Source organism: Lutra lutra, chromosome 16 (assembly GCF_902655055.1).
Source record: "Lutra lutra chromosome 16, mLutLut1.2, whole genome shotgun sequence".
NCBI classification, from domain to species: Eukaryota; Metazoa; Chordata; class Mammalia; order Carnivora; family Mustelidae; genus Lutra; species Lutra lutra.
This window is the reverse complement of record NC_062293.1, coordinates 60,497,703-60,751,443: the sequence shown is the minus strand read 5'-3', so window position 1 is coordinate 60,751,443 and position 253,741 is coordinate 60,497,703. Positions and strand designations below refer to the sequence as shown.

General features: G+C 59.9%; 10 protein-coding genes and 1 long non-coding RNA gene across 28 annotated transcripts; 7 read left to right on the top strand and 4 right to left on the bottom strand.

Moving 5' to 3' along the window:
• Window positions 1–10,685: 10,685 nt before the first annotated feature.
• TEKT1 (tektin 1) lies at window positions 10,686–19,568 on the top strand. The gene is made up of 8 exons (XM_047707678.1): window positions 10,686–10,806; window positions 11,832–12,038; window positions 13,843–14,008; window positions 15,680–15,808; window positions 16,129–16,272; window positions 16,668–16,890; window positions 18,808–19,004; window positions 19,308–19,568. The coding sequence occupies exons 2-8, from the start codon at window positions 11,849–11,851 to the stop codon at window positions 19,513–19,515; spliced, it is 1,257 nt and encodes a 418-aa protein (XP_047563634.1). The 5' UTR covers window positions 10,686–10,806; window positions 11,832–11,848; the 3' UTR covers window positions 19,516–19,568.
• A 4,485-nt stretch (window positions 19,569–24,053) lies between these two features.
• FBXO39 (F-box protein 39) lies at window positions 24,054–29,286 on the bottom strand. Of its 3 annotated transcripts, none has more exons than XM_047708046.1 (4): window positions 29,020–29,286; window positions 25,517–26,622; window positions 24,632–24,808; window positions 24,054–24,314 (listed from the first exon to the last, which is right to left on the bottom strand). In XM_047708046.1, exons 2-4 carry the CDS (start codon window positions 26,540–26,542, stop codon window positions 24,186–24,188), a joined length of 1,332 nt encoding a protein of 443 aa, XP_047564002.1. In that variant the 5' UTR covers window positions 26,543–26,622; window positions 29,020–29,286; the 3' UTR covers window positions 24,054–24,185. The 3 variants fall into 3 exon arrangements, with proteins under 3 accessions (XP_047564002.1, XP_047564001.1, XP_047564003.1); XM_047708045.1 differs by having other exon boundaries at window positions 29,166–29,286; XM_047708047.1 differs by having other exon boundaries at window positions 25,517–26,584; window positions 29,166–29,286.
• A 23,832-nt stretch (window positions 29,287–53,118) lies between these two features.
• Window positions 53,119–74,657, top strand: SLC13A5 (solute carrier family 13 member 5). Its single transcript, XM_047709134.1, has 12 exons — window positions 53,119–53,253; window positions 57,687–57,815; window positions 58,076–58,212; window positions 60,175–60,362; window positions 61,183–61,351; window positions 62,402–62,524; window positions 64,616–64,831; window positions 65,611–65,711; window positions 66,592–66,710; window positions 68,806–68,967; window positions 71,807–71,944; window positions 72,695–74,657. Exons 1-12 carry the CDS (start codon window positions 53,152–53,154, stop codon window positions 72,824–72,826), a joined length of 1,716 nt encoding a protein of 571 aa, XP_047565090.1. The 5' UTR covers window positions 53,119–53,151; the 3' UTR covers window positions 72,827–74,657.
• Window positions 74,658–94,879: 20,222 nt separating this feature from the next.
• MED31 (mediator complex subunit 31) lies at window positions 94,880–100,836 on the top strand. Of its 2 annotated transcripts, none has more exons than XM_047707566.1 (4): window positions 94,880–94,998; window positions 95,586–95,663; window positions 95,941–96,037; window positions 100,434–100,836. In XM_047707566.1, the coding sequence occupies exons 1-4, from the start codon at window positions 94,971–94,973 to the stop codon at window positions 100,624–100,626; spliced, it is 396 nt and encodes a 131-aa protein (XP_047563522.1). In that variant the 5' UTR covers window positions 94,880–94,970; the 3' UTR covers window positions 100,627–100,836. The 2 variants fall into 2 exon arrangements, with proteins under 2 accessions (XP_047563522.1, XP_047563521.1); XM_047707565.1 differs by having other exon boundaries at window positions 94,899–94,997; window positions 95,564–95,663.
• Window positions 100,837–102,031: 1,195 nt separating this feature from the next.
• Window positions 102,032–103,787, bottom strand: TXNDC17 (thioredoxin domain containing 17). The gene is made up of 4 exons (XM_047707564.1): window positions 103,584–103,787; window positions 103,270–103,351; window positions 102,812–102,887; window positions 102,032–102,212 (listed from the first exon to the last, which is right to left on the bottom strand). The coding sequence occupies exons 1-4, from the start codon at window positions 103,726–103,728 to the stop codon at window positions 102,144–102,146; spliced, it is 372 nt and encodes a 123-aa protein (XP_047563520.1). The 5' UTR covers window positions 103,729–103,787; the 3' UTR covers window positions 102,032–102,143.
• A 74-nt stretch (window positions 103,788–103,861) lies between these two features.
• On the top strand, window positions 103,862–147,689 carry KIAA0753 (KIAA0753 ortholog). 6 transcript variants are annotated; one of them, XR_007123406.1, is made up of 18 exons: window positions 103,862–104,183; window positions 108,987–109,149; window positions 112,263–112,854; window positions 115,320–115,426; window positions 116,447–116,509; window positions 117,115–117,330; window positions 118,940–119,147; window positions 125,883–126,103; window positions 127,367–127,533; window positions 128,433–128,552; window positions 129,270–129,362; window positions 132,185–132,263; window positions 133,173–133,256; window positions 135,671–135,856; window positions 136,770–136,851; window positions 139,374–139,449; window positions 139,576–139,777; window positions 140,231–140,351. XR_007123406.1 is itself a non-coding variant. In XM_047707559.1 (18 exons), the coding sequence occupies exons 2-18, from the start codon at window positions 109,057–109,059 to the stop codon at window positions 146,526–146,528; spliced, it is 2,775 nt and encodes a 924-aa protein (XP_047563515.1). In that variant the 5' UTR covers window positions 103,865–104,183; window positions 108,987–109,056; the 3' UTR covers window positions 146,529–147,689. The 6 variants fall into 6 exon arrangements, 5 of the variants coding, with proteins under 5 accessions (XP_047563519.1, XP_047563515.1, XP_047563518.1 ...); XM_047707559.1 differs by lacking the exons at window positions 139,374–139,449; window positions 139,576–139,777 and adding exons at window positions 140,694–140,918; window positions 146,411–147,689 and having other exon boundaries at window positions 103,865–104,183; XM_047707562.1 differs by lacking the exons at window positions 139,374–139,449; window positions 139,576–139,777 and adding exons at window positions 140,694–140,918; window positions 146,411–147,689 and having other exon boundaries at window positions 103,866–104,183; window positions 129,273–129,362.
• Window positions 104,192–107,699, top strand: LOC125087334 (collagen alpha-1(III) chain). The gene has a single exon (XM_047707549.1). The coding sequence runs from the start codon at window positions 104,431–104,433 to the stop codon at window positions 107,581–107,583; it is 3,153 nt and encodes a 1,050-aa protein (XP_047563505.1). The 5' UTR covers window positions 104,192–104,430; the 3' UTR covers window positions 107,584–107,699.
• Window positions 147,690–148,422: 733 nt separating the features above from the next.
• Window positions 148,423–154,751, bottom strand: LOC125087340 (uncharacterized). Its single transcript, XR_007123407.1, has 3 exons — window positions 153,464–154,751; window positions 152,429–153,367; window positions 148,423–151,941 (listed from the first exon to the last, which is right to left on the bottom strand). It is a non-coding gene; the product is annotated as an uncharacterized LOC125087340 (long non-coding RNA).
• On the top strand, window positions 153,282–215,775 carry PITPNM3 (PITPNM family member 3). 8 transcript variants are annotated; one of them, XM_047707550.1, is made up of 20 exons: window positions 153,287–153,596; window positions 169,552–169,647; window positions 175,664–175,771; window positions 183,853–183,900; window positions 192,566–192,642; window positions 192,961–193,196; window positions 195,397–195,586; window positions 195,840–195,962; window positions 196,292–196,476; window positions 198,298–198,470; window positions 199,470–199,640; window positions 200,591–200,785; window positions 201,184–201,332; window positions 203,252–203,368; window positions 205,422–205,538; window positions 205,801–205,949; window positions 206,169–206,333; window positions 208,262–208,445; window positions 210,558–210,686; window positions 211,855–215,775. In XM_047707550.1, exons 1-20 carry the CDS (start codon window positions 153,407–153,409, stop codon window positions 212,155–212,157), a joined length of 3,105 nt encoding a protein of 1,034 aa, XP_047563506.1. In that variant the 5' UTR covers window positions 153,287–153,406; the 3' UTR covers window positions 212,158–215,775. The 8 variants fall into 8 exon arrangements, with proteins under 8 accessions (XP_047563513.1, XP_047563506.1, XP_047563507.1 ...); XM_047707551.1 differs by having other exon boundaries at window positions 153,288–153,596; window positions 206,184–206,333; XM_047707553.1 differs by lacking the exon at window positions 153,287–153,596 and adding an exon at window positions 154,455–154,664.
• A 182-nt stretch (window positions 215,776–215,957) lies between these two features.
• PIMREG (PICALM interacting mitotic regulator) lies at window positions 215,958–220,157 on the bottom strand. 3 transcript variants are annotated; one of them, XM_047709093.1, is made up of 5 exons: window positions 220,131–220,157; window positions 219,308–219,636; window positions 217,952–218,211; window positions 217,385–217,480; window positions 216,935–217,101 (listed from the first exon to the last, which is right to left on the bottom strand). In XM_047709093.1, the coding sequence occupies exons 2-5, from the start codon at window positions 219,599–219,601 to the stop codon at window positions 217,029–217,031; spliced, it is 723 nt and encodes a 240-aa protein (XP_047565049.1). In that variant the 5' UTR covers window positions 219,602–219,636; window positions 220,131–220,157; the 3' UTR covers window positions 216,935–217,028. The 3 variants fall into 3 exon arrangements, with proteins under 3 accessions (XP_047565051.1, XP_047565050.1, XP_047565049.1); XM_047709095.1 differs by lacking the exons at window positions 216,935–217,101; window positions 220,131–220,157 and adding an exon at window positions 215,958–216,768 and having other exon boundaries at window positions 219,308–219,970; XM_047709094.1 differs by lacking the exons at window positions 216,935–217,101; window positions 220,131–220,157 and adding an exon at window positions 215,958–216,925 and having other exon boundaries at window positions 219,308–219,968.
• Window positions 220,158–222,256: 2,099 nt separating this feature from the next.
• Window positions 222,257–231,528, top strand: AIPL1 (aryl hydrocarbon receptor interacting protein like 1). The gene is made up of 7 exons (XM_047707476.1): window positions 222,257–222,298; window positions 223,909–224,066; window positions 224,616–224,795; window positions 229,317–229,505; window positions 230,142–230,318; window positions 230,427–230,568; window positions 231,221–231,528. The coding sequence occupies exons 1-7, from the start codon at window positions 222,274–222,276 to the stop codon at window positions 231,421–231,423; spliced, it is 1,074 nt and encodes a 357-aa protein (XP_047563432.1). The 5' UTR covers window positions 222,257–222,273; the 3' UTR covers window positions 231,424–231,528.
• Window positions 231,529–253,741: the final 22,213 nt, after the last annotated feature.

Genomic DNA, 253,741 nt, shown 5'->3' with positions numbered 1-253,741 from the left:
GTGAGTGTGTGTCCCGTCAGGTCAGGAGAACCAGCCCCAAGGATCCCGCCCACGTTTCTGAAGGCCAAGGACTTCCTTTCGAACAAATCAGGCACCACTGCCTTTCTTTCTAGCGGGACATTCTTATTCAAGTCTGCTTCCCTGCGACCTCTAGAGAGTCCCAAATGCTGGGTTACTCTGGGGTCGGTGTTGGTTTACTCAGCAGGTGCTAATAAACGAAGCCAGATAACTAGCTGTAACTTAGCTTCTCTGGGCTTGACCAGAGCCTCCGCTGGGGAAGACGGTCGGATTTCAGCCCCCAGGGTGCAGGTCATTGCCTTGGAGGAAGGAGAATTCTTAGTGTCACAGGGAGACCACCGTGTCCTTCCCTTCAGTCCCAAGACGGGAAACACAGAAAATCCGACTGGTTAGAGCAGAGAAGTGCTGGGAGCCCAGCCAGAGACCCCACAACTGGTGAGGGGACAGTGGACTGGGCCCCCCTCTACCTGCCCCGATACCCACAGATCAGTCAATGATGGAAGCACTGCCCCGTGGGCTGCATAGGACACTGTCCCAGCATCGTCGGGCCCTCTACCCCTGATGCCATGCACGCTGCTGCTGTGGAGGTAGGGGCGTCCGCTGGGCCCAAGTCTGGGCCGGGAGCAGGTGCATGGCAGTCCCTCGACCAGGTCCGCTCACCTGTCAACACTGCTCCAACATCATGGCCACCACTGCATGGCACGCTGGAAAATTGGGGGGACATCATTTACCAGGCCACACTGTCACGTTAATAAAGGCTTAAAAGTGACCAGAGCAGGTCCTTCGTGTAGCTAACTACACATCGGGGGTCACTGGTCACAGTCTGCCGAGGGTTGACAGATCTGCCGTGACCTTGCCTTCCTAGCTGTTTCCCTCCTGTCCCCGCGCCCAATCCAGTGCCCTTCTGCAGTCTTCTTCCCGGCCAAGGAATTTCACTCCAGCGGAGGTCTGTGTATTTCTTTGTTACTTTATCCAGAGGCTTCCACTGACCTGAACGGAGTGACTCAGGGGAAACGGGGTATTTTCAGCCAGGGGCCGTTGCAGCTGCTGTATCAAGTGTCTTTGGGCCAGTGGATTTCATGACAGGTGTGTTTTTATTCAGGAAAACATAATGCACTCAATTTAGAGGATAGACTTCCCTTCCAAGCACATGGCCCTTTCCCTCCCCACCCACCCCACCTGCCCGTGAAGCCTGAGGTGGGGGTGACCACCGTGTTCCCTGCAGATGACCCTGAAGCCACACGCCAGCAAACCCGGCTCCTCTGGTCTTTAAGGGGTTTGTGAGCTCCCTGGGGCCCCCTTCCCATCTCCTAAGTGGGTACTGGTCCTGCCCCATGAGCCTGGAGGGCTGGGGGCTTGCTGAGGCCGTCCTGGGCTGCATGCTGGGGTCCCTGCGGGGGAATTTGTTTTGGAAATTGTTTCCTATACCCTTTTAAAGTCAATTTTACTGAGACAAAATGAACACCCTCCTAAAAACTAATTTTGGCAAGGTAATCCATGTGCACAGAGTAAACAGGGGAACCGACCCCCCAGCCTGCCCAGGAAGTGACCTCTGGGTTCCTCCTTCGCGGATTTCCCCTTGTATTTATCCATGCTTCTGGACGACATTGTTCAACTCTTGTTTCTCCATGTTCCCTTTGCATACTTCTGCGGTTTCTCACAGTAAGCGGCGGGCAGTTGGCTGTCTCACTCTGCGACCCCCTCTCGTCCAGTGCGGTCGTATCACCGTGTGAGCTAAAGCCGCGGTCAGGGTCTGCTTTCCACCGGCTCTGCAGGTAACGTTCAACTCCAGACCTTCCCCAGCTGAATTCCTCTCTCCTTCCCCCGAACTGCTGTGGCTTCAAAACACCATCACGAATCCTGTGACTCCACTTCCGTCAAGAGGGGAAACGGATCCTTGTTCTCCTTGAATACGGCGCCTCAAGTCTGGGGAACAGACCTGCTGGGACTGGGTCATGCGTGGGGCACGTCTGTGTAGCGCTTGGCCGCCGTGTGTGGGGCCTGGCCATGTGGGGCCCCTGTGCAGGGGAGACGGTGTGCAGATACAGGGGGAGAGGGACGTCTGCACCCCGGCAACTGGAATCTTCAACGGACCCACATGAAACATGCGTGGCTGAGCCCAGTGAACTGCTAGAACCTTGAGAGCTAAAGTAATGGTAACGACGACAACGATGTGATCGTTGCTGTCTGTGTGCTGAGCACACATTGACTGGTTCCTCAGTAGTTATTGGGAACATTGTCCCCCATTGACAGCAAGTTCAATCTTCCAGTTGCCCAGACCCAAACCTGGGAGCTATTTTTGACCCCTTCTTTCGGTCACACGTCGTAGCTAATATGTCAAGAAACACTTGGCCTCGGCCTTCAGAGTCCACCTGAATCTGAACACCTCGTGGGGCATCCAGGGCCAGCTCCCTGTCCCAGCCCCTATTGCATCCTGCCCTGGAGCACAGCAGGCACCCCCCACCCCCACCACTTTATTCTCAACACGCCAGGAGGAATTTTCCTTCCAGCAGGGAAGTGAGGGCACACGGCTCTCAGCGCAAGACCCTGCAGCTTCCTGGCCCCTCAGAACCACTGACATCGCCCTCTGCCCCCCTTCCGCCCAGCCCTTCCTCAGGCCCTTTGCACAAGCCATTCTCCATTGATTTGCTGGAACCAATAATTACTCTGTGTCTGTGACTTGCTTAGCATTTCCCCCAAGTGCTTCAGTGTTTCCAGACGCTATTCTCCACACTGCGGTCACGCTGTCTCCAACAGTGGTCACCCCACGTGTCCCAGCAGTGCCAGCCTGTGGGAACCTGCGAGTCCCGTTGCCCATCCTCATGCTGGGTGTCCTTCCTCACAGGCGGGCACCTGGCCGGAATGGGTCTGAACCTTCTCTCTGCTCTCAAGCCTGACCGGTCCCTGCGCCAAGACGGTTCAGAGACTGAGTGGTCATCCGCAAAAGTTGTCTCCCTGCGTGTCCTCTCTTTGCTCAGGGTCCCCGAAATTTCCGATGGTGAGTCTCGGTGTGAGTCTGTATTCCTCGTGTTGGGCGCACAGTGGGGCATTCCAGCCTGGAGACGCCTGGTCTCTGTTCTGGAAAACCGTACCATTTCGGCCAGAAGCCTCTGGAGGGACACCAGCCTTCTGGGACTGGTCCGCATTCTCACCTTTCCTCAATGACTATTTTTAAGTCTCTTTGTCTTTTGTTTTATCTTCCAAACTTTCTTGTTAAAACACTTGTTAAGTGTTTTTTTCTCACTCTCCTTCAGAAATGCATCCCAAACTGTTTTCTTGGTAAGTCCTTATGAATCTCCTTCACCTTTTGATTGCTGGCACAAACGTCTTCACTCCTCGGGTGGGATGCTCCACAGGATCTTGGCGTCCACGTTGCTTCCTGTCCCTGCACATCCCTGTCCTCTGAAACCCTCTGCACCGGCTGTGTGGGTCTCTATCTTCAAGCTGACAGTGCGCGGTCCGGGGCACCCCCTCTGCCTGAGCCCGATCCCCTGGGCAGATGCGGGAGACCGGGTTGGTGGGGGGCTTGACTGTGGGGGCGGGAATGCCTGCACAGGTGACATCAGAACTGGGAGCCTGTCCCTAGGGGCCAGACAGCCCCCTAGGCACCCTCCACTCTGGCCATGGGGGCAGGCAAGCCTGTGGGGCTGTCTACACAGCGTCAGAAGCAGGAGGAGAAAGCCCGTTACCTTGATTTTCAGGCTGTGCCTCAAGCATTCTCGCTGCTGTGGATGCTGGGCCTCCCGTGTCAGAGCCTAGAGTCTAGAGGCCGGTCCCCTCCCCTCACTGGGGCCCCCAGGCCTCTGCGTCTTCCAGGCACCCGGGGGACCCACTCATCTTTGCTGGGGGAGCGAGCAGCCCACCACGTTGTCTCAGAAGCAGGTTGCCTTTTAACACCTGAATCGTCTGCGTCACTCACAGAGAAGGGAGTGCGGCTGAGACTTTAAGCGGTGTGCAGGCAGGTGTGCCCCCTTGCAAGGTGTACACGAGACTTCCCCGAGGGGCCGGCTCCTCTCGCCCCCGATGGGCACCGTGCCCAGCTGGCGGGGTCTGCGAAGTCAGGGGGGTGAGTGGTGCCTGCCGTGTGAGTGCTTGCGGGTGTCAATCACACGTATTAGTATAATTTTGGGATGTCCTCTACCAGGGGCGCTGGGGCACAGAGGAACAGCCCTGCCCTGTGCCCCTAAGGAGCAGGCTTCTGGGGGCTTCTCCTGGGAATTGCAGCGGTCCCTGGGGCTCGGCCGGGGCTAGGAGGATGTGGGGCGTTTGCTGGTCTGGGCAGCTCGGGCTCTCTGTATAGCTGACACACGCGGGATGCCAGCTCAGCCTGGAGCTTTCTCTGTCCCTGGAATGACCCCGTCTCTCTGCAAATGGTCCCCGTGGCCCCCTCCTAAAGTTTTCTTCTGTCCCTCCTGCCTTTGTCCCGAAGAGACCCGGGTCCTGGTTCTGACTTGGCCTCTGATTGCCTGGAGGTAGCACGGACATAGGGCCAAGCCCCAGCTCCAACCCCTGCCCTGCGCAGCTTGGCCCCAGCCCAGGGGCTCTGCCTGTCCCCGCAGATGCAGAGGCGGTGGGATGGGGAGGATGGGGCAGCCCAGCTTGCAGTTCAGGGGCCGGCTGGCTGCAATCTTCCCCGGCCTCCCCTGCCCTCCCTCGCATGGGCTCGTTCATTCAGCACGACTGCGACTGCGCAGGACGAGGGGCGGGTGAGGCTCTCAAAGGGCTGAGCAGAGGAAATGCGATCCGGCTGACTCGTTTGTGGCCTCCCGGGCCTCTTAGCAACAGCAGCACAGCTGCGGGGAGAGGCCCCCCTCCTCAAGGCTCTCGGTCTAAAGACATGTCCCCAGGAGCCGTTCTGTCACACGGACGCCCCCGCAGGCCAGCGCGGTCTTGGAGCCTGGCTGCGCTCCGGCCGGTCCACCACAGATCTCTCTAGCCTGGCCTGGCCAGCTCGGGGCTTCCACATCCGCTCAGGCGTCCCCACGGCGGCCCCTTGTGGAGGGACAGGGTCCTTGCCTCAAGGCCTGGTTCCGTTTATTACTCAGAGCACAGGGCTGTCTGAACTTACCGCCGATCTGTATATTTCACTAAACGCTTCTAAAAATCACTTGTTATCTCATTTTTTAAAAGATTGATTGATTTATCTGACAGAGATCACAAGCAGGCAGAGAGGCAGGCAGAGAGAGAAAGGGGGAAGCAGGCTCCCCTCTGAGCAGAGAGCCCAATGTGGGGCTCAATCCCAGGACCCCGAGACCATGACCTGAGCCGAAGGCAGAGGCTTAACCCACTGAGCCACCGAGGTGCCCCTCATTATCTCATTTCAATGCTTGGAACTAGGAGGCTTGGTCTTCCCATCTGAGATGCTACCTGCTGCACTGCTGGGTTCAGAGGGCCGCTTTCACGGAAGTCCACGACCACCCTGATGCTGTGGGGAGGGCAGGCCTCCCCGGGACACAGGCCAACTGTCCTGCATGGGGTATTAGCTAGGACTCAGAGAGACTGCCTGAAATCACTGCTGTGTGCTGGGCTCAGCCCCCTTTCCCCAGCTGGGTGTGCTGACAAAGCCGGGGCGGGGGTGGGGGTTGGTCAGGAGAGGCCAGTGGGAGATCTGCCACTTTGGCATAAGGACTATTTTGAGCTGAAAGTCACTGGGCATGAGCAAGTCGGGAAAAGTTCTTCGCTTTCCCCTTATCTGCCTAAAAGCAGGTCGTCAGTCTTCCTTTGAGAGAGGTGCCCCTCTGCACCAGGAAAAAGGGATTGTTATCACGAGATTGGGGGTCACACCAAGGTGAATCAGCATCAACAGACCTTCCTAAAATAGTCCTTATTGTCTATTAGTTCCCCCCATATATTTTAAGTTACTTTCTCAATAATTTATAGCCTTTTCTTAAAATGGCACTAAGCCCCCAAGTCAAGCTGCTTCTTTGAGTTTTTCTTCCTTGTTGTGAAGCTCCCATGCATGTAAAAGCATTAACATCAATAAAAATGGTATGCCTGTTCTCCTGCTACTGTCTCTGCCTATTTAATTTGCAGGTCCCTGGGCACCGTACATAAGAGGATATATCTTTCCTCTCCTTCAGCCCCAGGTGTGGAGTTGATTGTGACAAGAGCAGAAGGTGGGTCAGCAGCCTTTGCCCCACCCTTCAGGGGCACATCTTGCCACTGGGTCAGCCCTTGAATGGTACTACTTTACTCGGTCCATCAGCTTTAGCCACGGCACCCCACAAATGGCCGAAGACAAGAAACCAACCATACAAAGAGCCCAGTGCACACTTGGCCCCACATCATCTTGACTTTCAAGCGGCTTGAGGTGCTCTATGAAATGTTAATCCTCCGGGGTGATATCTAAGCCACTTTATCCTCAGAGCCCCCAGGCCCAGCGGTGGCGGTGAGCCGGGAGCCACTACGTTTCTTCTCCTAGAGCACAAGGGATCTATTCAACACACCGCTGCAGGACAAAAAACTATTCTTGTACCAGATCCAAGGAGGGAACGGTCCAAGGGAGAAGACAATTTGAGGCTTATGTCCTGTTTCCTGTGCAAAAGTGAGCCCCGAGGGGAGACCCCTGGTGGGACACGGCAGGCACCCGCGAAGATGCAGTGTTTCCAACACTTCAGTTCTTCTTCTGCTGCTGGGGGTGGGAACCGACAGGTGGACAAGTGCCCCCGGGGGGCTTGCTGCACAGGGCTGCCCACATTCCAGAAATACTTGAAGGCTTCTCAAGATTCGGTAGCATGCACCATTAAAAATATCAGGAGCACGGGGCGCCGGGGTGGGTCAGTGGGCTAAGCCTCCACCTTTGGCTCAGGTCATGGTCTCAGGGTCCTGAGATTGAGTCCCGCATCGGACTCTCTGCTCAGCGGGGAGTCTGCTTCCCCTGCCTCTCTGCCTGCCTCTCTGTCTACTTGTGATCTCTCTCTCTCTGTTAGATAAATAAATAAAATCTTAAAAAAACAAAAAACAAAAACACTACCAGGAGCGCAAGGCCAGACTCTTGTGATAAAGGAGAATAAATATATTCATATTTAACAACTCCATGGTCAACATGTAACGTAACTCACGATGAATAACATCATTTTTCACCATGCAATAGGAATTTTAAACTGTCTCTTAGAGCTCCCACGATCAGGCTGGGCTGCCCAAGCTTCTGCAGAAGGCTTGGCTGGCCCCTGTGCCCACCATGGTCCTTGGTCTTCTGGAAACTGGGTCTTTAGATCTGAACAGTCGATAATCTCCTCATCCAGAACAGAGATAGGCACTGTGTCCAGATGTACTCTGTGCGCTTAGGGACCTATTCTTTATAAACTGTTAAATACATAATTTATGTGGGGAAAGAATGCCCTTCAAGAAAAGAAAGCCCTCATATTTTACTTTTCCTGGAAAATTCTGGTATTTTCATTAGGAAATGCCATGTAGTGTAAGCACGTTTTGTTTTTTCTTTTTAATTTTTTGGAACTCATTTATTTAAATAAGAAGATCGCTGAATGGTTATTTTGTTCTAGAAGTTCTTCTGAGTATGAGCCACACTTGCATCTTTAAACCAATTTTCAGTGAACGTAATACACACTGATTATGTGTTATATACTTTCCTATGACCAATGTAAGATGAAATAATGTCAAAACAATGATTTTTGGGGTGCCTGGGTGGCTCAGTCGGTGAAGCGTCTGCCTCTGGCTCAGGTCATGATCCTGGGTTCCTGGGATCGAGCCCTGTACCAGGCTCCTTGCTCGGTGAGCCTGCTTCTCCCTCTCCCTCTGCTGCTCCTTCTGCTTGCTCACTCTCTCTCTGTCAAATAAATAAAGTCTTAGAACAAAAAAATAAAGAAAAGGAAAAAAAAAAAGAAAAAAAGCTCTGCTCAGTAATCCCTTCTTAATGAAAGACACTTTTAGGTGTTGCTCTGGGCTTCTGTCATGCCCTCCTTCTCAGGTTCAAAATGAGGAATGTGGTCAGAGAGGAGAAGTGACAAGGTCAAGGGTTGTTGGCAGAAGCAGGAGAAGAAGGTCCCCGCCCCGTCTACACCCCCTGTGGCCCCAGGGCTCCTGCCACTCTCCTCAGCAGTTCATGTCAGCTTTGTGGAGGGCCTGGCAAAGTGTGCTATGATCGAAAGCTCTCGTTGTGGCTGTTTGGGTGCTGCAAAGCCTACGATATCTTCTCCATTAAAATCTTCACCCCCCTCCGGTGTGGGAAGGTTACATGCCATTTTGGACTACAGATAAACTGGAACAAGTCGGGAGGAGAGAGGGTGGGAGGGAAGCTTAGAAATGCCGTCACTCCGAAGAAGGGTGAAGGAGCCAGAGGAGCCAGCCTGTGAACTTCTTGGGGGAGAAAGGGCAGGTGTTTTTGAAAATGTCAAGGTAACTCATATGTAGGGAAACCAGATTTATTCTGTAAGGCTCAAGATGTCCACTAGTTTCCGTGTGTGGAAACTACTGGAAGTCTTCTCCAGCACAGCAGTCCTGGGAAGGACCACCTGGGGAGGTGATGAGGTCCCCGTCACTGGCTTGTTCAAGCACTGGGCAGCTTCTGGTTGCAGCAGAGGGTGTTCACATCAGGCCACATCAGGCACGTTCCTTGCAATTCCGAGCATCGGATTCTCTCCAGAGACATTTCAAAAACTCAAAAGTAAACCCATGGATTGAAAATCCCCCGTACTGTTTCCCCGAGGTCTTTCATGGCAAATGAAATAAAGGGGAATAGAACTCCAGCGCCGTGCACACGACGTGGCTGGAAAGTCTGAGGTCTGAAACGCACAGCAAAGCAGAAGGCGCCGGGTCAGAGCAGTGGCGCCCGGAGGGACAGCGGAACAGGGGCCTTCCAGGGTCCTCCTGCCCGGTGGTTCCTCTGTAACTGGAACTCACACCCATGTGAGATGACGTACGTTACTTTCTACGCTACCAGGGACACTAGCTTTCCCCCTGTGACAGTCCCTTTCTAAAATAATAATGCTTACGGGTGAAAATGAGTGCCTTTGAGTAACTTTACAGGTGGGTCCCTGACCCACGGCTGGGTCCGTAATTAAGAAGTTGGCACCAGAATGACTGATTGGGGAAACACAGCTTTATCTGACCAACGGAAATCTCGAATTCACCGAGAGCTTCCATGCCCCTAACCCTGAACATTCCCGCTGGTAAGTTCTGGTATCAGGCTCCCCAGCTGGGCAGATGCTAAGCCTGGTGCCGCCGGTGAGTCCCTGCCTGCAGCCCGGCGCCAGGTGCTCGGCCTTAATGAGGGTGGGTTGATTCCCACCCCGTGTGCCGTGCTCAGTCCTGGGCTGGCTTGCGTGTGCGACATGAGGTTTTTTCTCTGGAAAAGATTTTTAGGTACCGCAGTTACACGGGACTCCAGAGTAAAGGGCGAACGGAGAGTTCGTTCTCCTTCCTTCCTGCTCAAGCACCGGGAGCCGCAGCCGCGTCCGAGTGAGGCCTGCAGAGCGCGGTCCACCCGCGGAGACGGCCCCGGTTGCTCCATCCCAGACCGTGCCCGGTGCCCGTTACCCAGTGCCCGGCGCCCGCTACCCGGTGCTCCGGGAGGTCTCAAGCGCTTTTTCCAGAGCTCCCACCCCGTGGGGCAGGGCGAGGTTACTGTGCACCCCGACACAGACACGACGGTGACCTGCTGTCATAAGCCACAGAGCTGTTGTCACTACTTTTGCCCATTCCACCGTTTCCAACAGTTCCACGAAGCCTGCGGACCTGCAAATCCGGGGCGCCCCGGGGAGGACCTCGGGCCTGGCGAGCTCCCCAGGACACGCCCCCTCCTGCTGCCCAAGTGCGGGAGCCCCGCGCACTCGGGAGCCGCGTGACCCCAGCCCCGTTACCGCGCGCAGCGTCCCTCCGGATCAGGGACCGACACGGATGCTCCTGCCTGGGACCGGGACCGCAACGAGGCGCAGCGCGCTCCGCGGCCCCGCAGGGGGCGGGGACATGAATATACAACATCAGCTCCCCTGCATGCCATTGGACAGGCAGCTGCTTAATATTCATGACGCTCAGGGGGGGGGTCCCCGGGCACTCCGACACCTCGCGAGATCTAGGGGCGGGCCTCACGAGGCCAAGCCTCCCCTGATTGGTTGTCCTTAGACGGGAACTGGGCTCCCATTGGCTGCTGTAAAGCGGTGACGCGGCCCGTCCCTTGGGCGGGAGATTTGAATGCCCATTTCCCGGATTTCGGGCTGTGCGCACGACGGCCGCCCCGCTGTCCTTCAGTGGGAAGTTCCTTCGTTTTCTCCCGTCGGAGCCTCTCCGGTCCCACAGCCCTAGCGCATTCTCGGCGCCGCGTTCTCACTCCGGGGCCGGACAGCTGCTCCCGATCCCGGACCCCGACGGCCGACCCCCGACCCTGACCCCGGCCCCCGACCCCGGACCGCGGCCCCCGACCCGGACCCCGACCCCCGACCCCCGCCCGCCGCCGCCCGGCCTCTCGTTTCTCCTCCCGCCGCGCCGGGCCGGTGGTCCCGTGTCCAGGCTCAGCCCGCTGAGCCCCGCAGGCGCGGCGCGTCCGGGCTCGGAGCCGTGGTCGCCGTCCCCTGCCTGGTGTCTCGCGCGGGCGTGGGCGGCGGGCACCGCGGGGTCCCCAGTCTGCCGCCCTGGCCGCCAAGAGGCCGCAGGGTCGCGCCTGCGCAGAGCCGCCGACCCGGCCCCGCCCCCTTCGCCCGGGGGACGCGTCCCCGGTTGCTACGGAGACGCGCGGGTTAGTAACCAGCGGTTCTGTGGGAGCTGCTGGTGGGGTGCGGTGGGGTGCGGGCGCGGCCGGCGAGCGTGTGGTCCCCGGTTCCCGCAGGCGCTGCGGTGAGTGCAGGCCGCCCACCACCCAGCCCCCGGCCTGGGCTCCGTGCCAGCCCCCGCCGGCCTCCTCTCCACCCCGCGGGTGCTGCTCCAGGGCATTCTGAGCCCGCACTCGGGGGGCCGTGGTGGCGTGGAAGCCCCGCCGCCCTGAGGGCCGTGGGCGAGCAGCTGTCCTCGGGGGGCTGCGCGCAGAGCAGGCGGGGTGTGCAGAGCAGGTGCGATGGGATGGGGAGCAGGTGCGGTGGGGTACGGAGCAGGTGAGGTGCAGTGGGGAGCAGGTGCGGTGCGGTGGGGAGCAGGTTCCATGGTGAGGAGATGGCAGGTGCGGTGGGGTCGGCAGCAGGGGGGCACCCCCACACACACTGCAGGCCGCCTTCTGGCTTTTCTTTGTCCTGCAGAGGGTTCGTATCCCCTGCTGAGTGGGCTCCATACCCAGCTCTGAGTGTGCAGATACCACATGCGTTCGTTCATTCAGAATTGTGGCTGGGTTCCTCTGTCCACAGGATGTCCTAAAAGTGAACGCTGCCTAGGCCCAGGCTTTCTGATGAATCCTAAAAATGCGTGCCTGTGGTCACCAAAAGACACATGTGAGATTGGCATTCTCATAACAGCCCCACACAGGAACCCAAATATCCACAGGCAGTAGAAGGGACGGGTGGGCGTGGCGTAGTCACAGTGTCCTGCACAAAGACCCAAGCTGTGGACTGCGGCTCTGTGGGCAACGGGGATGAATCTTACAGACATGACATTGAGTGGAGGGGGTCAGATATAAGAGAACGCACTGGGTGATTCTGTTTACATGAAGCCCCCAAATTCCAAAACTACATCCTAGTGGTTGTGCTGTGGGAGCCAGGGGAGAGGCCAGTGAGAGAAGGGAGCCAAGGTCTGGCTACACGGATGGGTTCCTTCTGTGTGTAGAAGGTGGTGAATGCACCTTTGGGAATGTGTCACACTCGAATAAAAACTGATGTAAAAAAAGGACCAAGTGCTTTCTTTGAATCTCAACGAGTGTCTGTCTTTGTGACCAGGACTTTGGAAAGCCATTATGGCCAAACTGCTCCAACCTCCCCCCAAGTTCCTGCCCTCAGAGTGGCACATCGCTAATAAGAACCAGTACCACAGAGCAGAGGCCCAGCGGTCCCGGTCCGAACGCCTGGTGGCCGAGAGCCAGAGGCTTGTGGATGAGATTGAAAAGACCACAAGGAAGTCTCAAAGCGATGTTGACAAGAAACTAGGTAAGATGCCCCACTTGCTGCCTTTGCACCCATGCCCGGATGCCACCGGGAGGCGTGGCCACGGTGCCGTTCCCTTCAGTGGTCAGGAGGAGTGATGGAGTATCTTGAAATACTGGGGGAAAATGTGCATTCTTCCGGTTCTGTCTCTAAGCTCACTGCCCTAAGACAGAGGACGCTAACCTCACCTGCTTTGCACCCTCCCTCATTCATTCTCTTACTGATCTGATGCCTTTACTGGACATCTAAGAGACGCCTGGGCCATCCGCTCCCTCTGGACAGTCAAGTTGCAAACCTGAACCTTGCAGAAAGAGGTCCCAGTTAGCACGCGAGGCTTGTAGCCTCAAACATAACCAAGCGAGGGTCAGAGACATTGGAGGGGTGCCTCTAATATGACAGACACCCGGACAGACACACACACACACACACGGCAGAAGAAAAGATGAGCCATAAAATATTCAGGAAATTTGGAGAAGACACTGCGCGTAGGAAACAAGAGACTCTTGAAGAAGACCACTCGGGGGATGAGAAAGCATCCTTGGGGATTAAAAACGCGAGAGCACGGCTGCAAAACTCAGAAGAAGGGAAGGGGCGAGCGCAGGAGCACGTGACGGCGAGGAAGCGGGCAGTGGCAGGTGTGAAGCTGAGGGGTTTCCAGAACCTGCGACCACCACCAGCGAGCGCGGGAGGAAGGGTGGGAGGAGGAAGCACTCCAGGGCAGAGGTCCCGGAAAGAAGCAAACCCAGCGGGTTCCTTGATGGGGCTGAACATGCAGGGGTACTTGCAGCTCTGGCAGAACGTCCAAGGAAACAGTCCTGAGTCTCCGGAACGTGAAACAAAGACATGACTACCAGCCCCTCCAAAACCAGAAAATCCCACGAGAAGAGAAATTGATGGCAGCGCGCCCCACAGCCCAGGTGTAGACACCATTTATGCATTTACGGTCTTGTAAGCAAGCTGTTCTGTCGCAAGATGGCGATGCAGCCCCACGGGGAAGACGGGGCAGCGAGAGCGTGTTGTCCCAGAGCAGATTCTGGCTTTCAGTCACAGGAAACTGGTACATATCGTCTAAACTGATCATGAGTAAGGAGCAGTGTGAGCACATGCCAGAAGAAATTCCGGAAGCATCTACAACGTGATTGCTCCCAGGTTACCTGGGGGGCTCTGATGGCCATGCATCGGACTCTTGATTTTGGCTCAGGTCATGATTTCGGGTCGTGGGATTGAGCCCTGTGTTGGGCTCTGTGCTCAGTAGGGAGTCTGCTTGAGATTCTCTCTCCCTTTCCCTCTGCCCCTCCCTCCCCCAACCTCTAAAATAAGGAAAGATAAATCTTTTTTTTTTTTTAATGCATTTCTCCCAGAAAGTGGGAGTGGGTGGGACAGGTCAGAGAGCTGCAACACTTGGGCGGGTTGACTTTTCAAACAACGTATGTCTAGATCTTTGATAAAATTAAAAGTTATTAAAAACAGTGGCTGTTGAAGACTTAGAGTCAACCCTTATGGATGACGGTTCCATTAATTCAAGGGTGATGGTTGCATTACTTCATGGGCAACGGTTGCATTACTTCATGGGTGATGGTTGCATTAATTCATGGGCGATGGTTGCATTAACTGGGTGTTGGTCTTGTAAGAAGAGATCCCCTCCCACCCTCCCCTAATCAGCACTTACAAGATGAAAGGGCCCCCGCAGAAAGAACGCAGCTGGGGTGGTTTGAGGGTGGTCTTTACATTTCTGATCCCAGAGATGGCAGCACAGAGAGTGGACAGATGCGTGTGTGACGCCGTGTGCTTTCTCCGTGCGCCTCAGAACAGAGGCTCAAGGAAGTCCGGTTCTGGAAGAAGGAGCTGGATGACAAGCTCGAGCAGCTGGTGTACGTCACAGAGGACCTGCTCACGTACCAGACCAGACTGGTGAACGCCCTGGAGAGCATGAAGGAGCCCCTGCATATCAGCCAGATGTGCCTGGAGTACAGGTGGGAGTCACTGCCGTGGGGCCCGTGTTTGGAGCCCGCCGTGCTGGGCAGCTGAAGGAGTTCTTCACACCTTCACTTAAATGTAGGTTAGGACTCGGTTTGGCTGCAGAGACTTGGAACACTGTAAACAAAGGCTGAATTGAGGTAGGGCCATGCTGTCTCCCTCACAGTTAGGGGGTCCGCAGGAAGTCAGCTTGGGGCTGGCATGGTGTGGGTCTTCACTCCCCAGGTGACTCTGTGACTCCAGATGGCAGCCAGAGCTCCGGCCCTTCCCTCCATGCTCCAGCAAGTAGGAATAATTGGGTTTGCTAGTCCCCATTGGCTCATGCTGCCCGTTGATGAGCACTTAGTCACGGGGCCACACCCACAGAAACAGCCCTCGAGGACAGGTTCCCAGGGGACAAGTTTGTGCCAGTACGCAGAGCCTCACCGGAGCACTTTGGAACCCAGAGAGCCCTGTGTGTTGTCCTTTCCCTCCTTCAAGTCCTGTGAGTGGGATGTTCTCGGGGGAAGCACGCAGGTCTCCCTCCCCCCGCTCATGGTCTCAGCCCCCCCCCCCCTCGCCCAGGGCCTCTTGTGGCTGCCAACACAGGCCCCTCCATGTCTGGTGCCCCCGCACACTGGCTGCTGAGTGAACGTTCTCAGAGGCAGGTTTCTACGGGTCACGCTGGGGGCCCAGAACACTTTCCCTGCGACGTTGAGGCTGTAGTTCCTTGGTCTGGCCACCGAGGTTCAAGGTTTGTCAGGACCGAGGGGACTGAGCCCCCGACCTCTCTGGGCCACATCTCACACCCAGCAGCTGGTGGTGCCTGGGTGCGCAGTTACCTGCTGCTTCCTGAACCCGTGGCAGCTCCTCCTTTCTGGGAAGAGCAGCCCCCGCCAGCAGATGCAGGGTCCGTGAATCCCAGGGAAGGAGCAGGTGTGTGCAGAGCCCACAACCGGCTGCTCAAGTTCACGTCCAGGGCGGTTGTCGGGGTGGGGTGTGTTGGAGGGGTGTCGGTGCCGCTGCCACGAGCCAGGGAGGGACCATCTGCGCCTCCCCCATTCCTTGCCACAACCCTGTGAAGGTGGAAAGAGTATCCCCATTTCACGGGAGAGGAAGCTTCCCCAGACCTCACCCTGGGGCAGGCAGGGGGTGGGGGAGGAGCCTTCCCGCCACACACTGCCCTGCAGGGTAGAGGAGAGAGGAGTCAGGTGGTGATGGGTTAAGAGCACGTGACCCCGACTGAGTTACCTCCTCCCCTTGACTCCAGAGGGAAGCCGGGTATCGTGCCGGGGTGAGCGCCCAGCGGGGGAGGGTGGACGCTGCCTTGGTTCCGCCATAGAGCACCTTTCTGGGTTCAAATCCTTGGCAAACATCAGGACGAGCTCCTGTTTCCAGGAAAGAAACCCGGGTGTTCACAATTCTGAGGCAAACGAATGTGTGCAATGACAGGTCAGAAGGAACAGTCTCCCGGAGTCATGGCCAAGTGGAGGGAAGTGCGTCTGGCATTTTTCTGAGCAGGTGACCAGCGGCCCATGGAGCTCGGCTCCCTGAGTTCTCAATATTTTGACGTCTCGCAGCCAGGCCTCCTGCCGGGTCGAGTTCCCTGCAAACCCGTTTGCCAGGTAGCTCTAAGTGGAGCCAGCGCCCCGGCAGGCGCTCGGTGACCGGCCCTTCCTCTCTGCCAGGGAGAAGCGGGTGGGCATCGACCTGGTGCATGACGCGGTGGAGCAGGAGCTGGTGAAGGAGGCCGAGATCATCCGCGGGGTCATGGCCCTGCTGACCCGCACCCTGGAGGAGGTGTCTGAGCAGATCAGGTGAGGCCGTGTGCCCGCCCACCGCTCCTTGCGGCCTGTTCAGGAAGGAGCCTGGGACGGAACGCAACCCGCGGTGTGAGGCCCACATGACAGCGGTCCACTGGCAGTGGGGGGGCACGGTTGGAGTCACCTGGAGGGTGAACTGGAGCCCTTTCCTGCTGGGGCTCAGACCCTCCCATCGGAAGGGTAGGGAAGATGCAGGCGGGTTGGTTAAGCCGTCACCCAGCGTCCGGGGCTGTGTGTGGTGCCGGGGGGCTGGGCCGAGGGAAGCAGGTGCCGCATCCTGCACCAGACCTGGCACCCCCCGCTTCTCCCTGCAGGCTGAACCGCTCGGCCAAGTACAACCTGGAGAAGGACTTGAAGGACAAGTTTGTGGCCCTGACCATCGACGACATCTGCTTCTCCCTCAACAACAACTCCCCAAACATCCACTACTCGGAGAAGGCCGTGAGGGTCGAGCCACAGTGAGTGGGTCCCTCCCTGCGTCCCCAGCAGAGGGCAGCCCGCGGGTCATTCCTACGCAGTGCTGAGCGGCCTGGGGTCCCCCTTTGGGAGCGTCTGATGTCAAATCCCTATAAACCGTGAGAATTGGTTCGCCTGCCTGTCATGTTTTCAGATGTCCTGAGGGCAAGCTGGTAGTTCCTGGGCTCCCCTTTCCACGGCCCCCACTCAGGGGAGGAGGTGGCACGGCTGCGGGGACCAGGAGGCTGACCCAGCCCAGGGTCCCCACATGTCCTGCGCCCGGCCGAGGAGATAAACCTCGGCGCCAGCACAGACTTCTGGGACCCTGTCTCCCCCGCCCACCCTGTCCCGCAGCCCAGGAGCGCCACGAGCGACTGACCGACAGCTTCCCTTGCAGCTCCGTGAGTCTGGAAGACTGGCTGGACTTCTCCAACAGCAACGTAGAGAAGGCCGACAGGCAGAGGAACAACTCGCTGGCCCTGAAGGCCCTGGTGGACCGGATCCTGTCGCAGACAGCCAGCGACCTGCACAGGCAGTGTGACGTGGTGGACACGGCGTTCAGGAACGGGTTGCAGGAGACCAAGGCTGCCAGGGACCAGCTGGCCACCCACCTGGCCAAGGTGAGCTCGCTGGAGGGGGCGCTGCTGGCCTGGGCCGCCGGCCCTGGGGCTTGTGCTCCTGGGTGGACAGGGGGAGGCGCACTCATGGCTCCCCATTCGCAGCAGGGCGTGGGCTCCTGGGGACCCGAGGGGACTTCACCCCACCCTGTGTGACATGCGGCCGGGGGATGGAGGGTGTTGACATTCCCCGAGTCAGCTAGGTACCGCCAGCTTCCTCGAACCCCCCGCTGGCTCGGGATTCTGGCTCCTTGTGCCTCTCTGTTCCCGGGGGCATGCTGGGCAACTGGCATTCAGGAAACGAGTCACAAGGCAAGACCCTGAACTTTAGCCTTGGCAAGTTTCCATGGCGTGGACATGGCCATTGTGGTCGGCTTCAAGCTTCCTATTTAACGTGGGCTGGCCAGGTGCGGAACAGCTAGCGGTGCGAGCCATGGGAGCCAGCGGCCGGAGTCCTGAGGACATGCAGCGGGTTCGGGGGGAGATGGGGGACAGGAGGGGCGGCCAGGGGCAGCCGCACAGTGCAGTCCTGAGGACTGGACATGGCCTGGAGAGCCGTTCACCGTCTCTAGCAGCACTTTGCAAAAGGTGGAAGGACATAGGTGAAATGAAAAACCATCACTCCAGAGTGTTCAAAGTGTCCATAATGAACGACGTCATTCACGTTCTTTTTTAAAACTGGGTGTTCAGGACCCAATGTGTATGCTCTCCAGCCCGTCTGGTTTGGGGCTGGTGGAGGGTGGTGCTGCCCAGGTGGGTGGCCTTGCTCTGTGGAGATCCTGACCCAGTTCTAGAGAAAAGCCTCTCTCTGGTCAACCTGGGGCCAGAAGAGAGCAGGCCGAGAAGGCCAGCCCCCAAGGCAATGGTGGGTGACCCCGTTTCATCTTTGGAGGCACATTTGTTTCCTTATTGGGTGAAAAGGAAAAGTTCAGAAAACCAAATGCAACGTGTGGGTTTCCTTTGGATTCTAATGTGAACAAACCAACTCTTTAAAAAAAATATGGGGGGGGGGGGGCGCCTGGCTGGCTCAGTGGGTTAAGCCTCTGCCTTTTGGCTCAGGTCATGGTCTCAGGGTCCTGGGATTGAGCCCCACATCGGGCTCCCTGCTCAGCGGGGAGCCTGCTTCTTCCTGTCCCTCTGCTGCTCCCCTTGCTTGTCCTTACTGTCTCTCAAATAAATAAATAAAATCTTTAAAAAATTATGGGACAATCAGGGAAATTTGAATACTATAAGATATAATGTGATAGTAAAGAATTATTTTTTGGGTGTAATAAAGATATTGTAGTTAGGTTAAAAGAAAAAAGAGACCTTTTCTTTTAAAAACACATACTCAACAATTCAAGACTAATGCAGTATAATATCTGGGATTTGCAGATAATCGAGCTGACGGACAGGGTTGGGATGGGGAGAACCTGTTGTGTATTGATCATTGGTTGGGTTGATGAGGGGCACACGAGGGTCAGTAGCCTCTCTAGTTCTGTCTGCATCTGGAAATTTCCATGATGCAAAGTTAAAACTGCAAAAGCTTAAGGAAGAAATAAAATTTTAAGCTACTTAAATATTAATCTAAAAACCCAAGTAATTTCTGAGTGATCTTTTCTGTGCACAAAGCCACCATCAGAGAAACCCCAGAAACCACTTGGAGAGACTCTTCAGGCTTCTGGGGGTGGAACTCGGGCCAGCGGCTGCTTCCAGGGAGGGGAGAGGCAACAGTGCCCAGTCATTCCATTCCACCTGCGAGATTCTGGGGCGGAGTGGCCCCTCGGTCCCCAGCAGTCACAGCTGCAGGGGCGAGAGGTCAGGCGTATTGTGGGGTCCCTGCTGGGCTGAGTGGGAGTCCCCTCTCACCACCTGACGTGATCACCACAGACCCGAGTGTGAGCGCCACCAGCCTTCCCCCTCCTCCAATCCCTCCTCAAGGTCATGGAAGAGATTGCTTGCCAGGAGAAGAACATCACGGTCCTCGAGAAGGCCATCCTTGACCAAGAGGGGCCTGCCAAGGTGGCTCACACGCGCCTGGAGACCAGAACCCACCGGCCGAACGTGGAGCTGTGCCGCGACGTGGCGCAGTACCGGCTGCTCAGGGAGGTGGGCGAGATCGCCCACAACGTGACCAGGTAGGCGGCTGGCGTGGGGAGCCTGCAGGCGGGCGGAGACCATCTGCACCCTCGCGGGACCTGCTTCCCCGGGGCAGGCTTCTCTAACTGTAGCCACGCAGAAAGCAGGTCCCCAGCTACACTTTTCTAGAGCCCCGATCCAGACGTTTAGGTAAAAATGCACCATTCTGAAGGTTGGGGGCTCTCTTGGGTTTTCTGCCCATGGCCCCCAGTTTGCAGTCTGCCTGGAGGCGGAGAGGGAGGGGCAGGTGTCCTCGGGTCTGTCCCAGAGAGGAGTCAGCGTCCCGCCTCTCTCCCCTGCAGACTGAAGGACGCCTTGGGCCAGGCACAGGCGGAGCTGCAGGGCCTGCACCGCAGGCAGCTGGCCCTGCAGGAGGAGATCCAGGTCAAGGACAACACCATCTACATCGACGAGGTGCTGTGCACCCAGATGAGGAAGTCCATCCCCCTGCGGGATGGCGGCGACCAGGGCCAGCGGGCGGGGGGCCTGCAGCCCGACGCCGTCTGCTGATGCCCCCGTGGGGCCCACACCGATTAAACCAATCGATTAAACCAGGTCACAATCCGGAGCTCGGCTCTCATTTCAGGGAGGTGGGGCTCGGGCCTGGTGGGGGGTGCAGTGCTGGCTAGAGGGCCAGCCATCGCCCCGCGCCTCCAGAGGACAGACTTGCAGCCCGGGGAGCTGTCCGCCGCCTTCCCTTCTGACCCCGCGGGTCTGGATCCCTCTTGAGACTCGCTGTCTCCCTCCTCGTCACAGGCACGGGACATCCCTTTGCCGTCCTCCTCCGTCTTCCCTAGGAAACCAGACAGGGCGGGCGCTGTGGACGAAGACCCCACCCTCTCGGAGTCTTACGGAGCGCAGATGGGAGCCCGGCTCCGGGAGCCCGCCTGGCCCCTGCAGGCATCTCTGGGCCCCTCTCTGCCGGAGAAGTGAAGTGGACACATGGGCCAGAGGCCGTCCAACCCCCAGGAATCGGCTGAGCGGTGGGGCCTGAGGGGCAGGTGGGCCTGGCGGCAGCTGTGGAAGATTGTGGTGAACAGTGGTGGGAAGCGCTCCCTGTTCTCCGTTGGTGGGGGCACCTGTGGGCCATGCCAGCTTGCAGGGTGGGGACAGCCAGCCAGGAGGGGCATATGTGGGGTGGGGGGGTGCTTCCTTCAGCCTCAGGAGGGCATGGGGACGGCTTCTGCAGACCGCTGCCCTCCCGAGTGTAAACAGAGAGGGCGAGTCTGCTGCTGGTCTCCAGACCTGGGAATACTCCTTGGGAAGGTTCTGTTCTTCCTTCGTTCCCAAGTACCGTAAAGCCGGAGAGACAGGCCCCCCCTCATGCCCACGTTCAAGTCAGTCATTGGACTGGAGGCTCTGGAGGCCACAGGGCTGAGGTTCCCGTGGGGCTCCATGAGGCTGGACGAGCTCTGGGCAACGGTCCCCACCCCTGCCCGCGTCATTTCTGCGTGGTGTCTTGAGGCACAGACAGTGTCCACCCTAGGCCCGACTCCCAGGAGGTTTACCATCAGGGTGTTCCTTACTCCAGGGAGTTTGTGCTGTCAGCAGGGGGAGCCCCTAACCTGGGTGGGGAGGCCTCTCCGAGGCTGGGGACATCAGCCTCATGGCCCCCACCCTGGTGCTGAGTGTCCCCTCCCTGGAGCATCACCCTTCCCAGTGCTGAGCATCCCCTCCCCCTCACCATGTTGAGTGTCAACCCCTGCCACCCCCGCCCAGTGCTGAGCAAATACGCAGCCCCCTCGGGCCCACAGCACTGGGGACAGCCCTGGGTGCTCTTCTGCTCTGGTTCGGAGGGGTCCCAGGGTCCCTTCCCAGCTAGAGGGCAGATCCGAGTTTACGCTGCTTGTGGGATTGTGCAGGATTATGGGGCCTGTCCCTGGGGAGGTGGCAGAGGGGGGCGGGGGTGAGGGCTCTGCGGAAACCCTTTCCTGGGGACCCCGCTCGGGGAGCCTCAGTGCTTCAATGGGCTGGAATCAGCCCTGTCTTCTGCCTGGGGTGTGGCCTTGACAGCTCCCGGCCTCCCAGGGCTTAAGCTGCCCCATCGGTTAATAAGAGGCTCCTGTGGTCTAAGGGGACATGGCAGGGTTGGCCACATCAGCTGTGCATGGCCTCCGTGGCAGTGGTGCATGTTCTTGCTGCTGAAAGAGGACATGTCATAACTCGGTAAGATGAGCCAAAACAAAACAGGGCTTTGACATAACGGGTTGCGGCCAACAAAGCTGGAATCTCACCTCGACGAGATCGTCAGTCATTCGACAAGCAGCAAGGGGTGTGTTTGTGCCCAGGCTGTGCTTGGGCAAGCGTGTAGGGATGGGAACCAGACTAATTACCGAAGCACCGCCCAGGAGGCCAGGCAGACCCCTCCCTCGGTGACGCTCGGCGGGGGGTGAAGTTTCCTCGAGCACCCTCTCCGGGGGGCCGGGGTGTCTGGGCAGGAGGCAGGAAGGGGGAAGTGCTCACCCAGGGGGTGTTTGTGTTTATAAAAGATTGTCTCTAACAGGTTACAGTGGTGACACTTTCTGGGACAATGACCTCCGCCATTCTAACATCATGGAGTTTGCATTCATATCTTCTGTTTCATTCAGAAAGCCTGGTTCCACAGCGCTCCGTCTCACACAGCAGCGTCTCGAAGCTAAACTTGTTAAACGGAGGTTTTCACGGACTCTCCCGAGCGCCCTTGCACGCATACAACAGGGTCGGCTCCAAATCTTGCTGTGTGAGGCGGCCGGCGGTTGTTAACAGAACGGCTGTGGACTCGGGGTCGCTCCAACACGCTTGCTTCCCGCGCTTCCCGAGCCACTGACCTTGGGCAGGTCTGCCTTGCTAAGCCCCGTTTTCTTGGTGCTGAAAGAGGGGTGATGGAGGTGCTGTGAGGGTTCAGGGAGATGGTGCTGGACAGCCCGCACGCAGGGAGGGCTCTGCCTGCTGCCCCTTCCACGGGCCTGCCACGTGGGCACGGGGCGGGAGGAAGAGCCCCTGGTGCTGAACCAGGGACCGTGGCGCGGGCTCTGCTAACCTAACCTGTGTGGCCGCGGGAGACCTGCCCCCTTTGTGCAGGCTGTTTCCTCTCTAACACAGATGCCAACATCTATGCAATGTGGGGGGCAGGCTCACGCACGGGGGAACAAGTATTAAATCACCATTCCCTGCGGCAGAGTCCGTGGGCGGTCGGTCACTTCTCCACGTGCAACAGAGAAGCTGGTGCCCAGGGAGGCCGATACACGCCCCAGCAGCCGACGCAGCTGTTGACACCTAGGTTAGGGTCCGGGACCCTGCCCCAGCTTCATTTGTGTGTGAGGGACTGGAGTGACCAAGGCCTGCACGGGGCACAGAGCTCAGGTCACAACAGAGGACGTGGTTTCTGGACCCTTCAGCCAGGAGTCGAGCCTCTCCTCTGAGAGTCTTTTCAAAAACAAAAACTGTCCTCTGGGTGTGAGCTTGCCTGTGGGTAATGGTGTGGCACCTCTGGGAACCATGGTCCCACTTTTCTTACTGGGCTGGAAATTCAGAGGTGGCAGCCCCCACCTGTCCCCAGGGCTGCTTCCCCCCCCCCTCAGCAGCTGAGAGGAGGCACCTGGGAGTCAGAATGTCCTGCTCACTAGCGGGGTCAAGTTCATGCTGATGTTCTGTGTGTTTCTGGGCAGAACCGGTGCTCTCTGCAGCCCCACAGCAGGTGGACGGGCATGACAGGAGTCTGTGGCCCAGGGAGGTCACAAGTCCGCAGTCATCTTCATCTACTGCTGAGTTTACAGACCTCGTGTACATGGCATTTTCCCAGGGGACTCGCCTGCACTCAGTCCTGCTTCTGCTCCCTGGTCGGCAAAGTCTCTGTCCGTGTCCTACAGGCCTGTGGTCGGGATCCACAGGTCAAATATCTTACCAATACCAAGACATCACATGGGTTTTCACTCATTCTCTGGAGTTTTGTGACGTTGGAGTGGACCCAGGGAGCTCCACCATCCAGCGAGTCGTGACACTCAACACTACAGGCCGAGCCCACCCTTTTCACGGAGAGCAGGTGCGAAAGTCTGCTACACTCAGATTTGTACCTGGAGATGAAAGCAAACTAAAATCCAGAACTGGTGCAGAGAAGAAACCGAACCAACCAGCCAGTCCCTCCACCGACCAGTCTGCATTCCGGGTGACTCTCCCCATTACCTGAGCAGGCTCTGACCCTCTGGCTCCCAAGGCCCTTTTGGGGTCTGCGCACCACCTGGGAGCTCCCCACGGGGGACCCCCGCCCTTCACCCCTGAGGCCTGTCCTGAATGCAGGTGAGACAGGACGCGCGAGCGTGCAGGGTGCTCCGATGAGGCTGGAGACGTGTGGGAGCCAGGAGCACTGCCTAAAGACACGGGGACACACGTGCGGGCACAGAAGGCAAGAGGCCACAGAAACCCCGTTCTGCGGTGAGAAGCTTATCAAGGGCAGTCTGAAACTTCCTTCATCTAGGTCTATTGAAAATACTCTAGATGCAAACACGTGCAACATCTCCCAACACCCCGAGCAGGGCAAGTCTTCCGGGGGCTCAGGAATCTGCCATCACCTCCCATTAAAAACGGACTCCCTCCCCAGCCCTGATGATGAACGACAGCACAGAAGGCACAAAAGGAAAAGGAAAACCACCCGTAACCCCGCGGCACTTCTGCCGGCGCTCTTCCATGCTTTCAGACCAGCGGCCGCCCCGCCTGGTTTTGTGTCCTCCTTTCCGCAGCACCGCGGTGGGCACTGGCCCCCGGGACCTTAGGGCGCTCGGGAAAGGGGAGCGGAGTGCTCGGGGCAGGCGGAGCCGGGCCCCCTCCGCAGGGGTGGGGGAGGACAGGGGCGCGCTGGGAAACCGCTTCGCCAAGCCAGGAGCCCCCTCATTCAGCTCAGAGCGGGCTGCGTGGACGAGCGGGAGCGCCCGCCCCTGGGAGGACCCGCGGCTGTGTAGGGTCAGGGGGGACGGTCAGTGGCTGAGGGACGACTCCCGGAGCCTGAGAGTGGGTGCGAGAAAGCGGAGCCACAGGGCGCGCACGACAGAGGAGACACTGGGCCCGGGTCGCTGGTAAAGATAGCACTTTTAAGTCCGCCACGGCGGGTCGCAGCCTTCGCGGGGTGCGGGCCGGGGCGGGACCCGCAAAAGGGAGCCGGGCGAGCCGGGGAGGGCGGGGCGCCGGGGACGCACTCGGGGCGCTCGCTACATCATGGGGTACGCGATGACCAGGTAGTTGAGCTCCGCGTCGATGAGTTTCCGGTACTTCCTGTGGATCTCGCGCAGCGTCCGGTCCTCGTCGTTCGTCTCGTATCTGTTCGTGTAGATCCTCACCTGCGCCGGCACCGACACAGGGTGCACTCGGGGGGTCGCCCCCGGAGCCCCGCGCCCCGCGTCCCGGCCCCGCGCTCCAAGTCCCCGCCCCGAGCCCCGCGCCCCATGTCCCCGCCCCGCGCCCCGCCCCGAGGCCTGCGCCCCGCGCCCCGCACTCATCCCAGCTGCCTGCGAAGGGAGCCCCAACTCCCGTCCGCGAAGCCAACCCATCCCCCTCACCGCCCCGGGCACACAGTCGGGGGCGCGCATCCCGGACTCTGGCGGGAGCAGCGCCGGCCCAGCGCCGGCTCTCATCCCCGGCCGGGCCCGGAGCCTACCTTGAGAGTGCGCAGCGCGCACTGCCCTTCCTCCTGACTCTTCAGGACTCTCTCCACAAACTTGACGTCCAGGAAAGCCCAGATCTTCAAGTACAGCAGCTTCCGGCACGACAAGACCAGCAGGTGCAGCTCCTCGTCCAGGGACTCGTGGTGGTTGTTGAACTCAAACGTCAGTTTCTGGAAAAGCACCAGCAGGACGGAGGTGGGCGGACTGGCAGGGACCCCCGGCTGGGTCACTCCCCCACAGCCCCGTGGGCCGCTTGCTGTGGTCCAGGGTTCCCCCGGAAGAGATGTAGAGACAGGGCACGCACCTGGGGTTCAGAGACCACGGCGCCGGTCCCAGCCCCACGGCCAACTGGCCAGCCACCGTCCCTCGAGCCCCTCCATACACGGAAGGATGGCAATGGCCGAGGTGAGTAGCCCTCCTGATGCTGATGGTATTTATAGGGACTGGTAGCAATCACCCAGCCTTCTGTGCGGCCCTTGGGAGGGACAAAACGATCCTGATTTTATCCCCGGGGAAGCTGGCAGGTTAGAGAAGAGCCCACAGCTCTGGGCTCCTCAGTGACTTGGTCTCTCTGGTTTGGACTCACTGCTGACTGTGCTGCTGGGAGCTGCGAGGGGGCCTGCTATCCCCCAGGGAGGCCCCTTCTTGCTCAGAGCGGGCACGCAGGGGCTTTCCTTGGTGGGCAGCCAACCAGAGAATCCCTTGTGTCCCATGCAGACGTGAGCCGCCATCACCTGCCGTGATCTTGGCGGGGGGACGCTGGTCTCTGGGAGCATGCCGGCCCCATCGGGAGCCTCTCGCCAGTGGGGAGGGGGGACAGGGGACACCGGTGACCTGAGCGGCAGCTGGTCCTCCGTGGCCTCCCGGGCCCCACGCACCTGCAGAGTGTGGCGGAAGGTGGGCAGGAGGTGGGTGAGTGTGGGCCGCATGGACCAGTCGGGGTCGCTGAAGTAGCAGCTCCGCAGGCTGAGGCTGCGCACAGGGACCTCCGGCAGGAGGATGCGGACCAGGCGCTCGTACTTCAGGACGCGCTCGAAGAAGAAGTTCACCTTCAGGTTGGTGGCATGCCTGGCCAGCTTGGCCCAGGACATGCCCCAGATGACCTGGCCATGGGGGTCGTGGATATGGCACTTGACGTTCAGGGCCCACAGGGTGCCAGCGCTGCTCTGGCACAGCGCCTCGAGCAGCTCGTCCGACACGCAGCTGTAGTTGAGCGTGAGGGATGAGAGGCCACGGAAGGCGGCCATGGTGCTGCGGAAGCGCGCGCTGCTGTACACGGCCAGGTGGTGGCTGAAGAAGTCCTCCAGGTTGAGCTGCGACACAGCGCTCTCGCCACGTGGGTGGCTCAGGGCGCCCAGCAGCCCACAGCCCTGCTCCACGGTCAGCCGCGCACCCTTGAGGCTCAGGCAGCTCAGGTGCTTCCCCACCTTCTTCAGGAAGCAGCTCAGGCTCTTGAGGAAGGAGCTTCGGGTGCTGCTGCGCCAGACCAGGCGGTCCAGCTCCAGGTGCTGCACGGACAGCGACCTCAGACGGCTGTTGTTCTTGCCCAGGCACGACAGGAGGCCCCGCATGGTGACCTGGAACTTCTTGGTCAGGACGGCGTTGTACGGGTTCAGGAATTTGATCTCCAGGTGCTCCAGGTAGCGGCCAAACTTCTTGACGTACCAGAGCGCGGACGCGAACTCCGACGCGTGCACCCGGGAGGGCCGCCCGCTGAACGTGATGGTCCTGTACCTCCACAGGTCGGCCGAGAACATCGCCTGGTTCCACTTCCTGCAGACCAGCGCGGCCCGGGACCGGTCCCTGTCTCCCAGCCACCAGAAGACGCGCCGCAGGCACACATCGGGCAGTCTGGCCCAGCAGCCCTGGTCTTGGGGCGGGGGCAGCTGGCTGTCTTCGTCCATCGAGGAACTGGGGTGTCCGCAGCAGCCGTGTGCTAGGCAGGGCTTCCAAAAATGAGGAAAGAAAAGCAGTCACTCCTTTTCTGTGGGAGTAGAAAGGAAGAACCGTTACTCACCTAGCGGAAACGAGACCCAGCGAAGGGACGCATGCTCTGCGTGGGTAGCAGGCCCTGTGCGGGCGCAGGTGGGGACCGTCATAGAGCTGCCTGGCAGGGCACCCCTGCAAGGACTCGGTCTGCCGGGGGAGCCTCCTGGGGTCCCACCTCGGACTCAGTTACAGCACGGGAGACATGAGAAGGCTCGGGTGTGTTTGCGGTACACAAATGGGGGACACATTGGGGGTGATTAATTCTGTCTGGGGAAGGAGGGAGTGGACGGGGCTGCTCAGAGGAGGTGGCCCCCGGGCAGGGCTTTGCAGGGTGAGTAGGAGCAGCAAGGCTGACCAGCTTGGAGGAGGAATCATTGCACTCCGGCCAGAGGGAACGATCATACAGAGCCGCAGGCAGGGGACTGTTTGGGATGTGTGCACATGCAGGGAACTAAAAGTTGTTTGGGGCTTCACTTGTAAGGGGCGGGAGTGTGGGAGCTGGAGCTGCGGGACGTGCCACTGGGTCAGGGGGCCCCGAATGATGGGATAGAGGCCATGTCCAGGGCACCAGGGGCTCTCCAAGTCCTTGGAATCCTGACACATGGGCCCCCTTCCCAGGATGAGAATCACTGGCTTGCTGGTGGCTGTCTTTGCTTCCAAGAGGGTAGCAGTAGGTCGAGCATCAGCGGTGAAGAACCTCAGCTGAGGCCCCAGGGGGCCAGGCAAGGTCACAGGGTCACCTGTCCGGAAGTGATGTGGTCTTGAGATACAGAAAGGGCCCTCCAGGGCAGAGGAAGGAGGACGGCTCAGAGCAGAGTGCAGGCTCCAAGCCTGGAGCCAGGGCCGTGTGACTGCGGGAGTGGGTGGGTTTGTGAGTTCCCTGCAGGACACGATTTGGAAACTGGGTCCTGAGGTGGGGAGTCCTGGAAGGTCTCTGAGCTGCCCGAGTTGGCCACCGCATCGCATGTGGTCCCTCGGCCAGGCTGGGGAGGCCCGGGGAGCGCCAGGCCTGAGCCAAGCCCTTGGAATTTCTAAAGCCATCTGCCGAGGTCTTCACAACCTGCTTTCAGTGTTTCCCGGCCTGAAAATGCTTCTTCCCTTTACCACTCCCCTGCCCCCGTCTTCAGGTGGAAATCCTACCGCTCCGTCATGCTTTCAGTGGCGACTCCACCATGTGGCCCAGGATTATCGTAGCTCATAAAAACACAAAGCTGGAGGAACTCTGAGAATTATGTCTTTACAGATGGAAACTGAGGCCCAGAGAGGTGAAGGGGCTTGCCTGTGGTCACACAGCATGTCAGTGACAGGCCTCAGGAGCTGAGGGACACGTTAAGCATAGTTCTCAGCTTAGGACAGACATTTGTGCAAGGACTCTCTTCAGTTTTGCTCCTTTGGTGTCCTTGTCTACACTGGTGTCCTTGTCTACACTGGTGTCCCCGCCCGCATGCACTGACCCATTCTGACGTGTCTCACGTGGGTCTGTGCCTGTGCTCACCCTCCTACACTTTCCCTCCATGCCCACGAGACAGTCACCAGCCTCCAGCTGGTTCTCCCATCTCCAGATCTAGACAGACGTCCCCATGGGCTCTGGCACGGCATCCGCAGGGTCCCAGGGACACTGCCTGCCCTGCCGCCTTCCCCTTCCCCTCTTGCCTGTGTCTGTCCCTCAGTGTAACCTTCGTCCCAGCCTGCGTCACCCCTGAGATGTGGGACAGCCTCATTCTTCTGAGCAGTCCCTTCACATTTAACAAACGAAGAGGGAGGGCCGTTGCTTCATTAATGGAAGGCGCCTGTGGCTGGGGGACCCCTCAGGGCTTAGCGTGGAGCAAGGTGCTTGAGAAAAGCCAGACCAGTCCCCAAGCTCAACACGAAGCCTTTGTCCTCAACATGAAGTCACTGGTCGGAGGAATCATCAGACACGTGAAGCCACGTGAAGCGTGGTGTCGGGAGAACGTATCTGGCAGGCGGGGAAAGCTGTGGCAAGTGGTCCACAAGCCCTGGTCCTTACTGGCAACATCCTCCCTCCCCATCTAAACCTCCTGGCCAGCCAGAGGCACAGGAGCTTGGGGGGTTGGGCCCCGGTTCTGTCCATTGCTATGTACGGCCTGCGGCAAGTTAATTTCCCTTGTGCCTCGGTTTCCACATCTGCAAACCAGGGATGAAAATGGTGCCCCTCTGTGTTAGGAGGATTCCATGAGCCTGATGCTTGCGTGGAAGTCGCCCCAACAGTGCCTGGCACATAGCAGACGCTGGACCTGTGGCGATGTCAAGACATTCTGCAGGATCCCCTGATGGAAGGTGGGGACCCCCAGTTTACAGATGGGGAAACAGAGAGCTGAGGAAGGCTCCCAGCGAGCACCCTAATAAGTGCGGAAATGGGATTTCAACCCACCCCCACGCCAAGGGCTCTCCGGCTGAGTCCTGCCCGCCAGCCCCAGACCTGCCAGTCCCGGAAGGAAGCCTAAGGACGTCCCACCACCCGCAGCCGGAGGTGCCCGAAGACGCAGGCTTCTAAGGGGAGGCGGAGGGGCCCGTTACCCTCTCGCCGCGCCCCGCTCGCTGCGCCCCGTTTGGGCTGCGGGGACCGCGAGCCGCCTGCCTGCTCCGCCCGCGCCGCCTGCGCTCCGACGCCGACTCTGCGCCGGGCGCGACGTGCGCCCTCGCGGGGGATGAGCGCCGAGGGCGGCCGCCTTTGTGACGCGCCGCCCTCCGCCCTGCTCGGCCGGGCCTCCGCTCTTCCCCGGGGCGCGCTGCATGGGGGCCCAAACCTGGGGTCTTCAGAGCCGCCGACCTTGCGTGGAGAGGGCAGGACCGGCCCGGCGCGGGGTGTCCCGGAAAGCTCCCGGGGCCAGGGCAGGAGGCGAAGGAGCGGGGGTGCCCGGGGACCTGGTCCCGGGGTCCCTGGAGGTTGCGGTGCGAGGGTGCAGGGGGGTCCGGGGTCCATGAGGGTTCTGGGCTCTGGTGTGTGTGTGCGCGCCCACGCGCGCACGTGTCTGAGCGTGGTAGAGGAGGTTCGGGCATGGCAGGGCGTTGGGGGGTTGGGGTGGGAGGGTGACTGGAGGTTGGGGTACGAGTGTCCAGGATCCAGGGGTCCGTGGGGGGGCGTTGGGGATGGGGAGGGGTAGGCTCAGGCACCATGGGGAGTGGAGGGACGGGGGGGCGGGGGGGGGTACGACAGGGGGAGCTGGGGAAGGGACTGAGGTCAAGGCCCAGGGGGCTGGGGCTGGGGAACCAGGAGACAGGGACTCTGGCGGTGGGGTGCAGGGTCTGAGGAGATCTGGGAGGGCCTGGGGTCTGGCGTATGGTAGGCTGGGGGACCTGGGTGCTGGAGTACTGCGGTTCCATAGGCAGGGGTCCCTGGGGGCCAGCGGCTGGGGGATCCATGGGGGATCCCCACAGGGCCCGGGAGGCAAGGGTGTCCAGGGATGGGGGTTCAGTCCAAGAGGAGGGGCGCTGGGGGGTGTTAGGGTGGGTGTTATTGGGGGCCCGAGGGTCCAGGGTCCAAGGCACCAGAACTAGAGTGGGACAGGGGTGCAGATCCAGGAAGTCAGGAGAAGGGTTTCTGCACCAGGGGAAGCAGGGGGCATGTGTGATGGGAGCCTGGGGGCTTGGAGTCGGTGGGGGGGGAGGCAACTGGGGTCTGGGGTCAAGGGAGCCAGCCAGGAGATGGGGAAGGGATCCAGGATCCAGGAGGGCCACAAGGGCTGGGGGCAGAGAGTGGGGGGTGGGGCAGGTGGTAGGGGCTGGGTCTGGGGCCAGGGGTCTGCTCCGGTGGTGGAGCTGGAGGCCGCCTTCTTCCTGCCCTTTCCCTCTCCACACCGGGAAGAGGTTGTGCGGGAGCCTGGGGCAAAGGCCTGTGGTTGTGGCTCAGCCCTGGACCTGTGGGAAGGGGCGCTGTGCTCAGTGGCTTCCACTTCCCCAACTCAGACACGCCCCACTTGGCCAACCAGACTCACCTGAGGTCCAGGCTTGAGAACTGCCCACCTTCCCAGTGTGAGAGGGTAGGCGTGTCTGACACACCAACTCTCCCTGGCCCTCCCCTCCCTGCCAGCCCTAAGGGGTGTCCCCAAAGGTCAGGCAGAAAGGGGGGCTTGCCCTGTGGGGACGCTGCATCTGGGAGACTGGCCTTTCACCAACAGCTCCAGGGCTCTCTGGGGGCCTGCAGGGGGCACAGCCTCTCCTCTCTCCCCCTCTCTGTTTCTGCCTTTCCCTCTGCTCTCCCCCTCCCGCCCCCCACATCTGCCCCACCTGCTGCCGTCTCTAACCGGAAAAGACCAACAAGCAATCTTAAAAAAGGTGGACAGACTTCAGGGAGGGTGTTTTTATTCCCCAGGGACAAGCCTGGGTTCCCCCTTGGGCCGGGACCGTGGGGTCCGGATGCTCGGTCGCGGGGCCTGACACCTGGGAGTGTCCGGTGGGAGAGCTGGAGCCCTTTCTTCTCTTGGCTTGTCTGTCGCTTCGGGCATACCGACATCTCCGTCCAAAAGAAGGAAATAGTTAAAACCCAACCTTTTCTCCTAAAAGGAAGAAACCTAAAGAAGAAAACCCATCTCTTCTCACGGGCAGGACTGCCGCAGAGTGCGCGGGAAGCCCCTGTAACGTGCCGTCTTCTCCGTCCGCAGTGGCTGTCCGCCCCACGCCAGCGGAACGTCTCATGTGGTTTCCCTTCGGGGAAGCTCTCCCGGTTTCCTCTCCCCTCTAGAAGTGGGTGTAGAAGCGTTTGGTGTGTTTGCAGAGGAGGAGACAGGTCCTGGCCGTCTCTGCCTATCAACGTGGACCCGGTTCCCAGAGCACAAACCCTGAGCCACAGACAGCATCAATGAGGCATGGGGGGACCTTCTGGGTATCTGGGGACTTCATGGGTGGCCTGGGACGGTGTTAGAGGCCTGTCTTCACGGGGTGGGGGGGCAGATTAGAGAAGACCCATGCTGTATGTCCTGGCAAAGAGCCACATCATTTGGTTTGCAGACGTGCCCCAGAGTATTTTGGATCCCAACATTAGGGTGCCAAGAAGCATGCACGAGATGCGTGCTGTGCACGTCTGTGCTTGCAGAAGAGGGCTGCCCGAGGACACAGGACACGCCCCGTTAAATTTCACTCTCAGAGGAAGATTTTCTTAGTGTAGGCAGATCCATGCAATTATTTTTTTTAAAGATTTTATTTATTTATTTGACAGAGAGAAATCACAAGTAAGCAGAGAGGCAGGCAGAGAGAGAGGAGGAAGCAGGCTCCCTGCTGAGCAGAAAGCCCGATGTGGGGCTCGAACCCAGCACCTGGGATCATGACCTGAGCCGAAGGCAGTGGCTTAACCCACTGAGCCACCCAGGCGCCCCCCATGCAATTATTTTAACCGTTTTTGTCCGAAGGAATGCATTTCTTAGTTGCTAAATCTGGTGACCAGGTTATGTAAGGACGGAGGAAAGTAGGGAAAGACATGACAGGCTGGGGATGGCGCCACTCCCCCTACCCCAAAGATGAAGGTCACCCATCTTTGTAAATTGGTATGCATCTGTGCCCTTGGAGACACCCACGGAAGTTAGGAGGAAAGATTAGGGCTTCTCTTTTGTAAGGAATGTGCATCATATCCAGTGAAAAGACGGATGCAGAGTGAGTACAGTAAGATACTATACGGGGACTAAGAAATAGTTTCCACCCCACGTAAACTTGTTGAGGTTTGCGTGTGCGAGAGCCAAGCTCTGAGAGGACCCCGGCCAGGGCTGGCCTCGGTGCGCTGGGGCAGGGGCGACAGTCAAGAAGCGTCAGCTTCTGTTTCTTTGTATGGGATCCGATCAGCTGATCGCAACAAAATTTAGCACTTTCATATTATGAAAAACAAAACATGAGTGTTGGGGGTTTTTTACTTCTAAATGAGACTTCCGGCGTGAGCTGATGCGCACAAGCTTTGGGACCCTGTCCGCGTGGATTACGTGCTGCGTTCCGCTGCTCTCTCCTTGGGTCTCGCCGGGGAAGCTCCTTGTCCCTCCCCCTGGTTTCCTCATCTACGAAACAAGAACAAAACTCCTGCCTGTTGTTCCTAGTGAAGACGGACCATTTATAAAGGGCTCCGTGTTGTCACTGACACGTGACGGTCCAGGATCTCTCATGCCAATTCTTAGGGTTACTGGAAGATCATTTAGGATGTAAAGAGGTAGGATATTGAGGGAAATGGCTCTGCACCCTGGTCTGCTGGGGCCAAGTCACCAAGAACTCAGGATCTCGACCAAGACTCTTCTGATCTCGGGGCCTCGATGGCGTTACCTACTGTGACAGAGCGAGGCTGGGAGCCCCCCTTCATTCATTCACTTGGGAGCTTTGGAGCCCTTGCTGCCTCAGTCCCTGGGTTAGGAGCTGGGGATGCGGAGTGGCCGGAACCAGCTCTGCCCTCAAAGGGGGCCCGGTCTCTGGGAGATTGTGCAGGCGACCTGGACGGTAAGGGCTCTGAGGGAGGGCACTCGGGCACATGGAGAACGGGGAGCTAGGGAAGGACCTAGTGCCCATGTCTGCGAACATCCCGCAGGTCTTGGGTTTTTAAGCCACTGTCCAGATGTTTCACGGCTGAGGAGACAACAGAGGCAGGGTACCTGGCATTGGCTTGCGGGGACGGCGGGGGAAGGAGGACGCCACACTGAGAACACCGCCCGGACCTCATGGGCCGCCTCGCCCTCCGCAGGGGAGGCGATGCTGGACGCTCTGGGCTCGGCTTGGGCTCAGACCTCAAAGGCAGAGTCGGTATCCGTTCTGCAGTTTGCTACTTGCTTTACTGAATTTTCTGAAGGAAGAAGAAATCTGTTTCTGTTTTTATCTTTGGGCGGACGCCCTTCTCGCCTCGGAGGTTTGATCTTCCGTCGTCTGGGACGGGCGCAGGAGGGGCTCTTGGCTTTCCAGCAGGAAACAGTTCACGTGTCCTGGGCGGTGCAGCATCTACCCTGCGGTCATGACCAATGTGGCGAATTAACGAATAGCTCTGGCTTTAACGGCCAGACCACACGGAACCAGATACCCTGAAAGGTCCCTACAGACACGGAGAAATGCTGGATAAACCGTGACAAACGTTCCTGTAAGTCGACGGCTGACTCTGACAGAAACTTTATGTCTCTGAGCTCCGGGAATGAAGGCCTCACGGACACTCTGGGAGGAGACAAGATGGCGGTCTCGGAACTAAGGGCCTGGATGACAGAAAAGTCCCATCCACACAAAGTACATGTGTGTGGTGTGGGGGAGGGTGGATGTAAGCATCTCCTCCTGCATAGAGCCGGGAACCTGAAGGGGAGAGAAAGGAACCAGCTCACCAGAAAAGGATAGTGGCAAGTCAGCCTGTCTACCTTGGTCTGGGATCGGAGCATGGGGAACAGAAAGTCGATCTCCTGAGAACTCAAAGTCGCAGGCCCATGACATGCTTGGACCCGGGGTTCAAGGATCTGAGCCTCGTGGTCTGGCACCACCCAATCATAAAAATTAATGTAAAAATTGGGGAGCCTGGCGGAAGCAGTCACAAAATCCCTCTGCAGGGTGCACAACCTCAGATTGGGTCATTCTCACCACGCAGACTCGCGTGGTTCAGACCTACACCCGAGGAAGCAATCTCCCTTGAGAGGCTGACGCACAAGCACTAGCAGGAGGGTCAGTCTCCAAACACTTCAGAAAACTAGAACCACAGGAGACAGACTGTAACCTAAGCTAACTGGAAACGGTTGAAACAAGAGAAAAGAATAAGATCCTCTGAAAAAAAATGGGCAAATTTGAGAGAGAAATGGAAAGAACTTCTAGAAGTGAAAAAGACAGACCTTGAACCTCAGTGGACGGGCCAAAGGCAGCAGACTGGATTTGTCCCAGAAAGAATGAACTTGGAGGTCAATTTGAAGAAACCACCCGGAACGTAGGAGAAGAAACTAGAAAATGGTAAAGACATGAACTAGAATGGAAAAGCTCAAACTGGGGGCGCCTGGGTGGCTCAGTGGGTTAAGCCGCTGCCTTCGGCTCAGGTCATGATCCCAGGTCCTGGGTTCGAGCCCCACATCGGGCTTTCTGCTCAGCAGGGAGCCTGCTTCCTCCTCTCTCTCTGCCTGCCTCTCTGCCTACTTGTGATTTCTCTCTGTCAAATAAATAAATAAAATCTTAAAAAAAAAAAAAAAAAGAAAAGCTCAAACTGCAGCCCATGTGCTCCACAGCGGGGCTGGCAGAACATGTGAGAGGGAGGGAGGATTGGGCATTTCAGGAGATTATAGATGAGGATTTCCTAGTGCCGCTTTCAGTCGGTGACAGGAGAAGAATTAGGCACAAACAAGTCAGCCGCAAGAGACTCGGAGCAGGGGACAATAGTCGAAAAGACTGCTGCCCCGAGCAACTCCACTCTCACTTTTATTAGATAGAAGCAATAGCCAACAGAAGGACCCATGAAAGTCAAACGTTAGTCACAGGTCTTGCGGACAAGCAAGGAGGAGGACAAAGTTTATAGTTAATCAAGCACATTCAGAGGACTCATCTAAAAAACAACAGGCACTTCTGGGAAGAGAAAGGAGCGATAACGAAAAAGGGAAGCAGGCGGTATTTCGTTCCACCCTGAGCTGACCGGGCGTTCCAGGGTGCTGGCTTCCCTGAAGCAGGTGGCATTCCGCCCTGGGTGGGCCGGGCATTCCTGGCTGCCCGGCTTCTATGAAGGGGCAGCTTTTCGCCCCAAGTGAGCCGGGCATACCCAGTTGCCCAGCTTCACGGTTGTGTATCGTCCTTCTCCCCAAACACCTGATGCCAGTATATGTTTTTCTTAAGGCAATATCTAAATGTGCTTGGCAACTAGTAAAATCCTCCAGGGTTTATAGTTTAACAAATTGTTCCGAGGGGCAGTAGCATCCTAGAACTCATCAAAGACAAAGATTTTTAGATTCAGGCAGGAGAAATCCTGAGAGAGAGAGGGAGAGAGAGAGAGAGAAAAACACATCTGAGCTCATTGTTCTGAGCAGGATGAGTAAAACGGAAATCTTCTTCTAGTTACGCGCATGAAACCACAGAACAAAAGCAAAGAGGGTCTTGAAATCAATCGGAGAAAAAACGTGTACACAGGGTGAAAGTTACATGGAGAGGGGACTGGTCAGCAGCGACAGCAGAGGATGGAGAAGGGCGGCAGACTCCAACATGCCCAGAGGGAATGAGGGTTAACCCAACCACCACTCAGGATTGCAGAGAAGGAAGGCACCCGGGTGGCTCAGTCGATTGAGCATCTGACTCATGGTTTTGGCTCAGGTCGTGATCACAGGGTTGTGAGATCGAGCCCTCCCCCAGCCCACACACACCCCCATCAGGCTCCGTGCTCAGTGAGGAGTCTGTTGAGTCTCTCCCTCACCCTCTCTCTCTGCCCCCACCCCCAAATAAATAAATCTTTTTAAAAAATTTGCTTTTGGTGCTTTTTTTCTTAAGAAACTATTTTAGGATAATGTGTCCCAAAGAAGGAGCAAAACAAGAGATGACCTGAACCTGAAATCTGGGAACAGAGTGCTTGAGAGAATTGAAGTTCCCAGAATGAGAGCTATTCATCAGGTCGGGGGGCACCGTGTCCCCAAAAAGAAATGCATAGAATCCTACTGTGTTTGATTATACCAAGGGAAAAAATTTTCAGATCCAGTAGAAAATTTTAGGAATGACTTAGCGACAGGTACCTAGAAAGTGAAGCAAATGAAAAACCGAAGTGATGATTAAGTCCAGGGAAAACCAAAAGGTATAGAAGAAAGTACATGTAATAATTTGTGTGGTATAGTCCTAACACATGGTCATAATAATATAACGTCCAGGGTCATGGTCATAATGACGTCATGTTGAATATTGATTTAACCAGAATGGGAGGGTAGAGAGAGGAGGTATGTGTAGGGTAGGTGGTGTAAGAAAGAGAAATCTGTATCCCTAAATCCTCATGGATTGATCTAAAATTGAAGAGAAAATACCCGTATAAGGAGGTTCTTGAGAAACATGGAGCTAAATACCAGAAGAAACAGATAAAAAGTGAGAACGTAGAGTACTCATGTCTGGGGGGAGAGTAGCATCAAGGGAGCGGCGGGGTTTGTGTAACTGGGCCACAACACACAAGCAATTACATGACATGTTAGTCGATAAATGCCACAGAGAAGAGGACAGTAGAAAAAGGTGAGGGGCTGGGGTGTGTGGGGTGAGGAAGGGAGCTGCAGTTCCAGCTGCGTTGTGCAGGGTCGTCTCCACAAGAAGACGCGTTCCAGAGACTAGAAGGAGAGGAGCGTTAGCTCTGGGAATGTGGCGGTGGGGGTGGGCGGGTGGCCCCAGATTGCACCTGCGTCACTGAACTGACAGAACAGCAAACCCGTGTCTGTCCCCCTGTCCTCCTCCCACAGGAAGAAGCAGGATACGATCTGCCAGACAAGTAGAAAGGAGGCAACATGGCATCATTGGAACATCGGAAACATTTGGGTTTTATATACTTCGTGTTCATTCTTTAGGGCATTTCGTACGTATTTCTATGTCCCAGAATTTTGTTCGTAAAAAATCAGGCCCGTCGGTAATTAGCTTCATACTTGTATTTACCTTCACGCTTTGTAAACACCACGAAGATGCCACAGTATAGTTGGGGAATTTGAATGTGGTGGCATATCTGTCTAAACACCAGTGTGTTCCGGTGTTAGTGGGCACGCTGCGTGCATCAGTCCAGGAGAGCAGGCTTTGCTAGAACATGCGGCTTGTCCTGATGTCCGGAACGTCGGGAATCAAACAGGGGCCTCCGGGGCAAGGGTGGGTACTGATGACGTCAAGCGTGTGGCCACGCGTGGGCTCTCGGCGCTGGGATGGGAGGACAGTTACCGTCGCTGTTTCCACACCGAGTCTGGAAGCCTGTCCCCATTCCTACCACGACAGGAGCATGCACTGTGGGCATGCCTGATTTCACCGTTCAGCCAGCCGCCCTTGCCAGGTCCCCAACCCCATCCCATAAAACCCTCGATGAGAAATGCCATGTGTGGCCGCAGGGCACGGTGGCTCTCTGCTTGACCATGGTTCCTGCTGGCCTGGGACGGGAGGGGGTCTGGGCTGTCACGGGAGCCACTCCTCAGAGCCTTATCTGTCACATGGCAGAGGGAAATGGGAAAGCACAAGCTCTGGGCTGGTCTGCGGACAGGAATGAAGACAACACATGCCCTGAGGCATGGTTCTGAGAGTGAAAAGAGAGACTGTATGTGAAAGGTGACCAAGGACGGGAGACGGGAGGGGACGCCTGGAGGAGAGGATTCCAGTGGTCAGCACCCAGCACCGTCTTTGCCGGGCATCGATCTCTGAAGGGATTGCTGTGCTTGGGACAGTGATGTCATGACGGAGGCATTTCACTTCCCAGACAGAAATTACATGGTGCCGTTGTGCATACCTCTCGGTGGTGCCTTGGGAAGGATCCTGTGGTCAGAGTGGACCTGAGTCCCGGGAGACATGCTCATCGAGATTGCTGCCTCCCCAAGTGCCGTGTGTTTGGGTGGGAGTTGGTTGTTCCAACCACATGCAATTGTATCAAATGACTAGTCTCCGCATGGGGTTCGGGGCCTGGAATATCTGTGTTTGTGTTCGGGGCTGACTCCGGCCCGGCTGGGCGGCAGAGGCAGGGGGTGTCCTGTTGGGTCCTGCTTGGCTGGCGTGCAAGGGCGGGGAAGCTTGTCATTAAGCTCATGGGTGAGAGGCTCCAGGGCACCGTGGCCCCTGTGGCCTTCCCCTCCTGTCCTTCCGTCTGAGGTCCGTCTTCACGCACTCATTAAAGCACCTGCAAACAGCGATCCCAGCTCCCCTCCTTGTCCCCACTCGGACATTTTCCCAGAGTCCCAACGGGGGCATCTCAGGGTCAGTGTTCGGGGGCCTTTGACCTCAATCATAGATTAGCCACTGCAGGGACTGCTGAACGTGGGGTCACAGGGCACAAGACAAGTGACCGCATGCTTCCAATCTTTGGGTGTCACATGTCTGGGGCGTGAAAGGGGAAAAATCTGTACCCTGAGCGTCTCCTGACTATCCGAAATAGGGCGCACCTACTGGGCATGAGCCAGACAGCGGGAGAAGATAAGACAGGCACCGGCCGAGCTGGTGGGAGATGACGTCATAGAGTGGAGGGCACAGTCGAGCTGAATTACTCCCCGATCCCAGGTTACTTTACAAGTACAGTAGACAGGGGTTGGGCTGCAGCACTTTCCCCTTTATTTTATTTATGAATTGATTTGACAGTCAAATGGCCTAAAATCTCCTGGTTCAGGGACGATATGGTCCCACAAAATCAAGTCTGTGCTCCCAGAGACCTCGCAGGCTGCAGAAGCAAAGCCTAAAGGAAAAGGCTGCGCTTGAATGTGGTAAGTACCAAGACACAATCTCACGGTGGAGGTGAGCGGCCGCGGTCAGGTCGGACTGACCTGGGCAGCTGCGTGCGTGCGGGTGTGTGTGTGCGTGTGGGCTTGCTGGGGGGAGGTGGGAGGCCGCAGCCAGGAGGCGGGTGTGTGGGAGGGAAATAGGGCAAGGCCCTTGGGCAGATCCACACCCCGGGGCGGTAGGTCTGAGTCTGGGGAAGAGAGACAGCCCGGCTCACGCAGCTGTGAGGGGGTTTGCAGATGTGGTTAAGGGTGTGGGGACAGGAGATGGGGATAGGATGAGGTGGGGACATGGGTCCCCCCGAGTCCCTGGGGGAGGAGCCCTGCTCACACTTCCAACCTCCAGAGAGGAAAAGAACAAACGGTACATTGTTCTCATCGATGAATTCTCCAGTGATGTGTTACAGGACCCACGGGACCCTAATCCAGTTATAATATACATTTTTTACTTTCCTTGGACTAAGTGGGGCTGCCATTGTATCCCTTGACATGAAAGGCAGAAGCCGAGCCGCCCTGGGGGACGGTTTGCTGTCCCTGCCCTCCCGTCCTGCGTCCCCAACTTGTCACGGCACCTTCGGGCTGCGTGGGCCTCCCGTCCCCAGTTTCCCTTCCCCTGGGTTTGCAGCAAGTTCATGGTCATGCCTAGGTGTCGTTTCCCTCCTATTTACCCTGTTAGGGATCTTCCCAGCTTCTCGTATCTTTACATTGACATCTTCTGCGGACATTTCCTCGATTTCGGACGTATCTCGATTTTTAGACTTTTCCCTTTTTTGTGTGTTTAACCAGTTTCCGTTGCTCTGCTGAGATTTCCTATCTGCTCATCTGTTCCAGACGCTCCTCCTCCGTGCTGTTGTGCGTGGCGACCGCGGCTGTTTTCAAATTCCCAGCGAATAGCCGTGGGCGACCTTGCCGCTGGACTCCGCAGATGCGCTTTCTTGTGGGAGTGGGTCCCACCCACTGGCTTCTTCGCTAGCTGAGCAGCTTGGGAGGAAACCTTGGACACTGACTGTTATGAGTACAGACCCGGATTCTCTGATACTATCTGAAAAGCACCACGTGGGGGTGTGTGTGTCTAAGCAGGCACTTAACTGATCGGAGGTAAATTCGGACTTTGAATCCCAAACCGCAGCGCAGGTCTTCCTGCGTGGCTGTTTACACGGGCCTCGTGTCCGCAGTTCACGGTCATCCGGGGATCTGGACAGAATTTATTGGCAGAACGTAGGTCTCCTTCTCTCTCACACTCTCCTCTCGCCGATTCCCCCATCACTTTCCAGCCTCCTTCAGACCAGATAGACGGGGTTTTCTCCCGGCTGTAGGTGTCCTGCCTGTCCCGAACGCTGAGAACATGGAAACCGCCCCCGACAGCGTTCACTTCTCCCGGGTGATGGCTGACGTCGGGCTCCGTCTAAGTGTTCGGTGGTTTTCTGGCTGTCCCTTCAGTGCCTTCGGGGAGGTTGTAAAACAATGATCAGTGTTTGTTTTTCCCCAAATTTGTACTTAATGCGTAAAGGAACGGCCATCCCATCGGCCACTTGGCGGCATTGGAAGTGGGAACACCCCTGCCTCCGTCTTGAGGTCTCCACCGGTGTTGTCTTGTTCCTTTTTAAAATTAATCATTCCACTGAATTATTATTACCTTGTGTATATTTTTATTGATGCATCTCTGGCATGCATGTTACGCACAGCGGCAGGTGTACACGTCTGTGGGGGTGAGAGTTGACAGCGCTGGAGGGTGCACTAGGGTCACTCCAGGCCGGCCGTCCTCCCCACCCCCGGCCCCGCCCGCCCGCACAGGACACTATTCCTGGTCCGGCGGCTGCAGACCGACTGCGTGGAGTACAGACAGACGGACTGGAGGCGAGTCCCAGAGCGGCGGTCGTGTGCGCCACTGGGGAACGGGCAGAGGCTGATGGCGGGCGTTGACTTGTGCTGGGACCATCTGCCCGGTTTTGCTCTAGTTCCTTCCTGAGGGGCTCTCTGCCTTCCGTGGTGACGGAAGGGGGCTGGGAGAGCAGCAGAGGCAGCTCACAGCCCCAAGGACGGCCGCGAGGATGCCCGGGAATGGCCAGAGTGGAAATGTCGCTGGGAGAATGGACTCCATCATCTCTCATTCTGGGGACACACGCAGGAATGTTGGGCCATTGACGAGAAAAGGAAGGCAACACAGAGCAGACCGCACCGCCTCATTCCCCTCCCCGGTAGCCTCGTTGGTGGGAAGGAAGTCCCGGTGTTCGGAGGGGTCGAGAAATCAAGGGGTCAGGGGGCGTGTGGAGGGAGAACTCCGCTGTCGCTCCCACCAGCCACACTCCGGGCCTTCCGCACCCTCACCAGGGCAGCCAGAGAGCACCACACAGCCGACTTCCAGATGCGGTTGCCCACGGGCCCTGGGGTCAGCGAGCCGGGAGCACCATCGCCCTGTGTGGGTTCCCTTCCTTTATGATTCCCTCTTGATGGTTCTTTGTACCATCATGTTTAGGGCGCTGTCCCCTTTTGGTTAAATTAAGCAAAGCCAGATTATTTATTTACTCACGTCCTGTAAAAGACAGCTGGGATTTTGCTGATAGCTTCTCTATTGTCCTTGTATCTTATTATTTTGTTTTATTTTATTTTATTCTATTTTATTTTTACTAATGTTCCTAAGCAGAGACTTGACCTTACAGGTTACCTTTCTATTTTGAATAAAATTTGCTTTTTGTAGGGGCACCTTTGCCTTAGTTTGTGGGACACGTGACCTTTTAAATTTTTTTTATTTAAATTCAATCAATTAACATATAGTGTGTTATTAGGTTCAGAGGCAGAGTTCCATGACTCATCAGTTGTATATAACACCCAGCACTCTTTCCATCAGGTGCCCTCCTTAGCGCCCAGCACCCAGTTACCCCTCCCCCCCCAGCAGCCCTCAGTTTTCCCTATGATTAAGAGTCTCTTATGGTTTTTCTCCCTCTCTGGTTTCATCTTGTTTTATTTTTCCCTCCCTTCCCCTATGCTCCTCTGTCTTGTTTCTTAAATGCAACACGAGAGAAATTATATGGTAATGGTCTTTCGGATTGACTTATTTCACTTATCTTGCAAATAGCAAGATTTCATTCTTTAGGAGGATGACTGCATAGTAATCCAGTGTGTGTGTGTGTGTGTGTGTGTATCCATATCTATCTAATACCACATCTTTATCCATTCATCTGTCGATGGACATCTGGCTCTTTCCATAGTCTGGCTTTTGTGGACATTGCTGCTATGAACTTTGGGGTACACATCCCCCTTTGGATCCCTGCATTTGTATCTTTGGGGTAAATACCTAGTAAAGGATTTGCTGGGTCGTAGGGTAACTCTATTTTTAACGTCTTGAGGAACCTCCATACATTGGATTATTTGTTTTTTGGGTGGTGAGTTTGATACATTCTTTATAGATGTTTGATACTAGCCCTTTATGTGATTAGAAATTTGCAAAAATCTTCTCGCATTCTGTAGGTTGTCTTTTGGTTTTGTTGACTGTTTCCTTCAGTGCGCAAAAGGTTTCATTTTGATGAAGTCCCAGTGGTTTATTTTTTCCTTTGTTTCCCTTGCCTCCAGGACGTGTCTAGCAAGAAGTTGCTGTGGACAAGTTCACAGAGGCTGCTACCTCTGTTCTTCTCTAGGATTTTGATGAATTTCTGTCTCTTTCACTCATTTTGAGTCTCTTTTTGTGTGTGGTGTAAGGAAATGGTCCAGTTTCATTCTTCTGCCTGTGGCTGTCCCGTGTTGCCAGCACAAGTTATTGAAGAGGCTGCCTTTTTTCCACTGGACATTCTTTCCCGTGTTGTCAGGGATTAGTTGACCATAGAGTTGAAGGTCAAGGTCTGGGCTCTCCATTCTGTTCCATTGATCTATGTGTCTGTTTTTGTGCCAGTACCATGCTGTCTTGATGATCACAGCTTTGTGATATAACTTCAGTCTGGGATTGTGATGCCACCAGCTTTGGTTTTCTTTTTCAACATTACTTTGGCTATTTGGTGGTGTTTTTTTTTTTTTTTTCTGGTTCCGTACAAATTTCAGGATTATTTGTTCCAGCTCTGTGAAAAATGTTGATGGTATTTTGCTAGGGATGGCATGGAATGTCTAGACTGCTATAGGGAGCATAAACATTTTCACAATATTTGTCCTTCCAGACCATGAGCATAGAACATTTTCCATTTCTTTGTGTCTTCCCCAATTTCTTTCATACATGTTCTATAGTTTTCAGAGTACAGGTCCTTTACCTCTTCAGTTAAATTCATTCCTAGGTATCCTATGGTTTTTGGGAGACACACAACTCTTGATCTCAGGGTGATAAGTTTGAGCCCACCCTGGGCATACAGCCTACTTTAAAGAAGAATTTGGGGGCACCTGGGTGGCTCAGTGGGTTGGGGCTCTGCCTTGGGCTTAGGTCATGATCTCAGGGTCCTGGGATCGAGTTCCACATTGGGCTCTCTGCTAGGCAGGGAACCTGCTTCCTCCTCTCTCTCTCTCTCTGCCTGCCTCTCTGCCTACTTATGATCTCTCTCTGTCAAATAAATAAAATATTTTTTAAAAAAATAAAGAAGCATTTGACCTTTCTATTAGCTATAAGTTTTAAACTAATCTCCTCACTTATTTCATATAAATGTAAAAATTATGAATATTAAAAAATATCAAACAAAAAAAAATCTGTTCACTGACTACTCAGCTTTAGAAAAAAATATCGGGGCACCTGGATGGCTTATTTGGTTTAACATCTGGCTTCGGCTCAGGTCATGATCCTGGGGTCCAGGGGTCGAGTCCTGCATCAGGCTCCCTGCAGCCAGGAGTCTGCTTCTTCCTCTGGTCCCCATCGTGACTCGTGCTCTCTCTCTCTCTCTCTCTCGCAAAAATCAATAAAATCTTAAAAAACAATAAAATAAAAATTAAAAGGAAGATATTAGAACCAACAGCTGATGTATCCTCTCTCCCTACTCTTCATCTGTAACTGTATATAACTACTCTTCTGGATTTGGAGTCGTCTTATCCCCTTGCATGGCTTTTAATTATTTACTCCATATGCATGGGCCTGGAAACAATGTATAATGTTGTTTCTTTGTATGTTGCTAATCCTCACGCATGGAGTTAAAATGTATTTATTTCCACTGCTCACTTCCCCGCTCAGACTTTTTCTGAGACTCACCCACATTCAAACAGTTCACCCACTTTAGTTGCAGAAAGACAGCTAATTGTATGACTGTACCTCAAGCTGTTAATTCATTCTCCTGGGAATTAAGATTTAGGATTTCCCACCTTTTTTTTTTTTTTTTTGGTCATGGGAAACAGTATCATAATGATAGGCCTTCGAAAGGGGATTTTTGCAAAGATACTTTCTGAAACAGGGAGGGAACACTGTAACAAAAGACTATTCCAGGAACAGAAATGCCTTCTTGGAGATCATAAATGTGATAGCAGAAATAGATAAAACTACTGAATAGAAATCTTGGGAGGAGAAGTTGAGGAAAGCGGAAAGGAAGAACCGATCAAAGAAACAATGTTTTTAAAATTTTTAAACATCTTATTTATTTTTTTGAGAGAGAGAGAGAGAGAGAGCGGGAAGACAAGCAGTAGCAGAGGGAGGGGGAAGCAGGCTTCCCACAGAGCAGGAAGCCCAATGCGGGGCTTGATCCCAGGACCCCAGGATCATGACCTGAGTTGAAGGCAGACGCTTAACAACTGAGCCACCCAGGGACACCTCAAGGAAATAATTTAACAAAAATGTCCAGATTGAAAGGACATCAGTTTGCCAAGGTTCCAAGTGCTCAACACACACACACACACACACACACACACACACACACACACGTGCGCGTGCGCTACTAACCAGAAGTTATTCAACACAAGATTTCCGAGCACCGGGGACAAGAAGAGCTCCTTTGGGTTTCCAGAGAGGAAAAATACATCTGGTTTCCTAAAAATAATCAAGAGCAAGAATGGATTTATGATTTTTTGATAAAAACACTGGAAATTAAGACAGAGGAGAAAATTTTTCTACGTTTCTGAGGGAAAGCGGTTTTCAGCATGGAATTCTTCCTGTAGCCAAACCGCTAATTAAGGCCGGGTGTCATGTGCACACCCGTGGGATGCCCATTAGGAGTTCTGATAGGGCCCCCACCTAGGCCACCCGAGATACGAACCTGGAGCTCAGAGGGAGCCAGATGAACAGGGGAAGGAGCCCAGCCCTGGGGGTCCTGAATGGTCTGAGCTTCTCAGGAACTAGCAGCTGGAGGACTAGAGCTGGAGGACAAGCCTCCAGGGAGGTGAGAGGAAGGCCAGAGAGTGGGGTGTCCTGGAGGGGGTGGGGCTGGAGGACAGAGAGCTCAGAAGCGGGGTGTCCGGGAGGTGGGGGGCCATCTGTAGGACAGAGCTCGGTAACGGCTGGTGCTGCCAGGAGCACATCCAGCCCAGGGCAGAGGGCTGGCCGCTGGGACCAGCGACGGGGGACCACTGGTTACTTGGTCTCAGCGTAGTTATGGCAACAGACGCTGTTCTGGAGTGGATTTAAGAGAGGCAGGAGAGGCTGTGGGCAGCGAGTGTAGACGACTGGGTCTAGGTCTGTGTTCTCAGAAGGCAGAAGTGTAGCTGCCCCTCCAGGAAGCTGGGGAAAAGCAGGCTCTTTGCAAGGACAGGGGTCGCAGCGGTGGTACCGAGGACACTGCGGAGAGGGAAAGGTTGTTCTGGTGCCCAAATATCACATGGCCCTCGGTGCCCGTCCCCATGACGCATATGTCACCTGGGATTTGGAACAGCTTCCTTTACAGAAAGAACTCTCTAGGGCATCCTCTGCCATGACACGCAACGCACCGTTAACGTTCCCATCTTCCTGGGGAAAGGTGCCTGCCCATCTTTCCCTCTCGCCATGGGACAGGGAAGATGGAGGAGGGGACTCAGGGAAAGAATTCCAGGCTGTTGGGCAAGAAGGGGAGGGGCCAACTAGAGCAAAGGGGAAATCGGACCTCACGGGGGCGCAGCGGGATCTGGGGTTTCTGGCCCGTCCGCGGGTCAAGGCAGCGTTACTATTTCGTGACACAAAACTTTGGACCCAGCATCAATTTGGAAGCAGGGTCAGTCCACATTTCAATTCAAACGTCACTGATGTACACAGCGATAAAAACAAAGCTTCTCCAGCCTGGGCCGCTCCCTCCCCGACCAGAGCAAAGCTGGCTTCTGGGGGGATGGTGGGGGAGGGAAACTTGCAGTAAAGCCAGACATTAGCAACCCTTACCTCGTCCGGGATGTCGTTCCTGTGTTTTGTACCAGAGCCTCGCTCGGGCTTTTCTGCGGTGAGTGGGCATGCAGGCCCCTTTAAAAATGTTACAAACATTTATTTGGCAACATTTAAAATTCGTTAACAAGGGCAAAGGATAACAAACATCCCTGTATCCAAACCCAGTTAAATAATAAAACACTCCGGACCCGGCGGATGCCCGTCTCTCAGCACTGGCCACCTTCCCAGCAGGTCAGAACTAGACCCAATGTGACGTCTCCTTGTCCCAATACTCCTTCTAGTTCTACTCCGTCTGTCCGGACCCCGGAGTGAGCCGTACGACACTTAAATGGAATAAATACTGTCGCGCAGTAAGAATTCTGTAAGTTCCTGACTTCACCAGTGTAAGCTCTCTCGGCGACCCTCCTTCACATGCCTGTGTGCATTTCTGATCCCTCCTTTTTTTAATTACCGCATGAAGATTTGTCATGGAAGTACCCCACTGTAGGGGCGCCGGGGTGGCTCATTCGTTGGCGTCTGACTCTGGGTTTTAGCTCAGGCCGTGATCCCAGGGTCCTGGGGTCAAGCTCTGTATCGGGCTCTACGCTCAGTGCAGGGTCAGCTTGGGATTCTCTCCTTCCCTCTGTCCCTCCCCCCTCAAAAACAAAAACAAAAACAAAACAAAGAAAAATACCCCAATTTATTTATTCATTCTCCTGTGCTTGGATGTTGTGATTTTTCTGCTCTTGCAAACACTATTACCATAACTTAAAAAAAATTACGTGTCCTTGTACCGATGGGCAAGAGAAGCTTTTTCCTAGGGCAAAGGTCTGGAGACTTCCTTGCTCCGATAGTCCCTAAGATAGTTTCGGAAAAATTATGTCTCTCGTCCTGCATTGTTAACTTTGGCATCTAAATTTTTTAAAAAAGATTTTATTTATTTAATTGACAGAGAGAGAGATCACAAGTAGGCAGAGAGGCAGGCAGAGAGAGAGCGGGAAGCAGGCTCCCCGCAGAGCAGAGAGCCCGATGCGGTGCTCGATCCCAGGACCCCGAGATCACGACCTGAGCCGAAGGCAGAGGCTTAACCCACTGAGGCACCCAGGCACCCCGGCATCTAAAATTCTTTATTATAAGTTTAAATATTAGCTTGAATCATATAAATTTGCCATATCTGTAGGTTGGAAAATGGTGGAATATTAGCAATGTCATATGGTTCCAACTTACGGTTGCAAAGAAAGTCATGTCTAGTTATTATAAAAACCATTTAAAAATAAAAATAAAACTGCTGCTTCCCATTTACTTTTCAAGATATGGCCAGCAGGCTGTAATATCATAGTAATTTAATAATTGCTCTGATCCACTTTAAAAATACTCCAATAAACTCCTCCTTGATAAACCAAAACTTTACGTAGATATTTTTTCTTGTTTGTCTTCTATTTGCATTCCGCTCAGCTCATGAAAACTCTGCTAAGGTAGTTTTCATTTGGAGTGTTCTAGGGTTCTCCCAATTGTATTTTTCTGCAACAAAAGATACGTGTGTAAATTGAAATATTGATGTTTTTAAGTTTCCTATGACAGGAAGGCTCTCAGTGTGACAATTCGCTTCTGCTTTGGGTCATGACAACAACAATTATTACTGTTCATTTTGCCAACAGAAACATCATGGAGATTTTGGTAAATACTTATTATAGATAAGAACTGGGGTTTGATTACAACGCAGCACGATACGTTAGATGGGCTTTTATGTCTTCGGTTAGCCCAAGGACAACAGTCGCTTCTTATTTGCATGAGTCGGGATTCAGCATCGATCCTGTCTTCACTGTCGGAGACACGAGCTCGGAGCAGCTTTGCTGGTGTAAATGGACAGATGAGAACAGAACATTTCTGAAAGCAGCACCTCCAAATTCTGTGAACTTTCCCCAAATGCACCCCAAATCAGGGAATGACTGGTCACAGGAACTTGTTTTCGATGCTGCAAAGGCTGACACTTTGGTTGGGTCTCATCCAATAGTGTCGACAGCGAATAGCTGGAAATTACCCAGCTTCATCTTTGGAGTCATTTTCCTGTTCAGTTCGGAGAAGTCTGCCAAAAGGTCTCATTATAGGATTTCCAACTGGTAGTTAAATCTCACCTTCACATACAGGCAGTTCCCAAGACTTTCTACGCTGAGAAAGATTTGGGAAAATGACAATATTGCTGACTTCAATCCCTCTGATGGAATAGACCGTGATTTCCCGTTATCGCGTGCTCTCACCACGCTGGTGTCGTAATGTTAGGGTTACACATAGAACACCGTCAGCTTACGGGAAGCAGCCCCCATACCACCTGACTGGCAAAGTCAGTCTTTATTGTCAAATTAACCACACTTACATTCCATCACAAACAAGTCTGACCCCATTTTGCCTTTGAAGATCAATGCTGCCTCGCACGCCCCTCGCGAACCTCTCCCTTCTGAGTTTACGGAACTCTTGGAAATGAGCTCATGCGACTCACGGAAGCTGATCCTGTTTCCACACACCACACTTTTGAAAGGTGTCAGGGTAGACCCCTGGGTTTGATAATATCGGTCATGTGTGGTATGCCAGATTATGTGCTCACAATTATTATTATTAATTTCCTCCCCCTTGGCCACCCTCCCCTGTAGACGGAGTATATTCCCCGCCCCCTGACTTTGGACTTGGCTGAGCCTGGTTCGGGCTCCTTGGGCGTGAATGCGTGAGATGGGCTGCCCCTGCTACAGGCCCCCTAGCCCTCTCTGTCCTGCCCTCTGCCACAAGAGGAGCACGTCCCTGGGGGTGTCTCCATCCTCAGACCGGGTCTCGAATGGGAGAACATGCCATGCGGACCCACAGTCCCGAAGGAGAAGGGTGTGGAGCTGCCCATAGCCGGGAGCAGAGCCCGGACCACAGCCAGCCGGTCCGCAGCCCTCGAGTAAATATTTGTTGTTGCAAACCTAACCTGGGGGAAGTTGACCCACACTCTCTTCTAAGCGCCACACCCAACATTCTGCAAAGAGCAGGCCCTGGCTTTTTAGCAACCAAGGTATGTTTGCAAATGAAACAATGTTTCTAAGTTAATTGTGGAAACAAATAACACCCGTTCTTGTGACCAGCCGTTGGAGAAACCCTACCCGAGGAATGTTTGCCCAGATCTGTGCAAACAGAGTCACAGGGAAATATCCAAAGTCTAGAAAAACCTACTCACCAGCAGCTTCCCCAGGCATGTCCCAATGTCACCGGCAATGCCGTTTCTTTGCTGCAGTATCAGCCATAAACTGGGAACGGGGAGGGATTGGATGCACCAGTCTCAAGTATTTTTTTTTATGTACTGCAATTTTAAAAAGATTTTTTCAAAAAATTTTTAAAATCTTTTTTTAAAAAGATTTTTTAAAACTTTGAAATAGTTGGATTCACAAGGATTTGCAAAATCGTCCAGAGGCTTGCCCAGTGCCATGCGCCAGACGGCCCTGGGGCAGCCGTCTGCTAGGCGGAGAGTTTTTAGAATCGGGAAATCAATGCGGGCGGAACATCACCGGCTCCGCGGCAGGCTGTATCTGGATGTAATGATTTTTATATGCACAGTGTGTGTGTCAGCGCAGCTCCGGCTCACCTGTAGACTTGTGCGTCCATCACCACGATTAGGATAGAGAATGTTCCGTCCGCTTTCCAGAGCCACACCCTCCCCCAACCCCGGTCCCAGCAGCCACGGGTGCGTTCTGCCCCACTCTCAACACTTCTGTTCGTGGTACGTTAAGTAAAGGGGGCAATGCCGTAGGTAGCCTTTGAGACGGGTGTGGGTCTTCTCTCCCCGCACCCAACATAATCCCCTTGCGACCGTCCCACTCTGCTCTTCCTGACTGTGGCGCGGTTTCCCACTGTTGCGACCGAGGGCAGGCTGTTTGCCCCCCCACCTGCGGAAGCACAGGTGATGGTTCCTAGCTTGGAGCCGTTGTTCATGCAACTGCGGTGAACCTATACAATCAGGCTGGTGTGTGACTATGCTCTCCTTTCTCTAGGATAGATCTGCAGGACTGTGATGCTAGTTTTTGTTTTTGTTTTTTTTTTTTTTTTTTTTAAGATTTTTATTTATTTATTTGAGAGAGAGAAAGAGGACATGAGAGGGGAAGGCGGAGGGAGAAGCAGACCCCCTGCTGAGCAGGGAGCCCGATGCAGGACTCGATGCCGGGACTCCAGGATCACGACCTGAGCTTAAGGCAGACGCCCAACTAGCTGAGCCACCCAGGCGCCCCAGACGCTGGGTTTTATAGTAAATGTCCAACTTCACACGAGATGGCCAAACTCTTTCTCAGACAGAAACAGAACCCTTGTTCTGTTCTTGCTGGGGAGGTGGCATGCTGGGCTCAGCATGGCCCCAGGGTTCTGCTCTAAGTTCTGATGCGGTTGTACCTGGGTCTTGTGCAACTGAAAAACTTACTCTTTTTGCATAATTTCCGGAGTCTTGCTTCCATGAGAAATTGCATCTGTCACCTTTGTGTACCAAAGAGAATTCTCATCTCCCTTTCATCAACACCCGCGTTTCAGTGTATTAGAAATTCACCCACAGGCTGGCAAATTTTCAGGAATTTATATTGCATACAATACCAGCTACTTCGGATCAGAAAGTAACAACTGCAAATTGAAACTGAGATCAAACTGAGGAAACACACCTGAATAAAAAAAAATTATGCCAATAAATAGACTTTTACTACCTCAGTTCTAAGACTAAACTTCTATTAAATTATTCAGAAGAGGATAAAAGTTCCATTACACAATTACAGATGAGTTATCATTATGACTAAATATTCTAAAATACTTTTAATTTTATATCAGTATATATCAGTATATGTATATCAGTCACAACATGTTTTTAGTTAGGGAACTACTTATTTTTTATGATCAAGAAATATATTCTAATGTTTGAATTCATATTTTGAGGAACACTATTTTTTTAAAAAACTGAAGGAAAAAAAAACCAGAATAGATCTCATGATGGATACTCAAAGCAGACACATCGTGATTCAATGTTCAACACCTAATATAGTTAATCCATTTATTGGTAAGTCATCAATACAACGTATGATTTACACGTTGCTTTTCATTACTTCTTTTGTTACCATGCAACATAACAGGCCAAAGATATAAGCTTTTTGTAAGTGGGAGTTTGAAAAAAAAAATAGAGTATTCTTTTGGTAAATACATTTGCATTTGAAGATCAAACCTTTAGGGAATGCCTGGGTGGCTCAGTTGGTTAAACTTCAGCTCAGGTCATTGTCCCAGGGTCCTGGCATCAAATCCCCAGTTAGGCTCCCTGCTCCGCGGCGAGTCTGTTCCTCCCTCTCCTACTCACTCTCAAAAATCTTTAGACAAATTGAAACTTTATGTTCAGCTTTTGAGAATAACTAACTAAAACTCATGAATAAAAAATGAGAAATAATTTTATTCCTTTATTAGATATTAACATCAAACTGTTCTTAAGTGTTTAACTTATTTCCTTATTTTAAAAGATTTTATTTATTTGTTCCACAGAGAGAGACACAGCAAGAGAGGGAACAAAAGCAGGGGGAGAGGGGGAGAGAGAAGCAGTTTTCCCACCTAGCAGGGAGCCTGATGTGGGACTCGATCCCATGACCCAAGCTGAAGGCAGACGCTTAATGACTGAGCCACCCAGGGCCCCGTGTTTAGCATATTTAATGAAGGAAAGATCTTGCTCCTGCTGAAACTACTTGGTACAGGCTCTGAGTGCATGCCCATGGGGAGGAAGGAAACATATGCTGGCAGGAGGGGTCTGGGGGACCTCCTTGAGTGGGGGCCACAGGAAAAGTCATGCACCTGATGTAGGAGGTGTTGTTTGGGGGTCCCGACGCACATCCAGGCTGGGAAAGGCTGGGAAAGCAGGGATCTGGGGCTCCAGCACCAGGGCTGTGACAACTAAGGAGCAGCCTGGGGTTCAGTCACAAGCTGGGTGAGGTCCCCCAACACAGAGCTGCAGAATGAGACAGACAGGGCAGGCAGAGGAGAAGGGAGGGAAGAAGAAAGTGACAGAGAAGGTGTCAGCATCCCGGCCCCAGACGGGAGCTGGGACAGAACAGGAGCCCAGTACCTGTTTGCAGTCCGCGGAACGAAGGCATGAACCCACGAGGCTCTCGGGGCAGCCTGGTCAAGTCCCTTCCTCTGCGGACCCCGCTTGCCTCTGTGAACCGGCAGTAGCAGCGTGGGGCAGGCGGGCGTGACAGGCCGCTGGTGTCCGCTGGAGGGCGGAAGGCGCTCAGCGGGCTGCGGGGGACCGCGTCTGGCCCCTTCTGCGATCGCTGGAGAGCGCGCGGGATGAACCGGGAAGGAGAGGGCGCGCGGGGGACAAGGGGTCCCGTGCCCAGAGCAGCGCACCGCACCGACGCGCTGGGAAGCCTGGGGTGACCAGGGAGTGCAGTGCCTGCAGCGCCGAGGGCGCGGGGAGCAGTCTTGGTCTCTGCCAGAGATCCCTCCGGCTGCGGGAGGTGGGGCGGGAGCAGCAGGGGGAAAGGAGGGAGGGGCTGGGGGGACTTTCCGAATGGGACCTCGGCAGGTGCGTCTGCGGACGGGGGCGCTCGCCAAAGCCCGACAAAGAACGGCCGATCACCCCCTGGTCCGCATCCCCGGGCGCGCCTCTGTCCAGGGTGGCGCAGAGAAGGCTCGGAGCGCCGGGACGTGCCAGGGCCCAGGACGCTCCTGGAGAGCAGGGTCCGAGGGGCTGGAGTCCGCAGGCGCCTCCCACCGCCGCAGGGTGGCAGAGATGGGGGCAGGCGCGCCCCAGCGACCCTGCAGGATGGCCCCGCCCCGTGGCCGCGGGGAGGCCACACGGGGTGGAGGCGGAGTTGGCACTGCCCCCCCAATCCGCGCGGACTGCCGCCCCTTCTTAAGCGCGCGGAGCCTCTCACGGCCCCTCACTCGCCTCTCCCGTCGGTCTCCCTCCCGCGCTATGGCCTCCGCGCTGAGCTATGTCTCCAAGTTCAAGTCCTTCCTGATCTTGTTCCTCACCCCAATACTGCTGCTGCCACTCGTCATTCTGATGCCCGCCAAGGTCAGTTGCATCTCCGCGGACCCGGGGCGCCCACCCAGGATCCCTGAGCTGGAGCGCCTAGTGGCCCACACTCCAGAGCTCTGGGTGCCAGATGGGAGGTGGTGCCAGCGAAGCATTTCCAGGGGCGCAGAGACGGGGGGCTCACCGAACTTGGGGTTCACAGATCCCAGGGCACCCGGTGAGCACTGGAACCCAGAAGTTAGCACCGATCTTGGCCACACAGCCCATCCACAGGCTCAGTCCTGACTCCAATCTCTTCCAACTGGACCACTGTCTCCCTCCCTCTGCCCCAAATGTCACCTGTGCCCGCAGTGAGGATGGGCTCCTGTCTTTCCCTCAAGCTCCCTCCTGGCTCTCCCTTTAGCAAGCGAGGACTTAGCTGTGGGTCGCTTCCCAGGTCAGTCAAGGACTCATACAGAAAGATCATCTCCTAAGGGGGTCCCGAGGGCTGTCCCTTACACTCCCTGGCCCCCTCCGGAGCCTCAGTTTCCCCATCCATGATCTACATTTCTTCCCAGCTCCCAAGCCCTGGAAGGCACAGCGGAGTTCAAATCCTCTCTCAGCTGAAAGGCAGACCGAGTTGGCCTTCTCAGGCCGCGGCCTGCAGGGGCCAGGCAGGAGGCAGACGCATTCCCAGGCTTGCGCCTTGGGTGGCACGACCCAGGAAGGCAGGGGAAGCCGCGTCCCTCACCCGGCTGCCCAGCGCTCCCGGGAGGGAGGCAGAGGATGAATGGCCTTGGCCGCAAGGCGGGGGCGGGGCCGGGAGCCCAGGCCCCGGCTGGCCAGGCTGGGCTAGGCCAGGCTCCCGTTTGGCAGAGGCCCGAGCCCTTTGAAGCCTTTTGTGGCTGCTGGCTGCTCCTTCCTCCTTCCCTCTTTCAGCGCCTTCTCTCTGAGCCCAGACAGGAAGCCTCCGGCACCACCCCCCCACCCGGCAGGTTTGGGAAACAGAGGAGCTCTTGAGGGGACGCTCTGCGGGCAGTCCTGTGGGAGGGGGAGCTGGGCGGGGGCGGGGGTGTCAGGAAGCCCACCTGCGTGAGAACCGTGCTTCCCCCATTCACCCTCCACCCTGCGTTTTCTGGGCCTTGGTGTTCTCATCTGTGCAATGGGCAAGGGAGTGTGGCTCCCACTCTTGACGACTCTGGGTGCCAGAAGTGATAATGCCAGCTCCTAGGATGGGAAAGGGAGGCTGGGAGGGCCCTGTGGAGCCAGGGACAGCAGGTCTAGCTGTGGGCCCCCTCCCCGCTGCCGTCCCAGCATGGAGCAGCCCTGTTTCCCTGCGGAAAGGGACGGTCTCAGACAGGAGAGCTGGTCTGAGTTCTCCTGGCAGGGAGCAGTGTTGCCTGGGATCACGATGGTGGCTTGGCGGACCTTCCTGCGTGGCCGGGACCCCACTCCCGCCCTCACACATGCACCCCTCTACATACCCGTGCACATGCATGCAGGTGGGTCCTGAGCCAGGACCCTCACCTCAGGGTGTGTGTGCGGGTAAGAAACCTGCCCTGGGAGTGAGGAGCAGGCCAGGGACGGAGAGACGGAGTTGGGGGACGGGGAGTCGTTCAGTGGTGGCCATCAGGTGCTTCCCTCTGGGCGGCTGCACCCCTGTGTCTTGTGTTCTCGGCTCTGTGCCTTTTGTTGGGGTCACTACCAAAGATCTCCCGCCTACACCCCCACGGCCAGCTGCACCGTTGTGCGAGGAAACCCGGAGGTACCCGGCATGAGGCAGGGCTTCCAGGAAGCCAGCGGGCTCTTGGCAGCATGGGCGGCACTGACCAACGGACCCAGGGGGCAGCGGCTCCCGGTGTGGCCACCCCTGCTGGGGCGCCCCCCATCCCCCTCCCCTCCCACCTCTCCTCTTACCGCACCTTGCTCCCTGGCTGGCTTTGTCCCTGTTTCACTTAACCTGCCTTTTCTCTGGGTCTTTTCTTTAAAAGATCACTCTTTGCTAAGATAGACAATGCATTCACCGTATTGCTTATTTTATTAAAATATTTAAAAATCCTCATTTTCAAGGTCTGTGAAGCATAGAGTAAAAATGAAAACGCCCGCAAATGCCCTAACTCACACCCACACACAGATAGGCTCCCTCAGCCACATTTTCTCGAAGGACCGTGTCCTGGACACTTGCTTATTAATAATTACATAAATAATGAGCCACGGTTTTATTCGGTTGTGCACTGAAGGTATAGCTGTTGGGTGGTGCTAGATGCTGGATCCCCCCGTAAATCCCATGCCCGCCTCCCTCTCGGCCCTAAGCGCCCTTCCAGACACATTCCCAGCTGCCTACGTGGGGCGCCTCCAGGAACCTCGCCGTGAAAACTGGTGACACGGGCAACCATTTCTCAGTTTAGAGGGTGAAGGTCACCAAGCCCTTTCAGTACACGGTGTGTCAACGGGAGCTCTTGAGGGAGCAAGGCAGCAGGGGGCTGGGCGGAGAGTCGGGGGAGTAAAGTCTGGAGTTGCTTTGTATGGTCACAGCTGGAGAAGGTTGTCCTGGCGTGACTCATGGGGCAGGGGCCAGGGGGGCGGCACCCAGCCCTGCTCCGGCCGCTCCCTCCCCCTGCAGAACCATCAGTGATGGGATGTCAGGTGTGGACACGGGGCAGGTGCGCTGGGCGCTCCTGGGAGGCTGAAGCAGGGTTTCAGGCCGGTGCTGCGTGCCAGGACAGAGTGAAGCCGGCGCCACGGGTTCTCGCTGGTTGTTCAGTGTTGGGTGTTGTGCTGGGTGGGGGCCAGGCAGGGGCGGCCCTCAGGGTGGGAACTGCTGGGGGCACAGAGCCAGGCTGTGGGGGTGGGGAGGGGAAAGGAGCCCGAGGAGAAAAGCGGAGCCCACTGCTGGTGCTCCCTCCAGTTCAGGGGCTGCGTGCGCCAAAGCGTTTGTGATCGAGAACCCAGCCTCTGGCCCTCCCACAGGGTGTGGGAACTCAGGTGCCAGTGGGCGGGGGGGCTGGACAGGTCTGTGTGCACCCGCTCCTAGCAGAGGGTCTCCCAAGTCATCCTGAGGCATTTGGGGTTGGTCCTGAGGGCAACAGAGGCCTCAGGTCCTTCTGAACAGATCTGCAGATTGAAAGAGGGAAGCATGCGGTGCCGGACGTGGGGAGGTCAGATTGGGAGGTCCCAGGTGCGAGGTGTGGCGGGCGCAGTGGAGATGCGAGGGGAAGGTGCTGGAGAGTCGGAGGTAGGAGCTGTCGGTGTTGGCGGCTGATCTGGCCACGGGGCTGGGAGGAGGGAGAGGCCAGTCTGGGTGGGCACTGATGCTGCCATTGAACACGCTGGGGTTCTAGGGAGATGGGTGACACCATCCACGTCCCCAGAGGCAATGACTCAGGACCGAAGAATTTACACCACGAACCCAAAGTCCCACAGCTAGCAAGGGGCCAGCTGCGGGCTCACACGGGGACCGGGTCAGCCTCACGGCAAAGCCAAGGTCCCAGTATCTCCGTGGCCAAAGGGCAGGGAGAGGCAGCTTACCCAAGATTGAATGCCAACGGGAGAGCACCAGGCCTTTGTGAGCAGAGATGCTGATGGAAACACGCAGTACCATCCTCATCCTCTCCGCTCTCCCCATAACCCTGGAGACACGGGACCGGCGGTTTCTGAATGAGCTGGTTTGCAGGGACTCGGGGCAGCCTCTGGAGAAGGAAATGGGGTAGAAGCAGGAGCCGGAGCTTTGTGGAGACCCCTCAACATAGGTGAGCAGAGAAGCTGGGGGATCCCAGCCCCCAGGGACGGCAGAGAAGGCCACTAGCTCCCCTGCGGGACACCAGAGGGGAAGCAGAAGCTCCTGCCCAATCTGGAGTGTTTGCAGCTGTGAGGATGGTCAGGTGTTGTTAAAGATCGTGCAGATCTGCCTGGACTTAGACGGGCTGCGTCTCAGTAGATCCGCTGTGCACGAAACATGCCTGGCCCAGCGGGCCTCACGGCAGTGCCCAGGACCCTCACGTCAGCCTTAGTGGTGCCTAAGCCTCCACGCCGGGGGAGTCCTGACCGAGAGGGACAAAAGGAGGGCTGTGTGGATGCTGTTGGCCCAGAGGGTATGCAGCCGCCCAGCGCCACGGGGACACTGCGCCCACGCGGAGAGCCCAGGGAAAGATGCAAACTCAGCATCCTAAGCTTGACTCCTATGGGTGCATAACGGCTTCTGCTCCCGATAGGGTGGGAGAAGTGCCAGGGGGGCCATCGGAAGTGTGGGAGCTCGGGACTGATCTCTTCCCCCTCCTCTCCTGCTCTCTCTGGGGAGGCACAAGAGCTGGCTGAGCACCTCGGCAGGAAGGCAGGGGCAGGAGGCCCTTGTCTGTGGGTCCTGGAGCTCCTCGGGGTCTGAGCCACGGATGGTCCTTCTGATGTTGCCACTGCCCACGGCCATCCCCCCACCCCAGCACGCTGCGGTGGGAAGGGGGACGCCAGCCGGCGAGGTCTCAGGGCCGTCTCCTCAGTTTGTCAGGTGTGCCTATGTCATCATCCTCATGGCCGTCTACTGGTGCACCGAGGTCATCCCTCTGGCAGTCACCTCCCTCATGCCCGCCTTGCTCTTCCCGCTCTTAAAGATTCTGGACTCCAAGCAGGTGAGCAGCCCTGGGGGTCTTCCTGCATCCCCACCACGGGGCACCCTCCAAGCCCCTCTCAGAACTGCCTGGGCCGCGGGGAACCCGTCCGTCCGGCATGGACACAGATCACGTGACCTCCCCTCCCCACTCCAAGTGGCCCCTGGAGTCGGCACCAGATTTGGGGTCAGCACCTGGTCTGCGTCAGCATCTGGTTGGCGTACCCGTCTTGAGGACTGGGGGCCCAGGGCTGCCCTGACTGGCCCCGTGCTGCCCCCCAGGTGTGTGTCCAGTACATGAAGGACACAAACATGCTGTTCCTGGGTGGTCTCATCATGGCGGTGGCTGTGGAGCGCTGGAACCTGCACAAGAGGATAGCCCTGCGGACGCTCCTCTGGGTGGGGGCCAAGCCTGCACAGTGAGCACCCTTCTTGCTCTGGCCCCGGGCAGGGGCTGTGTGGCTCAGTCCCCATCACCCACAGGCCAGCCCTGGCCATGGGCTTTCCTGGGCGTGGCAGGCAGGTGGCCCCCTGGATGAGCATGTGACCGTCTTAGCTGGGTGACCAGAGGGGCGAGTGAGCAGCGGTGACTAAGGGCTCTTTGACTGCAGGGGAGACTCTGGAGGCAGGGCTGCGTGTTCCACAGGAAACAAGGCGGGCAGAGGCTGGATCAAGCCCTGCCTGAAACCCCTAGGGGTTTTGTGGGGAAAGCAGGAAAGGGGTGTCTCAGCAATTCAGCTCAGGAAACAGAAAGGTCATCCCCCCCAAAGCTGGTGTGTGTATACAATCTGCCCCCCCGCAAAGAAGCCATTGCCTCACCTTCCCCCACATCACTCATGGCTCTGCAAGACCTCCCCTGCCCACCACAGGCTGCTTCCAGCTAGCCCATGGAGTCGATTGGGGCCCAACCAGGGCCCCAAGCAGACGGAGCACTTTACCCAGATGGGGGGGTGCTGTCCCTGCCACCCTGTTCTGGAGCGGAGGAAGGGACAGGCTGAATAACCTGCTGGTGGCCACACGGGGATCAGACTGGGAGGTCTCAGCCTTGCCCCTCTCGCTGGGGACTCGGACTGCACCTTTCTTTGTGGGCAGTGTGCGCCCTCGGTGATGGCATGTCCCCAGCTGCTCCTTGGGAGGCAGCAGGGGGTGACTTCACCAAGGATTCCTCCCGGGATGGCCGTGTGCCAGGGTCTGTGCCGCCGGGCCGGGCCGGGAGCACACGCACGCTGTGGCCCTTCCAGTGGACCACGGCAGAGCCCCCGGGTGAAGGGCTTGTGACTCCCTGATCTGTTACACTCTGTGGCCTCAGACCACGAATGGTTTACAGGCGCGGACAAAGAACCATTTCGAGTTCTAGAGACTCAAGACCTCAGGGGCATCAGCGTTCTACTCCTCAGGGTCCTTGATGTCTCCTCTCCGTCAGGGTGGGCCTCGTTCTGGAGAGCCGCTCACATTTGGCTCCGAATCGAGGAGGGTCACACGTGCTGCTCTCTTCCTTCTGCCCTCGGCTCCTCTCATGACCTCAGCTCCAGCCGTCCTGGGGCGGGGTGGGGAGTTGTAGTTGAGCCCCCGGGGGCCATGAAGTGCTGTGTCACTCAGGCTTTCCTCCTGGCCTGGGTCCCAGCCTTTGATCTTATGGGTCCGTGAGGTGCAGTGCGCAGCCCTGGACCCCTTCCAGGCCGACCGGTGATCTTGGGCCCCTGTGGGCACAGAGACCATGGAGAAGAATCAGGCCCTTCCCCAGCTCATGGCTGAAGGAGGAAGCGGACGTGGAATCAGTTCCTCCCTCCGTTCGAGGGAGGGTGCAGGCGGGTGTGCTCAGCCCTAGCTGCCATGCACTGGGAGGGGGGCCACGGAGAAGGGGCTTGTGTCTGAAGGCCACGAGGAGTTCATGTCTCGTGGGTGATGGAGGTGGACCCTGGGGGAGATGAGATGTTACAAGTGAAGGGAGCATGTTTCTGAACAGTTTGTGGACCCCGTCTCCTGCCACAGGGAGGGGGCAAAGTGCGTGCCGGGAAGGGGGGGTCACCCCGGAGGGAAGTCCCGCTTCCCCAGGCCCCTTCCATGGCTCCCTGACCGCCCTGGGGACAGCTCTCCCTTGCCAGGTGGGAGCTCCTTACAGCTGTGCCTGGGTCTCCGTTCTCTCAGTGCCCAGTGGCCAGCCGGGGACATCAGTGATGTTTGTAGGGGTGAGGCGGGGCGGGGGCAAGGCCCCATGTTGTGCTCTCCTCCCCCACGACCCAGTCTTGAGCTGGTGCTGCCCCAGGCATCCCCGCAGGGGTCCCAGCCTCCCCTACCCCCCCCCCCCCCCCGTGGCTCCCTGGGGGCTGCGGGCAGAGGGGCTGGGACTGTCTGGAGTCCTCCCCGCCTCTCCTCTGCAGGCTGATGCTGGGCTTCATGGGCGCCACAGCCTTTCTGTCCATGTGGATCAGCAACACGGCCACCACAGCCATGATGGTGCCCATCGTGGAGGCCGTGCTGCAGCAGATGGAGTCCGCCGCCGCTGCCGCCGAAGCCAGCCGGGGAGCCCTGGAGCTGGCAGACAAGGGCAAGGCGGGCACGCTGCCAGGTGGGTCCCCAGCCCGCAAGGCGGGCACCCACGCGGGCGGCTGTCCTGTCCGCTGCCTTAAACAGGAGAATGCTCAGGAAATGCTGCTTCTGTAAGTTTTAGGAATGTGACTATTGCATAAAAGTCAGAGCTCGGGTCGAGCTTACAGCAAGACCCCCTGCGTGGTTTTTGCCAACGGCTGGAACCGGAGCTGTCACCGGATTGATCGTTGGGGACCCTCCAGTGAGGGTGCCCCTCACCCCTTCCATGCCTGCTCCCGTTCAGGGCGCCCTCTGCTCGCCACTCCCACAGGGGTCGAGGGGGCCCCATGTTGGCATCCCGACGAGACCCCGAGCTCAGGGAGGTCAGAGAGTGCCTCTTTACTCCCCGCCACGTTCACACCCCATCCCTGGGGCTGCGCTCAGCACGGAGACGCGGTGGGCTGGGGACCGTGCAGCCCAGCAGGCCAGGTCCAGAGTCTCCTGGAACAGCTCATCTGACTTGGGGGTGCCTCAGCCAGACACCGAGGGCGCCAGGAGGGGGACAGGACTTGCCGGGGGAGAGAGCCTGTGAGGGGGATCTGGACCCCTACCCCTGGCCCCCGGTGGAGGGACCAGCGGGAACGGGGACAGGGTGACGGGAGGGGAGGGCGTGGGTCTGCATGGCTGGATGTGTGGGGAGCCTGGCGGGCCAGAGAAGGAGGTGGGCGCACAGCGTGGGGGCTGGGGGCTGACCCGCGGGGCTCCCGGCAGACTGGCCTGTCCCAGCCTCAGGTTGGGGCAGGGTCGGGAGCTGGAGCGCGGGGCCCGCACTGCCTCATCCCACAGTGTGCCCCCCACAGGGAGCCAAGTGACCTTCGAGGGCCCCCCTGAGGGCCGGGGGTCTGACGGCGACAGGAGGAGCTTGTGCAAGGCCATGACTCTGTGCGTGTGCTACGCGGCCAGCATCGGGGGCACCGCCACGCTGACAGGCACGGGACCCAACGTGGTGCTTCTGGGACAGATGCACGAGTGAGTCGTGGGCATGCCTTCAGGGGACGTGAGGAGGGCCCGGGGCGGGGGCACCCCCATCTTTCCCTCCTGCTGCGGGCCTGCACCTGCCCAGGACCCCACAAACTGCTGGCCTTCTGCCGCAGTGGGGGGCGAGGGCAAGTCCTGCCTTGCTTCGCCGACACTCACCCCGAGAGAGAATGTGCACCCAGCACGGAGCTGACGTCCTGGGAGATGAACGTGTGGAGCTGCACGCTGGTCCTGTGAACAGTGCTGCCCTATGGTGTCAGCGAAGGGCTAGGGGTCAGGTTACATGTTGCCTCCGCGTGCCCTTGGGGGCCCCAGGTGGATCACAGGGCCTGTCTGTGCCTTCCCTGAACCACAGAGGGACACAGACCGTGGGCAGGCGGTGCTGGGATCACAGGGAGGCCAGCCCCGTCCGTGGATAGCAGCTGATGCGGGGTCCTGGGCAGGCGGCATGAGGGTTCCCACGCAGAGGGGAGCCCTGGACCAGGCAGGCGGGGCCGCTGGGCGGTGGGAAGAGCCCTGGACCAGGCAGGCGGGTCGTTGGGCGGTGGGAAGGAGCCCGGCCCGCAGACACTTGAGGTCTAACACGCAGGCGGTTTGGATCTTGAGAGCACTTGCTGTAATGATAGCCCACGGTTCTCCCTGACATCCGCCAGGGCAGCATGGGGAAGGCTGTGTCTGTTTTCATGCCTGCCGGCCAGGCCAAGGAACCTGCCCCTGGAGCTGGAGGGCAGGGCCTGCCGCGTGGGGACCCTCCACCAGCCCCAGAGAAGGGACCCCCACCCCATCCCGGCCCAGGGAGCTCTGGAAACTCCCTCTCTCCCACGCAGAGTGGGCTCTGAGGCGTCCGGGAGCCCTGAAGCTCTTGCTCCATTTCCGTGAGCACAAGGGGTGTTATTTTGGGATAGATGGGCCCTGACTCAGGCGGGGCCCCCAGTGGGGTCTGGCTCCGCAGGTGGGGCGGTCGGCCGCTCCCCAGGCCTGTCCTGAGTGTGGCTGGACCCCCGCCGTGGAGGAGGGACCAGCATCTCTCTCTTCACTCAGGCTGTTCCCCGCCAGCAAAGACCTGGTGAACTTCGCCTCTTGGTTCGGGTTTGCCTTCCCCAACATGCTGGTGATGCTGCTGCTGGCTTGGCTGTGGCTACAGTGCGTGTACATGAGGCTAAGGTGAGTGCGAGCGGCAGCCGGGCCCCCTCCCCCAACCCCTGCAGGGAGCCCCACCCTAGCCCTGGCCCCAGGCCACTCCTCCAGGCTCCTGCCACCCAGCTCCACCCGCTGTCCTTCTTATGTACATCCCTACCTTTCCGCCTTCCGACCATCGGGCTGCAGGGCCAGATCCGATGTGGGTCCCCCCGCAGGGAAACCGTGCCCCACTTTGTGACCCCAGCTCTGTTTGGGACGAGCTATTCACTCAGTCCCCGGGGCTTCCCTCTGGCCAGTGCTGGCGCCAGCCTTCCTGGGACCTGAGCTCCTCCAGCAGCTGTGGTGGTCCCTCTCTGTCCCTGCACCCAGCCTGGCTCCCGGCCCCTGGGGGGACGTGTGGGGGTGGGTCAAAGCAGCTACGGAGATGCTCATCCCCTTTGCAAACCCACACCCGGTGGCCTGTGCCCATCAGTCCCCTCACGGCCCCCGGCTCAGGACCTCATCTGGACCTAATTACCTGTGAAAATCTCACCTCCTGATGCCGTCACACTGGGGGGTCAGGGTTTCAACCTGTGACCATGGGGGACACAGTTTCATCCATAAAGGTCCCCTCTTGGGGAGACGGAGGCCTGCCGCCTTCGACTGCCCCGAGGCTCACTGAGCACCCTGCAGGGACCCAAGGCCACTGGGGTACGACCAGCCTCCGGGGGTCTCGCCATCAGGAGACCCAGCCGTGGCCTCTGGTGTGGCCCCTGCTGGCCTTCTGATGGGGGAGCCCGCCTGTGGCCACAGTCAACCGGCCACGCCAGCTCAGGGACCCTTGCTGACCCAACGCAGAGCATGGTCGGGGGGGCAGCCCCCAGGACGCCTGGAACAAGGGGAGAAGCGACGGATGCTCGTGGGCCCAGGACATGCCTGCCACATCCCGGCCCCGGTGACCCCTGCCGCCAGGCCTTGTAGAGGCAGCACCTGCCTCAGCGGTGGGGGGCGCCCTTTCTCTCGCACTCACTTGGGTCCCTCATCTGGGCAACATCAAGGTGGCTGCCTCCAGCCTCGTCCAGGAAACTACCTTCCTGAGCTCACAGATGGCCTCAGAGGCCATATCCGGCCACAGGATCACGGGCCCCTGAGGACTAATGGGACGTTACCGCAGGCCTGTACCCAGCTTTGCTAATGGGCTGGACCCCTGCCCTCCTGTGAAGTCTGCCCCAGGGTCCAAGAGGGACTGCCACGGGGCCAATTCTCTTGGCCTTCAGGCAGCCTGGGGCTGGACAATCCCGCTGGCCTGAACCCAGGGCACCAATGGCCTTGGTCTGCCCCTCCCCATGGCCAGGGCACCCTCAGCACCTGTCCACGGACCCCTCTTCCTCCCTATCCCTCGTGCCAGCACTCCCTGGAGGTCCTGCTGGGCGCCCCAGGCAGGCTGTGGGTGGCTGTGGCCTCTGGTTCCCAGGGAGCCCCCAAGAGCAGAGCCACCCGACACCTGTGCCCCTCTAACCACGAGCTCCCACCCTGCTTCTCCTTGGCCCTGGCCGCTTAGACCCGTCCTTGTTCTCTGTGTCCTCGTGAGCCCCCCCACAGCCCCCATGATGGGGCCTGGCATCTTAGCCCCGGGGCCCCGGTGGGACCAACCCTGGGTGAGGAAGACCCCTGCCAGAGCTGGCTCCAGAATTTTCCCCGTTCATCCCCCAAATGGCAGAAGCCGCTGGTTCCCAGGTGACCAGGCACCTGCCATGTCCCCCTTACCGGGGTGGCCCCAACTCTGCCTATTTCTGCCTCCTCCCACCCCTCCCACGGCCTCTTGGCATCCACTGCCCTGACATCCCATCCAGCCTGGCCGCCCACCTGTGCCCTCCGACCGCTGTGGAAGGCCCTGTCATTCGAGAGTCCCCTGGGCCATGCGCTGGGCACACATCGCAGAGCCTGCCCCCACCGGGTTCTGTGGGGCAAGGCTGGCAGGGGATGAAAGTAGGCCTGGGGCAGGGGCTCGCTCGAGGCTGCACCGTGTGCCTTCCGCCACGTCCTGCTGCCCAGCGTCTGGCCTTCCATCTGACCGGCTGGCCGGCCCTGAGCCACCCAGCCTGCCTCACGGGCTTCTCATCCCTGCATCTTTAGTTTCAAGAAGTCCTGGGGCTGCGGGCTGGAGAGCAGGAACCACGAGAAGGCCGCTTACGAGGTGCTGCGGGAGGAGTACAGGAAGCTGGGGCCCTTCTCCTTCGCCGAGGCCAACGTCCTGCTCTGCTTCGTCCTGCTGGTCGGCCTGTGGTTCTCCCGGGACCCGGGCTTCATGCCTGGTTGGGTGTCGCTGGCCTGGGAGGAGGGCGAGACGAAGTAAGTCACGGGCTCCCTCACCCCTGGTGAGTTCTGCCCCTCGATTTCTCCTCCCCAGCCCTCATGACAGGCCCGCAGATGGGTCCCTGTGGCCAGGCAGGGTGGCCCAGCTCTGATAGGGAGATTTGCTCAGCCAGGAGTTCTGGCTTTCAAACCTCTGCTCTGCCATCTGTCCTCCTTCTGAAGACGGATGGGGTCTCAGGGCCGGGGAAGCAAGAGGAGAGAGGGACAGCCAGGACGGTGGGAGCAGAGGGGCCGTTGGAGGGCTAGGAGGGGCCGAGGAGGCAGAAACAGGTGGATGTCAGGCTGGGCTTCTGCAGAGACCTGGCGGGGAGGGCGTGTGCACCTTCCCTCCAGGCCGAGCTGTCCTGTGGTCAGAAGGAAGCAAGGTTCCCGGACAGGCGGGCCGTGTGGGCGGGGCTTCCCGATGTTGCACATGTAGCCCAGGAAGGTCTGCTGGGGTTGGCAGCCAGGCCCTGGCAGGTGCCCTGGGGAGCACGGGATTCTAGGCCTTCTGATAAGGACCCGTCACCGTGCTCGCCCCAGGAGCCACATGGACCGAGAGGGCAGTGAGCTGCACGGGGTCACCCCGCCGGGGGCAGAGCCGGGCTGAGATGAGGCTGTCCTGGCTTCCAGCTGTGGTTCCGTCCGTGTGGCTCTCTTGCTGCTGGCCCTCGAGGCCCAGTCTGCGCACTCAGTGCGCCTGTGCACGCAGAGCGGGTTTGCTGGGTGGCAGCCCCGAAGTTGGCCGGGCACGTCCTGTGTGCTGTCCCCTATAGGTACGTGTCTGACGCCACCGTGGCCACTTTCGTGGCCACCTTGCTGTTTGTCGTGCCTTCGCAGAAGCCCCAGTTTAGCTTCCGAGGCCAGACCGAGGAGGGTAAGGCTCCGCCCCGCCTGACAGTCATCAGGGTGGGGCCCCGAGGGAGGGCACCGCCTGGGCGGAGAGGCCTGGCCGGAGGCTACTTGGGGGGGTGTGGGTGGGGGGTGTGGGGGTGTGGGGGGTGTGTGTGTGTTTGTCAGCCCCTCCCCAGGGACTGTCCTTTGCAAACCCTCTTCTCCTGTGCTCTTTATATGTCGGAAATCTTATCGATGTTACAACAGGAACAGAAGAATATTTCCAATTTCCCTCAAAGCCATCAGTGTATTTTGGTTTCTCCTTTCTGGTCTTTGCTAGGATGCGTGTGTATACATGGCTGTGATTCACACACACACACACACACACACACACACACACACACTCAGCTCGAATTCTGGTTTTCTGTCCTGCGGGTTTTTGTGTTTTTACGCTGGGAACATGTCTTGTTAAAGACACAGCCTCCGACTTTATTTTCTCTAATAACAGCATCGTTTCGAGGGGCTGTGCTGTTCTCCTCTTACGAAACATTGTGATTGTTTTTAATTTTTCACAATTAGAAATGAGTGTTTTCATGTATATAGCTTTTTCCTTCAGGGTGTTTCCTTGGGATAAATTTCCAGGAGCAATGTTGCCGTAAGAGTATATATGTCTTAACGGCTCTTAAGTGTGTCGCCGAATGGCTTTTCAGAAAGATTTTGCCAGTTTCTATGCCCGCAGGAGTGTGTGACATTTCTACCACATCTTCACCAGCAACGGGTATTGTGATTTTTGTGGGTTTTAGCTGATTTATGGATAGGAGAGTGTGCCATTGTGCTCATGGGCTGTGATTTCCCTTGAGTAGATCTCTTGTTTCCTAATGCAGCTCTGGGTTGTGTGTGTGTGTTTTATGGTTTCTCCTCAGAAAGGAAAGCTCCGTTTTACCCCCCTGCGCTGCTGACCTGGAAGGTGACCCAGGAGAAAGTGCCCTGGGGCATCGTATTGTTGCTGGGGGGCGGCTTTGCCCTGGCCAAAGGATGTGAGGTAAGCCTCCGCTGCAGGCTGCCTGGCCCTCTTGTGCCAGAGGATGTCGGGAACTCTGTCCCTCCACTCACACCCTGGCTCTGTGGGCACTGGCTCTACGTCTGTCTGCTCCAAAGAGCCGCAGGTGTCTTGAGGACAGGGACCCTCTTGACACCAAGGAGTGGATGGGTGGACGGATGGATGGATGGACGGACCTGCATAGAGAAAGTGCTCTGAGCAGTTGCAGCGGTGGGAGAATAAGTGGTCAGGGCATGCCAGCTAAGAGCGGCGGAGGACGCTGTGAGGTCTTCTCTGAGGTTTGGCAACAGTGACCCGTGTCTCTTCCCACCGTCTTGTTCTTCCCCTCGCTGAACTCTTTCATTGCACGGCTGACATTTAAGCATGTTTTCTCTCGGGCGCCTGCGGGGCTCAGTCGATTGAGTCTCTGCCTTAGGTTCGGGTCATGATCCCGGGGTCTTTGGATGGAGTCCTGCGTGGGGCCCCTGTTTGGTGGGGAGTCTGCTTCCACCTCTCCTTCTGTGATCTCTCTCATTCTCTCTCAAATAAATAAATAAAATATTTTTAAAAAAATAAGCACTTTTTCTCTATCTAAAAAAATTTTTCTTGGGGCACCTGGGTGGCTAAGTGGGTTAAGCCTCTGCCTTTGGCTCAGGTCATGATCCCAGGGTCCTGGGATCGAGCCCCATGTCGGGCTCTCTACTCAGTGGGGAGCCTGCTTCCCTCCCGTCTCTCTCTGCCTGCCTCTCTGCCTACTTGTGATCTCTCTCTCTCTCTCTGTCAAATAAATAAAATAAAATCTTTTAAAAAAATAAATAACATTTTCTCTATCTAGGTATAGAGCAGCACAGAAGGGGAGGGTCAGCTTTTGGGAGAAAACATCCCCAAATATAACTTTCTCACTTCCCTCCTTCCTCAATATAAAAGAAATGAGGTAGAGAGATGAGCCCCTTTGGTGCTGTATCCCACATCCATCCTGGTACCCATCCTTCCATTGGTGGATCCGTCATTCCACCCATCCTTCTATCTGTCCATCCATCTGACCCACCCTCCAACCATTTGTCTGTGTGCTTATCCATCCATTCACCCACCCAGAAGTCGAAGGTCAGAGACAGACGGGGCCCATCTTGTTTCTGCCGTTCCTTCAGCATCTAGAGGGGAGCCCAGTGACCAAGAGAGCATGAGTATCTCCTCGATGAATAAATCTGTCTGTCTGGTCACCTCTCCATCCAGTCGTCCGTCCGTCCATCGCCATTCACTCACTCACTCACCCGTTCACCGAGCATCCCTGTCATGTCTGTGTGACATCGGGCCTGGGAACGGCAGACGCGGTTGATCGTGCTCCCGCTCTGAGGCCTTTGCAGCCTGCAGAGCGGCCATATCTGAAAGAGCATGTCGGGAAGACGGACACCGGGGCGAGGACGGGGCGTAGGGTGCCTCCCTCAGGAGCCGCGGGGGACATGGCCAGTGTGGCTCGGAGAAGCGGCTGGTCTGAGAGCCAAGATAAGGGGGTGGGGGACTGTGCTCAGCGGGCAGCCACTGAAGGGTGGAGGCCAGTGACTCGGTCAGACCCGCACTGTTGGATCTCCTCCCTCGTGTGGAGTGGGGCCCAGGCAGGGAGGGGCTGAGCAAGGTCAAGTCCGTGTTCAGCACCTCCGTCTGACTCTGTCTCAGCACTGGGCTCCCCGAACCACGTGCTCCTTCCTCCAAATCCTCAGTTCCTGGCTCAGATCCCTTTCCCGAGCACCAAGAGCTACAGGGGCTGAGAGGTGCTGAGCCGCTCTGGGTGACCGGGGGCTGTGTGACGATCAGAGAAAGGGGGACAGGGCCCTCAGGGTGGCACCCAGCCCCCCGGGTTGGACAAGCAGGTGGGTGGGGAGCCCCGGGGAGTAGACCCTGGGTCAGAGAGGAGGAATTCAGGCCGGGGCATGTTGAGTGTGACTCTGGGCCAACATTCAGTTCGTGGACTGGCCGAGCTGGAAATAGCCCTAGGAGAGAGAGGCGAGGGATGGAGTCAGAAGTGCAGGAGAGGCTGAGCTCCCTGGGGAAGGACCAGGGTCGCTCCCAGCCCTCGGTGACTGCTCTCCCTGCTTCCCAGGCCTCAGGGCTGTCTGAGTGGATGGGGAAGCAGATGGAGCCCTTGCGCTCTGTGCCCCCCGCAGCCGTCACCTTGATCCTGTCCCTGCTCGTCGCCGTGTTCACTGAATGCACAAGCAACGTGGCCACCACAACCCTGTTCCTGCCCATCTTTGCCTCCATGGTAAGTGACCTGCCGGGGAGATGACCCTTAGCCGTCATGTCACGGGAAGCTGTCAACCTGTGACCATCTCCTGGGTCCCCAGAGGGACAGTGAGATGGGGGGGCCAGAGCCCAGCCACGCTTCGAGGTCCTTCTTTGTACCCCCCATGCTCACCAACGTGCAAGGCAAGAACCAGGCCCTCTAGGATCACGTGTAAATGTGGCTGATTATGTCTCAAGCTGAGGAGACAGGATCCGCAGCAAGGAGGGGTCTGGGGTATGTGGCTCGGGGCACGAAGGTGGGCAGCTGAGCAGGGCCGCTGCTGGCTGGAGCCCACCAGGAGGAAGTCCCGGGAAACAGGGTCTTGGGGATGGTGGGAGGCAGAGGACTTTCAGGGAAGATTTAGTAGCCCAGGGCGCTGGGCCCAGAGGAAGTGAGTGGTGCGGAGGGGACCCGAGGGCCAGGCTGGAGTTCTGTGCTTCGGGCAAGCGTGTGTCAGAGCTGGGGTGGAACTTCTCCTTCTGTCCCTCGCTGCCCGTGGTCCTGGCCTCAGGGTGATGCAGTAGGAGCCCGGGGCTGGGCTCGGAGGACCCAAGGGGCCCTCAAATGTGGCCCCTCAGTTCCCACCTGCGCTTGGGGCCACGGGAGTCCTCTGTGGGCAGCAGCACGAGCCTGGGAGAGGCCGTGGTTGCCGCTGTGGAGTCGGGAGCTAGACTCACAGACATCTCAGCTCAGCATCGAACCGGTAGGTGCTCACTCGGCCGCCCCACGTCCACGAGAGAGGAAGGAAAACCCAGCGGTTTTCCGGTCCCATTCTGAGTGAAGGGGAGAGTGGTGTGGTGCCCCCTCCCCAGCAGTGTGGCCTCCCCCGCACCCCGGGAAAGGCTGGGTGTGGTCCCGTCCAGCCCAGAGCTGGACCAATGGTGGTTTGCACCTGAGGGTGCACCCAGGCCCTTTGAAAACAGGCTCCTCTAGAACCAGAGTCCACGGTGGCCCCATGAGGCCCCGGAACTTCTCCTTGGCCTCCACCTGCAGGAGAGGGGCAGGTGGTGACCCCTGACCACAGCCGGGTCACAGGGGCCCATGGGAGACATACGCCATGCAGGGACAGGGCCAGGGCCAGGGCAAAAGGGGGGTCAGGAGTGAGACCGGGCCCTGCTGGTGCCTCTCAACCCCTCCCAGCGGGCATAAGCCTGGGTGTGGCCTTTCCCGAGACCTGTTTACCCACAGGACCCATAACCTGAAGCCGCTTCTGCCCTCGGACTGAGCAGTTTCATGTCTGGGGACGTAGCTCAGGGAGCTCATCAGAGGGGCTCATAGGCCTTTAAGACAGAGCAGCACATCCCAGACCCATTAGAAACACGGTGTCATAGCCGCGGGGGATGGGTGAGAGGAGACGGAGTCACATGTTGTGACACCGTCAAGCATCGGGGGAAGTCACGGTTTTGAAGGGTATTTAAAGTTGAAAACATCGTGCACACACGGATAATAAATGCCCATAACCCCAGAGGGTGCAGACCCTGACCCTCCAGCCTCCCCGCCTAGGGACGACTTCGATTATTAATTTCTCTTTCTTTAAGATTTTGTTTATTTATTTGACAGACAGAGATCACAAGCAGGCAGAGAGGCAGGCAGAGAGAGAGGGAGAAGCAGGCTCCCCACTGAGCAGAGAGCCGGATGTGGGGCTCAATCCCAGGACCCTGGGACCATGACCTGAGCTGAAGGCTTTAACCCACTGAGCCACCCGGGCATCCCCAATTATTAGTTTCTTAGGTATCTTTCTGATTGTATTACACACACCCTCACACACACACGCGCGCACACACACACGCACATTGTTTTTAGACAAACGGCATTGTTGTATCATCCCATTTTGCATCTTCACTCTGTTTTCCTCCAACCCCTCTCTGGCATCTTCCCATCTAGCAGGACAGTCACAGCCATGAGCCGATACTCATCTACAACCGCTTTATTGAACCACCGGCTTCCGAGGCGCCGGGCACATGGCTGGGTCTGTCTCCCGAGTGTTTTGCTGCTAGAATGTCCCATGTGTCTGTCCTTGTACGTGTGTACATCTGCACGATGGATTGTGAATTTTGATAGAAATCGGAACATAGCAATTACATCATTCACTCATTCAACAGATGCTTAATGAATGTCAGCTATGCACTAGGGGTTGTGAGATGTGGATGAATTTTAAGCTGCAGAGTAAAAACAGATGGATACCCAATTCCATATGCAAAACGATCCCCCGTGTGTGTAAGAACAATGTACATCCACAGGCAAGGAAATCCGGGCCTTCTAGGTCTGGGAAAGGATGGACAGACAGGCGCACACGTGGGCTGTGGGAACGGCCCAAGACTGAGCGGCCAGCGTGGTCTCCGGCACGTAGTGGGTTGCCAGGAGACAGATGCTGAATGAATGAGCAGGGTCAGAAAGGCCTCCCTGGAGGGCGCCTGGGTGGCTCAGTGGGTTAAGCCTCTGCCTTCGGCTCAGGTCATGGTCTCAGGGTCCTGGGATCGAGCCCCGCATCGGGCTCTCTGCTCATCGGGGAGCCTCCTTCCTTCTCTCTCTCTGCCTGCCTCTCTGCCTACTTGTGATCTCTGTCAAGTAAATAAATAAAATCTTTATAAAAAGAAAGAAAGAAAGAAAGGCCTCCCTGGGAGGCGGCTCCGAGTTCAGCCTTCAGAGTCCAGCATGATTATCATCCAGACCCGTGGCAAAGGGTAGAGGGGCCAGAGGGACAAAGGGCCTGGGGCTGGGAATGCACACAGGGTGTTTGGGGAACGCTTTTCAAGAAGAGGCCCTGGGAGCCTTTGCCCTGCCCATTTGTGACCCACAGTGCTGTGTTTCTCCCCAGTCCCGTTCCATTGGCCTCAACCCGCTCTATGTCATGCTGCCCTGCACGCTGAGCGCATCCTTTGCCTTCATGCTGCCTGTGGCCACCCCGCCCAACGCCATCGTGTTTGCCTACGGACACCTCAAGGTTTCGGACATGGTAATGCAGCCCTGCCATCGCTCCCATCCGCGGGGATGCTCCGTCGTGAGGGGCGGGTGCCCCCTTTACCAACGGCGCGTGCTGCCATGCGACATGCTGGTCCCATGGCCTTCGCTGGCCTTTATCGGCGTCTTCGCTCCTCTTTGGAAATGATCTCGAGTATCGTAGACTGTTCTGTCTCCCAGAGCTGAGAGCTGGGTTCTGGGAGCTCCCAAGCCCTCACCGAGCCCTTGGGAGGGGTGAGGGGGGCCGTCCCACAGGGCCAAGGAAGGGCTTTGCAAACTAGCAAGAACACATGACACCCATCGGGAGGGGCATGGGTGAGGTGCGGGAGCAGGGAGGGGGACTCAGAGACCACCACCCGGGAGCAGGTACCGCCTTGGGTGGGGACGGATGCAGACAGAGGAGGACCCCCCCCACCTTTGGCTGTGGCTGTGACAGGAGGGGGAGGCTGGAAGTGGAGGGTTAGTTACTGTAGAGCTTCTGCTGGGGGCCTCGGGCCACCTCCCTGGGGCTGTTTCCCGGTGCTCACCTGGGCAGGAGGACCCACCTGTCCCACCCATTTCCTGGAGGCTCTGAGCAGCCCCTGCCACCCCGCCTGGTTCTGTCTGGGGGTGGGGTGAGCGCGGAGCACAGCCCAAGGACAGGACCCCCTCCTCCGAGGGCTCTGGCTCCCAGTGTCCCGGTCACCTTTGTTCTGACCACCCGGCCCACCCAGTGGGTGCTGACGCTGACCTTGCTTTTCCTCAGGTGAAAACGGGACTCATGATGAACGTAATTGGAGTCCTCTGCGTGTTTCTGGCGGTGAACACCTGGGGACGGGTCATTTTTGACTTGGATCATTTCCCTGAATGGGCTAACGTGACCAACATCGAGACCTAGGGACAGACGCACAGCACGGCCCACCACCCCGCTCCGCCCTCCTGAGGACCCCCGAGCCTTCCAGCACACCTTGCAACAGAGCCCTGGGGTTCCCTCCCCAGAGTGACCCGGTGACGCCCACACCCCCACGGAGACCGCACCAAGGGTCGGTTCCTCCCCCAGGCCCAGGTTCAGAGCTGGGGATGGGCAGCTGCTGGGAGGACGTGGAGGGATTTGCCGGAGACTCGGGGGGTGTCTGTGTTTCCCGGGGGGCCCTGCCATCACTTCTGGGGCAGGTGGGCTCCTGAGGGGCCAGGACGCAGGCTGCCAGCTGGCCCCAAGCTGGGCTCTGGTGTCCACTCGCTCCGTCCAGGTCATCAAGGTGAAGATCAGATCCCAGCTTGGGAAGCGAGAGGTGGGCCTCCTGTAGCTGGCCTCGTGCTGTCTCCGGGCGGCTCTCCTGCTCCTGGAAAGGACGACCCCAGCCAGGGACACAATGTCTGGAATTCCAGAGCCTCCTGGAGTCATGGGGACACGGTGCCACCACCGAAGGACGAGGAATTTGGACTGAGAGCTTCTGGCCGCTGCCTGTAGCACGTAGCTGGCTGACCTGCTTCCCTCCCTCCCTCCCTCGGTCCCTCTCAGTGGACGTCTGGGCCCCTTCACCGTCCTTCCATGCACACCCTTTGTTGCCTGGGCCGACGGACACTCAGACCCCTTGGCTGGGGCCCTCTAGTGCACCTGTTCCTCCCTAGGGCTCAGCCTCTCCGGCCACCCCACATAGCTGGGGTCACACTCCAAGTCTGGGCAGCAATGGCTCCTTTGGGGCCACCAGTGGGTATCTGGGTCCTCTCCTACCTGCTGGCTCAGAGTAGACGCCGCTGATCCCTGCAGGGAGCAGGGGCCTGTCAGAGCATGTCCGGGCAGAGCACGGGCGTCCCTTGGCTGACTGGCCTCGGCAGCCAGGCCCGGTGACAGCGGAGCTCACGGAGAACAAGCCGTGCCGGTGGCCCCTGAGCAGACAGCACCTGTAGTGGCCCAGGCAAAGCTTGCCGAGTGGCCACGGGGACCCCCAACAGTGACATGACACACACCCACCCCCGCCTGCCAACCTCCTTTCCTTTGTGGAGGAGAAGCAGGCGCGAGAGCACATTAGGCTCCTCGTTGGCGTTGGTCAGGGCCAGGGAAGTCAGGAAGTCGGGAACTCAAGGAAACGCTCTCAAGGACCCGGGACGTCTCTGGCTCCCGGGGTGGGTGGTTCCCCACGGCCCCATGTGTCTTCCCCCAGGAGGGCCACCAGCTCTGGCTTTCCACGGGGGCAGGTGCCTGAGCAAACCCTGGCTCGCCGCCCACTCCTGTCCCTGGTGCTCCTGCTGGCTCTCTCCCTGGGTCCTTGCAGCGGCCTCGTGAAATGGGCCTGCGTGGTCCTCCGAGGACACGGAGGCTCCGAGGGGCTGAGTCTCATGTCCAGAGTCGCGCACCGAGTGAGCGGCTGCATGGCTCTAACCGGACCTTCCACCCTCCTGTCCGCTGCTCCTCAGCCGGCCGCTAAGGGCCTCGGTGCCCATGGGGCCTGCAGGGAACGGTCGGCCTGTCCACCCCAAGGCCTGCCCGCTCCAGGAACAGTGACGAACGAGCTGCCTCCTCAGAGGTGGGCTTGGGACTGCCGGGGGCGTCCAGCTGGAGAGAACGCAGTGGTGGCTGCCCGTCCCCTCCAAGGCCAGCCGGCTGGCCCTCTCCTCCTGTGCACGGCAGAGGGCGCCCCGAGGACCCGTGCTGGCTGCCGGTCCAGCACTGGGACGTTGGCTGACCCCGAGCGGGTCGCCGTGCGTGTGGTGGGAAAGGAAACGAGCGATCCGTGCGGCGAGTGGGCGCATACCTGGTGGTGGTGACTGAGGTCACCGAGGTGGCCTGTGTGGCGGGGCTGGGGAGGGGTGGGGCTTCCCCAGGCCGGCAGCGAGCTGGCTGGGGGCTTCCAGGGAGGAGACCCCCAGGCTGAGGACTGACCACAGGCTGTTGCCACACGACTTCTGACGCCGGAGCTGCTCTGACCTTCACAGCGGGTCAGGACGGTGTTGGGCTTCGATGACCGCAGCCTGAGCCACGCGGGCGTTCAACGTCGTTGGGACAGGGAGTCGGAGGGACACGGCCTCTGGGGCCACCGGGCTCCTGCGCACTCCATGCCTTCATGGCCACACGCTGGCCTTGTGCCACACACGTGTGGGCACCGCGGGCAGGAGGAAGGGGCGTGACGGGGCCCGCGGCGTCTTCCCCTTTCGTCGGGAGAGCACCTTCTCAGGAGGCCTGTGGTCGGCCCTCCGTGAGTCACCGGCCCCACTTGGGCGTTGACAAAGGGTAAACCGAGCATCAAGCATGGTCCGTGTATCACAAGACTGGTCAGGACTCGTCTCCTGGGCTCAGGGAATGGGCCTGTGTTTCCTTAAATTGGGAGATTTCCACCCATCACAAAATCCGGGTTCTGGCAGGAGAACAGTGGGGGTGCTGTTGGGTTGGTGATGAACAGGGTCTGGCACTCTGGCCCTTTCAAGGGCTGCCCTCACCCCAGGCCCGTCTCTGGGCTTCAGTTTCCAGCAGGAAGGGCCCCTGTCTGGGGCTACTGCAGCCTGGGAGGGCTTGGCCTGGAGTGTTGTACTCGGGTCCCCCCGGTCTCCGCCGTTTGCTAGAAGTCCTCTCAGACCTCTTCCCCATCGATATTTTGCCTCTTACGTTTTGTGAAGAGGATCCGCCCCAGACTCCGTGTCCTCTCTTCCTGGCACCCGGATCAGACATCTGGGCCCGAGGTTTGCTGAGCACAGTCCTGACCAGGACCGCGGTCTGACCTGGAGCGCCTTGCAAAGGTCCTCATCCGCGACCCCTGAACTGGGGTGTTTCCCTGTCCCGCGGAGCCGAGACCTTCCTTGGGGGGAGGGGGGGTCCCTCCTCCCACCGCCCCTCACACGCTGTCACCACAAACAGATGGCGAGATGTCTGCTCCGGGTCCCAAGCAGGGAAGGAGATCAGTGGCACCGTCCAGTCCTCAGAACAGACACGGCCATGCCCTTGCTCGTAGAACAGACCAAGTGTGGGACCGTCTGGTTTAAAGCCGCACTAGGCGGTCCTCTTCTTGGCTCCGACCCGTCTTCCACCGGCTCCTTCCTTCTGGTCCCACAGCCTCTTAAAAGCTGTGTCTCCCAACCCACCAGGGAAGCTCCTTTTCAAAATGAAAATAAATGGATTCCTCCAAGGTCATCATCCACACACGTTCGCCATCGGGGGCTGAAGTCCTGGCCCTCGGGGCTCGGCTCTCTCTCCCTTGACGTCCAGATTCAGGAGGCGGGCTCTCTCTTCCCTCGTCTGCGTGTCTGAACGCCCCCGTCCCCGCTCGGAGTGGCAGCTGCCCCTGGCTGGTCACCGTCCCACACCAAGCACGGCCTGCTTCCAGCTCTCCAGCGTCAAGAAGTTCCAGAATTCCGTCTCGGAATGCTGTTATCCAACCGGGAAAGCTGGGATAGTGTTTGTCTTTTTAAAAAGTTAACATCAAACCCATCCAAGAAAGCCCCCCAGGGGCTTTGAGAGGTGTCCCTCCCGCACAGACCTCGAGGCCTCCAGCTGCCCCCACCTGGGAGGGAGTTTGCCGACAGCATCTTCCGCGTCTTCCCAGAAACGTCCAGATCCACAAGCTTCTGCCTCTCCATCGCACGGGGAGCCTTCGCACGTGGCGTCTGTCCTTGTTTCCTCCCTTCCCCTTAATTTATTTGCAGATCATTCCATTTCAGGACATATTAATTGTAACTAGTTTATCTTTTCATCCGAGAGTCGATCTTGTTTTAAATCGATGTAACATGAATTTCGGGGACTTGAACGGATCTTGAGCCGAACGTTCAGTGTTTTGGGCACCTGTATGCACTTTGTAAGTGACAACCACCGCCACCTCCCCCCAGTCCCTTCTCCCTCCCCTTCCAGAACCCCACCTCTCCCCCCAGGCCACCCCTGTTCCCGGACGCCTGTCACCATGGGCTCCATTTGCTCCCTGAACTTCCTATAGATGGAACCGTAATGTACATCCTGGCTCATGTCGGACATATTTGCTGCACAAAATGCTTCCGATAATCATTCCTTTGTGATTGTTGCCGAGGGCAGCTCTGTGGTGTGAATCAGCTTCGGTGTGTCCACTGTCCTCGGGTGGACTTTCGGGGTGTTCCAGCTTGGGACTACCGTGAATAAAGCTGTTAAACTCTCTGCACGAGGCTGTTTGCAGACGTGTGTTTTCGTTTCTCGCAAGTGTATGACCGGGAGTAAGCCCCAGCCTCCTTGGAAGCTGCGTCACGACCATCGTGTTCCATTGTGAGCCCAGCTGAGAAACAAGTCCCCTACGGACTGACATCCGGGCCACTGCCAGTGTTTCCCTAACACTGTGGCAGACGGGTCCGTACTTACATCTTCGTGAACCTATGTGGGGAGAGCACTTTCCAAAAGGGCAGGCCGGATGGAAGGCTGGGTGTTTGAACCTGGCACAGATACTCCCCGGTTGCTTTCCAAAGACGCCGTGCCAGTATTTACTCCCAAAGCTGTCCCTGAACTCCGTGTACCATCAGGCTTCTCAGTCTTTGCCAATCTGACCCTTGAAGGATACCATCTCATGATTTTCACCCTATTTCTTTAAATGACATAGAGCAAGTAACATCAAAAAAATTTTCACATATTTATAACCCATTTGTGTCTCTTTTTTGGTGAACCCCCTTTTCCCCATTTATTTTTTGAGAGTTTTTAAAAAGGCCTTTTCTTATTCATTTGTAAGAACTCTTTATATATTAAGGAAACTAGCCATTTGGCATGGGAATATTTATACTGTACGTTAAGAGCTGGTGAGGCTAGTCACTCTCTATTCCTCTGCAGAATCTTCCCCCCACTCCCGTACTAGCAATTCTGACAAACTTTCCATAAGAATTTCCGAATCAGCTTCTCTAGTGCCAAAAACAACCTGGTCAGCGTTTACCTCTCTGGCCATGTCTCCTACTGTTCTCCCTCCCTCCCTCTCCAGGGCTTCCTGGCTTCTGCACTGTTGGTATTTGGGGCTGGAACTGTTCTTTGCTGTTCTGTGCCCTGTGGGATATCCAGCGGCGTCTTGGATGCCAAGAGCACCCCCGCACCCCCACCCCCTCTGTGACGATGAACCACGGCTCCATGCGGTGCCGAGTGTCCGGGAACGTGGGCTCAGCCCAGCGGGCTGTGCCAGACTCCTTGCTGCTCCCAGAGCCCCGGGGTCACCCCTGCCCCATACCCTTTCTCTCTGTTCATTCTCCAGCATGGGATATAACTCACTCCCGACACTCTTCCGTCTGTCTCTCTCGACCCGTGGAAGGGCAAGGCTCACCAGGAGAGCGGGGTATTTTTCTGACTGCTGACTCCTGTGTCCCCTGTGTCTAGACCACATCTGGGACACAGTGTAGGATGATTTGGGGTTTTTCCCCATTCAATAGTTCGTTTTGCTTTTAAATTGGTAAATGAGGCACGCAGAACCTTCAGCTCAGGTCACAATCCAAGTGTCCTGAGATTAAGTCCCGCAGACGGCAGGCTCCTTGCTCAGCCGGGAGCCTGCTTCTCCCTCTCCCTCTGCCTGCCACTCTCCCCGCTTATGCTCTCTCTCTCTCTCTCTCAAATAAATCAATAAAATCTTCCCCCAAAATGGGGTAAATGAATAGATCAGAGTAGATTTGTAGATGAGGTTAGAGGAGAAATGACTATAGATTCCTTCTACACAACAAGATGGTATTTTTCTACGTATTAAAGCGTCCTTCTGGGCCTCTGGGGGGCTCAGTGGGTTAAAGCCTCTGCCTTTGGCTCAGGCCATGATCCTGGAGTCCCGGGATCGAGTCCCACATTGGGCTCCCTGCTCAGCGGGGAGCCTGCTTCTCCCTTTGACCCTGCAGCCCACATGCTCTCTCTCTCTCAAATAAACAAATAAAATCTTTAAAAATAACATGAAGTGTCCTTCTGGGCCCTCCTGTGACGTGTGAAGTCCACTGTAAGTAAGAAATACTGAACGTGTTTCGTTATAAACATCGTCCAGCCTGGTTTTTATTTCCCTGTTAGTACACCTGGGCAGCTGCACCGTCTGTGCCCAGGGTGTGGGGCCAGGCCCCGGCGACTTCCCTGGCCCTGACCCTGGGCCTGGTCGCCCCAAGCTGCCTCTGTCCCCAGCTCTCGCTCACGTCTGGGGGTGGGGGGCGGGCTTAGGGTGCTCCAGGCCCTTCTCCACCCTCCTCCCTGATCCAGCCAAGGGACAGGGGAGCCAGGTTGCTCAGGCTGGTCTGGCACGTGGCCCCCCAGAGACCCAGGGGTTCATCTCTGAGCTCCCTGAAGGGCAGTGACAGGCCCAGGAGTGACCTTTGTTTTCTTGGCTGGCTCCCCAACTCCCCACAGGGGGGCTGGTGCCAGGGAGAGATCAGACCATCCAGTGGGGCAGGGGTGTTAGAGGAGAACCCCGCCTTCCCTTAATGTTCCCCCAAACTCTCCCAGATGGCCTGTTGCCCACCAGGTGCCACACGCCTGTCCTGTCCTGCAGGGAGGGAGCAGGGGCAGGCCGGGCACTGCAGAGCAACGGCCCCTTCTCCCAGGGTGGCCCCTGGCCTGTGAGGGCCTCCTGGAGGACCTTTCCTCTGTTCTGCGAGCTCTGCCTCTCCTGGGACCTCCTGCAGGGCACTTCCGGGTGGGGGGGACTCCGGTCAGAACCACAGGGGCCCTGGGCCCAGCCCAAGGTCACTCTGGCCATGCTCGAGGTGGCCTCCACATGGGTCTGACACTGTGACTTGGGGCTACCCCCCAGAAGCACAAAGTCTGAAAGATCCCATAGAACAAGCTGATGCTCTGGGTGGGGGGAGGGGACAGAGGCTGGACCACAGGTCCACCGAGTGCTGGATTTGTCCTGTCTGTTCTGCCCCACCACCGGCCCATCCCCTGGGCCTGGGACTTCCCTCTCCCGCCCCAGTGGCCTTGGCAGAGCCAGAGCCTGGCGAGCGGCCTCCAGGGGCTGGGGCTCCTGGCCATGGTGGGATCTGCGGTGTCCGCGGTCAGCCACTGGACGTTTATAGCTGCAGAGCTTCTCAGCTTACTGTCCCTGCGGTGGGGCCAGGCTCTCGGCCAAGTACCATGGTGGTGAGCGGGCTCTGGCCGCAGCCTGAGCCGAGCTGGGAGGGAGGCCCAGCGCCCTCCACGGGCTGGCCCAGGCCCTTCCTAGAGCCTGGCTGCGGTGGGGGAAGCTGCTGGAGGGCGGGGGGGGGGCCCCCACGGGGAGCAGGGAGCACCCTGGGGCCCGCGTGGCGCTCTGGGCCCAGGCGCTGGTGCAGGGGTGAGTGCTCATGGAAGGGCTGGGCAGCCAAGGGCCTGGGGAGCACCCCCGCGGCCTGGTGTGACCCTCACACACTCAGGGTCTCCTTCTGGCCAGAGAGGGCTCTGAGGCTGGGAGAGGCTGAGGAGGGAGAGGTGGGCTGGGTGCCCCCGGTGCAGCCAACCCAGACATGACCGGGACTCCAAAGGCACAGGCCTCAAGCCTTGTGTGGACTGCAGTTGTCTGCGGGGGGAGGGTGTCCTGCTGGCCGGACAAGGCGGAGGGGTAGAGGTAGGGCCTGACTCCAGTGCACCGAGTCACCACGCTGCTCTGCTATGGCTCAGATAAGGGGCCACTGAGTCTCAGAGGGACTCCCTGCCCTGCCCCTCCCCTCTCGGGACCCAGGGCCCTGGCTCTGTCCTGCCCGCCCCTGCCCCAACCTCAGGAGGCAAAGGCCCTGACTCTGGCACTCCCTGTCCCACCCTTCCCAACCCCCCAGGACTCAAGGCTTGCCCCTCCCCCACCCACCTGCGGGCTCTGGCTGCTCTTTGAGAGCTCTGGGATTGGAAGGGCAAGTGGGGGAGGGAGGGAGGGAGTCTGGGGCCAGGCAGGAGACTGGCCTCTGGAGCGTCTGGGAGCTCACACCCTACAATCCAGGGAAACCCCAGAGAGCAATCAGGGGGGTGGATGGGGGCAGGTAGAGCCCTGATTATGGGGTGGGGTGTGGATGGGACCTGTGGGAGGGCAGGGCCCACCTCGGGGAGGTGAGGTGGGAAGACTGGCTACCTAAAAGTGGAGCTGATTTTCATATAAATAGAACACCTTTGGGTTGTGTTTCTTTTTTAAAGCTAGGATTTATTTCCATGCTCCCATCCTTAGCAAACATCCCTGGCCGGCCAGCCCACTGCGGTTTCAGCCTGGTGACAGGGACCCCTGGCTGGCTCAGGTCATGCTGCCCCGTGACCTGGGTCTCCGAAGCAAGGGGCAATTCAGTTCCACAGTTCCTGGCCCCTCCTGGGCGCCTGAGGGACGGGGTCACAGGGAGGAACGGGCTCTGTCCCTGTCCTGCAGGGCGCACCCGAGGAAACAGCCCCCTACCCCCACCCCGGCAGCCTGGGTGGGAGGGCACATGTTCACTCAGTCTGTGAATCGACAGAGGTTTTTGGGGATGAGGAATTTTGCAGATTCTCTTTCTTCCTTCCTCCCTCTCTCCTTCCTTCCTCCTTTCCTCCTTCCTTCTTTTCTTTCTTTCCTTTGCTTTCACGAACAGTAAGCACCTGCGATTTGCCGGATATCAAACCCGTGACAAAGAGATCGTCACGCCTGCCCTGAGAATTCTGGTGGGACAGTCGCGTGCACGGTGAGAAGGGCGGACGTGAAAGTAGGACTGTGCCCAAGAGGAGTCAAAGGCGGGAGAAGGGAGCCATCTGCGCCTTGGCTGGCTTGTCCTGGGGCTTGGCTGAGACAAGGTGAGCGAGCGGTGTGCTGGTGTGCCGCAGAGCAGGCGTGCGGAGAAGCAGGAGCCGGCTTTGGGCTTGGGCCCATATGCCCACGAGCTGGCCTGGCTGTGGGATGACCAAGCGGCAGCCAGGAGGAGGACCAGTGCTTTCAGGCCAAGTCCTGTGGACGAGCGTGTGGTCAGGGGTGTGGGAGTGTGCTCGGACCCCTGGCTCCGGCCCACTCCCTCACACTGGAGCCTCCCACGATTCCCCGAGCTCCACTGCCTTATGTCTGAAGAGGAGATTTTGGTACCAGGATGTGAGCGGACAAGGTGTGCCCGTGAAGGGCCAGTCCTTCAGATGACCTTGGGGAGCTATTCTGCCACTCAGGGCAGCTGGGACTTGGGACTGAGGACAGTGTTGGGGGGCGCGCAGAGGGAGGGCCAGGGTCAGAGAAGGGCACAGCCGGTGGGAGTACCAGGGGCCGTGGCTGTAAACCTGACTCCCTTGTGCTCCTTTGAGTTTTTCTCTCCTCTTTTCTGAAGGGGCCCCTCCAGGCGATGCCAGCCTGTCTGTGACAACAGTCCTCTCTGACCCTGGGACCCCCATCGGGACCAGGGGTAGAGCAGCATTCGGGAAACTTCTGGAGGGCAGAGGCTGATGTCAGCCCTAAGGAAGGCAGCGGGCTTGCTCCAAGGGCAGTGTCCCCACCAGCTCTCCAAGGTCCCTGGCTCGGCCCGAGGCCGAGGCCAGGCAAAGCCGCTGCGTCCCAGCAGCTTGCAAGCATTGGTGGGCTTCTCCAAAGCCAGTGCTGACTCGGCCTTGGTGCCGCTGCTGGGAGAAGCCACAGCAAGACTGGCCCCGTGAAAGGCCCATTACCTGCCAGGGCTTGGCGTTCAAAATAGAATCTCGAGGGGCAGCAAAGCCTTTAATTCCATGTGTCCCAACAGCGGGTCGGTGTGGGGATAACTATGATCCAGCCGGTCCTGGGCTATAATCACGGAGTCAGAATGAAAAATTACAGGCATTGTGCGGGCTTGTTTTAAATATAACGTAATGCATACCGTCCTCTCTCTTATTTGCTAGGTTTGAAGTGGAGTCTTGGGCAGTTGGCACAGGCTTTGCCTGACGTGTAGCCCAGAAAAATGGCCCGTCTCCAGGAGTGGGGCACGGCAGGAGGCCTCCCCAGACCCCTGGTGTTCTCTGTTGCCCACGGCCCACAGCCCACAGCCGCCTGCTCGCAGGGTCCGTGCCGCCACGGGCTCAGCTCCCGGCCCCACGTCTGCCGAGCGGCATGGAGCCCAGGCAGGTGTCAGATACGAGGGCTCTGCTCCCGCATGGCTGTCGATGGTCACGAGGTGGAGGCCGTGCATCCCGGGCGACCCCGGGGCGTCCCCCCCCCCACGCCCCAGGTGTGGCCCCCTTGCCCTCAGCAAGCCTCAACCAACCCCAGAAAAGGGAGCACCGCCTTTCACATTAGCAGATGTTCTCTGACATTCTGTGTCTCGGTGTAGCTGTGTGGGGAGGCGGCCGGGCCTCTGGTTGGCCTTTTGGGAAAGCTAGAAAGAAGCAGTACTCCTTCGGGTGGGATCTAACCTGAGGGAAAGGGCCCACCGTGGACGAAAGTTTGTGCCTCAGATCCGCTGGCTGTGGTGTGCCGTTCTACTCTGGGAAACTGGACCATGAACACACCACACTCGGGGGACGGTCCGTCTTCACAGCGTGTCCACCCACACCGTTCACTGCGGTCGTTGCAAGTGTCGGTGAGGGATACCTCGTGGGGATGCTTGTCGTGTGCCGTGAGCACGGCACACACAGAATCACGTGGGCCGTTGGCGCTCGGTGATAACGTGGACGTGTGCACGACCACCGGGGAAGGCTGTGAGTGGACATATGATAGCGGTGATCGCTGGTGAATTTGTAGGATTCCGTCTCATTTGTATTGTGTTTCCCGTAGTTTCCAAATACTTTGTATCTAGTGTAATAATAACCTTAAAAGAGCCGGCGTTCAAAGTGTTACGTACAATGAGAGGTAGGACTTGCCATCTGTCTGGCTTTTAACAGGCCGTCTGTGGGGTCTGCGAGGTGACCCCAGGGACTGGGGCAACCGGGGTTCCTTGCCCCAGCGACAAGCAGCGACAGGTCCAGTGCCTGGAATCAGAGCTTTGCTCACCGTGGGGCTTCACCAAATGCATCCATTCACCAGAGCTGTCTTTCTGAAATCTTCCTGAGTTCCAAGAACCATCAGTGCCACTGGATACGGGGCAGCCACAGCTCTGCCCTGTCCTGGCCCCCCCATGGAGCATCAGTGACCCCCGACCCAGCTGGGGCCAAGTGGGCTCCCTGCCTGTGAGCTGAGCTCTCCTGCTGCTTTAGGTGAGGGGCTCACTGGAACGGGACCAGCCGTGGGCCTCTCTGCTGTCTATCTACACCCCTGGGTGTTAGGGACTCTACTTCCCGGCTCCGTTAGACCACACATCCCCCAGCCGCCTGGACACGCAGGCCCAGCTGGTGAGCCGTGGCGAGGCTGGGAAGCCCACAGCGCCTCCCCAGCAGGGTCACCGAGGGACAGCTGGGTCACTCCCAGCCACTTCTCGGGAGGTCAGTCCAGATGAGGCCACCTGCAGAGATGAGACGGGAAGGGAGTCCACAGAGGCCAGTGGCCACTGTCCAGTTCTAGCTGGCAGCTTGTCAGCGCTGGTGCAGGACATGCGCGGACCAGCCACATGCCTGCCCCCTTCGCGACTGCAGATGGACGGGACGCGGAAACCAAAAGGCTGGGAGGTGGGGAGAGCGGCAGAGGGACCCGGGCCTGCGTCACGGAAGAAGCCCCTGCCAGGAGTGGGTGACAGAGAGCAGGCCGGCCCGCTGTGATGGGGACACGCCCAGGGGAGCAGTCTGGCGAGCCGATTTGCACCTCCTAAGTCAGCACACGCTGAGGAAACGGTGACCTGTCGCCTTAAACACGCCTCTGGGGAGCCTGTCCATCAGCGCTGGCTTCTGGGAAGAAACTGAGCGGCAGGGCGAGGGGCTAACATGTCCGTCCCTTTCCTGGTGGTAATTCCCCTGCAGGGACGTGGTGGCCATCAAGGACTCAATGTGTGCACGAAAAACGATGAGTGTCGTGCGAGCCCTCTGTCCCACACACTACCGTGTGGCTGCTGTGCGTGCTTTTAAAAATAGGGACCGCGAAGGTTAGCAACCCTTGGAATATGTGCAAACAAGCAGAGAATAAAACTATCTCTATGAAAATTAATAATTACGTGAAGCAGCTGCCAGGATGTTTGGACGGCCCCACCCTTGCTGGTGAACCGTGGTCCTGAGGCCCTGCTGCCCACACAGACACTCCTGTCCTCCCGAGGGATCTGGCCGCCGCACCCGGTTGGAGGGGCCCGAGCCGCAGACCTCAGCCTGGCGGGGCTGCAGTGCTGGCCGCGCCTGCCCCCCTGGCCAGCTCATTCCGGGGGCCCCAGAGAGGCCGGTGACACCCCCTGAGTTATCCCAATGTCACACCTCAAGAAGCCAAACCAGAGCAGATTCGGGGGAGCTGGGTCTGGGGTTAAGGAAAAGGTAAACTGATTTTTTTTTTTTAAGATTTCATTTATTTATTTGACAGAGAGAGATCACAAGTAGACAGAGAGGCAGGCAGAGACAGAGAGAGAGAGGGAAGCAGGCTCCCTGCCGAGCAGAGAGCCTGATGCGGGGCTCGATCCCAGGACCCTGAGATCATGACCCGAGCCGAAGGCAGCGGCTTAACCCACTGAGCCACCCAGGTGCCCCGGTAAACTGATTTTAAAGGCTCTGACATGTCCTGCTGTTGCAAGGTCAGCCACCAGGGAGAGGCGGCTGGTCTGTACTCGGTGCTGGAATGGCTGGGGGTGAAGGCAATTCATCACAGACGGACGGGACGCGAGGGGAGAAGGATGTGGGGGTCACCCTCGAGGCCTCCCCACAGCGGGCCCTGATGGGAGCCTGGATCCTGCAGTGCCGTTCCCCGGGCCTGGCGCCGAGTGGGGGACTCGGTGGGGAGCCAGAGGGCGGAAGCAAGCATGCACCCTCCAACAGTTCTGTCTCTGTCCAGAGTCCGTGTGCCCTTCCCTAACGTGCCTGGAGTCGTGCTCTGGAGACGAGGTTCCCCTCGCGCTTGCCCCGCTCCTGCCCTGCCTCACGGCCGCCAAGAGCACAGGGTGACCGAGCCCATGTCCAGACAAATCGAACCTTGTTCATCAGGTCCATGCATGCTCACGGGACACAAAGAGGCTTTATGATAGTCCCTGCCCTTGACGTGCTTTCAGTCACAGGGGTGCGGTCAGAGACGGAGGTGGCAGGGGGCGTGGGAACTCGCGGGGGTGGGCTCAGGGGTGGCTTGGGCAGGGCTTCTGGGGCGGTGGAAATAGAGCAGGGCCTCAGGGACAGGCAGCATGTCACCTGGCAGAAGGAGGGTCAGGGTGCCAGGGGCCAGCACCAGGGGCCACGGAGGCCTCCCCAGACTCTCAGGTGGGAGCCGGGGGACGCCTCAGCTCGGCACCCACCAAGCCCCTGTGGACCGACAGGGAGCTCAGGGTCCTGACATCCATCTTGACCACTTGTTTGTCATTCGCTCACACTGCAGACGCGGTGTCACGCCCGCTCTGTGTAGCACGGCCACACGCGTCTGGGGATGGAGTGACAAACACGGCAGGGTCCTCGCTTGTCCAGTGGGGAACACTGACGATCAACAGAATCCGGCCCATGGCGCTCAGGACCACAGACAAATGCGTCATAAGGGTCAGGGGATAAGAAAGAGTGTTGGACGTGGGGGCGAGGGGGTATTTAATCAATATGCACTTTGACGCCCAAGTGACGGGGAGGGGCAGACACTGAAAACTGGAGAAGAACATCGTAGGCGGGGTCTGTGGGAAGCGCTCACCTCCGGAGGCAGGAACGAACCCCGAGGCCAGCCAGGTGGGAAAGGTGGCGGGTGCGGGGACGGGGCTAAGACGCAGGGGGCCCTCTCCTCCCCGTCGTGGTGCTGGCTCCCAGCTCTGGGCTTGAGTGCGAGGTCCCCGGACCCGATTCAGGCCCCGCACACATGAGGGAGCACAGCCTCGTCCAGCAGAGCCCCCTGGGTCAGACGAGGACAAGGACAGGCCACACCTGGGGCGCCACCCTCACAAACAATGACCGGGCAACCTCCTTGGTTCTACTGAGCCCCGTGCCCGTCTCCTCCTGTGGTTCCCTCAGGGCGCGGCAGGCCCCAGGGCAGTACTGGCCCGGAATGACCCGGGACTTCGGGAACCCAGTCTGGGCAGCACTTTGGAGATGGGCCAGAAGACGGGAAGGAGGCAGGTGGGGAAGGGGACACTCTGCACGAGGGCCATGCTCCTGGGCTGGCTGGAGATGGCCCACGGACTCACCCACGTGGGGGTGGTCACCGTGGGAAGGAGCCAGGTGATGCAGCTGGGCACTGAGGACAAGCAGGCCAAGAAGCAAGGGGTTACGGCCAAGGTTATGGCGGGAAGTTGGGATGGGAGGCAGTTGGGCCAGTTTTGTTGAAAAGAAGACCTGACTGTAGACCGTGGAGGACAGGAAGGCCGGCGCTTGGGAGGGTCCGGGGGGAGGCCATCATGCCAGGTGGCAGCTGGCGCTGTGTACGGGAGTAGAGAGCACAGATGAGGAAGGAGTTCTGGGGACCTGACAGCTGGGGCTGGGGCGGGACAGGACGCAGTCTGAGGAGACCAGAGGGGGAATGTCTGGGGGGCCGCATGGCCCCTGGTGTCCGATGCCACGGATTGGTCATGGAGTGGGGCTGTGGGTGGCCTCTGGGTCTGGCAGGGGGCAGCAGGGAGAGCTCTGGGGAGGACGGGGCAGCCAGGCTGCCTGGCAACGGGATCTCGGGACGGGGCAGTTCAGCAGCGAGCTGGGATGGGGAGATGCCCCCGGGGAGATGGGGCATCTTTGTGGACCTAGGGAGAAGTGGGAGGAAAGGGAGAGGGCCCACATCTTCTTCCTGCCCTCAGGCCTCGGGCCTTCCCGCCCGGCAGGAGTCTCTTCCCCAGGGCTGGTCCGGCCTCGTCAGTCCCTGCAGAGGCACTCAGCACCGCGCGGAGGGCGGGAAGGCAGCCTAGTCCGCTGCAGGCCGGGTTCGACCGCGAGGCCGGTCTTCCAGGGAGATCTGGCAGACATGGAGGCATGGTGCTGGGATTTCAATGGAGCTGGCTTTCTTTGCCTGCGGAGCTTATGATAAACTCCTGGGGCGCTTCCTTCTGCCATGCCCGCGTGCATCTGGTAGCCCTCCACTCTGAGCCTCTAGTTCTGCTCTCAGGCTTCCTGGGATGCAGACAGGCAGCCCTTCCAGGAGCAGAAGGAAGTGGCAAGCTGGTCCTCCCGACGGCCCCGGGGCTTTTCCCGGACACACCGCAACTTCGCTGTCCTACAGAACGCACACAACGTGTGGAACCATCGCTGCCTCTTCCTCTGGTACCGTGCACGCGGGCGGCCCAGGGCACAGGGTCTGCAGCCAGCCCAGCTTGGGATCCCCGCTCAGCTCCTTCCAGGCAGTGCCCTGGGGAGATCACTTAACCTCTCGATGCCCCAGTGTCCTGACTTGCCCCCTGGGTCCAGCCCCCGCGGTGTCATAGCCTCTTCTGGAAGGGGATGAGAAACATGAGAACACTCCCTAAACCAGTGTGGGCAGGACCCAAGAAGATGCTTCGGCTTTCCGGGATGGACAGGGTGAGGGCCCCAACCTACATGGCAGGCCCTTGGTCTGAGAGCAGCGAGCCCAGGGTGTCCTAAAGTCCCGAGACTAGAGTCCAGTCTGGGGCTGCGTCACAGCCCCCGGACAGCGCCTGGCTGCAGGAGGACCCACGCTGGGAGGTCTTGGGGTCCCTTGGGAAAGGTCAGCCCAAGGCAAGATGGCTGGGTTTTCAGTGAGCCGCTGTGAAGTCAACCTTGGCTGCTGCGCGGGGACTGTCTGACCTCTGCTGTCCACTGTCTGTCATGGCACAGACTTCCAGCCGCTGCAGGATGAGACCTCAGACACCCACCTTCCTCCAGCCGCTCCCACGGTGACTCCCAGTCCGAGTATGGCTCACACTGTGACAGCAAACCAAAGTGTCACAGAGCAGCTCCTAACCTTCGCTATGTATCAACACTCTGGAATGTTCTACCTTTTCCTGTATTTATTTCGTAAGAAAAATGCTGATTATAACCCTCAGTACCAGTATCACAGTCCCACATTTTCTTCTGGAGTTGGGAGAACATCCACTTAATGCACTACATGAGCTGCCTGTCTTCCCAAGCTTCAGCTGTGCGCGGACCACAGCCCGTTCAGATGCGGGGGACAACCCAGACCAACTAGCGATGGAATCAGATAATTTTTTTAAAAAGATTTTATTTATATGACAGAGAGAGGGGGCGAGAGACTGAGTGAGAGCACAAGCAGGGAGGGTGGGGAGAGGCAGAGGGGGAATCAGGCTCCCGGATGAGCAGAGAGCCCAATGCGGAACTCGATCCCAGGACCCTGAGATCATGACCTGAGCTGAAGGCAGAGGCTTCACCGACTAAGGCCCCCAAGTGCCCTGGAATCGGATTATTTTTTGTTCAAATCAATTCACTGAAACATTTTTAAATAAAAATATTTTGAGGAATAACAGCCCCCCAAAAGTCCAAGTTTGATGAAACTATAAAACCACAGATTCCAAACACGCCACAAACCCCAAGGATGAGGAACAGGAAGACACGCCACAACCCAGTTGCTTGAAATGAAGGAGAAAGACAGTAGGAGACATCTCTGTGCAGAGGAGAGAAGGCTGGGGTGGAGCAGCTTTCCAGCTGGAGGAAATGCAAGTCAGAGGCAGGGAAATTACACTTTTAAAATACTGAGAGAAAAAGAAAAATAAGAATTCTTGGCCCAGAAAAAAATGCATTTCAAACATGAGGACAAACTTTATGGAAGGTACAAAAATGTAAAGAATTTTTCCGCAGCAAAACAGCGCTGCGGGAAACAGCAGAGGGAGGGGTCCCGGGAGGAGGAAGGAAGTGCGAGCAGACGGGAATCTGCATCACTGCCAACCCACCCGCCCGAGGACGATGGGAGTTAATGGGAAGAATCTTCGGGAGCTGTGCCACTTCTTTAAAACACACTCAATGGCCAAGCGAGTAAGTAAGCCCACAGAGCATGGTAGGCGGTAGATTTCAACCCAACCCTGTCAATCGTTACAGAAAATACGCACTGTCGATAAGCATCTTGATTAAAAAGCAGCAATGACTATGTTAGGAAAACACAAGGTCCAGCTGCATGCAGAGTACAGCAGGTCCGCCAGGAATAATGACGTTGCAAACGGGCTGGAAGTGAGGACATGGAGAGCCGCACGGCCCCAGCGATGCGGAGAAGCCGCGCGGTGTGTTTGTACCAGGAAGATACGGTCCGGAGCAGAGAATCTTGCTGGGGGAAAGACAGTCATCTCGTAACAGGAAAGGGCCGATTCATCCAGCAGACATGGTGACGTGTGTGCACCGAATGACACCTCCGAAACCGTAACGCGAGGTCTTCAGAGTCGGCGGGGCACGAGCGTTCCGCAGAGCTCCCTCTAAACTTTACTCGGGGCTCTCTTGTTCCTCCAGTTTTGCCGCTGTCCACGGTTCCCTGTAAGTTACACGCAGGGACCCCGCGCTCACCTTTCCTTGGCTCTCATGAGAAACCCTTCTGGGAGGCAGGGGGTGGCCCCTCTCAGAACCTGTGCTCCTGGCCAAACTAGTTTTGGCTTCTGTGGGCTTCAGTTTTTCCATCCGTACCGTGAAGACCAACAGTGACGGGGTTTTTCAGAGAGGGAGAGGGAGAACCTTAAGCAGGGTCCATGCCCAGCATACAGGTGGACACAGGGCTCCATCGCATAGCCCTGAGACCGTGACCCAAGCCAAAACCAAGAGTTAGATGCTGAGGGGCACCTGGGTGGCTGTCAGTTGAGCATCTGCCTTTGGCTCAGGTTGTGGTCCCAGGGTCCTGGGATCGAGCCCCGCATCGGGCTCCCCACTCCACGAGGAGTCTGCTTCTCCCTCTGCCACTCCCCCTGCTTGTGCTGTCTCTCTGAAATAAATAAAATCTTAAAAAAATAATTAAAAAAGAAAGTCGGATGCCTAACTGATGAGCCCCCCAGGTCCCACCCCCACCAGAAATGTTTTTAAGTCCTGAACTTTCTCCAGGCTGCAGCCCGTGGAGGCCCCTAGAAGCTGGCTCACGTACCCAGCGCAGGCATTTGGACCAGCCACTATGGGAGGGTCAGGGATCCGGGGGGATCCACACGGGGGCTTGGGCTTGGTGCCTCACAGATTCCTCCTGTGGCTCGTGCAATCTGGGAAAGAGTATTGTGTGAAAGGCATTCTTGCCTCTCAAGTATTTTCAACCCAGCTGACAGCGAGACACATGCACACTGAATTTTGAAAGCTGCTCTCGGCTTCTATACAAATAAGATGGATTTTGAGGATGACAGGTGCTGACTTGTACACCTTTAGTTCCAAACCAACCTGGTTGGCAAGAACCAAAGGCAAGTCACGGCTATTACCTGGCTCGAGAAATCTAAGGGATTCGTGGCTGGGGCCATGAAAGGCTTTCCTGGCTGGGGAATCGTCCCTCTTTGCTTTCTTGTGTATAAGCTCGGCTCAGCCTTAGATGCCACATTGCAGCACAGAAGCGCGGTGCTGTGCGGGAGCTCCCAGAGCACACGTGTGTGGCACGGAGCAGGTGCCCTGAAAGTTAGGAGAGACAGAAACTTCTTTAACACGTGGGGTCATTTCAGAGCTGTGGAATCGGATATACCGAGCAGTATATGTGACCAATATCACATGACATCCTTTTCCTTCACGACTCCTGTCTCTCTCTCTCTCTCTCTTTTTTTTTTTTTTTGGACACTTTCTTGCTATATGTATGCTTCTCTGGACTTCAGCTTTGAAACACAGATAAATGAAGTTGGGAGGGACAAACCTATGTAAAATCTTTCTTATGGAACGGGTGTGACACACAGAAGGAAGCTACCAGAAACCTGTATCCTTTCAAGAGAATCAGTTGTCTGGAAAGCAAACCTTTGGCTTTTCCATGTCATCTTCCAACCAGTCTTCCAGGTGCTATGAAAAAGGGGGACAGAAGCAGGGGCCGCAGAAAGGTCTGGAAGGATATGCCCCAGGCTACTGACATTAAATGTTTCCATAGGATGGAATGGAAAGGAATGGTAACACATTATTAAATTTTCCTTTACACATTTTGCAATTATTTCATATTACATTATCACCTTTGTAATAGAAGTGTTAATAAGAAACACTGTTTAAAAAAAGAAACACTGTTAAAACAGCTACTCTGTTCATTAAAAAAACAGCAACAACATGGTGTAGGAGAGTGTTTGGATATAATGTCCATGGTCTGTCATGTTAAAAAGAATTCCTAAGTGCACACAGACTAAATTCTGAACCCTAATTATTAGTTTACAGCAGAAGTTTGATGAGTCAGAAGCCTTCCCGTAGCCTCTGGGGTTTTATAACCTCCCTCTGGCCTGAGCCTGTTTCACTGGGCAGCCCAGGGCACTGCCCAGTAATTAAATGAAATTTTGTGGGTAATGATTTAGTGCAGTGGCTGGAGCACGTGCCCCCCTCCCCCCCCACCTTGAGATCCTGCAGAATCAAGGTCACTTACACCTTGTTAGAGGGGACCACCTGCCTTTCCTCTGGTGGTGGATATCCCACAAGTTATTGGCAGCAAGGACATAAGGTCTCCTTGAAATCAACTTCTCCCTCTCTGAGTGCTCCTGTCCTAACCTTCGGCAGAACTCACTCACTACCTACCTCTAACTCTCTCCCTCAGCAAATCCTGCTACGAAGTCGGGGGCTCCCCTCCCAACCCCGCTGACCAGGCTCTAGCCTTTTAAAGCTGCTAAAATCTTTGGAATTTTCAACCTTGGTACTAATGATATTTTGGGCTGACTGATCCTTTGTTGTCTGGGGCAGGGTGGGGAGACAACCTGCGCATTGCAGGACAGTCAGCGGTATCTCTGCACCCACCAGATGCCGGGAGCATCCACCCCCCACAGCTGTGATGAAAATATCTCCGGACATGGCCAAGTGTCCCCTGTGGGGCAAAAGGGCCCCAGGTGAGAACCACTGTTAAGTTCACAAGTTCATCCACTGTCCCACGAGGACCTGGGACTAGGACCATGTGTTACTATCCATGCACCACCCCCCCCCGCCCCCCCAAAAAAACCCCAAGACATGGATGTTTAAGACCTTCCCAGGGGCAGTTGCTTGTGAAAGCCAAGATTCGTTCACCGTTTTAGTGCAAACTTTCTCCCTTGTTGGTGGCCGCCAGAAGACTTCGGACAAGGGAAATTTCGGCAGGTCGCTGTGGGGGGCGGGGGAGAGGAGAAGCGGTGTTTAGCCGGCTGGTACTCTTTAAACAACCTTTACATTCATTCACGTGGCATAAACCAAAGAGACAGACTGGCAGATGACACGCGGTCCCATGGCTTTCAATGCCCTACATGCTCATTTTTTCACTTCAAGCCTCCTTCGCCTTTTGCCAGCACCATGCATTCCGCTGCCGCTCAGTGTCTCCATGTGGGCATCTGACAGGCTCGTCCCAGCAGGATGTGGCAGCACCGTGCACCAAACCACTCAGGTCCAAACTTGCAAGCCCTCCTCTGCTCTCCCGTTCCTTTCCGTCACCTTCCAGTCTTCCGTCAGGTCAGCTCTACCTCCAGCACACGTCCCTGTCTGCTGTCTTGTCTCGCACGCCCTCTGCCCTCTTAGTGTGAGCCGCTATCCTCTCCTGCCAGCCACTTCCTGCTCCCAAATCAGGGTGTCCCTGGCCTCACCCCACTGACATTTTGCTTGGGGAAGAGGGCTGTCTTGTGCATTGTAGGATGTCCAGCGGCATCCCTGGGCTCCACCCACAGATACCATCACCACCACCCCTCAGATTGCAGCAAAAATATCTCCAGATATTGCCGAATGTCCCCTGGGGGACAAGATCCCCTCTGGTCAAGAACCACGGTCCTACATCCTGCACACACAGGCCAGGATATTTCTAAAAGTGTGAATTGCATCGCGCCAATCACCTGCGGAAAACCCTCCAACGTCTTCCCATCGGCCTTGTAAAGCCCAGGCTCCTTACTGTGGCTTCCAAGACCCTCTGTGAACGTGCCTCTACCTCTTCTCCAACGTCCTCTCTTCTGGGCCTCGATGCCCCTCCCTGGGCTCCAGCCGCACGGGTCTGGCACGGGTCTCTCTGTTCCTGGAGCATCCCAGCCTGCTCCCATCCGCGCTCCCTCTGCTGCTCCCTCTGCGGCAGGAACTCTCCCCAGACCCCGCCTGGCTCCCTGTTCACCCACACAAAAACCTCAGGTCAAAGGTCCGCCAGTGGGCAGGCCCTTCCCTGACCCTTCCATGTAAGGAGCCCCTCGTCTCCGTTCTGCCCATGACCCGCTTGTTTCCCTCCCAGCTGCTCGGGACAACGGAAAACGTCTTTCCGCGCCGTCGTGGCCCCTTCGGCGGACTGTGAGTCTGGGGGCTCGGGGCCCCGGCTGACCGGTCCACAGCCCAAGCGGCAGCGGAGTCCTCCCTCCCCTGCCGAGACCTTCCGAGGTTGCTCCGCGTCCGGGTGTCGCTGGCGCCAGGCGTCACTTTTACCCGCCGCTGACCTACGAACGCGGGGCCGGGGTGCGGTCCGCGGGCCTCGCACGAGCCCAGCGGGCGCTCGGCGGAGACACCGACCGGCCCGTCAGCGGGGTAACGGCCTCTAGGCGTTTGGGGTCGTACCCTCCACCAGCCACCGCTTCGGTGGGTCCCTGTCCCCAGGGTCGGAGCCGCCCGCAGCCTCCCTGTCCGTGAGCTCAGGTGCTGCAGCCTCCGGACCTCGGAGCCTCCTGCGCCGGCCCCCACGGAAGGCGGTTCTGGGGGTCCGTGGCGGGGCGGCCCCGAGGGCCGCGCGGTGGACGGTGCCGGCCGCATCCCGACCTCGCGCACCTGCGCCCGGGCCCAGGTCGGGGCGTCTCGGGGCGGGGGTCGGGCTCCGTGAGCGCGGCTGGGGGCCCCCAACACAGCTGGGGGCCGTGTCCCCGCTGCAGGCGCTCTCGACGCGCGGGGGAGCCCCAGGGTGAGGGTGACGCCATCCGGGTGCGCTCACCGCAGGCACCAGGATGGAAGCATCGCGGGGCTGCGGTAGCGCGGACAGGGGTCCACGCGCAGGGGTTCCGCCCCTCCCGCGCTCGGGGACACCCCCTTCGCCTCTTGCCCCTTCGGCGCCTGCGGGGCATGCGCGGGCCCGCCCCGCCCCGCATCCCACACTGCCCCGCGACAGGAAGAGGGGCGTGGTTTCCGGAACTTCCGGGCGGTCGCTGTTTGGGCGGGTGACGGCTTAGAGCTTTAGCTCGCGATGGCCGCGGCCGTCGCTATGGAGACGGGTAAGTGGCGCCCGGAGCGCTCGCAGACACCGCTGCCCCGGGCCAGACGCCTTGTCCCGCTCCCCGGGCTTCCTTTCCGCGGCTCCGTCCTCCTCACCTCACTGGCGTCGACCGACGCCGACCCCGTCCGGCCTCCTGAACCCTCGGCTCCCCGGCCACCCGGCCCCGCCCCTGCCCCGGGCCCGACTCCCCCAGCCTCCCGACCCCCCCCCCGACCTCCTGACCCCCGGGCCCGACTCCCCCAGCCTCCCAACCCTCCGGACCCCCCGACTCCCCTAGTCTCCCGACCCCCCCCGCCCCGCCCTCCTGACCCCCGGGCCGACTCCCCCAGCCTCTCGACACCCCCCCCCGGCCTCCTGACCCCCCCAGCCTCCCGACACCCCCTCTCACCTGGCCTCCTGACGCCCCTACTCGACTCCCCCAGCCTCTCCTGGGAGCAGTGGCCCCCAGGGGTGAATACCCTGCCCAGTGGAGGCACCTATGCCAGCACACCTGAGCGCTCCTCGGCTCTTGCTGCCCTTGTCTTCTCCACGCGGGGGGACAGACCGTGACCCTGACTCCGGCCGGTCTGGGCTGTCTTCCTCTAGACGATGCCGGGAACCGACTTCGCTTTCAGCTGGAGCTGGAATTCGTGCAGTGCTTAGCCAACCCCAACTACCTGAACTGTAAGTGCTTGAGCCCTTATGCCTCCGGCGGCTTCCACTGCGCTCTGCGGGGGCGTCGCGGCTCTTGCGGTGCCTGTTTCCATGTGCACGCGGTCCGGGGGTCACAGCCACGCGCACACGTGCGGGCGCATGCGTGCGTGCTGAACAGGCTGGGCTCGTGCTTTGACTTGGGTGTGCGGGCGGTGGGGAGGTTGCCGAGCGGAGGCTTTGCGGCAGGGGTCGCGCATCGGCCGTCCGGGTTGGTTTGCTCTACAGACTTTTTTTTTATGCTTTTCAGTTCTGGCCCAAAGAGGTTACTTCAAAGACAAAGCTTTTGTTAACTATCTTAAGTACTTACTTTACTGGAAAGAACCAGAATATGCCAAGTATCTAAAGTAAGTTTGCTTTTTATAGTCCTAATATGTGTACAGTTTGTTGTATTCCAGAACATGGATAGCTCACATGTGTTCTCGTTTCACATTGGAAAAACACATTCTGAATCTCCACTTGTTCCAGTCGCCTCCATCTTAATACAGGATGTCCTCATCTCCAGCTTGGATTACTGTGGGTCCACTCCCTGCTTGTCCCTGCTTCTGCTCCTTCCGTCCTCCTAGGTCCTTCTAGGTCCTCCCTCCCCCAGGCCAAACCAAGCAGAACAGTTTTCTACACGAAGCCAGCTCGATCTTTCAGAAGTGTAAATTACGACATAACCCTTTCTTGCTTAGAGCCGTTCAGTGGCTTCCCACTGCATGCAGAACAAGGTCCTGTCTTTTTCCCTGGAAGAACTCTGCGATCTGGCTCTATTCCTTGACTTTACCTTTCCCTGTGTGTGTGGGGCTGGGGGTACGGGGTAAGAGTCTTAGCATCAACAAGGTAGCTGCTTGGTTTGAAACACAAACAAAAGCCAGTTAATTACTTTGTTTTGGCTGGTTTCTGATCCTAAGGAGCCCACCATCTGTAGACCCAGCAGCATTGCCTGGGCCTGGAGATTAAAGGACATGGGGTGCTCACAAGGAAGATTTTCTGGAGGAGGTGGCCTTACCTGACTCTCAGTACAGGCACACCTCCGAGAGCACGGGTTTGCTTGCAGACCATGAAGGAAAGGGAGTCTTTTACCAAAGTCAGCCAAATGAGTTTTTTGTTTTCCCAGTGCATTTAAAGGTGATGTTAACACTACTCCACAGGCTATTAAGTGTGCCATAGTATTAAGTCAAAAAAAGGGGACGTACCTCAAAAAAATCTTGTTAAAAAACACTAACCGTAGTCTGAGCTTTTAGGGAGTCATGACCACAGATCCCCATAACGAATACAATATTGAAAAGTTTGAAATGTGAGAATTATCAAAATGTGACCCAGAGACATGAAGTGAGCAAATGTGGTTGGAAAAATGGTGCCTGTAGACTTGCTCGATGAAGGGTTGCCACAAACCTTTAGTTTGTAAACAGAAAACCCAAAAAACAAAACCAAGCCAGGATGTCTGTAGTTGCTGTCTTTTTTTAGGGCCCCCTCGGCGCCAAGCACTGTACTTGTTTAAACCTTGAACTCTCAGCTCTGCTGTGTATTAAGTAGGTGCTCAGGAAACAATAGTGAAACATCTTGTCTTTTTTCTTTTTTTAAAACAACCGTATTTGGTAGGAAAATGATTCAAACTTGTCCTTTATTCAAGCCACTTTTTTGATCAGTGTCTGCTGATTCACAAAGCCAGCAGGACCCTTGCACCCTTCCTGGTCCCTTATCATCGGTCACTTGCTCCTCTAATAGTCCAGAGAGGACTTTCTTAGGTGTTGTGTGTATGTGGACTTGGAGACTGTCTGTGGACAAGGAGCCACAGGCATGGTCAAGTTCACGTCTCCCCCACAGTGTTGCTGGGGTGGCTGCCTGCACTTTGGCCGGGACCAAGTCGTCCCCTGTTGCTCTACTCAGGGACAGCTGATTCCGCCGTTAGCCGGATGCTGGAAAGTTTGTCCTTATTTTGGGATTTAACACATCCCTGCGTAGCTTCAACCCATGTTTCCGGTTTTGTCCCTGAATGAACCCTGAGCCAGTCCGTGCCCTCTGGAGGCAACTGCCCTTCCGATACACACATTCAGGAGAGGTTGCAGGTTAACCCCGTGGGCATACAGTCTGCACAGTCTGCACAGAGTTTGTGTGGTAGTCTCTGCTGCTGGAAGATTGGGAGGTCTCTTACCCTGATCCGAACCCTGGAAAAGCCAAAAACTGCAGGTCCTTGAGCTTCCAAGTCAGTGCCTGGCTGGTCTGAGGGGCTGCAGTGCGCAGACACCTGCTCCAGCGGGACTGAGGCCCCGCGCCTGTCGGGGGCTGCTTCTGTCCGCTCTTCTCGGCTCCCTTCAGCTGCTTCTCGGGCGCCCCCCGTGGATGTTTTTGCAGTTGTGCCTTCCCCTGTTCAGTCAAGACCCTGAGAGTGGTTAGGGTGTGCTGGAGCTGATACCTTTCTTTTCTGCATGTGGGCATCACCCTTCGAGAAGTGTAACTTGAGTTCATTACAATTTTTTGCAGGGGGAAGGGACAAGGCTGCATATTGCTGACTCACTGAGAATTTTATGCCCACTCAAACCCTTCAGTATTTCGCCATGCCGCTGAGTTCTCCATTTACGTCTCATTTCTTTCCTCTTGTTGGTTGATGCTGTCATTGTAGCTGGTTCAAGTATTTACCAGTTCCTACTCTGTCATTTAGTATACACTGAGCATTTTCTCAGCCCCACAGGCGCCCCTCAAGCCCAGGGCTTTTTAACTCCTGGTGCCCGCATGGAAAGGGAAGAAAGAGCCAGGTTAGGTGTGAGCAGGGCATTTCAGGGGAAGCTGCCACGGCCCCAGGCAGCTGTGTCTTCTGAGTGTAAACAGCGCAACTTCGTCGGAGCGACGGCATTGGGACCGGCCCGGCTGTGCAGTGTGGTCCTCAGGCCAGCAGTGCTGCTGTCACTGGCGGGCTCGTTTGGCAATGCAGAGCTCGGGCCCCACGCAGACCCACTAAGTCAGATCCTGCGTTTAGGGAGTGCATCACCGGCCCTAGGAACTGTTTTCACACTTTAGGCATTTGTGTCCTGCTTCACAGTTTTGGCTCTGGGCGCTCTCTGTAGAAGTTTTTTAATCGACTTACTTGGATTTTGTCTTTTCTATTTGAAATAATGTCTCTTAGAAAACAGGAAGGTATATATTCTTCACCCAGATATTGTAAATGTTCACATCTTCCTGGGAACATTATCTAGTCTGCAGACCTCATTCTGATTATGTCCAGTGGCTAGGCTCTGATTAATGTCCAGGACATTAATATGTCCTGTGTTTGGGACAGTATGCAGTCTAGGCCACTATGCTACGTTTTGTCTTTGTGTCTTCTTAGTCTTTAATCTGAGTTTCTTGATCCTTCCCTGCCCCCGCCTTGTGACTGTGACCCAGAAGTGATGCCATAGGCTTCTTGGTGTATCCCGTTGGAGTCGTCGTCTCTCTGACCTACTACTGGTGATCTTCATTTTGCTCACTTGGTTGAGGTGATGGCTGCCAGGTTTCTCCACATCAAGTTACTAGTTTCCCCTTGTATTTAGTAAGTATCTTGTGAGGAAATACTTTGAGACTATGTAAATACTTTGTTTCATATCGTACTTTTACCCACTAATTTTAGCATCTGTTGATACTTGCCTGAAACAATTTTTACTGTGATTTTCTAGCATTCTTTCCACACTAATTAGTTGTAATTTAGGTTTAACGAAGGAGCATTCTCTTATTCCTTACTTATTCGTTTAAAAGAGTTATATTAGCATGGATTCTTATTTTTATTTTCTGGAATATAATTATGTGTTTTCTTGTTCTAATGATTCCAGATTTGGCCCCTCAGATTGGCTCCTGAGTGCTTGGGACATATCCCCATAGTTTTTTGAGCATTTGACTTTCTGGTGCTACATAATGTTCCTGGTTCACCTCGTACTTTCCCTGCATTAGTCCAGGAGTCAGCCATTTCCCCCAAGAAACCCTGGAAAATGCTGTTGAAAAATCCATGATCTGGGCACAGAATGTGCTCATTGGCACCACGGTCATTGCTTCTAGGCTCTTTTTGGCACACACAGCCATGAAGGGGAGAGTGTGTATGTGTGTATGTGTATACACTGTGTCTGCTTCTAATCCTCGTCTGTTTCTTTGTCTCTGTGCAATAAGCCAGGGGTTCATGCTGATGTTTTCAGTTGTAGCTCCGTAACACAAGGTCCATTCAAGCCTCCCCCCTTCCTTGGCACTCCTTTTCTGATGGTTGGAAAGTTGGCTTTCTTTACACTGCACTTACCAACTTGGTTGCTCAGTCTTAGAGTATATGAGAAGTAAGTCATTGTGGAAGACTAGAACACAGGATCCATGCATAGTTCTTTGTAAAACAGACTCAATTTTGAATAGAAGTTGTCCTTGTCACTATTGATGGAAAACCAGTAGTTACCAATTAAAAAGATGATTACTAAAGTTCCAAAGTGTACATATTCCTGACCTTGGACACCACTAGAATAGCAGAGTTTACCCCTAGAGTTTGACTCTGCTTGCCCGTTCCTGTGTGGTCTTGGGCAGTATTGAATCTTCCTGAACTGAAGTTTTCTCACGTTTGAAACTGTGGCTTCATGCTGACTTGGGATGACCGGCAGAAGCAGGACACGCAGAACCCCGTACTCCCAAAGTGAGCCGAGTTAGTGTTGTAGAACTGGTAGGTGGCCCTTCGTTTCTGAGTGAGTGTCTGGATTGCAGCTGGGCGTTTCTGACCTGAACCGTGTTGGTGATTAGCTTGTGGCCCTGAACCAGGTACCCTCAGTGTCTGCACATGTTGGAGCTGCTGCAGTACGAGCACTTCCGCAAGGAGCTGGTGAATGCGCAGTGCGCCAAGTTCATCGACGAGCAGCAGATCCTGCACTGGCAGCACTACTCCCGGAAGCGCATGCGCCTGCAGCAGGCGCTGGCCGAGCAGCAGCAGCAGAACAGTGCCGCGGGGAAGTGAGGCGCTGCCACGGACTCTCCAGCTCCCTTTGTGTGTGGGGGGCACCCGAACCTGCGGAGGGCCCTTGCCTCCGGCTACCTCCCTCCAGCTCCCTTTGTATTGTTCGTGGGCTGCTGCTGTCACACAGTTGTACTTTGGTTTCCTGTGGGTTTGTAAGTTATTATTAGCTCAACCAACTGAATAAAGACACACGTCAGGTGCTTTAAACCACTGGAAGGCTGCAGTGAGGGATGGGGCACGGGGAGGGCCCCCAAATGTCCCGAACTCCAAGCCTAGCTCTGTTCCTCATGTACAGTGGGGCCTGGTCAAGTCCGTCTCCTCCGACCTTCTGTCCCTCAGTGAACTGCCCTACCCCTCTCACCTACAGAACGAGTGCAAGGGAGTCCGTGATTTCCTTCGGCCAGAGACAGGACCCGCAGAAGGACTCACCTATGAAACCGCTTGCTGTGCAAAGCGGGGGGGGGGGGGCTTCAAGGACCGGACATGGCTAGGTCACTGACCTAGTGATGGCGGGGAAGATGGTGGTTAATGTCTAACTGGACTCTTGACCTTGGACCGGAATAAAGATGAGGAGCCTCACCCAGGTGCAGTCACCCAGTACCGCTGACATTTACGTGGTAGGGGCTGCGATCCATGCGACGTCCCATTCACGTCTCGCTGGCAGAACCAGCCTTGTCTGTGAAGGAGGAAACTGAGGTATAGACTGGTTATGAAACTTGCCTCCTGTTACACAGCTAGGAACTGGTGATCAGTGGCACCGACTCCTGGGCTGGGGCTCCTGCCACCACTGGGTTCTCTGGGCTCTGACCGCTCTCTACCACTGGCCTCACCCAGAGTGGGAAGCACGTTCAGACAGTGAACTGCACTGCCTGTGGGGGGCAGAGGCTGGGTTAGAGACGACCTGCTCTCCTCCATGGGTCACACTAGCATCTACATTCTAAAGCCAAAGAAGATTCTATAGGACAAACGCGCTTTGTCAGTTCATGGCATTGAAGGTAAAAGATCTGAACTCCTTTTGTGATTTGGAATTTGCTTTCTGCACTGGTAGGGGCTTTTAGATACTTTTGTCCCCTCTAATAATGCATGCCCTTGTGCTATTACTGTCACTGCTGTAGACTTAGCTTACCTGTATCTTAAAGATTCCCACATACTACAAGCAAACAGAAGAGTTCGTGGGCATTTTTTTTTAAAAGATTATGTTCATTTATTTGACAGAGACACAGCAAGAGAGGGAACAGAAGTAGGGGGAGCGGGAGAGGGAGAAGCAGGCCTCCTGCTGAGCAGGGAGCCCAATGCGGGGCTCGATCCCAGGACCCTGGGGTCTTGACCTGAGCCAAAGGTAGAAGCTTAACAACTGAGCCACCCAGGTGTCCCTAATAGCACTTTATATTTAGACAGAAACCAGTTTGTTTCACATCATCATTTCTTTATTGCTAACATGAATTCAAAGCAGGTATGCAGTTGCCTTCATACTAGAGCAAATCAGGACATCAAGACACAGTTGCCATCATCAAATCTTAATCTTCGGAGAACAACATCTCCACGAGGTTGGCCTGAAGACACTCAGATTCCACCAGTTTTTGGGGCTGTAAGAGAAGAATGGTCTAATCTTAAGCCACAGCTACAAACATGGTATTAGGAGGACAAGTGGCATTCTGCCGTGAGTGACACAAATCTTACAGCAGAGAAGCCATGCCATTCAGAAGCTATCAACTAGTTGTAACAGGTCTTTGGAAATAGTTAAGCTGTTTGCCTTAAGATGAATCACTTGGCTCTGCAGACTACAACGAGAGACAGCAAGTCCAGTGCCATTCCCTTCCCCTCAAGTTTTTAATTTAGGATCCCAGGGCCATGGCTAACCTAGAGGAGGTGCCCCTTCTTTTTGACCAGAATTCTGGGTTAAGTGGAAAGCAACTGCTGGTGTTGTAAGGAATGCTGCGTTGACCGAACTTCTGAGCTGTGCTTTGAGAGTTTTAAAACGGACTGGCTTTCAGAAACCATGACAGAGACTGACTAGATACGTGTGTTATTAACAGTTTGTTGGGTTTGGCCATAGGGATGGACAGCCAGGTGGTGTATTTTTCATGCACTCTGAACACCAATGTGCTAATTGGGATGAAATGTCAAGATCTCTTCTAACGAGGGTGAGCTGAGACCCCAACACAATGAAAGGAAAGACACTTACTGTTCCGTATTTAAGTAGTGTAGGCACTGCCGTCACTTTCAGATTTTTTCTGAAGTCGTTATTTGGATCTTTCCAACTATTTTGAAAAGAAGAGGTGATCAGGTTTCTCACAGGTTACTTAATATTCGATACATTCCTACATCTAGTCTGTTAAAACTCATGCTTTTGTTGCAAACGTTTATCGAGCCTTGAGGACTATGACATTGTGACTCTGCATAGTTTTCCTTAAGAGCGTGAAAACAACATAAAATAAAGGTAAAGACAGTTAGGTTCTGGACTAAAACCAGGCCAGACGCATTGCATCACCTGCAATGGCTAAGTACTCAGAATTTGTCTTTAATCACTCCTAACAGCGGGACTTACCGACTACACCGAGAACCGAGACCTCTGTCCCGAGGCCCTGCCCACCTGAGCTGCGCATGTCTAGTGCGCGTCTGGAACAGGGAATCGGCACTTACTAGGGTTTCTCTCCCACCTGGCAGTAGATGAACACACACCCCTCACTCATGTGCTTCAGCCCCTCTCGAACGACCGGTTCAGCTGGAAACGGAAAAGACCTAAGATAAGCCCCGACGCGCTGGGACAGCCGGCAACGAGAGCCCGTCCGCTGCAGGGGACGGCAGGCGGGTCCTGAGCCCGCTCCGGGCGAACACCGCTCCCCTGCGCAAGCGAGCGCTCGGGGCCTGCCGCGGTGCGCGGGCTCCGGCGGGGACCCTCGTCCGCCGCTTCCCTGCCCCGGCCGGGCCCGTGGCCGCCCGCGAGCCCGCCTCACCCTGCACGCAGTCGGGGCACCAGCTCTGCCCGCCCGCGTCCTTCGAGCCGGTGAAGTAGGCGAAGATGGTTTTGTCGCGGTGCCGCTCCACGGCCCGGCTGAACTCCTCGAAACCGCGCACGCTCAGCTCCTCGCGGCCCGCCATCGCTCCGCCGGCCGGGATCTCGGGGGGCGCGGCCGCGGTCTCGGGGCGGGGCGCGGCCGCGGTCTCGGGGCGGGGCCCCGTGCGGGGCGGGGCGCGGCTGCTTCCGGCCGGGCTGGCGGCGGGGCGGGGCCCGGGGCTCCGCGGCGCTACGGGGGCCTCGGGCGGCCACACCGCGTCGGCGCCGCCCGTCCGCGCTCGCTTGTCCGCGCCGTCAGCGCCGGCCCTGCGCAGGCCGCCGAGCCTCTGCCCGAGCCGCCCCGGCCCCGGCCGAGGCCCCATGAGCGCCGGCCGCCCAGCCCGCCGCCGCGCAGCCCCGGGACCCCTGGCGGCTCGGGCGCCCTAACGGCTCCCAGGCCGCCCTGCGCCGTTGCCATGGCGACCGGGCGAGCGGCCGGAAGCGCGGCCTAGCGGGTCCCCCGCCCGCCTCCCGGTAGCCGCGCCGCGCCCTAGGCCAGGTGGGCTCGGGCCGGGGCTGGGGGGTTTCTGGGAAGCTGTGCCCGCAGCCGCGGACCTGGGGCCCTGGAGAGCCGGAGCCGGGGCCGTCCCCGCCTCCGTCCCCGTCACTCGCGCTCCTGCGGCGGCCGCGGGCGCTCCCGGGGGGCCGGGCGGGGGTCCGGCCGCGGCGGCCGGAGCGCGAGTGCGTGCGTGCGTGTGCGCGGCGGCCGCGGCGGCGGGCGGGGAGGCGCGCGCTGGGCTGCAGCCATGAGCGGGGCGGCCGGCCGCTGCGTGGGGCCCAGCCGGCCGGGGCGCGGGCGCGGGTGGCCGTGGGGGAGGAGGTGCGCCGCGGGGACGCCCCGAGGCCGGGGAGCGGGGCGCCGGCCGCCCCCGGCGGCCTGGGAGACGCGCTGCGTGAGCGCCGACCGCCTGCGGGACTGGCGGCGGCCGCGGGGGAGGAGAGCCGAGGCCCGGGCCGCGGGAGCCAACGAGCCGGGGGCTGGCGGGATCCCTGGGCGTGCGGGCCCGGCCGAGGCGGCGGAGGACCCTGGGGCCGTGTGGGTGGACGGGGCCGTGGGGGAGCCCCAGGTGGTGGGGCCCGTCGGGTCAGTGTGGGTGACCGGCGCCGGGCGGGAGGAGGAGGGCGCGCTTGACTACAGCCCCCGGGGCTGTGAGCGGAAAGGCCGCCCGGGCTCTGCGGGGCACGAGAGCATCCTGGAGCTGTGGCTGAAGGTGCGCGCCATGAGGGCAGCCTCGGGCCGCGGGGAGGAAAGCAGGGTGGAGCTCCACCCTATGTCTGCAGGGGAGGGTCCCGTGGAAAGGGGTGTCCCTGGCCGGGCTTCCTGGGTGGAAACAAGCTCAGCTGGCCTCACAGGGCCCTGGGTGAAAGGACAGGCCAGGGCAGCCCCCGGGGCCCCGGGAGGATCTGCAGCTGTGGGGCTAGGGGCAGCTTGTGCGATGGCCACGGGCTCCTGTGGGCAGGGACAGGCCATGGGCCTGCTTCCCCGGGGTGTGCCTGCGGCCCTGGGGACAAGTTCCGGGATTATCCCATACCTGCTGAGGAGAGGACAGGCTTTGGGGGTGCCTGGAGCCATGGGGTGGCCTGAGGCTGTGCAGAGAGTGGTGGGCTGTGGGGCTGCTCCGGATCTGTGGGACGGGGGGCAGCCGGCGCAGGTGCCGGGGGCACTGGCTCGAGAGGCGGTCTGTGGGGACACCCCTGGCCTGTGGGGAAGGGGACAGGCTGCGAGGATGCCTGATGCTGTGGGGGCACACAGAGGCATGGAGGAGGAAGCAGCCTCTGTGGGTGCCTTGGACATGTGGCAGAGGAGGCAGACCGTGGAGGGGATGGGCTCTGGGGGTGTCCCTGGCATATGGGGTGTTGGACAGCCTGCTGGGGTGCCTTGTGCTATGGAAGAGGAAGCCAGATGTGAGGGTGACCCAGGATTCAGGGAAAGGGGACAGGGCGTGTGGGTAGAGACCGGGTCTGGAGGTGACCCGGGGCCGTGGGCAGCTGCACAGACTGTAGAGGTCAGTGGCCGTGATGAGCAGGAGGTAGGCCCTGGCAGTGCTCCAGGCCTGTGGGGTATAGGGCTGGGAATGGGGGTACCTCCGACTCTGGGGAAGGAGACAGGCTTTGGGAATGTACCGGGTCTCTGGGGGACCGAGCAGTCTGTGGGGGTGTCGCAGGCTGTGGTGGTACCACCAGGAACCCTGGGAGAACAGGAGAGCTATGGAGGTGTCCCTGGCCTGTGGGAGAGGCAGCAGGCTCTGGGGGTGCCTCTGGCCGACGCAGAGCCTGGGATCGTTGGGGAGGATACAGGGTCCAGGAACGTCGTGAGCCTGTGGGAGAGGAGGCCGGCTGTGGGGGAGCAAGAGGTGCTGGTGCCTACAGCTTCAGGGGTTCCTGGGCCCGCGGATCAGGAGGCCGGTTGTGGCGATGACCCCTGTCTGTGCCGAAGGAGACAGGCTGTGGGGTGGCCTGACCTGCAGGGGATGCCTGAGGCCGCAGTTTTGCCCAAGCACAGGTGTGCCCCTGCAGGGGTGCCCCCAGCGGTGGGTATGCCTGGGCCTGGAAGGGGGCCTGCCAGGGTGCCTGCTGCGGTGTGGGTGTCTGGCCCTGCGTGGCAGGAAGGCAGCTCCGGAGAGGTCTTGAACCTGTGGGAGAGGGTTCAGAGCACCGCAGCACCGGTGGCAGCAGGGGTCCCTGCAGCTCCTGAGGAACTGTGGTCTGTGCGGGAGGACGCTGCCTCTGTGGGTTTCCCCGGGTCGTGGGGAAGGAGACAGGATGTCGGGGTTCCTGAAGCACCTGGGCTCAGGGAGGAGACAGGCCCCGGGGGTGTCCCAAGATTTTGGGGAAGGAGACCGAGTGCCAGGGTGCCTGGGACTGCTGAGGTGCCCACAGCTGCCAGGGTGTCTGGTCCTCAGGGGATGGAGATCGGCTTGCCAGGAAGGAGGCAGACTGCAGAGGTGTCCACAGCTGGTGGAGTGCCCGTGGCCCCCAGCACACCTAGGCCTGTCCTGGAGGAGTCCACTGCCAGAAGTGTTGCAGGCCTGTGGGGGGAGAGGGAGACAGCAGGAGGACTTGTGGACGCCTGGGCTCCCACAAGGATGGGGGTGCCCAGCACTGCCAGGATGCCCATGCCCACGGGGGAAAGTCTGGGGCCTGGTGGCCCCTCAGGCTTGTTGGGAGGGAGACGGGCTGCTGAGATGCCCACGGCTGCTGGCCCTTCCGTGGCTGTGGGCGCCTGTGGGCCGATGATGGCTGATTCCTGCTCTGGGGACTTCTCAGGTATGTGGGGACAGAGACTGGTGATGGATGCGCCCACTGCTGCCAGGGCTGCAGGAGCTGCCGGTGGGGCGACTGGCTCCGATGGGGTCTTGGGCCCGTGGAGGAGGAGACCCAGCGGACCAGCCACTGAGGCTGTGCGGGTGCCTGTGTCTTTAGGGGTGCTCGCAGCTATAGGGGTTCCTGTGACGGGACGTGCGCCTGCCGCGGTATGGGTGACAGGGTGTACGGGAGAAGAAACCGCTGCGGCTGCCTCGGGCCTCCCGGCACCGAGGAGACAGTCCATGGAGGGAGCTTTGGGGGAGGAGGCAGGAGGCCGAAATGTGGAGCTGGCCCCGGGGAGCCAGGCGGTGGGGGTGTCTCGCACCCATGGCTGTGGAACCAGGTCGTGGAGCTGCCCGAGGCCTGGCGGGAGAGAGGCTGACCACGAGAGCATGTGCTTCGCATCTGGGACCAGAACTGCTGTGGGGGTGCCTGACGCGGTGGGGGCGCCCCTAGTTTCAAGGCCGGAAACAGGCATCAGCCGTTTCAGGGTTCCCCTGCAGCAGGGTGGGGGGGCTAGGTCAGAGGAGCAAATGGAGCCAGGGGGAGGGGGAGCCCTCTGGGAGAGCACCTTGTGGGGGAGGGCCGGTTGAGGGGGCCTTCCAGTAGCACGTTAGGGAGCAAGTGGGGGGGGTCCTGGGCTCTGTGGGAGGGGACTGGTGGGGGGAGGTCTGGCCTGGGATATGGACCAAGACACAGCTTGTCGGGGTGTCTCAGGATCGGAGCGAGAGGCTTCGTAGAGATGTCCTAGGGGATGTTGGGTGACAGACCGGGAGGTTTCCTGGAGTGGCAGAGAGGAAACAGGTTGCAAAGAGAGGGGTGTCCCGGGCATTTGTACAGGGGGTCAGCGTGGGGGTGGGTGTCCCTCGACTTTGTGTTTGTGTATGTGCGTGTGTGGCGTCACTCAGCATCACCTAGTGTTTCCTGGCGGAGAGTGGGAAGGGGCCGACCTTGTCAGACTTGCGGACAGGCCCACCTGCCTCTGCGGGCCACGTGACTCTGTGGCTGCAGCCCCTGGACTGTGATGGGGTCAGCCAGCAGCGGGGTCGCTCGCTCACCTGCCCCTCCCATCTCGACAGCTCTAGGAATCGGGGGTCTCGAACAGCTGCCCTGATGTTCCTGCCGATGTGTCTCTCTGGAAGCAAATCCTGTCTGCAAACCTCGGGTTTACTCAAAAGCTGAAATTAGGGGTTTTTTCTTAAGACCTGGATTTCCCTACTGATTTACCATAGGGTTCTTTGACAGAACAAATACCCCAGTACATTGAAAACTAGTCAGTTTGTGGAAAATCAGCTTAATTCAACACGTGTTGAGTTCACGTGTCTGTCACGCTCCAAGCACAGTGTTGTGGGAGATACCAGAGAAGAGCAGGACAGGTCCTTCCCCTCCGGGAGCCTTGTCTAGCCGGGAAGATGGGACTGACCCTGCGGTATAGGTAAATAACAGCGTGAGGCGAGAGGGTGACGAGCTCATGCTGAGCGCAGGGGTGCTGCAGTCTCCGGGGGTGGGGGGCCCAGCCCACGCCAGCTCCCAGATCGCCTTCCTGTCTCGGCCTGCTGTGGGCGGGGGGCTTCAGCTCACTCCGCAGACCCCCCGCAGGCCTTCTCCGAGTCCTGCACAGTCCCGGGAGCTGCCCAGGCGGCGGAGCTGGCGCTGTCTTACTAGCACTCCAGGCTCGCGCGCGCGGACCGCGTGTCGGTGAGGCCACCGTGCGGGAGGGTGCTCGCCCGCCGCGCTGCAGCTCTGGTCTTCCGGGTGACCCTTGAGATCTGACACCTGGAGTGGCTCAGCAGCGAGTCGTTAGAACACTGTGCCCGTATTCTCTCAGAGAGGAGGATTCCCAAAGGGAACGTGCTTTGGTGCCAGTCCCGGAGCCCTCGCTGCCACACGTGAGGCCGCTGTGGGCGTCTCTGGAATGTCGTTGCACGTGGCACGGGCTCGGTGCCGCGTTGGCCTCCTCGTGCTGCGGCTCTGAAGCAGCTTTCTCTCGTTGTAGGCGATGACCGGGGGAGAGCAGGGCCGGCCGGCGGCTGGGCTCTCTGCAGTGCCCCGTGCGCTCTGACCGGATGGGCCCGGGCAGGCCGGCCGCCGCCGGGGCTCACCTGGCAGCCTGCGTCCAGCTACATGGGAGCAGCGACCCCAGGACCCTCCAGGCCCAGGTAGTTCTCTTTCCTTGCAGTGTTCAGATTTCTGTCGTGAAACATTTTGAACAAAAGTGGGAAGAAAAGGACAGTGAACACTGTTTAAGCCACCTTCAAGATTCAGTGGTGGTGTTTTCTCTTGGGTGCTTGCAGACCCGCTCCTGAGGCAGCTGCAGGAGTCACGGCGCTTCCTTTCTAGGTGTTCTGGAATACTCAGTGTTTTAGGATAGGTCTAAAAGTGAGCTCTCCTGCCTAACCAATATCGCACCCCAAAGTAGACCCAAAACCATTCCCTGATACAATCTGATAGCCCATTTTCCCTCCGCTTCACCTAGTTGTCCCCAAAAAGGGTTTTCCCCCAAACTGAACGTATGAAAATCTTCCCACAACAACGCTGGATTCTGCAGTGAACGCCCAAGTTGCGGGATGATTGCATTGTGTCTCATTGCGCATCTGCCTTCCAGAGTCCGTCCGTCAGCCCATCTTGCCCCAGTACACGTGGGCGTCCGGTGCAGACACGGGCACCCGGCATGCCTTGGTGTGCACATCACACGCTAGAATTTGTTCTTGGAGCTTGTTCTGAGAATTTCAGCTTTTTCTTCTGATGCAAACTTCACATCTGAAATGAATACACCAGAACGTACGTGTGTTGTCACATTTGCTGAGTTTTGACGAATGCATAAGAGGTGTTGCATGTTCCTCTGTCAGGCAGGGTCTTTGCCGTTTCCCCAGAGAGGTCTTCCCGGCCCCTTCCTGCCCTCCCATGGCCACTAGCATTGGGATTCTTTGCACCGTAGATGGGTTCTGCCTGTTCCAGGCCTTCCTGTGAACGGAATCCTGTGAATGGATCTCGTGTGTCAGGCTGCTTTGGGCGTGATGCCTGGAGCTCTGCCAGCGCGGCTGCTCTGGACCACCGAGCGGTGTCCCTGGTAGGAGCTCCGGCTGTTTGTTCTCCGGCTGCTGGTTTGGGTTCCTGCAGATGCAGCCCCTGGGGGCTTCCTGGTACATCTCTGTTTGTAAAGGTGTTTTCACATCTCAGGCGCATACCGGGGAGTGAAGTCGCCGGGACGTGGGACGGCGTGTGTTTAGTTTAAGAAACCAGCAGACCTTCTTCCTGCGGCTGTGCCATCTCCCGTCCCTACTGACAATGACCGAGTGCCCCAGTTGCTCCGTGTCTTTGCCAGCCTGGGTTGGTTTTTTAAATTAGGGCCCTTCTGCTGGGTGTGAAGGAATGTCTCGTTGTAGTTTACCAAGAAAATTGAGGAAGAATATTGATGTAGTTTGAGACTGACAGGATACAGCAGTGGTACGCGGAATTCCTGGGTACGCTTCTTGCAGACTCCCCGAGTGTCGGCCTCCAAGTACATTTCCCTCCGTCTCCCTGTGTCTCTGTCTTTCTGTACACACATGCGCTTACACGTATATGCACTCGTGTGCTCACATGGACATAGGCATCCATGGGCACACACATGCGCTCACACGTACACGCACACGTGTGCTCATGTACACACGCACCCACGGGCACAGTGAAATCATGTACACATGCACCCATGGGCACACGTGCTCACATGTACACACGCACCACACACATGTGCACTCACGTACATATGCACCCATGGGCACACATGCGTTCACACATACGCACCTATGCACACACACACATACGCACCCCAGTGCACACATGCACTCATACATACAATGCACCCACGTGAAGATGTGCGCTAACACATACATGTGCAAGCGTGCAGTCACATACACACGCACCCATGGGACACGTACTCACACATACACACACACCCGTGCACACATGAGCTTGGGCTCTTCTCCACCCCCCAAGGCATTCTGGTTATTTTTACTTCTGCAGGTTAGACGTTGTCCAGACAAGGCTGTACCTCTCATGGGATGTCCATCAGTCCGCGCCCTTTAGACGATGACCCTTTGTTTCTTCTCTCAGAATCTCCAGGGAGGCCTTAAAGTTGTGTCCAAATACTTTCCTGAAGTCTGACCACAGCGGGTTCATTTTAAAGGACCCTTCGTCATGTGACACAAAAACACTCTTTATTACAAGGCTCGGGAGGCCGTCCACGGGGCAAAGGGCTCACAGTGGAGGCAGGGACTTGGGCTGCTGACCAGCCATGGGGCCCGCAGTCATAAACTTGCTCCTTGTCCTTGACTTGTAATCCCAGAACGGGTATCCATCCTAAAGAAATTCTTTAAAATGAGAAAAAAAGGGGGGCCTGGGGGGCTCAGTGGGTTAAGCCTCTACCTTCGGCTCAGGTCATGATCTCAGAGTCCTGGGATCCAGCCCCGCTTCCTCCAGTCTCTCTCTGTCTGCCTCTCTGCCTGCTTGTGATCTTTGTCAAGTAATTAAAACAAAACAAAACTTAAAAAAAAATGAGAAAACAGCTGAATGCGTGGAGATATTATTTTAAGTCCTATTTCTGTTAGTGGAAACCTGGAACTATCTAAGTGCTTAAGAAGGTTGAGGGCCATTTGTGGGATTTTGGAAAAAGCCGCCATGAAAAATGACAATGTTAGCCTTTGGAAACACGCCTCTGCTTCTTAAGGGAAAAAACAAACAAAACTTATACCTATTATAGTTAAAAGGACAAAGCCTGAGGTCTGCATGGGAAGGGGTGTGTGGACCTTGGGGTGCGGGATGCCCTCGGGTGCGGGGTCAAGGTCGTGGTGGAGCCAGCAGGTGCATGGCCTCGTCTGATGGCGGCTCCTGTGTGGCGGGGTGTCCGGGGGCCGTGTCTGCAGAGCTCATGCCACCTGCGTTGTCTCTGCCAGAGCCTGACCTTTTGAGACCATATGGGGTTGGTAATGGGGGGCGAGGGGCGGGGGGGCCCCATGGGCCACTGTGTGAAGCTCCGCAGGTTGCCTTCCGGAGGAGCAGCCCGTGTGCTGCTGGGAGGGGGCAGGGTGGGACCGTGGCCTGGGGACGTGGGCAGGGACCGCAGGCATGTGATGAGGTCAGGGGTGTCCAAGAGTGGCTGCCCTGGTCCCCACAGGAGAGTGTGTCTTAGCACTAAAGGTCGTGCAGGGAAGTCGGAAATGGGGCCTCAGACGCACAGCGTGTGGGATGCGCTTTGCTCATAGGCTCTTGCACTCGTCTGTTTTGTTTAAAGAACCAGCTGCAGTTCAGCAGGAGCACACCCGAGCACGCAGGCACCCTGGCCGTGCGCTACTCCTGCCCGCACGCCATCCGGATCGAGAAGCTGAAGCACTCGTACCGCGAGTCGTACGGCTGTGAGGATGCGGGCTGGCATGGCGGTGGCCACGGGAGCGGCTCGGCCTCGTTCTCTGTCATCTCGGAGGAGCGGCTCAGCTATGCCGTGCACCTGGCCAAGAGGGACGTGAAGCGCAGGCAGCTAGAGGAGCGTGTTGGGCGGTGCCGGCTCAGCGGGGAGCCCCAGCTCTCTCGTCTGCACAAGGTCCCTGAGCCCAGCGTGCAGAGGAAGGAACCTGGGAGCCGGGACATGTGTCCTTGCGGCCACCAGCCGTCCACGGTGGGAACGTCCTGCACGGGTGCCAAGGTGTATCTGTACGCACCTCGTCCGGCCCCGGCCCACCTGGCTGTGCCCCACTCGCCCCCCACCCATGACCCTGGCCTGGAGCCCCGCCCCAAGCTCGGCAGCCACCAGCAGCTGCTGGATGTACAGCGGCTCCAGAGGGAGCTGAGCGCTTGCATCCATAAGATGGAAGAGGTCACGAAGAAAGGTGAGAGCAGCCGGACTCTGCAGGTGCGGGACGGCTCAGCACGCTTGTCCGGGTTAGTCCACCCCCTCCCTGCGGCGAGCAGGGCCCAGAAGGCAGGTGGACCAAGGGTCTGACTGGAGTCTGTCCTCCTGGGAGTTGGCCTTGCCCTGGTCTCCGTCAGGCAGAGGTGCCTGACACCGCCCTGTCCTGCAGGCTGCCGCATCGGCTGGTGACGCCTTGCGGTCGGGCACCTGCTGTCAACCTCGGGTCCAATGGCTCCTGAACGCAGACCCTCCTGCCGTGTTCTGCTCTGGAGAATTATCTTTAGCTTGTCCAGAAACGAGCATCATGTGTGCATGCTTCGATAAAGCCGTTTGCATGGTGGCAGCGTTTGGATGGACCTGGGACGGGGACCGAGGGCCTGGGGGGGGCGTCTGAGCTCCAAGCACAAGGGCGGTGCGTGGTTCTCAACACCGTTCCCCACAGTTGCTCAGTGCGCTCTGCCCCATGTTTCCCCATCTCCTGGTGGTGGGTTTGGGTTAGGCTGGTGGTTTGGAGAGAGGAGCCCAGCTTCCCAGCTGCAAGGAGCAGGGGGCTGAGCAGCCCTGGGGACCACGACTAGGACCCCCCGGGTCTGTGGGGACCCTCTGCAGACACATGCAGGTGCCACGGGGAGTTTATGCTGCCTTCCCGAGATAGCTGTGGCCCAACAGCACGACCACAGAACGCAGGCAAGGGTATGGCGGCACGGGGCAGACTGGACTTGTGTCTGCGCTTCCAAGCGGCCGGCTGAGGGGACGAGGGGGTTGCTGCAGAGTTCACAAGGTCTGAAACAGCACAGCTGGCTGAGAAAGAGCTTTGTCCCCTGTCTTCCTGGTGAGTGTGTCGTGCAATGTCATGGTGGTGGCAGGAGTGTCGCGGCTCGTGTCTGATGCCGTTCCTTGGTGTGGGCCGCCGGGTCACCCCGTGGCCTCCTGTGCTGGAAGCTGTGCTGTCCGGGGACGGAGCCACGGGGACCCCCACTCTGACGTGGCCTGACCCGGGACCTTTCCAGAGAGCTCCTCAAACTCTCTGGGGCAGGACCGGCTTGGGTGATTTCTCGTTTATCTATTTTGTCTTTCAAGACTTTATTTTAGAGCGCGTGTGCACATGTGAGGGCAGAGAAGGGGCAGAGGGAGAGAGAGTGGCAAGCAGACTCCTGGCTGAGCACGGGGCTCGGTCCCGGGACTGTGAAGAGCTTGACTGTAGCCAGAATCAGGAATCGGAGGCGAAACCAGCCCATCCGCTCAGGCACCCCCCATTTGTTTATTTTTTAGTTTAAAATTTCAGTTTGTCCCAAACCCATACGTTCTGAACTGTAGCGGGAAGTGTCACCACAGTGGCAAGTAGCTATAAAAACCCGTCGTGCACACTGTACATTTCTGCGCTTAGTTGTCGTGGGCTGGGCACAGTTTGCCACGGCCCCTCTGCGGACCACCCTCCGGGGACCCCGACGTGCCCAGGGGTGCTCCCCGGGGGTGGCTCCGTGGACCAGCTGTCTGAGAACTGCCTGCAAAGCGGCAGCTCGGAGCCCCGTCAGAGCCAGCATCCGTGACATTCGTGCGCATGTGCGGCGCCCGCATCTCTCCACAGTGCGTGGCTGACGTGAGATGCAGGTCTGGGTTGTCGCTCCATGACCCGGTGTCTGTACCCACAACTCCTGATCTCAGTGTGTTGCTTTTTTCAAAAAAGATTATTTCATCATTTGGCTTTTTTTTTTTTCTTTCTTTTTTACCCCCATAATTTGGCTTCTTAATGAATAAATGTTAAATATTTGTATTTATAAAATACACTTGCACTAATAAAACACGGCTTTTCCTGACTTGTATCCTGGAATTTTGCATCAGACCCTTTTCGGGATAAATGTATTGGAAAAACCACTGCCTCGGCGACGGGAGCCTGCACAGCTGAGTCCCCCAGAAACGGCTTCTCCGAGTGCGTGTTCTGCGAACCACATGTGAGGGTCTCCCTGACAGACACGCAGGGCTTCGGACGTTTGAGCAATCTTAATGCATTAGGAAAGGATTTCTCTGTCGGATTCAGAATAAGAAAGTATTGGAGAAATCTTGCTGAACAGTAAATAGGGGAGTAAAGGGTTTCTGAAAAAAATAGAAAGCGTCACCGGTTTGGGCTCAGTAGAAAGAACTTCAGAGTGGTGGGCGGCGCTTGGCAGTGGCAGAGGCTGTCCCCTGGGGGTCTGGTTCCCGGACCAGAGCGGCGGGAGCTCAGCTGGAGGTCCTCGCGTCTTCCCACCGAGTCCACTCTGGCCCGTTCCTTTCTCCCTTCTTGGCTGGTGGAGAATTTGTGGTGGGGGCCCCATTTTTTTTTTTTTTTTTTTTTAAATAGAACTAGAGCTCTTCAACTTCATGATGTCTTGGAATAATGGACATTTTGGTGCATTTCTGTATGTAGCGTGTAATCCACTTTTGGGGAAACGCTGTTTTCAGACAGGATGCAAGTGGCTTTGGACCCCGATGAGGAGCGGCGCGCCCGCGTCAGGAGGCAGGAGCAGGCCGTGAGCTCGGCCCGGATGCTGTATGTCCTGCAGCAGCAGGTATGGGGAGCGGGGGAGTGGCCGCTGGCCTGGGGGGCCCCGTCGCAGTGGCACAAGCCCAGTGTCCCGTGTGACTTCTGCACTGTGGACACTCAGTTTCCTGAATGTGTGGCCCCGCGGTCCCTCTTCTGTCGTCTGCCGTCACGTGCATCTGTGTATGGCAGGTACGGGGTGACATCCTTCAAGGTGGTTTTTGGTTTCTTGGGGTCATAGGTTCTTGCGAACCTGTGTGAGTTCTCCGGAAAGTGGTGCTGGTACAGCACCTGTTTCTGGGCAGAGTCTGGTGGACAGTGGCTCGGGGACCCTGAAGCCCCCAGGCCCGGCTGGCTCCCGGGGTTAGAGGGACAGGGCCTCATCACTTGCACACTTGCCTCCTGTCCGTGCGGGGCCGGACGCCGAGTACTGTGGGTCACGCACGTGGCTATCTCCTCTCCTGGCGATGGCGGAGGCGTGCCGAGGGTCTCGTTTCGTGGCTCGTGAACAGACACTCACGTTGCTTACGTTGCGATGCTTCTACAAGTCTGTGCTGACTGTGGTGCCTTCCTCACGAACTCACCTTTGACTCCTTTCCTGTCACTTAAGTCACATGTTGGCTTTATTGCTTGAACTGAAAGCCAAATGTTTTCATTTGAAGGAAATTACCTGAGTTAGACTTTATTCCGTATTGTCCTGGGCTTGTCCACACGGCTGCCCCTCCAATCGTTCCAGAACACGCACCTGACCCTGTCAGGGCTCTCTGGACACAGTGCAGCCTGCGCCCCAGCGTGGCCTCCCCCCTTCCCAGCGCCGCCCCTACCTTCACTCCCTCCTGGGACGTTCCCGTGACACTGGGACCAAGGATGGGAGGGGAACACCGTGCTTTGTTCACTGTCTCGAACTGGAAGCCGGGGACTGTGTTTCGGGTCACGAGTGGAGGGCCTTGTCTCATTCCAAGTGACTTGAATTAAATAGTGGTTATATTTGAGCAAGACAGGTCTGCGGACGGGTCTGAGGCCTTCACTTTCCCCCTTTATGGAACAGGTGAAGGAGATCCAGGAAGAGTTGGATAAATTGAGCCCACGTGAGACCAGACACACGAAGAAGGTGCTGGTGCAGTTCTGCCACCATGAGTACTGCTTGTCGATAAGTTGCATTTCCAGTGTCTGGGTGGGGGGGGACTGTGCGCGTGGCTTCTCCACAGTAACGGGTGCGTGGCTCTTACAGAGACGTGTCTGGGGGGCACAAGCCACGTACATATCCTGCATTTGGGGTGGCCCTCCAGGGCGCAGACTCTGAAAATAGATTCTGTTGCTGCTGGTGTCAGAGTAGGGGGTGCTGGGGCACTTGTTCGGGGGAGCTCCTGCCTTCCACTGGGGTCATGGTCCCAGGGTCCTGGGATCGAGTCCCACATCGGGCTCCCTGCTTAGCAGGGAGTCTGCCTCTCCCTCTGCCCCTCCCCCAGCTTATGCTCGCTCTCTCTGTGTCTATCAGATAAATAATAAAAATCTTAAAAAAAAAAAAAGAAACGATAGAAAGGTAAAAGCTCTTTGTCGGAGAAAACCTCTCAACTTCGTGATCACCTTACCGTGAACCAGTGTCAGGGTATGAGGTTGTCTGTAAAAAAGCCAGGCCACAAGAGCTGGTGCGGGTGGGACCGCCGTGGAGAAGTTGTGAGGCCTCACCCGCTCCCCCCTGTCCTTCCTCACCAGTCATGGGCCATGTCGCGGCTGGCGGCTGCCCACCGAGGAGCCATCCGGGCCTTACAGGTGTTGGTGACGCAGCTTATGGACCGTGGGGAGCACCCGGTCCCTGCGCGCTGCCGGGAGCTGGGCTGCCTCATCCGCCAGCTCTCACTCTGCTCCGCCAAGCTGCACGCCGACCCCTCCATCCCTGACGTGGTTGCGGACATCTTGCGACAGATTGAGGTACAGAGTGGGCTCCGGGTTTTGCTCAGAGTGCTGTGTCTGCACAGGGAGGCCATGCATGCCATGGCCTGGATTGGCTGGGATTGAAGGGAAGACAGGACGAAGCTGCCACCTGGGGAACTCCAGCTTCGCAGAGGACGCAGGGCGTCCCTTGTTTTCATGTCATCACTTTCAGAGTTGGGTCTGTAACGTAGCTCACTCGTTTGAGAACGGGCGGCTTGGGTGTAGCACCCACGTCGGCTCTTACCCAGGTCCGCTGACTCAGCAGAACGTTCCGACCCATGACCGTGCCGCTCGAGAGAGAGCCTGTTAGCACAGAAAAGGAGAGCAGTAAAGCACTCTCGCTTAGTGCTTGCATGGGAGTGCCAGAGTGTGTCCCAGCGGGCTTCTGGGAAGAAGAGGTGCTTGAAGTCCTGAGGGAGCACAGCCTCCAGTCTGGTGTGATGGCTGGAGATGTCTGGCCGTCCCCCCGCAGGTACTAGTCAGGACAGAGCCAGCAAGAACAGGGTGCCCTCATCTGTGCCGTCCTGGCCCTGCTTCCGTGCCGGCAGCCGAGTAGGCTTTCTTACCGGCGCGCCACCACCACTTTCCTCGCACGCTGTCCCCGCGACTCTGTCTCCGGAGTTAGCTCCACCCCCATCCGTCCACGGACAGAAGGCGACCTTCGTGTTGGTGAGACATGGGAGGACAGGTGTGCCAGAGGGAGCCTTCTGGGCGTTGACTAGCCCTCGGCGGCCCCCGTGGCCCCTCTGCCTTGACCATTGCTGGCGCGGTGTGTCGGGGGCAGGTGCAGGGCGCACCAGGGCCTGGCGGACACAGCCCAGGAACGTCATCGGGCACAGACCCCCCCCACGACAGTGTGGCGGGGCACCTGGTGCTCTGGGCACTTGCCTGTCATAGACAGTGTGGGCACATCCTCATGGTCCTGGAAAGATCTCAAGGGCTTAACGAGCCTGTCCCCAGAGTCCGAGCAGGAGCACCTGAAGGTGATGTTTCTTATACGTGTCTGTCAGTAATTCGAGGAACTCAGTCCCGTTGACGGGCTGCAGCTGCCAGGGTTTGCTGTCCTCATGCCTCCTCGTCCCCAGAGTAAGTGTCGGTTTGCACGGACCCGCTGGAAGCCAGGCCCTCGCTGCCCGCTGATGAGTGAGGGCTATGTCCTGTGGGAACAGGGGCCGGGTGGGGCCGGGCGGCCAAGGCCCTGGGCATGCTGCGTGGTTTATGAAAATGTATGTTCCTTTGCCCACTGAAAGGCCGTTTGAGTGAGTGGGATTTTGATTGAGAATTAAGACATCTAAAAAGCACGCAGGCAGAGCTCTGCGGACCATGGTTAGTTTCTGACACGAGGATGCGGAGCCTTCAGACGTCCTGTTCTTGAGCTTTGTGCTGTTGGTTTCAGCGAACTAGACGTGTAAATAACGTGCACATTTCTTTTATTAATGATGTGATGTCCTCAGTAATGGCGTTTCCCAGCTAAACGACAGCCGTTGGCCACTAGACAAGGCCGTGCTAGCGACGCATGTCTCCGGGGGCCCGATTTTTGGGTTTGTGATGAGCAGTCAGGCTTCAGTGAGGTAATCTAAGACGGTAACGGACTATCTCATTGTAGGCTTTGGAATCCCTCCTGGAAAAGAAACTGTCACCGAAAAAGAAGAAAAGTTTCACGGAAATTCAGAGCAGGTTTCCTGTTGGTGGCCACGGGGCCTTAGAGAGATGGCAGGGTCCTTCGCCCAAGAGCGAGAGGAGACCCCTCGTAGCGAAGGAGATGTTTCCTGAGGAAGCAAGGTGGCCTTCGGGGGCGAAGACGCTCCCGGCTGGTATGTGTCCTGAGACGTTCACAGTGTGGTGTCGTTCCTCGAGGCCGTCTGGCTGACACAGACGCTGCGTGGGGGCGAGGTCAGGATTTAAAACCTGCTCCATAGCAGGTGCACTCGAACCCAGAGAAGCAAGTCGCAACCAGAGTATGTCCTTGGGTGGGAGGCTGGAGGGCCCCCCTGCAGAGGAAATGTCCCTCCATACAGGAGAAGTCCCCCCCCATAGAGGAAGGCTCCCCCTAGAGGGAGGGTCCCCCTGTAGAAGAAGGTCTCCCGTAGAGGAGGGTGGGAATGTCAGGTTCCCACACCGTCATGCTCGGGTCCCCTAAAGGAGATTCCTGAAGAGCTGGAAGTGAGAACCCTGCTTTTTAAATGCATGTTTGTTTAGATTTTAACGATAGGCGCATGCACACACAGACACCCGCGTGACGGATGTGTGTGTATTTAGTGCAGGTAATGACTCGTCCCCAGAGCCGGAGTGCTGGCCTTGAACCTGGGCCTACAGGGATGTTTTGGGGAATAGTGAGCAACAGAGTAGGTTTCCCACATTCTTGCCAAGTACCTTATGTCGTGAAACTGTGAGACTTTTCCAGTGTCTGGATGGAAATAGTTCCTTCCTGTTGGTCCTGTCCTATCCTGTCTCCGGGGAGAAAGGTCATCGGTGGTGCTCCCAGACGTGTGCTCCCTCCTCTGGGCGCCCTCCACCCTCCCGGGGCTGGCGTCGTGCTCGCGGGCGTGGAGACTCTCTTCCTGCGCTCTGGGCCTCCTCTGTGGGTTTACATGGGTGGTGGCGGGTCTCTCTCTCAGTCACTTGCTTTTCGCTTGGTTTGTGACCCCTCTCCTGGTACGGGGAGACCTGCACCTGGTGCATGGAGCCCGCGTTCTCACATGTTTTCCTCTGTCGGGAGGCTCTTCCTCCTTGTTCTTCACAGTCGGCTGATGGCAACGATGTGTCTTCAGAACAGAAGGTGCTTGTCAGGTTCCGGGGCAGAGGCTGTGGGGCTGGTGACGGGCCCCTGAGCTCACGGGCTGGCCTGGGGGGACGACATCATCCTGCCCTTTGTCCACTCCCGCAGGTGAAGGGCACAGTCGTTGGCCAAGGAGAATTCCTGACGTAGGGTTAGTAGGAATTCCTGGATTCCTTGTTAGGTTCGTTTCCAGTTTTCTCATTTTATGGTTTTTATTCCTGCTGTGAACGGGATTGTCTTTTCACTGCATGTTGAAATGGGTTCTAGCTCCTTGCGGCAGAGCCCTGGGATGCTTCCTGGACAACCGGGCGGCGACCACACTGCGTCTTGTTGGTTCTGAGGGATGCAGTGGGACTTTCCTGAAATCAGGATGCAGTCTTAGGTTGATGATACCTTACAAGGAATTGGTCATGTTTTAAAATTTGCTGTTGGTGCATAAAATAAGGGCATGTCTTATACGTGATGTTTTAGACTTGATGAATTACTGAGATTGTTAGTTAATTCTTCCGTGTTTTTCTGGATACACAAGATCACCGACAAATAAGTAAAGTTCTGCTTCTCTCTTTGCGATTTTTATACCGTTTCGTTCTTCTCTTTCTCCTTTACTGGACAGAATTTAGTTCAGAATAACACTGGGTGACAGCTGCAGTGGGGACACCACCGCCCTGGGTTTCGTGGGGTCTGTTTCCATGCCATGCTTGCTGTCAGGGTCGCACATGTCCGCATGCAAAGTGGGGGAAATAATCTTCTGTTTCTTCTTCCAGCTTTGTGAAGAGATTTTCTTTTCCTCTACTTTTTCCTTTTTTTAAGTTAAACCGATAGAAGTATACATTGATAGTGTTTTAAAGTAGTTCCAAGATTTTAATACTGAATTTTTTAATGGGCCATTGGTGTCGGTGTGGATGAACCCAGTGAACTTATTTTTCTGTTTCAATTGAAGTAGAACGTAGAGTTGGACGAGTGCACAAAATGTGGGTGTGCAACTGCATTTGCTGTCAGAAAACAAACATCTGTGGAGCCGCTACCTACGTCAAGGAATCAAACATTCCAAGCACTGAGAAGTTCCCTCCAGTCTCCACGCCTCGTTTCCTCCCCCAAATGCACTGTTCTTCCGATTTTTTGCTGGACTTTGGTTTCTGTTGGATCTGGAACTTCGTGAGCTTTTTAGGAATGGAGGTGCATGATCGGTATTTTCGCGGGACGGGCCTCTCTCCGCTCGCATTTTGTGGGGGTCGCGTTTGTGTGGCTGTGACCTGCTGGTGCTCACGGCTGCGTCCCACCGTAGGAGCGTAGCACGGCTCCGTGGTCCTCACCGTCGGGGCTTCCCAGGTCTGGACGATACTGAGAAGGCTCTTCTCCTGTGTGTTTCGGTGTGTGTGCACGTGTGTTTGTGTTGGGTGTGTTCCCAGGCATCATGGTCGGGGCGCCGCGGCTGGTTCCACCGTAATAGCAAAGATTCTTTTCAAAGTGGTTTTACCGGTTTTACGCTGACCAGCAGCGTGTGGGAGCCGCTGCCACCCATCCTTGCCCACACTTGTCAGTTTTTGTAAGTATAGCCCCTGCTTGGTGTGTAGACTGTCATTCTGGTTTTGTATTCAAAGATTGATTGACTTGAGAGAGCGGGAGGCGGCAGGGGGTGGACCCTGCTGAGTACGGAGCCCGACACAGCGTTTGACCCCAGGACCCTGAGATCAGACCTGAGCTGAAATGAAGAGTGTGACGCTTAACCCACTGAGCCGCCCAGGCGCCCCTCTTTCCGGCTCGAATTTACATTTTCTGTGTGAGTGACAGTGTGAGTGTTTTCTTGTGTTTATGCCCTGTTTGCACGCCTCCTGCTGGGCAGTGCCGGTTCAGGTTCCTTGCCGCCCTCCCTCCCTCTTTCACGTTCTCCTTCTCTTCCTTCCTTTCCTTTTTTTTTTTTTTTGGTTCCCAGAATTGGATTTATAGAAGTTCTTTGTAGGACTGCTCTGCGTGTGGGCCCTGCCTCAGTTTTCTGTGCTGTAAACACACACTGGGACGATACTGCAGCTTCTGCCATGGCAGCGGTGCGGGGACAGACAGAATCGGTCATTCGCTGGGGTCCGATGGTGCACTGTTTTCCTGTACGTCTTTTGGCCTTTGTTTTTATGTCACATCGAAGCTTTTTCTTACCCCAGAATTAAGACCTTTTCCTGTGTTATTTCCTTGAGAAGGTTCATTTGAAAAGATCATTCCTTCCTCAGAGCAGCAAAGAATACCACTCGTGTTGTAAATTCAGTGTCCACATGTGTGTGGGTCCGTTTCTGGGCCCTGTGTTCTCTGCCGTGGACCTCGCTGCTGGTCCCTTTGCTCATGCACAGCGTCTCCATTCTGACTCTTGACGCTCGGCCGCCTGCTCTTCCAGAATGCCTTTGCTGACCTTGACCCTCAGCATCTTCACAGAAGTTTCAGGATCAGAATATGAGTTCCACCAACAGCCACCCCCGCCACACACACAATGACAGCCCACAGTGGACGGCGGATAGCTGACAGACAGCCGACAGCAGACAGACAGCGGACAGCCGACAGCAGACAGCCGACAACGGGCAGCCGACAGCGGACAGCCAACAGCCGACAGCAGATAGCCAACAGTGGACAGCAAACAGCCTACAGACAGCGGACAGCTGACAGACAACGGACAGCAGCTAGCAGACAGCCAACCGCTGACAGCAGATAGCCGATAGCTGACAGCGAACAGCCGACAGATAGTGGACAGCGGATAGCCAACAGCAGATAGTGGACAGCGGACAGCTGACAGTGGACAGTGGACAGCCGATAGCCGATAGCTGACAGCCGATAGTGTCCTGGGATTCTGACGAGTTAATGCCTCCTGAGGTCCCGATTCACAGACAGGGCCTCGGACTCAGTTGTCCTCAGATCCTCTCACGCAGCTTTCACCGCATTTACTCTGTGGCATGCCCGTGTGTGGCATCCTGGAAGCCCTCTGACTCCTGACATGCGTGCGGACGTGCAGACGTCTGGCTGACCTGCAGACGCTCCTATTTTCTTACCACTTTGTCAGCAGGTTGTGCTCTGCTGTGTGTGGAATCGTGAACGACCCCGGCTCACTCTAGCCTTTGCTCCTTTCTTGCCTTTTCTCCCGTGCTCTTGTGGCTTCACACATGATCTGTCGACGGTTCGAGTGTCTTGTGCAGCGTGAGACTCGCGCTCTCCTTGGGCTTCTGCTTCGTCTGCTTGGAACCTGAGCCATGAGACGCTCGGCCTTTGCGGCCGTGACATTGTTCCTGTCGGAACCTCGGGCCAGCCCTTTGGGTGGTGCTCATGTGAGGTCACGTGGTGCTCACCGAGTCTCACGCCCCTGTCCCAGAGCTCTGGCCTCCGCTGCCAGGCTCGGAGCATCTCCTGTGAGTAGCTGGCTGTCACGTGGTTAACTCACTCCGGTGTCCGAGGTGCAGGACGCCCTTGAACGTTCAGCCTTGGCTCCTGAGTCTCCTCTGCCGATGTTTTCTCTGCCTGTGCTGGACTCTCCTGTGCTCATCAGCAGCTTCTCGGGTCACTCTTTCCTCTGCTGGGTTGGAGCTTGCGTGTCGCCGTGCACCTGACCTGTGTCCCAGTCTGCCGCCGATGCTGTGCACTGCCCTGGCGTGGATGTCTCAGAACTCGCCGGAGAGCGGTTCGAAGTGCACGTCACGCAGTGTGGTTCTCCCTCTCCCTCACGGCTACGCGGTAGAACGCAGCCCCAGGTCGCTGCGCCTCTCCCTCCCACGCCCGTGAGACAGGCTCCGGGAGGCAGTGTGTCTGAGGTGGGGAAGGCTCCTGGCCAGCTGCGCAGTATGCTGCGGTCCGGGTGCTGGGGGGGTGACAAGGACAGCTTCCCGGGCCTGTGCAGACGCGTCTCCTAGCTGGGTTAGAAGAGCGCAGGTGCCCGCAGCCGAGGTGGGGAAGTGAGCGCCTGCCTCGGGGGCAGCGCGCAGAGAGCTGCGGCTTGCAGCTCCTGTGGAACCAACGTGCAGAGCGGGAGTGCGGACTCACGTCGTGACCCCGGGCAGAGGACGTCGTCTCTCAGCCTTCATTTTTCCGTCTGTGAAGCGAGGACACTAGTCATCCTGCGGGACAGACCCAGGTGTAAGTGGCACATCAGATAATCCCAAAGTGCCCTAAACGTGGCAGGTGTTTTTAGTTCCTCGCCACAATCTCAAGCTACCATGGGAGGGGCAAGTTGTGATAGGCAGATGGTAGCTGAGGAAACAGGTCTTTGGTAGCCATTAAAAATGAATCATTTTTTTTTTAAAGATTTTATTTATTTATGTGACAGAGAGATCACAAGTAGGTAGAGAGGCAGGTAGAGGGAGAGGGGGAAGCAGGCTCCCCGCTGAGCAGGGAGCCTGATGCTAGGCTCGATCCTAGGACCCTGAGACCATGACCTGAGCCGAAGGCAGAGGCTTAACCCACCGAGACACCCAGGTGCCCCTAAAAATGAATTTTGTCCATTTCTAAAATAGTACAGTGATCAGGTTGTGGAGGAGTGAGCAGGCCTGCGTTGCCAGGGAAATGGGTTTCTGTGGGTTTCTGTGGAGCCGTTCCCCTGTCCCTGAATGGAAGGGACAGACCCAATCTTAGACCCTAAGTCAGAGGGTGCAGCCCTGCACATGTTTCATTTTGTCCCCATGGGCTGGCCATTGGCCCCTGTGCTGGGTGCAGCCTTGGGGTCAGGGGGCGGGGGAAGCCCTGGGGGTCCGTCCCCTCCCGGGGAAGAAGGCTATGCTTCTCAGGCACTGTCAGGCGGGCCTGGGGTTATGTGAAGCACTTATGGCGAGCCTTTTGGGACCCACTGAGAGGCCTGCTGGGACGCCAGCTGAATTTGCGCTCGAAATGACGGGCTACCGAGGGGAGGGCTCGCACCTCCACAGAAACGACTTACTCGGATCTTCTCTTCTGTCTTTAGAATAACTGTGAATGCATCTTTGTTAGTTTTCTTCCTGAGTGCCTGAGAGTTCTTGCTGCTGACACTGACAGGATGTTTTCCCTTATATTCTCTCTGGTCATCTTGATATGTGGGAATGATACGGATTTTCGTGTATTTTTTTTTTAAAGATTTTATTTATTTATTTGTCAGAGAGAGAGAGGGAGAGAGAGCAAGCACAGGCAGACAGAATGGCAGGCAGAGGCAGAGGGAGAAGCAGGCTCCCCGATGAGCAAGGAGCCCAATGTGGGACTCGATCCCAGGACGCTGGGATCATGACCCGAGCCGAAGGCAGCTGCTTAACCAACTGAGCCACCCAGGCGTCCCTCGTGTATTTTTTTCTTATTCAGAAACCCTCTTCCTCATTTAATTCTGTATAGATTCTCTTGGATTTCCTATATGGAAAACATCTCCTCTCCAATCAAAGACCGTTTTATTTCTTTTCCCGCTGCAAATTGAATGGCGTGGATGGATGGAGGTTTTAAGAAACCACAGTTTGAATATTTACATCTTAGAAAGAACACATTTGGTACCAGGCGGGGTGACTGCAGACGAAGAAGGGGCGGGTCAGGAGGCGCTGTTCTCACAGTCATGGGATAGCGCATGTCTGCCCCAGCTGGTAGGGGTGGTCAGGGCTGGGGTCCGAGGGATGGCGAAGGAGCACGCATGGGAGGGGAGCCTGGGTGTCAGCCATGGCATGCGGGTCTCTGCCTGTGGGTCCCTGTGGGAGTCACAGGGCGGGGAGGGACTTTGGCAGTAAAACGCTTCTCTGCTGGCACGCTCGGCCAGGTGTCTGCAGCTTGTCTATCCTTCTGAAATGTCCTACAGATCACTGTCCCACTGGGGCAGCGCCTGCTGCGACCTGCGGGCTGGATGTGATGGGTGCAGAGATTCTTCCGGAAGAAGCCCCGTCTGCTCCAGACCACAGCGCCAGCTTCTCGGGGGATCCACTGGCCCTGGCGAGAGCTGGAGCGGCAGCGGGGAGGCCCACGACCAGGAGTGCTGTGCTCCAGAAGGGGGAGGCCCGGGCGCCGGCGAGGCCACCTCAGGTATGGAGCGGCACCTTCTGCGGCCCGTGTCCCTGATTGTCGGCTGAGCCCACGGTCCACCAGCTGGGCCCACTGTCCGACACCGCTGACTTAGCTCAGCTCCGGGTAGTGTTTGGGTTTGTTTTTTTTTCCTTAGAGATTTTATTTATTTATTTGACAGAGACGCAGTGAGAGAGGGAACACAAGCAGGGGGAGAGAGAGAGGAGGAAGCAGACTCCCCGCTGAGACGGGAGCCCAACGCGGGGCTCGATCCCAGGACCCCGGGATCATGACCTGAGCCGAAGGCAGACGTTTTAACGACTGAGCCTCCCAGGCACTCCTAGTGTTTGACTTTCTAAGGAAAAATAAGAGTTTTTAATACTGCTCCAAGGACCGGGCATCTGTGTTGTCCTGGTTGGAGAGATGCGCGTGGGTTTGACACCGCAGCCTTCATCGGGCAGGCTGTCCTCACATTCCGCTGCTTCTGCTTCGGAAGTGCGGGATTGGAGGGGATTGAGGTCTGCTTCCTGCTAAGGATAAACATCGGTAACTCATCCCTCGGTATGAAAAGGCCTCACAGGGCCGCTGCTGTGGGTTTGGGAGGCAGCTGGCTTGAAGCTGCGTTAGACTCTAAGCTTCTGTTTGTGGTGTGACTGCAGCGGAGAAGCTGCTGGAAGACGGCCTCCTGGTCCAAACACCCTCGGTGTGCTTGGCACTGGTGGGCCTGTATGTTGTCAGGTGGCCCCCGGCATGGCGTGGAGCGCTGGTCACTGGGACTGGGGTCCTGGCTTGGCTCTGCCTCATGGGGCGTCATGGGGCAGGTGGGACTGGTCCTGGGCTATGAGCCCATTCAGCCTTCCAGAAGCACGGGAAGAGGTCTGTCCTGGCGCACAGATGAGGCATGACGTGTCTCAACCAAGATCGTCATGCAGCTTCTCTTTTTTCTTTAAGAAGAAACATAAGGATAAGTGTATTTTATGTGTATATTTATGTACACGTAAAAGGGTGGTAAATGCAGGGTGTCCAGCTTCACCCCTCCCCTGACCCCCATCACCTGCCGGGGGGTGCAGAGTACAGCGTGTATGTTCAGTATAGGAGCGCTCGGTGTGAGGCACGCTCGGTGTGAGGGACGCGGCGTGAGGGACGCTCGGCGTGAGGCACGCCCGCCCCCAGGTTTTGCGTGCTCTCCACGCCGGCTTCTGGTGCAGTGTGGGGACTCCCGAAGCCTTAGACGAGCTTCCCTGATACCCGTGTGGCTCTCGAGCACGTGCCTGTCTCCTGCAGGGACTGCATAGAGCTGGAAGAGGAGGACCGACCCGGTCCCAGAGCAGAAGCCGACTGCAGCGCACAACAGTGTCCTCCAGACTGAAAGTGAGCCAGCAGCCTGTGAGGGACAGCAGAGCCCCTTGGGTGCCGCCGAACCCCACGTCCCCGCCAGCATCTCCCAAGTGGTACGTGGTGGGGTGTGTGCTCTGCAGGGCGGGTGCCTGTCGCTTAGGTTGACGGACAGCAGCGGCCCGAGTTCCACTAAGCACAGAAGTGTCTGCGGCTGAGAAATACAGGAGAATGTTTGTCCGGAAGCCTCTTGGTGCCTTTGTCCTTCCAATGGGGGCGGGAGCCTCCCGTGGCCACCGACCCGCTGTGGGCGTGTGGTTCTGCGTGGGGGTCGCAGGTGTGTGCCGACCTGTGTCGCACAGGGGACCTCGTGGCCCAGTGCCAGGAGCTGTGCCTTCCTTGTGCGGAGTGTTCCGTGCTGGCGCGGGGCCTCAGCCCTGACGGTCTTGGGGGCCCTGCAGTCGGTCCTTGCTGGGGGATGAGTATTTAAAGAGAATCCTAATCTCAAGACGAGACTGTGAATCCTAAAACCGTGGGGCTCTTACCGCCACCGGGCGCCGTGAGGAGGAAGCGGACTTTACTGTCTGTGTCTGTGTTAGCACACGCGGGGGCGTGGCCCGTCCCATGGAGCAGGGCCGGCCGGGGCCAAGGGGGGCCAGCAGGTGGCGGGGAGCAGCCCGGTGGGCCGGGCCGAGTGTGCGGTTGTGCCTGCTGGTCAGAGCTCGGAGCTGACGCGGTGGTGACTCGGACGTTGAAGGTCTTGCTTACGTAGCAGGGCTGGGTCCGCCGTCAGGCCTCGTTTCACGACTCCTTCGCTCTGAAGCGTGTGCTTCCCCGCGCGGGCTGGAATAAAGACATGGGTTCCGCTGGGGGCTTGTGCGGACCTCCGTGGGTAGACGCTGCTGCGGCCCCGAGGTGGGCGGGGGGGGGGCGTGCCGGGTGCGGGCGGGGGGCGATGCGGGAGCTGGCGGCCGCGCGGGCCATGCTCCCCAGCGGTGCTCTCCCGCGTTCGCAGCGCTGCCTGGCTGAAGGTGAAGCCGAGCCCCAAGAGTGCCGCAAAGGAAGTGTGGCCGCGGCAGGACGAGGCTCGGGACGAGAGTCTGCGGAGGGATGCCGTCGCGCAGGAAGCCGTGAGGTATGTGCAGCTGGTTTTCCACCTCTGGGAAAGGAGGGGCCCCGGCACCCAGGGTCTGGAGCGGATCCCCTCTCCAGTGCGCACTATGCCGGTTCCGTCCTGTGCCGGCCGCAGTGCTCTGCCACCCGACGGCCCCATGGGCACGGCGACCCTTTCCCTCTGTTCCTCGCCGCGGTGGGTGCTTTGTCACCAGCTGCTCGTCTGTGCGGTGCAGCGGTGAGCTCTACGGAGACTTCCAGAAACGGTTGGAAGAGCGAATCCCAGCCCCCGTTATTTACAGTTGCAGGAGGGGCCGGTTCCGACCGACCTGCGGCGGAGGTGGAGGGTGAGGAATGGCGGGTGGAAGGGGATGGGCTGCTTCTGGTGCAGAGACACCGGCTCCAATCAGGCGTGAGATGAGAACGTTCTGGAAGGAGTGGTGATGGCGGGGCTCTGCGTTCACGTGGCCAAGACTGCTCTTGCCGTATGGACTGTTGTGTCATTGGATGCTAGTCCCGTGTCCGAAACCGAAGGACACAGAGCCCCCGTGCGACAGCCCTTGTTCTTGAGTGTGCGTGGGTGGTTTGGGTGGCTGTCCACGCTCACTGGGAGTGCGTGTGCCCAGAGCCGCCCGTGAGGAGCTCCCAAGGCTGAGGTGGGGTCCCCCGTGGAGCCCCGGCCCTGGCCCTGGCGGCGTGCGGGGTGAGGCAGGGTGGTCTGACACCACTTATTGCCCAGCAGGCTCGCTTGGCTTGATGCCGAAACTTCCAAAACAGTGAAGGAGCTGGAGGAACTGAAAGCCGGGGCCTCGGACGAGACACGGAGGCGGGGGTGAGTGCCCGTGTCCCAGGCGGAGTGCTGCGGCCGCTCCCCGCGGGCAGGGACTGTGTATACCTGGGCAGCCCCCAGCGGGGCGTGGGTGGGGACGGGACGGCTCCTGGGCCTCTGTGCTGTCCCCGAGGTCCGCTCTGCTCGCTGTGGACCCTGGCAGGACAGAGGGACCGGTGGGGCTCAAGGCTGCTGGAACGGGCAGGAAGCTGGCATGGAGGTGGGGGTTTGCATCTGAGCGGGAGTCGTGAGGGCTTGCCTGCTGCTTCGGTCTGCACACTTGTGCCCCCAGGACCGCCGTGGCCCGGCTGCGCCACGTGGACATGTACCCGTGTGACCGCATGTGTGGTCTTTGCTACCAAGTGTTCCTCCTGGGCAGAGATGCCGAGCGTCGTTGGGGGGCTAGGAAAGCTGAGAGGTCGGCCTCGCCTCTGCGTGTCCCCCGCCCCCGGGCGCTCTGCTCTTGGCGGGCGGAGTGGACGTGCGTCTGGTCCCCGGGTGGTGTGCGGGCGCTCTGCTCCAGCGTCGACTCGAGTGGAGGGAGTTAGCGCCCAGCCGGATGCTGGCAGTCGGAGGGGTCGCTAGCGCTCTGGGGCCGGCCAGGCTGCTTCCTGCCTCTGATCACAGCTCGCCCTGCGGCCGCCCTCACACTGTGTGTGCTGTCAGCCCTCACGACACGCTCGTGCCCTGGCTGGCAGGCTCTGGCTCTTCTCTTTTGTCTGTGGTCGAGGGTTCAAGCTACACCGTGGCAGAGGCGCAGTTGGGGGGCACGGCCGACTTGGTTTCAGCTCAGTCCGAGTCCCAGGGTCCGGGATCGAGGCTGCGTCGGGCTCCTTGCTCGGGGCGGAGTCTGCCTGAGGTTCTCTCCCTCCCTCTGTCCCTCCTGCCCACTTGCTCGTGCGGTCTCTCTCGGACGGACAGAACGGAACAGGTGCACAACCACAGAGCCGTGGGGTTGGAAGGGCCTCACTCGGCCAACCTGCCCACGCAGTCACACACGGCATCTGTGACGGGACGGCCCCACTGAGGCAGTCCCTTCCTCTGCCACCTAGCCTTCAGGAGCAGCCCTGGGACCCCTACCTGCTGTCCTTCAGCCAGGGAGCAGGACGGCAGCCCACTGGGCCCCATCATCCCTTTGGGTGGTCATCTGTGAGAAATGCACGCACACGGCTCAGAGTAGTAGGGACGGGAGGTCCCTGCGACAGCAGCTCTCATGGGCATGGGCCCCCACTGACCGTTCATCCTCAGTCCCTCCTGGTTCCTCCTCAGTCACTCCTCCCCCACCGGAGCGAACAACCATCCCAACTCCTCTGTTCGTCTTCCCATCACCCTCACCCATGAGTCTGCCCCCGATGGCCGTATCCCTGACGGTTTGCTGTGCAGGGCTGAGGTGCTGCCGCTGCGAGGAGCGTGGCCCGGGCAGCACAGTGTCTGGCTCCTGGCAGACCCACACGTCCGGCCCAGGCCGTTGGCGGGCTGGGTCATGGGCCAGGTCACGGGCCAGGTCACGGGCAAGTCCCGCGTACGCGTCAGGGAGGTGTCATCAGGGCGGGGTCCCGTGTTCAGTGTGGGGCTCCATTCCGTCCCCCGACCTCGCTGACATCTGCCGCTGTCTGCTAATTCTGGCCCCTGGGGTGAGCGTGTGGTGGCGCCCGTGGTTTTGCTGTGTGCCTCCTCGCGTCGGCTGAGGCTGTGTGTTGTCGTGCCGGCTGTGAGGCTCTCCATGTCCGGGCGTGAGCTGGTGCAGACGGGCGTGCAGCAGCGGGGGCTTGCCTGTGAGCAAGCTTCCTGATGGGGTCTTGACGAAGAAGCAGTTTCGGGTCCTGACGGAGAGGAGTTTGCCGGCGTTCTGTTGGACGGTCGTGCAGATCATCTGTGCTCTCCCCCAAGTGCTCTGCCGCTGTGCTGTGTTCTCCTTTTGCGGCCTGCTGTGAGCCGGCGTCCATGCATGACACCAGATGTGGCTCTGTGCGTCTCTGTCCCCGCGGAGACGTGCCGTTCTAGCGCTGTCTGCTGGGAGGGCTGCTGGGCTGAGCTTTACTCCGGGGCGAGCGGCCACCCTGCTGGTGAGGGAGCCTCAACTGTCGTTAGTCCTTCCCTTGGGGCGGGTCAGAGCGTCCGGACACTCAGCCTCTGGTGGCGTGTCCCAGGAGCGTCCAGCGTGCCTGCGGGTCCAGAGACGCTCCCGAAGGGGCGGCCAGACTTCCCTGCCAGTCGGAGAGGGGCCCCCAGGCTCCTGTCTCCCATGTTTAGGCTGCCCCCAGGCCCCTACCTGCCTGCTCCCACCAGCCCTGTGCCATGAAGTCAGCAGGGCCGCGCGCGGCCCCTCCGCTTTCCCCATGACTCATCCAGAGTTGAGCTCGGCTGCTGGACGTGGTTGGTTACCACACTGTCCTGTTTTCCAGAAGCATTTTGCTTCCTCTCGGTGGGTTTGTGTCTGACTCCGGCATAGCGGGGTTTGGAAAAGGAACAAAATCAGTTTGACTTATTCGGTCTTCTGTGCTCTCGAGTTGTTGAAAGGCGGCCATTTCTCTTTGGAAATGTACCGAGAACCTCACGTACCCGTTGAGACGTCAGAAGTGGCCTCAGCGGGTCCCAGACCGGTGGTGCACGGCTGCGGGGCGCTTGCTGGAAAGGCTGCATCCCGGCCGACTGTGGGTCTGCTCTTTAATGAGACCACTGGGACATCGCATGGCTGTCAAGATTAGAGCAGCTCCGTGGTTTTACACTCGTTTCATTTTCCTCCGCCCGGAGCGATACTTAAATATACAGACTAGGATGTTTTCTTGCCTCAGATCTTAATTTTGGATTTTATTTCCACATAGCGTGTCGGACACCCAGCTAGCAGACAAGGTGGAGAAGGCGGTCTTGGAGCGTTTGAAGCCTCTTCTGGTCACGGCCCAGGTAACACGGTCGCTTGCCCTTGGAAGTGCCAGACTGAAAGGCAGCCCTCCGTGAGGCCTCGCGGCTGCTGGGCCACATTATGCTACGTGGTCTGCCTGCGGCGCTGCCCGGCCCTGTGGTGTCCACGGGTGGGTCTGCAGTGCACGTAAGGGACCGAGACAGGAAGAGAGAGTGCCACGTCTGAGAAAGGGGAGCTTTCAGTTTAGGGAATGAGCTGAGGCTCCAGGCTCCGTTGTTGATGAGATCTGCAGTGGTGTTGGTGCCTCTGCGTCTGCGCGACTCCTGGGCACGCTTACCTCCATGGGCGGGACGGTCGGCGCAATTTCCTACAGGCCCAGGCCTGTGCGCAGACTGCCCCTCCCTCTCGAGAGGAGGTGTCATGCAGTGTCACCGGCAACCGCCATCTTCCCATGGGCGGTGAGCCGGAAGCACGGCCGGCAGGGCACGGGTTGTGGAAATAGTCTTGTCTGCGTGGATATGGGGGCCACGGGGAGTGTCGTAATCTCACGTGGAACGAACAGTGTTCTGGGGCCCTGAACAGCCGTTGCAGTCCGTACCTCCAGTGTAAGAAGCGCATAGTTGTCGCGAGAGTCCCGGGACATCTCAGGGCAGAGTGGAGGGACGGCTGTCTCCAGCCCCACCGGCCACCTCCTTGTCTCCTTGCTGAGTGAACCCGCACAGAGATGCGGAGGAGCTGCCGAAAGGCACACGGCCACTCTGGCCGTGTCCAAAGTCAGAGGAGGAAAAGGGGCAGAAAGCCAAGAGCAGCATGCGGCCTTTCTGTTCCCGAAGACGCGAGCCGGGACTTGCCGCGGAGCCTGACGGAGCCACAGCCAACGCCAGAGATCGCAACAGCTCACAGGCCAGGGATCGCGACGGCTCATGGGTCATGCTTGTCTGTTTGTACAGAGGGTCAGCTCTTCTCAGGAAGCAGATCGTCAGCCAAGGGACCGGCCGTCAGCAGATGTGGCAACCGGCCAGCCCGTGGAGGAGGTGAGTGCGCGGTGGCGTCCTGCCGACACTGCCGTTGTGTCGTGAGGACGTCCCGGGCTGCAGGGGGAAGTACATGGGTTCCCGTGAGCACTGGGGATCCTGCCCCGGGAGAGGGAGGCGACGGTTCCTCTTGGCTTGCTGACGCTTACAGCGAGATCTCAGGAGCCACAGGGTGCTGTCCGTGGCGCTGTCCTCTCCTGAGGACAGAATGTGGCTGTGGCACGTGGCCCTGAGTGCCAGCGGCCTGCTGCCCCAAAGCAGCCATCGTCTCGTCCTGCCACGCAGCCTGGCTTTGCTCGCAACGGGCCTGACGTCCTCTGTGCTGAGGGTCCCATGCTCACTGCTCGGCAGGCTCGCTCACTGAGTGCCGGACGGCGCCCGGGACTGGGCAGGGAGGGGTCGGTATGATTTGGGGAGCACGAGAGCACGTGCTGTGGCCGGGTGCCCTTGCATGTTCCCCCAGAGGACCTGTGTCGGGCCCGTGCGGGAGCATTGTTGCCCAGCGGGGGCTTGGGCTGTGGGGGTGGGGGTGGGCCTCCGCCAGGCTGGAAAGCAGCCGTGGCTCTCTGCGCCTGGACATGGGGCTGAGCCAGTGTGCAGGCCCAGGCTTAGGGGAAGTGGGACCAAGCCTAGCGGCGGTGACATGGGGTCAGGAGGAGTGCAGATTGCGAGGGCATGTCCCACGCTGCCTCCTGAGAGCCTGGTGGGTGCGGCTCCCACCTCACTGTCCCAGCCTCTTGTGACGAGTCGCAGGTTCCACCCCTTCTGAGGCCGGAAGCTGAGAGCGTGACCCGCGCGCATCCGGTGCAGCCCCCGTGTGCCCTCTGCAGCCTGGTCCCCAAGCGGTCCTTCCTCCTGGCCAAGCCTCTCAGCCGGGGTGGTGTCCCCAAGGGACTGGCAGGGCCGTCAGCAGAGCCGTCAGCTATGGGTTAGAGGGTTACCAGCCTCGCATGTGAGAATTAGACTGTGTAGATCGTGGCACTAGGTGGTCTCGAGGAGAGTTGGTGACAAGGACTGCAGCCCTGTCAGCAGCTAGTGTCCCAGGCTCGACGTGGACGTCTCTGTGGAGGTCCCCAGGCCCCCAGCCCCGGGAGGGTGTGCGTGTGAAGAATCACTGAGGTCAGCCCGGCGACGTGGGGACAGGCGTGTGCTGTGACCCTGTAGGACCGGGGGCCTTCCCTTCCATGCAAACTCTCCAAGTCCCTTCTCGAGAGGGAAGGAGACGTTCGTGTCCCACTCTCGCCGCGTTTGCTTACAACATGACATGAGCACCTCAGGGGTCCCTTTCCGAAATGCTCGAGAGTTTTCCGAGGTGAAAGCTGTATGTGCACGTGGCTAAAAATGCAGTCGTTCGGCGCAAGCGTGGTGTGGAAGTGAGACCGTCCTCCACAGGAGCGCCGGGGTGTTCCGTACCCGGCTTCTGTCCTTCTGTGTCGGTGACCTCCGGTGACCTCTGATCAGCGTGTCGGAGCGTCCTCATCTTTTCTGAGGGCAACACGGGCTTCCTGACGTGCTGTCGTCCGTAGATGAGAAATGGGACACGTGCAGACACGCGTCTGCATTAACGGACCCGTGTTCCTGGGTTCCTCTGCTCTAGATGTTTCTGTGACTTCGTTGTCTGATTATTTGGCTGATTTTTATTTAACTTAAGGTTGGGTGTTTGTTCCTCTCTCTATTGGCTGCTAACACATATTTTTTCTGATCTGCTAGAGGGTTTTTTGAGTTGCTGCGAGGGGTACTGCTGGGTCACGTCCCCACGCCCGTGCTCACGAGCCCTTCCAGCTCCGAGGCAGAACAGCCCCTGTCTCTCTGCTGAGGGTGAGAGCGAGGCTCGGGCTTGTGGGCACAGCAGGCAGCGCCAGACCATGCGCCCCACGAATGTCTCCTTCCGAAGCCTGATGCCGTTGCTTCCCAGCACACGTTCCTCGTAGAACCCCTCAGAGCAGGTCACAGACGCATCCTTGAGTCTGAAAAGCCAGAGCGTGCGGACGCTTTGCAGACTGTAGAGAGCTGTGGGGCGTAACGGGCATGGGGTCAGGAGAAGCTGGCGAAGCACTCCCGGATGAAGGGTAGAGAGCCTGGAGTGAGGGCAGAGCGTGAGGAGCCCCTGACGTCATGAATAAATGTTCTTCCAAAAGCCTGGAACCGCGCGAGAACAGACCTGTCACCTGGGCCCGACCCATGGGCTAGCGGGCTTTTCCTCTGGGTGTGGCACCAGGAGGATGCGTGCTTCGGTGGCTGGTGGGTGCTGCTCTCGGTCGTGTGCCTGGTTTGCGGCAGCATCGGAGCGGCTGGTGGCCTCTGTGCTGATGTGGCTGTGGGCTCGCTGGCATGGCAGGGGTGCGACGGAGGGAATGGCTGCCGACCACTTTTAGGTCTTTCGTTGCCTCTCCACCCCCCACCTCGCTTCACAGGCTGCAGCTTTGGACCGCACACCCCAAGGCCCTCACCAGCTGGGGGACTGTTTGGAAAACGCTGCCCACGGGCCCTGGGCCACAACCCACCGTGGGGGCTCGGAGTCGGAAACCTCAGCGCCCATGGGGGACGGCAGAGGCAGCCCGGATCTGGAGAGCCTGATGCTGCGGGTGGAGGAAATGGAGGTGAGGTCCGGGGCTGCCCCCCATGCTTCTGCAGCCCGGGCGCTCGTCCCGGCCCCACTGCGGCCAGCATCAGGCCTTGGGAGAGTCACTTGCCCTCCCTAAAAGTCAGGGGTGTTTGCAAATGAGAGCAGGTGTGAGACGTCAGCACCCTGCCGTACGCAGCTCAGGACATGGCGTCATCGGTCGGTGTTGGGAGCCCCCCTGGGACCAGAGCCAGGGCCTGGACTATCTCCTCTACCCTGGCATGGGTTCCCTGCAGATCACACGGCATCTTTCTTCTTTACTTGCCGTGACGCCACTTTGGGACCTTTCCTCCTACGAGCTTACGCCTCCGGCAGCACCCGGCCTGGAGCCTGGTGTGTCCAGAGTGGGGAACTGAGGCCCGGTGAGGGAGCGGAGGGCGTGGCCACGGTCGCCGGGGTGCGCTGGGGCGCTGGGCCTCCTGGCCCCCATGCCAGCCGGTCCCATCTCCCGTGACCGAGTCTCCGTTTGGATTTGCTGTTAAGTAGAAACAGGAAGACCGTCTTTTCTTAGTTTTTAAAAACATAAAATGTGTCATTCGCCCCTGTGCTAACACAGTTCCCCTTCCTGGGGTACCCATCCGGCCTGCAGTGTCCAGAGCGGCCGGCTCTAGCCCCATGGGGCGATGGAAACGTCAGTTCCGCCAGGGCCCAGGGCTCACGTTTGAAGTGGTCAGCGGCCCGTGGGACAGGTCGCCCGTCAAGACAGGTTCTTGTGGGCAGTGCTGGTCTCCGTTAGACGGGTCAGATGAACTCCTCGTTGAATTTTAGACTTGGCCTCGTGAACGCCCTCGCTGCCCGTTTCCGGCAGTGCGCTGCATCGCGTCAGTGAGCTGTTCTGGCGCGGAATGAAACTGCTCATTGCTCATATGTTAAACTTGTTTTTTTTATAGAAATACCGGGAGACAGTTTGCCAGAGATACAGTAAAATCGTATATGCTGATCCTCACCTATGGGGGCAGGAAGGAAAGACGGGTGAGTGTCCCCCCGCCGCGTCCCCCCCACGCTCCCCCACACCGTATGCCGCAAGGTTTCGGACGCACAGGAACGTTGCAGACCTTGGGGACATGCACATGCCTGCTCGCGCCGCCCGCCCGCACGTCCCCTGTCTGGGTGCGTGCCAGAGCGTGTCAGGTGTGGGCGTGCGTGACCCTGAATGTCTCAGCATGTGTCTGCAGCTAGAGGGTCGCGTTTCTCTGTGGCTCTTTTCCTTTTGAGATTAAACTTACATGTGATAAAAAGCACGGATGTTAATTGTGTCCTTAGCTGGGTCGTGGCAAACTGGTACATGACGGGCTTCTTGCACGTGGACACGCCTCCTGTCCATCTGTCTGCCTGCGGGTCCTGGGCTGTTGGGGACCAGCGCGTGTGAGCACGTTGGTGTGTGGCCTGTGCGGATGCCGGCAGGTCCCGGGACAGGGCCATGCTTCACTTTGGGGGAACTGCCAGGCCTGCGCGCGGGCGCCGGGTGGTCTGGGACTGCAGCCGTGGTGACGGGCGTGGCCTCGTGTCTCGTGCTTGTGTCATGCCCTCGATGAACAGTGGCCTTTAGAACGTGTCTCTGTGATCGTCAGCCGTGGCGTCTGTCTGCATGAGGCTTCCTGGTGCTTCGTACATTTTTGAACATTGTGGAGTCTTTTTGTCTGGAATCATAGGATCCTCTGTGTTCTTTTTTATTTATTTTTTTTAATTTTTTTTTTTTAAGATTTTATTTATTTGACAGAGAGAGAGACCACAAGTAGGTGGAGAGGCAGGCAGAGAGAGAGGAGGAAGCAGGCTCCCCACTGAGCAGAGAGCCCGATACGGGGCTCGATCCCAGGACCCTGGGATCTCGACCCGAGCTGAAGGCAGAGGCTTTAACCCACTGAGCCACCCAGGCGCCCCTCCTCTGTGTTCTGAGACAAGTGCTTTGTCAACTGCATCTGTTGTCCTCCTCACGCCGGCTTTAGTGAGCTACAACTCACCTTCCTCGGACTCGGCCTTTGGAGTGCGTGGCTCGGCGGTTTCCCGTGTGTTTGCGGAGCTGCCGGACCCCGGGACGCATCGTCCCCGCGCGCCGGCCCTGCTCTCGCGGCTGCGGGTCTCCTCGAACAGACGCGGGCCAGTGTTTCCCAAGCTTGTTCTCAGGTGTAGCTTGTTGTAGGGACGTTTCTGACTTCAAAAAGTCTAACATCCACTTTTTCCCCTTTTTTTGGATCTAAGAAACCTTTGCCTACCCCCAGGTTCGGAAGGGCGTGTCTTGTTTTCTTCTAGAAGCTTTTCAGGTTTAGCTTTTGTGCATATGGTTGGGTCCGTCTCGAATGAAAGTTGGCCTGTGATGTGAGGTGGAGGTGAGGGTCTGGTTTGGGTTTTCCTCCTGAGGGACAGCCCTGCAGTCCCCGGCCATCCATGGAGGAGACGCCCACTTCCCGCTCCCCTGCTGCACGTGGACACAGTTGCTGGCTCCTGTCACGGCTGTGGCCGGAAGTGCCGCTTGTCAGTGGCCGCCTCATGGCCATGGGAAGGCGTCGCACACAGGGTGTGAGCGCAGAGCGTCGGTGGGGGGGCGGCCGCTGCTCTTCTAGAATCAGGCTGTGGGGTATGGCCTGGGGGGACGCGTGCGCCGTGCCACATGCCGATGGACGTGAGCCGTCTAAGCACAGCACTCACTTGGGCCTTTCGTGTGTTCTGTGGTTCTCAAGCCCCTGCCCTCTGCTCGTGGCGTGTCGCCCCCCAGCCGACACCATGAGGTGCCACAGCCGTGCAGCCGCTCTGGGAGGCTGGGGTCCTCTGGCCCCACCCATGCGGGGCTCCTGCCGCCACCCGCGCGGGGCTCCTGCCGCCACCCGCCCCCGCCCGAGCTTGGCTCCTCCCTCCATCCCTCACCTGCAAGCTCCTGTGGCCATTGAGCCTGTCGTGCATCAGGGTCACTAGTGGAGGGATCTCCCCTCCCAGCCAGGCTGCAGAGCTGAGGCCGGAGTCGGTGCCCTGCCGTGTGTGTGCAGCGGGTCGTGGTGTGCAGCAGCCGGAGTTGGTGCCCTGCCGTGTGTGTGCAGTGGGTCGCGGTGTGCAGCAGCCGGAGTTGGTGCCCGGCGGTACACGTGCAGCGGGTCGCGGTGTGCAGCAGCCGGAGTTGGTGCCCTGCCGTGTGTGTGCAGCGGGTCGCGGTGTGCAGCAGCCGGAGTTGGTGCCCGGCGGTGCACGTGCAGTGGGTTGCGGTGTGCAGCAGCCGGAGTTGGTGCCCTGCAGTGTGTGTGCAGCGGGTCATGGTGTGCAGCAGCCGGAGTTGTTGCCTGGCGGTGCATGTGCAGCGGGTCGCGGTGTGCAGCAGCCGGAGTTGGTGCCCTGCCGTGTGTGTGCAGCGGGTCACGGTATGCAGCAGCCGGAGTTGGTGCCCGGCAGTGTACATGCAGCGGGTTGCGGTGTGCAGCAGCCGGAGTTGGTGCCCTGCCGTGTGTGTGCAGCGGGTCGCGGTGTGCAGCAGCCGGTCGTACACAGGACTCTGCTCTTGTTTCAAGGACAGTTCAGGCCAGTCGCTGCTGCTGAGTGCGTGAAAGCTCCGTGTGCCCCCAACGAGCGTGGTCGACCCCGAGAGTGAGCACTCCTTGCCTGGGAAGTCCTGGAGTCCTGTGTCTGTCGCTCTGGTTGTGTGCCCAGCTGTACCACAGAACCGGCCCGAGAGTGGTTTTTCCTTCTCTTGTCCTCTGCTCGTGGGAACAGTGGACAGCTGTCCTGTGTGGTGTTTTTGCAAACACTGAGAGACGTAGCGTCTCCAACAAGGACGCCGTAGGCGTGTCGGCGTGAATCTGGCTCACAGGGCTCCTTCCCAGAGAGCAGCACACGTTTTCTGCCTCTACGTGAAACACCCTTCAAGTTTCAGGTGACCTGGAGCTCAGAGGGCTGTCAAGCTCAAGGCTCGTTAGTAAGTCCGTGTCCTGACCACCGTCGCAGCTCTCTCCCAGCGATGCCCAGAGACAGGCTGAACCAGCTAATTAAGCGTTCCGACGGGAATGCTTCTTTCCTTCCCCAGTAATCAGACCATCTCAAGGTTAACAACGAACCCAGGTGCTTAAGCGTCCTCGAGTGCTGGCCCCGACGGGAGCCTGCCTCTCCTGCGGCTTCGCACAAGCCTCTGGTGGAACGTCCTCCAGGTTCCCGAAGCTCCTGAGTGGGCTCGTCGCGTCTTAATGCTGAGGCCTTGTTGTGACTTTAAGTTCGCCTTTTCTTTGCAAACCAGAGCATTCTTGCCCTGCCGGACCCCGGTTAGGTTTGAGAGATGGGCGTGTGGCCTCGCCACGAGCCCGGCTGTGAGGACGGCTCTGGGAAGCCCGCCGGCGTGTCTCCGCGCGGTCACTGTCTGCTTCTCCTCTTCTAGGGCAGGCACCCCCAGCAGTAAGTGAAAGGCCTCTTTCTCCTCATCCAATCAGGATCACAAAGACCCCAGCTCGCAGAGACCACGACGTGAACATCGTGTTGGAAGAACCCAGGAATGCCAAGTGAGTGGCGCTGAGACCTGCGTCAGACCCGCGTCCGGGTGCTGGCTTGCCCCTGGGGAGCTCCGGGAAGGCCCCGGGAAGTAGCGTGCTCGTGGGGTGGGCAGGCCTCTGAGGGCAGTGCCACTGTCCCAGCTCATCTCTGTGACAGACCTGCTTCGAGCGCGCACTCTGGCCTCCAGCGCAGGGGCTCCCGCCACAGGCAGGGCAAGCAGGGCGCGGTGGGGGGTGCTGGCTCTGTTCAGGTGGGAGGGAGATCTTCGCCCCTCCACACGGCGGGTGGAGGGAACCACTCAGCCTTGCTACGGTGCTCTGGACGCTTTCCTGACCGCCTTCTTCCCTCAGTTCCCTGGACGAAAGCGTGGGGACGGATGAGAGGTCTGAGAAGAGCAGGGCCCCCCTTGCGCCCCTCCCGGAAGAGTGTCTGCAGAAGGACGGCCGGACCGCACTGCACGTCCCCCCAGGCCTGCGGCACAGCATTGGCGACTACTGTAGCCGCTTCGAGCGGTACCTCCGCCTGGTCGCGCACGAGGCTGTGGGCGCCTTCAACCCGTGGTTGTTGGCCGAGAGGTCAGTACGATGTCAATGTCGTGGCTGCGCGGGGGGGCCAGGCGCCGAGCGGGAGTGCCCAGAAGGCTGGCAGAGGGACAGGCCAGCATGTGGGCTCCCTAGGCGGACTTTCTCTGCCACCTGCCTTCTCAGGCAGAGGAGCTGGCAAAGCAGGTGCCTGTCGCTGTGTCAGGAGCTCCGGGTGGCCTCCCTGTCGGGTCCGTGACCGGAGCCAGCTGGGCCGGCATCTCCCGAGAGTGGTGGCTGCCTGGGGTCCCCCTGCTACTGGTACTTGGAGAAGGAGTGTAAACCATGCGTTGAAAGGCACGTGTAACTTTACTCCTTTGAACTATGGCGCACGTGGGGATCCTGGCTGGCACCTGACGCAGCCCTGCAGACGGCTGCCGTCCCTGTCACTGAATGGGTGCCGGGCTGTAGCCAGCCCTTCCTCTGACCACTGCGGGCCGGTGCCAAGAAATCCTTCCCGCCACGCCCTGCACGCCTGCCCTGCACGCTCGCCCCACACACCCATTCACCCGCACAGACACTCCCCTCACAATGGGTCTCTGGCCTCCATGCCCCACTTGTCCCCCAAGACCCTCTTTCCTTCCCCCCGCCAAATGGGCCCGATTGCTTTCCGGATCTGCGGGGTGGCTCTTGTCTGGGGCCGTCCCTCTCTCGGCACCTGTGCGAGCGGCCCCCACCCCACCCCACCTCCCCGGGGGTCTCCTCTCTGGTTTGCCGAGCACGCGCTGCCCCATGCAGGGAGGCCAGGCTGACCCTCCGCGTCTATGCCCCTTTTCATGCCGTCTGCCCCACAGACTCGCGGCTGCTGCATTTTTATCACGCATGTCTTGGTTCCGAGCTTGCAGCTTCCTTCCCTTGCAGGGGTGCAGGGGGCCCCGCCTGCACACTTGGCCCTCCCCTCCAACCACCTCCACTTGGGACGGCCTTTGTGCTCAGTGGGTCCATTGGTGGGCCTCTCCCCCCCGACCCTGGGTTTCTCCCTTCTTCGCGCGGCCCCTTAGGGTTCCAATTCCTGCCCTTTGCCCTCCCCAGTGTCGGGCGTTTCTCCTGCACTAACGTCATGTGCGATCTCCTGCCAAGGTCTGTGATCCATTTCCTTGTCTTGCTCTGAAGTGGGACCAGGATGGTGGCTCGTGTCCATCCCCTGCATTGCCCCCAAGCCTTCCCTTTCCCGTGCCCTCCGGGCCTCTCGATTATTCTGCGTGCGCTGCGTGTTTGTTTTCTGGGGAGGAGGACAGGGAAGCCTGCTGGCCTCGTGTGTTCCCTCACACGCACGGTGGGACCCTCCCTCCTCCCAGACTTGCCTGGGTCAGTTAGGCTGATGGGCCTGCGGCACATCTGGGACGAGCCGAGGAGGAGAGACCATCCGTCGAGTGGTCTTCCCATGACCCGTGATGCCTTTCGTCTGCCGTCCCGCTCCAGGCTGGAGGAGTCGGAGGGTTGGGGGCAGTGGCCCTTCTGTGGGGCTTCCTGCTGGGTCGTGCAGGGACCGCACATGCACGTCCCGGCTCCGAGGGCTCCCGCTCCGGTCTTGTTCTCTTGCGGGCTTCCGGAGCTGAGGGTTGTGTCCACCACATCCTGGAGTAGCTGCTGGGGTGAAGGGAGTGAGCTCTGCTTTACTCGTGCTTTTCACGCCTCTGCTGCCCGCCCCAAGAACAGCGCCGTTCCCACGTAGGAAAGGAGCCGACGGCACAATCGGGCGTAAGGGTGCTGGCAGCAGCGGCCGGGGCGGTGTCGCGCTCGGCGGGAGCAGACTCACGGGGTCCCGGAGACCTGTGGCCGGAGCAGGCAGGGGGAGCCGCGAACTTACCCGTCCTTCATGAATCCCTGTCATGCTCCATGTCACCCGAAGGCTGTGTGAAGCCTTAGATGACGGCCAGTGGGGACGAGCAGGAGCATCGGGGGCTGTCGAGCCGCAGACCGGCGGCAGGAGACTCAGCCGGCAGGAGCGCCACGGAGGCCAGGGGTGAGGGGAGCCTGGCGCCGGCGGGAGGAGGCGTGGGTGTGGGTGAGTGGGAGGGGTGGGTGGACTCTGAGCAGGGCTCAAGCTGGACCAACCAGGATGTGTGTCCTCGGAAGTGAAGGACGCGGACACACGGGGACACAAGCTCGGGACACTGAAAGAGGAGCTCCTGAGGAGGAGAAGTGAGTTCTCAGAAATTACGATGGCCAGAGTTACCGGAGAGTTCAGGAGCCAAGCCAGGCCCCCCGAGGCGGGCAGCAGAGCGAGCAGATGGCAGGAGAGACAGGACTTTGCAGATCTGCCGCTGGTTCTAGGAGTCACGAGTCTAGGAGATGTCCCGGAGCTGTGGGTTCAGCAGCTGGACCATGGGTCACGCTCTGGAGGCGGGGACGTCTGAGGCCGGTGTGCGAGCTGTCTGCTCTCTGGGGAGATGGCGGCCGGCCCCGGGGCCCCTTCCTGCAGGGCCTGAGCGACCGTCCGCCCCCTGGGGCTGAGGCTTTGACAGGCTTCTTTGTGGGGACACGGAGGTTCGGGCCGTGGCACCAGCCTCTGGCAGTGGGAGCCGCGTCCATGAGAACAGGGGAGGGGGTGTGGGAGATGCCCCGGAGGCCGCCCGCCCGCGGCGAGTGGGTACGCGAGGAGCAACGGCACAGACCAGGCGGAACACGCCTCGGCCGTCACTGCAGGAAGCCACGTGGGTGTCCTGTGTGGGGGGCAGGCGACAGACGGTCCCGGGGAATCCAGCGGGCCCCTTCAAGAACCCAACAGGAGAACAGCATGTCATTTTCACCTTGACTCTGCTAGAAGATGTCCGAGTGTCCTGCAAAGTCTCTCAAGCTCAGAGCTTGGCGAAGTCATTGAACGAGACGGCAGAGTGAAGGTGCCATCTGGAAATCTGCCGTCACACGCAGCGCCTGGAAACCCGGTGGCCGGGCAGTGGTCCTCAGTGAGCTCCTGGGGGCGTGGGGCACCAAAACAGCGTGGGCATCAAGGAAAGCAAGACAGGACTTAGGAAGTGAGACCCCGGTGCGGGAAGCCATCACATAAGGGGAACAATTGAGTGGGTGTGGGGAGCACCCGCCCCGGTGGAGGGAGGACGGAGGGCCATGGAGGGTCGGTGGGAAGGTGGAGACAGGAAGGAAATGGGCTGTTAACCCAGGGCACCGGGGCACCTTTGCATCTGTCTCACAGTTTGGGGTGGGCGAGGGCCAGGAGTGTCAAGAGCATAGTGGGTGATTCTGGTCGTGGTGGCCCTGGAATCTGGACCACCTCCCGCTCAGGACAGACGGAGCCTCCACAAGCCATGAGCTGATGGTCAGCCTGGGGAGCACAGGGGCCTTTTGAGGACCTTTGGAGACGGAGCCCGGGGGTGGGAGCCCAGGATGTGCTGCGGCAGCCTGGAAACGCTCTTCGCAGGGACTGGGACCCTGTGGGCAGCGCACGGGGCTGGGAGTGCTGTCCACACTACTGGAACCTCAGACCGTGAGTTCCAGAAGGTCTACAAGCCCCAAACACGGAAAGTGAGAAGAAATCCACGCGTAGGCGCATGTCGCAGTTTTCTTGAAAAATAACAGGAAATGTGGAAATCACTCAGAGGAGGGCAGAGTGGGAAGCAGAGCGCTAGAGGCTGGGGCGTGCGGCGTCCCATTAGGGCAGAGGGGAGAGGGCCACCGCTCTGGCGCGGGTACGTCGCGGAGGTGAGGGGTTCCAATGAGCAAAGTGAGGACGCTTGTCACTGGCCGCTTCGCCATGGGAAATGGCAAATGCGCATTTCTGGGGCAGATCAGGAGCAGGGCCAGAGGAGAGGTGAGCGCGGGTGCGTGTGGCGGTGGTGTTTGTGGGCACAATGACGCCCGCCCACGTCATGGCAGGACGAGCGTGATGGCTGCTCCAGAGCCTCTGGGAGCCACCGGGGAGATGGTGAGAATGTCCGCGGTCAGGCTTAGCATTCGGGCACGTGGGAGCAGTGTGTGCAATGTCCACGGGAGCAGCGAGGAAAAAATACCACAGATCTCCACGGAGTGGAGCAGGAGAGGGGAGGGAGCCGGCAGACGAGGAGCAAGTACCCGCTTCAGTGGCAGCAAGGCTCTGACGCGTTGGGGTTGCGCTGAGTGGAGAAGACCACATGCATTGGGGGAGGACAGTCGGAGCCACAGAAGCTCCACACGTTCTGGTGGGGGTGGCCATGCGCTGTGGCTTGGCTGGGGGGACCCACGTTCGTGTTTCTCACCTGTCCCCCCAAACCCCCCAGCTTGGAATGTGCAGAAACTCGAACCTCCCGGTATTTCCCACCAGTAACATGATCTAGGGAAAGGGGCAGACAGCATTCAGTCCGAGCAGCTTGGACACGGCCTGTGCGCCCTCAGTGAAGCCCGGAGAGCCGTGGCCGCATGTGTTTCTGCTCGGTGGGCGTCTGGCGTGGACTCAGGAGGGCCGATCAGATTAGTGCGTGTGTCTGCGCGCCACACGGGGAGGCCGGATATGGGATGGACGTGGCAGGTGTCCGTGTGTCCGTCTGGCCCATCTGCTGAGAGAGCCTCCATGCCGCGGCCCCAGGAGCACAGAGCACCCAGCGCCGTTCTCCCCAAAACGTGCCCGAGCCCCTCGGGGAAATGGCCGGGTCTGGGTGCGGGGCTCGGAGTGGGCACGACAGCCGAACTGTCCCCCTGAGCCAGGAAGGAGGGGTCAGAGGACCAGGAGGCAGTTGGGGGGACCCAGGAGCAGCTGGGGGGTGGGCGCTTGTGGCTGTGTGGGGAACAGATATCAGAGGAGCAGTGTGTGCACAAATGCCTGGGATTGGTTACAGACGGGGCCAGTCAGGGCCTGCGAGGCCCCGCTGCTGGGAATGAAGGAGGGAAGGAGGGGTGAGCACGCAAGTCTGTCCGGGAGGGGGAGCCCCCCTGCAGTGATCCGACAGTGGCCGGTCCTGCACCTGTGCCCGAGTCCTATGGCGAGGCACCCCTGCCGGGGGGGACTGGCACGGCCAAGGAGCTGGCCGCGTCCCCGCAGCACCCCAGGAAGCCATGTGGGATGGCTGGATGCACTGAGGGACACAGTGTCCCTTCTGTGGCCTTGGTTCCACAGGTGTGTGACCCGAGGGGCCCCGAGGAAACATCAGACAGGCCTGGACTGGGGGATATTCCACGAATAAAGGCCTTGATCTTTTGGAGAATGTCCAACTTATGAGAGAGAGGTTGGGGTAGGCCGCAGACTTGTGGGGGACCTGGAGAGGCAGCGGGCAGCGGCTACATCGCTGGCCTGGGTTGGGTCCTGCCCCAGAGTAGACGCTGTGTGGAACCTGGCGGCCGTGAGCCCATGTCTTGTCAGTGGCAGTGTGGGGATGACTGTCCCAGAGGAGGTACCCGGGGGGCGGGGGTGGGCAGTGGTGGGGCATCCGTGTGGATACCAGGCCCCGCCCCAGCCTGGTGTGGGGTACGGGCAAGCAGGGCCGCCTGCTGGGTGAGTCCCGGCTCCCGTGGCCGTGCTCATGGCCGTGCCCTACAGTTGTGTTGTTTGTCTTCAGCTTCTCCGACGAGCTAGTGGATGAGGCTCTGGGGGCTGTGGCCGCGGAGCTGGAGGATGCGTGCAAGGACTACGCGGAAGCTGTATTCACCTCGGAGTTCCTGGAGGCTGCGACCTGAGGGCTCCATCTGCAGTGGACCTCCTCCCTGGGGTGCACGGGAGCCCCTGAGCCCGGGTGCCCTTCTGTGCCTCCTGGGTGCCTCCCACGGCGGGGGGCCCCCTTTCCATCCTCTCGTGGTCATGGTGATGGCTCTGGTGGTTGATGACGGAGGGCAAGGTGTTTCTCAGTGCCCAGAAATTGTGAATTATGACAATATAATAGTTTCTCAATGTGTAGTTTCCCTATTGAAATCCCATGTTTGTTTTGCCCCTGAGTCTGGTGACAGGAGCGTCGGGAAAGGTGCTTGCAGGTGTATTTCCCGAGGGTCCACGTTGCTGCCCAGCCGCCTGCGCCCGTGGCTCCTGTGCTCCCGTCATCCCGAGCTTGTTTCTGTTGGTCCCCGCGACGCCACGCCATGCAGACGGAGCCCACCAGCCCTCTGCGTCCTGCCAGCCGGTCCTCAGCCCGGCGGTCCTCTGCACCGTGGTCCGCAGCCTTGTCTCGCCCTGGTGGCCATGTTCCGATGTCCAGATTGTGTCAGCACGCAGGGGCCGTCGGAGGCCATCGGGAGGGTCCCGGGCTGGCATCCCTGTTCTCTGGGCCAGCATATTCCACGCCTGTGGACCCACAGAGGACCGGGCGGGAGGAGAGGACTGGGCCAGAGCAGAGGACCTGCCTGGATGCGGGAAGCCCAGCGGGTCTCCCGGGAGAGGAAGACACCCGAGAGCCACAGCAGTTTCGTTTCGTCCCCTCCAAGCTGTGTTTTACCGAGAAGTGCCTCTGGCTTTTCAGAAACAAAAGGAATGTGCGTGAAAATAAGGCCACTTCCTGGAAGAAGGTTCTCTCCGCCGGCTGGCCTGGGCTCGGCTCCGCCGCGGATGATGTGACTCCTTAGGACGCAGTGGGTGTCACAGCTGGACTTTCTCCGGTGCGAGCGTGTTTGAGGCGACCGCGGGAGCGGCTTGGCCACACCGCCGCGCACACACCTGGACCGGGGTGGTGCTGGCCTTCTGCTCGATTTCGCATGGCCTCGGGACCAAGAAGGCTCTGGGGCCAAAGGTCGTCCCTGTGCGGGGCACGCGTGTGCGCTGTCAGCAGGCGGTGGCCTCGGTGGCTCGAACTCGTCTGTGGGGCAGTTTGTACTGTGCTGATTTTTAAATAAACTCAGGATTTTCCAGTACGTGCGTGTCTGTCTGAAATGGGCCATGCCCCCTCTCGCCCACGGCAGACGCCGCCAACCGACCGCGTCTCATAGGGCGCAGGGCCGTGGAAAGGAACGGTAGTGACGCGAGGGTTGGACATACGCTCCGTGCGTCCTGCCCGTGTACCTGCCCCTGGTCTGTTTGTTCCCGCACGCCTGCCTCCCGTGTGCTGGGCGCTCCATGCGTCCTGAACTCCTGCGTGGACGGTGGCACCGCTCTCCCGGGACGGGCTTGTATGGGGGCGGAGGGCCTAGCCCATCTCCTCGGTGGCCCGACGCAGGGTGCCACGTCCGAGGCGCTGCTGCCCTGGGAATGCCGGGTGGTCGGAGAAGTGCTGCGTGTGGCGACTGATGGGACCCTCCTCCTCCCTCTGCTGGCGGCACTGGGGCCCCAGAGGGAAGGGGATGGGGGTCTTCTTCGTCTTCTGCGAGGGGCCGAGGAGGAGGAAGGGTCTCGGGGCCAGTGGGACAGGAAGGGCCTTGGGACAGGGGCAGTGAGTTTCCAGCCTTTCTGGCAGCAGGAAGGCAGTGAATGGCAGGTGGGTCCCCTTGCCGGGGCTGGCCTGCTCGTGGCGGACGTGGGATCTGGTTAGAGCTGGGCTGTGGGGCTTCCTCCAGACCTCGGGAGTGTGACCAAGCATCCTCGGTGAGGGTCCCGGGAGTCCCCGGTGGGGACCCAAGTGAGCCCTGGTCTCCTCCCACCCCCAGCCCACCCGCCCCCTGCCCCTCCAGGCACTCCAGGCCCACCCAGGGACTTGCCCTTCTCTCCCCCTCCCTACAGCCCCTCCCATACTGCCTGGCTCTTCCCTTGGCCTTGGCAGGGGCTGGGCCGCAGAGCCATGGGTGGGCCTCAGAAGCCCCTGCCCCATTGGGTGGGACCCTCAGGCCCAGAGGTCTGGGTCCCCCTTCCTGGCCCCTTGAAGAAGGCAGAAGTCGAGAAGGGCCCCCTGAGGCTGGGAAGGGGAAGAAGGCGGTCCTCAACCTGCCTCCCCGCCGCCCCACCCCACCCCGCTGAGTGTCTCTCTCTCCACCCGGGGACCGGCTGGCTGGGGGTGGGGGGCCAAGAGGTGAGGTCCCGTGGGACCTCCGTGCCTCGGTTTCCCAGTCTGTGACACCGGTTACTGGAGGATTGGGGGAAGTGAGCCATGCAAACGTCTCGTCGTGGGGCTGGTCTCCTGGCCCTGTCCCCAGGGGCTCTCCCTGCCTGTGATCCCAAGGCCAGCACGGGGTGGCTCCAACTGCTGCAGACGGACGTCCCTCGGGGCCCCTGGACGCTGTTTCCGCGAGCCGGCAGGCCTTCCCGTGCTGGCCACATCCTTGGGGCAGGAGAGGAAATACTGCCAGTCCCAATGTGTGCGGGAGGCTTCAGGGCCGCGGAACCAGGGAGAGGCCTGCTGGGGTCTTACGGGCACTGCGGCAGTGTGTTCTGTGTCCTGTGACTGACTGTCGAGTAGACGACGCGGGGACGGTCTGCAGACTGTAGCAGACATCACCTATGAGCAGAGTCTCCATCATCGCTGACGGTGGTCCTGCCCCGCTCGGCACCCCGCTCCGTCCTGGGCCTCCTGACAGGCCCCGCCCTGTCCCCGCCCCCCTATTAGGGCTGGACCCAGCAGCCACCCACGACAGCAGCCACTGTCCGCCACTGAGTGCCCACTGCGCTCTGGGTGCCTGGGGGCTCACGCCCAACACTGAAGCAGAGGCTGTGGACCCCTTCATGGGTGGGATAGGGACTGGGCAGCCAAAGGTGACCGTCTGCGGTGCATGCAGTGGTCCACGGGGCCCTGGTGTCACCGGAATGGGCACCCCGTGGCCTTGCCCCCTGCGCCGGGCTGCAACCCCACCGTGGCCCCATGGCCTCAGCTGCACCCCGAGCCCTGCCCTGGTTTCCTTCTGAAAGCTTCCTTTCCACTTGGGGCAGCTCCCCGGTCTGTAACCAGCCTGTCCTGACCTAACCCTGGGCTCTGGGCAGCCAGGTCTCAGCCAAGGGCCCCCGCAGTCACATGGACAGACCAGGGGAAAGGGGCATCGAGGCCCTGCTGCCTAAGCTGCGGGACCAGCTGGCGGCCGGGGCAGACCTGCCCGTGGACGCCTCCAAAGCCCCGTGTCTCTGGAGACTGGGCAGTTCCTCCAAACTCCCTGCTGGCCACAGCGACCCAGGGATGGCACAGGCCGTCCCTTCCTGAGGCCTGAGCACAAAGGCGAGAGAGGAGAACGGGCTGTGGTGGGGGCCTAGGGGCTGATTCTTCTTTCCTGAGCCTGGGCTGCAATTTTGGTGGTCTTCATGGAGGAGGCAGCCTTGGAACCAAACCTTGACAGATGGGTGGGGCTGCGGTGAGGGAAGGAGAGGGCAACGTGGCAAGGCCCGCCGTGGACACGTGCACAGGTCATGTGGTGCAGGTGGTGTGGTTAGTTTGGGTGACGGAGTGGGAGGATCCCACCCCCACGGTCCCCTCGGCACTGGCACGGCCCCAGACACACTATTCCCTGGCCATGTCCGCCCTCCCTGGGAAGTGTGATCTGCCCCAGACTCAGCCCTGCTCCGGCATCCAGGTCTTCCCTCCGTGTCTGTGCGGGGAGGCCCTGCTGCACGCCGGCCACCCCCGGTCCATGCTCACGAAAGCCGGCAGGTGACACGTGTGCGAGGGATGCAGGGGTGGGTCAGGATCGCGGCTCCAGCAAGGACCAGGGCCCAGAGGGGACCGTGAGGCTCACGGGACGGTGCATCCTGAGGCTGAGGCTGCGGGAGGCTGAGGGCCCTGCGGGCACGGTCTTGGAGGCCAGCTCCGTCCACGGCGGCCTCCTGGCCCTGTCAGCTCCCGGTGACGACTGTGTACCTGCTCCATGCGACGGGAGATATGCGGAGCCTCCTGGGGGTCAGAAGAAAAACACGTACACACACGCACACACGTGTACACACGCCACATGCACACGCTGTGCACACACACGCACGCACACATATGCACGGGGCTCCAGTTTCAGCGGCTCACAATCCGTGGACCCAGGCAGGCAGGAAGCCTGGTGAGGGAAGGCCCCTCCCCATAGTGCTCCCAGCCTATTGGCCGAGCGGGACCCCGCGGGGGGCTTGCTCTCATCTTCCTCCAGGGTGGACAGAGGAAGGTCTGCTGCCCCCTTTCCTGCAGAGCAGGGGCGGATCTCACCGGGGTCACTGGGGTCACCAGGGTCAGCGGCTCTGCACCCAGGGTCCCGGGTCTGGTGCGCACCTGCTTCCCCCGACCCTGTGCATGGTGCTGCCCCTGTCAGGTCCCGCCCCAGGATTTGCAGAACTGAGTGAGGCTGGGGAAGAGGCAGCGGAGGCTCCTGGCATCCGAGGCGGAGGCAGGAGGAGGGGCCAGAGGGAGGCTTGCGAGTTTTACTTCAGACAGCTCGAATGGGAGTTCGAACTCTGACGATCACAGTGTTCTTGTTCCCTGAGTGTGGAAACATCAGGGCGTGGAGACACGTGAACCGTACCGTGGGCGGCAGCCCACACGGAGCCGCCTGTGCGAGGACCCCGCCGCCCCGGCCGCTTCTGGAGGCTGCACACAGCGCCTGACCGCGCCCCTGGCCGCAGACCGCGCACTGCCCGCAAGGCATCGGGAGTGCGCTCTGGGGGCCGCGGGGTCCCCGGCGTCTGAGTAATTTGGATTTAGGACGCGGCCTCCCCTCGGAAGTGTGCGGCGCTGCCACCGTCCTTAGCTTACAGTCATGGTGAGGCCGGACGCACCTCCCGCTCCCATCCAGGTGGCCAGGCGTGGTTGCGTGTCCCGGGCGTGGCCGGTGGCCCGACGGAGCAATGTGGACGTGGGGGCCAGCAGTGCGGGCGTCCGTGGTGAAGGCGGGGCTGCCAGGCATGTCCGCTCCTGGTGCTGGACTCTGGGCGGCCGGCATCCTGTCTGCTTGTGCGGGAGAGCCTGAGTGTGTGCCTGCGGCGGCGGGAAGCACCGCATGTGCGCCGTCGGTCTGCGCCGAGCCCTGCGGGGGCTGGCAGACTCGCTGTGGCTCCTGGCGGTGGGGACAGGATGGCAGGACCAGGAGGGGGTAGAAGGGGCTCCTACCACAAGCCGGGGCTCAGCCCCGTTTTCGGGGTGCTGTGGGCCCTGTGTCTGCAGCTGTGCGGTGAGGTGCGGGTCTGCCCCACTGGCGCTGGCCCTGGGTGGGGCCTGGGTCCTTCCTCACTGGCACAGAGGATGTCGGAGTGTTCGGTTCCCTCCTGGGACACCCACCGGATCTGAAAACGAAGCAGAGCGTGGGCCCCTCCCCAGCTCCCGGCCACTGCACCCCTTCCTCCCCGCGAGCTGGCTGTGGCGTTCTTGCTTCTACCCCTGTAGGGGATTCCCGGGTAAGGGGATTTCCATTTCTAGATATGCCTGTTCGCTGGCCATCGGCCCTCCTGGGCCAGGATGTTTCCTTCACTGACTGCGGTCCTTCAGCTGCTAATCTAATCCACACCGGCCAGGTGCCCCGTGTCCTGCGGTGGCTTCCCGGACACGGCTCTGGTGCTTCCGTGTTTGGAGAAGGCTGTGCTGCTGGGGGCCCCTGGGGTGCCTCTGCAGTCCGCCAGGAATCTAGTTCATCCTTAACAAGTGGACTCAATCCACTCTCCAGCCCTTGTCAAATTCAGCCTTTTGGTCATTGGTACATAGCCCCACAGCACTGCCGGGAGGCCTCCCAGGCCAGGTGGGCTGTGCCCACACTGGCCAGAATATGGGACCTACCAGTGGAGAGCCTGCGGCCCCTGGTGCCCAGCCGTCCTGCTGTCCTAGGTCGTCTTCCCTCTGGAGGTCGAGGGGGTCATAGATGGCAGACCTGATCCGCCACTTAGGACCCGAAAAAAGATACCTGGCTTCTAGCCTCGGTTTCCTCATCTATAAAATGGGAATGGTTGATGGGCTGCTATCAGAACTAAACACAGTCCCTCACGAAGAACGTGCGTGACACCCGTAGGGCTGCGGTGGCCGCTCAGAGAGACCCTGTCACTGCTCCAAGAAGAGGAACGGAGGACGGAGGAAGAGCTCCCAGCCCAACGGAGGTCCCCAGTTCCTGGCAGAGTTCAGAAGCAGAAGGGTGGACACAGTGACCCCTTGTTTGGGGATCCCTCCCCGCCGGCCCCTGTCTGGGCTTATCTAGCTGTGGTCTGAGCGCTGAGCACTGGGTGCTCTCCAGGGAGCCGACACAGACTGTGAGCTCCATCGGCCACAGGACCCTTGCCCGTCCTCAGCCGCCCCAGGAGCCCTCCCCACACGGCAATGGGGCTGCCACGGTTTAACCGCATGTCACAGGTGCCTCCGGTGGGCACACGGGAGGGGCTGCTCGCCGCAAGCGGTCTGTTTCCAGCCAGTCCCTGCTTGTGTTTGGTCTGAGAGTAACGTGAAGACAGCAGGACCTCGTCTCCGCCTCAAACAGGAAACAGCCACTGTGAGGCTGAAGGAGGAGGTGGGACGGACTGTGTGCCCAGGGCACGGCCTCCTCCGTCAGCCGCGCCTTCCTTGGAAAACCGGCCCCGCCCCCGCAGACGCCCCCAGCCCCGCAGCGACCTGGCAACATGGTGGCCCTCAGTGACCCTGGTGCTCAGCAGGTTCTGGGAGACCTCTGCGGACGTCGTTGGGACAGGCTGAGGATGCGCGCACACGATGGCCTAGATTTTTCAGCCCCTCCTGGGCACGGGATGGGGACCGGGTCACCGCTGTGGAACCATGGAACACTGGGTGTGGCCCACCTGGTTGGGGCTGTGCCGGCGGGGGGGCTCTTACCCTCGGGGTCCAGGGCTCCCTGAGGGCTCATTCGCTGATCTTAAGGGATTGCTAGCGAGCGCCTTGGCCACCCAGCACCTTCTTCCCCGACGGTGCTATGAAGGTGAGGCCGTGGTTGTCCACACGCCCAGGGGTGAGTCAGGTAGGATCCCAGCCCCTCCCGGGGTGGGCAGTGGAGGCGCCTAGATTAGCCGCAGAAGCTGCGGGCGAGGAGGGAAGAACTCGCTCCCTGGCTCCCGCGGTCCCTGGCTCCCACGAGGCGGGCAGGGCTGGGGCAGCTCCACTCGGGCCTCTGCTGCCCAGGCTCCATCTGGGAATGGAGGTGGCCCCCCTGCGCCACGGACAGCCGCCCGAGACTTCCTGGTGTGGGAGCTGGAGAGGAGGGGCCAGGAAGGCTGCAGGGAAGGCAGGTGCGACCAGCCGGCGAGGCTGGCAGAGGCCCCAGGCCTTGCCCTGACGTCCGTCTGCAGCGGGCATCGAGGAGTCACTTGGCTGGGCCTGAGCTGGGAGCGGCTGTGCCAGGCCTGCCAGGCACTGTGGTACCTGCCCCGGCAGCCAGTGTGTCCAGGAAGGAAATGAGTGTAGTCGGGCGTGACTGCCCTTCTGCGGGGCCATGTTGGCTCTGGTGATGGGCGTGTCCCTTTCCAAGTGCCCAGGTCCAGGCCAGCCCCACTCCCTGGAGCTCTCTGGTGGGTCCAATCTGTGCACATTCTCGGGCAGTGGGGCGTGGCTGGGCCTGGGAGCCGCCCGCCACCCTGGAGGAAGGGTTGGCCTGGAACCCTGACTCTGAGCCTCGCCAACCACGGAGCTGGGTGCCCAGGAAGCAGCGGCGCCCACTTCTCTCCTGCAGGCACAAGGGCAGCACCTCTAAATCGCTAGTCATCCTCGTTCACCGAAGGGCGATGCTAGCGGTGCAGGAGGTCAGCCCCCGCCGGTTAGTCTCACGCCCATGCGGACGACGTGTGTGCTCTGACCGGAGGCAGGGCCGGAGCTTCCTTGGCAGCTGGTCTGCTGGCGCGGTCAGCACCCCTGGGGGCCGCCCCGCTGTCCTCGCTGGACCAGATCCAGGCCCGGCACCCAGGAGCACCCTGTGCCTCCTGCCCACTCACTCCCCCCGAGGGGTGGGGCGGGGTCTGCACTTCCCAATCAACGGGACGCCCCCCCATGGCTGCTCCCCAGCCACCTCCGTCTGCGCGGAGCGGTGAGTCTCAGTGCTCCCTCACGGTGTGCCTTCCCTGGTGTGTGTGTGTGTGTGTGCACAACATGCACATGTACACACATGCACGTCACAACACAGACACCCCCACATGCACACATATACATACACACGCACGCACGCACGTCCAATACACACGTGTGTACACATACCCATATACACATACATATACACACACATGCACAAACACCCCCACATATGCACATTGTACACACACACATACAGACACACAGGCATGCACATCTACACACATACCCCCCACAGAAATGCACACACACATACACAACTCCACACACAGCCCATACATGTACACACACACGTACACATGTAGAAGCACAGCCACACACATACCCACACACATCCACACACGTGCATGTGCACACACACATGCACACACACACGCACACTTACACACATGGAAGGAAGTGCCAGGAGGTAGCAGGGCCCCAGCCAAACGGCAGTCTCTGTTGCCACGGTGAGCCAAGGGCCCCGGAGGGGTGCATGGGTCCAGGTGTGTCCCCTCGGAGGCAGGTCTGTTGCTCCCCTGCCACCTTTCCCGGCCACCGAGCAGACTTTCCCCAGCCTCTGCCTCTTTCCGGGTGCACCGGGGATGGCACAGCACCCCTCTGGGGGCCCTGCGGGTCCCAAGAGCGGCTACAGGTGAGGCCGCAGGCTCCCTGCCGGTCCGGCCCGTGCCGGTCCGGCCCGTACCGCCCGCCACGCCCATCCCCACCGTGCCCGAGGACTGGGGAAGGGCCCCAAGAGTCCATTCACTCTTCCAGCTGGTGACCAGCTTCTGAAATTCTGCTTGGAGTCAGCACTGTCGTCTGGTCCCGGGATCCAGAGCTCTCCAACTGACCGACTTGCAGCCTCTGGCAAGCCAGGGTGGGTCCTCCTGGGTGAAGACTCGCTAGGCAGTTCGGTCACGGGGCCATGGGAAGCCTCCGCTTCACCCCATGGGGCACTGGTCAGGACCCATACGGGGGTCACATACTAGACACAGACTGCACCTCGGGTGAGGAGAGACGTTCTCATGGTCCACGCCATCCAAAGACAGGAGAGCTCACACTCGGACTCCTGAGCAACCCGTCCTTGGAGGTGGTCATCCCCGAGGTGCAGGCCACTTGATGAGCAGCCCATGGGTGGAGTTAAAGCCGCAAAGGGTTTGTGGACTAGATGCTCACTGAGGCCCCCTGTCGTCTGTGTGCCCGGTTTCCTTTGGAGGGGCTAAGGGGACCTTGCCCTGAGGACTGAGGCTGGCCCCAGGGGGACTTTCCTGCAGAAGGTGGGGGAGGGACGGTGGGTGGGGCGCCGGCTGCAGATGGTGACTGAGCTTAACCCTTGCCAATTGCGCAGAGGCAAGCAGAGGCATCGTCCCAGGACAGGGCAGTAGCAGGGAGCCAGGAGGCTTGTCCTGGCACCCACCCCCTCCAGCAGCTGCCTCCCCTCAGGTTGCCCCGGGTTGCCCCGCACTGTGGATCCCTGGCTGCGGTCAGGCAGACGCCTCCCCCAGGGCCTGCTCACCGGGAATGTCTGCGGCCAGGTTTGGGAAGTGCCGAGGCCGCAGCTTGAGAGCGGGACTGCTGGCCTCGAGCCCTGGAATCCCAGGTGGGATTCGCGTGTGTTGCACACGTTCTTGCAGAGTTCAAGGCACTGAGGTCCTTTCCAAGCTGGGGCTAGGTCAGACCGTGGTCACGCCCCCGGAACCTTGGCTGGGCACTGATGGAGAGCCATCCCAGGGCCACCTCCCTCTCTCCTCGCCTCTGCTGCTCAGTGTCTCTCCAGCGCCAGGCTCTGGGTCTCCCGTCTTTTCTGATCTCTCTCTCCCCACCTCCCCGGCTGGCGTCTCGGCCCGGGGGTGTCTCCCTGGCGCTGCGCCCCCGCGTCCCCGCGCCCCTTCTCCCGGCCCGCGCGCCCGCGTCCCCGCCCGCACCGCAGGGCCTCCCCGCGTCTGCGCCCCCGGCGCTCTGCGGTGGTGGCCGGAGAGCGGCGGCCGCGGCCGGGCGGGGGTGCGGGCCCGCGGGGGCGGCGTCGGGCGCTTTCCTCCGTCAGTCCCTCCCCGGAGGCGCGGGGGGCGGCGCGGCCGCCGCTCGGCGCCTTTAAGGCAGCGGGAGGGAGCGGCGAGGCGGCGGCTGCGGCGGCCGAGGCGCGCGGGGCGGGGGCGCGGGGCGCGGCGCGCGGAGTCCGCTCGGGGCCGGAGGCGGCTCGGCGGCCGGGGCCCGGCAGGGGAGCGGCGAGGAGCGCGCGCGGCGCAGCCGGAGCCCGCCGCCCGGGATATGGCCCAGGCGGGCCACGCAGGTGAGGGCGGGCGCCGGGAGGGCAGGGCCGGCGGCCGGGGGGAGGGACCCGCGCTGCGCGAGGAGGGGCCGCGGGCCCAGGTGAGCCCCCGCGCAGGTGGGCGGAGGTTCCGGGAGGGCCGTGCGCCCCGCGTCCTTCCTGCGCCCCCGGCACCTGGAGGAACGGCGCCGGCGCGGGTGGGGGCGGGTCTGCGGCACCCAGGTCGGGGTCAGGCCGCCCCCCAGGCCTCCACTGCCACCCGCACGGGCAACCCAGGGCGCGGGGACCTCAGGGGCTGTCCGGTGGCCGCCGCTCCATCCCACGCCCCCAGCGCCAGCCAGGACGCGCCCCCCTGTCCTGCCCCTTGCTCTAAACAGGACGCGCTGATGCCCCAGCCCCCAGCTCAGTTAGGAGACCCAGATTCCTTCTTGGGAAGGAGGGGTGCTCGGGCCGCACCGCCGGGGACCGTCCCACCCCTTCCCCCCACCCGACCCGGAGGCAGAGCGTCAGGTGCGGGGGGTCTGAAGGTGGAGCCTCTTCTGGGGTCCCCTGGGCTCTGCCCTTCCCCAGGCGCGGGGGGGGGGGGGGAGCAGACCCGTGGTGTGAGGGAGTGGGCGTTAGTCATTAGTTCATTCGTTCATTCATTCATTCTGACGGACTTTCATTCACCAACATCCGCTGTATGCCAGGCCCTGAGCTGGGCGCTGGGGAGCAGGAGTTGCACCACACTCTGGGCCCCGCGGTGGGGAGAGTCCCCAAGGCCGGCCCCACGGTGTGGGCGACCGCCAGCCTGGTCTCAGCAGGCTGGGCTGGGGAGGCTGGCGTGTGTAAATGTTCCGAGAACTCACACCCAGCCTGTGACGTTGGCAGGTGCTGTGCCATCCCTCGGGACGCGGCATTGGTCTGGCACGAACCCCACCCCTCTCCCTGCAAGCCATGACCATGCCAGAACAAGTGTGAATTCACCCGTGTGCACACTCAGTGTGAGCGCCCTGGGCTCTGTGCAAATCCAGTGCCACCCCACGAATGGTGCTCTGGACCTTGGGCCGGGGCTGGATCTACCCCCCACCACTGCCTGCACATGCTGGGCTTGTGACTTATGGCCCCCAAGGAGCCCTGCAGGGGTGGGGCAGGCCAAGCGAGACCCAGCTAGTGTGCAGCACAGCTAAACACCCATTCCTCATGGAGGTGCTGCGGGAGGCACCAGGAGATGACGCGGGGCAGGCTGAAAAAACGCTGTCTCCCTCCCTCCTCCTGGAGCTGGGGTCCCTCCCCACCCCCACTGCTCCCAGAGGGCAAGGCAGGGTGTGTGTCCCGCCCACCACCCCCGCTCCGTGTGTGCGTGTGCGTGCACAGCCCTGCACAGATCACCTGCTGGGGCACGGCCATGATGACAGCAGCCAGCCGCACGCCTGAACTGTGTTCCAGGCATCGTGCACAGTGATCCCAGAGGGGGAAATGCTTCTCTCCCCCTCCTAAGGCATCGGGAACAGAGGGTCCGGGCAGAGCCTCCTCTGAAGGAGGAAGTGAGGGACTGTCTCCATCATGGCCCCGTCAGCGGCCCCCACAGCCTGGGGTGCCATTCGGCCCCTGTGCGGTGGCCCGTGGTCCTTTGGGTCCCAGGTTGACAGCGGCAGGTGAGGCACTGCCTGGGCCGGAGCGGCTGGACCTCAAACTGCTCTAACATTTTGTCTTCTCGGCGTCTGTTCTGTGCCTGGCCCTTCCCTGCGGGGAGCCGGGACGCCCTCCTCGGTGGGTCCCAGCACCCAGGCCCCTCACTCCTGTACTCAGCTGCCCCTCCCAGGAGCCGCTGGGACTGACCCCGTAAGAAGGGTCGATGCCTGCTTTGCTCAGTCCTGGGCCGCTTTGCATTTTGCAAATGTCCCTTCTGCTCTTCAGGCTCTAAGCCTACTGACCTGAAAACGGCTCTCGGTGGCGCGTGCACGGGAGCCACACCAGCAAAGCCGGAACAGAATAGATTGGCCAGCTTTAGAACAGAGACAGCCTCACAGACGGGGGCCCACAGTCCTCTCGCTACAGCTAGAGAAACTGGGGTGCAAGGGGGGTCGTAACACAGAGAGGTGTGGACGCTCACAACCATCCGCGGTGGATGGGCAGACCGATGGTCAGAAATGATCAGGCCATCCTGGGAGGTGACGCTGGAACCAAGAGAGGCTGAAGGTTGTGGGGGAAAGCTGTGGGAGGCTGGCCTGTGAGTCAGGGTGTGTTCTGTGACCTGCGAGACGTTCCCTCTAAAACTGGCCAAGGGGCCGCCTAGTGAGGGAAGAGACAGGGGTTTGGGCCCCAGAGTCACCATAGCGCATGACTCTGGGATTATCATATCGTGGGCTAGTGAATGGTGTTCCTGGGCTTGTGCAGTGTCCAGCCTGAGCAGCCAGCCATGGCTGTGTCAGCTATGTCCGACGGGCGCTGACGGGAAGCAGTAAAAGGACTTTCACTTTGCCGGGAGATCCCAGGTGCAGGAAAACATGTTGGGAGTTTCCAGAAGGGATTGGATAAGTTAGAGTGTTGGTCCCAAACAGGTTGTTAGCAGGTCCGGGTCTCTGGGGAGACTTTAGTCACCCAGGCCAGAGCTGTTGTGGTGCCCTGCATCCAGTCTTGAGAGGGGAGGGGAGGGCCTGAGGGAGCTCTAGGTCTGGTGGACAGGAGGGGCCAGGCCTCCCTGCGGGGATGGTTGTCTGCATGCCAGGACTACCTGTGGGTGGCGGAACAGAACAGAGGAGGCCCAAGACAGTGAAGGCTGGAGGTTGTAGGCGTTACGCCTTAGAGGCTGGTGAATTTGGACAGGAAGATGGCGAGGGGCAGGCCTGGGGTTGGGGAGGGGCTGGACGGAGGAGGAGCTGGGTGTGGAGGGGTTGGAGAGGGGTGTTGGGGGACTGGAAAGAGCTCAGGATGGAGAGCAGCATGGAGGACGGGGCCGATGGCAGGTTGGGAGTTTTGGCAGACTCTCTGCCCCGGGGGAGAGGCAGGTGAGGCCTGGGCTGGCTCTGTGGAGAAGGGCTGCTTCCTGCCCCTGCCCGCCTGCCCGCCTGCCCCCCCCCCCCCGCCCCGTGCCCCAGCAGTTTGGGACCTCTTCTCAGCAGGGCAGGGCCTTGGGCTGGAGGAACCAGTTTATTAGCTCCCAGGGGCTGGCCCTGCTCTGAGGGGAGGGGCCTGCGGGGCCTGGGCTGGGTTGGGCAGGGGACTGGTCCTCTCCTAGAGGAGGGACCAGACTCAGCAGCACTTTGGGGAGGTGCGAGGTCATTGTCTGAGCCACTGTCAGTGGCAGAGCTGGTGGGCCTGGTAGGCGTCCACCAGAGACGCTTTGCTGCCTTTCAGCCTGGGCTACGCGGGCTGCTGGGTCCCTGAGTCTCGTCTCAGGCCTGTGGCCTTGGGCCCCGGAGCCCCTGTCTTAGCGGGAGGCCCCGTCTACCTGGCCGTTTGTTTGGGAGTTTTCAGTGGGACACGGAGCATGAGCACGTGGCTAGACCCCCCTTGCAGGGGCCAGATCTGCGTCCCACTGGCCAGAGGGTGTGACGCTGGCTTACAGACCTGTTCCTATGCCCTGAGGCTTCCAGTCCCACCTGTGAATTAGCTGGGCAGGAGACTGAGGCCCAGAGGGCACGGGGCCCTCTCCTGAGGTCTGTGTCTTCAAGGACGGGGGTGTGAATGCTCATGGGGAATGGGATGTTATGGTGGGTTCTGGCTGGGGGTCTGGAGGCACCGTGGTTGTGATGTTAGGCCTCCCACCTGCTGGCTGGACAGCGCCTCTCCGGTGAGGCTCCACGTCACTCCCATTTTGCGGATGAGGAAACGGAGTCCCGGGAGGGTGAAGTGTCTCGTTCTAGAACCCTGTGAAATCAGAGGCTGGGCTGGAAGTAGGACCCGGGGCTGGTTGGGGCTTAACCTTGACTTGCCCTCCTGGGCCTCAGTTTCCTCAAGGGTGGGGGGTTGGGGAAGGGGAGTGGAAGAGCCCCGGGAACCAGGACTGGCTCTAAAGTTGCTGTGGCTTTAACACTGGTCTTTCTTCTTTCTTGGCCCGTCCCTATGGCCTTGTCCTCTGGGTGGGGGAGGGGGGTCTCCTCTCTGCTCTCCTGACCCCCCAGGGACCCCAGAGGGCTTGTGGGGGATGGGGCCCAGCACAGAGAACCCACGTGCCCTGGGGGTCACCAGATTTGCAGCCAGGCCGGGAAGGGGGTGGCTGACTCCCCCACCCAGGGCCTGGGGTGGGAGGGGGCCTAGATCACGTCATCAGTGAGCCTGGAAACCATGAGATCCCAGCCCCCCACACACGCCCTCAAATTCTCTCTACTCCTGGCTTTAAAATCCTTGTTTTCTCAAAGAGAAAGAAAATGCTAAGTTGCACACCCCCCCCCCCCCCACAAAGGAATGAAGCCTCCGTGAGTCACTCCGGAGGTAAATGCCACCTCCAGGGCCCGCCCGCCCAGCTGTGCGGGGCCCTAGTCCTCACGGGGTCCGCGTGTGGGTGGGGGGCGCCGCCTGCCTGTCAGCGGCTCCGGCTCGAGTTGGGTCCCTGCTGCGCCCCCCCCGCCCCCACCCCCCACCTCCAGGCTCTCTCCAGGGAGGCGCTTGTGAGGTTTACTCTGAGGTTGGGGGTGGCCCGTCTGTGGGACACGTTCATGTCCCAGGGCAGGGGAGGTTTTGTGGCCGCGGGAAGAGGGGTCAGCCTGTGTGGCCGGGGCTGGCGGTGGCAGGTGCTGTTGCGTCAGACACCAGAAACGGGGTTTCTGGCCCACAAGCTGCTGTCGCGGCTTCTCGGTCCGGCTGGTCCCCAGGCCGGTGAGCAGCGGAGCCTGGGGCCGACCCTCCAGGGGTGGGTGACCCGGGGAGTCCGGAGCCCGTGCTCCCTGGAGAGGGTCACCTGCGTGTTTGCAGACTGGTGTGGGGAAGGCCAGCGAGGAGGCGCCCCCCCTTCCTGGATGGCCATTGTTCTGGAGGGGAGGGAGGTCGCCGTCTCATAGCCGGGATGCCCAACGAGGGTTGGAAGCAAAGATGGAAACCTGTCAGGCTGTGTCTGAGAGCGGCCTCTTCCGAGGGGCCTGCAGCCGAGCTGGTCACATCACGCAGAGCTCCTGCTCAGGGACTGCCCGCGGGGTGCAGGACTCGGGGTGTGGAGCAGCCGTGGCCGCCCATCCCTGTTCGCGTACCCCTGACCATCCCCCGACCGCTCCACAGCCTGTGGACCCCTGTCCTCCTCCTCGACGCCTCTGCCTGGCCATGGCCTGAGGCTTCCTTCTCCTGTCCTCGCCCACGTCCCTCCCCTGGGAGTCTGGTCCCGGCTGAGCAACTCTGGAGTCATCCCTGGTGGTAAAAAGAGCTATTTTCGGCCTTCCCGTTACTGCCCAGGACGTGTGGGGTGTCTCTGCCCTGCTGTCGCTCTGTTCCCGGGAACCTGGAGGAGCGCTGAGAGCCTCGCGCAGCCCCAGCTCCAGGGCCCCAGCTCCGAGTCAGCACCAGGTGGGGATCCCGTGGGGCAGGAGGTTGCCTGGGGTCCCCTGTGCTCTCTGGAGCAGCCTCGGAGCGGCAGGTAGTAAGGAGGCCCACGCAGGGTCACCTTGGCCCTCACTGCTCCCCAGCTGCCAAGGGTGGCCTCTGGGGCTTTTGCCACAGTGCAGGCCGGCTCCTGGGGGGGAGGGTCTCTGCAGCTTCCTCCGCGGGCTCTGTCCCCCACTCCCCACAGGGGCTTGGGGGTGTGACTGGGGGGGGGGGCTCCATCCCCACCGCCCTCCTGAGCGGCCTGTAGGCAGCTGAGCCCTCTGTGGGAACTCCCATTCGCGGGAGGACAACGCCTTCTCCTCGTGGAGTGGGAGTCTGGAGGACGGACCGCCGGGCCCTCGGAGGTTTGCTCCCAGCAGCTCTGACCCTTGGGGAGCCAGGCTGGCAGGGCTGATTGGAAATGCCATAGGTAGCCAAAGCGGTTAATCACGGGTTCTCTCCTAAAGACGGGAACTAGCGAGCGTTGCAGTGGCATGTTCACGAGCCATCAGAAGGCAGATAGTTTCAGAGTAACTGGTTGAGCCAGATGTGTCCTGTGGGGACCCTGGGGTCCTGATCTGCCTCCAGCCCGTGTCTGGGGACAGGGCTGGGACAGTGGGCAGGACGGCTGCAGGTGGGGGCCACGGCCCTTCCTCACTGGCCTCCCGGGCCATGCAGGAAGGGAGCTGTGGGAGGCGCTGCCCAGGAGTCTGTGTTGGCAGAGGCCAAGCCCCTCTGTCGTGCCCGGGGCCAGTATGGCCAGGGTCAGGTGGAAGACGGCAGCTGGCACTGGTGCCCAATTTGCACCTGGCCATAGCCATGGGTACCAAGCGGCAGGGATGGGGGCCGTGGCCGGCTATGTGCCGGGGCTGTGCCTCCGTCTGGGCCACTGCTCCAGGCGTGGGCGGTGGACGGTCTCATGGCCACTCTGCAGCCAGCCTGGAGCCCACGCCTGGACTCGTGGGGCCGCCTGGTCCCCCAGGAGCTGGATTGGGTTCCTTCTGGTCATCCAGGACCTGGGCTCCGGGTGCGAGAGCCCCAGCAGACAGGCCCTCCCAGGGCTCCCCGCGTGTCCCCGAGCAGCCCAACCCATACGCGCATCAGTGGCGCATACAGCAGTTTGGGAAGAGTTAGGACTTGTTTCCATAGCAACCAACCCCCAACCTGCATCGGTCTCCTTCAGCGGCTTCTTCTGGCCTCTCATCCCTCCCTGGTGGCACCCGTGAGGGCTGAGCACGGGCCGGTCGGCCCTGGACAGGCCTGCTTCCCGGACCCATGGTGACCAAGAGAGGGGGGTGAGGATAGGTGCACGGGATGCTCCCCCGAAGGGCCACCCCTGAGGTCTCTCCCGCAGGGGGCCGTGCCCAGCAGAACGAGAGCTTCCTTGGTGCCCAGTCCTGGAGGCTTCCCACCAAGGGTGTGCCCCAGGGAACCCACTGCCCAGTGGGCAGGCAGGCAGGCCTGGACCCAGGCTCTGATGGCCCAGGAGAAGGACGTCAGGGGTGCACAGAGGAGGCAGGCTCCAGACCCCCCTCAGGGCTGGGAAGGCTCTGCACTGATTCCCCCAGCACAGGTGGGAATGAGGGGAGGGTGGGGACCCAGGGAGCGTGGTCCAGGGCCTCCCAGACGCCATGTGCGGCAGGAGCCCAGAAGTCCTGGCCTCGTGATGCTCAGAGTCTGGGGGACGGGGAGCTGTGCCGGTGCGGGGCGGGGGCCCCATGGAGTCTGTGTGCACAGACTCCGGCGGAGTGCGGGCGCGGTGCTAAGCCTGTTACGGACACTCATTCATGCAGTCCTCATAGCGCTCTGAGTGCTGTTATTGCCCCACGTCCAGAGCGGGAAACTGAGGCACAGCGTGGTTAGCAGCAGTTACTGAGATGCCCGGTGGACGGCGGAGAGGCAGGCCTGGGATCTGAACCAGTCTCCAGGGGGTGGGTGAGCAGGACGGTGGTCCACATCGTGCTTGACTGAGGCAGAAGGCCAGGCTCTGGGGCCGGGGCCAGACCCCTGCGTCTCACTCCAGGTCCTGCGTGTGGACTCGTGGGAGCCCAGGCCAGAGCAGCGGGGTGGGATTCTGAGTGTCATGAGACTAGTTGTGACGCCGTGCTCCTAAGGGAGCCCCAGCAGAGCCCTTGCGGCCCTGAGGTGCACGTGGCTCGCAGGCGCCATGTCCACCGTGGCTTCACGTCTGGTCTCGGGCTGGCCCAGTGCCGGACGGCCCTGCCCGGCCGCTCGGAAGCGCTGGAGCCCCCAGAGGCAGCTGGCAGGTGCTGCTTCAATCCCGGCTCCCTGTGGCCGTCACCGCAGACTCCCGGGGCCCCTCCGTGCTCTGATGAGCCAGACTTCCCGTTCCAGAGGAGAAACTTCTCCATCCAGCATCTGCAGTCATGGTCTGACTGCGCTGACCTGTGTCTGTCCTCCCTTCCACCCTGCCCACCCAGTACACCCTGCCCCTAAGGCTCAGCTGGGCCCCCTCCCCAGGAAGGCCTCTGGGTCCTCCAGCCTGCAGGGCCTCTGCCTGCGGGACACGCTGCCCACACTGTGGGGTGCAGAACTGATCTTCAGCCCAGTGGCTGGGCTGCCCCTCGTCTGTCCTGGGCTCTAGCGAAGCTGCATCCCAGGGGCAGGGACCAATCCAGGTCGGCTCGGCCCTAAGTCCTTCTCCCAGGGTGCGGTCTGGCTCATGGCCTGGCCCCAGAGGAGTGAGCCGATGCCTTCCCCCTTGGGCAGGGCTCCTGAGCTCAGCATGGTGTCTCCCCTCAGGTAGGCTCCTGCCCGCAGGTTGGGGCCACTTTGGGGGTTCCTTAGCACAGGGCCGAGCATTCCTGATGGCCCCTGTCCGTGTGTCCCTCCGTTGCTGTGTCCCTGGGCCAGCCCACTTGGGGAAGGTGAACAGGTGTGGCCGGTGATCGGAGCTCGTGCTGGGGAGGCCCAGGCCTGTGACAAGACTACACTGGGCGGCAGGAGAGAGCTCGGAGCCTGCTGGGGGTCAGGGCCTCATGGGGGCAAGGGATCCTCAGCGTCCCTCTGGACAGCGAGGCTGGCTTTCCCCCTTTCTCTTTGGTCCCGATTTAGAGCTTTAAGTTGGAGGAGGTGGGACAGGAGGAGAGTCTGCTGGAGGATGTCAGGTGAGCCTTGAAGGACGTGGACGGGTCTGTGGCCGTGGGGGGCTGCTGGGAAGCCCCCGTGAGCCCTGGCTATACCTCAGTCCTGCCGCTGGCAGGGGACCAGGGCACTGGACCCTACAGTGGGCAGTCTGGGCCGAATTCCCAAGGTCCGGGTCGGAGCTACGATGCCCATCTCGCAGGTGACAGAAGCGAGGCCCCACGAGCTTCGTGAGTTTCTGTCCCGGGCCTGTAAGTGGTGGTGGGAACCCAGGTTGGTGTCACTCCACAGCCACATGGTAACATTTCTGCTGAGTGTCCACCCCTGCCGGTGAGCCGGTGTGTGCGTGAGGCACAGAGACGGGGAGGGCGTTCTGTGGGGGCACATGTGCTTGGGCGTGTCTTTCGGACAGGCTCAGGAAGGGTGGCCTCGGGAGGATGGCCGTCTACCAGGAGGGCAGGTGCATGTGGAGATGTCCACACGGACACGAGGATACCCAGACACTGACTCACAGAGCCAGAGGGCAGGTTGGATGGGTCCCACTTCCCGCGCCACCTCGGTCACTGACGGGCTTTGTGGCCTCGAGCAAACAGTGGCCCACACCCTCAGCTGGGGGGCGGGTCATGTGCACGCCTTCTGCCTGTGCACCCCACACGCGTGTGTGCAGGACACACATGTACACATGCTCGGTGTGTCTGGCTTCTTCTCATGGACCGATGCATCTATAGGAAAGTCTCACATCCTCATCCCGCCGCTCCCCTGCAGCCGCTCCCCCCCACTGTGATCCCCACGAAGCCCAGCCCATCACACCCATGGTCAGCGTGGCAGTGACCTAGAGGGATGGTGGCCCAAAGGGAAGGATGTGGGAGGTGCCGGTGCGTGGCCTATAGATCCCGGAGCCTCTGCCCTTCAAGCTCAGGCACCGGACAGACTAGCGTGAAGCTTCCTCTGAGCCCGTTGCCCCGCCCGACCCTCAGGGACCAAACAGCAAGGACAGTGGGACCGTCCTGGCTGTCCAGGCTTCACCTCGTGGACCAGAATGGGTGTGCGCAGTGAGGCACATCTGCGTGTCAGTCTAGTGTACGTGCTGCTGACCGGGAACGTGTGTGAGTTAAGGTAAATTCGGCAGGACATTTAACTGACGGTGCTTTCTGGATCGCAGGCCTCTCTGCATACATTCGGTTTCTGCTCAAGCGCTTCTTTTGTGGGTTTGGTTTTTTTGGTGCAGGTTATAAATGGTTTTGCTTCTTAAGTTTCTAACTCCGGCTCCTCCTGACAACGCAGGGGTGCGGCTGGCTTCGTGTGTCGGTCTCATACCCGGCGACCGTGCTGTTCCAGGGCCGTTGCTGGTGGGTTTTTTCGATTCTGTAAAGGTTTTGTTTCTGTGTAGATATGATGCCATCTGAGCATCGAGGCGGTTTGGGTTTTTCCTTTCAAATCTGTATCCCTTTGGTTGCTTTTCCCTGTCTTGCCACAGCTGCTGGAGCACCCCCTCCCCCCAACACTGGTGCAACCTCGCAGGAAAGACAGTCTGTGAGCAGGGACTGGCTGCCCAGCCTGCCACGCGGCCCACAGGGACTGGCAAGCATCGAGAGCTTAGAGAGTCCCTGAGGGGAATGTGGGTGCCCCTAGCTGGGACTCCGGGCTTCAGAACGCACCTCCCAGCATGCTTCTGGCCTGGCTCCCGGCACGGTGCTCAGGCTGTGGGTGCGTTTGGGAGTTAGTGGTGAGTGAGGCTACAGCGACAGACAGGGGCAGGGTCCCTGGGCCCATGGGGCTGGTCTTGCCCTTCAGGAACAGTTTGTGCTGTGGGATCTGGGCGTATAGCAGGGAGCAGTGCCAGCTTCCTGCAGGGGTGTGGGGCACGGAGGGGACAGGGCTGCCTGGGCTCCCTGGGGCTGTTGGAGTGCCCACGCCCGGCTCCCGTAGCCAGGGCTGGGGCAGCACGCACCTCTCCCTTGCTCATTGACGTGTGTGCCAGACAGGCTCCTCCGATGCCGGTCAGAATCGAAAACGGACATTCGCCGTCAGGTTCCTCAATGTGCAGATGAGGAAACGGAGACAGGGATCTTCTATAAGAAGGCGGGTTTCTCCGGACACATGACGTGTGACCTGCTGGCCAGGGCTAGTGCCCTGGGAGGACCAGCCCTGAGTGCAGGGTGGTTTCACTGTCTCCCCTAGACTCTAAGATGCCATAGTCCCTACTGGTGACCAGACCTCTCCAGTCACATGGTCGGTGACCATGCGTTCCGCGTGTCTCCTGTGCGACGTGCCGTGTGATTACCGAGCGTGATTAGGAAACCTGTAAGGACGTTTGCTGAAAGAAAAGTTTCAAGTGTTTCCCGAAGGGCCCGTGTGCAAGCGGGTCCGTGCCATCGGAGCCCGAGTCGCTCCAGCGCCCCCTGGGAGCTGGGACATGCGCTCTCAGGCCACACGGTCCGGTTTTAAAGATGTGAAGGTGTGAAGAAACACCCCTCCTCAAATGGGTAGAATAGGTTGACTCAGGAATCGAATCACTAAGCCCTGTAGAAGCCACGTCTCCCCAGCCTCTTCCCATCAGAGCCGCTCCACAGGAACGTTTGCTGGCGTCTTGGGCATGTCCTCCCCAACGCGGTGACATGGCTGGACGTAAATTTGTACCATAATCTCTGTCGCGGACGCTCGCTGTGGGCTCACGAGTGCTGTGATGCGTCGCTTGAGGGGGACACCCTCCCCGGCAGGTGTGAGCTGTCCTCACCTTACAGCTGGGGAAACTGAGGCACAGGGGCCGTGGAGGGGCTCACCCGCCCTCCCATAGCTTCTCAGGGCCGCAGCCCAACCGTGGATCCAGGCCGTCCCTCCTCAGACCTGAGCATTTAACCAACACGCCGCCAGAATCCGTGTGCAGACACAGGCGTGTTTTCCAAACTGGCCCAGAGGAACACACCGTCCCGGCCCTTCCTGCCTCTCTCCCTCCTGGCCTTGCCCATGGGCGTCCTTCCACCGGAACCACTGCACCGCTCCGTCCTGTCCCCACGTGGACGCCGGGGCACCTTCCAGGCTCCAGTGCTGCCGGACATGATGGTTAAACCGCTCCCCGATGACCCTCAGGAAAGTGACGGGGCAGGTTTCTCCCGACACCTTCATGGTTTCAGTTTGGACAGTCCCCACTCTTCACAGGTCTGGGGATGAATGAAGGACGTGAGCGCCCGGGTGCTTGTGGAGGGAGCTCAGAGAGGGGCTCCAGGGCAGCCCGGCGCGGGCGGGCGGAGGAGGAGGCCACGTCCCGTGTGTGTCCTTACTGCCCTGGAGGGCCACTGGCGCCCATCGTGCCCCACAGCTCTGGGCCTTCCACAAGGCGGATGCTGCACCTGCCTCCCTTCCCATCCTTCGAGCCCGTGGCCGGTGGCCGTCCATACCTTCCAGGGCAAACCAAGGCCGTGGCGTGGAAGCGGGGGCCGTGGGGTTCCAAGCAGGGCAGGGCTCAGGCCTAGGCACCCTCCCGACTGGGGCTTGCCTGTCTAGGCTGCACGCATGGTGTGGGCGTCGACCTCCCCGCCCCCGTCACCCTCCCACCACTGGGCGTGGCCAGAAGCAGGCGGCCTGTGGGAAGACGTGGACACGACCGGCCGTGACTTTAGGGGCCTCCATACCCTGCTCCGCTGACCTTGGTGTCCCATTTTGAGCAGGTGGTGGGGCCTTCGAGAGGCGATCGTGAACAGAGCCCCCTTCCCACGGGAGAGACCCCACGCCCTCGCTGCATGGCCATGCGAGTCGTGATGTGCCCGGCGACCTTGGTAGCAGCCTCGGCTGATTCCGGTCTCAGTTTGGGGCCCACTTGCACCTGCCCCACTGCGGCACGTTGGAGGGGGTCGGGGGCCCAACGCAAGCTGCGTGTCCGGCCGGCTCGGCGAGGGGCGGGGCTGCTGGCAGCTGTCGGTCTGGGGGCGCAGGTCTGCCTGCCGCACGCCGGATGCAGTCTCGGGCCGGGCTAACGGAGTGTTCCCTCTGGCAGGTGGCCCTCCCCCGGGCGGCGGTGGCCCCTGGCACCTGAGACACGTGCTCGGCGATTCCGTGGAGAGCTCAGACGATGAATACTTTGATGCCAGAGGTGAGTGGACGCTGTCATCCCATCGTTGGCTGGATGACCGTTCTAGAAGCCCCGGGAAGGGGCTCCCTGTGGGGGTTAGTGTCTCTCCCTCCTTGGACACCACGTCCCACACATCACAGGCACCCGATCCGTGAGTCCCCGGCAGGGGCTCTGCCTTCACCCTTCCGCCTCTGGGTCTCCTTGGGTGCCGTGCGAGGCGCTCGCCGGGCTACAGAGGCCATGGGGCGTGGCACTGCCCTCCTCAGGCCTGTGGTTCGGTGCGGAGGCCGAGCCCAGCAGTGACCCCGGGGAAGGCACACTCCTGAGGGGGAAGGACGCCGCGAGTGAAACGCACCAGACGTTCCATGGTGATGTGGGTCCCTGATGGACATGGGATGGGGGGCCTGTGGTGTCCTCTCCACGGTAACGAGGGACGAGGGCAAGGAGCCTACCAGACACAGGAAGTGGCAGGTGGGCAATGGAGTGTGTCCAGAATTCCCGAGTGTCCCGTGGTCGCGCTTGCAGGGCCTGTGTGCGGGTGGACGAGAAGCCCCACAGGCCTCCTCCTGCCCCTGGAGCACCTGGTCCTCACCAGCTGGCTTGGCCCCACCCAGGAAGGGCACCATATGTGTGGGGTCAGCTCACTCCTGGGACGGCTGGCTTTGAAATGCCTGGCAAAATGGGGTCTTGAAAGACAGACTGTGCATTTGGGACACTTGGGGCACACGGGACACTCGGGGCACTCGGGACACTCGGGGCACTTGGGACACTTGAGGCACTTGGGACGTGATCTCAGCCTTGCCATTGATCGTCTCCCAGCTTCAGTTTCCCTGTGCCTTCCATGCCTCCAGAGATGGGGAATGCCTGGTTCCAGTGCCTTCCAGGACGCCCAGCTGGGCAGGGGGAGGCTTGCCCCTGAGGCCACCCCCGAAACAGCCCCCTTGGGACTCGTTTGCTGTCCCCACTGGTGTCCGTCTGGAGGGGATGCCGGGGCCACGTCTCCGTAGCAACTAGCCTTCAGTGTGAGGACAAGTGTCACTACTCTGATGCTTAGGACGTCTGTTTCAAATACTTGGCCGTTCATCGGGGCTGGGATTCCTAGAGGACGGGGATGGCCTGCAGTGGGAGCACTATGGTGTGGTGTGGTGGACGGGTCAGGCTCACCTGCTTCCCCTCTGAGGGTCCCACCTTCCGCCCTGCCCACTGTGCCTCCCGCCACACCTGTTCTCGCTGTGGCCTCCCCTCCCCCGGCCACAGGTCCGCCCTCTTCCCCTCCCTCTGCCCTAGGCTCCTGGGAGCCCCGTTGTCTGCTCCTCACTGCCTAGCACCCCAGCCCTCAGCCACAGGAGCCGACCCACAGGCTGTGCAGCCCTCCTTACTTCTGGGCTGCCCCCTTCCCTCCTCCTGGTGCTCCGTGTGGTCCCCCCTCAAGGCCTCTGGAGGGTCCTGGGCTCAAGCGAGCAGTCAAGGATGAAGCCGTCCTCCTCTGCCTGAGCTGAGTCAGGCCCCACTGGCAGCTCTCAGCCTTGGGGCCAGGCCGTGGGGGTCCAGGACTCGGGGGTCCAGGACTCGAGGGTCCCCTCCCTGGCCCTGTCCTCCCGCCGTCCCCTCCCCCAGCAGGGCCCTGCGTCCTCCAGCCGTTGGGGAGCCCCTTGGTGGGGTGCTCGTGCCGAGCAGGCCCCTGCAACATTATGTCCTCCTCCTCAGTGTTCTGATGGGGAAGATGGGGAAACTGAGGCCACATCAAGATGGGGTGGCGGGGCTGGAACCCCAAAGCTCAATGTGGGGGGGGTCAGGTCCCTTTCTCTGACTTAGTACTGAGGTTGGACCTTCTTCCATCCTCCAGCCTGTAGGCCCAAACAGGGTTTCCCTGGTGGGGCGGAAGCCCCTCGCTCTGATAGTGCAGGGGAGAGGGTTGGGCTCTGGGTGGGGGGCTCGGCTGTGTGTGAGGGGTGCGAGGCATTGGGGGCAGGAGAGTGGAGCAGGCTGAGCGCCCAGCACCCCCTGGGCAGAAGGCCAGCTCCCTGGGCACTGTGGGCTGGGTGCTGGGGTCCAGATTCCCGACCCAGAAGAGGTGCCTCCCTCCTGTCAGTCACAGGAAATGTGGGGGCTGCAGACCAGTCTGGAGGTTGGGGTGCAGAGTGAGGGCAAAGCCAGGGGCGCCGGGAGGGGCCATGGCTCAACCCCATGTCAGAGCTGGGGGCCTGCAAGGTCTTTGAGTTCAACACTGCTACCCCAATCTCCAGGCTGGGACACTGAGGCCAGAGGACTGGGAAGCTTGCTCAGGGTCGCTCAAGGTCACTCAAGGAGTCGGGCAGAGCAGGGGCTAGAATCTGCCCACCCGTCCCCTCTTTCAGTGTTTACTGAGTACCTGCATGTCGGGGAGCGGGCGCTGCCCTCGCGTAGGGCACACGGGGCGCATGGGCACTCTCCCAGCCCTGCAGAGCCTGCTGGTCGGTGGTGGTGGGCAGGAAGACAGCGGAGAGCAGGTGAGCCCCACTGACAGCTGCCGAAAATAAAATAAGGGAAAACACAACCAAGACCACGGTGTGAGGCTGCCACAAGCCCATGGAAACCATAGCACGGTGCTGCCATGAGCCCACGGGGAGCCACGGCGCAACTTTGTCTGGGCTTCCTGTGGGTGCACAGCCTCAGGCGGGAGGGAAGGTAGTGGACAGTGCAAGCCACCTGGACAGAGATTGGGCCGGTGACTGGCCCGTGTCTGACCCCAGGCAAGTCTCTGGGGCCCATCATGTTGCACATGGCAGGGGTGGGGTTATTTGTCTCAGGGATGAGTGGGACGCTGTGCCGTGGCGGGGGTGGGGGGCAAAGGGGCCTCACAGAATCAAACCACAGGGGAACTCCTGACCCCTGTCATCTCATTACGGCCGAGAGAGGAGGAGTGGGTGCCACGGAGCTGCCCCGAGGTGTCCAAGATGGGGTGTGTGGGGACCCCATGATGGCCGTGGAGGGGGCAGGCTGGACCACAGTACATAGTGCCGGGGAAGGTGTGCAGTTCTGAACCCAGAGGCCCCAGGGCAGGGCTCTCCTCGGTCCTGAGAGATCAGTGTTTGATGCAGGGGTAACAAGGGTGGTGTTGGGCCAGTGACCATTGAAGGGGACACGCCCTCGGCTCTGTGGGCTCAAGGTGGAGCCTTGCTGTGCAGAACAAGGAGTCTCGCTGCTCTGAGATCCTGCGGCCCCGGGGTGGGAGGATGCGGAGGCCGTGACTAAAAGGTGAGGACCCAGCTCGCATCAGGGTTTCCGAGTCCATCCAGGGTCTGGGCTGGGCAGGGACGGGGGCTCCATGGGAGAGAAGTCGGTGCAAAAACCTTCCTCCGGAGTCTCTGGGGGCGACGGTCAGCATGCGGGGCACAGCCTCCAGCCGAAATGCAGAATCAGTAACCAGAGCACGCGTCCAGCCAGCGCTTCGTGGCCTCCGTAGGCCCTGCCGAGAGGCACGTACCACAGCGAAGGGACCCAGAAAGACCGAGCGGGCCACAGGCTCCAGGAGTGCACGTGTGTGCGTGTCCTCTCGGGGAGGAACTCGCTGTTGCCAGAGTAAACCCCCCAGGCTGAGAGCTGAGAGTGGGCAGAGGGGAGACCCAGGGAGGGGAGAGTGCGGGCGAGGGGCGGCTGGGGGCAGCGTGCAGAAGAAGCTGTAGAAGGTTCCTGAAAGCAGAGTGGGGGGGGGTGGGCGGCTCCCCAGGACTAAACCGGGGTGTTGAGAGAGATCCAGTGGGAGAGGAAGAACAGTAAGAGCCCAGTGGGGACAGGGAGGTCCTGAGCCCAGAGAGCCGGGCAGCAGGAGCCAAGCACGTGGCCAGAGCGAGGCCTGCCCTGGTGGTGGGGGACAGTGTGGCAGGGACTGCTACAGCCTGAGAGGAGTGGGCTGGCCTGGAGGGGCGCGGGTGAGAATGGAGCTGCGTGGGGCGGGCCGACCACAAGCACAGGGATGTGGCGCGAGTCTGTGAGGACACTGCACTTGTTGGAAAGGGAGACCGAGGGGCTGTGGGCCAGGAGAGGAGGGGCCTCTGCTGAGCCCCGGGAGTCCCTGGGGCGCTGACCACCTCAAACACACACACCCCATGGGGCTCTGTGCTGTCATCTTCACGGGCGGTTCTCCAGACCCACACCTGCCCTGTGGTCGTCATGCCCACGGACACCTTGCCTTCCTGACGTCATCTAACCTCAGGGCAGCCCCTGACGCCACGATGTGATTTCATAGTGAGAAATACTGAGGTTTGTAAACACACGTTACCGTTCGAGGTCCGAGAGCCTGCAGATGGTGCACCCAAGGTTGAAGAGAGCCCGTCGAACCCCAGAGCGAGCTTTTAACCCCTTGGCGGTCCTGCTCCCCCAAGGGTTGTACCCCCTGACATCTTCTGACCACACATGGGCCCCTGGAGCTTCGAAGGTGCAGGGCATCCTTTCCTGTCCTCGGGACGGCTTGCTGGGAAGGGCTGTCGAACCAGAGCCCCGCGGAAGAGACATGAGGACAGGAACAGCTGGGGGACACCTGGGGCAGAGTGTGGACTGGAATCTGGCTGGGGTGTGCCCAGAACACGGCGCTGCATGCCAGTGTAGACGTGTGACTGCGGGGAGTACACCATCCGTGGGGAGCGGTCAGGGTGTATGTGTGGCGCCTGGCTGGGGGGCTGGGCAGCCGACGCACGGTGTCCAGACCAGGCCATCCGGATTGGAGGGCTCTTGGAATGGTGCACCTGGGTTCAAATCCCGGTTCTGGCTGGTGGCCTCTGGCAAGGTCCTGAATTGCTCTGTGCTAAGTTTTCCTTGTCTATAAAATGGAAATGATGCCGATCGTTACCTTTTTAGATGTGTCACGAGGGCAGAGTAAGGGGATGTCTGTGAAGTGCATGTGACCATCTCCGTGCAGAGCCGGCATCCGGTGACGTGGGTGAATCCCTCCAGGTGAACTCTGGAGGCAGGAGCAGGAGTCCCAGCGGGAGGTGGGGTCGGGGAGCCCCGGCACGGTCAGGACCCTGGACAGTTCTCCATGCTCTGTCTTGGCAGCCATGTGGGTCCTGTCCCCTGCTCCCCAGGCCCACACCTGCCCTGTGGTGTTCTCCACACCCACACCCGTGGGATTCTCCTTGTGGACCCGCTAACCCTGTGAAAGGGGGCTTGGCGCCCTTGGCAGGAAGGCTCGTCCCTTTGACAGCTGGGCCAGCGGACGCCTGTGGGATCGGTCTGGAGGACACGCCCTGCTCTGGGACGGGGCCTGCACCAGACGGATGTGCAGCTGACATGGGACTCGGGGACCGGCGCTCAGTGTGGTTGGGGAACATGGCCCCACTGACTCCTTTGATGCCATCCCCAAGCCCTTCTGGGGAAGAGCCGGGATAGAGACGGGGTTGAGGGGGGTGTCGGAGAGGACGGAGGCATTACTGGGTTCACAAGTGTGATGTGAGAGCCAAGGGGTTGATACAGATCAAGGCCTGCTCGGAGCCCGATGTCTCCTGCCCTCCCAGGTACAGCGGAGCTGGTCCTGCCCCCCTCAGACCCCAAATGCCGGTGGCAGTACCTCTCACGTGGGGGAAGACCGTACTATCTTTATCAACCAGCAACCCATGCTCTGAGAGCTTTGCCCCATTGCCTCGTTGAACCCTCATGGCAGCTCTGTGTGTTGGGGGGACTTGCACCCATTTTTCTGATGGGAGAACTGAGGCTCGGAGAAGCCAAGTAACCTACCCAAGGAAAAACTGAGCAAGGGGCATGGCTTTCCTCTTCCTTGCAAGCACGTTTCCTTTCAGGAAATACCGCTCTTGGTGGCGGGAACAGAGACACAGATGGGGCTTTCAGCCTCCCTCATGACTGTCCCCTCGTCCCTTACTTTGCTGCAGCCTGTGGGGGCCCCGTAGGGTGCAGCAGCCATGCCTGCCCGCAGCGGAAGCTTCCGGGAAGTGTCGTAGCTGTCCACGAGCACAGACCCCTCCAGTAGCGGAAGTCTGCCTCCGCAGGTAGGTCACCTGGACGCAGCCCACGTGCTCACGCCCGCCTCTGCTTCTGCCCACAGAGGAGGTGGCCGAAGGGAAGAGTGCCCTCCTCATCGGGATGAGCCAGTGGAACTCCAACGACCTGGCGGAGCAGATGGAGACCATGGTGAAGCTGGGCGAGCGTCCGGGTGAGGCTCTGCTTCTGGGGCCGGGGCGTGTGCACATGTGTGCCGCAGGGGCCGGGGCGCGAGCAACGGCGGCGAGAGCTCTGGTCTCTCCGGGCACCTCCCCGAATGCTGTGGCCACGTGGGGAATCGTGCGGGGCTTTCTGTGCCGGGTGGCTGAGCTTCCTTTGTCCGTGGGATGACCTCCCCCGGGGGCACGCCTTCCTGGGGGCAGGGTCGGGGGCGAGCTCTGGGGTCGGCAGCACAGGTGAACCCGGGGCGGCGGGTCGAGAGCCTCTGGGAAGGACCTGGAAGGGGAGCAGGCCGGGCCGCACCTGCTGCGGGCCAAGTGGTTGAGGACAGAGTGTGCAGCTGGGTTGGCCACGGGCTTTTCATGGAGGTGTCCATCAGCAGAATAGCCCATTCTCCCAGGCGTCCTGCCCATTTGGCCGTTTCACATCCCTGAGAGTTTGCTGAGCACCTACTGCATACAAGCGTTTGGCAGATGGAACCCTGGGGCCCACCTGGGGCCACTGCTTGTGACTGTGATGCAGGACAAGACAAGATGTAAGGGTTCAAGCTTGGGTGGAGGGTCGCTGGGCACCGGGGAGAGAGGGGGCAGGGAACGTTCCCGAGGACGGAGCTACAGAGCCAGGCTTCGAAGGGTGGGTGGAGCAGGTCACTTAGTGGGAAGGCTGTGTCATCAGAGCCTGGGTTGGATGAAGGCCTCTCAGGAAGCAGGGCCAGATCTAGAACCACCTGGGGTCAAGGGGGCTGGCCTCTGGGCGTGTTGTCCCCAGGCTAGTCCTTCCTGTCCCCCCTCCCCTGGCCCAGAGAGCACCTCTTCCTCATTTCCCGGCCCTGTCATTCCTCACACATGCACAGGCTGGGCCAGGCCGTCCCCTCAGTAGGTGTTCTGTGAGATGGTCCCAGCCCAGCCTGAGAGGACGGCCTCTTGGTGGCAGCCGGCTCGGTGCTGGTGTCTTGACCGGAACCACTTCCCTCGCGCCCATCCCCCGCACCCTGGGCTTGGGGCACTCACCATGCCAAAGCTGTGCTGTGAGACGGATGCACCAGGGACGGATTGGTGTTCTTCCTACAGATGGCGCACCCCAGGCTTACAGATGCTGTGTTTTGCCCGAGGGCCTGGGAGCTGGTGCGGCACCTCGCTCTGTCCCTCTCCCTTGTATCCTCATTGCCAGCTGGATGGAGGTGGGCTTTGGGGCCTCTGCAGAGTAGTCAGGTCTTAAAGAAACAGCCTGGGTTACTGGCCCGTTCCCAGGAAGGGCAGGCTCCAGTCTGGTCCCCAGAGCCTATCCAGAGGCAACGCCCCAGTTGTCACAGCCGTGTGTTTGCAGACGGACCCTTGGCCTGCCCTTGCCTTCACCCCGAAGCCTGGAGGGGCCCAGAAGGGGTCCCAGGTTCCAGCTGCTTCCCGGGACAGTGCTCAGTCACTATAAGACAAGCCCAGCCTTGTACTCAAGGCCCATCTGGCCAACCTCTTCCCATCCCCACCCCCCTGACTCAGCCTGTGCGAGCTGGGAGGGACAGGAGCAGCAGCCAGGGCTGGGGGGGCTGGGCGGACAGGGGAGGGAGAGCCTCAGGCGCTCTCCGTGGTCTGGGCATGAACTTGGCTCTGTGGGCAGGCAAACTCTGGGTACCTTTGGCACCTCCCTTTCTTCGTGGGCAGAGCGGGGCTAGTGCCGGTGTTGGGGGAGCTTAAGTGAGTCAGGACTTGCCAAGTGCATTCCGTACCGGGTCATCACGCTTCGGGGACAGGTGCGTTCCGGCAAGCACCTGACGGGCTCGCTGGGAGGGGTACGCTGGGTCAGAGCCACGATGCTGATGCTGTTTCCTCCCTGTGGGCAGGGGGAAGCAGGGGGTGCAGGGGAGGGTGAGGAGGGGAAACCACTGTGTCTGCAGCCCCGGGGACTCAGGGTGTGACTCATTCACAGAGCAGAACACACGCATTCATCTCATCGGCCGCCCATCTATTCGCCACAACACGGGCCGCTCCTGCGCTCGGTGAGGGCACAGCCCCCTGGAGCCGAGGAGGAGCAGAGGTCCTGGCTACAGTCACCATGCAGGAGGGCACTGAGGCCCAGGCATGACTCTGGGCAGCAGAAGCCCCGAGGACGAATCAGGAGAAGGCTGCCCCGGAGACCAGCCTGGGCGGTCGCCACCGCCCTCCATGATGACCTCATGTCCGTCTCCAGCCGCGACTTCTTCTCTGGGCTACAGACTCAGCTGTGGGCTAGCTGCCTGCGTGTTAGCTCTGCCTGGATGCCTGAAGCCGTTTCGTGCTCCTGAGTTCCTGACGGCCTGTGAGGTGTGACGTATACCACATACACACGTGCACATACGCAGACAACATATGATGTGTACAACATGACACAGTGTATACTAGGTACGCATGTGCAGCATGTAATGGGACATGACAGGCACTCTGTACACACAAAACGCGCAACACAGAGTACAATGTATCGGGTCTCTATACGGCACTTGTTTAAGTTACTATATGGCACGTTGTATATGTTACGTTGTATACGACTGCATATTGATGTGCACATAGGCGCATGCACACGCATGTTTTCTTTATATTATTTTTCAGGGGTTTCTTTCTCTGTTTCCCCTTCCACACTTACCTTAGAGACGTTCCAGACCTGGGTCTCCCCTTGCCTGTCCTGTTCCTATTTCTTGGTCCTTGCTGGGCTCTGGAGATGTTCCTCGCTCCAACCCCATCGGTAGCTCCCCGGTTCTGTCTTCTCTAGCCATCGCCCTTCCTCTGCTCAGCTCTTCTAGGGTTTTTTTTTGCTTTTGTTTTTTGTTTTTGGGGGGCTTTTTTGCTTTTTTCTTTTTCTTTCTTTCTTTCTTTTTTTTAACAATCATCTTTTCATTTTCGTGCACTGTGGTTTTTTTCCGTAACAACCTGGTATTTTTCCGTGGGTGCCACAGACTCATTCTGTGCTCTGCAAGGTTTCTTTCTTCCTGTTCTTTGATATGTCAGAGTCCCCTGGTGGGTTAGAAGTGGATGGAAATAGACCACACGCACTTCAGTGTGGGCTAATTAACCAAAGATCCCTCAGTGAGATTATGACATGGAACGGGAGCAAGCTTGAGTCCAGTGATCTCAGGAAGCACAGTGCTGTCATTAACATTGTCCAAGGAAGGTAGGTCCTGCCAAGTTCTTTTACAAACTGAGGCACAATTCACATACCATATCACCCACCCTTGTAAAGTGCACAATTCTGCGCTTTCTGTACAGTTTGTACGTTCATGACCCTAAGTAGCCACCACTACCTAGTTCCCAAACATCTCATCGGCCCAAGAAGAAATCCCATACCTACCAGCAGCCACTCCCCATTTTTCTTTCCTCAAAACCCTGGGATTTGGTATGCATGGACTCCAACAGTATGTGGCCTTTTGTATTTGCTGTCTGCCTTGGCATCGTGATTCTGAGACTCAGCCCTGCTGTGGCATGAACCAGAACGTCATTCCATTTTACGGCTGAATGATAGTCCCACATTCGGTTCATCCATTCATCAGCTGGTGGACATTCAGGTGGTTTCCTCCTTTTTACTGTTATAAGTAATTCTACTGTAAGTATTCAAATACGGGTTTTTGTGGGGACACTCCCGGGACTGGGAGTGCCAGGCTGCCCCATGTTCCCTTCCTACCAGTGTTGTACCAGAGTTCAGACAATCCACATTCTTGTCAGCACTTGTCTTTGTCTGTTGTTCGATTATAGCTGCGCCAGTGGGTACGACGTGGCGTATGATTATGGATTGGATTTGCATTTCCCTAATGACCGATGATGATGAACATATGTTTATGTGCTTTTTGGTCATTGTTTATCTTCTTTGAAGAAAGTCTATTCAAATCCTTTGCCCATTTAAAATCAGATTGTTTTTCTCTTGTTGAGTTATAAGTGTTCTTTATATATTGTGGATACTAGACCCTTATCAGTTATATGATTTACAGATACTTTCTTCCATGCTGTGGGTGTCTTTTCACTTTCTTGATAATACCCTTTAGAGTGCAAATTTTTAACAGTCAGATGAAACCCATTTTATGTACTTTCACTTTTATTATTTCTGTGTTTGAGGCCATATCTAAGAAACCATCAACTAATACAAAGTCATGAAGATTTACCCTTAAGACTCTTATAGTTTTAGCTCTTCCACTTAGGTCTGATTCACTTTGAGTTCATTTTTATATAGAGTGTGAGGTAGGGGTTCAACTTTATTGTTTTGCTGGTGGGTTACCAGTGGTACTGGAACCATTTATTGGAAAGACAATTCTTGAATTGTCTTGGCATCCTTGTCAAAAGTCAGTTGATCAGAAACATAGGGATTTACATTTGGGCTCTCAGTTCTATTCCGCTGATACGTGTGTATCCTTAGGCCTGCACCACATCATCTTGATAACTGTGCCTTTGTAGTTAGTTTGAAATCAGGATCCATGTGCTTTGCTCTCTTTTGCAAGTTTTTTTTTTTTTTTTTTTGCTATTCTGTATTCCTTGTATTTCCATGTGAATTTTGGAATCGGCTTCTCAATTTCTGCAAAAAACCCAGCTGGGATTTTAATAGGGGTTGTGTTGAATCTGTAGATCAATTTGGGGTGTATCATCATTTCAACATTTTCAGTCTTCCAATCCATGAACATGGGATGTCTTTCTGTTCATTTAGGTCTTCTTTAATTTCTTTCAGGACATTTTGTAATTTTCAGGGTACAAGTTTTGCACTTGTTTTGCTAAATTTATTCCAAAGTATTTTATTCTTTTTGGTGCTATTGTAACTGGATTATTTTCTTCATTTCATTCATAGATTATTTGCAGGTATATAGAAATGCAATTGATTTTTGTATATAATCTTGTATCCTGCAACTTTGCTGAAATCATTTATTAGGTTTATTTTGGGGTGAGGATTCTTTAGGATTTTCTATATGCAAGATCATGTCATCTCCAAACAGGTAGTTTTACTTCTTCCTTTCCAGCCTGGATGCATTTTATTTCCCTTTCTTGCCTGTATTCCCTGGCTAGATTCTCCAGTGTAATACTGAATAGCAATGGTGGGAGCTGGCATTTGTCTTGTTCCCGATCATTGGTGGAGTTTTCAGTCTTCTGCTGTTAAATATAATGTTAGCTGGGCTTTACCTGTAGTTGTCATTTGCTTGGTCGAGGCAGTTCCCTTCTATTCTGGGTTAGATCAGGGCTTTTCTCATGAAAGGGTGTTGTGTTTTGCCAAGTGCTTCTTCTGCCTCTATTGAGATGATCCTATGGGTTTTGTCCTGTTTTGTTACTGTGATTGACTTTCATGTACTGAACAGCCCTGTGTCCCTGAGCCCTGTGTCCCACTCAGTCCTTGCCATGTTGCTATCTTTTATGTTCAGAGTCTGCATATGTCTTTCTGAATAATTTATACTAACAGTCTGTGAGCTCTCACTTAAGGGGCTGCTTACAGTCTTGTTTTAGGGACAAACTGAGTGTCATCAGGCCACATTCTTATTGTCAGGAGGGAAGCAGGCACCGCCCAGGTGTCCCGACCACCTTCTCTGCCTTCCCTTTCCCAGAGAGCTGTTTTATTTACTCCATGATTCCTCCCAAACTCTGGCTTATGTCCTATGTCTAATAATGTGGTTCTCAAAGAGTGTTCCCTGGACCCATAGCATCAGCATTACTTGGACACCTGTCAGAGATGTGAATTTTGGAGCTCCCTCCCAGACTCACTGAATCTGTGTTTTAAGTGTCCTTTAGATCCTGGTGGTGATGGCTGGACTCTGAGGTCCTGCTAACTGGCCAAGGGGTCTGCAGATCCATTTTCCTGGGCTCACCTCCCTCCATCACTGAGTTTGGTGTCTTGCTTACATGCTGTTGGTCTTCCTGTGATACTGGGTGACACTGTGTACCCGACTCCGTAGTCGGACCCCCACCCCCACCCCCAGCCTGTCGCTGGCTGCCGGGATGTGTCTGTTTATTGCAAACAGCTGTGCTCTGATTATTGGGGAGGGTAGCACATGCTGCTGGATGACATGAGCTTCTGGTTTATTCTTCTTGGTATTTTTAGCTTCCCAGGGTGTCCTGTTCTCAGACACTCAGCCCTTCCCACACCTGAGAGCAGATGCCTCTGCTCGGTCAGTACAGGCAGGTGTTGGGAGGAGGACCGGCAGGCCCAGGTGGTTGCAAAAGCTTCTTTTGCTCCTGGGTTTTCCATCGAGGAGCCTGCTCTCCCCCGAGCTGCCCCTCCTTTGGCCACAGCCTTCCTTCCTCTGCAGGATGCAAATTATGTCTTCCCCTCTCCTTGTTGGCAGTACAGCTGCGTGACCTTGGTGGTCCTACGTAGCTCCACACTGAGGGTCTCTCACTTGATTTTATGCTCTGCTGTTGCCATCTTCAAACTCTTAGTACTTCTGAACACAGTCCCCACCTTTTCTTTGTGCACGGGCTCTCACATGCCATCACCAGCCCTGCCTCCCCCAACCCGTTCCCTCTGCTGTCCACCTCTCAGGGGTGCTTGACAGTGTCCGCTCTGCCAAGGACACCCCCTTCTTATTTTATAGTACTGCTAAAGACCAATTCCTAGGAAATTATTTGGTGTCATTTTGGGGCGGGAGAAAAAGCCTAGGTCCTGTTGTGAGTTTACCATCTCCATTCAGCTCTACTGTGCTGTAAACCCAGGATTTCCTTCCGCAGGGAGGCTGGCACGGGGATTTTCGTTGTCTGAGGAGTGAAGGGTAAATGCCCCAGCCAGGCACGGAGGTCCTCCCTCTTACAGTTGTCGTCATCTGGGGACCGTGAGCTCACTATCGCTGTAGGAATCAGACAGCCGTGGACGGCTCGACCAGGGAGCCACGCTCTTACCTGTGCAAGAAAGGAGTGTGGCCTGAGACGGTGAGACCGACTCAGAGACAGCATCCCTCGGTGGAGGGCATGGGGGCGGGAGAGGACACAGCAGGTGCCCAGGGGCTGCTTTCCGGAGAGGCTGGCTTGCCAGGCTCAGACCACGAGGAAGGGGAGCCATTGCGGGCCCTCGAGCTGAGAGCGGTCTGGGCAGAGCATGCATCCTGGGGTGAGTCTGGTAATAGGAGGCAGAGAGCTCAGGGGACAATGGCAGCATGCCCCATGGGGCGTGCAGGCGGGGGCCCACCCATCCCTGCCCGTGCACGGACTGGGGCTTCCCCTCCTGAGGGTATATGATTTTAAGGAAGTCATTGAAAAAAGTCATTGCACAGAGAGCTTCAACGCCGGCGGTGTCAGCTGCGGCTGTGAGTACGGTGCTGGGGTGTGCGACTTCCCTCCAGCACCGTCCTTTTCAAGTCGGCTGTGGTCTGTCCCCTCCGCAGAATGCTCTTCCCGCGGCCTTGGGGGGGATGTTCGCGGGTGTCGTCACTTGGCTAGGGATCGTTTATGTGCAAACGAAAGTGTATTTTGTACGTGGCTGTCGTCTCCGATGCCTTCCGGAGCCCGCTGGCCGCGAGGGGTTCATCTGACTTTCAGGACTGCGGAGAGTGGTTTCTCTGGGGTGTGGGGGTGAACTCTGTCGTCCACGGAACTTGGCCGGAGTCTGCCCATGGGGGCATGCGCGGCTGAGAAGCAGCATGCCAGGCACAGGGACAGCGGTGGACAGCACAGACGCCCCTTCCACTGTGGGGCAGACCCCACGGGACTCGGTCCCCGACTGTGTGAGGATGGGGGTGGGGAGGGCCAGCCGTCCCTCCAGCTGGGGGCGAAGGGGGTGCCTTGGCCGAGGCAGGACTTGGGGAGGGGGCAGTCCCAGGATGGTCACTGCGGTGGCCCAGGGCATCCAGAGCTAATGCAGGGGGGAGGCAGGAGCGGACGTGGGTGTGGAGCTAGGAGAGGACCTGTGGCGGTCTGCACGCTGCCAAGTGTCCCCAGAGAGGGCAGCGTCCTGTGAGCAGCTGCCCTGGACGGAGGGAGGAGAGGAAGCCAGGCCTCGCGTTCCCCGGCTCTGCGCACTGTGGGGCATGAAGGGGGAGACCTCTGCCTACGCCAGCTCTGGGAGGGGGTGGGCAGGAGCCCCATGTGGCCTCCCAGCGCCCAGCACCATGGTGGGGAGTCTGCTCATGTGTCTTCTCTCTCCCTACAGGAGATGCGAGCGCCCCATGCACTTCCAGCGCCCTCCAGGAGAAGCAGCGTGAGTTAAGCCCGACTCCCCCGAGGCTTGTCTCCCGCCTGGGTGGGTCCAGCCTCCTTGGGCCTGGGGCCCCTCCCTGCCCTGTGGCCTGAGCCTGGGGTCCCGAGTTCCCACGTGTGGGCAGCGCGGGGGCCGGTGGGCCAGGAGGCTAAGCCCGGCACGGCAGATGGGACCCTGCAAAGCCTTGTGGGTCATTTGCCTATGGTCAGAGAGGACAGGAACGGGGTGCAAAGCCTTGGAGCCTCAGAGACGAGGTCCTTCGGGTGACACAGACGCGGACATGCCATCTGCCTCCCCCACTCCCCAGAGGCTGTGAGTGCAGAGCCCGCCCCTAGTCGTCCTGGACCTGCACATCTGTCTGGTGGACCTTCTCCAGGTTTCCTGCAGGGCCCGCCCCAGGGACGCTTGGCAGAGTGTCTGCAGTCAACCCTGTGACCTGAAGATATCCTCTGAGCCATGTCTGCTGCTGGCGGGGTTGGGTTTCTCAAGAGGCTGGGGTCAGGGAGGGTCAAGATGGCAGTTGGGTCTCCGAACCCCCTTCTTCTCTCTCCTGCTGTTTGGGTCTGTGGTTGCTCCTTTGAGGGTTAAGCCCACGCTGCGCCCTCTCCCGCCCCCCGGGCTGGTCCATCCCTCAGCGGCAGGAAGGTGTCTGCATTCCCACGGCTCAGGACCAGCATGGAAGGGGTTCTCTGCACCTGGGGGCAGCTGTTGGACAAGGCTGTCAGGGGCTGGGGAGGGGCCAGGCTCCTCTGACAGGGGCACCCCAAAGCCTCAGGCTGAGTGCACAGGGCTCAGCATGAGTGGGGTGGCGTCTGGATGAGCTCCCAGAGTTCAGCCTGCAGAGGAGGCTGAGTGAAGACCCAGGGGGACCAGGACCTTCACGTTTCCCAAGAGGAAGGGCCACAAGGAAGCGCCCAGTTCTGTCCCGGGGCAGACAGAGCGTGGGGGGCGCACAGCCCTGGGGCTGGATGGAGTGATGGGGTGCATGGCCCTGGACTGAGTGCAGGGGTGCACGGCCCCAGGGGGCGGACAGAGCGCAGGGGCACTCAGCCGAGAGCCCGGGTATGTTTTCCACTGGAAAGGAGGCAGTAGCTTAGGAGCAGCCACTGAGAAACGTGGGGGTATCTGCATCCATCCTGGGGGCATTTGGGGCAGGGGAGGGTTGGCTTGTGTGTGAAGGAGGGGTTTGGACCATGAGAGCAGGTGTTTGCAGGTGGAAGGCTCGTTCGTCTCTGGGAATTAGCTAGCCCTGCACGGGGCGTCTCCCCCGGCCAGTCTGGGCCCCCAAGATGTCAGACCTCCCATCGCTAGGGGGGCGGGGTGTGGCTCCGTCCCCCAGCAAGGGAGGCATGACCTGCCTCAGAGGGAGAGCCGTGGGGTTGACCCCCCGTCCGCCGCTTCTGGACTGGGCCGGAAAAAACATGCGTTTACGTGAAGGCGAAGTTCCTTGTGTTCTGTTTTCAAACTGCGGGTGTAGGTTTCCGTCCGCATTCTGTGCTGAAGGCTGTCCTGTGGGTCTGGGCCTTCAGGATCTTCTCCGGGGACGTGCGGCTATGTGGTTGTGGGGCCGGGGCGGGTCCAGCTCCAGCCCTGGGTCGGCGAGGACCACAGCCTGGAGTGCCTACGGGGAAGGCGGCCGTGGCAGGGCCGCGGCCCCTGCTGGGCCGTGCTGTTCACGGAGCTGGGTGCATCTTGGCTTCAGCGAGATGACAGTGGTCGTCTGTGCTGCTCTGCCAGCTCCGATTCCGAGTGGGCGGAGTGTGAGTCCCCGACGTGGGTGCCATGCTTTGCAATCTGGGGCCTTCCTCCCCGTGCAGGGTCTTCTCCAGTATTTCCCGTCGCTGTTTGCACCCGCGCCAGAAGCAGCAGCGGGCTGTGTCCTGACTGCGCTCGGCTCTATGGGCTCATCACCTGTGGAGCCTGTGTGGCCTGAAAGGGACAAAGAGGGTAGGGGTGTCAGCACCCACCCCATGTGTGGGGCCTGACCTCACATCCCCTGCTGGGGCCCGGGAGCCAGAGGAGCAGCTCAGATGCCTGGATCACCACCAAGGGTCCCCTCCAGTGTCTCTACAGCTGCCCCCCACCCCCGGCCCACCATGCCTGGAGACCCTGCCTGCAGTTGTGCCCCAGCCCCGCTGTGCCTGGAGCCCCCTGCCCGCAGCTCCGCTGGTAACTGGTGTCTTTTCCTGGCTGGTGTGGGCAGCGTGCTGAGCACAGCTGCAGACGGGCTATATTTAGCTGCTTTAATGAGCTCGGGGTGGCAGACGGCGCCCTGAGGAGCTTTCCTCTTGCGTGTGTGCTGCACGATACTCATGTGCGTATTGGCGTGCGTGTGAGTGCGCCCGTGCGTTCCTCCACATGAGGACACGCGTGTGTCTGCACACGTCTGTGTGGTGTCTGTGCTTTGCTAGGACGTTCTCAGCTTCTGATGCTGACGGGGCTCCAAAGCGGGAACAAAATACTTGTCTGCTCACTTGTTTGAGAAACATTTCCTGAGCACCTCGTTGGTGCCAGCCCCCAGACGGTCTGTGTGGGGGAAACGGAGCGTAAACAAACCCTGTCCTGGCCTTGAAGGCCCTCCCAGCTGGGGAGGGAGGAGATACCGGGTCAAGTAATCAGAAAACCTGAAGTGCGGGGACTAGTTTCCAAAGAGAGAGCCCGGTGTTTCTGGGAGGAGGACGGCAAGGACGGACGCCCCCGGGGGCAGGACCACAGAGGCTTTGAGGAAATATTTGGACACAGCCGCGTGAAGAAGACGCAGGGCTTGGGGAGCAGAATGTGCAAAGCCCCTGTGATGAGAGGAAGAAGGTTTGAAAACCATTGTATGGCCCAGTGCTTGAGGTCAGAGGGGAGATGTGCAGAGGGGAGGCTGTTGTGGGATCGTGGCACTGGGATTTTATGGGGCCCGTGACTTGGTCAGGGCTCCAGTGGAGAAGGACGGCTGCGTGGACGTGGAGCTGGAGTGGGAACCCGTGAAAGGACTGCATTCGCAGGTTCAGCGAAACCTGGGGGCATGGGACCAGGCAGGTGCCCACATGTGGGAGCCCCAGCCCGGTGGTCCCATCTGTCCCTCGGTGCAGCCCCTGGCCAGTGGTCTGGGGCCCCCAGAGCTCCCCCAGCCCTGAGGACACCCCTCATTGGTCTCAGCCTGGGGTGAGAATCTCTCTTCAGCCGGAGAGAATCTGTTTCCTCAAATCCTTTTCTCCCGGGAACAAAAGAGCTTCTGGAAACAAAACCGGGAAGCACTGCCACAGTCCTCCCCGGAGGCCAGGAAACCCAAGCAGGGAGAACATAGAAACCAGCATCTCCCAGAAGAAGTCCACCCACTCCACGGGGTTGAGAAAATTCCCACTTTTAATCTGATGTCTGAGTGGGCAGTGCCTGCTGATGGTCTGAACTCTGGAAGGACGCCGGTGAGGCACGCTGCTCGCCGCGGCGGCGACTGGCCATGTTCCCTGCACACGATCGTCTCCATAAATATGCACAGACGGGAGCCCGCCGCATGCTCGTCCTGTCCCTGCTCCTCGCGGGTGAGCACGTAGCGGGATTATCTTCGCCCCCCCGTGCGTTTGGGGGTGCGCCGGCCGCAGGAAGGGGTCCTGTCTCCCTGTGGCGTCGCCCGTTTCACCGGCTCCCCCCACGCGCGGCACAGGTTGCTGTCTCTGTAGCGTGACCCCACGGCCATGGCTAGCGTCCTGTGCGCGCCTGTCTGTGCGAGGCTCGGTCCCAGGGCGGGGTGGGGGACGCTCTGTGTCTCCAGGGACGCGGCCAAACTGCCCTCTGCAGACACCAGCCGTGGATGAGGAGGGGCTGCCTCCCCACACCCTGGGCCATGCGGCAGTGCTGATCTGGGAGAGGGGGGAGGAGGCCTTCTGGAGTGATCTCCGTGGCCGTCCCTCCAGTGGGTGCCTGCGCACAGGAGCCGTGGCCCGTCCTTTCTCTGGAAGCAGCAGGGGTTAGTGTGCGGGCGTGCGCGGGTGGGCGCGCTGCTGTTTCCCTGCATCTCTGTGCCCGCTCCCCAGTAGGGCCCGGCAGGCTCAGTGGCGGTTGCTCACCCTTCCCTCCCCCAGGCTCACTCCATGGGGCGGCGGTCAGGCCTCTGTGTGGGCCAGCGCCTCTGGGGGAGGCTGACCGGCCCACAGGGGTGAGCCTCCTTAGCTGATGAACCCAGGCTGACAGGGCTGGGCCACGACCTTGAAGGGCCAAGGCTGTCACAGCAGGGACCTCGGGTCCATCTAGCCCACTGTGCCTGGGGTGCCTGCCCGGCGTCCACCCACCCGGCGTCCACTCACAGCACTTGCTCCTACAGTCCCTCCTCCTGGCCAGCACAGGTCCCTCCAGGATGGCCATGAACCCTCCAGAAACCACCTCCCTCGGTGGCTGGGCTCTGCCGTCCCTCCGTGACCCACATGCAGACCCCGAGCATTTGCAGGCCACCGCGTCCCCTCAAGCCTGCTCTTCCCAGGCAGGGGCCCCCGTCCCGCAGCTTTCCTCCCTGGTTCCTGGGCTCCACCTGAGCCCCCGGATTGGCCCGAGCTTCGGGAACGCACCGTCCTCGCTCTGAGGCACTAGAGCTTGCAGCTGCAAGGCCGTGTGGGCGCCCCCGCCCAGCCAAGGCCCGTGTCACATGACCCCAGGGCCCTTGAGGTCCTCGGGCTCCCGGGTGCCATGTGTGGGCCCCAGCCAGGGGAGCAGGAGGCTGCCGTGATGTCCAGCTGGTTTTGGGACCCAAATGCAGGGTTTTGATTCACGGGCCGTGTTTCATGGTCACCGTCAGCCCCGCAGGCCTTTCTTCCCCTTTGCACGCCCCCGGGGTCCCTTGCCAGCCCGCCAGCTCCCAAGGGCCGGCCGGTCGCTCTGCTGCGTGTGTGGTGTGTGTGTGCGGTTGGGCAGGGCTGGCAGCTGGTTCACGATCCTTGTTGTAAGGGACACACGCTCACGCTTGCAATAGCTGTACACTAAAGGAAGTCCGGGCTCACGGGAGGAAAATGAGAAAATCACCCGGTGTCCCCCCTATCCAAGCAAAACCACGCTGACAGGGATGCAGCCAGGGGCCTCCATCCCTCGTGGTCCCTGCGGCTGGCGGCAGGAGAGAGGGACACGGACCCCTCCACTGAGCCGGGTGACGCTCTGCTGAGTGTGCTGAGCGCGTGGGCGCTGACCTTGGCTTCTGTCTCAGGAGCACTGTGGAACTTGGGTAATTAGAAGGGTGATGACAATTTGGGCCTCTCCAAGGTTGTGAGTAAGCAAATATAGCCTCCCCCTCCAGCTGGCAGCTGGAGCCATGGGGGAGCTGGGTAGGCCAGCAGGGGTGCTGGGCGTGGGCGCTGAGGTCACAAGACACGGTCACAGAAACAGCCGTGGGCTCTCCCCACCCTGGGCCTGGGCATCACAGGGACCCTGCCTGAATAGGGCCCCCCGGCGTAAGCAAAGCCTCGGGAAGAACCACGCAGCCCTCCCATTAGGTCCTGGGCTCCCCGCCTCCCGGGACCCCGGAGGCTCTGGGGAAGCCTGTGAAGGGGGAGGACCCATGAGGCCCAGGCTGAGAACTTGCCATGCTTCCCTGACACCAGCGCCCCTAGGGGCCTTCCAGGAGATGTGCGTCCTAGTAGACGCTGCTTCCCTAGACGGGATTTCTCCCCCGGGGCTGACGAGCACAGCACGGAGAGGTCTCCCAGGCTGCACGCCCCCCGGGGTCTTTGCAGTGAACTTTCACAAAAACCTGGCTGCCGATGCTCCCTGCTCTTGGGGACCACCAGTCTGATGCAGAAATGGTCGACTAACCTCACGGCAATGAGCCAGGCCAGCTGAGCACAGCGTGAGATGACCATCTCTGCCTAAGTAGACCTGAGACGGCTTTCCAGAGGCTGGGATGGTTAAGCAGGGTTTTGCGGTATAGGTAGGAGTTCACTGGTGTGCCGGGGGAGGAAGGCAGAGAGCTCAGCCTGAGCGAGGCAGGAAGGAGCGAAGCTGCCAGGTCTGGTGGCCGGAACCCGTGTCCTCAGTTACTCTGCAGGGACTGTCTGCTTCTCAGAGAGCAGAAGGCTTGTGGGCCAGGCACAGGCTGGGGGGCCTCGAGGCTGCCTTTCTGCGTGTCTGCAGAGGCCTCTGCTGAGGCTGGAGACGCATGTCCCCAGGGGGCCCCTCCAGGCCTGGTAGCCGGCCGGATCTAGATCTGCGGGCGGGCGAGGCCTCCCCTCCTCCCTCCCCCAGAGCCAAAGCTCTCTGGCTTTTGCACACTGAAAGGAAGCCAGACTCTTGCTGTTGGTGGGGGAAGGCGCAGGGTGCCCAGGGTCCTGCCAGGCCCGTTCCCGCCGAGCCCTGAGCTGCCTCAGTGTCATCCGTGGCCAGGATGCGGCGTCAGCTCACTGCTGGAGCGTGGCGCGGGGCCAAGGTGGCTGTACTCGGGCCGACAGAGGATGTGGGAGCCTGGGGCCCGTGGGCTCAGCGAGAGCGCAGGAGCCAGCCTCGCTCATGGAGGGCACGGTGCCCGGGAGACGGCGGGACCCTCGTGTCTTCCCTGCGGCGTATTTATAGGCTCGTGATGGTAATTTGTAGCAGCCACCGCGCGGGAGCCTGCAGCCGCACTGGAGGCCAGCAGCCGGCCCAGCAAGGGTGCGGGGGGCCATCAGAGCTCTGGTAGGTTTGGGGTCAGGGCTGTGCGTGCTGAGGCAGCCACGGCCCTGCCGGCCTCTGGCCCCAGCTCAGGGACCCCTGAGCCTCCCTGGCATGTCCTCTAAATGCACGACTGACACGGACAGAGACTTAGCATGTGGCCAGCCCCACTCTGAGCCCCGTGAATGTCTGAGCGCCTCTGTGCTGGGCTCCTACTTCAGGAGCCTGCCGTCCCCATGCCCCAGAAGAGAAAACCGAGTCCTGCTCTCAAGCCACTGAGAGCAAGACTTGGACTCGGGCACTGGCTACAAACCAGGTCCCACCCAGCCTCGGAAGTTGTGGTCTCTGGGCCACTGCCAGCCCGGCAGCCACACACACCACGGAACTGGCCGCTTTGCTGTGGGGAGGAGGTCCGTGCTGGGCAGCCTGCCGCTTTGTGGTTTGCATGAGCGTCTCCTCTCCTGTGGACAGAGTGTGGTGTCACCTTCCTGGGGAGGACAGAGCACCACCAGGCATCGTCCTCAGTCGGGTGTGGGGCTTGTGTACAGAGTCGCATGGCTGATTCGTGGTGAGGTCGGGGGCATGTGACCCAGGAGGGGTGAGCCTCGGTTCTCTTGTCTGAACAGGGGGCTCACACCCAGAGAACCAAAGCTCAGGGCTGTCGTGGGGAGGAGGGGACAGCGCGCACGGGGACGTAGTAAGTGCTCTGCCAAGACCAGGCCAGCAACCCGGCTGTTGTACTGGGAGCCTGTCCTGGGGTCGGGGACGGGGGTCCACGGGCCGTTATGGGGACGGTCACGTGGCTGGAAGGAGTTGGAGGAAGCGCAGGCTGAGCCTCCCTCACTGCCCCCTCCGGGCCAGCCCCTCTGTCATCGAGAAACCCACTCCCACCCATCTGGGCAGCAGCCCCCAGCTCGTAAAGCAGCTACCCTGAGACCAGGAGCATGTCCATAAGGACCGGGGAGTTCAGAAACGCACTTGCCTGCCAGGAAGGGCTTCTTATTGGGTGCCCTTGGCGGAGTACCCTGGGGCCACTGGGAGACCCGACTCTGACCCTAGGTCCGGCTCCCCCCTTCCCTGCCACGGGCTTGCCCGCAGAGCCCCTGGAAGGTCCTCCCCTCGTGGCTCCTCGAAGGTGTGGCGGGCTTGGGGTGGGGGTGAGTTCCCTGTCACTGAAGGCACATGAGGGGTTCATCATCTAGCCGTGTGGTGCGGCCACACAGAGAAAGTGGAATCCTTCCCGCAGGGAGAAGGGAGAGGAAGCAAGACCTGCGTGACAGGCGGCCCCAGGCGGGCAGCGAGGGGGCAGGTGAACGTCTGGCGGCGTCTCCCTCCACCCCAGACTCCGGTGCAATGACGTTTGGGAATGCAGGGTTCAGACCGCACAGACTTCTCTGTCAGGGCCCGAGGGCAAATATTCCAGGCCTTGTGGGCTCGAAAGACTCGCTGAGGCCCCTTTGTGAATGGCCATGGACTCCAGCTGTGCCCCTATAAAACTTTATTTGCAAGAGCAGGCGGCAGGCCCGATTTGGTCCATGGCGGCAGCTTGCGGGTCCCAGCGGTAGGGGACGCAGGCTCCGCTAGAGGCCCCAGAGGAAGAGTGGCGGCTGCGGGAGGCGAGGTCGCCCCGGAGCTCCCCAGACCCAGAGGCCGCCCCGCCTCTCTGGGGCTCTGCCTGCCCCGGCCCCCGCTCCCCTAATTCACAGCCTTGCAGTTGGTCTGAGGGCTTCAAGCAGATGCTCAAAAAAACACTCTGAGCAGGGCTCCGGCTTTCAGAGGCGTGTTCGGCCCACATTTGCGTCCCAAGCTGGAAGCAGGAGTCCCCAGAGGACGTTTGTGCCATTGCGGCTGTCGTGCTTCCTGGGACCGCCTTCCCCGGCTCCAGGGACCGGGCGTGCGGTGGCTGCCCCTGCCAGCTTCCCTTGCCTGGGGAGGACGGAAGTTTCTGGTCCTGTTGATCTGGACGCTGTCCCTCCAGCGAGACCCCAGGGAACGCTGCAGCCCCCGCATCGGGAGGCCCGCGGGCGCTGAGTCCTCCGTTCCCCCGCAGGAGAGCTGTATCGGGTCTCCCTGAGAAGACAGAGGTTCCCAGCCCAGGGAAGCATCGAGATCCACGAAGACAATGAGGTGGGCTGGCTTCTGGGGTGTCTGTGCCGCCGCCGGTCAGGAGTCCTGGCTGGGAGACTTCCTCACCCTAGGACTTGCTGTGCACCCCTGGGCAGGTGCTTGTCCTGCTCTGGGCTGCTGGCTCCCATGGGAACAAGAAAGGTCTCGTGGGACCCTCCCCGCCCTGATAACAGGGGCTTGGCCAGCCTGCTGCCCCTGTGCCGCCCTCAGAATGCCCAGGAGGCCCCACCATGTGGGGAGCTGAGACAGGCCAGCCACAGCTGTGTGTGCGACGGTGCATCCCTGCCTCCTGTCTATCCCCACCCATGTCCTTCTCAGGAAGGCTGCCCACAGCGCTCCTGCAAGACGCACGTCCTCCTGCTGGTGTTGCACGGAGGGAGCATCCTGGACACGGGCGTGGGGGACCCGTCCTGCAAGGCGGCCGACATCCATACCTTCGGCTCGGTGCTGGAGAAGGTCATGCGAGCCCACTTCCCAGCGGCCCTGGGCCACATCCTCATCAAGTTCGTGCCCTGCCCTGCTGTGTGCTCCGACGCCTTCTCCCTCGTCTCTAAGTGAGTCTACGTCCTTCCTGCCCTTTCAGAGAGGTGTGGGGGGATCGGTGGGGATGACATGGAGGGGCTCCCCACCCGGGGCACCCCTGGGGGCGTCAGGTCCTGAGCAACCACGGGCACAGGGCTGGGAAGTGGTCAGTGGGAGTCCAGAGCCCTGCACGCTTGCAGCACAAGCTCCTCTGCCGGATCCCCTCGATGCTGCAGACCTGCTCCTGGGGCTCGCTAGACGCCGGTCTCCTGGCCCAGGGGAGGATGCCAAGGCCCCAAGAGGCGAAGCCAGTTCCCCCGGGGGTACCCGGCCCCTGGAGCTGGGAGTCAAACCTGGGCAGCCTCGCTTTTGAGCCACACAGTCAGAGCCCAGTGGGCAGGCGCTGGGCCCCATGGACGCCCGGGGAGGACCCAGGGGACAGCCCTGTCCCAGTGTCCTCATCTGTATGATGTGGACAATCGTGCCCCAAGTTCCTGCTGGAGACCGTGAGGGTCCCGCATGCTGGTGCAGCAGGCAGAGCAAGGGGTCAGCTGTGACCTGGCTTCATCATCCTTGGTGGGGGGGACAGTGCATCCCATGGACTGGGCCAGGTGGGGGACGCTGCAGAGACCCCGGCTGGAGGGGGTGAGGCAGTGCATTTGCTGGGCCTGGGGTCTTCGTCTGGACCTGCCCCTGGTCCCTGGCGGGGAGAGCAGGGTGTGCGGGGCCCACTGTTCCCTCTGAGACACGGGAAAGTCTCCTCTGCCTTCAGGACCCGAGCAACCTCCTTGCTGACCCACCTGTGGTCACGGGACACACAGGGCAGGTCTCCGTTCACGCTGGAAGGAGGGACAGCTTGAGTCAGTAGTTCCCTGACCCGACGTGATTCTTGCCAAATGCAGGGCCCCGGGGCTCAGCCCTGGGGCCCCATGGTCAGGAGGGGAGGAGCCCTGGACTCTGCCTGTGGCACAGCTGCCCTGGGCACCTGCTCTGCAGTGGGACTTGGGAAATAGGTTCTTCCCCGCTCTAGCCGTCAGGAGCTACCGTGTCCCCGGTAATCGATCTCGGGACCCCGGGCCCTCGCCCGCCAAATGGCTGACCTCCAGAACTGGGTCAGCCAGCCCTGGCCCGATCACCGGGAAGATGGATGGCCTGACCGCTCGAGGGGAGGGTGGGGACAGCCTCACTCCCCAGGCGGCTCCTCGCCGGGCCGTCCATCACGCCAGGCACTGCCGGGAAGGAGCTCTTACTCGGCTAATTAAAATCTCTCGGGGAACAATTGAGGCCTGTTTCCTCTAATTTGTGTTCTTTGGAGATGAGGAATGGCTGTGAGGCCAGCCTTGCCCTTCACGAGGGCTCTGCCACCTGCTCAGGAAACCCTGAGCCCGGTCGCCTGTCCTGCTTCCTGTGCAGTCCCCAGTGGGTTTGTCAGCCTGAGCTCGGGCCGTGGGCAGAGGGCTAGTCCTCTGCCCAGTGAGGCCTGACGTGCCAGGGGACAGAGGCGGGCCGGGTGGGGGTGTGGGCTGGGGTGGGCGCTGGGTGCTGGTCCCAGGGGGTCTGAGCCATGCACAGATGGAGGGACTCGCTGGAGGGGAAGCAGGGAAACGAAGGTGCTGGACTGTCCACTGGCCGTGGAGATGCTGTAGGGCAGGGTTTCTTAGTCCTTTCTGGGATCCCGCCTTTCACAAGGGCCACAAAGGCTCTGACCCTCTCCTGAGAAGGATGGACATAGATCACGTGTGCAGCTGTGTGCCCATCTCCAAGCAGTGGCTGACACGGGACCCCACGCCTAGAAGGCTCTCCTTCCTCCTTCCTAGCATCCCTGAAGCCTTCCTTGAGACCTAGTCCAAAGTCCGCCTCCTCTAGGAAGTCTGCTCTAATGATATGTACCCCCTCCCCAGTCCACACCAGGTGGCTTCCCCACAGTGGGGGTGTCCCTTGGGGCTCAGTAGAAGAGGGCAGGGGAAGGCAGCTGTCCCAGGAGACCCCAGGCCCACATCCCAGGCTGGCGTGGGCGGAGTCAGGATAGCGCACAGGGGAGTCAGCGCAGTCTGCCCCCAAGCCCCCTGCCTGTGCCCTGTTTCCTCTGGCTCTCACTCAGCCCCTCCCCTAGAGCCCCAAGCGGGGGCCTAACCATGGCCGGCTCGTGCCTGTGCTCCCTTCTGCCCAGTGTGCAGCCCCACACTGGCCCTTGCCTGAGCCTGGCTGGGCTTCCCTTGACCCTGTCTGCAGCCTGAATCCCTACAGCCACGATGACGGTGGCCTCAGCAACAGCCAGGACCACGTCCCTCTGGCTGCCCTGCCCCTGCTGGCCATCTCCTCCCCGCGCTACCAGGACGCAGTGGCAACTGTCATTGAGCGGGCCAACCAGGTCTACGAGGAGTTCCTCAAGTCTCCGGACGGGATTGGCTTCAGTGGGCAGGTAGGACGACCTCTCCGACCTGCCCTGCCCTAGCCCGACCCAGGCCTGAGTCTGACCCCTGCAACACCCTGGCCTGAGCCGTCGTCAGGCCAACCATGACCGAAGCCTGAGCATCTGTCCCCTGGTGGGCTCTGTCATGTCTCACCGAGACAGGCTCTCTCCTCTCCTGTGGACAGGCGCCCGGTGCTCTGGCTGGGTAGGGAGTGCGGGGTCAGCAGTGGGCAGGCCTTGGTCTCAGCTGTGTCTTCTCCAGGTGTGTCTCATCGGGGACTGTGTGGGGGGCCTCCTGGCCTTTGACGCCATCTGCTATAGCGCAGGGCCCTCGGGGGACAGCCCTGGCAGCAGCAGCCGGAAGGGGAGCATCAGCAGCACGCAGGTGCGGGCTGGACGGTGGGGACAGGGTGGTGGGACAGGCCAGGGGTCTGGCCCTGGGAGGGGCCTCTCCTGGGGGAGGTGATGTCAGCCCTGCGCATGTATCCGAGGTGACTCGCCTGGGTGGCGTGGCTTCGCGGCCCTACGGGACTGGGGCTCGGCGCGGGCTGGGTCTAGAGTCCCAGGGGTCGCCCGCGCCTGACACCCACCCGTTGCTGCTGGCTGGCTCCCGCGGGAGCACGCCCCCAGCACATCTCAGGACAGAGGGCTTGGCGTCTCCGGTGGCGTCTCTGGTGGCAGCAGTGCCCTTCTGTCCTCTGCGTGGCCCCAAAGGACAGCCCGGTCGTGGTGAGCGAGGCATGCGGTCTGGCTGGCAGCAAGCGCCTCAGCAGGAGCAGCATCGACGTGTCCAGTGCGCCCGAGGACGAGGGGCCCCAGAGGCCGTTGCCGCGGAAACAGAGCGACTCGTCCACCTACGACTGTGAGGCCGTCGCCCAGCATCACACCTTCCTGTCGAGGTGAGCGCCCCTTCTCGCACCCTGTCCATGGCAGAGGGGACCCGGCTTCGGAGGTGGCCTGTGCCCTGCCCCTGCTCCACTCTGGACCAGCAGGGACCCGGGACAGCTCGGCCCCCTGCCTCGCCGACGGCTCTGAGGACGTGGTCCGAGAGCAGACGGGGTGTGTTTTGGGAGCCACTCCGGGAGTGTGCTCTCCGTATTCCCCCGAGGGCCACAGAGGCCCCCACGGGGGAGTTCCCGGGGTCACACGGCCCGCATCTCGGCCCCCAGGCCCCAAGGCGCTGCCTCCTGCCCAGAGCTCTGTGAGTTGCCTGCGCCTGCACTCAGGACATAGACCGGTGCTGGCCCACGAGGGGAGGGGCGCCCCGGCCTCTGTCCCCTCTGCTTCCTGCCCCCTTTCTTACCGTGACCGGTCCGGCGAGGTCATCACAGACTCTGCAAAGCAGACCTGCTCTGGGCGTGTCCGAGGCCCTCCTTTCTGCGTGGACCGTTCACGTGCTTCCCATACCGGTTTACTTGGACAAAACCCCTTGTCTCGCGACTGTTCCTGACTTTTCTCCGCGTGATAAGTAGTCAGGAACGTTCTCCACGGGGAGTATTTTATCAGTGAGGACGCTTCACCTCGTCGCAGGACTCGAATCGGGGGCTTCTCCCAGTTCTTGGGACTTGCAGGCAGAGTCCCGGTGGCCCTCCCTGTGCGAAGACAGTCCCGTGGGTCAGGGCTGTGTCCCAGGTGCCCTCCTGGAGGGGACTCGGCTGGAGCAAAGGCTCCGCGTTGCCGAGGCTCAGACTGTAACACAGCTCATGTCTGGGTTGCGACGTGAAACCATGACTTTCCCGGTTCACCCCTTTACGAGGGCCCGGATCTGGAGAGTCGGAAGTGGTCAGCGGCTTTGCTCTGTGCCTTGGGGACAGATGGCCATCTCTCGGGCAGTGACGTAGCTGGTGTGTGGTAGGGACCGTCCGGATCCCCCATGTGGACCACCCAGCCCCAGCGCCGTCCTCACCATGAGAGGCTCGCAGTGCAGAGGGGAACCCCACCCTTCAGATCCAGCTCCCGGACGCTTGCTCGCAGAGGGCAGGCCGCTCACTGGCACTGGTCCCGTTGCGACCTCCAAAATCCCCTCAGACGTCCACCTCGAAGGTTCTGGCTGAATCTGCGTGCTGTTAACCAATGCCTAGTTCGGGGGCCCCTGGGCGGTCTTAAACTCTGAGCTGCACTTCCAGGCCAGCTGGCAGGTCAGGAGGCCCCTGGCTCTGCGGTCTGTCCATCCCAGTGGTGCACTCCTGTCCCTGACAGGGTGTCGGCCTAGGCTCCAAGGGGCAGCGGTGCCTGGGGTGGGACTGGTTGGGATTTGTGGGGTTTTCTCCGCCTCCTTTCCCCACAGACTGAAGGGGAGGGAGGTGACAGCTGGCTGCACCTGTGTCTGCTGGCTGTGAAGTGGGGCTGACGCCCCCTGGGGCCGTGTGTGCCGGCCGGGCCTCCCCACAGAGCTGGCACCATGGGGACGGGGCTGCCCACGTGCGGGGTGCTCGGGGCTCCGAGGTTCTTGGCCCCACTGGGGAAATACAGTGCTGTCGGAGGGTGGCTGTGTGCGTTTGTCTGAGAGTTGCTTCTGGCTGCCCGCCGGCCCCTGCACTGGAGCCCCCTAGGTGGAGGGCCGATGGCCCCCAAAGCCTCCCACCTGGCCCTCAGAGGACACGAGGGCAGGCCGTGGCAGCCGGTACGGAGCCAGTGTGGACACGGAGGGCCGGGCTCTTCCCGCTCAGCCCGCACGCAGTCCCTAACGGCCCTCCTGGCTCTCTCCCTCCCCGGGACAGCATCCACTCCAGCGTGCTGAAGGACGAGGCCGAGCCCCCCGCGCCCAGGGCGTCCCAGCCACCTGAGGTCAGCCTGGGCCGCCTGGACTTCGACGTGTCCGACTTCTTCCTCTTCGGTTCGCCCCTGGGCCTGGTCCTGGCCATGCGGAGGACGGTGCTGCCCGGGCTGGACGGTGGGTGGCCTGGGCTGTGGCCCGAGGGGCCTTGTGTGTCTGTAGCAGCTATCAGGCCCTCCATCTGGGGGAGAGGGTGGGGCACAGGGACAGCGGGGGGATGGGGTTGGGGGAGACGGCCATGTCCCCTCATGGGGCAAAGGCGCGGGGGGCTCTCACACCCCTGTTCAGAGACGCCATGTCTGCTCCCCGCTGCCCTCCTTCCCCGGCGTGCAGGCTCACAGGCCTGCGGCAGCTGGTCAGCACACCCGGGGCCCCCAGCCTGGGACAGCTGCCCCTCCACACTGGCCTACAGCACACGACCTGCTCCAACCAGTGCTGTCACAGGGGCTCGGGAAGTCCCAGAGGCTAGGGCACCTCCAGGGTCCGCACTCCGGGACTTCCCAAACTCCTTTTGCAGCAGCGCTCCCCCGACGTGCACCCAATGGGACAGAAGAGAAGGGGGAAGGCCTGCCCAGAGCGGGCTTGGGGTGAGGCAGAGTCCCGTGGCCGTCCTCAGCGTTGCCAAGGAAACCTAGGGCTCCTGGACACTGGAGCGGCCAGTCCCCTGAGCCTGGTGGACAGGGAGCCTCAGTGGAGACGCCTGCTGGTCTGTGGGAGGAGTGTTCTGCCGCTCTGGCCACTGGAGCCTGGGGCCTGGGCCGCTGGGGAGGGGGCCGCTGACCACAGCGAGGGACCCCGTCTGCCCTGCAGATCAGGCAGCGGCTACGTGAGAGCGGGGCGGGATTGCCGGAGTCTGACCGGGGGGGGGGGCTCAGGGGGGCTGCCTGAGCAAGGAACTGGAAGAGAGGGACACCACGGGGGAGCCGCCGCGGTGGGCGTCTGCTGCCGCTCCTGGGGGGCGGGGGGCAGATCGGCCTTGAGTGCTGGACTCAGCATGGAGGCTATGCTCCTGTGGGTCGTTGGGGCCATGGCAGGTTCCCGAGCAGGGGTGGGCGACTGGAAGCTGCACTCGGGGGGCGGGAACTAGAAAGGCCCCGTGCGCCCTCTCACCTGCAGGCCTCCACGTGCGCCCCGCCTGTGGCCAGGTGTACAGCTTCTTCCACTGTGCCGACCCCTCGGCCTCACGGCTGGAGCCCCTGCTGGAGCCCAAGTTCCACCTGGTGCCGCCGGTCAGCGTGCCCCGCTACCAGAGGTTCCCGCTGGGCGACGGACAGTCCCTCCTCCTGGGTAGGCTCGCGGGGTGTGCGAGCGTGCCGGGCCCCGGGCTGGCCCCACCAGCTTGCCGAAGGGGGACCAGCCCCCGCAGAGCAGGTCTGCAGGCTCTAGACGGACAGGCGGTGGGGGGAGCACCCGCTTCGCCTGCCTTCCCAGCCCCCAGCGGTGTACATCTGCTCTGTGGGAGGTGACAGGGGGCTTAGGCCCTGCCCCCCAATGGCTTCCCGCAGCTGGCGCCAGCATACGGCCCGAGCTACCGGCCCGGACTGCAAGTCCAGGGGTCCACGCTGGGTGCTGACGTTGGAGGGGCAGGTCTGGGAGTGTCCCAGCCTGGTGGGCATCACGAAACAGGGGGCCTTGGACCATGGCACTGGGACAGGTGGGGACGAGCTGTAGGATGGGGATCCAGAGGAACTTTGCAGGAGGAGCAGGGACATGGCGGCTGGGGCAGGGCCAGTGACCTCTGGGGCTCGAGTGGGGTGAGCCAGTCAGGGGCAGGGAGGCCTGGGTTGGGCGGCGGCCCAGGTGAGGAAGTCTGGCTGGAGCCTGTTCCAAGCTCTGGACCAGGTCGTGGGGAGCTGCTGGGCCTGCGGTTCATTCAGGCTTAAAAGCCAGCCCCAGCCCTGATCTGTAACAGAAACTTAATTTCCCAAAGTCCTAGCAGTCAGGAGCTCCCCCTGACAGAAGTGGGTCCGCACCAGCCCCCGTGAACCTTCGAGTGCGTGGTCCTGCCCCGGGCTGGAGAGCTGTCGGGCCCACGTGGCCCAGGGAGGCATTTGTATGAGAGAGCACGTGGTTCCGGGTCACCTGTGACCTCAGCCCGTGCTCCGCAGCTTGTGCCTGCACGACCCGCATCTTAGAAGAGGTCGGGGGTGCAGAAGGCCCATCGGGGGCCCCAAGGGGTGGGTGGTACAGGCTGGGGGACACAGGACCACGCCCCGACTGTGACGTTCCCCCCGCAGCGGATGCCCTGCGTGCCCACAGCCCCCTCTTCCTGGAAGGCAGCTCACGGGACAGCCCGCTGCTTCCGGATGCCCCCTCTCCGTCTCCCCAGGGCCTGCGGGCCCAGCACCCGGAACGGAGGACAAGCCAGGACAGCTCTCATAGTGAGAGCTCGGCGTCCTCGGACAGCCTCGCACCAGTGGGTGCCTCCCACGGTGAGTGAAAGTCCTTGGGGCCCCGCCTGGTCGGAAGTCGAGGGGGCCTCCCCAGGGCGGCTGTAGAGGGCAGGCCAGGAGCCGCAGAGGAAGTCCAGACTGAGCCCTGAGCTCTGGGCCTAGACAGCCCTGGCCTAGACTGACCTTAACCCCAGCCCGAGTCCTCTCCCCGGCGTTCCGTCTCCCCACTGGGCGTCCCTGCATCCCGGGATGAGAGTGGATTTCTCTGCGGGGCCGGCACCCACCGCTGGGGACCCATATGCAGCCCCCGCCCTGGGGGCAGGTGGGTGAGGGGCTGCGGGAGGCTGGGGGCTCAGTGCTTTGGGCCCACACAGCCCCGTGGGTCAGTCGGGACCCAAGCAGGCCACGCTGTCCTCACCCCACTGTCGGGCCCACAGTCACAGCCAGGTGGTGGGGCACCAGGCGCATCGACTACGCCCTGTACTGCCCCGACGTCCTGACAGCCTTCCCCACGGTGGCCCTGCCACACCTCTTCCACGCCAGCTACTGGGAGTCCACGGACGTGGTGGCCTTCATCCTGAGACAGGTGCTGCGCCCTTTCCTGGAGGGCCCGTCCCGGCGCATGGGGGAGGGCTGCCTTGCTGGCCACCCTGGGCCCGGGAGCTGTCAGCCAGGCCCAGGTCATGCTGTCAGGCATTCGGTCGCGGGACGAGCAGTGGCTTCAGGTCGGTGCTTTCTAGAAAATGCAGGAGAGAGTACCTGGGAGGACGTCCCCGTCTTCTGACACGGAGATGAGTGGTAAATGCTCCTCCAAGAGCCTTGGTGTCCTCAGAGAGGCTGGGAGCCAGGGGCGCCCGTGTCCACGAGAAGCCACGGCCGGGCTTGGGCAAGGGAGGGCGACCCGCCGACGGGACTTGTCAGGGGGAACCCGTGTCTGCTGCTTGGTGGGCCAGAGAGCCGGAGCCCCGCTGTGAGGCCAGCCTAGGAGCCCAACTGAGGGATGGCAGCCGGGGGCTGGGGGCTGGCGCAGGGCACCAGGGGCCACTGGCTGTGACAGAGGGGAGGTCCCCGAGCACCGGGGGGTGGCTTCTAGGTTTGGGGAGGAGCAGGGCCAGGCTGGGATGCGGGAAGCCAAGTCTGAGGTCTGGACCTGGAGGAGGGGGTGCCAGCGGGGGATTGGGGTCTGGAGCTCGGGGCAGATGTGGATGACATGTAAGCCAGTGATGGCACGGCCCCCCGATTCCCGCATGTGTGCTGCCCCACACCCGGCAGCTCTACCCTCCAGCGGGGTGTCTGCCAAAGCAGCCCAGCTCTGAGCCCACCTACCTGGGGGCCCCGTTCGATCCCACAGGCTGGGGGTTTGGCCCCCCCCGGGCTGCCAGCCTTCACAGGAACGAACCCCAAGTGCAGGTTGTCGCCAGGGCCGGACAAGATCTTCCTACAGGCCTGCCTCGGGTTCGATCAGGTCGCAAGAGCGGCTCCCAGACCCCAGAGAAACCCTTCACTCATGGGATTGTCAGTGTGTCGGGCACGACTCGGGAACAGCAGGTTGAAGAGGGGCTCAGGGCGACGTGCGGGACAGGGCAGAGCTGCTGTGCCCCACCCAGCACCACTGTCCCCAAATCTCCATGCGTCCACGACCCAGAAGCTCTGCAAACCACCTCCTTCTGGGTTTCCGTGGACGCCTCACTCCCCAGCAGGACTGGTCAAGTCAGTGGCTGCTGCTGACTGATTTGACCTCCAGCCCCAGCCATCGGGGTGGGACTGGGGTTCTCCCGGCCACCGGCTCCCCCCTAGATGGGGCCCAAATGCCCCTCACTAACAAACAAAGGACACCACAGTCTCTTAGCATTCAGGAGATGGCATGGATTTAGGAGATCTGTGTGGAACCCAACAAAGGCCAGATCTGTGGTCACGTGCCCCGGATACAAAGGGAGTCCCCTGGGGAGGGAGCCTGGGATCTGGAGGACAGAGGACGGTCCGGGAGGGCGGGGCAGCAGCGGAGGGGAGCAGGCCTCTGAGCGGGGGCAGGGCGCAGTCAGGGGCCTCCTGGAGAATGGTGCTGGGGCCTGGGGCAAGCCTGCCAGCTGCTGGTGCAGGAGGGAGGTGGGGCGGGTGGGAGCCTTGCATAGGGTGAGTGTTTCATGGGGTGTGACTGTAGGGGCCACGGAGAGACCCCACGGTTCTCGGAGGCACAGAGGCCATCCTCAGGACTGGCACTGCAGGCAGCGTCTTCGGGGGGACTAGCGAACACGCCCAGTGGGGAGGGGCCAAGCAGGGGAGCTGCATGGGGAGCACGGCGGGAGCAAGGCGCAGAGCGGGCGAAAGGGGCCCCAGCCAAGCCCCTGAGAGTCCTGGGGTCCTGGGTCCTGCCGGGTCCTGCTGGGTCCAGGGGCTCCCAGCCCCCCTGAGTGTCCCAGGCCGGTGAGTGGGCCTGATGCCCCAGACAGAGGGAGCCAGGCGGCCCGGGCTGACCTGGAGCCCTGCTCCCTCGCTGTCCGTCAGGTGATGCGCTATGAGACGGTGACCATCAAGGAGAGTGCGGGCCTCGACCCCACGGCGCTGAGCCCCGCCAAGCCCCGGGAGAAGTGGCTCCGCAAGCGGACGCAGGTCAAGCTGCGGGTGCGTGCACGGTGGCCGCCGGAAGCGGGGGCGTGGGGGCCTGGGCTCCAGGGGCGGCTGGGGTGGCGGGGAGATGCTGGCTCCGGAGGAGTTGCTGGAGGTGCAGCCTCCGTAGGTGTGACCTGAGTCAGAGTGCTGCCCACGACCTTGGGGCTCGCCCCCCGAGCATGGCCTTCTGTGGTACTTACCATGACAGAGAGAGAGGAAGAAGATGGAGAAAAGGACTCTCAGGCCAGGCCACGCAGGCTTTGTGAGCAAGAGTCACCTCTGCAGGGTGTTGAAGTATGAATAGGAGTTTGGGAGGCATAAGTGCACGTGCCGACTCGGCCAACAGTCCTCGAGTGTGGGTGTGGCCACCGTTTCCCCTGTGGCAGGGAGCGTGGGGCCTAGGGCAGAGCCCCTGCCCTGGTGGGCCCCTCGAGTCTGGTGGGAACATCGGCTGTGCACCCTGAGAACAGTCCTGAGGGCAGGAGGTGATCGGCACTGCATGGACTGGCCGGTTTTGTGAACGCACATATTGAGCCAGAGCCACGTTTGACACCACATGTACGCCTGCACCGCTCCGTGGACCTCGGCGAGGTCACCGACGTGTGCAGACCTCACTGCCGTCCGTTCTGGAACACACTCATGGCCTCGGGGGCAGACCCCTTGCTCGTGCCCCTCAGCGTACCGCCCCCCCAGTGCCACTGTCTGTCGATTCGCCCGCCTCTGTGTGTGGGTCACACAGCGTGCTGTCGTCCGCGTCTGGCTTCTCCTGTGGGGCGTCCGGGTTTTAGGCGTCTCCATGGCCGAGCAGGCAGCTGAGCGGTCTCCCTCTCAGGGACACACCCGTTGACCTGTTCGCCGGCTGCCGGGCGTTCTGGTCTGTTGGGAGCGATGCTGCCGGCCTTCGGTGGATACGTGTTCTCACTCTGGGGGTGCAGACCCAGCAGGGAAGGGTGGCTCAGAGCTGCCGTCTGTCTGTGGGAGGAGCTGGCAAGCTTCTCCGAGGAGGCTGCACTGTTTTGCACCCTGTGGGGTGGGGGGCAGCGAGGAGGGGTCCCGCCGCCCTGGCAAGTGCACCTGGGGTCTCCTGGTGGCGTGGCTCTGCGTTCCCCAGTGACGGGCAATACGGGCATCTTCCACGGTTTATTTGCACGATCGACTCTTGCCCCTCAAGTGTTCTTGGGGGGCCTGTGGTGACCGTGTCTAGCTCAGGATCCTGACTGCTTCCTCCGCGCGTCCCCGGCGCCCAGCTCAGGGACCCATGCCCGCGAGGGGCCTGTGGCTGAATCGCATGCAGACCCCATGGGGGAGAGGGGGAGAGCTGTCTGCGGGGGGCTTCCTGGCAAGGTGCTGGTGCTGGGCTGGCCTTTGGGCCACACAGAATTGGGGCACCAGGGTGAGCCACGGCTGGGCCGGGAGCAGCGGGACACGCACTAGAAGGTTCACACGGGGTCAGCTCAGGATTGGGACTGCATCCCTGGGCGCGACAAGTCCATGGTGCTTTCCAAAGAGGGTTGGAGGGGAGCCCGGGCAGGTGTGGGGAGAGCTCTGGAGGGGGACGGTCACCGGCTTGAGGGATTCAGGTCTGGGAGCAAGGCCGGGCGTGGTGGGTGGGCCAGGAGGCCTTGGAGTGGCAGGGTGAGCAAAACCACAAGTGCAAGGACGGGGACGGCGGGAGGTCACAGACGAGATGACTCGGTGTCCAGGATGTCCCGGAGCGTGGTGCAGGCTCCCGCAGCCTCCTCACGCGATGGCCTCCTCACGCACTCCCTCCGCTCTGGCCCATCCCCCCATCCCAGTAAATGGCTGCGGGATGTGAGCCGGGACCAGGAAGGAGGACAGTCAGGGGACCGGCCGCTGCTGTGCAGGATGGTCAGGAGCAGAGCGAGCTTGTCTGTCCCTAGAGACAGCATTGGGGTCCATGGGCCTGTTTCTCGAGGGTCCCGTGGACCCCGGCTCAGAAGATCTCCCGGGAAGGCATGGTGCAGCAGGGACACATCACCCTGGCCGTCCCAGGGACAGTGTCAGGAAGAAGCCAGCCCTGGCTGAGCCTGCTCTGTTCTTCCAGAACGTGACTGCGAACCACCGGGCCAACGACGTGATTGCGGCCGAAGACGGCCCCCAGGTCCTGGTGGGGCGCTTCATGTACGGGCCCCTTGACATGGTGGCCCTGACCGGAGAGAAGGTATGGGGTCCACGCTGCCCCTCGTGGGCTGAATGTGGCAGGAGGGGCGGGGGCTGGTGGGGGGGGTGCTGACTGCCTGTAGGGGGAGGTGGGAGCTGGGAGAAGGTCTCAGAGGGGAGACAGGGAAAGGCGGGACCCCAGTGGGTCTGAGAGGCGGGTGGGGCACTACGCGGAGAGGGCAGCGGGTGGAGAGCTCCCAGGCCGGGCCCTGGGCCCTCCCCACCCCGGCCTTCAGGGAGTCCCCACCCTCCGCCGTGGGCAGGTGGACATCCTAGTGATGGCGGAGCCGTCCTCGGGCCGCTGGGTGCACCTGGACACTGAGATCACCAACGGCAGCGGCCGGATCACGTACAGTGTGCCGCGGCCCCGGCGCCTGGGGGTTGGCGTCTACCCAGTGAAGATGGTTGTCAGGTGAGACGCCGCACGGCCCTGCCAGCTGGGCTGTCTGGAGGTGGAGGCCTCGGGGCGCCCTCCCACAGGCCCGTGCCCGTCCGTGGGGAGAGAGGAGGACGGACGGGGCCGCCAGCCAGCTTCCTTCCGACCCCGGCCCCAGACTGAGCTCTGACCCCAGCTGCAGGCTGACCTCGGGCCTCAGGCTAACAGCTGACTCGGACGCACGGCTGACCGCAGGCAGGTGCCTTGTAGGGGCGACCAGACCTTCGCGACGAGCTACCTCACGGTGCTGCCCCGGGGCATGGAGTGCGTGGTGTTCAGCATCGACGGGTCCTTCGCCGCCAGCGTGTCCATCATGGGCAGTGACCCCAAGGTCCGGCCAGGCGCAGTGGATGTCGTCCGGTGAGTGCTCCTTCCCCACAAGGGGGGTGTCCTGCCATCGGGGCGGAGGCCTGCAGCCCGGGGAGATGGCCGTGTGCTCTCTGGGCCAGGAAGTCCTGGTCTCAGGGACTTGGGGTCCCCTGGAAACGCCCTGCCGCTCGCGACCCCAGCTCCCCGCTCCCTCGCCGTGTCCGCCCATCCCTGCAGCGGGTCAGGCCTGGCCTCCAGGCTTCCGACCCCGGTCAGGATGGTCCAGACGCGATCTGAGTATTTGGAGCATGTCTGGCTGCGAGAAAGGGCTCTGCGTTTACTAGCCAAAAATAACCATTCGCCTTTCCACTTCTCGCGGTTCTGTGGGCTGCCCAGGCTCTGCCGGGGTGTTGTCACAGGTCCCCGCGACTCACAGCCAGGTGGCTGTCTGGGCTGGGGCTCATCTGCGGTCCCCTGGGCTGGGGTCCCACGTGGCTTTTGTACTCATGTGAGCTCCTGTTCCTTGGCGGGGCTCGCTTGCTCTCTGTCCACGTGGTTGCCCCCCCGTGGCTGGTCTCCTCAGCACCAAGGGGGAAAATACAAGCCTTCTTATGACCCAGCCTTGGGAGTCACGGTGACCTTCCCACTGTGGTCTGTGGATTGTACGTAGTGGCAGGGTCCACCCGGACTCAAGGTGCAGGGACCACGTGCAGGTACGCATGTGGGACATGTGGCTCCCTGGGGGCTACCTCTCGAGCCCAGCAAATGCACGGCTGCAAGCGAAGTCAACAGTGGACACTCTCCTGCTGGGCTGGTGCTGCTTGGGAAGCTGGGAAGGCTTCCTGGAGGAGGGGGCCCTGAAAGGCAGGGGTATGTGGAGGAGAGGAGGAGAGGAAGCCCCAGAGGCTGCCAAGGAGACAGGTCAGCCACAGAGCACAAGGCTTATGGGCCTCAGCGCTGCCCCGTGTGTGGCTGGGGGGGATGGACGCTTTGGGGCAGAACGCTGGGGGTCCCAGGTGCGCAGAGGAGGGAGACCTTCAGACACGACACGGGGAGCCAACGGAGCAGTGGGGGTAGGTGTGTGAAGCCTCATTAAGAATAGCTAGGAAGCTGCCCTGTGGCACACACCACGCCCGCACGCCTCTCTAGGCGTGTCTGGGACTGGTCCCTATTGGCCAAAGGACAGCCCTCTGGGGCAGTGTCCACTCATGCCCCCACCATACAGATGGACACCGGGGTCCTGGGGGACTGCCCAGGTTGGGCTGGAGTTGGGGTGCTGTGAGCGAGGGCAGAGAACCCAGCTGAGGGGGAGGGTGGGTCAGATCCTGCTGGAAGATGAGGCGCTCAGGGACAGGAAGGGGGGACATGGGGACAGCGGGGACAGCAGGGCAGGCAGAGCTGGCTTGTCTCTGTTAGGAAATGTGAGTGCCATCAGAGGCCCCTGGGAGAAGGGGACAGGAGCAGAGGGGGCAGCGGTGGGGGTCAGTTTGATCGTGGGCATGTGGTGCCTGTGGGCCATCTGGGAGATGTCTAGTACTCCTGGGCTCAACTCCCTGTGACTTTGGAATCCTTCCCCCTGGTTCTCCTGGGGTCTCCTCAGGAGGGCTGTGTGGTGGGGGTGGGGGCTGGGGGGGCTGGGTTCTGCAGGGGGCTGAAGGGAGGCTGCAGGTTGGAGGTGGGACAGCAGGTGGGAGAGTGGGTGGGGGCTGGGGGCCACAGGTGGGTGGGAGGGTGGGGTTGGGGGGGCTGGGGGCTGCAGGTAGGGGGTGTGGGCTGGGGGGGCTGGTGGCTGCAGGTGGGAGAGTGGGGGCTGGGGGCTTGGGGCTGCAGGGGAGAGGGTGGGGAGGCTGGGAGGGCTGGGGGCCACAGGTGGCTGTGTAGGGGCTGCAGGCTGTGGGGTCTGGCCCGGGCAGAGGTGGGTGGGGAGCGTGTGGCAGCTGCAGGCTCCGGGGCTGGACCTGTGTGCCGTGCCCCCGCAGGCACTGGCAGGACCTGGGCTATCTGATTCTGTACATCACGGGCCGGCCGGACATGCAGAAGCAGCGGGTGGTTTCCTGGCTGTCTCAGCACAACTTTCCCCAGGGCATGATCTTCTTCTCTGATGGGCTTGTGCACGACCCCCTGCGGCAGAAGGCCATCTTCCTGCGTAACCTCGTGCAGGAGGTGAGTCCCCGCGGCCGGGCAGGGGCGAGATGGGACCCCGGACGCTGCCGTGTGCTCCTCCCCTCTGCCCTCTGCCTACAGCCCACGCCTGGGTGCAGAGCGCATCCATGAACCTCGCCGTGAGCTGGCACAACTCGGTGCGGTAGGTGCTGTCCGTGGGGGCCCATGAGGACGGCCAGGCTCCCTGAGGCTCGGTGACTCGCCCACAATCCCAGAGTCCCACGTTTCCACCTTTATCTCCTGCCCCCAAGCCTGAACTCTTGTCTCTGTGCCTGGTTACTCATTCAGTGGACACCTCAGTGGCCGCTCTGCTCCGTCCGGGTCCTGCTTCGGGCCACCGAGCTCTGCTCTCCTTCCGGCACTGTGAGCCAGGGCGGTCCTCGTGGTGGGACTCAGGCCCCAGCACAACGTCCCCAGGGAGCTCCTTAGACAGGAGCACGCTCTGCCTCCCCCTCCTGCATCAGACACAGCACACGGGGCCCGTTCTGTACTCGGAGAGACCCTGATGGAGAGCGGCCCAGGGCTCAGGGTACCCACAGCCTTTGTCTGTGGACCTGGACCTAAGAATGTAGTTTCTGTAGTTTTCGTTGGTTAGGGGAAAATCCAAAGGAGAATCATGGCTCATGGTGTGATGAGGACGGGAAATGCAGATTTTGGTGCCCGTAAACACTGTTGTAGTTAAGCGCAGCTGTGTTCCTTGCTTACACGGTGCTCACGCTGGGCACAAGTGTGCAGAGCCTACGACACTTATTGTCTGGGCTTTCACAACCAAGCCTGCCAGTCCCTGATCCAGAGGAAGAAAGGTAAACTGACAGCCTCGTGGTCCACCATGAGCACAGGCCTCTTGGCAAGGAGGACAGACGTGGCTTTGCCTGGGGAGGGCAGAGAGGGCTTCTAGGAGGCGGCACATTTTGAGCTGAGTCCTGAAGCGAGAGTGTGAGTTTACCGAAGAAACAGCCTGTGCAAAGGCACTGAGGTAGACAGGAGCCTGAGATGTTCTCAGAGGTTTGTGTGTACAGGGTCAGGCCCAGGTCAAGCAGGACCAGAGGCCTGGAGGTCATCAGAGGCCTGAAGGTCATCAGAAGCCTTGAAAACCTTGCAAACCAGGCCGGCCATAAACTCTGCTGAGGGGAATGGTGAGCCATGGAAGGGTCGAAAGCCGGGCAGCGGCAGTGACCGAAGCATTGCAGAAAGTTCCCTGCACGGTCAGACAAATGAGAGGTGGGGAGGCCAACAAGGGTGAGGCTGACCCGAATCCAGGGGGTGGCTGTGGGGCTGGAGAGAATGGCAGGGACCGTTGGGGACTCTGGCAGGGGAAGGGTCAGGTCCCAGGGGTGGTTGGGTGGGGGTGCACTCCCTATTGGCAAGTGCAGGTGCACTCCCTATTGGCTGGGCGGGGCGCCCCTCCCTACGGAGGAAGCCGCTCACCTGCTCACAGCTGGGGCACAGCTGGGGCACAGTCCTCCCCAGGGCTGGTGGTGGCCAGGGTGGGAGGTGGGACTTGGGCAGAGTTTTTCTGGGGGGGGGGGCAGGAGGAGGCTGTGGCACTAGAGCCGTGTGGTCCCCTAGCCCCTAGAAGCGGGAAGGTGGACCCTGGAGCAGTTCCTGGGACGGTGTGAGGGAGGAGGAGGGGCCCAGGCCCGTGAGGGCTGAAGCTGTGAGTGACTGGGAGGAAAGGAGTGGTCGCGGTGTGGGGATGGGACCTTCAGAGCCCAGAGAGGCCATTCTGAGTTCAGTGCCGGAGGCCACTGTCCTTGAAGAAGGCAGGGTGGAGGCCCAGGCGGTCGCTGGGCTGTCCCCAGCGATGGTGGGATCAGAGTGGGGACTCAAAGGGAGCAGTGTGAGGGTGGGCGTCTCCGGGGGTGGCCAGACCCAGAGCCGGTGGACACTGCAGTCCGGGCTCCTGTGGTCGGCACAGGTTGTGGGTTGGGGCCAGACAGCACGAGCCTCCAGTCCTGGCCCCGCGTCCCCTGACGCCCCGTCCAGTGGGGTCCGCAGGTGCTGGGGTCCCGACTTCCCCTGCAGCTGGCCTGGTGCAGGGCGGGGCGGAACGGGCGGCTCCTGCAGGGGCTCGCCCTGGCGCGGGGTGAAGCGGCCGGGCCTGTGTTTCAGTGTTTCATCAGAATCAGCGCGGCCTACGGCTCCACCAAGGACATCTCAGTCTACAGCGTGCTGGGACTGCCGCCCTCCCAGATCTTCATCGTGGGCCGGCCAGCCAAGAAGTACCAGACCCAGTGCCAGGTGGGGCGGCTGGGCGGGGCGGCTGGGCGGGGCCTGCGGGAGCGGGTGGGCTGCTGGGCGGGGGCCTGCGGGAGGGTGTGGGGTTGGGCGGGGCCTGCGGGAGCGCGGGGGGAGCGGGGGGCGACGTAGGCGGCTGATGCTTCTCTCTGGTCCGTAGCCCTTCATTCGTTCCGCCCGCGTTAGTGGGTACGTGCCCGGGACCAGGCTCCGTGTGGGGCGCAGGGGGTGGACTCAGGTGTCCCCTCATCCAGCCCAGCGGGGTAGAGGGAACGTAGAGGCCTAATGCCTGACAAGGAGCACGGGGTGGTGGCCCCCTAGGGAAGAACAGCTAAAACGGGGGCGGGGTTGGTTTTCGGGAATGTGAAGGACTTGTTCAGGAAAGGCCTGGGGTCTGAGAAGCAATGGCGGCAGAGGTCGGGGGTGACAGCAGGAGCCCCAGCTTCGGGGGCGGGGCAGGGCCTGGCTCACAGCCTCTTTCTGGCGCGGGTCAGCAGGCAGGTGCTGCCCTCCCAGGGACTGAGAGCAGGTTGGAGGAGGAGGGGATTGAAGGGAAGGTGATGATCCCCTGGGACGTGGGGTGTGACAGCGACCAGCAAATGTGGGCCAGAGACGGCGCCCCCAGGGTGGGACCCGGGTCAGAGACGGTGTCCCGCCCAGGGGGGGAACCGAGGCGGGCTTCTCCGGCTCTGATGCACACACCCGTCCTGGGGGCTTTCCCCATGCAGATTCGGACTCTGGAGTCCCAGTGGGCTGAGATTCTTCTGCTTGGTCCTGCAGCTGCTGCTGTCTGCAGCCCACTTTCTGGGGAGCTGGGGTCTGAGGACCCAGTGCGGGGGTGGGCACTGCGGGGGCCAAGACCTGATGGAGTTCAGTGGGGTAGGGGCTGGGTGATGGGACAAACTTGCATTTGGAGGATTCAGTGGCAAGCGACAAGGATGGGGGCCTCCCCCCGACCCCGATCAAGAATCCGGAGCTCTGGTGCGCCCCATGGGTGCAGATGGAAGGGCTCAGAGACCGGGCCGGGAGCTGTGCGCGTTGGTGAGCTCCCTGTTCCCACCAGGCTCCAAGGCGAAGCTGGAGACCGTGCTAGGGTGGTGCGGGGTGACACTGGCGGTGGCAGCACGGGGCCCCTCCCACCTGATGCTTGTCCCACCGCCCGCCCCTGCAGTTTCTGAGCGAGGGCTATGCCGCGCACCTGGCGGTGCTGGAGGCCGGCCACCGCTCGCGCCCCAAGAAGAACAACTCAAGAATGGTCCTGCGCAAGGGCAGCTTTGGCCTGCACGCCCAGCCCGAGTTCCTGCGCAAGCGGAACCACCTGCGCCGCACCATGTCCGTGCAGCAGCCCGACCCACCCGCCAACCCCAAGCCTGAGCGGGCGCAGAGCCAGCCCGAGTCTGACAAGGACCACGAGCGGCCCCTGGCCGCGCTCAGCTGGGCACGCGGGCCCCCCAAGTTCGAGTCAGTGCCCTGAGGGCCGGGCTGTGTGCAGAGCAGGGGGGCCCTGCCGGCTGCCCGCGGGCTGGGAGGGGCTGCTGCTCCCCGAAATGGGCCTTTCCCTGCTTTTTCCTTCCCGTGTCTGTCCAGCAGTGTCCAACCAGAGCGGGGAGGGACCCTGCCATGGCCGGGGGGGGGGGCTCCCCGGGCCACGAGGGGGAGATCCCAGGGTCTGTGTGCAGCCGCGGCTGCCTCCCTGTGCCGTGCCCGTGACTGCAAGCCCAGGTCAGGGCTGGTGTGGGTGTGATCCTGGGGAGTGGGCCTGCCTGGAGCAGGAGGGTTGGACGGAGTTGACCATCCTGCTGGGTTCCCAAGGCTTTGGAGGTGCCGGGCAGGGAGGGGAGAAGCCCCCAGACTGGGGGCCAGTGGCCCCTGGCAGGCATGGTTTTCTGGCTGCCTGCTGGAGGGGTGAGCAGCACTGGCGCCATCCTTCTTGTCGCATCCCGGGTCACCGTCTTGGGCCTCCTGGCTTTCCTGGGGCCAAGTGGCCACTTTCTGGGAGTGAGAGGATATCCCCTGGGTCCTCCTGTGTTTGCAATGTCTGTCCAGGGCCTTGGGGGGTCGGGGTCTGGTGCTGACGGTCTGTCCTCCTGCGGCTGTCCATTGTCCCCGTCTTGTCCTCGGTATTGTTACCATTCTCCTGTGGCCCATGAGGACAGTCATTCCTCTTCCCAGGGCCCCGCCTGGCGCCCTCCCCCGTGAGGCTGCAGCCATGAGCTCTGGCCCAGCTGGCTGGCTGTGAGACCTGGAGCCCACTGCTCGCCCTCTCTAGGCCTGCCTTCCATATGGGATTGGGTGGGTCTCTCTGCTGAGACTGGTGCGGGTTTCTGATTCCTGGGCTGTCTTGCACTTGGAGCTACACAAAGCCTGGTGTGCCCCTTGCACGCAGCCTGAGGGGGGCTCTGGGGGCCCCTTGTGGGCACCGAGCACCCCACCAGTTCACAGGAAGCCCCTGGGAGGGGGATGGGGATGGGAAACTGGGAAGGGCTCCCTGCTCCATGGGGTAGCTTGCTTTCCACTGCTGCCCAAACCATGTGTCCTAGGAACAGGGACATCGCTCCAAGGGCACTGATCTGACTCGCCCTCCCCACCTCTGCTCAGACTGATTCTCACTCTTGGCTCCTGGAGGGCACAGAGCTGAGACCCAGGCATTCTGGGGGTTCATGTGATTTTGGCTCAAACTGTTGTATTCTCTGCTTCCGCCTGCCACTCTGCTGGGTTTGGTGCCCTCACCCTCCTGGCTCATCCTCTGAGGTTGGCAGGGCTTGGCTCCCAGAGTGGGGGGCCCCTCAGAGCCTGCCCAAGGCATCCTACTGGGAGCCCCTGCAGGGGGCCTGGGTCTTCTGCACCCCAGCTGCTGTCCCCGTGGGCGGCCGTGGCCTGCTTCAGGGCCCCCTCTGGCCGCCCCAGAGCTGGCTCAGCTCCTCCAGACAGGGCTGCGCCCCTGCCGGGCTGCCCCGGAGCCTAGACGTCTGTGTCCGCAGCAGGCACCCACGTGGGCCCCGTGTCGCTTCCACTCGGCGTCTACCTCTTACAGCTCCCACGTGGCTGGCGTTCTCCCTGACAGCGGCTGCTGGCGGGGAGAGCTGGCACCACCCTGTGAATTGCGGGGCAAAGCAGGCCTCCCGCTGGGACCGGAGGGGGCCGGGCTCCCAGCCCCCATCCCGCGCGCTCCTGGACACGATTCTCTTCCAGCGCGGCAGACGCGCGCGCCCCACCTGCAGGGTGTCCTCCCCCGCCCGCCCCACCTGCGGGCAGCTCCCGCTCTGGCCCTGCCGCCCGGTGGTCCGCGGGGGCCACTTCTCCGTCCACATTCATCGGGGCGCTCCGCGAGGCTGCAGCGCGCGCGCACAGCCGCTTCCACCGTTTCCAGAACACGTGACGCCGCGCTGCGCGCGTCCCCTTCGCGGAACTACTGATGTGGGTGATACAGTCGTTCGGGGGAGCTCGGCCTTCTCTGCCCTGCGACCCCCGGGCTGGAAGCCAGAGAGATGGAGACAGAGACCGCGCCAGGACCCCGCAGGGAACCTGCATCCAGTGAGCGGGGCTCCGAGGGCTGGTCTGGAGCTGGGGTGGGGGACGGGGCAGGAGGCCACCCCCATCCTGTCCTGAGCTCGGAGGACTCGCGTCTGCAACGCTGAAGCCGGGCGCAGGCGCAGTGGGGTTCTGCGCGGGAGGACCCCCCCCCCCCTCCCCGGCTTTCCCCGCGACTCCAGCCCACACGCGCCCCATGGACTAGCGGCCTGTTCTGTCGTGTCCGTCCGCTCCAGTCGGAGAGAAACAAAGCACCCCGTGGTGCTGTTGTCGGGAGGGGGGCCCTGCCTCTCCCCGGAGCCGTTCCGCGACCCCGGTGTGGCTGCTTTCCAGAGAACCCTTCCAGTTCCCGGTGCGCCCGCTCCCGGGGAGCCGGGATCCCCTCTTCCCGCCTGACCAAAGCTCCTCGTCTCTCCTGTGGCATGTTTGTTCTTCCCGACCCGGGGGCTGTCCTTGCCGCAGCGCTGCCTGCCGCCCTCCTCCGCCCTCTCCCTGCCGGGGGCGCGCAGTGCGCCCGGCCGGGCCGCTCTTGGGCATCATGGGTTTTCTTCGGAAGTTCGCGCGACTCCTCCCTGAGGCTCCACAAAACACGTGTTTCAAGAAGCCAACTCTTCCTGTGTCCGGGTGAATGGTCTCCTGTCTGGGCGCGGGGCGGGGCAGAGCAGGTGTGGACCCCGCATTCCGGGGGTGGCCGGGGCGTGGGCTCCCCGAAGCAGGGAGAGGCTCGTTCTACCACCTGAGAGCCGAGTCTGCGCCCCCGACGTGGCCTGCAGGCAGAGTGCGGCGCCCATTTTTAAAGTCAGACACCGGAGCTGGTGGCAGCAGGTGCCGAGACGGCGCTGGTTCTGCTCGGAAGCCCCCCGGCCCAGCTTTGGTGCCTGCCCCGCCCGGGAGGGGCGCCCGGACCTCCGAGGAGCCTCGCGGCTTGACCCCGCCTTAAATAACCAATGTCCGCCAATTCCCCGGGTTTGGGTGCCACGTGCTCTGGAAACCTATTCTCTTCCGCTCCGCCAAAAGAAACCACCCCTCTCTCCCTCCTTCCTTCTAGGCTTGGGGTAACTTTTGTAAAAATCACAGCTAGGATCAGGTCCCTGAGCAGCAGTGAGGCCTGGCCTGGTCCTGCTCTTGGGGCCAGGAGGGAACTCGGAGTCTGACCTCACCCTCGCTGGGACAAAGAGTGGCAGGTGACACCAAGGAGGGGCAGGACAGGAGCAGCCCGCTCGCGGGGCCCCCCCACCCTGGGACCCCACTGTCCGTTTCTATTTGTTTACTCGGCCGGGGCGGCCTGTCTGACCTTGTCTGTGGCCTGGCTGTTCCTCAGTGTGTGAGTCAGTGTTACCTGTGCGGGATGGTTGTGCTGAAAACGGTTTCTCCCACTCCTCATGGCTGCCTTGTACAAAATCCGTTAGAGAACATGTAAAATACCAGATTTCTAACCAGACCCACGCCTAGCACTATGGAGTTCAACGATTTTTACAAACTAGTCTTGATTTTGATGTGAGCTGGTTTTTAACTCTCGAATGTTGTCACTGAAATAAAAACCTGATTTGCCTTTAACGTGTTCTTGGTTCTGAGGAAAGCTGAGGGATGTTTTCTGTTCCTTGTTCCCCGCCCCCCCCCCCCCCCCCCCCCCCCCCCCCCGAGCTGGGGGCTGGCGGCTTGGCTAGGGAGGATGAGGGGAGCCCAGCCCTGCTGCCTCGAGTGGGGTGTGCATGTCTGTGTGTGCGACACAGAGAACAGATATCACAGAGGCAGAGTCTTTATTATGAAAAAGCATCGTTATCTCCAGAGAAGTCAACTGGTAGTTTTTTTTTTTGAGTAAAATGACAAAGCAGATTTCTTAAATAATTTGCCGACAGCAGAAATGGCCACTGACCAGTGCTACCCCTCCCCGCACACTCATGGTACCCTGTGCTGGGGATAAATAGGGATCTGTGGGCCCAGGGGCTTGGGGCTCGGGGGAGGGGTTGGCCCGGGGACAGGAGCCAGTGTCCCTGGAACTGGTCAGTCCAGGGGCTGATTTCTCAAAGGTCTGCCTCCTGGGCGCACAGCTCAGGGCCCCCCAGGACCTCTGCTACCCGGGTTTCCCATTGTAGATGCTGCCACAAAGTGTGGGGTGAGTTTCCAAGCCCAAAAGGGGAGGTGAGTGAACCACCCCAGCCTCTCCTCACGTGATTCTCGGGCTGGGGTGGGCGGTCAAGGACAGAACCAGATGTGGCCAGGGCAGGAGCAGGACCCCCCCCCCAGCAGCCTCCACCTGGGTCCTTGTTAGCAGTGGCCCCAGGGCCGTCCTCGGAGCTCGGGGGGGACACACGGATCCTCGTGTGAGGGCGCGGTGGTCAGATGTGGCTTGCTTCCCACAATACACAGTTCCCTTTGTGCCCCCTCTGTGCTCAGAGCAGGGAAGTGGGGGCGCCATGGTCATCCCCCCAGAACCAGGAGCTGGAAGGTGGCCGGTATGCTCGGCTAATGATGGGGTCAGTGAGGTCAGCAGCTCTGGCTCCAGGCAGGCGGGACGCCTCACACACTCCCGGCTCTGCTGGGCCCATCAGCTCTGTGGGTTTTTCCAGAAAAGGCTCTGTTCGTGCACTTGTTTGTGCATGAGGAGGAAGAGGAGGAGAGCCCAGGGAAGATGTCTGGGAGGAAGGCATTGTCTGCAGGCACGTCCTCAGTCACGGATGAGAGAAACGGTCATGTCCGTCATGTTGCCACTAGAGATGGGAGGGCGGGAGGGACAGAGGCTGATGGGGCTGCGGGCTCGGAGGGGACCTCCTGCCACATACCGGAGCTGGCTGGGCCCCACCCAGGAGCCCATCATGGCCATTGTATGAATGGGGACTGGCCCCAAGCTGGGGCAGCTGCAGACCCAAGGCTTGCCTCCAGGGCCCTGAGCAGACAGGCCAGAAATGCCACCGTGGCCACAGAGCTCTTCCCAATTCCACAGGCAGGCAGGAGAGGGCAGCCATGGGGAATGTTGGAGGAAGGGCGGGTCTTTCCTGGCCTGGGGGGGTTCCAGGTGATGGACATACATGGCACCAGGGCCCTATGTGTTTTGTTCCCCTCACGTTAGAGATGAGCAGAGGGATGTCCATCGAGGGACAGGGGTAGGCCAGGGTCACACAGCAGGACAGAACCAAGGGCAGAGAGGTCCCCCAGAAATGCCGGCTCACCTCTCTTCTGCCACAATGGCCTCATCTAGCTCTTGGGACAGCTGCTGGAGATGCTGAAGTCCTGCTCCCACAGGCTCTAGGTCACTGTCAGACTCACTGAAAGAGGGAAAAGCCACTCCGGTGACCCGTGGGAACCTGAAACGAGCCCCTCCCAAGCTGCCCTGGACTGGGGCGATGTCCAGGGGGCTGGGAACACCTTGTCCCAGACCCTCCCCCTACCCCCTCCCCCACCCAGGAGTGACACAGGCGCAGCTTGGAGCACCTGGCAGAGAACAGAGGCTCGAGGCCCAGGTCAAGGGCAGGTGACCTCGCAGACAGGTCAGCCCTGCTGTTGCCCCCATGGAAACGGAGCCTCGGCCTCCAGCTGCTGTCTAGACTTGCTTCGGGCTCATCGCAGGCTCATGTCTTTGATGGATAGGGAAACTGAGGCCCTGGAGGACCTCCCGAGGCCCCCGGCTGGCAGGGGGTGTCGGTGCGGAACGCGGCTGCTGGCAGTTCCGGGTGCCCCTGGCAGCCACAGGAGGGGGCCCAGCTCGCGTTGGGGGGCCCCAGCACTGCCCCTCTTACCTGGGGGAGCAGAGGGGCTCTGTGGAGGAGTAGGGGCTGCGGAGGGCAGCCTCCCTCCTGGACCGCCGCAGAGGGTAGGTGCGTGGGCCCCCACGGGCGGAGAGCCGGGGACTGTCCCTCTCCCATGGGTCCAGGGCCGCGTAGGCAGGGGCAGCTCCGGACAGTCGGGGGCCCTTCTGTGCCCCCCTCCTCCTCCTCCTGGCTGTCACCTGGGTTTCCACCAGCCACTTGGTGCCACTGTGGCAGGACTCCTGGATTCTCTGTGGCGGGTGCAGGGAGAGGTGAGCGTGGCCATCGCCAAGGGGCACTCTCCTGAGAGCCGCGATGGGACCTCCCGCCCCACGGCCTGCCAGTGGGCGCAGACATCGGCAGCTCAGGGGCCTGGGGGAGGGGCGTGGACGAGCCCCTGGGAAATGGTCCAATCCGCCGCAGCCACGGGGAGTGAGTACGCATTCACCCAAGTCCCTTCGGGGACCCGTAATGCCCCTGACTCTCCCAACAAAGCCCAGAGACCGGGCCTGCCACCCCCCACCCCAGACCGGCCCCTGGTCTCACCCAGTGCTTCACGCTGCACGCAGGTGCAGTCCTCTCTGGACCAGCTGACAGGACACCCAAGGGCTCGGAAGCCGTCTGGGGCTCCTCACTGCCCACAGCAGCAAGTCTGAGCTCCAGGGTCTCTCAGACCCTCCCGGCTCCTCTCCCCCCAGAACATCTGCCCTAGCAGAGCCAGAGGGCGGAGGTCAGAATGAGACCCGCGTTCCGTATGGCAGGTGGTGTGGCCGAGGGCTGACCGTCTCATTTCGTGTCTCCGAGCCCCGGGGGACAAATCCGTGCTGGGGCTCCTACAGACCAGACTGACGCTTGGCTCAGGACCTCTCAGTGGAAGGTCTGGGGATTTCGGGTCCCCAATCAGACCCCAAGGAGACGCCCGGCCCCATTCTCTCCTTGTGGGTGGGTCCATCCTCACGGCTTCTGTCCCTCCTGGGTGACACCTTCCCTCATTTTTGGGTGCCCTTCCCATCCTTGCTCTCCACCCTCGGGCCACACCCAGGCTTCCCCCCAGCTCTGGAAAGGGACTTACACTATGTTGCTTGCCTTACGGCCCCCTCCCGCTGCCCCTCTCCTGGGTGGTTCTGTGGTCACCTCCAGAAGCTTCCTGTGTTTGGTGTCCCCCATTACGCCCTTGCGTGTCACCCCACCACAACGCAGCTCTGGCCTCTTGCCATTGTGAGGCTTGGTTCCTCTGGACTGCGCACCTGTCCTCATTGGCTCTGCCTCCTCAGAGGGGCCCTGGGAAGCAGCTGTCTGGCGCCACAGAAGCCTGAGCTAAGGGACAGGTAACGCCGCCGGCCTTACCTGGGACACGGCACCCAGGGCGCTCTTAGCAGAGCGAGCCGCAGCCTGGAGGCCCTGCTGCCCTGGCCCGGGGCTTCCCAGGCGTTTCCAGGAGGGCCCTGCCCCGAGGTTGAGGCTGACGGCTCTCAGAGGCAGCCTTCTCTGGAAGTGTCTGCACAGGGAGCCCAGGGCCCCGCCTGAGGTCTCCGGATGGCCGGCCACAGGCCGTGGCCCGTCCTCCTCCTCCAGCTGTTCCTGGTCCTGGAGCCGTGTCCGGCGCACTGAGGTCCCCACGCCCGGCCACTTGGAAGCCATCTGCCTGGCCAAGAGACTGTTCAGCCCACCAGATCCTGGGAGGAGGTCAAAAGGCAGGTCAGCACGGCAGCCCCCTTACCCTCCCCGGGCCCCACGGGCACAAGGCAGCCGAAACTGGGTGTGGAGGCCCCTGGCAGCTGTGGGTGCGGGAAGGAGGGTGTGTCTTGGAAGAGAGGTCAGAGGCGCAGAGGAGGGCGGAGGATGGACAGGCAGGTCCGCCTGTCCTGCGGTCCCTGCCCGCCAGTGTCCACAGCACCCGTCTTCCATCCAGCCTCCTTTCGGCTCTCTGCCGCAAGCAGGGAGGCAGGATCGGCCCTCGCCGACCTCCCTGCGCCGGGGCCGCGTCCGACGCCCTTTGGCGAACTCGCGGGGGCCCGGGGCACTCCAGCCGCGCAACCTCCCCCCCACTCTCCGGTCTGCGTCTCGCAGCCCCCGACGGCCCCGCATGCGCGCCCGTCCAGCCCGGAGCCCCACGCCCCGTCCGGTCCCGTGGGAACGGAAGCGCCGCCGAGCCCCGGGCCGCACTCACCCGACAACCCCCCGCGCCCCCCGCACGCCCCGCGGGCCGCTCCGCGCCCACCCCGCCGGTTTGAATCTCCGCGCGGGTCCGCCCCCGGCCCGTCCTCGCCGCTGACTGGCTGCGTCCGCGCAGCGCGGCCGCGCCCGGGATCCGATTGGACCCCGCGCTCGCGGCGGGGCTGCTGCCCTCCGATTGGCTGGCCGTCGGGTTCCCGCGGGAGGGGGCCGCAGCGGGGGGCCGCCCCTTTGTCTCCGCGGTCCAGCGGCCGCGCGGGGGTGTCTGCCCCGAGCGCTCGCGGCTGCCCGCTCCCGCGTGGGTGTGTCCGTCTCCATCCCTTGCCGTGTGTTCCCCAAACGTGCCCCCGCACTCTGGACCTGGGAGACCTGGAGGAGGGGCCAGAGCAGGATACCCCCCCCCCCGCCCTCCTCCAGTCCAACCCCGCTCAGGTCGAGGCTTCCCCCAACCCCTGCATCCGCACAAGCTCCAAAACTCGCCCTTTGGAAAGCCTCTCCCTCTTTCGCGCGACCCCGGGGCCAGGCCGCGCCCCCCCCCCACACCCCAGGCTTCCTCGCTGCGAGCTTCACCCCCCCCACCCCATAGCTCTGTCCCGGGCCGTGCAGCGCACCCCCTCTCCGGCGGTCTCCGTTGGCTCCCCAGCCCTTCCGCGTAGCACGGCCCTGGGCCGCGACAGAGCTGGTCACCCAGGCCTGGGGCTCAGGAATCTCCCAGGCTTGGGGCTCAGGAACCTCCCTCCCCGCAGCGGGGGTGGGGGGGGGGGGATGGAGGGATGGGGGAGCTGCGCTCCGCAGGTGCTGGATGCTTGCCGAGCCCTTCTGTGACGACCTCGCTGGACCCTCAGGGCAGCCTAGGAGTAAATGAGGAAACTGAGGCCGGGCGAGGTTAGGTGGGCCCCAGTGGCCCTCAGTTAGGGGACCAGGGCCCCTGCACCCACTCCTCAGATCTAGCGTGTGGGGAGAGACAGGGCGTCCATGAACCGAAGAAACAATAATCAAAGAAAATGACAGCGAAGGCCCCCGCGTTGAGGCATTTACAGCTGGGGCCTCCAGAATGAGCTAAGGGAGCCCAGAACGTATTTGAGCGTGTGGGAGGAGACTCCTGGCACCGAGGGGCCAGGGCCCACGGTCGGACACCCAGCTCACAGGTGTGTGAGACACAAGCTTCTGGAAACGAGTGGGACTCTGAGCGGTGGGCTGGGATGTTCTGCTTTGCTGTTTCATTGTCTGACCACGGCTCTTCCTGTCCCTGCCTTCCCCACGTGGAGGATGAGCTGTGGCCTGTTGGGGACAGGCGTGTGGATGGCACTTGGGGGCTTCGATTCCCACCTTTCCCCAAGGACACAGGAGAGGGAAGGCGAGCGCCCTTATTCTCGGGAAAACTAAGCTGGGTGTGGGAGGGACTCACTGAAGGGAAACAGTCTCAGCTTGGCCGGGCCGCTCCCTTCTGTGTCCGGCCATCAGAGGACAGTCCGCGCTGGCCCAGCCCTGACCCGGGCCAAGTGTGCTTCCTGCCCTGCCGTCCAAGGAGGAGCTATTTTTACTCGCATTTGGATGACAGCACAGATTTCCAAGGCTGAAGTGTCTGGCCCGACACGGGAGCGCAGAGTCAGCAGGAACCGAAAAATTGGTGTCCGGCTTTGCACCCCAAATGCCTAATCTTTGATCACAGGACTTCCTCAGGGTCAGACGTGAATGGAGGGATGTTTGACCAGGCCCCCCTACCTATGTGGGGCTTTGCATCTCCTCCCTCAGAACGTCCCCATCCCTGCCAGCCCAGGGGAAAGGACGGCAGTGTCCACGACAATGAGGAGGAAGAGGAGGAGGAAATGTCTTCTTGTGAATGAGAGACTCTCTCTTGCGGGGAGCAGAGCTGGCCAGGCAGGGGAGGAAAGGGGGTATGATTGGGGGGCACGCTCCTAGTGGAGCTGTGGCAGGAACGGGGGCAAAGCCATTCCCAGGCAGAGGCTTTCTGGGGTCCAGCCCCACCCGTGCCTCTGTTGCCGAGGAGGATGGAGAAGGAGGGGCCCCAGCCCTGCCCCGTCCTGGGGGACTCCCTGGCCAACAGCAGAATTTCCTGCTAGTTCCCACAACCTCCTGGAATGGCCAGTGCTGGAAGCAGACCTACGCTGGGCCAGATGCTGCAAGGGAGGCGTCCTTGGGGTGAGGAAGGCGACGAAGGGGTGTGGGGAACCCCACGTGAGCAGGGGCAGGGTAGACTCCCCCAGAATGCTGCGGTTTAGCAGGGGGTGGAGAGGCTTTCTTCACCTGGGGCCTGCCAAGGCCGGTATAGGGGACCAGAGGTCCTTTGATGAGTTTTAAGAGGGTTGGGGTTATTAGGGTTTCCTTTTCCGGAAGTCCGTTAGGAGGTTAGTCTGGGGCTAACCGCGGCTGGGGGCATGTCGGGATGCTGTGGCCTGAGCACCTTCTTCTGGCCTCGGCTTCAGCAAACACCCCCAAACCCCACTCCCGCTCCTCTGCACCGGGGACCCAGATCTATGCCTTCTACCCCAGCACCCACCCCCCCAACTCCGTGCCTCTCTGCCCTCCAATCACGGATTATAGCGAGAAGCCAGCCATCCCCAGCAGGGAGTCCAGCACCATGAGCACAGACAGAGCCAACAGCCATTCCGCTGCTGTGGGGGAGCAGCCAGCACTGCCGGGACCCCAGAAGCAGCCTCCCCACCCCTGGGTCCTGCTGCCCTCTCTCCCTCCCCCCACATCCATGGTAATCACGTTATTTCCCTCTAAGCATCTGTCTTGCTTCCTGTGCGTTCGGACCCCTCTGCGTGGTTGTGTGGTCAGAGAAGGACCCCAGGACTCCTGCCCCAGAGAGGGCCGGATGGGGACCCTAGGGCGTCTGAGCACCCTGGGAGGGGCCTAGGGGCCTGATCCGGCCGCCCTGGTCTGGGCTTAGGGGCTCAGGCTTGGCCTCTATGTCAGGTGGCTCTTTGTGGGAGACTTTGGGGGGGGCTGGAGAGGTGGATCTCCCCACTTTGGCGGGGCAGGTGGAGTTAAGGAAGGTGGCAGACACCCAAGGCCACAGGTCAGGAAATGAGAAGTGTGGTCAGGGGCTCTATGTGGCTCCTGATAATCCAGTGTCCCTTCCCGAGGGGGTCACAGAGAGGAAGGACCCTGGGAACCCGAGCTCCCATTGGCCACAAGGTGGCGCCAAATACCACACCTTCAGGTCACCTGTCCCTTTGAGTCCTGAACCGGATCCCAGGTGCAGGGACTGAGCTCTGCAGGGGTCCCCGAGCACAGGGGTGAGGGATGAGACCCTCCACCTCAGGAGAGAGAGTCCTGCTCCCCACAGTCAGAACCTGGAGTGGGGGCTGCAGCGGGGCTGGGGGACACCCTTAACTTTCCCCAAACTTGTCCTTTCTCTCCTCTGGTTTTAGAACCCCCCAGGCCAGAAACCTGCTCTCCCCCCCCGCCCCCGCATCACATCCTCTCCTGCACAATATTTGAGGGGAGGGGAGGAGGAAACAGGAAAAAAGGAAGGCAGGGACTGTAGAGACCATAGGACCTTGGCATGGATACCAGGATGTGGAGGGGGCTTCAGGCGCCCCTCCTGTTCCCCTTTGCTGGGCTGAGGCCTCTCTCCTGCTACACCCCTCCCCATCTTCTCTGAGAACCCTCTGGCCTCTTTCTTTCTTCTTGGGATGGGAGAAAACCCTTGGTGGCTGGCCGGTGGGGGCCTCACCTCCCCCTGCGGAGTAGGGAGGAGGCACCGCCCAGCTTACTCCTGGCTCACACCTGCTCCGGGGCAGAGTCAATCCCCAGGTCTGGGTATCTTCCTCCCGGGAGATTACTCAGCCTGAGCCCGGGAGCCATGGAGGCCACTCTGCTCCTGAACGTGGAGGGGGTCAAGAAAACCATCCTGCACGGAGGGACCGGGGAGCTCCCAAACTTTATCACAGGGTCCCGGGTGAGTGGATCTGGTCTTCTGGAACCAGAAGGGGGCTCCCTGATGACCGCCTTCTGCATTCCTGCTGTGCCTCTTTCAGCTCTGCCAAAAGAGGGCGAGGAGGGCCCTTCCCAGAACTATCAACCCCGAGCACCTGGGAAGCTCGGAAACGGCGCCCACTTGCCAGACGTCTGTGAGGCTGGCAAATTAAACTCCGGCGTGGGTTGGGGGAAGGGCTTTGGGAGTTTTCTGATGCCCCAATGTAGAGTGGAGCCCTCAGGGTTCACGGTTTTGTCCACAAATGTCTGGTGGGCTTCCCTGGATAATGGAGTGGCGGGGTCTGTGGCCTCAGAGGGCTTCTGTAAGCTGGGCTCTGAGGTCCTGCACAGCTGCCAGGCAGCGGGACAGCCAGTGGCTCGGGGCCCTTGGGGCGGGGGCGAGGGCAGGCAGCGTGGGGTCGCTGTGGGGTACTGGCATCTGGGTGGGGTACAGTGCGCTGAGCTCGGAGGTTGGCCCCACGAATGACGGTGGGAGGTTTGTCTGAGACCAGGGTCCCCTCCTGCCGACCAGGTGATCTTTCATTTCCGCACCACGAAATGCGACGAGGAGCGGACGGTGATCGACGACAGCAAGCGCGTGGGCCACCCCATGCACATCATCATCGGGAACATGTTCAAGCTGGAGGTCTGGGAAGTGCTGCTGACGTCCATGCGGGTTGGCGAGGTGGCTGAGTTCTGGTGTGACACCATTGTGAGTAGCCCATGCCCGCCCGCACGGTCCACGCCTCCAGCAGCCCCGTCCCTGCTCTGCAGGGCAAAGTGGGGTGAAAACGAAACCCTGCATCCCTTCCTCTGCCTCTGAGCACATGGAGGAGAGCTACCCCAGACCACAAGCCCCCAGAGTGGCCATTGGTGGTGTGCTCACCTGGGGGGCAGGGTAGGGTGTGGGACCAGGACCGCGCCCCACACATGGTTACTGGGTCCTGGGGACTTTTGGTCACTGGTCACTTTCCTGCCCTTCTGCCTGTGCCCGTGAGCCATGTAAAACTATTCTCAAATCTGTGACCCTCCTGGGATCGTCTCCTTGTTCTGTGGCCCAGACAGAAATGGCAAGACTCACTTTTTTTTAAAGATTTTTTATTTATTCGTTTGAGAGACAGCGAGAGAGCACAAGCAGGAGGAAAAGCAGTGGGAGAGGGAGAAGCAGAATCCCCGCTGAGCAGGGAGCCCGACATGGGGCTTGAGCCCAGCACCCTGGGATCATGACCTGAGCTGAAGGCAGGCACCCAACCCACAGAGCCACCCAGGCGCCCCCAAGACTCATGGACATTTAAACAAATGTTTCTTTCTTTCTTTTTTAAAGATTTTATTTATTTATTTGACAGATCACAAGTAGGCAGAGAGGCAGGCAGAGAGAGAAGAAGGGAAGCAGGCTCCCCGCTGAGCAGAGAGCCCGACACAGGGCTCGATCCCAGGACCCTGAGATCATGACCTGAGCCGAAGGCAGCGGCCTAACCCCCTGAGCCACCCAGGTGCCCCTAAACAAACATTTCTTATGGAAACTTTCAAGCATATACAAAAATCGACAGAAAGCCCAGAGAAGTCCCCAAGCCCATCCCCCACACCAGCCCCCATTGGACCCCAGGCAGGCTTGCCTCATCCCCCGCTTCTCTCCCTCATCCCACACAGCTAAACCACGCTCCAGACTCCCCACATTACTGCTGCAAAGACAAATCTGTATCTGTAAAAAGGGCATTAAAGTAACATCACCTCAGTGTCATTACTACGTCTTTTGAAAACCCCCGTAATTCCTTCAGGCCGATTCTCTCTGGTACTGTCCACAGTTCTCTAGCTTAGTGGCCGGCTTGTTCCAATCTCGACCCAAACACAGTCCATGCACAGGGGATCCCCACATTCTAGAAAGCTGGTTGATTTCCATGGGACCGTCCACCGTGTTCCTCTGTCCCCACAGTTTCTAGAAATTGTGCTGCCGGCTTCCCACTGGGCGCCCGGTCAACTGGCCTCTCGCGCTGGGAGTCTCTTCTCACCGTGACTGGCCTACGGGCTCAGATGTTGTGGGCCTGACCCAGCCATTGCCGGGCTCCCCCTTGTCTTTCACCCAACGGGCACACCAGCCCTTGATGGCGGCTGCTCCGACCCATCACGTCATCGGGGCCGCTGACCCTTTGAAGGAGCAATTTGGGAGAGAGAGAGAGAGATCTGAGTTTGAGCTCTGTGGCCCCGGGGAAGCCCTTTCTCCCTGGGACACTCTGTGTCACTCATCTGTAAGGGAAACCCGGTGCCGGGGTCCGGTTGGGGGGACTATGGGACGTGGTGGCTGCTGGGACAAGTCGTAATGGAGGAGCGCTAGCAGAATTTCAGATGCTGATGAGGAGGCACGGGGCAGAGACGGGGAGTGACTTGCTCAGGGTCCGGGTGGGATCCCTGGTCCCCTCCCTGCTCTTGGCAGGGGCTGCGGGTCACAGCATGAGTCAGGCTGCAGAGCCGCCTCCGCCGCTAGGGGCGCCAGCCTCCCCGTCCCTCATTTCTTGGCTCACAGGGCGGACACCAACTCTTTGCCCACCGGGGTCTCTGCTGGTCTTGGTCCTGGTGCTTAGAAAGCTGCTCAAGGCATTTTATTCTTAACTGCCTGGGTCTTCAGAAAATGGGCTTCCTCACGGCTTCAGATGGTTTAATATCTATCGGCTTTGCTTGGTTCGGATGCTCTGTAGTTTTGGACCCACGCGCACCGGTCATGCTGGCGGTCGTGCCGAGGCCCGGTAGATGAGGTAGATGAGGCCTGGCCACCAGCGAGGCCCTGCCCCCGCAGGATGCATGGTCACCACATGGGAGAGGGCTGAGTGCATGGAGGGCTGCCAAGAAAGCCTGGGCTGGCCGATGGATGTGTTGTCTTGGCTGCGGTCACAGGAGGGCACTGCCCATCTCGCTAAGCATCCACCCGTCGTGCGTGTGCCTGGCTGCAGATCTATCTGAAAACATTCACTGGGGACCAGGTTTGGATTCTGCTGTGTGTTAGGAATGAAACACTAAGTGCTTCCCTCAAGGAACCTCAGTTCTTGGAGGAAGAACAAACACTGGAACTCTTTCGATGCGGGGCAGCCAGCCCCATGACATGATTAAGGGAGGGCAGACTGCTTCAGGGCCCAGGAGATGGGCAACTAGTGCTTAACGGTCTTGGAGGAATGTCTCCAAGATGACCTTGAACTGGGTATTGAAGGATGAACAGGAGTTCACCAGGTCTGCGCGTAGGGAGCAGGTGGCATCCAGGCCAGGAAGTGCAAAAAGCCCCTTTCCCCTTCCGGGGCTCCTCTCCATTTAAGAATCCAAGTTTTGGAAAGACACAGGCAGCCGTCAGTGGGATGATCATATTAGGAGGGCCTGGCCTTCCCCCCAGCAGCATTGCTTGTCACTCCCTGCAGACCCTCCCCCAGGCCAGTCCTCTCTGCTCAGTCTGAAGAGGAAGAGGCCCCCTCTCTCCCTCCCCCACCCCTAGGGAGGGAGGCAGGGCCGCTCTGGGGCTGGGAGTTTCTGCCCTGCCCCCAGGCAGGAGGTTGGTCTCTATGTGGGATTTTTATGCCCGTGCCCAGGACCGTGAGGCCACGGGTTGCAAACTAAAATTCCACGAGGGTCTGGGAGCTCTGGCTGTCTGCGGATCATCTGCCTCATCCAAAGGGGCAGCCGGTCCTCAGCTCTGCCTGGATGGTCGCCTGGTGAGCTCCCCCGATATTCGAATATTGGTTAACTAGTTGATAACAGCTCTGCAAGGTGAATGATCAGACAAAACCAGCCTGTGAGCTGAGTATGGCCCATGGCAGAGTTTGTGGGCTCTTCTACAGCGACAGATCCACAGGCAGAAGGAGACTCAGTGTGGGGGTCCCAGGGTCCCCTGCCTCTGTCACAGGCACGGTCTCGGTCCCCAGGGCCAGAGGTGAGCTCCACAGAGCCCCACGTGTAGCTCTGGCTGGTCTGTGGTCCCAGCCAGGCAAGCTGTCCTCAAGACTGACACAGAGCTGGGCCTCCTATCTTCCTTGCTCCCTCCCTCCCAGGAGCTGCCACCCCGCTGGGCGCGGGACTTGGGGACCCTCTTCGGGCCTTCCTCCTCCTTCCTGGATATTTTCCAGCTCCTGGCAGCACCCCCAGCCCACAGTGCTGCCCTTGGGGGGAGGCTCTGCTGGTGCTAGGGTGTGCGTGTGTGATGGGGCAGAGTCTTTACCAGAGGTCCTACCCAGACAGCCACCTGGCCCTGGGGCCCAGTTGCTCAGTGCACTTGCTGGGATTCAGGACCTGGGGGCTGCCTGGAGCAACAGCTTCTCCTGGGGCCTGTCCAGGCCTTAGGTCAGCCTTGATCCCAGGGGAATTAACTACCATCTGGCCTTCTTCCTCACAAAGGAGCCTTGGCAGGGCATTCTGGGCTAATCCTGGCTGGTGGGGGCTGGGCGGGCTGACCTTCACCCCCACGCTGGAGACTTGGAGGACAGGCTGAACTGTTTCCACCTCTTCAGTCCCTGGAGCTGCCACGAGGGTGTCTGAGATGGGCCGTTTCTGGACTTTCCAAGCAGAGGGGGGCTCTCAGGGACCCCTCACAGGCGGGGCAGCTGAGACTCAAGGGGCTGGTTTTCTCAGCCCTCCTCCTCCTTGAGGGTGGCGAGCCCTGTGCCCAGTGCAGGGAGAGGCTGGGTCGAGCGGAGCCTACCCCCGTGCCTCCTCTAACTCACGTCAGCTACATGGCCACAGGTGCAGCCGAGGGGGCCGGAGCTCAGACAGGTGCCCAGGCTCCCTGCTAATCAGCAGCCCCCTGGGGATGCCAGGCCGGCCTTCTGGCCCCTGGAGCTCGTGCCTTTCCCTCCCTGCAGGTCACCAACCCATGGGCTCAGGTCTCCCCGGGAGAGAAATGGGTCGGGGCTGAGCATGAGGGCCAGGAAAGGTGAGAGCGTGCCCCCTGGAGCCAAACGTGAACCCGGCCTGTGTCGTTTCCTCGTTTCCTCGTTGGGTGACCTTATGCAACTGGCTTCATGCCTCTGGGCTCCAGTCTCCCACCTGTGGAGTGGGGATAAGGGCTTCCCTCGCTGGGGCCTGTGGAAGGAGCTGATGGAAGGAGCTGGGAGAGTGCTTGGCCTGGAACACAGTGCACCACAGTCCTTCTGGGGGCCTGTTGGGGGCAAAAGCAGCAACAGCCTCAGGCCGGTGAGGTTGTAGCAGGACTCAGCTCCGAGCACGCAGGCCAGACGCCATCCACCGTCTTTCCTTCCAGCACACAGGGGTCTACCCCATCCTGTCCCGGAGCCTGCGGCAGGTGGCGGAGGGCAAGGACCCCACGGAGTGGCACGTACACACGTGTGGGCTGGCCAACATGTTCGCCTACCACACGCTGGGCTACGAGGACCTGGACGATCTACAGAAGGAGCCACAGCCTCTGATCTTCGTGATAGAGCTGCTGCAGGTGCACCCCGGGGGTGGCAGGGGCAGAGGGCTGTCCCAGCCTCAGAGAGCATGTGGTGTGGGGAGCCTCCCCTCGCTGGTCCCGGACATCACTGCCTTCTCTCTAGAGCATGAGAGGGTTCCTAAACCACTGCCGCATTTGTGGGGTGGTGGGAGAGGGTCCAGCCTGGGTTGGGACTCAGGTTATGGCCAAGAATGAGGTTCAGCTTGACGGCTACATGGGTGAACAAATAAGGGAATGGTGTCAACAATAGGGCCTTTGTGGGCCTGCTAGGACAGTTGTGCGGTTTGTGCACTGCACAAGGGCCTCACTCCAAGGTGCTCATTTTAGACCTTGTAGATCTGAACTTTCATGATGGCAATTTCCCAGCAGGTGGCAATAACGTGTCTTGTTCTAGCCAAGTGAGTATGGAGACCGTCTTCTGAACATTGGAAGTCCAGTGTTGACAAGGGCTGTCTGTCCGTAACTTGCATAAAGGTGCTGATTTAGGGCGGGCTCGGCCGGTGGCTTCCATCCCCTATGCACGTGGATGTGACCAGCAAGCATGCTTGCAGAGAAGGCAGAGGAGGCGGGTCCCCAACTGCGGGGGAGCAGGTCCCCCGGTCCCCGCCTCACCCGCCTGCGCTGTCCGGCCAGGTGGAGGCCCCGAGCGAGTACCAGAGGGAGACGTGGAGCCTGAACAACCAGGAGAAGATGCAGGCCGTGCCCATCCTCCACGGAGAAGGGAACCGGCTCTTCAAGCTGGGCCGCTACGACGAAGCCTCCAGCAAGTACCAGGAGGCCATCGTCTGCCTGAGGAACCTGCAGACCAAGGTGGGGGGCTGCCCGCGCAGCCAGAGCGGGGGGGACGGCGGCAGGGGTGGGGGGCAGGTGGCCCAGCTCACGGCGGACCGGCGTGCTCCCCCCCCCCCCCGCCCGCAGGAGAAGCCCTGGGAGGTGCAGTGGCTGAAGCTGGAGAAGATGGTCAACACCCTGATCCTCAACTACTGCCAGTGTCTGCTCAAGAAGGAGGAGTACTACGAGGTGCTGGAGCACACGAGCGACATCCTGCGGCTGCACCCAGGTGCAGCGGCGCGGGGCGGGGCGGGGCGGGCAGGGCCGGCAGGTGCGTAGGGCGGGGCGGCACTTGCAGGGCGGGACAGGCAGGGCCGGCAGGTGCGCGGGGCGGGGCGGGCCGGCAGGTCCGGGGCAGAGCCCCTGAGGGAGGCCTTGGTGCTCCTGCGCAGCCGCCGGGACTCGCAGGCAGCAGGCTTGCACGCTGGTGCCCCAGCATTGGTGCCGCTGGTGGGGAGCAGGTGTTTGTGAGCGAGGAGCGGGGGGACGGTCGTGCAGGGTGGAGTGATTGCGGGTGCACTGCGACATCGCTCTCCTACTGTGCGCAGGGGGCTGGGCTCCCTGTGCTCCTCACCTCTTTCAGTGCCAGAGTAACCCGTTGGGGCGGGGGCGGGGACGGGGGCCTGGAGCCCACGTCTTGCGGGGATCCCACGGGACCGCGTAGGAGGTTATGGGTCTGGAGTTAGCTCTGGGGCCTGGCGGGGTCCCTGCAAGGGAGGGGAGTAGGTCCTGCTCTTGCTGCTGTCACCCACATGTATAGCCGAGGAGGCGGCCCCCTGGGGCACGGAGAGGTTAAGGATCGGGGTTAAGGTTAAGAGTATTGTCAGCAGTGAGGCCGCGCCTGGAGGGGGTCAGCAGGCGCAGTGTCATCCTCCCCTCAGGGATCGTGAAGGCCTACTACATCCGGGCCCGGGCTCACGCGGAGGTGTGGAATGAGGCGGAGGCCAGAGCGGACCTTCAGAAAGTGCTGGAGCTGGAGCCGTCCATGGGGAAGGCGGTGCGCAGGGAGCTGAGGCTTTTGGAAAACCGCCTGGAGGAGAAGCGGGAGGAAGAGCGGCTGCGCTGCCGGAACATGCTGGGCTAGGGCGCGGAGCGGGCCTCCCCGGCCTCCCCTGCCTCCCCGGCCTCCCCTGGGTACTTCTGTAGCTGTGCACACTTCCTCTAGAATGCTCTCTCGGGTCCTCGCCACTCCCTTCTGGGCGGGACAACCACTGGGACTTTACTCCCCCTCCACCCCGCCCCAACACCTGGCTTCTGTCCATAGTCAAAATTACATTTTTTGTGCTTTGTCCGAGGCCTGACTAAAATGAAAAAAACAATAAACAGTGTAAGTAAGTTTCACCACAGGCCCCACGTGGCACTGTGATCGTGGTTCTTCCCCTGTGGTCCCCAATCCATGGGCCCAGGGCCACCAGAATGAGGCTACGAACACTGTGATGTTTTCTTTCTCCTTCCCGTCTTTTGTGTCACCAGGAGGCTTGAGGTGTCAGTTCCCTGCCCCTGCCCACAGAGGAAAGAGGGTTGATGTTTGGTGGGTTCTGCTTGTGGCTAAGGGCCGCCTGGCTTGGTCGGGTGGGGGGTGGGGGTAGGTGGCCAGCATGGCCCGGGGGGAGGAGGTCAGAGCAAGGGGATGCTTCGAGCTAGGGAAGCCAGAGTGGGACAGTCACCTGCCTCCCGATGGCCCCGGGAGGCTGGACAAGCAGGGGCCCCAGTGGCTCAGAGGCAGAGACAAGCCTGTCTGAGGTCCGTGAGCTCCGGCCTGAGGGCTCCCAGCCCCTGTGTTCCTTTCCATTTCCTGTGTTTACCTTTCTTCCCTCTCCTCTGAGGTCCGTGAGGACCTGTCCCCAAATGTGGTCCCCTCAGCAGGACTGATGCCCGAGTGTGTCCCATGGCCCTGCCTGGTCCACTGTGCAGACCAAATGGTCAGCCCAACCGTCTCCCCTCCTGATGCCCCAGGACCTTTGCAAGCCCAAGAGAGAAGAGGGGCAGGGCCAGGACACGGAGGGCTGTGTGACCTTAGTGCTCCTGGTGGGGATGGCCCCGGGAGACCCCTCCCCTCCCCTCATCGCAGAGTCCACAGGGGTCCCTCTGGCCGCGCCACGCAGTGGATTAAGATCAGTCACATTTCCACTCTCATCTTTCTAGGCCTGCTCTCCCCCAGCCCCACCGGCCCCCAGCCTGTGCACCTGCCCTTTTTGATTTTACAGTAGACACAAGGCCAAGGGCAGGACAACCGGACCCTTTCCAGAAATCATCTCAGGCCCCATCTGGCTAGTGTGGGCTTTGGGGAGAAGCCCCGGGGCCCCCGTAGCACGTGGCTGTCCCCTCCCCCCCCCCCGGGGGGCCTCTGGCCGCTACGTCTGCTTCCCCACCTCCTGCAGCTTCTGGAGGCCGATGCCCTCCTGCCTCTGAGACCCCCCGGGCGGCCATCAGGTCCCCTGGCCTGCCTGCGCCCTCCAGCCTCCCTCTCACCAGCACCTTTCTATTGTGCCGACTCGCCCGAACCATTGGCGCGGTACCCCCACTCAGCGCACTTAGCTGGGTCACATGGCAGGTCCTTCTGCCACAGCGGGTCACTTGCTCATGGGCTCTGGGGATTAGGCCGCCGGCCTCTTTGGGGAAAGACTGTCTTTAATCTCACCTGTACCGCATGGCCCAAGCGTGGGGGGGTACCATGAGCACCTTGCCCACATGGTCTGGGGGCCCCTTCCCCGACCCTGCCCGCTGCGGGCTCTGTGGAAGGTCAGGCCGAGCCTCATCTTCCTGGTGCGTGTGTGCAGAGCTCCTGACTTCAGGTCCTCGTCAGCATGAGGATCTGATGAACAAAGACTCTTGCCTTGCCTCCCGCTACCGACGCAGACAGCGTCGGAAGACGTACTGGGCATCTGTCTCTCCCCAGCAGTCTCAAGGCCGGCGGCCGCTGTGGACGGCGCAGTCCCGGGCAGGTGGCCCGTTCTACCCATGTGGGCTGGTGTTAGTCACCTGGACAACGCCCGCTGCGGACGGGGGCACAGGAACCCCGGCTGAACCAGAGCATTTGTCCGTGGAGAACATCTCCGTTCTCACACATGCAAGGGCCCTCAGGAATGGTCAGCCCGACCTCTCGCTTTGCGGGAGGCCCACAGATGAGGACGGGCATAGCCGAGGTCACCACGGTAGTCACGGACAGAACCAGGGCTGGGGTCGCTTGTCCACACTGACCGGGGAGCCTCGGGAGGGAGGGAAGGAGGGCCCTGCCCTCCAGCACCGTGGAGGGGCTGGGGGAGAGACGTGGGGGACGGGTTCAGGTGTCCGAGACTGGGGTCCCTGCAGCGGCTCGTGCAGCTGGGGAGTACTCCCGCCACGTTCTCCCTGGTGGCCCGGAATCCAGAAGCAGAGTCTGATGAGGGTCCCCTGCAGAGAAAGGGGAGGAGGCAGGAGGAGGGAGGGGAGGAAGATGAGAGGGAGAAGAGAAAGAGCATGTTTAAGAGGACACGGCGTCCCCTCCCAGCGAGCCGACCTCATGGCCCAACCAGACCCTCCCTCAGGGAAGAGTGGGGGAGGGGGGAGCCGGTGTCTGCAGCCCCCGCCACCGGGTGCAGAGCGACCTGGAGCCCACAGCCCAGGCACCGCAACCTGCAGACGCCCAGGCGGGAAGGGGAGGGCAGCGTGGTCCAGCGGCTTCGAATTCAAGCAGCGGCGATGATTTCGAGTTTCCCGGCAGCCACGCTAAAAAGGTAAAGAAGAAATAGGTGACATTAATGTTGACCCAATATGTCGAAACACTATCGTTTTTCCCTAAATGAGATGCTTTGCGTTTTGTTTCTGACATGGTCTCTGGGGTGATCCTGACTCGGCCAGTGTGTGGTAGTGGTTCCCAAGCCCTGCCCCACACACTACAAACTAGACTCCTTCTGGGGCTTCATGTGAACGTGCTCCGACAGTGGATTCCCCTCTGTGCTCTCTCACTGTTATCGCATAAGCCTGTGGGTTCAAGCAGAGGTGTGCTCCTGGTGGCCTTTGCCCAGGGTGGGGCCAGGGAGACAGACAACAGACCAAAAGATGCCACCTATCCTCACTGTCATTTTTGTTGTGATGGGGCCCTGTGCAAGGCCGCTGGGCTGCTACTTACAGTTGTGTGTGTTGTGTACTGCACAATCCAGGGGGGGCCCTCTGTTTACCTCCTTGTCATCTTAGGTACATGTAGTTACTGCAAATTCCCAGCAGATGTCAGGGAAGTGTTTTGGGGAAGGTGCAGCTTTTCCTAATTTGCTCCATTGCTGTATTGGCTAATGCTGGCTCTGTGTTTCCACTGCGTTGGCCTGGAGAAGTCAGTTTCTGAGGGCCAGGCCTGAGGATGTCCACATCTGACACTGCCCAGTACTCGTTGACCAGAGCATGCCAGGAGCGATGGCCGGCCAGCGATGCCGGGGCCCCTGGGTCCTTCTCTCAGCCAGCGGAACCGCCTCTGGGATGGGTGGCCTGGCTGGGGTGGTGGGTAAGCCAGGACAAGGGCATGGTCACCCCTGCAGACCGGCCCACGAGTGCTGCTGGGGCCTGGGGTCCTGTCCTGAGGGCAGGGCTACTCCCCCTGGGAACTCACACGTGGACGGACTCTGGCACAGGACGCAGGCCGGTGTCTTTGTGTCCCTCCCGCCACGCCCTCTGACTTCCACTCCATGCTCCTGCCCGACCACACTGTCTTTCCGGGGTCCAGTAAGCGTGCCCCCCGCATTCTGGGGCTGTGCCGGGACCTGGCTGCTGCAGTCTGGGTCCATTCCCCACGGATTCCCTGCGTCCTGCCTGCAGCTTGGTCAAGTCCACTCAAAAAACCTTCCTCAAGCTCCCCACACTGATGGTGCTTTGGGATCCCGGCCAAACCCCAGCTGATGTGCTCACCCGGCCAGTTCAGTCTTCCCAGCGCCCCGATGACTGGCTTTCTCACCCTCTCCGCACCCCTGCCTCCATACAGTGTCACAGAACTTGAACGTGGGACAGTTTAAGTGACCTGCCCGCGGCTGCCCGGCCAGGTCCCCGCAGAGCTGGGATGGGAAGCAGAGCTGACTCTCTGACCTCAGCCCCGGCCCCAGGGCTATCCCTTCATGAGGCATTCGGCTTCTGGATGGTGACCGTCCTCCGCGGGCCTCCTGTCTCTGACACTGGGGTCCCTATGGCCATCAATTGGGTTGTCGGATGAAGCCCGAGCACGGCTGTCACGCATTAGCCACAGTGGTCACTCCGGGTTCTCAGAGACCAACTCGGCGACACGTGCTTGGTGTATCAGCACCAAGCGGAGGGCCAGTGCTGTGGCCTGGAGTCACCTCCTTGCACGCCTGGGCCACACTCCAGTAACCCTGGCCCTCTGCAGGCCTCCTGGGAGCCCGTGTTCAGGTGCCTCTGTTTTCTGGGTCTCCGTGAGCCTGAATTTTCTCCGCCTGCTGGAGCCCCAGTAGCTCCTGCCTGCGTGGGAGGAGGGATCTGCCGCCTGGAGAAGCCTGGTGCATATTTTGTGCCAATCTGAACCGTGCGACCTTTCACGGGCATCCCCGTTCCGTCATCAATACCGCAGATGGCCGGCCCTGAGGCTTCACCCCCTTCACACGGCTTTTCGGGTCCCCTGTGGGGGAATTTGAGCAAGAACAGTGACCCTTATCTGGAAAGTTTATATTCACCCTGCAGATAGCTTGCTTTTGTCTCTTAAAAATGCCTTTTCTTTCCCCAGGACTTGGCATCTCTGGCCGCCCTGCAGGCCACCCTGCCCGTTCCTGGGCCCGGCATCCCCAGGCGCCAGCTCTGGGCTCGCTCCAGAGTCCAGATCGGAGGAGGGAGGGGAGGCTTGCAGCGGGGGGTGGTGGCAAAGAGGCCCCCTCTGATTTGGTGACGCCATCAGCCACCTCTCTACATGCTCCCTCCTCGAGTGCCTCGTGCCTCATTCCGGCTAATTGAGAACAGCTGTCCGCAGTGGGAACCATTTCTCCTGGTCTGTGCGGCGCAGTGGGGGTGGGGGTCCCGAGGACCGCTGGGGGTGTGGCCGCACCACCTTCCCACCTGTGTGTGTGTGGGGTGATCCCACGTGCACAAGCGTGTGTGTGTGCAGGACAGAGCCCGGCATGGAGGGTCCCGGGACTGGGACTACTCACCGCTCAGGGTTGTAACGTGAGTCGTCTGTTGGACGATGCTGGGGGCAGACAGAGGGCCGGCCCTGACGACCGGTCGGGGTCCAAGCAGAAGGCGGGTGCTCGGGCCGGAGGTGCGCTGTATGGGGATGGTCCCCGGCGGCTCCACGGGGCCGGGACCTGAGCACTCCCTGACCGGGACTGCGACCTGCGGGGTCAGGGTCGTGCTGGAGGAGGACGATGCTTCCCCGGCGTGAGGTCAGGCCAGGATGACCATGGAGAGCGGCGGTGCCCTCTGCGGGCACACAGCATGCCTCGGGGCAATTCGGGTGAAGCCCGGGGCAGCCCCCGCAGGGGAGGGAAGGAGTCAGAGACACAACCTGGACGCCCTCCTCCCGCTGAAGAATCCACGCCTGTGCTGGGGGCACAGAGTGCGGCCGGTTCCCTGAGGACCTGATGCTGGGGGCTCTTCCTCCTTGAGGTTAGGCTCTGGACCCCGTGCGACCCTGGTGTGGGCGCTGAGGACGCCCTTCTGGAGCCTTCTGTCAAAACCTGCTTTCCCATCTGTCCCTCATTGGTGGCTGCAACCTGGCGGAGGAGGCCTGGGGAAGACACGCCCCGTTGTCCCCGGCCTGGTCTTTACCGACCAGATCCCTGCCTGCAACAGTCGTTCCCTGAAAGGACTCGGGCCCAGCGGACGCAGAGTTGTCTGCCAGTGGTCAGGGGCTGTCTTCGCTGGAATGAGGGGCTCTTGTCACCTGCTTCCTCCTTGCAGGGATGAGAGCGGACGATTTGCAGGCACACCGTGGAGGACAGTGAGTTGAGTCACGGTCCCAGGTCCTCAAGTGGGAGGCAGGCTCTTTCCCGACCTCACTGGAGGTCCTGGTCCAGCAAAGGGCTTCCTTAGGCTCCTGCCCCCATGAGCTTCCCTGGAGGTGGCAGTGGCCTTGTGCAATCAGAGGGACAAGACCACTGGCCGCCCCTGAGTGCCGAGCGGCTCCTTCAGACTCAGGATGCACACGCAGGAGGGGACGGGGTGTGGGGCAGCTCAGCCTTGGGGTGGGGGGCGCCAGGCAGAGCAAGTCCTGCCGCACTTGCAGGCAGAGGGTGAGGAGCCAGGGAACCAAGCGGGAGGGATGAGGCATGCACACGTATGAGCACACACACGTGTGTGTACACGCGCACACACGCACACGCAGGTGTACGTGCACCTGCGTGCACATGTGTACACACAGATACGTATACGTGTGTGCTCACATACACTATGCTCATGTGTGCGGGGATTATTATCATCCCGGCTTTCAGATGAGATGAGGAGGCTGAGGCACTCATCGGTGATGGCAACCAAGTCAGCGATGAGGACGGACTACTGCCGATGGTGCAAAAGCTCGGAGCCCCACAGCCCACAGCGTGCCATGCTGGGACGGCCAGTCTCGACCTCCGTTGCCTGGGTGTGCAGGTGAGAGGGGGTCGGAGCCTATGTAAATGTCTGAGGTTTGCCCTGACCGTGCACAGGAAGGGACAGGCTTGGGAGGTTCAAATGCCCCCCAGCGCCTTTGCTCTTTGTGCATTTACCATTCCAAGTGTTGGTCCCCATCTCGCTTTTCCTTGTTCCTGGTGAATCCCTTTGCTGAACTCCTGGGTAAGGAGCTGGTCTGACAGCATCTCTGTGCCAGCGGCAGCTCGAGGACTGGCCATTGGAAACCCTCCTCTCCAGCTCCACGTCTACATCTGCTGCTGCCTTGGGGGCCGGGACCCTGTGGCTGAGGATTGAAATCAGTTGCCCTCGATGTGGGGAGATGACCCTGCAGTGTCTGGCGAGCCATGGGGACCACCGGGTCCCATGGAGGGGAGGAGGGAGGAGGCCACCGGAGATGGGCCAGTGTGAGAGACTCTGCCAGACGCTGCTGCCTGTGAAGGTAGAGGAAGGGGTCACGTGCCAAGGGACATGGGTGCCCCCCAGAAGAGAGATTCACCCCTAGGACCTCCAGGAAGGAACCCAGCCCTGCCAGCATCTTGATTTGAGCCCAGCGAGTCCCATTTTGGACGTCTGAAGCCCAAGACTGTAAGGTAGTGAGAACTGTGTTAAGCCACTTTGTTCATGGACGTCTGTTACCAGGGCTGGGGGGCAGGGAGGTCAGCGGCAGTGTCCAGGGCCCGGGCAGGGAGAGGGGATTGGCCTGAGCGTCTCCTTGGCCAGCCCCTCGTTGGTCCCATGGCCTTGTAGACCAGAGACCTGGGTCTCCAAATCTATTTTTGCCTTTCCATTGTTCAGTTGTCTCCCACGAAACATTGTACCCTCCACCACGAGAGTCCGACCTTCAAACCATCCAAGACCGGCACCCTGTGGGGGAGGCAGGGAGGTCCTGTCCACACTGCCAAGAACGGGGTCAGCGAGGCCAGCAAGGTCACACGTCCAGGACCCGTCCTTTTACGCTGAAGACGGCGACTGCCGCCGCGTTCCAGAAGTCACGGTCGGTCCCAGGCGGTCCCAGGCAGTCTGCTAACGCGACTCTCTAGCGGCCATTCCTCTCGTCACAATGTCCTGATTCCCAGGTAGCTTCTGCACAGACACAGCAGCCGGCGTCTTAGGAGGTCTGCGAACCCCACAGCATTCTGGGCACGAAAGTCCCAGGAGCCAGCCAGGAAGAGTGGCTTTGCGCCGGCGTCCCCAGCCTCCCACCCCGCAGGCCTTCCTCTCCCAGCCCAGCACAAGGAAAACAAGATGCGGAAGCAGTAATCACATTCCCCCCGCGAGATCACCTTCCCGCCAAACCTGGGACGTGCTGTAAGGGGGGACGCATCTAATTAGAATTACGATAATCTGTCAAATTTGCACCCCCCCACTGCACTGTAGGAATCCAGCTAATTTTATCATTTTTTGATTGCCGATTTGAAACTACATCCACAGGAAGGTAAAGAACACTCAGATCTCATTTTCAATTTCGGCTTCAATCTTCCTTCCGTGGGACATCGTTCACCGGCGGGTTTTTTTTACAGCAACTTCAGCAGCCGCGTTGAATGCTACATGGGACAGAAACACTCATCCCGATTTAAATAAAGAGAAAGTAAAATGAGTAAAATACAAACTATAGAAAGGGACACAGGACACTGGAGGACAGAACCTGGAGAAACGACTTCTCTCCATCGTGTGTTTCCACAGCGGTGAGATCGCCGAGTCCCATGTGTGTGTCCTTCGGGGAAAAAAGTGCTTTAAAGCAATACCACTAAACCACAATCATCCTTCCGTCCTAACGAGGGTCCAGCGTGTAACAGTATTTTCCATCAGACAGCCCAGGGTCTTTTCCGTAAAATTGTCTGCTAGCTGAAACAGTATCCCCTTGGAAAAGCTGGAATTCCAGGGAAAAAATAGTGCGTCTTTCAGGAATGAACTTCCTGGCATGCAGTGTGTAGAGGAGAGAGTCCAAGTCTCCCTTTCAACACATATTCGAGCATGAATTCCAGAGCCACGGTGGGAACCACGCTTCCAGTGGGGCTGGCGGGTTGCCCAGCAAGCATGATGGTTAGACTGGGTTTGGCTCCTTCCAACTCATGGACTTGCTACCATCCCGCCCGTGCTGGGGCATCTGGACATGGACTCTGTCTCGGTTTCCCCAGATGCCCGCAGACCTCCTCCCTCACCCCCTCCGGGACCCTCTCTGTTGGGCTTTCCCTGGCTTCTCTGGCTGGAGGGGAACCCCATCTGTGCCCGGCACCCCACTCGTGTGTGACTTCCGGAAGCTGCCTATTTCCTGCAGTAGACAGTAAATCCGTGAAGGCGTGTTTATCTGCCGTCCTCGCTGCTGTGCTCTGGGTGCCAAGAGCAGTGTCCCGCCCATGGGAGGCACCGAGACGTAATTGTCCCAGGACAATTCCATGCGTCTACCAGGGACTCCTGCCAGACCTCCGCGGGCACCTGCCACCCTCTCAGTGCTACTTCCCCCGTGATCCACCAACTTCCGATCTCGCCCCAGTGACATTCCTTCTGTTCCTGCTGCACAGCATCCCTTGGGGACACCGTTTGGCTCACACACCCCTGGGAGCCCGCCGTCTTTCTCTTTTGTAATTTGCTCCTTCGTTACGGTGATGGAACATTCTCCAGGTGTTTCTGAGAAAAGGTGGGTGGGAGGCGACGCGAGGCTGAGAATGTATTTACTTTTCCTTCACGCTCTGTGGTGGTTTGCGGCCCGCCTGCCTCTTCCCCTCCCTCTGTGTGCTCCAGACCTCATCCCTTCTGAACCTCCAGTGCCTCCCACAGCACCCGGCAGTGACCAGACGGTGGAGTTTGGGACCAGACCTTGTTTATCTGTGGCTTAACACCGTGTGCCCCGGGCGGTGTATGTAATTGTCATTTTCTTTGTGAATTCCTTGTTTTGTTTCGGTGATGTTTTTCCAAAGATCTGTTCTTCCCTGGTGATGGCGTGCCTCTCTGCCAAGGGCTGTGGGGCTCAGAGACCAGGCTCACGGTGCAACCAGCAACTCCCAGCCCAGCTGTCTGAGCCCCACCTTCTCACCACCTCCTGCCTCTGTCAGGCAACTGTCCCAAATCCAGCTGAGTCCTCCCTCCAGGGGCGAGCTGGACGGCCAGAGGTGGCCCCCGGAGTCAGACAGGTCAGAGCTTCTGTTGTGGTTCTGCTGCCCAGTCCTCACCTCCCCAGGATGCCATCCCTCATCTGCAAAGTAGGGATGAGAGTGCTGCTGCTGCAGGCGGGGACCAGAGGAGGTCAGGCATAGGGAGCGACTGGCACAGTGTGTGACCCGTGCAACCGTTCCTCTCACTAGTGACTGTACCTGGTCCTCCGCGGTCGGTCGAGCGTAGAGCACTGAGAGCCAGGCTTCCGCAAACGTTAGCTGTGAGGAAGATGAGCCGCTAACCCCCTGCGGTCTGCTCGTTCTTATTCCTGCAACCTGTCCCACGGCTTCTTGGTTTTACCTCTGACCGCCCAGAGTCCCTCTTTATTGAGCATCCACAGCCAGCCAGTGCTGGAATGAGCTCCCCGTCACTGGAGGTGTTCAAGACTACCCGATGGCTTCAGGCCCTGGGGGGAGGGGACCCTCACAAGTGACACGAGGTGGACAAGGTCGCCAGCCAGGAAAGGTTCCGGCTCCTTGAACGGCGAGTGAGGCGGGGGCTCCATGTGCTAGCGTGCTGCCCTCCTTGTTTGTGCTTTCAGCTCGCCTGTTGCCATGGGAACGGCAAGTGACTGCAATCACCGCTGTTTGCAGGGGGAGCGGCACCCATCCACACGGCTCCTGAGAAACAAGACATACAAATCTTGACTTTGGCTCGCTGCTCGTGACCTTTCAGAACAGACACCCCAACCCCAAGAAGTCCTGTGGCCTCCTCCCTGGCACAGGGGCTCCTGTTTGGAAAGTGCCCCCAGCCCAGCTTCCCTGGAGGCCGGATTCCTCCCACCCTCAGCCCCTCCCTCTCCGAGGATGTGCAGGGACCTGGCCTCACTCCCCTCCCCGCCCCCATGCTTGTTCTTACCTACAGGGACTCAGCGGCCCCCCCACTTGCCTCGCCCCGGCCCCTTCTCTCTGCTGGGTCTCTATCCAGAGGCTGCCTGAGGGCCCCCCCCCAGACTCCCCGAGGGCCTGGGCCTCCCCTCCCAGGGCTACGGAGCAGCTAAGGGAGTGGGAAGATGTTGGCCTGTTGCTGGAGATAATCAAATAGGGGAGACTCCTGAGAGCCTCTGACCCCGCCCCCGGGACGCCTGAGCGAGGGTGCAGGCAACCTGCCAGAGGCCCCAGGACAAAGAGCGTCCCCCAGCCCTTGTCCCTGGGTTTTCTGCAAATCCCTCCCTCTGTGCCGCGCCCCAGGGAACCTCATTTATAAACTCTAGCGAGGACAGCAACTGTGTCTTTGCAGCTCACCCAGGCCTGGGATCGCTCTCCTTTAGAGAAGACGCACCTTGTTATAAAGTTTTTTAAAAATGAGCTTCATTCTGGAGATGGTTACTTAGTGATACGGTGTTCTTGGGGCCGGAGCCCCAGGCCCGGCGAGAGGACAGCCCCCACGGAATCCAGACTCAGCCCTGGTGTGGCACTGGGGTCCCACCTCACCTCGTGGGCCCTGGCTGGGATCTCCCGTAAGCTGGGGGGCATGGAGGTGACCGCGTCCACCTCGTGTCACTTGTGAGGGTCCCCACGAGCTCGTGGGTGTCCTTGCCTTTCCTAGGATGTGAAGAGTCCTTGATAGCTCCTGCTATCAAGTCAGACCTTCAGCTGTAGGCAAGGCTGGGGTCCCCAGCCCCACCCCAGTGGCCGCTCAGGGGATCCATGTTTACTCCTGTTGGGGATGCAAAGGATTCCCCTGTGACTTTGCAGTAATCCGGGGTTCTCTGGTTTGGAGGAAGGAAACCGTGGAAGATGAGAAACCCCCAGGGTCCGGGCTCATTCTCCCATCCAGCCAGTCCTGGGGGCCGTCCATATGTGGGCCCCAGGCTGAGCTCGGGGAGTCAGGAGAAATGGACAGAAGGCTCCTGCCTTGGGAAGCCTCTGCTGACGTCGTGTCTCTTCCAGCAGTGCCCCCAGAGGGCTGGGGTTCTGGCATTTGGGGCACCTGTCTGAAAACCCAGAGCCTCAGGGAGGGAGCTTGTGTCCTCTCTTAGAAACAGCTGCATTTCTGTTTAGAGTAGACCCTGGTTCCTCCCGGGCTGGGGCAGAGTCCTGTGGCCGCCAGTCACCCCAGAAGGGATGCAGAGCCTGCTGCACCGTAGGGGCTCGGTAAGTGCTGGCTGGACGGGTCCGGGGCCATGGGCCAGCCCATCACCAGGACCCGCCTCCTGTCCCCTGTGTGAGGCACTTGCCCAGCCTGACACATGTTTCCACATGGGCAGGGACACAGGAAGGGACATGGAAGTGACGACGGGCTGTTTTGGCGGAAGGAACTTACGAGGGAGCGTTCCTCGACCCTCTCCTTACCCCCTTTGCCAGCGGGGAGCAGGGGACAAAATACAGCCCACGGGCAAATCTGGGCCTGCTGTGGGTTTTTGTAAATAAAGTTTGATGGGAACCCAGCCATTCCCGTCTGGGACCTGTGTTTGTAGGTTGAGTTTACTGGCCCGTCGCCATGCCCATTTGTCTCAGGGTTACTCTGCTCCTGCTTCCAGCTATGGTGGTGGTGGCAGATCTGAGAGGCTGAACAGAGGCATTCTGACCCAAAATATGTGCAGAAGAAGCTGGCCGAGTGGGATGGTGGGACACGAGGTGGAGGGAACCGGGCCCCTGAGTCTCAGTGCAGAGGAAATGCATCACCGCCGGGAGCACTCGCTGGGCCCTGCACATGGGCGAGGGGAGGTCTTTCAGGGTTGGGGCCGTCCACATTGGGCCTCACCGCAGTGTACGGCTGAGCCGCTCAGGGATGTGCTGGGGGCCCACACAGGGGGTGCTGATGGCTTCCAGACCTCCTGATGTGTCTGCCCCAGAGCGTGTGCAGAGTGGGCCCCCCAAGCTCCCTAACCCAGCCGCAGGACAGAGTGAGAGGCTCAGGGCCATCCAAAGTGCCTCAGCATTTGGGGAGGCCCCGAAACGGTGCACGAGGGCAAGGGGGAGACGGGATCCCACAGCCACCCGGGGACAGGAGAGGTGGATGGAGCTGGATGGGGACAGTGCGTGGGCTGGGTTGGCAAGAACGGGCCCCAGGCCTGCCACCAAGCGGACCTGACCTGTGGGGTTGACACAGGGGACAGATGGAAAGTGCTTGGCCAGGTGATGGATGCATGGGGATGCCAGTGCGGGAAGCCCCAGAAAGCAGAGTGCCAGTTCCTGGTGCACAGAGAGGGCACGGGGCAGGGAGAGGAGGTGGTGCCCCTGCTCCTCTGAGGCCCAAGGTGCACCCATCCTGACTCCCTCCTCAGCACCTGCCACATCCAGCCACGTCAAGTCCTGTCTGTCTTCCCTCCTAAATCCCTCCCGATGCATCCATTCTCCTCCTCCACCATCTCCGCACCTGCTGCGTGGGCCACAGACACTCTTGCCTGTCGTACGGCACCCTGCGCCACCCCACCCCCCCATCCTCTCTCCACAGCAGCCGGTGATGTCTTCTCTGGACGCAGACCTGTCCACGTCCCTCCCGCCTCAAAGCCCTCCCTGATGGGGACACAGCTCCTTTCCAGGGCCACCGCTCTGCCTTCCCTGCCCTCGTGAGAAGCCCCCAGACCCCAGGGGTTGCCACAACCCCTTGGCCTCAGGGCCTTTGCACACACTGTTCCCTCCCCGCGGAGGGGCATTCCCTGCCTCTCTGTGTTGCTGGTGATGTCTGGGTCTCTGGGGAGGCCCGTCTTCCTTGGGGAGAGTGTCTCCAGCAGCTGGTTTAGAACCTGTCCCCCCGTACAGGATCAGCCCCTTCCTGGAATTTTGCACTTTTGGGGCATGTGACCATCTGGGTAGTGGCTGTCTCCTCCTCCAGACAGCTCAGGGTACGAATGCATGATTATGTGGGCACATGTCCTGCTGGGCGTCAGGAGAGCTGAGATGGTATCTGTTCCTGCACACCCACAGCCCCAGCACGCAGCAGAGAGGCCAAAATGGGTCAAGGGCAGGGCTGAGCAAGGACTCTGGTCAGGCTCCTCCTGGTGCTGGCCGGTTCCTGCCATGGTTGCTCTCTTGTGGACACACCCACTGGACACCCAGTGTGAGCAGAGAGGTCTGGGCCCCACTCTGGCTTCCACCCTGCCAACTCCTGCTCACAGTGCGAGGCCCCGTTTGTGAGCTCCTTCCATCACAGGCTCTACCCACGGTGGGACCTCCTGGTCTGTCAGTGTGCCTGTCTCTGTGGCCTGGCTCTGAGCTGTGGACTCACAGGGGGGCAGCAATCCCATCTTCCTTGCCCCCAGAGTCACAACGCCAAGCGCAGGCTTGTGGGATGCCAGCCAGAGCCATCACATGGAACGAGGGAAGGAAGGGAACCAGACACAGGCCTCCCTCAGAGAGCTCATGGCTCGCCCGGAGAGAAGGCCGAACGGGAACCGCCAGGATGGCAAGGGCCTGGGCGGGACCAGCTCTGCTCCCAGAGTGGGCAAGGGAGCTGATAGGGCATCAGGGAAGGGGTGCTGCCTGGCGGGATCCCCCAGCACTCTGCACCCCCCAGTGAAAACCGGTTCCCATGCAGGATGTTGTTAGAGATGAGTGTTAGTGACTACAGGGGTGTCTGGGTGGGACTCGAGAGGGAGGGGCAGGAGCCAACCCAGCCTGGTCCCAGGGGAAGGCAGGCCGCTGACATCCCAGGTCCCGGGTGGGTCCCACCTGGAGATGTGGCTGGGTGTCGCAGGTCCCAGTGGACCCTTGTATGGCCTCGGGGCTCAAAACTTTCAGGCCCGGCCCTGCTGTCCAGTGGAGGGCAGCTTTCCAGAGCAAACTTGTGCTATTGGGGCCAGACAGGATGCACTTGGTGGCCGTGTGGTCTGTTCTGCCGTGGCCCAGCTCTGTGCCATGAACACAGCCACTGACAAAATGCAGCTGACTGGCTGTGTTCCAATAAAACTTTATTTGTAAAAACAGCTGACTCTGGAGGGTGGAGCGCTGGGAGCCCCGAGGAGTCAGTATTTACGGCACTGGCATGGTAGGGGACTGAGAACGTATAGACAGCCTCCGGGTCTTCATCAGCTAAATGGGAAGATGTCCCCCGCTAGATTCCAGGAAGCTCGAGGTTCTGGCCGGTCCCACCCGCCAGGTGCTGGGGCGCAGGGGGACCTCGCTGTTCCCTCTGGTGATGGGCACGTGGGGAGCTGGGGTGAGATCCGGGAGACACACTTTCCAGGGCAGCCTTGGGCGTCCCGCCCCAGTGATGGGGTGATGGGTGGGGGCAGCACAGTCTCAGGCCCCTGCTCTGATAGCCAGCACCCCGGGGGGGGAGCAGAGAAGGGGCTGGCTGGCCCCGTGGGGGCGGGGAGGTAGCCGTGTCCCCTGCCTTCCGCTCCTTACCGAGGCTCATGCGCCCAGGAAGCCAATTTTTTGTCAGAATGACCAGGTTCGCTTTGGGCATATTGGAGAAAAAAAAGCTATTTCCTAGTGTCTAAATCTCATTAAAAAAGCAATTTTGCAATCAATTACCATGCAATTTAGCCACTAACTGTTTAATTATATAAATATAGAAAACAGGGGAGATGAAGAATAAGCAGAAGTGGGTTTGTCCTTCCTGTCCTTGCATTTATGAGCCCGGCCAGGAGAGCCCGTCTTCGGGGGACCCTCGAGGGCAGAGCTGAGCGGTCGGCTTGGCCCAGTCGCACTGCAAGTTAGACTTCCCAAGTCAGTGTACTACATGCGCCCGAGAAGGTCGCGGTGTCCGGGCCTACCGCAGGGGGAGAGATTCGTTCCCCGCAGGAGCTTGGACCTCCCGTCTTCGGCCACGTGCTCTGAAAACCGTGTCACTCCACTGGCTTTTATTAAAGGAACGTTATTTCTACAAATTTATCTTTTAATGCTGCGGGAGCGCGTGTCTCCTGGAACCACCACAGGAGAAGCGGGGATGAGAAGAGAGCGGGGACATGGGCGTTCGGAGTGAGGCGGGGACGAGCCCCAGGCGTACCTCTGTTCCCGCCCTGCCTTTGGCGCCCCTGCACGCTCTGCAATGAATATGGCAGGGGGGGTATCCGAGGCACAGACAGTGGCCTCACCCTGAGCCCCTGGTGACCACCTCTGCCTCAGGCCCATTCTGGCTCGACCCCACATATGTTCCCCGTTCACGCTCAGCCACAGTGAATCCCTTCTTGCCTTTCTGTCCCGGGGGGTCTGTTGTTGCTGGGGTGGGGTATGGGGTACAGAGAGCCCGGGCACCTGGGTCTTTGGAAATATCCGGGGGAGGTTTCTCTTTCCAGTCGTGAGGCTCGGGGCTGGGCCCGTTGAGGGTCTCTGGGCTGGCCCCATGGCAGGATGGGCTTGGCAGGCACGCTGGCCACGGACGTTTGTGGCCTCCCAGACAGTGTCTGCAGGAATGGCGTGTGAAACTACGGAGGGAAACGACTCATGTCTGTCCCCGGCGCCTCAGTGGCATGGTTAGAGCCCAACGCCCACAGGGCTCTGGGCATGGGTTTCGTCTGCTGGAACCTTTCCATTGTGCATCAGGGAATCCTGTTCCTGCCCTCAGGGGCGGTTGCAGCTGTGACCGCCATGTGAGCCCAGGTTCCGACGACAGGCTGCGATTGGCTCCATTTCCCGTAGAGGGGCTGAGGTCCAAGCGCTCACTCCAGCCCGTGCGTGGGTCCCCACACAGTTGAGGCAAGCCCGGCCTCCCCTTGTTAGTTCATGCTCCCGGAAGAGCGCAGCCTTTCTCCCCCAGAACATGACTTGCGTCCAGGTCCTGCATGAGACCGGAGCCTCCATGGGGGCAGGGATGACAGGCTCCCCGAGTCACACATGCAGCTGACAGACAAGTTGCTGGGAGGCCTGGGGAGGATGAAGGCAGCGAGCACTGACCCAGACCTAGTAGGGTTGGGAACCTGCTCAGGACGCCACCGCACAGTCTCTCATCCCCTTGCCGGGCACGAGTCGTGTCCCCCACATCTGTATGTTGAAGCCTGTCGCCCAGGGTGATGGTTTCTGGGGGGACTTGGGAAGTGTTGCAGTGACAGGAGGCCGTGAGCGTGGCCCCGGGTGCGATCAGCGCCCTTGTGATTGGGAGAAGAGGGACGATAGCGGTCTGTGGACCCCCTGATCTGGTACTTTGAGCCTCCAAAACCGTGAGAAGCCAGTCACCGGGTCTGATCTCATCAAAGCGCAGACAGACCCCTGGCGTGTCCCCTCTCGGTTCTGCGGGCTCTCCCAACGACCCAGCTCCTCCCGCTCTCTTCCAGAAAAGCCAGATGGAGCTCGGAGGCCAGTGGCCCATCCGTCCGTGGTGCCCACTGTGTGGGCCAGGCACTGTGTTTGCATTGCGTCTGTCAACTCAGAGAACCTCGCAGACAACCCCGCCGGCCACTGTTCTGGTTTGCTGATTTCCCATGGGGGGCCAGTGACAGGCAGTGACCTGATGGGATGCGAACCTTGGCCTCTCTGGTGTCACAGAGGGTGATTTTCAGCCCTGGAGACCCTGCCTGAAAGGATCCTTCCCCGAGGGGAAGCCGGTAGGTGGGGCACAGGGTGGCCACGTCCCGCCCTCCGTGGACCCACAGGGAGGAGCCCAGCAGCCATCACCCCTGGCTCTGCCTGTCCCGATGGGTCCCAGGACCCAGGTGTCCATGGGTGAGGCCCATGAGGAGGCCACAGCTTTAAGATCTCAGGCAGGACCTGGGCCCGGCTTGTCCCAGCCAGCTCGGGTGTGTCCTCAGCTGACTGGACAGGCCCTGACCCCGAGGTTTCTGCTCACTCTAACTCCCAGGCAGCCTGGCTCTGGGCCCCACTGCATGGACAGGACACGTAATTATGCGCCGATTTCCTTCCGAAGATGCACGGCCTTTGGACAGTGCTGCCCTTCAGGGGAAACACCATCTGAGTAGGAAGGGGGCTCCATTCGGGGGGCAGTCAGGGGAGCCTGGCTCTGGGGCAGCGGGGGAGGGCGCAGGACGGAGAGCCACAGGGGTGCGGAGGGAGTCCACTGTGGCCCCTGGTGGACTCGCAGGCCTCGGGAACCCCGAGATGTGCTCTCAGCCTCGGCCAGGCAGTGAAGGGAGTCCGGATTCCGCGTGTGGACTTGCACATCCCTCCTCCGTCAGTGCGATTTCCGGCGACTCCCCTCCCCGTGATTAAGCTTCATGGAGCTTTGCCAGATGGCGTATTCTCCCACTCTCCCCGTCCCCCAGGGACTGTCTGAAATACAGGCCAAGCTCTCTTACCTCCAAATTATATTAAGGAGTTTAATTAACAGAAATGACTCCATAACCCATAGATCACAGTGTGAGCGTGCGTGGCGTGCAGACACACATGGGCTTCGGCTTCTCCCTTTGTCTCTGGGGACCCGGCCACGGCCTCCACAGCCATCGGATCAAGCCGTGACCTTCCTTCGTTTCTCAGGAAAAGCTCTGAGGTGCGGCGGGGGTCACAATGTAAACATTCAATCTTGAGGGTGTGCACCTGCCCCAGACCCCCCACCCCTGGGCAGCGGCTCGGAACTTGCCCAGCAGAAGCTCGTTCTGGAGTTTGGAGCAGGGAGTGGGCCACCTGCATGCCCTCAGGACAGGGTCTCTGAGCCACACAGGTGCGGCGGGTGGCCTGGCCGGCCCCCTCCCAAAGGCACTACACCGCTGAGTCTTCCCCCACTGATGTGGGCAGGAGATATGGAGCCACCAGCTCGGCGATCTGCCTGGAGCCTCACCTCCTTCTCTTGTCACCGCCCTGCCCCTCCTCCCAGTCCCGGGCTCCTGCTCCTTTTGCTTCCTGTGTCTCCCTGGGGGTCCCCACAGGTGGTGCCTTGTGGCTTCCCACAGTACGCATTTTGGTCATGACCACCCCCAATCTGACGGGGGCCCCTCAGGCTCCAAAGACGGAGGGACGCCTCACTGTCCTGCTGTCCATGTTCTTGACAAATGACCCCTTGCCCTCCTAGGCTTCCGACCTCCAGCCAGACATTCCTGTAGGGAGTCCGACCTCATGCATGTGAACCTGGGACGTCTACCCGTTTTGGCTGCGTTTCATCTACAGAGTCCAGGAAGGCAGCGAGCATACAAAGCTGGGAATTTTGTGTTTCCTTTCGTTCCAAATGTGCCCACCAGCGGTTCAGCGCGTTGGCGGCCATTCCCGATGCAAACGAGGCTCGTCGTATAGGCGTCACTAATGGAACAGCCCTGTGGGACCCCACACGTCTGTGCAAAGGGCCGATGGCTTCACACAGCCTTGGGGCCCAAGTGTGCCCTGGCGTTTCCGCGCCGAACGCTGGAACATGTGCTGTTTTACCAGGATTCTCTTCTCCTTCCTTCTTACCTTATATTAGGTTGGTTGAGGGATTCTGAGTTTCGGTTGGGGCTGTTTTCTGTGCTTTTGTTTGAAGGGTCGTAAAGGGTGCTATGGCCGTGGGGGTGGTTTATGGCTGCAAAGTCCTGCCGAGGGTGCACGTGGCTTTACCACGTGGTGGGCCACTCCTCGTGTTCGTGGCAAAGCCCATTTCTCCACGCGTCCTCGGACTTGGGCTGGCTTGTGACCTGCTTTGTCAGCAGATGACGTCGAGGCTGGCCTCCCGATGACTTGCAGTTTGTGGGCTGGTAACGTTCTTGGAACGCCGCACCGAGACCACCGGGCTGGGAAGCCCATGGCCAGACCGGCTGCCTGCGCGTGTGAGCAGAGCCACTGGGTCCCCGGCCCCGCCTGCCTGTGGATGCAGGGTCACCGCAGAGTTGCGCACAGGCAGGAGCAGGGACAAAGTGCCGTGCACTCAGCTGCTATGCCCTGGGGCAGTCTGTGCTCTGACTATGGTTAGCGGGCACAGGGGCCTTACAAAATACTTGATTTAAATTAAGGGTTCCGATCCGTGGCTCCTTGGGCTCCTCACGCATGCTGGACACGTCCTCCTCTTCCCTCGCTGCCGGCAGGTGACCACTGGTGTGCAGTTCACGTCACTGGGTGAGGGGGCACCCTCGCTGGGTTTGCCCCTCGTTCCTCACTTTCGTTCCAAGGTGTCTGCTTTTATTAACTCATTGCAGATAGTATTTTATTTTATTTTTATTTTTTCCACCTTTTTAATTAATTATTTTTATTAACATAGAATGTATTATTAGCCCCAGGGGTACAGGTCTGTGAATCGCCAGCTTTACACACTTCACAGCACTCACCATAGCACATACCCTCCCCAATGTCCATCACCCAGCCACCCTCTCCCTACCGCCCCCCTGACCCCGGCAACCCTCAGTTTGTTTTGTGAGATTATGAGTCTCTTACGGTTTGTCTCCCTCCCGATCCCATCTTGTTTCATTTATTCCTTTCCTACCCCCTAAACCTCCCACATTGCCTCTCAACTTCCTCATATCAGAGAGATCATATGATAGTTGTCTTTCTCCGATTGACTTATTTCGCTCAGCATAATACCCTCTAGTTCCATCCACGTCATCGCAAATGGCAAGATTTCATTTCTTTTGATGGCTGCATAGTATTCCTGTGTGTGTGTGTGTGTGTGTGTGTGTGTCACATCTTCTTTATCCATTCATCTGTTGATGGACATCTGGGTTCTTTCCATAGTTTGGCTATTGTAGACATTGCTGCTATAAACATTCGAGTGCACGTGCCCCTTCGGATCACTATGTTTGTATCTTTAGGGTAAATACCCAGTAGTGCGATTGCTGGGTCATAGGGTAGCTCTATTTTCAACTTTTTGAGGAACTGCATACTGTTTTCCAGAGTGGCTGGACCAGCTTGCATTCCCACCAACAGTGTAGGAGGGTTCCCCTTTCTCCGCATCCTCGCCAGCATCTGTCATTTCCTGACTTGTTAATTTTAGCCAATCTGACCGGTGTGAGGTGGTATCTCACTGTGGTTTTGATTTGTATTTCCCTGATGCCGAGTGATGTGGAGCACTTTCTCACGTGTGTGTTGGCCATGCAGACGGTATTTTAAAACATTGCCATTTTCTAATTTTTTGTTGCTAGTACACAGAACAATCATTGCTTATTTATTTATTTATTTGAGAGAGAGAGAGAGTGAGAGGGGGTTCAAGCAGGAGGAGCAGAGGGAGAGGATGAGGGGGAATTTCAAGCAGGCTCCCCTCTATGCACTGAGCCAGACGTGGGGGGTCTGTCCCAGGACCTTGAGGTCATGACCTGCGCTGAAATCAAGGGTTGATGCTTAACTGACTGAGCCCCCCAGGTGCCCCTCATTGACTTATACACTGTGGCATTGTATCCTGCAAGGTCGATAACTCAATTATCCTAGTGGTTTTTTTGTAGATTCCACATTCTATATATACATCCGTGCTTTTGGTGAATCATGACAGCTTTATTTAATTTCCAAGATTTATGATTTTTGTGCTAGAATTTCCAAAATCTAAAGTTTCCAAACTCTAAAATTTCTAAAATCTAAAGTTTCCAAACTCTAAAATCTCCCAAATCTAAAATCTAAAATCTAAAATTTCTAGTACAATGTTGAAAACAATTTCCAGGGACCTTTGCTACCAATCTTATGGGAAAAACGTGCAGTGTTTTCCTATTTTGCAGGATGTTGTTAGCTCTGTGTGTTTGACGTCTCTCTCAGGTTAAGGACATTATTCTTTCACAGTTTTCCTTTTTTTTTTTTTTTAGTGACCAGAGTAGATGTTGCATTTTATCCAATGTGTTATCTGAATTATGTGGTTTCTCTCCTTTATATGATAAGGGTTGCAAATTACACTGATTTTTTTCTCCTTTATGTTAATTTAGAAAATGTCACTGGCTTTTTCAAATTTTTTCAGCTGGATTTTTTTCAAACATTTTCCCAGGGTTGAAGTAATGTTTTGTTCTTGAGACAAATATCATTTGGTCATGACGTGTTACACCTTTATATACCACTGTGTTTAATCTGTTAAGAGTTGGATTGAAATTTTTCTCTCTCTAATCACAAGGATTGCTGGTTTGTGATTTTCTCTTCTTATAATATCTTTGTCAGCTTTTGGTACCCGAATCACTCTGGTTTCGTTCAATGATTGGGGCAATGATTCCTTCTCCTATTTCTTCCTTAAATGGTAAAATTCCTCGGTAAATCCACCTGGACTACTTTTTTGGGTGAGGAAATTTTTGAATTGAATTAAAACTTATTTTACATATATAAGGTCACTTTAACTTGTGCTTTCGCATCAGGCAGTTTTGGCGACGTTTCTTCTTCAAAGAGCTTGTGTACTTCACCTAAGTTGGTGACTTATTACTGTAGGGTTGTGAATAATAATCTCTATTCTTTTTTTGAATTTTTAAATTTAAGGTAGGCAACGTAGAGTACATCATCAGTTTCAGATGTAGTGCTCCAGGATTTACCAGTTGTGTGTAGCTCTCCATGTTCTTTCCCACATGCCGCCCCCGTGCCCGTCACCCGGTCACCCCATTCCTGCACCCGCCTCCCCTCTAGCAACCCTCGCTTTGTTCCATTCTTCTTTTAATAGATACAGATTCCGCAGGAAACCCCCTCTTTAGTGTCTGATATTGGTAATGTGTGTTTTCTGTCGTCCTTTCTTGATGAGTCTCCTCGGAGAGGCTAGCAAGTTTATTGTCTTTCCAAAGAGACAACTTTGACTGTGCTGATTCTCATTTCTTTGTCCAATTTTTATGTCATTGATTTTCTCTCTTCTTGTTTCCTGTTTCCTGCTTACATCGAGTTTTATTTGCTTTTCTGTTTTTCATTTATAGGTGAAAGCTGAGGTCACTGATTTCATGCCTTTTCTCTTTATTAATACAGGCATCTAGGGCACCTGGGTGGCTC

Excerpts from the sequence above, each read along its gene's own strand:
- SLC13A5 (XM_047709134.1), top strand. The coding sequence starts at position 53,152 with ATGGCCTCCGCGCTGAGCTATGTCTCCAAGTTCAAGTCCTTCCTGATC. Across the intron at positions 61,352-62,401 it reads CTTCTGGGACAGATGCACGA|GCTGTTCCCCGCCAGCAAAG; the intron begins GTGAGTCGTGGG and ends CTCTTCACTCAG. Across the intron at positions 68,968-71,806 it reads TGCCCATCTTTGCCTCCATG|TCCCGTTCCATTGGCCTCAA; the intron begins GTAAGTGACCTG and ends GTTTCTCCCCAG.
- MED31 (XM_047707565.1), top strand. The coding sequence starts at position 94,971 with ATGGCCGCGGCCGTCGCTATGGAGACG. Across the intron at positions 94,998-95,563 it reads CGGCCGTCGCTATGGAGACG|GGTCTGGGCTGTCTTCCTCT; the intron begins GGTAAGTGGCGC and ends CTGACTCCGGCC. Across the intron at positions 95,664-95,940 it reads CAACCCCAACTACCTGAACT|TTCTGGCCCAAAGAGGTTAC; the intron begins GTAAGTGCTTGA and ends TATGCTTTTCAG.
- TEKT1 (XM_047707678.1), top strand. The coding sequence starts at position 11,849 with ATGGCCAAACTGCTCCAACCTCCCCCCAAGTTCCTGCCCTCAGAGTGG. Across the intron at positions 14,009-15,679 it reads CAGATGTGCCTGGAGTACAG|GGAGAAGCGGGTGGGCATCG; the intron begins GTGGGAGTCACT and ends CCTCTCTGCCAG. Across the intron at positions 16,891-18,807 it reads TGGCCACCCACCTGGCCAAG|GTCATGGAAGAGATTGCTTG; the intron begins GTGAGCTCGCTG and ends TCCCTCCTCAAG.
- FBXO39 (XM_047708046.1), bottom strand. The coding sequence starts at position 26,542 with ATGGACGAAGACAGCCAGCTGCCCCCGCCCCAAGACCAGGGCTGCTGG. Across the intron at positions 24,809-25,516 it reads CCTTCCGCCACACTCTGCAG|AAACTGACGTTTGAGTTCAA; the intron begins GTGCGTGGGGCC and ends GTGCTTTTCCAG. Across the intron at positions 24,315-24,631 it reads GCGCGCTGCGCACTCTCAAG|GTGAGGATCTACACGAACAG; the intron begins GTAGGCTCCGGG and ends GTGCCGGCGCAG.
- PIMREG (XM_047709093.1), bottom strand. The coding sequence starts at position 219,601 with ATGGCTTCCAAGTGGCCGGGCGTGGGGACCTCAGTGCGCCGGACACGG. Across the intron at positions 218,212-219,307 it reads CCCTGGGTGCCGTGTCCCAG|AGAATCCAGGAGTCCTGCCA; the intron begins GTAAGGCCGGCG and ends CACCCGCCACAG. Across the intron at positions 217,481-217,951 it reads GAGCCCCTCTGCTCCCCCAG|TGAGTCTGACAGTGACCTAG; the intron begins GTAAGAGGGGCA and ends TCCCTCTTTCAG.
- PITPNM3 (XM_047707550.1), top strand. The coding sequence starts at position 153,407 with ATGGAACACTGGGTGTGGCCCACCTGGTTGGGGCTGTGCCGGCGGGGG. Across the intron at positions 175,772-183,852 it reads GAAGCTGGGCGAGCGTCCGG|GAGATGCGAGCGCCCCATGC; the intron begins GTGAGGCTCTGC and ends CTCTCCCTACAG. Across the intron at positions 200,786-201,183 it reads ACCAGTGGGTGCCTCCCACG|TCACAGCCAGGTGGTGGGGC; the intron begins GTGAGTGAAAGT and ends TCGGGCCCACAG.
- LOC125087334 (XM_047707549.1), top strand. The coding sequence starts at position 104,431 with ATGAGCGGGGCGGCCGGCCGCTGCGTGGGGCCCAGCCGGCCGGGGCGC.
- TXNDC17 (XM_047707564.1), bottom strand. The coding sequence starts at position 103,728 with ATGGCGGGCCGCGAGGAGCTGAGCGTGCGCGGTTTCGAGGAGTTCAGC. Across the intron at positions 103,352-103,583 it reads GTGCCCCGACTGCGTGCAGG|CTGAACCGGTCGTTCGAGAG; the intron begins GTGAGGCGGGCT and ends TTCCGTTTCCAG. Across the intron at positions 102,888-103,269 it reads CAGGTGGGAGAGAAACCCTA|TTGGAAAGATCCAAATAACG; the intron begins GTAAGTGCCGAT and ends TTTTCAAAATAG.
- KIAA0753 (XM_047707559.1), top strand. The coding sequence starts at position 109,057 with ATGGGCCCGGGCAGGCCGGCCGCCGCCGGGGCTCACCTGGCAGCCTGC. Across the intron at positions 116,510-117,114 it reads AGACCAGACACACGAAGAAG|TCATGGGCCATGTCGCGGCT; the intron begins GTGCTGGTGCAG and ends CTTCCTCACCAG. Across the intron at positions 128,553-129,269 it reads GTCGCGCAGGAAGCCGTGAG|CAGGCTCGCTTGGCTTGATG; the intron begins GTATGTGCAGCT and ends CTTATTGCCCAG.
- AIPL1 (XM_047707476.1), top strand. The coding sequence starts at position 222,274 with ATGCTGCAAGGGAGGCGTCCTTGGG. Across the intron at positions 224,796-229,316 it reads AGTTCTGGTGTGACACCATT|CACACAGGGGTCTACCCCAT; the intron begins GTGAGTAGCCCA and ends CTTTCCTTCCAG. Across the intron at positions 229,506-230,141 it reads TCGTGATAGAGCTGCTGCAG|GTGGAGGCCCCGAGCGAGTA; the intron begins GTGCACCCCGGG and ends CTGTCCGGCCAG.